Source organism: Oncorhynchus nerka, linkage group LG18 (assembly GCF_034236695.1).
Source record: "Oncorhynchus nerka isolate Pitt River linkage group LG18, Oner_Uvic_2.0, whole genome shotgun sequence".
Classification (NCBI taxonomy): domain Eukaryota; kingdom Metazoa; phylum Chordata; class Actinopteri; order Salmoniformes; family Salmonidae; genus Oncorhynchus; species Oncorhynchus nerka.
Window position 1 is genome coordinate 74,606,606 of NC_088413.1, and position 288,358 is coordinate 74,894,963.

The window sequence follows — 288,358 nt, forward strand, 5'->3', positions numbered from 1 at the left end:
GTCTCCTCCTGAAGTGGATTTAACAAGTGATGTTAATAAGATTTAATAGATTTCACCTGGATTCACCTGGTCAGTCTTTGTCATGGAATGAGCAGGTGTTCTTAATGTTTTGTACACTCAGTGTCTATCATACTTTTACAAATACATGACTTATTGATCCCTAATCATTGGGCAACTTCATGGGTAAGCTCTGGCCATCATCTTTCACCAAAAAAAGTGGTTTTCTACTGGTGTGGGGGTTTAAACAGCAGCCAAAGATATTTCAGAGTGAGCACAGAGCAAGAGGATGTACTCTTCTGCCCTATGTGCTATTGCGTAACAAAATGATGGCTGTGTGACAACAAATGCTAACCAGATTATCCTCTTACTACGCACTCTTTCGGAAGTCACCCCACTACTTATTATGACGCCATATAACAGGAAGTGGAACTTCTGGCCGTCACAAAACCCATCGCACTTCTACCTTCCTCAACAGACTTGCTGTTTAACCTGTCTTAAAGGGGAATGTAAATTGAACACCTCTTTGCATAGATTTACTTCCTAAAGTGTTTCCATTCCCCTTTAAACTTACTGTACATGCACTTTGATCGCATTTATCTTATTCACTCTGTCCCCTCTTGCCTTTTACTTGCCACCTGTCCACTGGTGAAGGCGGGGTCACTGGAGCACAGACAACCCAGCCTGGTGGCACAGACGACCCGGCCTGGTGGCACAGACGACCCGGCCTGGTGGCACAGACGACCCGGCCTGGAGGCACAGACGACCCGGCCTGGTGGCACAGACCACCCAGCCTGGTGGCACAGACAACCCGGCCTCCGTCCCCACAGGAAGCCTTCTGCTTCTTGGTAGGCCGTAATTGTAAATTAGAATTGTTTCTAAATTGACTTGTCTAGTTAAATAAAGATTAAATCAATTAAATAAAGAAGCAGCCCCCACCCAACCTTTAACCCCCCCCCCCAGTTAGCCTCACACAGCACATGATGTCCTCTCCCTCTCTCTGCCTGGAGACCGAACAGTTCTTAACCAAGGGTCTGGCACTCCCCTGTGGGGCCTACACTCCTCTGATTGATGTGGAAGCTGCAGGAACCTCATATTTCTTATATTAATATCCAGCAGATGAAAGGGAACCCAGTGAAAATGGTCGGAGGTGGTGATGCATTTTATTCCTTTGAAACAAGAGCAGCGCAGGCCCACTGAGTTAAGTTGTAATGCATGGGGGGGGTCTTCGCACATGGCACAATGCAGAAACTGACATGAATAGGATCTATCAATGATAGAAAAGAGATGTATGTATATTCCTTTCATGCTACGCATTTGATTTGACTATATATTACCTCATACAGGGAATTTCTGAATCTTGAGGGGAAAGTTGTGACAGCCTTTATTAAAGACTCAATTTCACCCTCAAAGTGAAGAAAAATTATTTGTAAATTATTGCAACGCCTTAAATAAAGCCAGGTTGAATGGAGAATGTCAAATCCTATAATTAGATGTTTATGTTATAAAGTGCTGTAGGCTAACTTAAAATGAGCATAAAACAAATGCCAACACTTACAGCGTCATTTTGGGGGGTATTTGCCAAAGGTAATGTATCAAACCACAGCCTCTTGTCCTGATGTCACATCTAATTATTGCAAAACCCTTTGAAAAAAATTGACACGGGACTAAAGCCAATCCCTGAAAGTTTACAGGAAACAAGACTTTTGTATTTGCTGTAGATATCTCTCAATGTAATTATGATGCTATGATATGTTAAAATATACAGTATGTCAATTTAAATATGTAATTTATATTTACTTCCTTGCTCAGGGGGACATTGACAGATTTTTAGTCGACTCAAGTTTGGATTCAAACCATCAAAATAAAACCAGCGAACCATCAAACTTTCTCTAAACCGCTAGGCTACCTGCCACCAGATTAGGCCTATAATAACACATACTGGATTAGTCAACTACATCTGAACCCATCAATTGGTTTATTTTGTGCATAGACACACCATTGGTATTTTGTGTCAAACTCGGATAGCCTTTCCTGAATCACAACATGTACTGACTTGTATGACCTGCAAATCCAAGTAGTATTTCACCTTATTATCCGGGTCACCGGGTCACCGGGTCACCACATGTTTAGCTCCCCCCCACTAAGGTCACAACGAGCCAAGCACTTATCCAATTAACACTGTCCTCCATGACCTTATGAGGACAACTGATTATTTGCCTGCTTATACGCAACATAATGACCTGTACATAAAGGAAATAGATTATTTGCCTGATTATACCCAACATAATGACCTGTACATAAAGGAAATAGATTATTTGCCTGATTATACCCAACATAATGACCTGTACATAAAGGAAATAGATTATTTGCCTGATTATACCCAACATAATGACCTGTACATAAAATAAATAGAAGAAAACAGGTACATATTGATAAGGCAAATATGAACTGATTGGCAAGGCACACTTTCAGCCACAGTGTTAAAATCAACGGCCACAGTGTTAAAATCAACAGCCACAGTGTTAAAATCAACGGCCACAGTGTTAAAATCAACAGCCACAGTGTTAAAATCAACAGCCACAGTGTTAAAATCAACAGCCACAGTGTTAAAATCAACAGCCACAGTGTTAAAATCAACAGCCACAGTGTTAAAATCAACAGCCACAGTGTTAAAATCAACAGCCACAGTGTTAAAATCAACAGCCACAGTGTTAAAATCAACAGCCACAGTGTTAAAATCAACGGCCACAGTGTTAAAATCAACAGCCACAGTGTTAAAATCAACAGCCACAGTGTTAAAATCAACAGCCACAGTGTTAAAATCAACAGCCACAGTGTTAAAATCAACAGCCACAGTGTTAAAATCAACAGCCACAGTGTTAAAATCAACAGCCACAGTGTTAAAATCAACAGCCACAGTGTTAAAATCAACAGCCACAGTGTTAAAATCAACGGCCACAGTGTTAAAATCAACAGCCACAGTGTTAAAATCAACGGCCACAGTGTTAAAATCAACAGCCACAGTGTTAAAATCAACGGCCACAGTGTTAAAATCAACAGCCACAGTGTTAAAATCAACGGCCACAGTGTTAAAATCAACAGCCACAGTGTTAAAATCAACGGCCACAGTGTTAAAATCAACGGCCACAGTGTTAAAATCAACGGCCACAGTGTTAAAATCAACGGCCACAGTGTTAAAATCAACGGCCACAGTGTTAAAATCAACAGCCACAGTGTTAAAATCAACGGCCACAGCGTTAACATCAACAGCCACAGTGTTAATATCAACAGCCACAGTGTTAAAATCAACAGCCACAGTGTTAAAATCAACAGCCACAGTGTTAAAATCAACAGCCCAGCCACAGTGTTAAAATCAACAGCCACAGTGTTAAAATCAACGGCCACAGTGTTAAAATCAACGGCCACAGTGTTAAAATCAACGGCCACAGTGTTAAAACCAACGGCCACAGTGTTAAAATCAACGGCCACAGTGTTAAAATCAACGGCCACAGTGTTAATATCAACAGCCACAGTGTTAAAATCAATCAAATCAAATCAATCAAATGCATTTATATATATTTATATATATATTATTCATAGATACTACTATTGGTGTAACTGACACTCCAAAAGTCTTGGTCATAAAGACACACTGCAGGAGAGTGGAGATATCAAATCAAATGTATTTATATAGCCCTTCGTACATCAGCTGATGTCACAAAGTGCTGTACAGAAACCCAGCCTAAAACCCCAAACAGCAAGCATTGCAGGTGTAGAAGAACATCAACACCTGGTGTTAAAATCAATAGCCAGGGATCAAATTAACAGCCACAGGAGACAAAGGGCTGTGAGACATGGATTTACATCTAGACACATGAAAAGTAGGAAGTATACAGAGGGTACGGTGCAACAGAGGACGAACAGCAGAGGGGCTATTGATTTTGGAGCCGGGGGGAAGGTCTTGGCTTCTGGGGGTGTAGCTGCGGGGCTATAGCGGCGTGCCAGCGCTTCCGGCTTAACATCCTTGGGTACCAATAGGTGATACAGAAGCGAAGTGGCCCGGGCGGTACTGAACCCCTCCCGGAGGTCCTGGTACTCAGCGGGAATGGCGGAGAGGTTCGGGGCAATATCCTTACCCCAGGAAGATATCCCCGGGCAGGCAGAGCTGATTTCAGGCAATGAGCGTGGCAGAACGGGGTCTAGCCCATGATGGCACCAGTAGACCAGTCAATCGAGGTTTTTTTTCGTTGGAGCCAAGAGAATCCCAATACCACAGGAATCTGCGGAGACTCAATTAGCAGGAATTGGATCGTCTTGCTGTGGTTCCCCGACAATCATAGGTTGATGGGGGTGGTATAGTGGGTAACCCGTCCTATAGAGCGCCCATCCAGCGCTCTAACATCCATGGGAATGGAGAGAGGTTGAGTCGGGACGCCCAGCTCGGACGCCAGGGTAACGTCCATAAGACTCATATCGGCCCCCAAGTCGATGAGTATCTGGAGAGACTTGGACTGGTCCCCCACCGCAGGGTGGCATGGAGAGAGGGGCGAGTAAGGGGAGAAGCATAATTATCCTTAAGACCCAACAGAGTACTCATTCCTTACTAATGAGCTAGGTCTCTTAAAGGGACAGGTAACCACATAATGACCGGCAGTACCCCAATACAGACAACTCTGGGTGTTAAGTCTGTCTGCATACCAGTTCAGAAAATTGGCTGTTTTCAGAGGCTCTTGGAGGAAAATAAAAATCTAATTGATTTATCAAGACCATTCCCCATGCTTGTCTCAGAGCAGCGTGAAACTGTGCTGAAATAGTTGTAGGCTATTTCTTCAAATCCAATTGCTTCTAACTTCAATATGCTCTTTAAATACACAGCACATTACTCAACACTAGTGAGACTCATGTCGCCTACGGTAGGCCTACAGTATATCGGAAAATATAACGTGACTCTCCGCCAATAATTACATATAGAGAATTGGAGGATATTTCTGTAATTCAGTGATATTTATTCCCATAGTAATTCATTATGGATCCATAACTAAATAAACATTGACATTTTAAAAGAGTATTTTATTATTATTTTATTAACGAAAGCATAAAGATGCCATTATTAGTAACATTGTTTTAGTTTGAACTTGCAGACTGGCACTAAGAACAACGGGAACGTTTCCCTAGTCAGCGCCATTATTAGTGCAATGCCCCTTAAAGTGTTGCCAGTGTGGCAGGGTGGGGGTATTTTGGAGATTTTGTCTTCAAATAATGTAAAATGCACGAGAAAAAGGCCATTCTTGAACATGGGGGAGACATTGTTACTAATTAGTAAATAAAGACAGTTTGTTATTTAGAATTATTTGTTTCTGTTTTTAGAGGGAGAGAAACCAAAAACCTACAACCATCTCATGGGTCTCCCAGTTAAAGGCTGCACAGGTGTTGAACCAGCATCTGTAGCAACACAGCTATGCAGTGTCTTAGACCTTTGCGCCATTTAGGTGCTGTATAATGTGACCGGTCCAGAGTGGCCTACAGTACTACAGTAAGACCCAAATAATCCTAACACAATGAAATAAAACCTTAGTGTAACAACAGTTTTAGTAAGTAATACTGAAGTTGTGCACATTTATCAGTTTCTATTTAGGTTTATGTCGCCCATTCACTGTCAGAGACACAGTAGGACCCAAAAGCAGAATCAGTGCTCTAGCTCCCCCTTGTGGTGGTCTGGAGCAATGAAGTGGTGACGCAGGGTATCGTACTAAACCACAAATGATTTCTAAATCCCGCAGCATAATCGCAAAACTTTTAGTGGAGCAACCACTGTAGGTTGTGACGTTCGGCCACGTCCTGGACCCCTTCCATCAGACCGCGAAGCAAGTCTACGTGTCTACCAATGAGGGCTCCTTGGGAGGAGATGGCGTTGCAGAGCTGGTCCAAGTCTGCTGGGTAAGTCAGGGCCAGTTCGTACTATCAGGTTTCAAGTAAGACCCAAATGCAGACTGTGTTGAAGTAACAGTGTTTATTACATCAACAGGGGCAGGCAAACGACAGGTCAAGACAGGCAGAGGTCGATAATCCAGAGAAGTGGGGCAAGGGTACCAGGCGGCAGGCAGGCTCAGGGTCAGGCAGAGTGGTCAGGCAAGCAGTCAAGGGTCAAAACCAGGAGGTTGAGAAAAAGAGAGACTGGGGAAAAGCAGGAGCTGAGACAAAAAACGCTGGTTGACTTAAAAAACAAGATGAACTGGCCCAGACAGACAGAAAACACAGGTATAAATACCCAGGGGATAAATGGTGAAGATGGGTGACACCTGGAGGGGGGTGGAGACAAGCACAAGGACAGGTGAAACAGATCAGGGCGTGACACCCCGTGTTAAAATCAACAGCCAGAGTTGAAATCGAAAGTCACAGTGTTAAAATCAACAGCCACAGTGTTAAAATCAACAGCCACAGTGTTAAAACCAACGGCAACCAACAGCCACAGTGTTAAAATCAACAGCCACAGTGTTAAAATCAACAGCCACTGTGTTGAAATCAACAGCCACAGTGTTAAAATCAACAGCCACAGTGTTAAAATCAACATCCACAGTATTAAAATCAACAGCCAGAGTTGAAATCGAAAGTCACAGTGTTAAAATCAACGGCCACAGTGTTAAAATCAACAGCCACAGTGTTAAAATCAACAGCCACGGTGATAAAATCAACAGCCACAGTGTTAAAATCAACAGCCACAGTGTTAAACCAACAGCCACAGTGTTAAAATCAACAGCCACAGTGTTAAACCAACAGCCACAGTGTTAAAATCAACAGCCACAGTGTTAAAATCAACAGCCACAGTGTTAAAATCAACAGCCACAGTGTTAAACCAACAGCCATACATCTGTAAAATGACCTATGATTTACTCATGTGAAGTCAAACAAGATTTTGCTTCTATCACTTGCAGTGTGCTGTACCAGTTCTCTGTGCTGTATCAGTTCTCTGTGCTGTATCAGTTCTCTGTGCTGTATCAGTTCTCCGTGCTGTATCAGTTCTCCGTGCTGTATCAGTTATCCGTGCTGTACCAGTTCTCCGTGCTGTATCAGTTCTCCGTGCTGTATCAGTTCTCCGTGCTGTACCAGTTCTCCGTGCTGTATCAGTTCTCCGTGCTGTATCAGTTCTCCGTGCTGTATCAGTTCTCCGTGCTGTACCAGTTCTCCGTGCTGTATCAGTTCTCCGTGCTGTATCAGTTATCCGTGCTGTATCAGTTCTCCGTGCTGTATCAGTTCTCCGTGCTGTATCAGTTCTCTGTGTTGTATCAGTTCTCCGTGCTGTATCAGTTCTTTACCCAACTGAGAACTTTTTACACAGTTTTTTGCATTGATCACATATCACTGAAGCATGCCTTCGATCAATGTCTAACATAGTTAAGATTACAGCCAGCAAATCACAGCTGCAAGTGCAAATGTACAAGAATAGTGAACTACCATCTGTTTCGTCTTCATTAGTCCTCCTGTTGCTCATGAAATAATGACAACCAGTTATTTGTTAGAGATGGTCAACTAAGCAAAGCACTGAGTTGTATATAAAAGCTGTAGGTGCTCAGTGTGTGAACTACAACACCTTTTGCATTCGACATTCAAGTGAGAAGTGTTACTACAAAAAAATGACATGAAGTAAACTGCAATGCCAATACATGTTAGAATAGCTCTTCAAATACAAGACAAAACATTTCATGGGGAAACTGGGATTGGTAACAAAATGTTTGGATGTTAAAATTAATGATATAGCCATTGATTACTGAAGATTGTAATTGATAAATGACTTATCATGAGCTTAATTCAACTGTCTAATCCCATAAGAACACGAAATATGGGCTTGTTTTACATGTACATTGTAAACAAACACTGTATAGCTTCAAAACATGGTCATTGAGATCTCGTGGATGGTCAGTCCTTGGATCCATAGCTCTGTCCATGAATTAGAGATGTGTTCCATTTCTCCAGCCCCATCCCTCAGCTGCTTACCAAAACAAGTGCCAGGGTGGCCACTTTGTTGTCTTTTCGAATCCCAGATTTCCCCTTAAAGGCATTTGGACACATGAATAGAGATGTTGGTGAAGTTGGGGAGCCGCAATGAAAGGCAAAGAGGCTGATCTGCACTCATTTGTTTCTCCCACCCCCTCTTGGTGCCATGTGCCATCTGTCCTGAGTTGATGCTCTTGGCAAATATTGGCATCCGTGGATGCACAGATGGACAACTGACCACTAATATGCAGTGAAGGACAGTGGTCAGATGAGGCCTAGTTTCTCCTAGGCTTACTTCTGCAATCTTTGAAAACTTCAGTTTAAGAAGTCTGTACACCTTCTGCCAACATTTCAGAGTAGATGAGTAGATGTCGGAAATGGGACATGTGTAGGAAGTTCCAGCTTTCTGACATCACTGCCTTTTCCGCAAATTGCCTTAGCCTAAACAATCTTCGGACACAAACTAGTAGCTAACAAGATGAAGATCACAGATGTTGTTTTTAATGACTGCAATTCACAAGTGGTTAGTTTGCATCAACTACCTTGACATGGAGAGTAGGCTAACCAACGCTGGTAGTTTCTGTGTTGCAACACCAGTGATTTTGTCCATTTGACAACTAACAAAAGATACCTAACTAGCTGGTGGCTATCTACAGACAGGAATAAGTTGTATTTGCTATTTTTGTTAGCAAACTGAGATATAGTTGAACATAAGGATTCCGCTTGCTAAAGTTTCCTAGCTAGTTAACTGGCTACTGTGAGAGAAACTGAGAAATTTTTCAGCTAGTTGCTGTGAAATGGATACGAAGGTGAGAGATTTCCCATTTCTCTTCGAGCTGTTATGGTTACAGTTGAAGTCAGAAGTTTACATACACTAAGGTTGGAATCATTAAAACTCGTTTTTCAACCACTCCACAAATTTCTTGTTAACAAACTGTAGTTTTTGCAAGTCGGTTAGGACATTACTTTGTGCATGACACAAGTCATTTTTCCAACAATTGTTTACAGACAGATTATTTCACTTATAATTCACTGTATCACAATTCCAGTGGGTCACAAGGGTGTCTGCTCAGTACCCTCCTGTACCCTCCTGTACTTCCTGTTCAACCATGACTGCGTGGCCAAGCACACCTCCAACTCAATCATCAAGTTTGCAGACAACAAAACAGTAGTAGGCATGGTTACCAATGATGACGAGATAGCCTACAGAGACGAGTTGTGGGCTCTGGGAGTGTGGTGCCTTGAAAACAACCTCTCACTCAACGTCAACAAAACAAAGGAGATGATTGTGGACTTCGGGAAACAGCACAGGGTGCACCCCCTATCTACATTGACGGAACCGCAGTGGAGAAGTTGGAAAGCTTCAAGTTCCTTGGTGTACACATCACTGACAAACTGAAATGGACCACCCACACAGACAGAGTGGTGAAGAAGGCTCAACAGAGTCTCTTCAACCTCAGGAGGCTAAAGAAATGTGGCTTGTCACCTAAAACCCTCACAAACTTTTACAGATGCACAATTGCAACCGCAAGGCTCTCTAGAGGGTGGTGCGGTCTGCCCAATGCATTACCGGGGGCAAACTACCCATACTCCAGGACACTTACAGCACCCGATGTCACAGGAAGGACAAAAAGATCATCAAGGACATCAACCACCCGAGCCACTGTCTCAAGGCCATCAGACTGTTAAACAGCCATCACTAGCACATTAGAGGCTGCTGCCTATAGGATAAGACTAGAAATCACTGGCCACTTTAAGGAATGGAACACCAGTCACTTTAATAATGTTTACATATCTGGCATTATGTATATAATGTATTCTAGGGTATTCTATGGTATCTTAGTCACTTAATGTTTACATATCTGGCATTATGTATATAATGTATTCTATGGTATTCTATGGTATCTTAGTCACTTAATGTTTACATATCTGGCATTACTCATGTATATACTGTTTTCTATACTATTCTACAGTATCTCATTCACTTAATAATGTTTACATATCTTGCATTACTTATCTCATATGTATATACTGTATTCCATACTATTCTATGGTATCTTAGTCCGTTCCACTCTGACATCGTTCGTCCATATAATATGTATATAGTCTTAATTCATTCCTACTTACATTTATGTGTATTGGGTATATGTTGTGTAATTTGTTAGATATTACTTGTTCGATATTACTGCACTGTCGGAGCTAGAAGCACAAGCATTTCGCTACACCCGCAATAACATCTGTTAATCATGTGTCTGTGACCAATAAAATCTGCTAATCACGTGTATGTGACCAATAAAATCTGCTAATCACATGTATGTGACCAATAAAAGTGGATTTGAAGTAAATCTGAGCTGAAAAAAACAAAATTTCAGGCTATTCAGTTAAAACAACTAGAGCTTGTTGTAATCTAAATTCAAATCTGGACTGGAGCATTTCAAACTGTCATTTTGTGAGGCGCAGCCGGGGAACTAGTTTTGTACTACGGCAAGTAGTGGGGTCGATAAACCAGAATTTGATGATCCTCCATCATCGTTTAAATCTTCAGTTTGGGAACATTTTGGCTTCCCAAAAGATTATAACGGTGATGGACAGAGAGCTGTGGAAAAAGGTTACCAGAACCACAGCACTCTCCTGACCAAAACCACAGCACTCTCCTCAATAGAACCACAGCCCTCTCCTCATTAGAACCACAGCACTCTCCTGACCAGAACCACAGCACTCTCCTGACCAGAACCACAGCACTCTCCTGACTAGAACCACAGCACTCTCCTGTCCAGAAACACAGCACTCTCCTCAGTAGAACCACAGCACTCTCCTGACCAGAACCACAGCACTCTACTGACCAGAACCACAGCACTATACTGACCAGAACCACAGCACTCTCCTGACCAGAACCACAGCATCTCCTGACCAGAACTACAGCACTCTCCTGACCAGAACCACAGCACTCTCCTGACCAGAACCACATCACTCTCCTGACCAGAACCACAGCACTCTCCTCAATAGAACCACAGCACTCTCCTGTCCAGAACCACAGCACTCTCCTCAACAGAACCACAGCACTCTCCTGACCAGAACCACAGCACTCTCCTCAACAGAACCACAGCACTCTCCTGACCAGAACCACAGCACTCTCCTGTCCAGAACCACAACCCTCTCCTCAACAGAACCACAGCCCTCTCCTGACCAGAACCACAGCACTCTCCTCAACAGAACCACATCACTCTCCAGAGATACAGACTGTCTACTTCACTGAGAAGAACCAGCACCAACACAACACCTCCAAGTTGAAACAGGAAGTGCATCACCAGACATTAGAGCAGAAGAACACAACAGGACAACAAAAGCTTATGCAACTGCCAACACCTCAAATATGTTGACACATTTACACAGACATTGCCTCAGTATACCAGAGGAAGAGAAAAAAACGCAAAGAAACAACAACACAATATTGACTCCCCTCTGCATTCAAGCAGCCCTTGGCAACTCATTCTGACCAGACCATAGAAATTACAAGAGCGATAGGTAAGCTATTTTGTTTATATTTTTTGTAGTCTTTGGTTTATAGCCACGAATATGCGCCCACACTTCCCTCTTGTACCCATTTCATCAAACAGGTAGGCTAGTACCCACTCTATATTATTATTCAATTATTATAATATATTTAGATATGACATTACAGAAAGGGGAAGGAGTGGCCATATATGTCAAATCTAATTTGATGGCGCCCCAATCTTTAAATATTTCTGTTCCTAAGAAATTTGAGCTCCTGGTTGTAGATGTGTCCATAAACCAGAATACACATTTATTTGTTGCTGGGATTTACCTGAAGGGTTTTACATGACGTGTTCTACTCTGATTTAGCCGCTATCTCCTGTATTCCTGACCCTTAGTTGGCTCTAGAACATTTCTCCTTCATGTGTATTCCTGACCCTTAGTTGGCTCTAGAACATTTCTCCTTCATGTGTATTCCTGACCCTTAGTTGGCTCTAGAACATTTCTCCTTCATGTGTATTCCTGACCCTTAGTTGGATCTAGAACATTTCTCCTTCATGTGTATTCCTTTGGCAGATAAACACACCCCTTTTAAACAATTCAGAGTCAAAGATAGATCTAACCCTTGGTTTTCTTCAGGGCTATCTGAGCTCATTCAGATGAGAAATCGGGCCAGACTGGCATCATAACTGAGAAGAATGGGCTAAGTGATACTTTCAATCACTATTTTATCTTGGCACGTTTTTTATTTGTGGTTTAATTTACCCTGGACCCTTCCCTCTGCCAGCCTCAAGCTGACTCAACATTTAACCCGTCAACCTTTACTGAGTCTTTGTTTTCATTTCATCAATTTACTAGCACACATTTATGATATGCTAGATGCCTTGCTTAAAACCTCTTAATAAATGTAATGGCAAAATGGCAAAAATAGATTTCCATCTAAATAGACATACTCAAAAGTAACTGCTCTTTCATGTGTAACTACATGATTCGGACATTCACAAATACTTTGTATATTTGGAAAGAAGACATCTGGGAGATTATGAGGAAATGATAAGAAAATAGATAAGAGTTACATAGCTTAGAATAAACAAGATCAAGCACACACAAAAAGATATTACGAAACGTGTCCAGCAGGGGTCAATTCTGGGTCAGGTATTTTTTACAGTTTACATTAACAACATTGACTTGTCTGTAAAAAATTGTAACCTGCACTTGTATGCCTATGATACTGTTGTGTGTGCTATTGCCCCCACAGTTGACCAGGCTCTATCAGAACTACAGTCTGCATTCATTGTATTAATGAAAAACTTTATTAACCTGAAATTAATATTGAATGTAGGTAAAAACTAAGTATATTTTGTGCTCTAGAGCGCATAAAAATAACTCTGATTTAAGCATATGTACTTTGAATGGTGTCCGAATTGATTGTGTCCCTGCTTACAAATATCTGGGCATCTGGAACGATGACAAGTTGTCTTTTAAAAAGAATATTGATGAGTTAGTTAAGAAGCTGAGAATAAAAATGGGTTCCTATACAAATAAATAGGTCCTGCCTCTCGCTAAATCGTAGAAAGCAGGTTATTCAGTCAACGTTCCTATCTATCAAGGCACAAGGTGAAACCCAGATGCAGACACTGGATGCCGATGGTTGGAGTCTTACAATGTTTATTAATCCAAAGGGGTTCGCAAGAGGATGGTCGTGGACAGGCAAAGAGGTGAAAACCAGATCAGAGTCCAGGAGGTACAGAGTGGCAGACAGGCTTGAGGTCAAGGCAGGCAGAATGGTCAGGCAGGCGGGTACCAAGTCCAGAAACAGGCAAGGGTCAAAACCAGGAGGACTAGAAAAAGAAGAATGCAAAAAGCAGGAGAACAGGAAAAACGCTAGTTGACTTGGAAACATACAAGACGAACTGGCACAGAGAGACAGGAAACACAAGAATAAATACACTGGGGGAAATCAGCGACACCTGGAGGGGGTGGAGACAATCACAAGGACAAGTGAAACAGATCAGGGCGTGACACTCTCGGTCCTAGACTATGGCAACATCCTCTATATGAACGCATCGGCCACTTCATTAAAGCCCTTAGATGCAGTTTATCATAGCGCACAACGCTTTATATATTCCCATCAGTATGCATATATTCCTGCTACCAGTCAGCCCTGTTTACATGTATATACAGTATTACTACTAGTATATTCCCATCAGTATGTATATATTCCTGCTACCAGTCAGCCCTGTTTACATGTATATACAGTATTACTACTAGTATATTCCCATCAGTATGTATATATTCCTGCTACCAGTCAGCCCTGTTTACATGTATATACAGTATTACTACTAGTATATTCCCATCAGTATGTATATATTCCTGCTACCAGTCAGCCCTGTTTACATGTATATACAGTATTACTACTAGTATATTCCCATCAGTATGTATATATTCCTGCTACCAGTCAGCCCTGTTTACATGTATATACAGTATTACTACTAGTATATTCCCATCAGTATGTATATATTCCTGCTACCAGTCAGCCCTGTTTACATGTATATACAGTATTACTACTAGTATATTCCCATCAGTATGTATATATTCCTGCTACCAGTCAGCCCTGTTTACATGTATATACAGTATTACTACTAGTATATTCCCATCAGTATGTATATATTCCTGCTACCAGTCAGCCCTGTTTACATGTATATACAGTATTACTACTAGTATATTCCCATCAGTATGTATATATTCCTGCTACCAGTCAGCCCTGTTGACATGTATATACAGTATTACTACTAGTATATTCCCATCAGTATGTATATATTCCTGCTACCAGTCAGCCCTGTTGACATGTATATACAGTATTACTACTAGTATATTCCCATCAGTATGTATATATTCCTGCTACCAGTCAGCCCTGTTTACATGTATATACAGTATTACTACTAGTATATTCCCATCAGTATGTATATATTCCTGCTACCAGTCAGCCCTGTTTACATGTATATACAGTATTACTACTAGTATATTCCCATCAGTATGTATATATTCCTGCTACCAGTCAGCCCTGTTTACATGTATATACAGTATTACTACTAGTATATTCCCATCAGTATGTATATATTCCTGCTACCAGTCAGCCCTGTTTACATGTATATACAGTATTACTACTAGTATATTCCCATCAGTATGTATATATTCCTGCTACCAGTCACTTGTCAGCCCTGTTTACATGTATATTCACCTATCACACTGACACTCTTACACACACACTCACACACTTACACTTATATACCCCGCTCACCACCACACACACCCACCACTTATGTTGCTGCCATACTGTTTACTATTATTATTATTATTATCACGTTTCAGATATGACCCCGATGGAGACAGTGTCGAGGAAACAAACGTTTATTTCTGAAACAGGGGCAGGCTAACGAGGAGCAAGAAACAGGCAGGAGTAGGGGAACAAATGCTGGTAGGTTTCACGAAAAAAGCGAACTGGCAACAGACAAACAGAGAACACGGGAATAAGTACACAGGGGATAATGGGGGAGATGGGTGACACCTGGAGGGAGGTGAAGACAAGCACAAAGACAGTTGAAACAGATCGGAGTGTGACACATGGAGCGAATCCTTACCACCGCTACACCTAGCTATCAGCAGAGACTTGTCTGACAGCCTCATTTACTGCCTTTTTTAAAACATAGCTAATATGTCTGACTTGTTTAAACACATGTGGTTTCTAATGGCAATTGAGATGTACAAGCTATGGCATAAAGGAACTGTGAGCAGATAAGAGGCAATCTGTCATTTCAAATAAGATAATGAGTGAGCTAAGACAGACGTAGTCAATATAACTATTTGTTCAGCACTTTCGAAATGTACAGCAACATAATTCAGAACATGGGCCGTTCTTACAGTATTCTCCCTGTATTCCAAGTCAGAACCGTAGGATAAATAAAGGGGGCATATAAGCAGAAAATGAAAGCTCTTACAATATTTGATGATAACATTTCTTTAAAACAGGCTATAGGCTACATGTGCACCACAAAGTCAGAGCAGTAGGCTAAGTTATGAGGTGGAAAGGGACCAAATTATTAGGGTGAGGCACATGGGCTACTAACAACTTACTACACAACATACACTTAGTATTGCTTTCTTAGCGCCCGCATACATATCTCCCTGGCATAATACATCATTTATGCAGCAGCACATTTTTGGACTCACCTTGTTGTGCTGTACAGTCAAAATACTTAAGGGGCCTTTCCAACAATGCAGAGATACAAATAGACAAAAATAACACAAGAAAAAAATACACAATGAGTAACGACAACTTGGCTATATACACAGGGTAGCAGAACCTATTCGATGTGCAAGAGTATGAAGTAATTGAGGTAGATATGTACGTATAGGTAGGGGTAAAGTAACTAGGCAACAGGATAGATAATAAACACAGCACTGTATGTGATGAGTCAATAGAGTTAGTGTAAAAAGGGTCAGTGCAGATAGTTAAATAGTTAAGCAATAGCTACCCGGACTAACTATTTAGCAGTCTTATAGCTTGGAGGTAGAAGCTGTTCAGAAGCTGTTGGTTCCAGACTTAGTGCGTCGGTACCGCTTGCCATGCAGTAGCAGAGAGAGCAGTCTATGACTTGAGTGGTTGGACTCTTTGACAATGTTTAGGGCCTTCCTCTGACACCGCCTGGTATAGATGTCCTGGATGGCAGGGAGCTTGGCCCCAGTGATGTACTAGGCCATACGCACAGCGACTTGCGATCGGATGCCAAGCAGTTGTCATATCAGGCGCTGATGCAGGTAGTCAAGATGCTTTCTTTGGTGCAGCTGTAGAACTTTTTGTGGATCTGAGGGCCCATGACAAATCTTTTCAGCCTCCTGAGGGGGAAGAGGTGTTGTCGTGCCCTCTTCATAACTGTGTTGGTGTATGTGGACCATGATAATTCCTTAGTGATGTGGACACAAAGGAACTTGCAGCTCTCTACCTGCCCCACCCCAGCCCCATCGATGTGGACGGGGGCGGAGTCCACGATCAGCTCTTTAGTCTTGCTGCCAGGTCTCTGACTTCCTTCCATTAGGCCATCTCATCGTCGTCGGTGATCAGGACTACCACCCAGTGGCATGTATTCATGGATGCCAAAGGAAGCCAGGCTTCCCCAAATATTTGACCAATAAAATTTAAAAAATTTACAAAATATTTTTTTGCAAGTGGCTGAATGTCACCGGAGAAATCATCTGAGACAGAAAACAGTGCCCCTCTGTCTCAGTATGTGTAGCCCAGTATGTGTAGCCCAGAATGTGTAGCCCAGTATGTGTAGCCCAGTATGTGTAGCCCAGTATGTGTAGCCCAGAATGTGTAGCCCAGAATGTGTAGCCCAGTATGTGTAGCCCAGAATGTGTAGCCCAGAATGTGTAGCCCAGAATGTGTAGCCCAGTATGTGTAGCCCAGTATGTGTAGCCCAGAATGTGTAGCCCAGAATGTGTAGCCCAGAATGTGTAGCCCAGTATGTGTAGCCCAGAATGTGTAGCCCAGTATGTGTAGCCCAGAATGTGTAGCCCATGTATCTCGGGGCTGCCGAGTGGCACAGCCATCTATGGCACTGTATCACAGTGCTAGTGGCGTCACTACAGACCCTGGTTCGAAAGCGATTCTGATCTAACCCTATATTGAAGTTCAATATGTAGCCTAGATGTAGGCTCACATTAACTAGCTAGCTAGCTTAGCTGGTTCATTGTTGCCCTTGCGAGGAAGTTAGGCTAGCAAGCATTTTAGCTAGGTAGCCCATGACAGCAAAAACTTAAAACGTGTACTGTATGACAGATCCATAGGCTGTTTTGCCAACATGAAAGCGAGGAGGATGACATGGCGTTCAACTAGTCTACAAGCAGTGTAAGATAAAAAACACACACACACACATACACACACACACACACACACACACATACACACACACACACACACAGGTGGTGTAACTGGTAACTGGTATGTCTAAAGTTTAGTAAAGATGTTAAGTACAGTGGGACTTTTTGTAAAAGGGCTTTATAAATGAAAACATAGCAATGTATCAACCAACGTGACATCAAAGCGGGCCAACCAATGTTCTGGTAGAGAATGCAGTGATGAGTGCTAAACCTGTCGGCAATATACGAAACATCTCAAGGACAATCAATGGAAACAGGATGCTGCTGAGCTCTTTTTCGAGTCTCATAGCAAAGGGTCTGAAAGCTTACGTAAATAAGGTACTTCTTCTTTTTATTTTTAAGGCTGTAACATAACATAATGTGGAAAAAGTCAAGGGGTCTGAATATTTTCTGAAAAGCATTGTATAAGCTTGTTTTGTTCCAATGTTTGTAAATAATGTAATTGCAAGCAAACACTCTATAGACTCATAACACGGTTAAAACTATCATTTTGAATGGCCAGTTCTTGCATTCATAGCTCTGTCTATGAATTTGAAAATTGCTTACATTTTTCTCTTCATTATTGTTTGAACTATAGATTGCCACTAAGGATTCTTCAATGACGGAATGCAATCTACAATTGTATTGATTTACATAATGTCTTGGAGTAAAGATACGACTCATTGCAATGACTGTGTACTCAGTACTGTAATGTACTCGGGCAGAATGTTTTTTTGTTTTTTTTCTACCATAATGTGGATTTGATCATTCATCAGATTTACCCATATAAACTTCTAATAAATGGATCAGTGTTTCTTTATCTGTGCTAAGTTACACAAATATCTATTTTTAGAAGTATAGTTTGTCTTTGTGATTTATTACTCATCTGATTACAAGAAAGCCTGTCCCTCTTTTCTTCAACCTTGAATGAGATTTATTGTGTCAGCTATTGTTGCCTGCAAGTCACCTTAGGCAAGTGAGCGCAGAGCTGAAAGTTTCCTCATTAGTTGGAGAGGTTCTAATTTTGCATCGTGGCTTACCTTGAGTAGATCATTAAAAAAAGGACATATTTTCACATTTTTTTTTAGGTTTCTTTGGTTTCACAAGACTTCCTTTCGGATGATCAAATTCTCCTATTGAATTTAAACAATATATCCTAGTTCATTTAATGGCACAGTGATACTCTATTCTGCACCAAAATGGCATAACACCTTGAATAGGTTGTGTTTTTATAAGCATCCTCTTGACCTAAAATGCTCTTTAGTAAATTATTCAGACAACAGACTGCAACTCAATTAAATAATTGTAGCTGGATTTGGGAAGTTGCTGGGCCCTGGACACTGCTCATGAATTAAATGTATATGACAAAACGTTAATTCATTCATTTTATATCTACCATCAAAAACCATGCTGGGATAATCTGTCCATTGATGCTCCTAGACTACTTTGAGTCTGGTATATCGTTTAAAACTTAAATCAAATGGGCATGCACTACTACTGTACCACTGTGAGTTGTACTGTAGATACAGTGGTTGTGTCCTTCAGGCCGCATTCAGGTACATCACAGTCATTTGTTTTCTTACATTTTGTTTCGGCAAAAACACGGTAACTTCAGATATAGTCTGGGATGTCATCATGACATCAACTGCTACAGTTGTTTATAAGACGTTCTAACGATTTTGAGCATTCAGGTAACAATTTTGAATACTTTTAGGACAATGAGCAAACCATAAAGTTAAAGAGAGAAAAGATTGTTAACTCATCCCTGTTATATCCTGGTAAGAGATATCAGTCCTTTTTTTGTCCTAGTTATTTAACAACAAACTGTACTGGTACCACCCACATTGTTGATTACAGTTTATATACCTGTCTGTAACTGTTAGTAGAGTAGTGCCAAGCTGTAGTGAAATGTCCAATTTTCCTACAGTACAATAGCATTAAAACAATGTGTTGCCAATTAAAACTGTTTAGTTCCATCTCTGATGTATGTGTTTGTGAAGATAATGAGAGAAGATGTACTCTGAACGATAAACATGAAGAAACAGCACTCCATCCTGTGTCTTTTGACCAATGAGATGAGAATGTCTTATTTAACGAGATGAGAAAGATTAAAATAACTTGTTAATCCTCAGTGACTTGACTGGCTGCCGGTTGCCCGAGCTACGCGGAGCCCACTGGGTAGTTCATTCAAGTTGAAGAGGAACACTGCTCCTCTTTGATTCAGAGTGGGGAAGAGACACCATTTTTATTTAATACAGTATGAGGGAGTTATCAGGGGAATGAATCTACACGGGGAAAGGAAGCCAGCATAGATGGTTATAGTGACTTTCCTTATGATATTCCGTCAGTTGTGGTTTCTGAATCACTTCTGTCTCAGTATGCGGGAGGCACTGGCTGTTTTTCCAGTTCGGCATTGTCCTCAGATGAACCACGTGAGGCTGCCAAGAATCCTGCACAGTTTATAGAAGGTAACTGGGTTAGAAGCCAACTTTTTTTCTACTACAAAAAAAACCTTCCTATGGCAAAAGAGGTAAGGTTTTTTTTTTTCTTTCAATACACTTTTGTTCAGCCTCTGTGGGAAAGTGGGGAAAGATTTAGGTGATACACAAAGCAGGTATGGGGAGGGTGGGGAAGGAGGGAGGGCATTATGACGGCGAGGTAATGAGGAGTCCTGTGTGGTGGAAACCCAGCAAACAGGGGACGTCCTGAGGACAGTCGGCGATGTTCCCATTAGGTCCCTTAAGAGTTTTGGCGTGATATTATCCCTCTGAAGTTCTGAGAATGTTCTAAGAATGTCACGTGATGGTCTCAAGGGAACGTTCTCATGGGGACCTTTGTCTAGGTTCCCTGTAAGTTCCCAGGATGTCACTGAGGACCATTTAGGACATTCATTTTACTAGTCCTTAGGACATTGCATGATGATCCCAAGGGAACATGATGGTCCCAAGGGAACGTCATGGTCCCAAGAGAACACTAGTGGGATAATGTCGTCCGAAACCCTCAAGGGACCTAATGGGAACGTCAGCACCCCCCCCCCCCACCAGAGATGCCCTTAAAACAAGGTAGAATAAGGAAAATTCCAATCTGCAGGCAAGATCCTAATTTTCACACTGAAAGGACATTATTGGTGTTGACAGAGGGAACACAAAAACAGATGCATTTTGGTACATGCTCAAGGCAACAGTGAGAATTTCTTGCATAGAGAGAAGGCGGTGTCATGGGCACAGCTCTTGTTGCATTGGCTTAAGTTAGTGCTGGTCTAGTCTGGTCCAGTCCAGGCAGGGTGACTCAACAGAGACCGTGTTGTCGTTTGCCCCCTTACTTGACTCCATCTTTGGCACGGCTCATGGTTATCTTATGTCGACATAAATTGTAACACTGGGCTTTATCCATGGCATCGGAATAGAATTGAAATGTCTGGACCAGAAGACATGTCCATGTCAATTAGAAATAGGCTAAATCAGATATATGGAATGGAGGAAAGTTCAATGCATGTCTGGATTACTAAATCAAACTTCAGAGACATTTCCTTAAAGAGTGATAATAATTTGAAAGTTGCTATAATTGCTTGTCAAAGATGAATGAATGCCTTTCTACATTCTATTGATCTGAACAGGGGCGTCGGGGTCATTTATTGGATCATCCAGACAATATAAAGCTGTATTTCCTGTCTTTGATTTCCTGTCTTTGAAACAGAACTGCATGGCATTATGACGCCACAATTCTCTCGTTCAAATTCATCTTGTCGAACAAACTGCACAGAGGACATGGAGCAATAAGAGAAACTGTTCGGGAACGGATGTCTGAATCAAAAATCAATGTTCTTATCATTCACCTAGATGAACATTTACTTCTGCAGTTTGGATTCATTTAATCAACGTCTGGATTACCCAGAAGTTGCAAATATTCAGCAAAGTGTTTTTAGTCAAACAAAATACTTTATACATAGTAATATTGATACACTACTTGTATCATGTTCAACCTACATTGACTCCAACATTGACTCCAACGTCAGCTTTGTCCCTAGACAGTTAGGATTAGTGACTTGATTTGCCATTTAAAAACATTGAGTTACAGTGAGAAACCCACAGACAAATACAGTATCTATGACACATGGACTACAACTTGTATCCACAGGGGTCTTCATGCCTGGTTTACAGCTGTTATGTCCGAGGTCAGATAGTGCTCTTTTGTTTACAGTAACCGCTGGTTAAAATGTTATTCAGTAACTACCTGCATGTGTTTTTCAGGCCTAGAATGCATTTGTTGAGGAATGGGGGGCACGAATCACATACAGACTGCAAGTCAATCTCTGCAAAAGATGCAGATAAATAATAGTAAGAGAACGACTAGATGTAGGTAGACTATAAATAATAGTCATCTGGAACAGCTAGGTAGATTATAAGCAATAGTCACCTAGATAGATGCAGTAATGCAACTCTATCCATCTCCATAGGAAATATATCACTGCAGAAATGAAACCGTTGAAACTGAACACTGCAGTGTTTCTTTTCTTTATGTTTCTGTATCGGTGTGTGATCTTGCTCTCAGACTGTGCTTCAGTACTGGTTACAAGTCCTCAGAATGATAGCCAGGACCACAGATTTACATAGTATATTGAAACTTTACGTCCATTATTGACAGATGGCTAATTGCAGAACCTTCTATAGCCTGCCGTCCTTGATCATGATCAACCAATCCTAAACTATTCTGTTTCAGCAAAAATAAGTTTCCAGTCAGAGGCATATTCAGTATCTCTTGGAACAATATTTATGATTTGTCGAGTTAAACGAGTCCTTCGCTATCAAATAAGCTTTGAAAACACATTATTATCTGGGGTATCCCATTTTCCGCAGGTGGGCTGCCATTGTAGTCCATTTTAGACTGTGCAGTCACCCGAGAGTAAGCTATCACGTAATCTTCCATTTCTACAGGTGTAAAATGTGAGACCCTGGATAAAAACGTGTTTTAAATGCTTGATCAACCAAAGTTGATGTTTGATTGATCTAGGAGGCCAGGTTACAGAAGCTTCCACAACAACGAGCCATCTATAAACAATGGCTCGTTGCAGTACGAAGCAAGGCCAGGACGTCCTACTGCATTCAGAGAGCAGATACTGAGTAAAAAGTCTGAGAATCTGGTGATCTCAGCAGGGACTCAAACTGGCCATCAGTCAACAGGTCCCATTAACTGGGCCTGGCTCTGTTGAAGCACAAACCTTGTTCATGAGCAGAAGTTATCAGGCCAACATACACTATATATACAAAAGCATGTGGACACCCTTTAAAATTTGTGGATTCGGCTATTTCTGCCACATCCGTTGCTGATAGGTGTATAAAATCCAGCACACATCCATGCAATCTCCATAGACAAACATTGGAAGTAGAATGGCCTTACTGAAAGTGCTCAGCGACTTTCAACATGGCACCGTCATAGGATGCCACCTTTCCAACAAGTCAGTCAACTGTAAGTGCTGTTATTGTGAAGGAGAACGTCTAGGAGCAACAATGGCTCAGCCGTGAATTGGTAGGCCACACAAGTTTACAGAAAGGGGTCGCTGAGTGCTGAAGCGCGTAGCGAGTAAAAATCGTCTGTCCTGGGTTGAAACACTCACTCCACAGTTCCAAACTGCCTCCGGAAGCAACGTCAGCACAATAACTGTTCGTCGGGAGCGTCATGAAATGGGTTTCCATGGCCGAGTAGTCGCAAAGAGCCTAAGCTCACCATGTGCAATGCCAAGCGTCGGCTGGAGTGGTGTAAAGCTCGCCGCCATTGGGCTCTGGAGCAGTGGAAACACGTTCTCTGGAGTGATAAATCACGCTTTACCATCTGGCAGTCCGACAAACAAATCTGGGTTTGCGGGTGCCAGGTAAACGCTATCTGCACCAATGCATAGTGCCAACTGTAAAGTTTAGTGTAGGAGGAATAATGGTCTGAGGCTGTTTTTTATGATTCGGGCCTTAGTTCCAGTGAAGGGGAATCTTAATGCTACAGCATACAATGACATTCTAGACGATTCTGTACTTCCAACTTTGTGATAAAGGTTGGGGAAGGCCCTTTCCTGTTTCAGAATGACAAATGCAAGGTCCATACAGAAATGGTTTGTCGAGATCGGTGTGGAAGAACTTGACTGACCTGCACAGAGCCCTGACCTCAACCCATTCGAACACCTTTGGGATGAATTGGTACGCTGACTGCGAGCCAGGCCTAATCCCCCAACATCAGTGCCTGACCTCACTAATGCTCTTGTGGCTGAATGGAAACAAGACCCCGCAGCAATGTTCCGACATCTAGTGGAATTCCTTCCCAGAAGAGTGGAGGCTGTTATAGCAGGAAAGAGGGGACCAACTCCATATTAAAGCACATGATTTTGGAATGAGATGTTCAACGAGCAGGTGTCCACATACTTTTGGACATGTAGTGTATCACACTGCTAAGTATTGCATGATCTTGGTCAAAACTCATAACGAGTGAAAACTACTTCTACTTTTCGATCAATCATATCCCTTCCGAGTGGCGCAGCAGTCTAAGGCACTGAATTTCAGTGCTTGAGGCATCACTATAGACACCCTGATTCGAATCCAGGTCGTATCACAACCGGCCGTTGATTGGGAGTCCCATAGGGCAGCGCACAATTTTGCCAGGGTCGTCTGAGTTTAGCCGGTGTAGGCCGTCATTGTAAAAAATAATTTGTTCTTAACTGACTTACCTGGTTAAATAAAACTTTTAAAAATGTCAGGGGTTCAAATGGGGAATTCCCACACACTTGGATGGTGAAAAGATTCACTAAGCAATTAAAAAATATATTTATTTTTTTGCTAGCCTGGTTACCTGTTGTCATTGGTTGTCATACCATACATGACATACCTCTAGAGCAGTGGTTCCCAAACTTTTTATAGTCCCGTTATCCCTTCAACCATTCAACCTCCAGCTGCGTATCCCCTCTAGCACCATGGTCAGCGCACTCTCAAATGTTGTTTTTTGCCCGCCACACACACACTATATGATACATTTATTAAACGTAAGAATGAGAGTGACTTTTTGTTACAACCCGGCTCGTGGGAAGTGACAAAGAGCTCTTGTAGGACCAGGGCACCAATAATAATATTATAATAATCAATCATTTTGCTCTTTATTTAGCCACCTTACATATAAAACCTTATGTGTGTGCTTGAAAGGATAAACATAACTCTGCAGTGTTGGGTTGTATTGGAGAGAGTCTCAGTTTTAAATCATTTTCCACACACAGTCTGTGCCTGTATTCATGCTAGTGAGGGCCGAGAATCCACTCTCACATAGGAACGTGGTTGCAAAGTGCATCAGTGTCTTAAACAGCGCGATTTGCCAAGGCAAGAAACTCTGAGTGCAGCCCTATCCAGAAATGTGGCAGTGGCTTCTGATTAAATTCAATATTCTCAGAACCGCTTGTTGCAATTTCGATGAGGCTCTCTTGTTCAGATATAGGTAAGTGGACTGGAGGCAGGGCATGAAAGGGATAACGAATCCAGTTGTTTGTGTCATGCGTTTTGGGAAAGTACCTGCGTAATTGCTCACCCAGCTCACTCAGGTGCTTCGCTATATCACATTTGACATTGTCCGTAAGCTTGAGTTAATTTGCACACAAAAAAATCATACAATGATGGAAAGACCTGTGTGTTGTCCTTGTTAATGCAGAGAGAAAAGAGCTCCAACTTCTTAATCATAGCCTCAATTTTTTCCCGCACATTAAATATACTTGCGGGGAGTCTCTGTAATCCTAGATTCAGATCATTCAGGCGAGACAAAACATCACCCAGATAGGCCAGTCGTGTGAGAAACTCGTCATCACGCAAGCGGTCAGACAAGTGAAAATTATGGTCAGTAAAGAAAACTTTAAGCTCATCTCTCAATTTAAAAAGAAATGCGTCAATACTTTGCCCCTTGATAATCAGCACACTTGTGTATGTTGTAAAAGAGTTATATGGTCGCTGCCCATATCATTGTACAATACATAAAATACACAAGAGTTCAAGGGCCTTGCTTTAACATAGTTAAAAATGTTCACTGTAGTGTCCAAAACGTATTTCAAGCTGTCAGGCATTCCCTTGTCAGCAAGAGCCTCTTGGTGGATGCTGCAGTGTACCCAAGTGGCGTCGGGAGCAACTGCTTGCACACGCGTTACCACTCTACTATGTCTCCCTGTCATGGCTTTTTACGCCATCAGTACAGATACCAAAGTCCATTTGATGTCACAAAGATGACCAGTACTTTAAAAAATATCCTCTCATGTTGTCCTGGTTTCCAGTGGTTTGCAGAAGAGGATGTCTTCCTTAATTGACCCCCCATAAACGTAACGGACACTCGCCAGGAGCTGTGCTAGGTCCACCACATCTGTAGACTCATCCAGCTGTAATGCATATAATTCACTGGCTTGTACGCAAAGCAGTAATTTTTTCAAAACATCTCCTGCCATGTCACTGATGTGTCGGGAAACAGTGTTGTTTGATGAAGGCATTGTCTGTCTTGTTTTTTTGGGCCTTTTCCCCCAGCATTGTCCCAGCCATATCCGCGGCAGCAGGAAGAATTAAGTCCTCCACAATAGTATGGGGCTTGCCTGTCTTAGCCACTCTGTAGCTCACCATATAAGACGCTTCTAGCCCCTTCTTATTAATGGTATCTGTTGCTTTCATACATGTCGTACTACTCAAAAGTAATCTTGATTCAATTGTCATGTGAAGGTTTCCTGTGAGAGAGTAACGGTTAATGTGATTGGATGTTAATTATTTGACTAGGCTACCTGTATTTGACATTGAGTTGTTATTTCGGCAAGTGGTTAGAGCGTTGGACTAGTAACCGAAAGTTTGAAAGATCAAATCCCCAAGCTGACAAGGTAAAAATCTGTCGTTCTGCCCCTGAACAAGGCAGTTAACCCACTGTTCCTAGGCCGTCATTGAAAATAAGAATTTGTTCTTAACTGACTTGCCCAGTTAAATAAAGGAAATTAAATAATTTCACTAGATGGTTTAATTTTATTTTTGGCAGTGAAACGAAGCTACTCAGGCGAGAGAAAAAAACTCACCCAAATGTATATTCCCGTTGGAAAATACAAATGTTTGAAAATGTGAATTACATTTTTATTTGGTGACCCGACGGCAGCGAATCAGGCTATATCAAATCAAATTTGATTTGTCACATGGGCCAACTACAACGGGTGTAGACCTTAACGGGAAATGCTTACTTACAAGCCCTTAACCAACAATGCAGTTCAAGAAATAAATGTATATAACAATAATGAGGCTAGATACAGGGGCTACCGGTACCGAGTCAATGTGCGGGGGTACAGGTAAGTCGAGGTCATTTGTAAAGTGACTATCCATAATTAGTAAACAGCGAGTAGCAGCAGTGTAAAAACATAAGGGGGAGAAGGTCTTCCTATGACACCGCCTAGTAGGTCCTGGATGTCAGGAAGCTTGGCCCCAGTGATGTACTCGGCCGTACGCACTACCCTCTGTAGCGCCTTATGGTCAGATGCCGAGCAGTTGCCATACCAGGATGCTCTCGATTATGCAGCTGTATAATTTTTTGAGGATCTGGGGACCCATGCCAAATCTTTTCAGTCTCCTGAGGTTGGAAAATATGTTGTCGTGCACTCTTCACAACTGTCCTGGTGTGTTTGAACCATGATAGTTTGTTGGTGATGTGGACATCAAGGAACTTGAAACTCTCGAACCGCTCCACTTCAGTCATGGTCCAAACACACCAGGACAGTTGTGAAGAGGGCATGACAACATATTTTTCCCCTCAGGAGACTGAAAAGACTTGGAATGGGTCCTCAGATGCTCAAAAAGTTATACAGCTGCACCATCGAGAGCATCCTGGTTGCATCACTGCCTGGTATGGCAACTGCTAGGCCTCTGACCGCAAGGCGATACAGAGGGTAATGCTGTCATGTACAGATAGATGATACAGTGCCTTGCAAAAGTATTGATCCCCTTGGCATTTTTCCTATTTTGTTGCATTACAACCTGTCATTTAAATGGATTTTTATTTGGATTTCATGTAATGGACATACACAAAATAGTCCAAATTTGAAGTGAAATGAAAAACATAACTTATTACAAAAAAACATGGAAAAGTGGTACGTACAAAAAAAGTGGTGTGTGCATATGTATTCACCCCCTTTGCTGCGAAGCCCCTAAACAAGATCTGGTGCAACCAATTACCTTCAGAAGTCACATAATTAGTTATATTAAGTCCACCTGTGTGCAATCTAAGTGTCACATGATATGTCACATGATCTCAGTATATATACACCTGTTCTGAAAGGCCCCAGAGTCTGCAACACCACCAAGCAATGGGCACCACCAAGCAAGCGGCACCATGAAGACCAAGGAGCCCTCCAAACAGGTCATGGACAAAGTTGTGGAGAAGTACAGATCAAAACAATATCAGAAACTTTGAACATCCCACGGAGAACCATTAAATCCATTATTAAGAAATTGAAAGAATATGGCACCACAACAAACGTGCCAAGAGAGGGTCGCCCGCCAAAACTCACGAACCAGGCAAGGACGGCATTCATCAGAGAGGCAACAAAGAGACCAAAGATAACCCTGAAGGAGCTGCAAAGCTCCACAACGGAAATTGGAGTATCTGTCATAGGAGCACTTTAAGCCATACACTCCACAGAGCTGGGCTTTACAGAAGAATGGCCAGAAAAAAAGCCATTGCTTAAAGAAAAGAATAAGCAAACACGTTTGGTGTTCACCAAAAGGCATGTGGGAAACTCCCCAGAATTGAAGGAATGATGGATGGTGCTAAATACAGGGAAATTCTTGAGGGTAACCTGTTTCAGTCTTCCCGAGATTTGAGACTGGGACGGAGGTTCACCTTCCAGCAGGACAATGACCCTAAGTATACTGCTGAAGCAACACTCGAGTGGTTTAAGGGGAAACATTTAAATGTCTTGGAATGGCCTAGTCAAAGCCCAGACCTCAATCCAACTGAGAATCTGTGATATGACTTAAAGATTGCTGTACACCAGCAGAACCCATCCAACTTGAAGGAGCTGGAGCAGCTTTGCCTTGAAGAATGGGCAAAAATCCCAGTGTCTAGACGTGCCAAGCTTAAAGAGACATACCCCAAGAGACTTGCAGCTGTAATTGCTGCAAAAGGTCCAATGTATTGACTTTGGGGGGTGAATAGTTAGGCACACTCAGTTTTCTATTTTTTTGTCTTATTTCTTGTTTGTTTCACTAGAAAAAAGATGTTGCATCTTCAAAGTGATAGGCATGTTGTGTAAATCAAATGATACAAACCCCCCCCCAAAAATGTTTTAATTCCAGGTTGTAAGGCAACAAAATAGAAAAAATGCCAAGGAGGGTGAATACTTTCACAAGCCACTGTATAGTGTATATCCTAACACAATACATATCCTACACAATAGTTTCTTCTCATATTAAGAACAATTAAGAAAAATGTATATTCTTCTAGCCCACAGGTCCATCTATTCAAACTACAGGGAAACACTACAAATCATTCTAAGCAAATAGTATCAGTGCTGCTGTGCTGTTTGTTGCTACTTTGTTTCTACTTGGCTACTTGCCAAATTTACAGTTTTTACTTTTACATTTTTAATAATCGTTTAATCAAATATCTTCATTTTACACATTTAAGTTTTTTTCCTTGCTCAACTTTATTCATTCAACTTTTTCACCCGGGACGCTTTATCTGAACATGGTTCAACAGGACCTCCCCTATCCTGAGCTAAGTAGTAACATTAATACTATGCCATCTAATTGCAGTCGCTGTACTCATAATATGCAGGAAAACTATCGCCTTATGCTGAGGATAGCCGTGCTGCAAGCCCAGCTTCAGATGCAATCAGTGGGCAAGGGTAATTTAAGTGTAGGAAAGGATGAAACAGCATCTGCGTACAGTCCCCGCAGCCAGACAATATTCTCAAGGCATGGAAGGATATGCTCAACCGGTGTCGCTCATTCAGCCGACAGAAACTTTCAACCGCTTCTCCCCATTAAGCAACTAGTCAGAGTCAGAGGCCGAGCCTTCTCTGGTCTCTCCTCCACCCGTTACCGGGTTTGAGCTGCTGAAGCCTCCCACCATTGGCTCTGACAAATTGAAAACCCTAGTCATTGGCAACTCCATTGCGCCCAGTATTAGACTTAAAAAGAATCATCCAGCAATCATACACTGTTTGCCAGGGGGTATCGACATAAAGGCTAGTCTGAAGAGAGTGCTGGCTAAGGCTAAAACTGGCGAGTGTAGAGAGTGTAGGGATATTGTTATCCACGTCAGCACCAATGATGCTCGGATGAAACAGTCAGAGGTCACCAAGCACAACATAGCTTCAGCGTGTAAATTAGCTAGAAAGACGTGTCGCATCGAGTAGTTGTCTCTGTCCCTCTCCCAGGTAGGGAGAATGATGAGCTCTACAGCAGTCTCTCACAACTCAATCGCTGGTTGCAAACTGTTTTCTGCCCCTCCCAAAATATATAATTTGTAGATAATTGGCCCTCTTTCTGGGACTCATCCACAAACAGGACCAAGCCTGCCCTGCTGAGGAGTGACAGACTCCATCCTAGCTGGAGGGGTGCTCTCATCTTATCTATGAACATAGACAGGGCTCTAACTCCTCTAGCTCCACAATGAGATCGGGTGCAGGCCAGGCAGCAGGCTGTCAGACAGCCTGCCAGCTTAGTGAAGTCTGCCACTAGCATAGTCAGTGTAGTCAGCTCAGCTATCCCCATTGAGACCGTGTCTGTGCCTCGATCTAGGTTGGTCATAACTAAACATGGCGGTGCTCGCTTTAACATTCTCACTGGATTAAAGACCTCCTCCATTCCTGCCATTATTGAAAGAGATTGTGATATCTCACATCTCAAAATAGGGCTACTTAATGTTAGATGCCTCACTTCCAAGGCAGTTACAAGCAATGAACTAATCACTGATCATAATCTTAATGTGATTGGCCTGACTGAAACATGGCTTAAGCCTGAGGAATTTACTGTGTTAAATAAGGTCTCTCCTCCTGGTTACACTGGTGACCATATCCCCCACACATCCCGCAAAGAAGGAGTTGTTGCTAACATGTACGATAGCAAATTTCAATTTCTGTGTTTTTGTCTTTTGAGCATCTTGTCATGAAATCTATGCAGCCTACTCAATCACTTTTTATAGCTACTGTTTACAGTGCTCCTGGGCCGTATACAGCATTCTTCACTGAGTTCCCTGAAGTCCTATCGAATCTTGTAGTCATGGCAGGTAATATTCAAATTTTTGGTGACTTTAATATTCACATGGAAAATTCCACAGACCCACTCCAAAAGGCTTTCGGAGCCATCATCGACTCAGTGGGTTTTGTCCAACATGTGACCAGACCTACTCACTGCCACAATCATTAGCTGGACCTAGTTTTGTCCCATGGAATAAATATTGTGAATCTTAACGTTTTTCCTCATAATCCTGGACTATCAGACCACCATCTTATTATACATATTTTAGGAATGTCAGGGATCGCTCCAGAACTTTCATTACACACACTTGGCCCCTATTCCCACAGATTATTTTTGTGCCCTTTGTTCACCATGGTCTTGTCGATTATTGTTACTATGTCCGTTTGTGCGTGTGACACGCCCTGACCTTAGAGATCCTTTTACTTCTCTATTTGGTTAGGTCAGGGTGTGACTAGGGTGGGAAATCTATGTTTTCTATTTCTTTGTTGGCCTGGTATGGTTCCCAATCAGAGGCAGCTATCTATCGTTGTCTGATTGGGGATCCTATTTGGCAGCCTTTTCCCACCTGTTGTTTGTGGGATTTTGTATGTGAGCAGCACACAACATCACGTTATGTTGGCTTCGGGATTGTTTTTGGTGAGTTTCATATTAAACATGTGGAACTCTAAGTACGCTGCGCCTTGGTCCATCCATTCATTCAGATGATTGTGACAGCGTGTGAGTACCTGTGCTGTGTGTTTTGGCTTTACCTTGCCATTGTGGGTTGCGCAGATGATTACGGGTCTCGTCCCATGTGTTAATCATTATGCACGTGTGTTATTCGAGGTACTCCTCGCTCTTTTGTTTTGGGTTTCTACCCTGTGTTTTGTTACGTGTTTGTTTGGTCTTCGTCTTACACGTCACACTGTAATTTGGGCTTAATTTAAAAAACTATAACGCATTCCTGCGTCTGTCCCCCGATCCTTCATGCCAACGAGACAAGGAATCAAAGTTTTGAGAGAAATATTCTTTAAAATCAAAGGGATAGAAAATGTTTCAGTTAATATCCATTATTGACCGTTTTTAGAGTTTTATACACATTTTTGGAGAGTTTGAAGTTGTTTCTTTGCTCCTGACAAGGGCATTTCCAGGCATAGAGCTGACATGCAAATTAATAATATTGAAAGTATTTAGAAATTTCAGAAAATATATTTTCCCTTGTAAAATTCCCCTAAATGTAAAATTTTTGTTCAAATAATGCAACAAAATCCTTAAAAAATATATATTTTATTACTATAGAAATAGTTTCCCTGCAGGACAAGGATTCTCCTGATTTAAAAAAAAAAGAATCTCTGAGCAAATATCCTGCTGTTTGACATATTTTGCCATGAGGCTGAAAGGGGGTCTGCAGGGGGTGCGCTATCCCAGTAGATATACATTTCCAGGTGGGTGTTCCACATTGCAAGAGGATGAGATCATGTAAACTGCTTAGACTGGGTGAAAAGGGCTACATGGAATAGGTCAAAACATCAATACAGAGAACTGTATTTCTGTTTTGTTTCACTGCATTCAGCCAAATGTGGAGCAACATTTTATGTCATTTGATTTAGATATTGGCTGACTATCAAATACCCATCTTGGATAGAGGGGGAAGGAAGCATAATTTATAACTGTTGACTGGAGGATAAAAATAAGAAAAGCTCCGTGCTGCTGCCATGTTGTGTTGCTGCCATGTGTTGCTATCATGTTGTCATGTTGTGTTGCTGCCATGTGTTGCTATCATGTTGTCATGTTGTGTTGCTACCATGCTGTGTTGGCATGTATTTCTGCCATGCTATGTTGTCTTAGGTCTCTCTTTATGTAGTTTTGTCTCTTGTGTGTTTTGTCCTATATTTTTAATCCCTGTCCCCGCAGGAGGCCTTTTAGTAGGCTGTCATTGTAAATAAGAATTTGTTCTTAACTGACTTGCCTAGTTAGATCAAAGTTAAATTAAATACAAATATATATATTTTTTTAAATACTTTAAAGTACTAAACAAGACACAAAGATAGGTGACAATTTCTCAAATGTTAAGGGTTCATGGCAACGAGTCACATGCTCGCAAAACTCCCAGTGTCATGTGATTTGGGTTGAAGAGTCACCACACACTTTGAAAGGCTTTCCTTGAGTGGTTCGATGCCCTCGAGAGCGTGTGGTTGTTTACGAAGGGAGAAGGCTGAAAATAACTGACAGCAAAGGTCAGTTATCAATACGTTATCAATATGGAATGATAATGATCATTGCACAGGTCACAGTTATCTAAAAGATAAACGGTCCATAAACACTACGTGTAGCTCCTTTCCAATGATCAAGATAAGATAGATCAGATATTGAACTCTGAAAGGTCAGAACAACATTTTGCTGCGAAGGGCCATTTTCTGTTCAAATAGCTTGAGAGAAGAACGAAGTTAAGTTTCATGTGACACGTATAGTCACCGTTTGTATAACTGCTATCAAAGACAGAGCCTGCTGTGTGTGGATCGCCGCACCGTTACACACTAACCTACTCCACTGAATAGGTCTACCACGGGATGGAGATGATACGATTATGTCAATTATTAGAAGTGTAATTTCATTTGATTCATTTGTTTACTTCAAAAACATAGCCTACACACAATTACTGATAGCCGGCACCTGGGAGTTCCCACTGGGCACAGACGTCAATTCAAAGTCTATTCCACATTGGTTGAAGGTAATTTTGTTGAAATTATGTGGAAACAACATTGATTCAACCAGTGTGTACCTAGTGGGTTATGAGATATATTAACTGATAGCCTAATTTTGACAGTTTGCTCAATGTGCTAAAGGAAAAAGGACAACATAGGGCCTTATTGGGTCGAATCCTATCTATATGCGCTAAGAGTGCATAAATACCTCTCACTTATTTTTTTAGGGATTTGTGTGATACATTTAATGCGTGAAAATTCAAGATCCATTGTATTGAAAGAATGTTGTGGCGCCCCGTCATTTCGAGCCTCACATTTTTTGGCAAGAAATGTAACTAAAAAATATATATATTGGGGGAGCTTGTCTGTTTTGAATGTTATTTTGGCATTATTACGTGTCACATCAGTTTGCAAACAATGTAAAAAAATATATACACAGTTGAAGTCGGAAGTTTACGTACACTTAGGTTGGAGTCATTAAAACTCGTTTTTCAACCACTCCACAAATTTCTTGTTAACAAACTGTAGTTATTGCAAGTTGGTTGCAAGTTGCAAGGACGTCTACTTTGCATGACACAAGTCATTTTTCCAACAATTGTTTACAGACAGATTAATTCACTGTATCATATTTCCAGTGGGTCAGAAGTTTACATACACTAAGTTGACTGTGCCTATAAACAGCTTGGAAAATTCCAGAAAATTATGTCCTGGCTTTAGAAGCTTATGATAGGCTAATTGACATCATTTGAGTCAATTGGAGGTGTACCTGTGGATGTATTTCAAGGCCTACCTTCAAACTCAGTGCCTCTTTGCTTGATATCATGGGAAAATCAAGAGAAATCAGTCAAGACCTTCCATTGTAGACCTCCACAAGTCTAGTTCATCCTTGGGAGCAATTTCCAAACGCCTGAAGATACCATGTTCATCTGTACAAAAAATATACAAGTATAAACACCATGGGACCATGTAGCAATCACTAGCCTGCTATTCAGTGGGGTGGCTGTGTTGTCCCAAATCTGGGATTAAAGGGCTCTTTTCCAAGTTTAAAATTATAAACATTCAACATTGGCCATGCTGTCAATGAAGCATAATATGCCATGCTCAAAACAACTGTTAACTCAGAACTGAGAGAACTTGACTTCAGTGAGTTCAAGACAACTGGGAAGTCGGGAATAAACAAGCTCCGACTGGGAAAATATGTTTTGAACGGTCATCCAACTCGGATTTGTAAATCCGGCCTCTTTCTAGAGCTACGACCTGAAGATCAATGACATCATCATGATTCAACCTTGTTTTTCTCTGAGTTCCCAGCTGTTTTGAAAGCACCATAAATCCAGAGAATGCCAGACTTCGATAACAAATTTGTCCTCAAAGGAACGCTGTGCCACCTTCCTGTTCAAGTGAGCACTGCACAATAATGTAAGTCAAAATGTATTGTATGCTGCTGCATAAATGATGTAATATGCCAGAGAGATATGTATACTGTAAGAAAGTAATACTAGGTGTATGTTGTGTAGTAAGATGTTAGTAGCCCATGTGCCTCACCCTAATAATTTGGTCTATTTAGCCTTCTTAATTTCGCCTACTGTTCTGACTTGGTGGTGTACATGTAGCCTATATCCTGTTTTAGAGAAGTGTAATCATCAAATATTGTAAGCGTTTTCATTGTCTGCTTATATGCCCTTTTTATTTATCCTACAGTTCTGACTTGGTGTACAGGGAGAACACTGTAAGAACGGCCCATGTTCTGAATTCTGTCGCTGTACATTTCAAAAGTGCTAAACAAATAGTTATTGACTACTGTATGTTCGTCCGAGCTCGCTCATTAATGTCTTAATCAAAATTATGTATTGCCTCTTATCTGCTTGTCGTCCCCTTATGCCATAGTTTGTACATCTCAATTGTCATTAGAAACCACATTTGTTTAAGCAAGTCAGCCATATCAGCTATGTTTTTTTAAAGGCAGTAAATGAGGCTGAATTAACTGTTTTGCTGCCAGATAAGGCTCCGCTGATAGCCAGGTGTAGCAGTGGTAAGATGTTGGGACTGCTGTTGGGACAGCTTTATGTAAGCCCTAACAGTTTGTGGGCACCGTTTGTCACCATTACAGTGGAATTAATGTACGGTTTAGTGTTTTGTTTTGTAGAGGTTTTGCTGGCATGCATCCCACTTTCTTTCTTTTTTTGCCCAACCAAGATTTACATTCTAAAATCGCTAATGGTTGCAACTAGCCCAAAACGCAGCAACCTTCTTAGCAGGGGTTGGGACCTAAATTATTTCCTAATATCCAAGCACGAGGCGAGACCCAAATGCAGACACAGGAGGCAGATGGTTGGAGTCTTACAATATTTATTCATCCAAAGGGGTAGGCAAGAGAATGGTCGTGGACAGGCAAAATGGTCAAAACCAGATCAGAGTCTAGGAGGTACATTGTGGTTAGTCAGACTCGAGGTCAAGGCAGGCAGAATGGTCAGGCAGGCGGGTACAAAGTACAGAAACAGGCAAGTGTCATTGCCGGGAGGACTAGAAAAGGAGAATGCAAAAAGCAGGAGAACGGAAAACTGCTGGTTGACTTGGAAACATACAAGACGGCCTGGCACAGAGAAACAGGAAACACAGAGATAAATACACTGGCACAGAGAGACAGGAAACACAGAGATAAATACACTGGCACAGAGAGACAGGAAACACAGAGATAAATACACTGGCACAGAGAGACAGGAAACACAGAGATAAATACACTGGCACAGAGAGACTGGAAACACAGGGATAAATACACTGGCACAGAGAGACAGGAAACACAGGGATAAATACACTGGCACAGAGAGACTGGAAACACAAGGATAAATACACTGGCACAGACAGACTGGAAACACAGGGATAAATACACTGGCACATAGAGACTGGAAACACAGGGATAAATACACTGGCACATAGAGACTGGAAACACAGGGATAAATGCACTGGCACAGAGAGACTGGAAACACAGGGATAAATACACTGGCACAGAGAGACAGGAAACACAAGGATAAATACACTGGCACAGAGAGACTGGAAACACAGGGATAAATACACTGGCACATAGAGACTGGAAACACAGGGATAAATACACTGGCACATAGAGACTGGAAACACAGGGATAAATACACTGGCACAGAGAGACAGGAAACACAGAGATAAATACACTGGCACAGAGAGACAGGAAAAACAGGGATAAATACACTGGCACAGAGAGACAGGAAACACAAGGATAAATACACTGGCACAGAGAGACTGGAAACACAGGGATAAATACACTGGCACAGAGAGACAGGAAACACAGGGATAAATACACTGGCACAGAGAGACTGGAAACACAAGGATAAATACACTGGCACAGAGAGACTGGAAACACAAGGATAAATACACTGGCACAGAGAGACAGGAAACACAAGGATAAATACACTGGCACAGAGAGACTGGAAACACAGGGATAAATACACTGGCACATAGAGACTGGAAACACAGGGATAAATACACTGGCACATAGAGACTGGAAACACAGGGATAAATACACTGGCACAGAGAGACAGGAAACACAAGGATAAATACACTGGCACAGAGAGACAGGAAACACAGGGATAAATACACTGGCACAGAGAGACAGGAAACACAGGGATAAATACACTGGCACAGAGAGACTGGAAACACAGGGATAAATACACTGGCACATAGAGACTGGAATCACAGGGATAAATACACTGGCACATAGAGACTGGAAACACAGGGATAAATGCACTGGCACAGAGAGACTGGAAACACAGGGATAAATATACTGGCACAGAGAGACAGGAAACACAAGGATAAATACACTGGCACAGAGAGACAGGAAACACAAGGATAAATACACTGGCACAGAGAGACTGGAAACACAGGGATAAATACACTGGCACAGAGAGACAGGAAACACAGGGATAAATACACTGGCACAGAGAGACTGGAAACACAAGGATAAATACACTGGCACAGAGAGACAGGAAACACAAGGATAAATACACTGGCACAGAGAGACAGGAAACACAGGGATAAATACACTGGCACAGAGAGACTGGAAACACAGGGATAAATACACTGGCACAGAGACTGGAAACACAGGGATAAATACACTGGCACAGAGAGACTGGAAACACAGGGATAAATACACTGGCACAGAGAGACTGGAAACACAGGGATAAATACACTGGCACAGAGAGACTGGAAACACAGGGATAAATACACTGGCACAGAGAGACAGGAAACACAAGGATAAATACACTGGCACAGAGAGACTGGAAACACAGGGATAAATACACTGGCACAGAGAGACAGGAAACACAGGGATAAATACACTGGCACAGAGAGACTGGAAACACAAGGATAAATACACTGGCACAGAGAGACAGGAAACACAATGATAAATACACTGGCACAGAGAGACAGGAAACACAGGGATAAATACACTGGCACAGAGAGACTGGAAACACAAGGATAAATACACTGGCACAGAGAGACTGGAAACACAAGGATAAATACACTGGCACAGAGAGACAGGAAACACAAGGATAAATACACTGGCACAGAGAGACTGGAAACACAGGGATAAATATACTGGCACATAGAGACTGGAAACACAGGGATACATACACTGGCACATAGAGACTGGAAACACAGGGATAAATACACTGGCACAGAGAGACAGGAAACACAAGGATAAATACACTGGCACAGAGAGACAGGAAACACAGGGATAAATACACTGGCACAGAGAGACAGGAAACACAGGGATAAATACACTGGCACAGAGAGACAGGAAACATAAGGATAAATACACTGGCACAAAGAGACAGGAAACACAGGGATAAATACACTGGCACAGAGAGACTGGAAACACAGGGATAAATACACTGGCACATAGAGACTGGAAACACAGGGATAAATACACTGGCACATAGAGACTGGAAACACAGGGATAAATACACTGGCACAGAGAGACAGGAAACACAAGGATAAATACACTGGCACAGAGAGACAGGAAACACAGGGATAAATACACTGGCACAGAGAGACAGGAAACACAGGGATAAATACACTGGCACAGAGAGAGGAAACACAGGGATAAATACACTGGCACAGAGAGACAGGAAACACAAGGATAAATACACTGGCACAGAGAGACTGGAAACACAAGGATAAATACACTGGCACAGAGAGACAGGAAACACAAGGATAAATACACTGGCACAGAGAGACTGGAAACACAGGGATAAATACACTGGCACATAGAGACTGGAAACACAGGGATACATACACTGGCACATAGAGACTGGAAACACAGGGATAAATACACTGGCACAGAGAGACAGGAAACACAAGGATAAATACACTGGCACAGAGAGACAGGAAACACAGGGATAAATACACTGGCAGAGAGAGACAGGAAACACAGGGATAAATACACTGGCACAGAGAGACAGGAAACATAAGGATAAATACACTGGCACAAAGAGACAGGAAACACAGGGATAAATACACTGGCACAGAGAGACAGGAAACACAAGGATAAATACACTGGCACAGAGAGACTGGAAACACAGGGATAAATACACTGGCACATAGAGACTGGAAACACAGGGATAAATACACTGGCACATAGAGACTGGAAACACAGGGATAAATACACTGGCACAGAGAGACAGGAAACACAAGGATAAATACACTGGCACAGAGAGACAGGAAACACAGGGATAAATACACTGGCACAGAGAGAGGAAACACAGGGATAAATACACTGGCACAGAGAGACAGGAAACACAAGGATAAATACACTGGCACAGAGAGCCAGGAAACACAGGGATAAATACACTGGCACAGAGAGACAGGAAACACAAGGATAAATATACTGGGGAAAAGAAGCAACACCTGGAGGGGGTGGAGACAATCACAAGGACAAGTGAAACAGATCAGGGCGTGACATCCTAATTATTTCGTTCTGAACAAAACCAAAAACCGTTCCACTGTTCGGACCAGCAAAATAAAGTTCAGAACCAGTTCTAACCAAAACAAAGTAACGTTTTATAAGGTTCATTTCTGTTCCTTTTTTTAACCTGTGAAACCAACCATTTTTTACATTGAGTTAATTAAATTACTTCACCAATCAGTGCGGAAAGAGCAGGCAAACTAGTTGTCTACATGTGTGATGGACAGACAAGTATGGAGCAAGATGTGACTGAAACTTTGTGGGTCGGAAGAGAGTGAAAGAGGGTTGAGGAGAATGCTTACAGCTGCTGGTCATCTTGTTATGACATGCATTTTGTGAATTAAGTCCACAAAATTATACCTAGGAGGAGCGGTTTCTATGGAGGAACTTTGAATGTCCTTAAACTAGCAAGCAAGCCTGTGTGCGCAGAGCGACACCAGATCAATAACAAACATCTTACCTTTTGGTAGTTAATAAATCCAATGTGAAACGTGATAACTATGCCTATGGTATCCCTAACTAGCATTGAAAAAGTTAGTCTTCTCTAACCACACTGAACAAGAATATAAACGCAACATTCAACAATTTCAAGATTTAACAGTTCATATATGGACGTCAGTCAATGTAAAACACATGCATTAGGCACTAATCTATGGGTTTCACATGACTGGGAAGGACACATTTTCTTCGCATATAGTTGACCAGGCTGCTGATTGTAGCCTGTGGAATGTTGTCCCACTCCTCTTCAAAGGCTGTGCTAAATTGCTGGATATTGGCAGGAACTGGAACATGCTGTCGTACACGTCGATCCAAAACATAACAACCATGCTCAATGGGTGACATGTCTGGTGAGTACGCAGTCCATGGAAGAACTGGTGAGATGTGAATGTCCTGGGCTGGCGTGGTTACACGTGGTCTGCGGTTGTGAGGCAATTGGAAGTACCGCTAAATTCTCTCAAATGACGTTGGAGGTGATTTATGGTAGAGAAATCTGGTAACAGGTCTGGTGGATATTGCTGCAGTCAGCATGCCAATTACACGCTCCCTCAAAACTTGAGACAAATGTGGCATTGCGCTGTGTGACAGAACTGCACATTTTGGAGTGGCCTTTTATTGTCCCCAACACAAGGTGTACCTGTGTAATGATCATGCTGCTTAATCAGCTTCTTGATATGCCACACCTGTCAGGTGGGTGGATTATCTTGGCAAAGGAGAAATGCTCACTAATAGGAATGTAAACAAATGTGTGCACAACATTTTAAAGAAATAAGCTTCTTGTGTGTATGGAAAATGTCTGGGATCTTTAATTTCAGCTCATGAAACATGTGACCAACACTTTACATGTTGCGTTTATAGCCTAGCTGTTTGCACTAACATTTGCAGATTGATTATGCATATTATTTGTATACCTATTGTAATTTAGTGGGAGAGTGTCGATGAGTGCCTTGTGCGTAATTACGCACCTACAGGAGTTTGATGGTTAACTGCAATGTGGTGGATATCATTTTCTAATTCATATCGTTATTAAACTCACTTTGTCATAATGAACTGAATTCAGATGATGAGTGAACAAACAAAAAATAATCCGTGGCCTTTTCCTCCCCATTCATTAATAATCTTTAACACGGGTCGATGTGAACTCTAAACGAATAGTTACACAATGTTTAGCCATTACAATGTAGGCTACTAAATCAAAATTGTGAATCGTTGTTCTATTAGGATTTTCAGACAAGCTTGTGTCACCGTTTGTTTTCATAGTTTATTCCGTTATTGTGCGCTACAACACTTTAAAACGAAATGGTACCCAATTATACATAATAGACACCTTGAAACCCCGAAGAGGTGTTCAGGCTATGTGTTATGGAACGTTTAAAATAAAGTTCCCTTGTTCGGGCTATGTGTTATGGAACGTTTAAAATAAAGTTCCCTTGTTCAGGCTATGTGTTATGGAACGTTTAAAATAAAGTTCCCTTGTTCAGGCTATGAATAAATATTGTCAAGTGCCGTTTATTTGAATGAAGTATACTTGACTCCTCTCTTATCCAATGAATTAATTATACTAGAGCATTTGACCCCTCTCTTATCCAATGATTGACAATGAAATGCATAAGCAGACTCAGTTAAAGCAATTACAGTCAAACACCAGTGTCGTGAGGTGGTTTCATATTGTGCAAAGCTGAAAGCTCCACCTGGCAACATACACCTGACGCTGGGTATCGGAAGAAATTGGCTTGTGATGTTATGGAAAAACAGATGACGTTTTGGTCAATCCTTGCATGTGCATACACGGTTAGGTGTATAGGACGAGAAAGACAGGCATGTAGGCTACTTATGAGGAGGAGGCGGAATTCAATCTCTGTCGCACACAGCCAGCTCGTTTTCTTCCTCACACACACACACACACACACACACACACACACACACACACACACACACACACACACACACATCTCGCTCTCTGCCTCTCCTATCATCAGTAGCCTAAATTAATAGAAGGTAATCCCCGCCATGTGAGGAGTCGGCCACGGTTTGGAGGCGGGGTGTTTTTCATTCAAATCCACTGCCTGTGCTATAAAAAGGGAAGTTACAAGTAGAGCGCAACTTTAGCAAAGGATCGTAGCGCAAGAGTAACGCGGTCTGTCTGAAGTTTTAGAGGCTATAGCCTAAAGATATTAGCCGGTCTGCGATTATTAGTCGGCATGAATACGGTCAAGGCTATGAAAAATGCAATTGTCTGTCTTATTTTACTGCCTCGCTTCTTCTTGGCAGCGATAATGCTGTGGTTTCTCGATTTTCATTGCGTAAGAAAGAGGGTCTTCCCCAAAATGAAGGAACAAGAAGGAAATATTGTCGACCCCCCCGTATGTATTTCCGAGTCTAATCGAATGTTCAGCTGGGAGTCAATCAAAGCCGTTTGGCATGGCCATAAACTGGACTTCTTAAAATCGGCGCACCTTGGATATGTAGCGCCCAACACTGAAGTTGTGCAGCTCCGCGACCAGAGATGCAACCGGATTCTTGACTATGCCAAAGAGAAGAGACCGCTCATTCTAAACTTTGGCAGCTGCACCTGACCACCGTTCATGACACGCTTGAAGGCGTTCCAGCGTGTTGTGCAGCAATACGCTGATATCTCAGACTCTGTCGTTGTGTACATAGAGGAAGCGCACCCGTCGGACGGATGGATGAGCTCTGACGCTCCCTACCAAATTCCCAAACACCGCTGTCTCGAGGATAGACTCAGTGCCGCTCAAATAATGAACCGTGAGGTCCCTGGGTGCCTTGTTGTCGCAGACAGCATGGATAACTCGTCCAACGCCGCATATGGAGCATATTTCGATAGACTTTACATACTTCAAGACGGAAAGATTGTCTACCAAGGAGGTAGAGGGCCGGAGGGATACCGCATCTCTGAGCTGAGAGACTGGCTAGATCAATACAGACAAAGTGTTGGAAATTCAAGAAATGTCGTTATTCATGTCTAGAGTTTTATAACATTTTAGGCGTCAACATTAAATAAGTTATGTCTCTACACATTTCATACACTGCAACTTTTCAAGAGTTGCGGCTCCAATAACGTGTCACATGGACACACAAGCATTTTCACTTGTGTTGTTTACTAGTGATGTATGTGTAGGCCTATCCCAAAGGTTGCAGAATTGCCTGTTTTAGTTCTAGTTATTATTTTGACCGTGGACATCTCAACATATTACGTCTATAGACGATCGCCTGCAAGCGTTTATTTGTTCTGTGTTCCCATATTTGTCATGTTCTCTTTATGCGAATGTTTGTGTGGAAAGTGTGAGTAAAGTAGGGTTTGCCATGACCAATTTATTGCCAGTATTTTTGTGAAGTTCGGTTTTTAAAAGGTACCTCACCAGAAAACCGATACTGATGTTTTAATGCTGAAGATAATGATTGTGTGCAATATCTTTTTACTTGTATTTTTGGTTTTGTAAATATGGTTAACTTTTTATGGAGATACTTTTATAATAAAATGTCTTGTTCTATACTCTGGAAAATAACTATTTAAAACATTTCGCTCATTGCTGAAGGTGAATTCATTTAGGATGATGTGTAGGGTATTAATTTAGCATGCTTTATCTGCATGGAATAACTTTTAAAATTATGGTAAGGTAATTACTGAGTAGATAGCCTATAGCCTCTAGCAACAGGCTTCCTCCCTTGTGCGCAATAGACTGTGGAAAACGCGGTTACTGGGTAAACCACACATTTCTTTGATAAAAACATTAAGAACACCTTCCTAATATTGAGTTGTTTTTCCCTCAGAACAGCTTCAATTCGACGGGGCATGGACTCTAGAAGGTGTCGAAAGCGTTCCACAGGGATGCTGGCACATGTTGACTCGAATGCATTCCACAGTTGTCAAGTAAGTTGGTTGTCCTTTGGGTGGTGGACACGGGAAACACACAGGAAACTTTTGCAGCCTTGCAGTTCTTGACACAAACCAGTGCGCCTGGCACGTACTACCATACCCTGTTCAAAGGCACGTCAATCTTTTGTCTATTCCATTCACACTCTGAATGGCACACATACACAAGCCATATCTCAATTGTCTCAAATCTTCAAAATCCTTCTTTCATTAACCTGTCTCCTGTTTGTCTACACTGATTTGAAATGGTTTTAACAAGTGACATTAAAAAGGATCATAGCTTTCACCTGTTTTCACCTTGTTAGTCTATGTCATGGAAAGACCAGGTGTTCATAATGTGTTGTACATTCAGTGTACAGTAACCTGTGCAAGCTGTTTTGTTTTTATAAACTTCAGTCAGAAACCCAAACTATTGGCATCAATGTGAATATCAATTTTCTGTGCATTACTCTCTTGCTCACGCTCTGCTCTCCCTCTCTCAGAAACTATTCATTGATATCAGAGAGAGCATATCCAACATTTAACTTCATTCTAAAAGTATGCTGTTTGCTCCCATGTCATATGAACAAATTTACACTGAAGCTGATGGTCAAACGTGTTTAATTATCTCCAGTATCAAATCAAAGTAGAGGCCAAGCTATATGTGTTTAATAATCTTTGTGTTCAATAATCTATGGCTACATCTACACGAGTACCCCAATTTTGATCTTTCTTTCCATTAATTGTTCTTATGACCCAAGAGATCAGGTCTAAAAAAATAGCTGATGTGATTGGTCAAAATACCAGAGAGTGGGAAAAAGATCAGAATTGGCCTGCCTGTGTAAACACATCCTAAGTGTTCAATTATCTGTGTTCAATCATATCAAATATCAAAGTAAAGCCCATGCCGTATGGGTTAAATTCTCAAATATCAAATCAAAGTAACAATAATAAGAGAAGTTCATTTTTTTCACTGTTACACAAAGACTTCAGTACCCCTAATTAGGCTCACTGTTCTGAGGACCGTGTTCTCATTAAAAGTCATTCAGATGATCACTTAGATAAAACACTGAGAGGAGAGCTTCTGTCTGATCAAACTTTCTGTGTGAAAAGGAATACTCAAAAGTATCCACACTTAGAAAAAAAAGTTGCTATCTAGAACCTAAAAGGGTTATTTGTCTGTCCCCATAGGAGAACACTTTGAAGAACCCTTTTGGTTCCAGGTAGAACCCTTTTGGGTTCCATGTAAAAACCCTTTCCAGAGAGGATTCAACATGGAACCCAAAAGGGTTCTACCTGGAATCAAAAAGGGTTCTATCTGGAACCAAAAAGGGTTCTCCTATGGGGACAGCCAAAGAAACCTTTTTGGAACCCTTTTTTCTAAGAGTGCGTGTAGTCCTGCCTTGAGGAACCATCATATAGAATACACCATTTTGACCGCACTTGAACAACACTTGCACTGCTGTGGTTACACTATGTTGCATTTATAACATAATTGAGTGGTCGTGAAGTTATGACCAACATGGGTGGTTCCACAGCGTTTCAGTCTTCGTACATCATAAAAAACGATCTGCTTTTCTCTGCTTTGTATCATTGAGAGAGAAAACAACACTGGTTCAATCACCAGATATCATGTAATCAAACCAGAATGTCCTAAGAAGATGTATTGTGAATACAATTCTCTATGAATGATTAATAATATATTGTAACAAAGATTTAACTTTCTTGTCGCACAGGTTATGGTTGCTGCCTTCAGTCATGGCGGCCAGAGTTTGAGCTCCTGTAGAGACAATATAATGCATTGTTTATGTATGTGTTATCCAGTTCTTTGGGCTAAAACAGTCTCTGCAACAGCTTCAAACTCATGCACATTCTTTCCAAATGTGATCCTGTTTTTTTCACAGCACAAGACACCCCTGGCTAGACAAGCTCATATCCTGTAATCAAACCATTCTGTCCCTACAAGAGCTTTCATTTTGAGTTTGTGCAAAACCTTGGCAAAATGTATTTCCACCAAAACCAATCCCATTGTGCAAGTGTCCTTTCAATGATACATTATACAGGTCTCACAGACTCCTTTCTCCATACGAACAAGTGCACTTTTAGAACAAAACGTGTCCCTCTTCACGACTATGATATCAATTAGTGTGAGCCTGGAAGATCAAACAGAATAGTCTGACACTGCACAAGTTTTTTCTCCCTGTTGCTTGGTTACTGTTTTTTCATAGGTTGACAAGACCTAGACAGAGAATCACAACAGAATGGGTTCTCCTTGCCAGCTCCTCACCAACAACTCAACCCACCAAATGTTTTATAACAGATTACCAATTATTTCATCCAAACATCAATACATTCATACTTGCAATATCACCCTTATCAGTGTCGAGAAGGTTATTGAGTTTAGACTCAGATATGCAGATTTCTTTGTCACTCACAATTCAATGCATGTCACTGATTATATAAGATACAGTGCCTTTTTCCGTCTTAACCAGTTAACAGGTTTCCAAGTTAACAATAAAATGTCAAATGTCCTCTACTGGGAGAACGTGTGTTTGCATTTGTGCCAGGTTTTAATACCGTCACAAACATAGTTTTCTTTCTCTGCCGCCAGAAAGGAGTTGATTCGTTGTTCTTTCCTTTCTGTTAGACTATGGTGGTACTATTTATGCGCAAGCCTCAAGCTCTACACTGAAGGATCTTGTCTGTGTATCACGCAGCCCTTCATTTTGTCACCAACCAGAGACGTCTAACTCACCGCTTGTGATCTCTACAGTGCTGTCGAGTGGACATCACTAGAAACACGCAGGCTCAAACACTGGTACGTTATCATTTCTAACTGCCATTTTAGTCATCCTGTCTTCTAGCTGGGAATTGATCAACTGTACAAGCTCAAATCAAATCAAATTGATTTATATAGCCCTTCTTACATCAGCTGATATCTCCACGTGCTGTACAGATCTCCATCTTGTTTTAAATGAAGAGTCCCGAACGTTATAACAGAGCGTGGAAGAAGGTTCTTTCATTACTCAGCCCACTGGTCTTGGAATTGCCTCCAAGCCAACCTACAACTACAGCACCCGGTGTCCCTGGATGAGTTCAAAGGACAAATACATGAACAGATTGTTGAGACATGTAGTTGTCACTAGTTTGCGTTGTCTTATGTAAGGAAGCATGAGGTTTTACTTTACACACACATCCACTGTTTGTTTGCTGTTGTATTTGTGCTGTTGCCAGTGTCTCCTGTCTGTGTCGTCCATTTTGTCTTTCATTGTTGTCGTTTTTGTGTTTGTTTTTTAACCCAGCCCCCATCTCCGCAGGAGGCCATTTGCCTCTTGCCCGGCCATCATTGTAAATAGGAATTTGTTCTTAATTGACTAAAGGATCAATAAAATCAAATTGTGTAAAACAAAGAACTGTTTTTACTTTATACTAATGTAAATTTATATACTGCATACATTGGTAACATTTCCTTGACTACTCTCTTCATAATGCATAATAAGCACATTTATAATGCCCTATGAGTTATGCATAATACAACATAACACATATGCACTAATACCTGCTCATTAACATCTATAACGTTTTAGAAGCAGGCAGCATACAACTTTATGATGCAAAGTGTTGTAATGCCTTGTATGTAGCCAAATGCTTATAGGTGTAAACTCATTTGTGAAGGTGAGAGTGAATAATGTCTCTATAACTGTCTATGTAGTGCTTAATAATATACTAAGCATTGATTATCTTTTAAATCTGATTGGTCTGAGTCTAGATCTGACTGGTCTGAGTCTAGATCTGACTGGTCTGAGTCTAGATCTGACTGGTCTGAGTCTAGATCTGACTGGTCTGAGTCTAGATCTGACTGGTCTGAGTCTAGATCTAATTGGTCTGAGTCTAGATCTGACTGGTCTGAGTCTAGATCTGACTGGTCTGAGTCTAGATCTGACTGGTCTGAGTCTAGATCTAATTGGTCTGAGTCTAGATCTGACTGGTCTGAGTCTAGATCTGATTGGTCTGAGTCTAGATCTGACTGGTCTGAGTCTAGATCTAATTGGTCTGAGTCTAGATCTAATTGGTCTGAGTCTAGATCTGACTGGTCTGAGTCTAGATCTGATTGGTCTGAGTCTAGATCTGACTGGTCTGAGTCTAGATCTAATTGGTCTGAGTCTAGATCTAATTGGTCTGAGTCTAGATCTGACTGGTCTGAGTCTAGATCTGATTGGTCTGAGTCTAGATCTAATTGGTCTGAGTCTAGATCTGACTGGTCTGAGTCTAGATCTGATTGGTCTGAGTCTAGATCTGACTGGTCTGAGTCTAGATCTAATTGGTCTGAGTCTAGATCTGACTAGTCTGAGTCTAGATCTGACTAGTCTGAGTCTAGATCTGACTGGTCTGAGTCTAGATCTGATTGGTCTGAGTCTAGATCTGACTGGTCTGAGTCTAGATCTGACTGGTCTGAGTCTAGATCTGACTGGTCTGAGTCTAGATCTGACTGGTCTGAGTCTAGATCTAATTGGTCTGAGTCTAGATCTAATTGGTCTGAGTCTAGATCTAATTGGTCTGAGTCTAGATCTGACTAGTCTGAGTCTAGATCTGACTAGTCTGAGTCTAGATCTGACTGGTCTGAGTCTAGATCTGATTGGTCTGAGTCTAGATCTGACTGGTCTGAGTCTAGATCTGACTGGTCTGAGTCTAAATCTGACTGGTCTGAGTCACGATCTGATTCATTCTCTCCTCTCTCAGAGAGTCATCTACACTTATGTTACCAAGGCAACCAATCCAAAAACGACCAAATCTTTGAGGTCATCGTGTCGTGGATGACGCTTCGTGAGCTCCATCCAAATGTGATACGTTATAAGCATTAGGTTCTGTACACCAGGGCCCAAAATGTGTACATATACCTAGTGTCGTGGACAATGGTTCAGATCAACTTACTCGGTGCATCTCCAATACTATTAACTGGCCTCCTCTCCTTTGTCTGCTCCTCGTCTCCTCTCCTTCGTCTGCTCCTTGTCTCGTTTCCTTCATCTGCATGGTTCCGAGAATACAACATAGAAAATAACGTAATGGATCTCACCAGAAATTAGCTCTCACCCCAGTCAAGTTACTTCACATCTGTGCAAATGTAGGAAAAGGAGACGAGATGAGTATTGCGATGCCCCCCACTGTTTGCTTTGTGTTTACAAATGAGTAGAATGTGCCTAATGTATGTATTTGAAACAGGGTTTGTTTCCTTGTATCTAATCATTTTGTTTTATTGACTAATATGTTTGTGTAAAGTTGAGGTAATGTCCTAAAACACTAGCTTTGGTTAACTCAAATGGCAATGGCTCATGTAGAACTGAAAACGAAACCCTTATTGAAACCATACAAATAATGCATTGATTGACATTGGCAAGTATGTTGGGGGAAAAAGGGACACAATGCACAGTATACTAGAAATCAGTTGATATCTGTACTCATTTGGAATTAATGTTTGTCCCGTTTTAAATCAATACTTCTGGCATAAAATGCATGTATAACCTTTCATTTCAGAGTGGGATAATGTCCCAGTATGTTCAGTTGTTAGGGAAAATGCCATCTGGGAGATACTTGGGCACTATGTGGTTCGTGCGTAGTTGTTGAATTAGAACGTTCTGCGTTGCCACTTGCTTGCAGTGACAGTTGTCAGGGAACTCAGTTCAATGTTGGAAAAAACATGATTCCCATGACGTGGTTTTGAAATGAGAATTAGCATCAAGGCTAAGCCACGCCCCATTGGCGTCATTGGGAGTGACGCATTAATAAACAACCTTTTTTTCTTCTGGAAACAACAATTGGAACGCACTTTGATAATGATTGTACAGATGACTTCCCTTTTGATGCCAAATGTTCCCATAATCTGATTCCCTTCCGTCTCAACCAAGTTGTGTTTAGCTTTGTGGGTCTGTCGTTTATCTGTTTTTAAAAGTCTGTCTTATTCTGACAAATCAAGATGCTTGTTAGTTGTTATTAATTCCATTGCTATAACTGTATTTGAACACACTGTTGAGCATTTATTTTGTTCACCGTAGAACTCAGTCTCTGATAACTCTGTGAGACTTGTATAATGTGTGGCATGACTTTGATGCCTACAGGACAAACAGCAAGAAGGTTCTGGCTACATGGTGGATTTTAAACACAACAATCAGACAGAAGTGTTCAGACAAATCTTGTTAAGTCTGTCCAACACAACAAGGTATCGGGACCAACCCTCCTTTCCATGGAAAAACAGAAATAACTAAACAAAAACTAAACAGCTTACTGTTCATTTTGCTCATATCATAAAATGTATTCTCAGGTGAAATAAAACTTGCTTATGTCAAACGGGGAGACTGAAAATCCCCAATCATCGTGAGCGACCGTGACAGAGACAGAGAGAGAGAAAGAGATGGGGAGGGAGGGAGAGAGAGAGATGGGGAGGGAGAGAGAGAGATGGGGAGAGAGAGAGAGAGAGAGATGGGGAGGGAGAGAGAGAGATGGGGAGAGAGAGAGTCAGACAGAAAGACGTGCTTTGGTGATGGACTTGTTCTGCGGCAGCTGCTTAGATTACTGTGCTTGGGCTTAAGCCTGCCTCCCCGTCGCTCACCTCAACTGCACTCTACTCCTCAGTCATATCCTCCCTCCCTCGCTTCCCTCCTCCCCCTCCCCCTCCCTCCCTGGCTCTCTCTACCTCTCTTTCCAGTAGAGCAATACCTCCCCCTACAGGCCCTCTCTCTGAGTCTTCAATGTGCTGGTTCCACAAGAATATCACCACTACCACTGTCCACATGGCAAGCACCAGCAACCAGACAAACATTTGGAGCTGCATGGACTGGAAGTTGCACAGGCTGAGAGGAGGAGAAGAGAGGGATTCCCCTGTCTGAATGGATGGCTGGCTGATGGATGGATGGCTGGCTGATGGATGGCTTTTCCTCAGAACCAGCTGAACAACAGCCAGTGTGAGCTGAGGCTCTGTGACTTTAGCTGACTCCTGTTGGGGACGTAGTGGGCTGAACCCCGGAGGGAAGGCATGGCCAACCGGTCAGAACTCATGCATCTGGTGCACAGAGCTTCATGTATGGACCACAGAGTTCAGAGAAGAGGAGTGGGGCGGAAGGCTTCCACAAGTACTTTTTGGTAGCCTTTTTCTGGGGCTCAGATCAAACGGGGACAGTGGTCAGTGGGGGTTGGTGGAGTAGGGGATGAGCAGATCTGGAACGTCTTGATTTTAGGGGCAAGGCTATTTGGCCTTCTAGGGGTGCCCAATCTACCAGGGCCATCTGCCAGGGCACCAAAGCCATCTGCCAGGGTACCAAGGCCATCTGCCAGGGCACCAAGTCCATTAACCAGAATAGCCTATTTAAATTGATTTGAAAACCAAAAAACACAAGCTATTCTGTTAAGAACCTAAGTGTATGTAAATGTACATAAAAGACTAGCCTACATGTTGGAGTGTAGGGGATAGCCTGTCATATTGGCTATAGCCTACACCGATGCTGACATGGAGGACCCAGAACATGTAGCCAGTCAAACGTTTGGACACACCTACTCATTCAAGAATGCCAAGTTGTCATCAAGGCAAAGGGTGGCTACTTTGAAGAATCTCAAATATATTTAGATATGTTTAACACTTTTTTGGTTACTACATGATTCCATATGTGTTATTTCATAGTTTTGGTGTCTTCACTATTATTCTACAATGTAGAAAATAGTCCAAAATAAATAGAAATTCCAAACTTTTGACTGGTACTGTATATAGACTAAACGCCAGTCATGTTTGATAAATATAATGTAGGATAATTCATATTAACATCTAAAAGCTTGATTCTGTTGGCATACTGGAATCACTGTTCGTTCGCTAGGAAAGGACAGGAAGGCCATTGTCTGTAATCTGAGCGGAGGCAGTCAACATTTTGAAACTATTTAACCATAAACGCAATGGTTTAAAACCTGGATTTGTTAATATTTCATTTTAAGAGGCATGTCTTACCTTGTTTAAAGTAGCCTAGCCAAATTCAGACCATAGGAATGTTGAGGGAATCATTTTCTCAGCACTTCCTCATATGCCCTTGAAACCAATAGGATATTTCTACTGGTTTTCAAATGAACTTTCTTTCATTGCCCAGCAGCGATGGACACAATCCTAGTTATATTAGCAACCAATGTTAGTTGTTGTATCTTTAGATCTTTTTTTTTCAACATTTCAAAATGATATATTCATCTGTCACATGAAACCACTTGCGTCAGCCTTATTTCTTTTACTTAAAAAAAAATGGAGAGTGGTTGTATGAATTTGGGATCTATCGTCCCACAACTGTCCCAGAGTCTGTTTGGAATTTCTTTATGGCACAGAATGACAAGCTGACCAATAGAATAGGTAGGCAAAATTTTATACTATACGGGGATAGTAGATTGACCAGAGAAGGTTAGTGGGAGGAGCTATAGGAGGATGGACTCATTGTAATAGCTGGAATGGAATATATGGAACAGTATCAAACCCATCAAACATATGGAAATTCCATGTACTACATTACCTCCTATAGCTCCTCCCACCAGCCTCTACTGAGATCGACATAGGCTAGTGATTTTGCTGTTTGTTACTCCTCTATTTGGCTGAGGAAAAGTAAAGTGAAAAGTAAAATGAAAAGTAAAGGTGGACAGTTATTTTAACATCTTCAATGTGCGCCTCGGAATTCGATAAGAAGGAGATGCTCCGTTGCGTCCCCGATGTGTCTGTCTTCACTTGTAGCCTACTTCGGAGCTGCAATGCATGTGAGAAGGACCCAATCATGTAACAGGCATTGGCTAATAAGAATTGAGATATCTGAGAGAGCTACGTGTGTGAGAGGTGCTTCGGAGCATGAATATTGGCAGCCAGGAAAATGGAATTATAATATTTAGCCTAAGGGCATAACGGCAACTTTGGCCGCAAGGCATGGATTTTTTTAGGGCCACGCAAGGGGCATGGCTGATGCCGCCGGGAATTTTGAAGCCTGGGGGTGAGGGATGGGGACATTTGAAACCTGGGGGTGAGGGATAGGGACATTTGAAGCCTGGGGGTGAGGGATGGGGACATTTGAAACCTGGGGGTGAGGGATGGGGACATTTGAAGCCTGGGGGTGAGGGAGGAGGACATTTGAACCCTGGGGTGAGGGATGGGGACATTTGAAGCCTGGGGGTGAGGGAGGAGGACATTTGAGGCCTGGGGGTGAGGGATGGGGACATTTGAAGCCTGGGGGTGAGGGATGGGGACATTTGAAGCCTGGAGGTGAGGGAGGAGGACATTTGAACCCTGGGGGTGAGGGATGAGGACATTTGAGGCACGGGGGTGAGGGATGAGGACATTTGAGGCATCCTTTGGTCCTGTTTATGAAGGCCTCAACTTGAAATTCCCTAAATTATTTCAACTAGTTTGCCTTGGCAGAGACTTCTAAGTATTTCCAAATGCTATTTGGTTGACCAATTTTGCCAAGCAATCAATGTCAATATAAAAGTAATTGGAAGTACGTCAACAGGCCGACATTACACAAATGACATCACACAGAAGTTTGTTGTCAGTGAAAACGTTGGTAGACTAAACCTTTTCTCATTTGAGTGGATGTTCTAACACAGTTCCATTAATCTCCCGACAGTCATTTTTTCAGACCTTATCTTATAAGTAGTGATGTCATGCTGCCGAAATAAAGGTTATCACCATGATGTACCGCTTGACCTTTTACCATGTGTGACATACTATTGGGCTATCTGCCTAAGAGATTCTTTATAAGACTGCAAATCTAAATATTGTGATGCTGTGTAATTCAGAGAAAAAATCTATTGATTGGCAATAGTTGTGGCTAAAATGCTTACAACTACGTATACATACATTTTAAAAATCAAGGAGCCACTACTTGCAATGGTGTCAAGAAATCTGGGGGAGCCTTTTCCTGCAGTCAAATATCCTAGTGGCCTCATGGGTGGACCGTTTTGTTGTTGTTGTCGAAAATCCAGTGTTTCTTTGTCAAGTGGTTTTATTATATTTCAGTCTTCTGTAATGTATAGAAAGTGTAATATTGGGATGGACAAACTTTGAAGCATAAAAATCACATCTGATTAATAGTTTAACCCAATAGCTTTACAATCGTTCTAATTTGTTTTTCTAAAATGCACAAACTTCCTTTGTGTGTGGGATTTGGCAGATGTGAATGTTACATGGCGAGATAATCAGATCTTTTCTGCAGGGCCACTTAGTTCTGAAACATTTTGGAAGTGCTTTCCAATTAAGTTAGATCCACTTTATTTAATTCAGAAAATCCAGTCAAGTCAATTAACCAGGAGCGGTCGGGGGCAGTGAGTTTGATAAGTCAGAGGTGAACTGCATATGGCCTGAAGCCCAGTCCAGAGGAAGCCTCAGGAAACCCCATAGAGTTCAGAGAGTGCGAGAAACGTACTGGGATGCACTGTGAGTTCATGTAGTACTTTGTCCACATTGAACCACGGCATTATTGCAGATGACAACTTGGACCAAGATATAACCAACCAGGTTAAGTTGTTATTCGCCGTCCTCTGTTATTATAAGGGAAGAAGAGTGGACTGGACAATGAAGTAATGATCCTTTAGATATCACTATCCACATAAAATACACTAGATATCGTTCTTTGCCTGGAGTCACAGTTTGTTATGGAGTCAACCTGACACAAAATTGATGAATTCAAATCATGAACACTATCACTGCATTAAGATAATCACAGGAGGAAATGCCTGTCTGGCTGCCTGTCTGTCTGTCTGTCTGTCTGTCTGTCTGTCTGTCTGTCTGTCTGTATGGCAGCTGGCCATTTTTGTTACCCAAGGCCTGTGTTCTAAAGAGATGACAGGTTCGCCTCCCACAGGCTGTCTCTCTTGGCAGGTGACCAGCTCAGGTGGGGCACACAAGGACAGGCTGCAGCGGGACAAGCTGTAGCCTGGAGATACTAGTAGACTTACAGCAAAACACGGCTCATTATGGAGAGCTCTGAGAGTTCCGACGTAGCTCCTCTGGACAACACCCACTTCTATCAACTTCTATCCGAACTAGTGACTCATTAGTGGCTGCTGATGGGAATCTCACCCCCCTGGAATGACGAGAGAACAACTCCCGTGTCAGTCCAATTGTTATGCAACACAATGAGGCCTTTTGAAAAACTGGAACTTTTTGTTCGTCTGGCACATTCAGATTCACAAAGCAAGGCAGCGACGTTGCTAGGAACGTGGATGGCTTGTTTGTATCACCACAGAACAAGGAACTAAAACCAATAATGCAAATAATTTTTATCTGGGTAAATCACGTCTGTCATCTATGTAAGAACTGAGTAATACATACATGTAATGTATACTCAACACATGCTAAATGAGTTCGCACAGCACAATGTATTTTTTGCCTCAACTTAAAATGTATGTTTTCCAATACATGGCTACATAGTCCATGGTATAGCTGGAAGTTGTCAAGGGAACTGTTTCTCCTGGCCAGTTCAGCCTCAGCACCAGGAAGACTGGGGACAGTATGGAGGCTACAGGTAACTGCAAAAATAAAGGAAACACCAAACATAAAGTGTCTTAATAGGCTGTTGGGCCACGAAGAGCCTCCAGAACAGCTTCAATGTGCCTTGGCATAGATTTTACAATCGAAGGGATGTGACACCATTCTTCCATGAGAAATTCCATAACTTGGTGTTTTGGGGCGCTGTAAAATGATGTCTCAGGCACCACTCCAGAATCTCCCATAAGTGTTCAGTTGGGTTGAGATCTGGTTACTGACAAGCCAGGTAATTGTCAATTAGTCCACTAGGCCTACTGTGCCAAGTAAGTGTCAATTAGTCCACTACGCCCACTGTGCCAGGTAAGTGTTGGGAAACCTATTACTGTAAGTGTTGAATAGCCCATTTATGTGCCCTTTAATATAAAGTTGTTTAAATACAGTATTGACAGCCTGTAGACACTTGTCGCAACAACATCATGAACATACTATTGTCATCCAACATCAGCTGTGGTTGTTGTCGACCCTTTTACAACATACATAGAGTCTACCTAGTGACTACAGGAAATGTACTTGATGTTGTATTATTGATGTCTACACAATAATACAACTAAATCCTAAAGAGTATTAGTTGGGCCTCCTGAGTGGGGCAGCGGTCTAAGGCACTGCATCACAGTGCTAGAGGCGTCACAACAGATCTGGGTTCGATCCCGGGTGTGTTGCAGCCGGCCGCGACCGGGAGACCCATGAGGCGGCTCACAATTAGCCAAGCGTCAACCCTGTTAGGGGAGGGTTTGTCTGGCTGGGATGTCATTATCCCATTACGCTCCAGCGACTCCTTGTGGAGGCACGCTGACTTCGGTTGCCAGCTGGACGGCGTTTCCTCTGACACATTGGTGCAGCTGGCTTCTGGGTTAAGCAGGCAGCGTGTCAAAAAGCAGCTCGGCTTGGTGGGGTCATGTTTTGGAGGACGCATGGCTCTCGACCTTCGCCTCTCTCGAGTCCATACAGGAGTTGCAGCGATGTAACTACCAATTGGATATCACGAAAAAGGGGTAAAAAAAAAAAAAAGTAAATTAAAAAGAGTATTAGTTGACTAGCAGGTATCTGGTATTAGCAATGACTTCGTTAAGTATGTATGTAGTACTTACTTGCTTGGTTCCTAGTAATTAAGTTTGGGACTGAATAGTTACCATGCATTTACTTTTTGATAGGTATTCACCTGGTTATTAGGTAGTAATTACCAAGCTGTAAAATAATGATGGCCAAAAGTTTAAACACAAATACGAGATTCTGCATGACATTAGCAGCCTTGCGGTTGTTTAAATTCTAATGGTATACAGACTGATTTAACATTGTTTCAATTAATTGGTCTACAGACAGATTCAAGATTGTTTAAATTGTAAATCAGTTTGTTTAAATTTCAATGGTACACAAACTGATTTACAATTTAAACCATCTTAAATCAGTCTGTATACCATTATAATTTAAACAGAGGTCAGTAGACCAAGTATAAACCAGCATTAAGTGTTGAGGAGCCCATTGTTGTGCCTTTTACTTGGAGCTTGAAAGAGGCTCTTCAGGGTCTCCAGCAGTCTCAGCCCTTTGGCATTCACCTGGATTGTGATTATACCCAAGATCACCCGAACGCCTGTGAACCCTGCAAGAGGATACTACATGCCAGAGAGTGAGGACACTCCTCAACCAACATCCTGAAGGCTCTCAGCTTTCACATATTGGCAGGTACTGGCTCCATCTGCACAGGCAGGGCCTTGTCCCTCACTTCTAAATCCTTCTGACTACCACACTCTGTACTAGAAAGCCACACTGAGTGGACTTCACAACTGCACCTTAAACAGGATTCCTGTTATACATTTCTTTGATGTACAGTCCAAGGGTACTGGGACAGAGGCCTTAAGGACTTTCTGGTTGGGTCCCCTATACGGATTTGTCAAAACGTTATCCCACAGACATTCTGAGAATGTTAGAAACATGACGTTCACGTCAGCTAGAGAATTTGGTTTGCTGAGTTACTTGATAACGGATGCAGTTCAGGGGTATTTCCAATCCAAAGAGCAACTCAAGCACTTGATATGGATGATTTACAGTGCCTTCAGAAAGTATTCACACCCCTAGACTTTTTGCACATTTTGTTGTGTTACAGCCTGAATTAAAAATAGATTTTTTTTGTTTTTCAACATTTTTACAAAATAATACAAAATTAAGTGCTGAAATGTATTGAGTCAATAATTATTCAAACCCCTTTTTTTATGGCAAGCCTAAATTAGTTCAGGAGTAAAAGTTTGCTTAACAAGTCGCATAAATTGCATGGACTCACTCATTGTGCAATAATAGTGTTTAACATGATTTTGGATTGACTACCTCACCTCTGTACCTCACACATACAGTACAATTATCTGTAAGATCCCTCAGTCGACCAGTGAATTTTAAACACAGATTTAACCACAAATACCGGGGAGGTTTTCCAATACCTCGCAAAGAAGGGTACCTATTGGTAGATGCGTAAATTTTAAAAAAGCAGACATTGAATATCCCTTTGGACATGGTGAAGTTATTAATTACATTTTGGATGGTGTATCAATACACCCAGTCACTACAGAGACACTAACTCCGTTGCCGGAGAGGAAGGAAACCGCTCAGGGATTTCACCATGAGGCCAATGGTGACATTAAAACAGTTACGGAGTGTAATGGCTGTGATAGGAGAAAACTGAGGATGGATCAACAACATTGTAGTTACTCCACAATACTAACCTAAATGACAGAGCGAAAAGAAGGAAGCCTGTACAGAATAAAAATATTCCAAAACACGCATCCTGTTTGCAACAGGGCAGTAAAATAATACTCCAAACAAATGTGGTAAAGCAATTCACTTTCTGTCCTGAATACAAAGTGTTATGTTTGGGGCAAATCCAATACAACACATTACTGAGTACCACTCTCCAAATTTTCAAGCATGGTAGTGGCTGGATCATGTTATGGGTATGCTTGTAATCGTTAAGGACTGCGTAGTTTTTCAGGATAAAAAAAAGAAACGGAATAGAGCTAAGCACAGGCAAAATCCGAGAGGACAACCTGGTTCAGTCTGCTTTCCACCAGACACTGGGGGATAAATTCACCTTTCAGCAGGACAATAACCTGAAACACAAGGCCAAATCTACACTAGTGTTGCTTACACTGCTGCTACTCTCTGTTATTGTCTATGCATAGTCACTTTAATAACTCTACCTATAAGTACATATTACCTCAATTACCTCGACTAACCGGTGCCCCCGCACATTGACTCTGTACCAGTACCCCCTGTATATAGCCTCGCTGTTGTTATTTTACTGCTGCTCTTTAATCATTTGTTACTTTTATTTAATATTCCTAATTGTTTTAGGTATTTTTTACATTTTATTAAACTGCATTGTTGGTTAAGGGCTTGTAAGCATTTAACTGTAAGGTCTACACCTGTTGTATTTGGCGCATGTGACAAATAGAGTTTGATTTGATGTTCCTGAGTGGCCGAGTTACAGTTTTGACTTAAGTCTACTTGAAAAACTATGGCCAGAAATAAAAACGTTTGTCCAACAATAATCAACAACCAATTCGACAGACTTTGAAGAGGTTTGAAAAGAATAATGGGCAAATGTTGCATAATCCATGTGTGGAAATCTCTTAGAGACTTACCCAGAAAGACTGTAATCGCTGCCAATGGTGCCTCTACAAAGTATTGACTCAGGGGTGTGAATATTTATGTCAATGAGATATTTCTATATATAATTCTCAATACAACTGCAAACATAAAAAAAAAACATGTTTTAACTTTGTCACTATGGGGGTATTGTGTGTAGATGTCTGTAACATGTCAACATGTGGAATAAGTCAAGAGGTATGAATACTTTCTGATGACAGTGTACGTAGTAGTGCTACTGCAGTTTGTTGAAGGCTACAATGCGTCTCTACACTTGATCATGGTTTTGGACGAGCCACTCCAGTGCCTTTAGGGTCAGCTGTGGTGAACACGTAGAAAACCCCCAAAAGGGATAACTTGTTTCTACACTAATCTGTGATTTTTACTATCACCGGGGCAGGGACGCATTGAGACACGCACTCTACATAGAGCGGATCAGCACCACCACTTCACTTCCCAGCTCAAAGTAACATAAGGAACACTCAGCAAATAGCAAACAAACCAAGCATTTCATCTGTTAATATCCCAAAGCAGAGTGTCCCTCATTGTCCAAATGTCATCATGTTAGAGTAATGCCACCGGAAAATCCCCACTAGTCTAGCTTCTAATCTCATATTTGACTGTAGTCTTTCCTAGATTTGCCAGAGTGAACACAGATTAGGATTAAATCACAGGAAATTGACCATATTTATGCGCTTTATAATTTATTTATCTTGCATTCTGTTGTCCCAATGTGAACCTTGAATTTTCATTGGGCTAGTGGGATTGGAAGGTTATATATTGTATATTGCAACATCAATTAGTTCACAAATAATGGTAAAATGCTATCCAATTTCCTGGGTATAAATGAGTATCCATAATAAACCACAAAATTATTCTTCAGAGGTGGTCATGGGTAATTATGGAATTGTCTATTCATCAGATTTTGAGACCCGCCTACAGCATTTAGAGAATGTTTTTCAGAAACTGTGGTACTATGACGTGAAGTTGTAGCCCCAGAAGCCTTCTGCAAAGCGAAGAGTGGAAAGGGTCAATTCAATTTCAAAAGGCTTGGTGACCCGCACATGGTAAATGTATGGCAAACAAGAATAGCATCTTCGCAGGACATGATATTCATTACCACCCCAGAACAATCATTTTGTGGTTCATTATGGGTACTAATTTATGCCCCAGGAAATTGTATAGCATTTTACCATGACTAATTAATGATAATTAATGTTGCAATATGCAACATACATTGTTACAATCCCGCTAGCCCAATGTAAATGAAAGGTTCACATTGGGACAGCAAAATGTAATAAGCAGAAAACAGAATAAATTATAAAGCGCATAAATATGGTCCATTTCCTGTTATTTAATCCTAATCTGTGTTCACTCTGGCAAATCTTGGAAAGACTACAGTCAAATATGAGATTAGAAGCTAGACTAGTGGGGATTTTCCAGTGGCATTACTCTAACATGATGACATTTGGACAATGAGGGACACTCTGCTTTGGGATATTAACAGATGAAATGCTTGGTTTGTTTGCTATTTGCTGAGTGTTCCTTATGTTACTTTGAGCTGGGAAGTGAAGTGGTGGTGCTGATCCGCTCTATGTAGAGTGCGTGTCTCAATGCGTCCCTGCCCCGGTGATAGTAAAAATCACAGATTAGTGTAGAAACAAGTTATCCCCTTTGGGGGTTTTCTACGTGTTCACCACAGCTGACCCTAAAGGCACTGGAGTGGCTCGTCCAAAACCATGATCAAGTGTAGAGACGCATTGTAGCCTTCAACAAACTGCAGTAGCACTACTACGTACACTGTCATCAGAAAGTATTCATACCTCTTGACTTATTCCACATGTTGACATGTTACTGACATCTACACACAATACCCCATAGTGACAAAGTTAAAACATGTTTTTTTTATGTTTGCAAATGTATTGAAAATTAAATACAGAAATATCTCATTCGCATAAGTATTCACACCCCTGAGTCAATACTTTGTAGAAGCACCCTTGGCAGCGATTACAGTTTTACAGTCTTTCTGGATACGTCTTCTAAGAGCTTTCCACACCTAGACTGTGCAACATTTGCCCATTATTCTTTTCAAAATTATTCAAGCCCTGTTAAAACATTGGTTGATCATTGCTAGACAACCATTTTCAGGTATTGACAGATTATCAAGAAGATTTAAGTCAAAACTGTAACTCAGCTGCTCAGGGACATTCACTGTCTTCTTGGTAAGCAACTCCAGTGTATATTTGGCCTTGTGTTTTAAGTTATTGTCCTGCTGAAAGGTGAATTAATCACTTAGTGTCTGTTGGAAAGCAGACTGAATCAGGTTTTCCTCTAGGATTTTGCTTGTGCTTTAGGTCCATTCCATGTATTGTTTATTCAGAAAAACTCCCCAGTCCTTAATGATTAAAAGCATACCCATAACGAGTGAGGAAGTTAGGTAAAGCTCCGCCTCATCTCAGCTCACTGGTCACAATAACAACACCCACCTGAAGCACGCGCTCCAACAGGTATATCTCACTGGTCATCCCCAAAGGCAACACCTACTTTGGCCGCCTTTCCTTCCAGTTCTCTGCCGCCAATGACTGGAACGAATTGCAAAAATTGCTGAAGCTGGATAATTATATTTCCCTCACTAACTTTAAACATCAGCTACCTGAGCAGCTAACCGATCACTGCAGCTGTACATAGCCCATCTGTAAATAGCCCATCCAATCTACCTACCTCATCCCCATATTGTTTTTATTTACTTTTCTGCTCTTTTGCAAACCAGTATTTCTACTTGCACATCATCATCTGTTCATCTATCACTCCAGTGTTAATTTGCTCAATTGTAATTACTTTGCTACTATGGCCTATTTATTGCCTTACCTCCTCACGCCATTTGCATACACTGTATATAGACTTTTTTCTATTGTGTTAGTGACTGTACTCTTGTTTATTCCATGTATAACTCTGTGTTGTTGTTTGTGTCACACTGCTTTGCTTTATCTTGGCCAGGTCGCAGTTGTAAATGAGAACTTGTTCTCAACTAGCCTACCTGGTTAAATAAAGGTGTTCTCAACTAGCCTACCTGGTTAAATAAAGGTGTTCTCAACTAGCCTACCTGGTTAAATAAAGGTGAAAAAATACATGTAAATTAACAAAAAGTTAGACGCACAAATATCACCCCCCCACCCCCCAAAAAATGCTAACTTCACCTGTTATTGTAATGGTGAGAGGTTAGCATGTCTTGAGGGTATGATATTTGTGCGTCTAACTTTCTCACTCACCATTATTCATTCAGAATGATCAGCAATCACAATGATCAGCATCCACATTATTGTAGAAGTGTTTAGAAACATTATTTTTTACAATTAAAGTTAATCAAATGACAAAATATATCATTTAATATTAATTTCTACTGGGCACAAAATAATCTGAAACACAAACAAAACAAACAGAAAATGCATCCAAAAAATGTATAGAATCACAACCTTGATGTAGTCATTGCATACAATGGGACAAAATACAAGATTTTGTACTACTTTAACACACATATACTGTAAGTGAATTTGTCCAAATAATTTTGGTCTCCTAAAATGGGGGGGCGATGTACAAAAAAGTGCTGTAATTTCTAAACAGTTCACCCTCAAATGAAGAAGGCTGACAGTCTGCACTTTAACCTCATAGTCATTGTATCATTTCAAATCCAAAGAGCTGGAGCACAGAGCCAAAACAACAACAAATGTGTCACTGTCCCAATACTTTTGGAGCCTCACTTTATATCAATAGAGATTTATTGATTTGCTCAGCAACCCCAGACAGCGGTGCATTAGCGGTTGGAATGTTGCTCGGGCAAGGAAAAGCCCGAATGGGATCCAATCAAATTATATTTTATTGGTCACATACACAAGGTTAGCAGATGTTAATGCGAGTATAGCGAAATGCTTGTGCTTCTAGTTCCGACCGTGCAGTAATATCTAACAAGTAATCTAACTAATTTCTTCAGCCTCCTGAGGTTGAAGAGGCGCTGTTGCGCCTTCTTCACCATGCGGTCTGTGTGGTTGGACCATTTCAGTTTGTCCATGATGTGTACACCGAGGAACTTAAAACGTTCCACCTTCTCCACTACTGTCCCGTCGATGTGGATGGGGGGTGCGCCCTCTGCTGTTTCCTGAAGTCCACAATCATCTCCTTTGTTTTGTTGATGTTGAGTGTGAGGTTATTTTCCTGACACCACACTCCGAGGGCCCTCACCTCCTCCCTGTAGGCCATCTCGTCGTTGTCCGTAATCAAGCCTACCACTGTAGTGTCGTGTGCAAACTTGATGATTGAGTTGGAGGCGTGCATGGCCACGCAGTCATGGGTGAACAGGGAGTACAGGAGAGGGCTGAGAACGCACCCTTGTGGGGGCCCAGTGTTGAGGAACAGTGGGATGGAGAGGTCGTTTCCTACCCTCACCACATGGGGGCATCCCGTCAGAAAGTCCAGGACCTAGTTGCACAGGGCGGTTTAATGACGAGTTTGGGGGGGTACTATGGTGTTAAATGCTGAGCTGTAGTCGATGAACAGCATTCTTACATAGGTATTCCACTTGTCCAGATGGATTAGGGCAGTGTGCAGTGTGATTGCGTCGTCTGTGGACCTATTGGGGTTGTAAAGCATATTAGAGTGGGTCTAGGGTGTCAGGTAGGGTGGAGGTGATATGATCCTTGACTAGTCTCTCAAAGCACGGGTAAAGATCCTGGTAAACTTGAATAACCCTAAGCTTTTTTGTGTAGTACCACGCTGCTCCCGTCAAGCTTGTCATATGCTTTTGATTTTAATGTTGTTGATGATTTATATTCTTCTTTTTCACCTCTTTTCTTAAGTGTGTTGGGACTCACTTTAAATGCACCATATATATACACTGCTCAAAAAAATAAAGGGAACACTTAAACAACACAATGTAACTCCAAGTCAATCACACTTCTGTGAAATCAAACTGTCCACTTAGGAAGCAACACTGATTGACAATAGATTTCACATGCTGTTGTGCAAATGGAATAGACAGCAGGTGGAAATTATAGGCAATTAGCAAGACACCCCCAATAAAGGAGTGGTTCTGCAGGGGGTGACCACAGACCACTTCTCAGTTCCTATGCTTCCTGGCTGATGTTTTGGTCACTTTTGAATGCTGGCGGTGCTTTCACTCTAGGGGTAGCATGAGACGGAGTCTACAACCCACACAAGTGGCTCAGGTAGTGCAGCTCATCAATGCGAGCTGTGGCAAGAAGGTTTGCTGTGTCTGTCAGCGTATTGTCCAGAGCATGGAGGCGCTACCAGGAGACAGGCTAGTACATCAGGAGACGTGGAGGAGGCCATAGGAGGGCAACAACCCAGCAGCAGGACCGCTACCTCCGCCTTTGTGCAAGGATGAACAGGAGGAGCACTGCCAGAGCCCTGCAAAATGACCTCCAGCAGGCCACAAATGTGCATGTGTCTGCTCAAACGGTCAGAAACAGACTCCATGAGGGTGGTATGAGGGCCCGACGTCCACAGGTGGGGGTTGTGCTTACAGCCCAACACCGTGCAGGACGTTTGGCATTTGCCACTACACTTTCAAAGTTCCTGAAATAAAAATGTTGAAATATATTTAGATTTGTTTAACACTTTTTTGGTTACTACATGATTCCATATGTGTTATTTAATTTGTTTTTGTCTTCACTATTATTCTTCAATGTAGAAAATAGTAAAAAATAAAGAAAAACCCTTGAATTAGTAGGTGGGTCCAAACTTTACTGGTTCTGTAGATGTACTTCTCAAACTTGACCTTAAAAATGTGCAGTAATTAATACTCTACTGAGAAAATAGATAAGCTGTAGCCTACAGTTCAAAACCACTCTCATTCGAAGTCCTTAGTAGTGATATAGGATATAGGATATGATATAGGATGTAATATAGGAAAAATATATGATATAGGTTGTAATCCATCAATATAGGATGTAATATAGGATATAGGGTGGAATCCATCAATATAGGATGTAATATAGGATATATATGATATAGGATGTAATCCATCAAGCATGTGGATGCAGACTGGTGTCAATACTGACATTTGTCACTCAAATCCAATCCAGAAAATGCAGAGCAATTATGAAATATCCTATTTGGCCTGGTGTGGCAAAGTGCAAGTGGGCGTGGTGGAAAATGTGTTTCCGTGGAACTACTTTTCCTGCTGATTGCTTGGCTCTTCCTGTGCCGGTGAAGCACTAGTTAGTGTATGGTTGGATCTGATGTGATGTGTCCAAGAAATTAAATACTGCAAAAAAGATGTCATGATATTGGAGCTGTAGCTACAAAACCATGTCACTGTAAATATAACATTTTTTAGTACACCAACTTTACCTAACAAACCTGAGATTCAGTATGACAAAATAGGTGCTGTGATTCTCACATAACACTTAGAAAACTGTTAAAGGGATAGTAAAGGCCCAAATTTCAAAATGACACATTGGTTTCCTTACCCAGAAAGGAGTCTAGGGACAAGGTATGACAGCAATCCATTCTTCGGTTTAGTTTCGCTGGCACCATTTCCACATGCTAACGTTTTGGTTATGTAGTCCTCCTGACATGGGGCCCTGAATAGGTTTATACTGCTTAAAAGAAGGCACCATTAATTGTATATTAATAAAAACATATGCAAATGATCTAGGGACACACATCTAATTATGTTTCCTAATTTGTAGAGCTGGTCTAGAGCATAGAATAACAATGACAAGGTACATCAGTAGAGGAGTTTGCACTTTAAATCACTGATATGTATATTTTTTCCAAATATAACAAATAAATAAACCTTCCTTTCACTGTGACCTGGCAGTTAGGTGCTGGCTTTGGCTCCATAACCACTACATGGTCAGGCAGTTAGGTGCTGGCTTTGGCTCCATAACCACTACATGGTCAGGCAGTTAGGTGCTGGCTTTGGCTCCATAACCACTACATGGTCAGGCAGTTAGGTGTTGGCTTTGGCTCCATAACCACTACATGGTCAGGCAGTTAGGTGCTGGCTCCATAACCACTACATGGTCAGGCAGTTAGGTGTTGGCTTTGGGTCCATAACCACTACATGGTCAGGCAGTTAGGTGTTGGCTTTGAGTCCATAACCACTACATGGTCAGGCAGTTAGGTGCTGCCTCCATAACCACTACATGGTCAGGTAGTTAGATGTTGGCTTTGGTTCCATAACCACTACATGGTCAGGCAGTTAGGTGTTGGCTTTGAGTCCATAACCACTACATGGTCATGCAGTTAGGTGTTGGCTTTGGGTCCATAACCACTACATGGTCAGGCAGTTAGGTGTTGGCTTTGGGTCCATAACCACTACATGGTCAGGCAGTTAGGTGTTGGCTTTGGGTCCATAACCACTACATGGTCAGGCAGTTAGGTGTTGGCTTTGGGTCCATAACCACTACATGGTCAGGCAGTTAGATGTTGGCTTTGGGTCCATAACCACTACATGGTCAGGAAGTTAGGTGTTGGCTTTGGGTCCATAACCACTACATGGTCAGGCAGTTAGGTGTTGGCTTTGAGTCCATAACCACTACATGGTCAGGCAGTTAGGTGCTGCCTCCATAACCACTACATGGTCAGGCAGTTAGGTGCTGGCTCCATAACCACTACATGGTCAGGCAGTTAGGTGTGGCTCCATAACTCCATGGTCAGGCAGTTAGGTGTTGGCTTTGGGTCCATAACCACTACATGGTCAGGTAGTTAGCTGTTGGCTTTGGGTCCATAACCACTACATGGTCAGGCAGTTAGGTGTTGGCTTTGAGTCCATAACCACTACATGGTCAGGCAGTTAGGTGCTGCCTCCATAACCACTACATGGTCAGGCAGTTAGGTGCTAGCTCCATAACCACTACATGGTCAGGCAGTTAGGTGCTGGCTCCATAACCACTACATGGTCAGGCAGTTAGGTGTTGGCTTTGGGTCCATAACCACTACATGGTCAGGTAGTTAGGTGTTGGCTTTGGGTCCATAACCACTACATGGTCAGGCAGTTAGGTGTTGGCTTTGAGTCCATAACCACTACATGGTCAGGCAGTTAGGTGCTGCCTCCATAACCACTACATGGTCAGGCAGTTAGGTGCTGGCTCCATAACCACTACATGGTCAGGCAGTTAGGTGCTGGCTCCATAACCACTACATGGTCAGGCAGTTAGGTGTTGGCTTTGAGTCCATAACCACTACATGGTCAGGCAGTTAGGTGTTGGCTTTGAGTCCATAACCACTACATGGTCAGGCAGTTAGGTGCTGCCTCCATAACCACTACATGGTCAGGCAGTTAGGTGCTGGCTCCATAACCACTACATGGTCAGGCAGTTAGGTGCTGGCTCCATAACCACTACATGGTCAGGCAGTTAGGTGTTGGCTTTGGGTCCATAACCACTACATGGTCAGGTAGTTAGGTGTTGGCTTTGGGTCCAGAACCACTACATGGTCAGGTAGTTAGGTGTTGGCTTTGGGTCCATAACCACTACATGGTCAGGTAGTTAGGTGGGTCATTGCTATTATGCGGTACATTTTCTGTCCCCAGGAAATCTAACTTTAGTGGAAAATGGGGATTCCAAAAATATTTAAATATAAAGTCAGTAAAAATAAGTGTTCTTTGCCTTAAAAACAAACATGGATCTTGAAAGAGGAATTTTACACATTTTTAACACACTTTCTTTCAGTGGATGTAGGCGTTTTTGCCATGTCCCCAGGTGTTATTCATTGTAGTTAAATTCTCTCTCATGTTTTTCTCATGATTTGTATTTATTTAATTTAAGATTTGTGTCCCTGATATTGTATTTATTTTATTGAAAGATTGTGTCCCTTCTGTCCTGTTAGCTGGTTGTAAATCACCATTTAAGAAAACAACCTCTTCCGACAAGGACACAGGAAGTGTCAGAATTTCAGTTTGATCAATGTTCCATGAAGTGTTCAAAATGATGCTAGCTCAATCTTGCTTGCTCACAGAGCTATGGACAATTTAGGCTCAAAATATCCACCGTGTTAGGATTATGCACCTAACAGGTTGTAAAATGCACCTAAAAACAAGTGGCTGAGCTTGATCAATTTCTTTTTCTGAAAGTTAAAAAACATCATTCTTCTGATAGAATACATTTACAAAAGTTACCTCCAAAACGCACCACAAGGTAGAAATTAAAAAATGAGAAATGACACTACGTTGTAGTTTATGCCTGAAGCAAAAACAATTCATTCAGTCAGACCCCAAAAGAGGTTATTTGGGGCCCTCTTGTGGTCAATGATGCTACCTACAATGAGTTCTTAGAGGTCAATTTCAATAGCAAGCTCAGCTCGAAAGGGAGACTAACCCAATTACACAATCATTACATTTGTATTACGGACAGTATATGCAAATTGACTTGAACATATATTTGACAGTTGTATAAAGGCAGTCACAGGAAAGGTGCTGTCCGACTGTATAATACACTGTACAGAACATTAAGAACACCTTCCTAACATTGAGGTGCAGGTTTGTAGATATTTTTCCCAATTTATTAAAAACAGAAACACCTTATTTACATAAGTATTCAGACCCTTTGCTATGAGACTCAAAATTGAACTCAGGTGCATCCTGTTTCCATTGAGCATCCTTGAGATGTTTCAACAACTTGGAGTCCACCTGTGATAAATTCAAATGATTAGACATGATCTGGAAAGGCACTCACATGTCTATATAAGGTCCCACAGTTGACAGTGCATGTCAGAGTGAAAAGCAAGCCATGAGGTCGAAGAAATTGACCTTAGAAGATCGGATTGTCCTCTAAGATCGGATTGTGTCGAGGGATCTGGGGAAGGGTATCAAAACATTTCTGCATCATTGAAGGTACCCAAGAACACAGTGGCCTCCTTCATTCTTAAATGGAAGAAGCTTGGAACCACCAAGACTCTTCCTAGAGCTGGCCGCCCAGCCAAACTGAGCCATCGGGGGAGGTGACCAAGAACCTAATGGTAATTCTGACAGACCTCCAGAGTCCCTCTGTGGAGATGGGAGAACCTTCCAGAAGGACAACCATTTCTACAGCACTCCACCAATCAGGCATTTATTTTTTATTTCACCTTTATTTAACCAGGTAAGCAAGTTGAGAACAAGTTCTCATTTACAATTGCGACCTGGCCAAGATAAAGCAAAGCAGTTCGACACATACAACGACACAGAGTTACACATGGAGTAAAACAAACATACAGTCAATAATACAGTTAAAAAAAAAAAAAAAAAAAAAAAAACAAGTCTATATACAATGTGAGCAAATTAGGTGAGAAGGGAGGTAAAGGCAAAAAAGGCCATGGTGGCAAAGTAAATACAATATAGCAAGTAAAACACTGGAATGGTAGTATTGCAATGGAAGAATGTGCAAAGTAGAAATAAAAATAATGGGGTGCAAAGGAGCAAAATAAATAAATAAATTAAATACAGTTAGGAAAGAGGTAGTTGTTTGGGCTAAATTATAGGTGGGCTATGTACAGGTGCAGTAATCTGTAAGATGCTCTAACAGTTGGTGTTTAAAGCTAGTGAGGGAGATAAGTGTTTCCAATTTAAGAAATTTTTGTAGTTCGTTCCAGTCATTGGCAGCAGAGAACTGGAAGGAGAGGCGGCCAAAGAAAGAATTGGTTTTGGGGGTGACTAGAGAGATATACCTGCTGGAGCGTGTGCTACAGGTGGGAGATGCTATGGTGACCAGCGAGCTGAGATAAGGGGGGACTTTACCTAGCAGGGTCTTGTAGATGACATGGAGCCAGTGGGTTTGGCGACGAGTATGAAGCGAGGGCCAGCCAACGAGAGCGTACAGGTCGCAATGGTGGGTAGTATATGGGGCTTTGGTGACAAAACGGATAGCACTGTGATAGACTGCATCCAATTTGTTGAGTAGGGTATTGGAGGCTATTTTGTAAATGACATCGCCAAAGTCGAGGATTGGTAGGATGGTCAATTTTACAAGGGTATGTTTGGCAGCATGAGTGAAGGATGCTTTGTTGCGAAATAGGAAGCCAATTCTAGATTTAACTTTGGATTGGAGATGTTTGATATGGGTCTGGAAGGAGAGTTTACAGTCTAACCAGACACCTAAGTATTTGTAGTTGTCCACGTATTCTAAGTCAGAGCCGTCCAGAGTAGTGATGTTGGACAGGCGGGTAGGTGCAGGTAGCGATCGGTTGAAGAGCATGCATTTAGTTTTACTTGTATTTAAGAGCAATTGGAGGCCACGGAAGGAGAGTTGTATGGCATTGAAGCTTGCCTGGAGGGTTGTTAACACAGTGTCCAAAGAAGGGCCGGAAGTATACAGAATGGTGTCGTCTGCGTAGAGGTGGATCAGAGACTCACCAGCAGCAAGAGCAACATCATTGATGTATACAGAGAAGAGAGTCGGTCCAAGAATTGAACCCTGTGGCACCCCCATAGAGACTGCCAGAGGTCCGGACAGCAGACCCTCCGATTTGACACACTGAACTCTATCAGAGAAGTAGTTGGTGAACCAGGCGAGGCAATCATTTGAGAAACCAAGGCTGTCGAGTCTGCCGATAAGGATGTGGTGGTTGACAGAGTCGAAAGCCTTGGCCAGATCAATGAATACGGCTGCACAGTAATGTTTCTTATCGATGGCGGTTAAGATATCGTTTAGGACCTTGAGCGTGGCTGAGGTGCACCCATGACCAGCTCTGAAACCAGATTGCATAGCAGAGAAGGTATGGTGAGATTCGAAATGGTCGGTAATCTGTTTGTTGACTTGGCTTTCGAAGACCTTAGAAAGGCATGGTAGGATAGATATAGGTCTGTAGCAGTTTGGGTCAAGAGTGTCCCCCCTTTGAAGAGGGGGATGACCGCAGCTGCTTTCCAATCTTTGGGAATCTCAGATGACACGAAAGAGAGGTTGAACAGGCTAGTAATAGGGGTGGCAACAATTTCGGCAGATAATTTTAGAAAGAAAGGGTCCAGATTGTCTAGCCCGGCTGATTTGTAGGGGTCCAGATTTTTCAGCTCTTTCAGAACTTCAGCTGAATGGATTTGGGAGAAGGAGAAATGGGGAAGGCTTGGGCGAGTTGCTGTTGGGGGTGCAGTGCTGTTGACCGGGGTAGGAGTTGCCAGGTGGAAAGCATGGCCAGCCGTAGAAAAATGCTTATTGAAATTCTCAATTATGGTGGATTTATCAGTGGTGACAGTGTTTCCTATCTTCAGTGCAGTGGGCAGCTGGGAGGAGGTGTTCTTATTCTCCATGGACTTTACAGTGTCCCAGAACTTTTTAGAGTTAGTGTTGCAGGAAGCAAATTTCTGCTTGAAAAAGCTAGCCTTGGCTTTTCTAACTGCCTGTGTATAACGGTTTCTAGCTTCCCTGAACAGCTGCATATCACGGGGCTGTTCGATGCTAATGCAGAACGCCATAGGATGTTTTTGTGTTGGTTAAGGGCAGTCAGGTCTGGGGAGAACCAAGGGCTATATCTGTTCCTGGTTCTAATTTTCTTGAATGGGGCATGTTTATTTAACATTGTTAGGAAGGCATTTTTAAAAATATCCAGGCATCCTCTACTGACGGGATGAGATCAATATCCTTCCAGGACACCCGGCCAGGTCGATTAGAAAGGCCTGCTCGCTGAAGTGTTTCAGGGAGCGTTTTACAGTGATGAGTGGAGGTCGTTTGACCGCTGACCCATTACGGATGCAGGCAATGAGGCAGTGATCGCTAAGATCTTGGTTGAAGACAGCAGAGGTGTATTTAGAGGGGAAGTTGGTTAGGATGATATCTATGAGGGTGCCCGTGTTTAAGGCTTTGGGGGGGTACCTGGTAGGTTCATTGATAATTTGTGTGAGATTGAGGGCATCAAGTTTAGATTGTAGGATGGCTGGGGTGTTAAGCATGTTCCAGTTTAGGTCGCCTAGCAGCACGAGCTCTGAAGATAGATGGGGGCAATCAGTTCACATATGGTGTCCAGAGCACAGCTGGGAGCAGAGGGTGGTCTATAGCAGGCGGCAACGGTGAGAGACTTGTTTTTAGAGAGGTGGATTTTTAAAAGTAGAAGTTCAAATTGTTTGGGTACAGACCTGGATAGTAGGACAGAACTCTGCAGGCTATCTTTGCAGTAGATTGCAACACCGCCCCCTTTAGCAGTTCTATCTTGTCTGAAAATGTTGTAGTTTGGAATTAAAATTTCTGAATTTTTGGTGGTCTTCCTAAGCCAGGATTCAGACACAGCTAGAACATCCGGGTTGGCAGAGTGTGCTAAAGCAGTGAAAAGAACAAACTTAGGAGGAGGCTTCTAATGTTAACATGCATGAAACCAAGGCTATTACGGTTACAGAAGTCATCAAAAGAGAGCGCCTGGGGAATAGGAGTGGAGCTAGGCACTGCAGGGCCTGGATTCACCTCTACATCGCCAGAGGAACATAGGAGGAGAAGAATAAGGGTACGGCTAAAAGCAATAAGAATTGGTCGTCTAGAACGTCTGGAACAGAGAGTAAAAGGAGGTTTCTGGGGGCGATAAAATAGCATCAAGGTATAATGTACAGACAAAGGTATGGTAGGATGTGAGTACAGTGGAGGTAAACCTAGGTATTGAGTGATGAAGAGAGAGATATTGTCTCTAGAAACATCATTGAAACCAGGAGATGTCATTGCATGTGTGGGTGGTGGAACTAATAAGTTGGATAAGGTATAGTGAGCAGGACTAGAGGCTCTACAGTGAAATAAGCCAATAAACACTAACCAGAACAGCAATGGACAAGACATATTGACATTAAGGAGAGGCATCCTTAGTCGAGTGATCAAAAGGGTCCAGGGAGTGGAGAGGTTGGTTTGGGGTCACGGCGATTTAGACAGCTAGCCAGGACATCGGTAGCAAGCTAGCATAGGATGGAGGTCTGTTGTTAGCCACCTCTTGCGTTCCGTCAGTAGATTAGTGGAGTTCCGTGTTGTAGAGGGGAATTAGTCCAAATCACACAACAACAAAAAAATAAAAACAATAGATATAGTTATAGAGGCCCAAGAAGAAACATGTTAATAATAAAAATAAATAAATTGCCCGATTGTCTATTCTGAGAGCATCCGGTAAGACAGCTAACGGTTAGCAGGCCGCAGATGGGCATTCAGGTAACGTCGCGACGGAGGAGCCAGCCGGATCTCCTTCGGGTAGATAACGTCGGCAGTCCAGTTGTGAGGGCCCGGAGGGGCTCCGTGTAGGCAGTAAAACGGGTCCGGATAGGTGACTGCAGCCCAGGAGTGATTGACGGAGCTCAGGAGTGGTTGACGGAGCTCGCTAGCTCCGGAGTAATTGATGTTTGCTCCGGAATCGACGAAAGCAGATAGACACACGGATAGCAGCCAGCTAGCTGTGAGATCCGGGAGTGAATGTCCAGAGAGCAGTTGAAATCCAGGGACATGGAGAGAAAAAAATCGGTCCGGTATGTTCCGTTCCGAGCCGCGCTGCGCCGTACAAAACTGGCGATAGATTTTCGAGTTAAAGGATAGCTAATGACCACAAACCGTGGTTAGCTGAATACGAACGAGTTGCCAGTAAAGAAGCTAACTAGCTTCTGATTAGCTTCTGGCTAGCTTCTTGGAGGATTGCAGATTTGATTGCAGATTTGAGGTAAATAATACGTATTTATACATATCAATTGGTGAGGCAGGTTGCAGGAGAGTGTATTGAAGATGAGTTGATGGAAAATAAAAATAAAATGTATGTGAAAAAAGTTGTAAATATATATATATACACGACACGACAAGACGAGGACAAAAGACGTCTGAACTGCTATGCCATCTTGGAAGAAAGATGATAAATCTTGGATTTATGGTAAGAGTGGCCAGACCGATGCCACACCTCAGTAAAAGGAACATGACAGCCCGCTCGGGGGTTTGCCAAAAGGCACCTAAAAGGACTCTGACCATGAGAAACAAGATTTACTGGTCTGATTAAACCAAGATTGGAGGAAACCTGGCACCATCCCTAAGGTGTCTGGAGGAAACCTGGCACCATCACTAAGGTGAAGCATGGTGGTGGCAGCATCATGCTTTGTGGATGTTTTTCAGCAACATGGACTGAGAGACTAGTCCGGATTGAGGGAAATATGAACGGAGCAAGGTAGAGCTCCTTGATGAAAACCGTCTCCAGAGCGCTCAGGACCTCGGAAGGTGAATCTTTGCCCCAGTCTAACAGGACAATGACTTGCACACATACAAGACAACACAGGAGTGGCTTCGGGACAAGTTTCCGAATGTCCTTGAGTGGCACAGCCAGAGGCCAGACTTGATTGAACATCTCTGGAGACCTGAAAACAGCTGTGCAGCGGCGTTCCTCATCGAACCTGAGCGCTTGAGAGGATCTGCAGAGAAGAATGGGAGAAAACCTCTCCAAACAAAAAAGGTGCTTCAACAAAGTACTGGTCTGAATTTTGTAAATGGTCTGAATTTTTTACCTAAATGGTTTTATTTTATACATTTGCAAACATTTCTAAACCCGTTTTTGCTTTGTCATTATGGGGTAGTGTGTGTAGATTGAGGGATTAAAAAATACATTACAGCATATTTAAAAAATGTAACAATGTGGTAAAAGTCAAGAGGTCTGAATACTTTCCAAATACAAGCAGGTGCTTCCACACAGGTGTCATTCCTGAGTTAAATGAAGCAATTAACATCCCATCATGCTTAGGGTCAGGTATAAAATTGCCCAGTTGCCGATTTATTTTGGCTACCATGGCTAGAAGAGATGTGATTTAGAGAGGGGTCTCAAAATTAGCATACGGGTTTTAAAGGGTGTGTGTGTGTCAGTCACCAGATCTCAGCCCAATTGAACACTTATGGGAGATTCAGGAGCAGCACCTGAGACTGTTTTCCAACACCATCAACATAACACCAAATACGGAATTTCTCATGAAAGAATTGTCGCATCCCTCCAATAGAGTTCCAGACACTTGTACAATCTATGCCAAGGCACATTGAAACTGTTCTGGCTCAAAACTATATTATGACACTGTTGGCATTTCCTTTATTTTGGCAGTTAGCTGTACATTGACTTCTACACGGAGTGTAAAAAACATTCAGAACATCTGCCCTTTCCATGACAGACTGACCAAGTGAATCCAGGTGAAAGCTGTGTCACTTGTTAAATCCCACTTCAAAATTATGTGTAGATGAAGGGGACAACACTGGTTAAAGAATTAAGCCTGGAGACAAAATCGAGACATGGATTGTGGATTGATTGCTTACCATCTATCTTCAGAGTTCCTTCTGTTAGGTGACCTAAACTGGGATATGCTTAACACCTCAGCAGTCCTACAATCTAAGCTAGATGCCCTCAATCTCACACAAATTAAAGGAAACCACCAGGTACAACCCTATATCCGTAAACATGGGCACCCTCAGAGATCATCCTGACCAACTTGCCCTCCAAATACACCTCTGCTGTTTTCAATCAGGATCTCAGCGATCACTGCCTCATTGCCTGCATCCGCTATGGGTCTGCGGTCAAACGACTACCCATCATCACTGTCAAACGCTACCTAAAACACTTCTGCGAGCAGGCCTTTCTAAATCGACCTGGCCCAGGTATCCTGGAAGAATATTGGCCTCATCCCGTCAGTCGAGGATGCCTGGTCGTTCTTTAAAAGTAATTTCCTCACCATCTTAAATAAGCATGCCCCTTTCAAAAATGTAGAACTAAGAACAGATATAGCCCTTGGTTCAATCCAGACCTGACTGCCTTTGACCAGCACAAAAACATCCTGTGGCGGACTGCATTAGCATCGAATAGCCCCCGCGATATGAAACTGTTCAGGGAAGTCAGGAACCAATAAACAAGTCAGTCAGGAAAGCAAAGCCTAGTTTTTTCAAACAGAAATTTGCATCCTGTAGCTCTAACTCAGAAGGTTTTTGGACACTAAAGTCCATGGAGAACAAGAGCACCTCCTCCCAGCTGCCCACTGCACTGAGGCTAGGCAACACGGTCACCACCGGTAAATCCATTATAATCGAAAACTTTAAAAAGCATCTCTACGGCTGGCCATACTTTCCTCCTGGCTACCCCTACCCCGCACCCCTCGCAGCTACTTGCACGAGCCTCCCCAGCTTCTCCTTCACCCAAATCGCAGATGTTCTGAAAGAGCGGCAAAACCTGGACCCGTACAAATCCGCTGGACTAGACAATCTGGACCCTCTCTTTCTAAAATGATCCGCCGCCATTGTTGCAACACCTATTACCAGTCTGTTCAACCTCTCATTTCGTCCAAGATCCCTAAAGATTGGAAAGCTGCCGCGGTCATCCCCCTCTTCAAAGGGGGTGACACGCTATACCCAAACTGTTACAGACCTATATCCATCCTGCCCTGCCTTTCAAAAGTCTTTGAAAGCCAAGTTAATAAATAGATCACCGACCATTTTGATTCCCACCGTACCTTCTCCGCTGTGCAATCCGGTTTCCGAGCTGGTCACAGGTGTACCTCAGCCACGCTCAAGGTACTAAACGATATTATAAGAGATTGAGAAAAGACAGTACTGTGCAGCAGTCTTCATCCACCTGGCCAAGGCTCGACTTTGTCAATCACCGTATTCTTATTGGCAGACTCGGTAGCCTTGGAATCTCAAATGACTGCCTCGCCTGGTTCACCATCACTACTCTGGACGGTTCTGACCTAGAATACGTGGACAACTACCTAGGTGTCTGGCTAGACTAAACTCTCCTTCCAGACTCATATCAAACATCTCCAATCCAAAATTAAATTTAGAATCGGCTACCTATTTCGCAACAAAGCCTCATTCACTCACGCCGCCAAACTTACCCTAGTAAAACTGACTATCCTATCGATGCTAGACTTCGGCGATGCCATCTACAAAATAGCTTCCCATACTCTACTCAGCAAATTGGATGCAGTCTATCACAGTGCCATCCGTTTTGTTACCAAAGAGCCTTATATCACCAACCACTGAGGCCTGTATGCTCTAGTCGCCAGACCCACTGGCTCCAGGTCATCAACAAGTCTATGCAAGGTAAAGCTCCGCCTTCACTCAGCTCACGATAACACGTAGCGCGCACTCCTGCAGGTATATCTCACTGGTCATCCCCAAAGCCAACACCACCTTTGGCCGCCTTTCCTTCCAGTTCTCTGCTGCCAATGACTGGAATGAATTGCCTAAATAAGTGTATTAAAAAATATAAAGCTGAAGACTTACATTTCCCTCACTAACTTTAAACATCAACTATCCGAGTAGCTAACCGATCGCTGCAGCTGTACATAGCCCATCTAATCTACCTACCTAATTTTTTATTTTATTTTTTTAACTTTGCTGCTCTTTTGCACACCAATACCACTACTTACACACCACCTGCTCATCCATCACTCGTGTTAATCTGCTAAATTGTAATTACTTTGCTACTATGGCCTATTTATTGCCATACCTCCTTATGCCATTTGCACACACTGTATATAGACTTTTTTCTAGTGTGTTATTGACTGTACGTTTGTTTATTCCATGTAACTGTGTTGTTGTTTGTGTCGCACTGCTTTGCTTTATCTTGGCCAGGTCGCAGTTGTAAATGAGAACTTGTTCTCAACTGGCCTACCTGGTTAAATACAAGGTGAAATAAAATAAACATTTTTAAAAAGTGTGCCATTCAGAGGGTGAATGGGCAAGATTTAAATGTCCTAACAGGGTATCTAGTAGGTGCCAGGCGCATCGGTTTGTATCAAGAACGGCAACACTGCTGGCTGTGTGTGTGTCAAGAATGGTCCACCACCCAAAAGGGGTGTCTATACAGTAAGTGATGAGGAAGAAATCATTTTCCCTCAGATCAAATCATATACACTTAACTGTCAAAACGTATAATAACCGACTGCGTTTTGAGACTTCCGTGAAGTAAAATGCCTCCAGAATTGATGTATGGTTGAAAATATAAAATTCAAATATTCTCTTTATTCATTCTATTACAGATGAACACGACTTGAGATTGTGATAAAAGCACACAAAAGGCTACGGACTGAAATCTGGTCACAGATAATTGGGAATTCAAGAAAATATTAGATGTGTTATTTCTAATAATGCAGAAAGTTACAGGGGAGAGAGAAGTTATGTGCCACATTGACTCCTTTGTCATTGCTATTGATGTTTTATTCTGTACAGAGGACAATTTTATACAAAATTAATCTAGATATAACACTACATAAAACAAAGTAAATCATATGTACAATATTAAATGAAGCCACATAGTACAGGTCACAGACAAAAGGACACTTGTCAAGTTATTATATTCTGGAAAGTACATGTTCTAACTAAAAACCTGCAGAGGCCAAGCAAACAATTCCGGAAAACAATCCAAAACATTTGTTGTCTAACTTGTCATACGAGTAATTGATGTGTCTTAAAAAAAAACAACAGTTTGAACACAAATAAAAAGCAAAATGATCAAACATCTTTCCAAATGATACTGTTATATAAAAGTGAAGATTTTTTTTTTTTTGTGGGGGGGGGGGGGGGGGGTCAAATTGTTTCGGCGGGTGCCATTCATCCAGGACAAAAGATACATGGTAGTTATATGAACACCTTTTTGCATTTAAGTATTAATAATGTAGTTACCAAGCCAAGCCTGGATGTCAGTCTTTCAACATTGGCCTTTTCCATTGGCAGCTACAATGCTAAAATGAGCATCCAGGCTACCAGTTGCCAGAGACTAGAAACAGAAAAGACAATACAGATTGGATACACGTACTAGATTTGCAAGTTCAAACAATGGTACCAGAGAAAGACTAACATTTACAATGGGGCCCCAATCAAATCAAATTGTTGTAGTCACATGCTTCGTAAACAACAGGCGTGGACTGAAATGCTTACTTATGGGTCGTTTCCTTGTCCAGTCCAGGAAATGGACAGCTTCCTGAACTTGAGAAAGCAGAACAAACTGTACATATAGACTCAACGGGACACTGAAGAGCGCTTCATTGAAGATACACAAACATGTCACATCTTTCAAGTTTCAGGAAGTGCTTTTTCAATAGACTTATTCTTAACGGTTACAGATATCATCCAAAGAGGTATTCAGGTTTGAAATCACCTCTTCCAATGCTCATTCAACTGTCACATGAAACGGTTGTCATCCAAACAGCGGTGCTGTTCTCATCCTGTGGCATTCCGCCATTCCATAAACGGCTCTCTGATCCCCATTTGTTCAGTACTTCACAACAAGACAAGTAACAGTCCTTTCAGCTCCACAGCAAAGCACCTCTGGGTAGGAGGGCACTGGTAAAAACCAACATAGGGAAACGTGATACCGCTGTGGGGGGGGGGGGGCTTCAGGGCATGTGATATCATGTGTACTTCTGGAACATGCTTGACTAGCAAGCAGCGCCAGGGCTTCTGAAAAGCCTGCATCTGAGGACAAGGTGTGCTTTTGAGAAGGACTTCATTACAGTCGGGCTGTGCAGAATCACAGTTCTACAACATCACCCTACATCCCAAATAACGTATTATGTGATCGAGATGAGTAATTCTGCACCTCGCCTTCCTCAAACTGACACCCCCAGGTAAAGTGTCATAATGTAATTTCAGTTGGAATGTTCTGCATAACGTAGCATTACAGTGCGTGTGGCTACAGGTGTCTTGATGGACTCTGTGTCAAACCAAACACTTCCTAGCTTGCCATTGAGAGTTAAATGAAGCTTCCCAATAGCAGTAAGAACTGGGGACATGCATTATGTATGAATTAAGGAGACTGACATGTCTAAGAAGGGCTTTTGAATATGACAAACTGGGTGCAGACGAACAACCACCCAATGTGTTTCTCCGTATGAAATAAGTACCATTGTTTGAACTGTCAATATTTCATTGTGATCTGGCTCACATATTGCCAATGGACTTCAACAGAAAGGAAATCAATCCAACGAAAGAATGTGCATGGCACAAAGTGTAGGGTGTAAAGAGTCCAGTGTCCACAGAGAACCTCCCGTCCTGCCCTCCACCCTAGTCATAAAGTGACTTCATCAGAACAGATGGATCAGTCACTTCAGAAAGTCCTGTTGCTCTTCAGCTTATTAAAAAAAAAAAACAACAACATTTGAATCATCTGAGGCTCCAAAAAAACGAAGGCAAACGACACAGGCTGTCTACCTAGATAGTCATCCTGGTTTCTCTCACACAGAAAAACACAGACACAGAAAGAACAAACAGTCTTGGCACTGGCAAATGTCCCTGGGATTACAAAAAAAAAGAAAAAAAAAAAGAGAAGAAACAAAACTTCCGAAAAGTCGATCCAGTCACCCCCCACCATCCAACAATGGCTGTTCTTAGTTTTGTTTCCCCTTAACAGAAAGTGACATGAGAGGAGCCTCCCCCATTCTGTTTCTGCTCTCTACCAACTGCGCTCAATGGGGGAACATAAGAGCTTGTCATGTTGCTAGTGGAACGGAACTTCCCCCATTTTCATTTGTACAGTAAGAGCCTGGAGGGATGAGTCGATACTGTTATGCACGATTAAGCAAAAAAAAATTGACGGCAAGACTAAAAAAGAAAGTTGCGGCCCCACCCCTCCCAAAAAGAAACACCTGAGAAAGCAGAAATCCGGGGGGGGGGGGGGTGTACTGGCGACGATGAGGAAACTGGGCCAGTAATCTGAATGTGCTGTGTGGATGAGGGTGGAGAGAAGAGGGGACTGGACACTAGAGGAAAGAGAGAAGATGGGACTGGAAACTAGAGAGAGGGGGGCAGACCTAGAGCCCATCGCGGGTAGGGATCATGATGTCGGCTCGGCGACGGGTCTCCAAGGCTTTTGCGGTGTAGATGTCCTGAGGGAGATCAGACTTACGCCGCATCATAGGCCGGTCTTTCCTCTGGTCTCTCGTTCGTAACTGCAACAGGGGAAGGGGAGAGTGTTAGAGAGTGCTTTGCTTGTAACTACAGTATCCTCCTGGGTATGGTCTACTACGTTTTTGCCACAAGTACCACTCCTTTTTTCACATTACTAAGTCATGTTTAGAGACAATCACCAATTGACAGAAAACCGCTCACCATGCTAATGAACTAAGGCAGCCATGCACCAAACAGGACGGTGAGAAAAGAGTTGGTGAAATGTTAGCTACCAGGACTACCCTCATGACATTTAACAGAAAGAAAGAAAAAGAAAGGCAGAAGGGAAGGAAGGAAAGGTGAGTCGAAGAGAGAACAGACAATAACAAAAGTAGTTGATTCCAGTGTTCAGTCCATGGTCTGACGAGTCATCTCTCTACGGGAGAAACGGTTGGCCGAGTCATCCCTCCTCTACGGGAGAAACGGTTGGCCGAGTCATCCCTCCTCTACGGGAGAAACGGTTGACCGAGTACGGGAGAAACGGTTGTCATCCCTCCTCTACGGGAGAAACGGTTGGCCGAGTCATCCCTCCTCTACGGGAGAAACGGTTGACCGAGTCATCCCTCCTCTACGGGAGAAACGGTTGACCGAGTCAACCCTCCTCTACGGGAGAAACAGTTGACCGAGTCAACCCTCCTCTACGGGAGAAACAGTTGACCGAGTCAACCCTCCTCTACAGGAGAAACAGTTGACGAGTCAACCCTCCTCTACAGGAGAAACAGTTGACGAGTCAACCCTCCTCTACAGGAGAAACAGTTGACGAGTCAACCCTCCTCTACAGGAGAAACAGTTGACGAGTCAACCCTCCTCTACAGGAGAAACAGTTGACGAGTCAACCCTCCTCTACAGGAGAAACAGTTGACGAGTCAACCCTCCTCTACAGGAGAAACAGTTGACGAGTCAACCCTCCTCTACAGGAGAAACAGTTGACGAGTCAACCCTCCTCTACAGGAGAAACAGTTGACGAGTCAACCCTCTACAGGAGAAACAGTCCAGGACCCATTTTGAAAAGAGTGATCAGGGCCCAATGTCATAACATGTCTCAGAGTAGATCATAATGATTAAGATGACAGGTGCAGGGGGGGACCTGATCCAAGATCAGCACTGACGGACAGACCGAAGACGGACAGTTACCTGGGCGACTTCTTCCGTTACAGTCTTTTTTAACCTGTGAACTTCTTCATAGGTTAATGGACCATCAGACGCCATTGCTACTGGACCGTTGAGGCCAGTGGAATCAACACGGATAAGAGACTAATGTTAACAGGAAACGAACACACAAAAAGAAAATGGGAGAAAGAGACTTAAGTCGCATGCAAAGACGAAAGATTCAGAGAGAGAGTTTAGATAAACAGAAAAGTTTTGAAATTGGATGCTGGAGTCATGGATTCTATTAGATATCTGGTGAGAGTAGAAAATGATGCGGTGCAGACAGACTAATTCAACTGATCGTTAGTACGGTCATGAAGAGTAGATTTTACCTTATGCTAGGACTGTTCAACATCCACCCTAGAAGACTACCTATAATAAAACAAGACATTGGGAATGCAGTTCACAGTAGGTACTTCCACCTTAGTTTGTATTTACTGAGACCAGAAATGAAGCAATATAAAATAGGAATGCAGTTTAGGAAGACCGTTCAGTCAACTGGCATTTCACTTGACTTAGTACAGGGTTGGCTACGGAGATCGTATGCCAATATACCATTCAGCAACCAACCAATCTCCTGATCAACCTCCTGATCTTAACCAGGAAAGGGTGATGCAGAGCACGTGGTAGAAAAGACTGGGCATACTCTGCACAGCAAACAGTCCTCAGAGAGAAGACGGAAAGGAAACTACTTCAGCTCTTTAGATGCCACGCATGTACACACTGCTGTGTGTCCCACACACACACACACACACACACACACACACACACACACCTGTGGGTTGGATTTGGCAAGGTTCTCAATCTTTATCCAAGCCTCTTCCCGGTCTTTTGACTTGGCCTTCTCTCTATAGGAGGAAACAAACATCTACAATTATAACCTCAGCCCCCCCTACAGTAACCCCCCCCCCCCCCTCTACAGTCACTACAATGTATATATGATATATTATCATTCAGATTTGTATATGTAATAATCATTAAAATACTGTCTAAACTTTGAGACATGCTAATCTGGAAGAAAATATATTATCATAATCTATTTACCATTACAATATATAGTCATATAAGATTTGATACATGCTAATCTGAATGAGAATATTTACTGAACAGGTTCCACATTTGAAATGTAATATTATCATTCACATTAGGACTAGAATATGATGTACAAACTACAATCTGTAGTCAAGATTTGAGATATACAATATTCTCATTTCGGATTAGCATATTACATACTTGTTTTTCTCTGCTCTGAACTGCTGTGTGCAGTCATCAAACAACTTCTGGTTCATCTCCATGAAGAGCTTGAGAGCGTTGTAGATGAGGCCATGGATGGTCCTGCACAGAGAGACAGACACACGGGCAAAGACAGCAGCGAGAGTCAGTCTGCCCGTCATGTCTATAAAAGGGGAGCCCTGTCCTCCAGCCCAAACCAAAAATTAGATTCCAGTGAATGACTAAAGTAAGTCTGAACCACTGTTGAGCTCCCTGCAGTCAACACTAGCACTTTCAGAGCAGCTTAATATTAAAAGAAGTCTCGTTCCACATAAAACAATTTGGTAAGGTGTTGAACTTTCTAATCATATATTTTTTGTTTGTTTGTTTGTTAATTAAATATGCCTCCAAGGAACAGAATGTGTTTTATTGGTCATCTGTTTGATATAACCTGCCTGTAATGCCAGATGGCTGTGCACTTTTGCCACTGGTTATTTTGCGCCAGGCAAGCTCACCAAAAAAAAAGCCAGGCAAGCTCACCAAAAAAAAAGCCAGGCAAGCTCACCAAAAAAAAAGCCAGGCAAGCTCACCAAAAAAAAAGCCAGGCAAGCTCACCAAAAAAAAAGCCAGGCAAGCTCACCAAAAAAAAAGCCAGGCAAGCTCACCAAAAAAAAAGCCAGGCAAGCTCATTCGAGAGCAGCTAAAAAGTTTATAGTACAGTATTTAATGAGGGCAGATCAAGGTCACTGTTATTAGGTGTCACAGCGGAAAATGATAAATGTCTTCCTGGACCAGGTAATCCCTCCATATATCTTAGTTTGTAGTCTTTCTTTTGGTGCCTAATGAACACGGCTACTTACTTGTTCCAGTGGGTCTTGGAGTTGCGGTAGAGTGCCGGGAACATGATGGGCAGGATCTTGGCTGCGTTGTCGCTGATCAGACTCATGATGTACTCGTTGTTCCAGTAGTACAGAGCTCTCTCTGCTACCTGCACAATGACCCAAAGCACACAGCACCATCGATGAGGACAGCTCACTCATAATGGTGATGGCAGGAGGCGCAATATATATACAGTCGTGGCCAAAAGTTTTGAGTAGGACACAAATATTAATTTCAACAAAGTTTGCTGCTCCAGTGTCTTTAGATATTTTTGTCAGATGTTACTAATCAAATACTGAAGTATAATTACAAGAAATTCATAAGTGTCAAAGTTTTTTATTGACAATTACATGAAGTTGATGCAAAGAGTCAATATTTGCAGTGTCAACACTTCTTTTTCAAGACCTCTGCAATCAGCCCTGGCATGCTGTCAATTAACTTCTGGGCCACATGCTGACTGATGGCAGCCCATTCTTGCATAATCAATGCTTGGAGTTTGTCAGAATGTGTGGGTTTTTGTTTGTCCACCAGCCTCTTGAGGATTGACCACAAGTTCTCAATGGGATTAAGGTCTGGGGGGGTTTCCTGGCCATGGACCCAAAATATCGATGTTTGGTTCCCCGAGCCACTTAGTTATCACTTTTGCCTTATGGCAAGGTGCTCCATCATGCTGGAAAAGGCATTGTTCGTCATCAAACTGTTCCTGGATGGTTGGGAGATGTTGCTCTCGGAGGATGTGTTGGTACCATTCTTTATTCATGACTGTGATCTTAGGCAAAATTGTGAGTCAGCCCACTCCCTTGGCTGAGAAGCCTACACATGAATGGTCTCAGGATGCTTTACTGTTGGCATGACACAGGACTGATGGTAATGCTCACCTTGTCTTCTCCGGACAAGCTTTTTTCCAGATGCCCCAAACAATCGGAAAGGTGATTCATCAGAGAAAATTACTTTATCCCAGTCCTCAGCAATCCAATCCCTGTACCTTTTTCAGAATATCAGTCAGTCCCTGATGTTTTTCCTGGAAAGAAGTGGCTTCTTTGCTGCCCTTCTTGACACCAGGCCACCCACCAAAAGTCTTTGCCTCACTGTGCGTGCAGATGCACTCACACCTGCCTGCTGCCATTCTTGAGCAAGCTCTGTACTGGTAGTGCCCCGATCCCGCAGCTGAATCAACTTTAGGAGACGGTTCTGGCTCTTGCTGGACTTTCTTGAGCACCCTGAAGCCTCCACAACAATTTAACCGCTCTTCTTGAAGTTCTTGATGATCCGATAAATGGTTGATTTAGGTGTAATCTTACTGGCAGCAATATCCTTGCCTGTGAAGTCCTTTTTGTGCAAAGCAATGATGACGGCACGTGTTTCCTTGCAGGTAACCATGTTTGACAGAGGAATAACAATGATTCCAAGCACCACCCTCCTTTTGAAGCTTCAAGTCTGTTATTCGAACTCAAATCAGCATGACAGAGTGATCTCCAGCCTTGTCCTCATCAACACTCACACCTGTGTTAACGAGAGACTCACTGACATGATGTAAGTTGGTCCTTTTGTGGCAGTTCTGAAATGCAGTGGAAAAGTTTTTGGGGGATTCAGTTCATTTGCATGGCAAAGAGGGACTTTGCAATTAATTGTTATTCACCTGATCAATCTTCATAACATTCTGGAGTATATGCAAATTGCCATCATACAAACTGAGGCAGCAGACTTAGTGAAAATTAAAATTTGTGTCATTTAAAACTTTTGGCCACGACTGTTGAGAGATAGAGAAGCATACTTGATTGGTGAAACATCCTTCCATTAAGCCTAAAAATAACTGTTCCAACATATCTCTAGAACCCCTCTAGAACCCCTCATGTTGGTGTCCACTACAAGGTCGAACCAGGCGGTACGCTCATTACATCCTGGGTCTTGTTCTGTTTCTATGGACTGCTTAGTTCTAGAAACATTTCACTACTCAGATTCACTTTCCCACATAACCGTAATGACTTAAAAGGACACCAATAACAGGGTTCCCATGGCATGGGGTCAGTCACCTGGAAGTGTGGGCTGGACACACACTTGGCCAGCTGCCTGAACAGTGGCTCCATGACCTTGACGAACTCGGATGGCTCGATGACGTCTAGAATCTCCTCCAGCTCGTTAAGGAACATCACCTCTTTGGGGGAGTGAGTCTTGGGCCAGTATTTCAGAAGGGCCATGACCACCTGGGAGAAGCATTGAGCAGGGAGTGGAGTGGATATTGACCAACAGATCAGTGAGTAACATATACAATAACGTTCACGGATAAGCAAAAACATTACTTTAACTTTTTATAAAATTGTTTGTTAACATGCAAAAGAGCATTTACACACATTACTGTTCATTAAAGTCTAAATAAATTATTTGTCACATGCGCCGAATACAACAAGTGCAGACCTTACCGTGAAATGCTTACTTAAAAGCCCTTAAAACAGTTAAGAAAATATTTACTAAATAGACTAAAGTTTTTTTTTAAGTAACAATAAAAGCTCTCGAGTGGTGCAGCAGTCTAAGGCACTGCATCTTAGTGCAAGAGACAAAACTACAGTCCCTGGTTCGAATCCAGCCTGTATCACATCTGGCCATCATTGGGATTCTCATAGGGCAGTGCACAATTGGCCCGGGGGCATCCGGGTTTGGCTTGGGTATGCCGTCATTGTAAATATGAATTTATTCTCAACTGACTAGCCTAGTTAAAAAATTTAAATAAACAAGGCTTGGTATCGGTAACAAGTCAATGTACGGGGATACAGGTTAGTCGAGGTCATTTGTACATGTACAGCACCAGTTAAAACATTTGGACACACCTACTTATTCTAGGGTTTTTCTTTCATTTCACTATTTCATACATTGTAGAATAATAGTTAATAGTTACGTAGTAACCACAAAAAAAAGTTAAAACAAATCAAAATATATTTGAGATTCTTCAAAGAGGCCACTCTTTGCCTTGACAGCTTTGCACACTCTTGGCATTCTCTCAACCAGCTTCACCTGGAATGCTTTTCCAACAGTCTTGAAGGAGTTCCCACATATGCTGAGCACTTGTTGGCTGCTTTTCCTTCACTCTGCGGTCCAACTCATCCCAAACCATCTCAATTGGGTTGAGGTCAGGTGATTGTGGAGGCCAAGTCATCTGATGCAGCACTCCATCACTTTCTTGAACAAATAGCCCTTACACCGCCTGGAGGTGTGTTGGGTCATTGTCCTGTTGAAAAATAAATGATAGTCCCTCCCACTAAGCACAAACCAGCTGGATGGCGTATTGCCGCAGAATGCTGTGGTAGCCATGCTGGTTAAGTGTACCTTGAAATTCTAAATAAATCACTGAGTGTCACCAGCAAAGCACCCCCACACCATAACACCTCCTCCTCCGTGCTTCACGGTGGGAACCACACATGCAGAGATCATCCGTTCACCTACTTTGCATCTCACAAAGACATGACGGTTGGAACCAAAAATCTCCCATTTGGACTCAGACCAAAAAGGACACATTTCCACCGGTCTAATGTCCATTGCGTGTTTCTTGGCCCAAGTGTTTCTTGGCCCAAGCAAGTCTCTTCTTCTTATTGGTGTCCTTTAGAGATGGTTTCTTTGCAGCAATTTCACCATGAAGGCATGATTCAGTCTCCTCTGAACAGTTGATGTTAAGATGTGTCGGTTACTTGAACTCTGAAGCCTTTGGGCTGCAATTTCTGAGGCTGGTAACTAATTAACTTTTCTGGTGCAGCAGAGGTAACTCTGGGTCTTCCTTTCCTGTGGCCGTCCTCATGAGAGCCAGATTCATCATAGCACTTGATGGTTTTTGCGACTGCACTTGAATAACTGTTCAAAGTTCTTGAAATGTTCCAGATTGACTGAGCTTCATGTCTGAAAGTAATGATGGACTGTCATTTCAATTTTCTTATTTGAGCCATTCTTGCCATAATATAGTATTTTACCAAAATACCCGTAAGGCTCACAAAATCATTTTAGAGCCAAGCCACCCCCTGTACCTGGACTTTGAATTACTCCCCTCTGGGCGCAGGTATAGGGCACCCTTCAGCAGGAAAAACAGAACGTGACAATAATTTGTGCCAGGTGTGATGTCCCTCCTAAATAGCTCAGGCGAATGTTCCCATTTACCCCCGTAAGGTCAGCAGGCTAGTCTTTTCTTCTTTATGTTTATTTATTTTTTAAATTCTTATTTCTTACCATTATTATTGGTGCGTAACTGTTATGAAAGTTGTATTGTCAATCTTGTTTTGTATTTAAACACCATTTTAAATGTGTACATGACACTGCAACAAAATTTTGTCAGTAAGTAAGTAAATAGCGCCATCTTCTGAATACCACCCATATCTTGTCACAACGCAACTGTTTGGCTCAAACGCATTAAGGAGGAAAGAAATTCCACAAATTCACTTTTAACAAGGCACACCTGTTAATTGAATGCATTCCAGGTGACTACCTCATGAAGCTGGTTAAGAGTGTGCAAAACTGTCAAGGTAAAGGGTGGCTACTTTGAAGAATCTCAAATATACTTTGATTTGTATAACACTTTTTTGGTTACTACATGATTCCATGCGTGTTATTTCATATTTTTAATGTCTACACTATTATTCTATAATGTAGAAAATAGTAAAAAATAAATAAAAGGAAAACCCTTAAATGAGTAGTTGTGTCCAAACTTTTGACTGGTACTGTAGGTAAGGGTAAAATTGCCTATGCCTAGATAAACAGCAAGTAAGAGCAGTAAAAACAAGGGGGGGTGGCAGGAAGCTTGCCCCCCAGTGATGTAAGTCGCTCTGGATAAGAGCGTCTGCTAAATGACTTAAATGTAAATGTAAAATGTACTGGGCCGTACATACTCCCCTCTATAGAGCCTTATGGTCGGATGCTGAGCAGTTGCCATACCAGGTGGTGATGCAACCAGTCAGGATGCTCTCGATAGTGCAGCTGTAGAACCTTGAGGATCTAGGGACCAATGACAAATCTCGAGTCTCCTGAGGGGGAATAGGTGTTGGGTTGTGCCCTCTTCACAACTGTCTTGCTGTGTTTGGACTAGAGGTCGACCGATTAAATCGTCATGGCCGATTAATTAGGGCAGATTTCAAGTTTATAACAATCGGTTATTGGCATTTTTGGACACCAATTATTTTGCACTCCACGAGGAGACTGCGTGGCAGGCTGACCACCTGTTATGCAAGTACAGCATCAAAAGGACCTGGTGGCTGCAAGGAGCCACGGTAAGTTGCTAGCTAGCATTAAACTTATCTTAGAAAAAAACAATCAATCTTAACATAATCACTAGTTAACTACACATGGTTGATGATATTACTAGTTTAACTAGCTTGTCCTGCGTTGCAAATAATCAATGCGGTGCCTGTTCATTTATCATCGAATTACAGCCTACTTTGCCAAACGGGTGAGGATTTAACAAGCGCATTCGTGAAGAAAAAAAAGCGCTGTCGTTGCACCAATGTACCTAACCATAAACGTCAATGCCTTCCTTAAAATTAATAGACAAGTATATATATATTTTTTTTTAAACATGCATATTTTGTTAAGAAATTCATGTTTGCAGGCAATATTAACTAGGAAAATTGTGTCACTTCTCTTGCGTTCAAGAGCAGAGCAGAGCAGAGTATATGCAGCAGTTTGGGCTGCCTGGCTCGTTGAACTGTGTGAAGACTTTCTTCCTAACAAAGACCATAATTAATTTGCCAGAATTTTACATAATTATGACAGAACATTGAAGGTTGTGCAATATAACATAAATATTTAGACTTAGGGATGCCACCCATTCGTTAAAATACAAATGGTTCCGTATTTCACTGAAAGAATACATTTTTGTTTTCGAAATTATAGTTTCCGGATTTGACCATATGAAAGACCTAAGGCTCGTATTTCTGTGTGTATTATAAGTCTGATTTGATAGAACAGTCTCACTGAGCGGTGGAAGGCAGCAGCATGCTCGTAACCATTCACTCAAACAGCACTTTCCTGCGTTTGCCAGCAGCTCTTCGCAACGTTTTAATCACAGCGCTGTTCATGACTTCAAGCCTATCAACTCCCGAGATTAGGCTGGAAATACTCTAGTGCCTATATGAACATTTAATAGTCAAATATATGAAATACAAAAGGTTTAGAGAGAAATAGTCCTATAATAACTACAACCTAAATCTTCTTAACTGGGAATATTGAAGACTCATGTTAAAAAGGAACCACCAGCTTTCATATGTTCTCATGTTCTGAGCAAGGAACTTACACGTTAGCTTTTTTAGATGGCACATAATGCACTTTTACTTTCTCCAACACCGTTTTTGCATTATTTAAACCAAATTGAACATGTTTATTTATTTGAGACTAAATATATTTTTATTTATTTATTATATTAAGTTAAAATAAGTGTTCATTGTTCATTCAGTATTGTTGTAATTGTCATAACTACAAATACATGATAAAAAAAAAAATTAAATAAGCTTTTTTGGTCATCCAATAATAGGTATCGGCGTTGAAAAATCATACTCAGTCGACCTCTAATTTGGACCATGATAGTTTGTTGGTGATGTAGACGCCAAGCTCTCGACACTCTCCACTACAGCCCCGTCGATGTGAATGGGGGCGTGTTCGGCCCATCTTTTCCTGTAGGCCACGATCAGCTCCTTTGTCTTGCTCACGTCAAGGAGAGGTTGTTGCCCTTGTACCCACACTGCCAGGTCTCGGACCTCCTCCCTACAGTCTGTCTCATGGTTGTTGGTGATCAGGCCTACCACCGTTGTCGTCAGCCAACTTAATGATGTTGGAGTCGTGCGTGGCAGTGCAGCCGTGGGTGAACAGGGAGTACAGGGGGGGACTAAGCATGCACGCCTTAGGGGCCCCTGTGTTGAGGGTCAGCATGGTGGATGTGTTGTTACCTACCCTTACTACCTGGGGGCGGCCCGTCAGGAAGTCCCAGAGTTGCAGCGGGAGGTGTTTAGTCCCAGAGTCCTTAGCTTAGTGATGAGCTTTGTGGGCACTACAGTGGTGAACACTGAGCTGTAGTCAATGAACAGCAATCTCACATACAGTTGAAGTCGGAAAGTTACATACACTTAGGTTAAAGTCATTAAAATTTGTTTCTCAACCACTCAAATGTCTTGTTAACAAACTATAGTTTGGCAAGTCGGTTAGGACATCTACTTTGTGCATGACACATAATTTTCCCAACAATAGTTTACAGACAGATTATTTCACTGTATCACAAGTCCAATGGGTCAGAGGTTTCATGCACTAAGTTGACTAACTTTAAACAGCTTGGAAAACTCCAGAAAATGGTGTTATGGCTTTAGAAGCTTCTGATAGGCTAATTGACATCATTTGAATCAATTGGAGGTGTACCTGTAGATGTATTTCAAGGCCTACCTTCAAACTCAGTGCCTCTTTGCTTGACATCATGGGAAAATCAACACAAAAACTAAATCAGACAGGACCTCAGAATTTTTTGTAGACCTCCACAAGTCTGGTTCAACCGTGGGAGCAATTTCCAAACGCCTGAAGGTACCACGTTCATCTATACAAACAATAGTGCGTATAAACACCATGGGACCACGCAGCCGTCATACCGCTCAGGAAGGAGCGGAACTCCTAGAGAGGAACGTACTTTGATGTGAAAAGTGCAAGTCAATCCCAGAACAACAGCAAAGGACCTTGTGAAGATGCTGGAGGAAACAGTGTACAAAAGTATCTATATCCACAGTAAAAACGACTCCTATAACCTGAAAGGCCGCTCAGCGAGGAAGAAGCCACTTCTCCAAAACCCCCATAAAAAAGCCAGACTACAGTTTGCAACTGCACATGGGGACAAAGATCGTACTTTGTGGAGAAACGTCCTCTGGTCTGATGAAACAGAAATTGAACTGTTTGGCCATAATGACCGTTGTTATGTTTGGACGAAAAAGGGCGAGACTTGCAAGCTGAAGAACACCATCCCAACCGTGAAGCACGGGGGTGGCAGCATCATGTTGTGCGGGTGCTTTGCTGCAGGAGGGGCTGGTGCACTTCACAAAATAGATGGCATCATGAGGTAGGAAAATTATGTGGAAAAATTGAAGCAACATCTCAAGACATCAGTCAGGAAGTTAAAACTTGGTTGCAAATGGGTCTTCCAAATGGACAATGACCCCAAGCATACTTTCAAAGTTGTGGAAAAACGGCCTAAGGACGAAAAAGTCAAGGTATTGGAGTGGCCATCACAAAGCCCTGACCTCAATCCTATAGAAAATTTGGGCAGAACTGAAAAAGCATGTGCGAGCAAGGACGCCCACAAACCTGACTCGAAGCTTATGGAAGGCTACCCAAAACATTTGACCCAAGTTGAACAATTTAAAGGAAATGCTACCAAATACTAATTGAGTGCATGTAAACTTCTGACCCACTGGGAATGTGATGAAAGAAATAAAAGCTGAAAGAAATCTCTCCTATTATTCTGACATTTCACATTCATAAAATAAAGTGGTTATCCTAACTGACCTAAGACAGGGAATTTTAACTAGGATTAAAATGTCAGGAATTGTGAAAACCTGTTTAAATGTATTTGGCTAAGGTGTATGTAAACTTCCGACTTCAACTGTAGGTGTTCCTTTTGTCCGGGTGTGAAAGGGCGGTGTGGAGTGCAAGTGCGATTGCGTCATCTGTGGATCTGTTAGGGTGGTATGCGAATTGGAGTGGGTATAGGGTTTCCGGGATGATGGTGTTGATGTGAGCCATGACCACCCTTTCAAAGTACTTCATGGCAACCGACGTGAGTGCTACGAGCGGTAATCTTTTAGGCAGGTTAACTTCGCGTTCTTGGGCACAGGGACTATGGTGGTCTGCTTGAAACATGTTGGTATTACAGACTCGGACAGAGAGAGGTTGAACATGTCAGTGAAACCACCTGCCAGTTGGTCCGCGTGATGCTTGGAGTACGTGTCCTGGGAATCCGTCTGGCCCCACGGCCTTGTGAATGTTGACCTGTTTAAAAGGTCTTGCTCGCATCGGCTACAGAAAGCACGATCACACAGCTGCCAGGAACAGCTGGTGCTCTCATGCACGCTTCAGTGTTGCTTGCTTCGAAGCATGCATAAAAAAAGGCATTTAGCCCATCTGGTCACTGGGCAGCTAGGTTTCCCTTTGTAATACGTAATAGTTTGCAAGCCCTGCTACATCTGACAAGCGTCAGCCGGTGTAGTAGGATTATAAAGTGTAACCGATCTGTTTTGAGCAATGGGTCGATATGCATTGCAATACAAAAATCTTCAGAGAAGACTGAATACAACGTCACTGAAGGGGTAATCAATACACCTTACTTATGAGCAGAAATTTCACAACTTACTGGTTCAGTGAGAGTGCTGTCCTTCTCTAGAAACTGCACCACACAGTATGCCAACTAGGGGGGGAGAAAAAGACAATGGAACACAATTACTGGCTGATCCTAAAAATCAGACTAATTGTGTTGACATTCACAACGATAGGACACAATTACTGGTGACACTGGCTGGTCCTGTCAGCCTAATTGTGTTGACATTATCAACGACAATAGTCACTGACAAATAATTGCAGTCATGAAGTTGCAGCAACTGTAATACTTGCAGTATAACTGCAATGTAACAATTACTTTTTGTGAGGTGTTCTCATTTTGCATTAGGCTAGCTCTAACACAGTTGATCAAGCTGTAATGTAGATATTATGCCATGGTCCTTAGAGAGCAATGTATAGCACAGCAGTTTCACGATATATATATGTATGCGAGAGATAGATGGATAGAGATATATCTATCTAGTGAAACTGTCCGGCAGACACCAAGAGAAACACCGCGAGCGAGAAGCTGGCCCAGAAAGAGGGAGAGGCCCCTGACAAGGACCTTTGTCTTCATAGTAATTCTGGCTTGTGAGTAGCAGATATCTGATTCCAGCTAGCTTGTAGCAGCCAGGCTACTGCCCTCACCTCCCACACTGCCTGAACAGGCCAGGCCCCATTGGAAATAAGCCCCACCTACACCTAATATCAGTAATTTCCATAGTGTGCATTCAGTAGGGCAAAAGGGGCAGGACAATCAGAATGTGGCAGATAGAAAGGGATTAAATAGAGCTGAAACTCCCTATTGTTGGCAGAGAATCATGTCTGTTGTATACACTGTATTTCTGCGTGAACATTCTGTAACGTCGCACCCTCTTGAAATGAGCCCAGGGTAGCATGGCTGATAGAACAATCAGAGCTGTGTCATGTTCATTACGGTCACACAATGGAAAACGTTTTAAAATGTCCAAACACACTACATGTTAAATGTATGTAAATTGTAAAGTATTTTGTAATGTTCTTTTCGTTATGGTCAGACCCCAGTAAGACTAGCTGTCGCCATTGGCGTGAGCTAATTGAGATGAAAAAAAGATTAAATCAAATCTTTCAACGGAAAACGAAAACACACGTGTCTTATTGGACAAGGAAGTCCCTCCCCGTTCCAGTCTGTTTTCTTCCCTTTTTGTACCCAATGAACACGACCCAGACCCTAAACAGACACAAGAGCTTACCTGCGGATGGTAGACACTAAGTGATTTGACTTTGTGCAAAGGCAACAGGACCTTTAAAAGGAATATCTTGTGCTCCTCTTTTAGTGGTAAGGCAAACCCATTGATTATACTGTGAAAGAGAGAGAAACAATTAGAATGATTGTAATATAAAATCACTTCAACTGAACTCAAAATAGTAATGAATATGAAACAGATAAAACAGCAGCAAAGCAATGGTTAGAGATCCTATCTGCAGTCCAGAAGACATTGTGAGACTGGATAAAAGTCCAAAGTAACTAACTGTACTGCAATACACGCAGAGTTACAGCTTAAGGTGTACCTTCCAAGTATCTCCAGTAATTCTGCTATTCCATTATGGTGCTCAGTCTCATAGATAAACCTGTCAAAAACACAGAGATGTTACATTTTAGTTACACAACCAAACATCCATTTCTTAGTGGTATGAAACTAAAAACAACCACAAGTCACCATTGAATCATTAGCAATTGATTTGATGTGTTAATAAACTAATCTGACATAAAAACGAAAGCGGCTAAGATTAAACTTACCTATAAAATATGTTATTGATGTGTTTTCTGATGTAGGCCCGTAGTCCCAGGAACTTCCCATATATCCTGTGGAGAGTTGTTTTGAGGAAGTCCCTCTCCCGCGGGTCTTCACTGTCAAACAGGTCTAAAAGCTGTGGACACATGACATCCCTCCAGCACTTAACATTCACTTTTTTTTAAAGATTTCTTTAGTAAATAAAATGGTTCGTAACACCATGTGCCAAAAATGTGACTGAAAATTGTGCTGTGTGATGCAAGGCAACGCTTGAATAAAAATATCCTTCATTAGTACCACTGGTGTTGACAATGGAAGACTGCTGATCCCATGTAGTGCATCTCTTGCCGTTGTGCCATGAGCAAGGCACTTAACCCTCGCCAAAGTTGAATATTGCACTGATAGGCTACAGTATAAAACACGTGGTCTGTCAACCCCCACCCACCTGGAGAGCTACTGGGCGTGCAGGCCTTTGATCCAACCCTGCTTATCAAGTTAGCTTATCAAGGTCCTGTTGAGCAGGTGATTTTTTTTTTAACAAAATGAGCTGTGGTAGAGCAGGTCTGGAGCAAATGCCTGAATACCCCGGAGCTCTCCTGGACACTCGAGGAGGAGGGTTGGTCTCCCTGCAACATTACAATCACAACCAAATACTTGGTCTTTATAAAATAATTCCCTCATTCGGTGAACCAGGGAGCAAATGGCTAAGGAGGATGAGGTAGCTAACAAAAGATGTTTATCCATTTGTGAAGGTTAATATATTCAGGGGAAATCTTGACAGCATAGGTCATAGGAGTTACGTGTCAATTAGTAACTTTGACATTACATGGTCAGTGCATGTTGGGAGGCGAATCCTGGCCAATTTTAAGAGCTTGAGAAGGTTTTTACAATTGGAGTATTCGGGAATTGTGGTTCCACACGAGCACCTGCACCAACTGGGTGTCGGGCATTTGCTGTTCTACATGAGTGCCGGGGGAAAGTTATTTTAGGACCTGGGACATAAAATTAATACATGCTAATAGCTAAATAGTTAACTAGCTAAACTACACAATATACAGTATTTTGAATTGGCCATGTAGTTATCTTTATTTTACCTGCTGGGCAAATGTCTCTCCCCCCTCTGGCAACAGCCCACACACAGGTGATGCACACACCATTACTTTTCTAGGATTTTCATTGCTATAACTGGGGGGAAAAAAATATTTTTTATTTTACCCCCTTTTTCTCTTAATTTCATGATATGGTAATTGGATAGCAATTGGATCTTGCCTCCTCGCAGCAACTCGCCAACAGGCTCGGGAGAGGCGAAGGTCGAGTCATGCGTCCTCCGAAACATGACCCACCAAACCGCGCTCAACACCCACCCGGAAGCACCAATGGTGTCGAAGGAAACACTGTTCAACAGATGACCGAAATCAGCCTGCAGGCACTCGGCCCGCCACATGGAGTCACTGAAGCGTGATGAGCCGAGTAAAGCCCCCCCTGCTAATCCGGACGATGCCGGGAGAATTGTGCGCCACCCTATGGGACTCCCGGTCACAGCCGGTTGTGATACAGCCTGGGATCGAACCCGGGTCTGTAGTGACGCCTCAAGCACTGCGATACATTACCTTAGACCGCTGCGCCACTCGGGAGGCCCCCACACTAGTAATTATTATCAACAAATGTGCGAACACAGCTAGGCTCGCTTTGTCTCAAAAACACATCTCACGACAGCATGATTAAAATACTATTTGTGCTGGTCAATGTAGGCCTATATTAATTATACTCCGATGCACTCTGCAGAGATTTGGAGGACACGGAGCAAAACATCGCATCCGGAAGACACTGATCCAATTCTGATCGGAGAAGTCGAATTGTTTGATTTTGTGATTTGAGTGATTTTGTTTACCTTGTCCATTCGGACAATTTAAAATGTATAATGTGTGTTTCTTTCAGCTCTTACCTGCATCACAAACTTCTGGTCGATGTACTTCTTCGCTATGTTCGGTTGAAAGTCAGGAGATTCTAAAAACCGAAGGAAAAATTCGTAGACGAGCTGGAAAGAAAACATTTTTAAAATGCATAATTTGCAGAATGCATAGCAAGAGTGTCCTTCCTTACAAAAATTATTGGTAAAAATCTAAAATATGTTTCATTAGATCACATAATTAGACAACCTAAATTTCATTAGATCACATAACAGCGTCAGTAATTTGGTGGGTAATATGTGTATATAACATCGTATCATAATGATCCATAATAAAACAGCCGTGCTCTTTTTGTCCAAGCCGGGAGGTAAGGAAGGTCCAACGGTGGTTTATGCTAATTCGATACTTTAATTATACAGCACTGTACTTGAGAGAATGTAAGGTCTGCAACACTACATTCCTACTCAAACAGCAGGTTCGTGTTCATTAGGACATGCAACAGAAAACAAAACAAAAAAATAGCCGGGTATAAGTCCAGATAAACCCGAAGGTACTAAGTCGGTTTTCTTCATTTTGGTGCGTAATTAACACGACCCAGGCCATGTGAACTGGGTTAGTAAATATCCCTAGGTACCTGGAGATGTGGCCATGCAGCCTCAAGTGTAGGCTCGTCCTCCTCGGGGTCGAACTCTGCTCCTGTGGGGTTGGACGACGGAGGCAACGTTCGGAACATGTTCACCGCAAACTAAAGGGGGGGGGGCAAAAAGAGTATATTCAGAGTCAGTAGACCACAGTGATGAAGGCCAGTATGGAGTCAAATTGCTTCAGTGGCTGTTTTACATTGAATGTAACAGGATTGCCAAGAACACATACTTGACCTATCCATCATAGCTTAAACCAGGGCTATTCAACTATATTCTTACTGGGGCTAGATGTCTGGGGCTAGATGTCTGAGGCTAGATGTCTGGGGCTAGATGTGATTATTCTGATGTTTTTTTTAAAGCAACAACAATAAAAAGGAAGCGTCTTAAACATTGCTAAAAGTCATTTAGAAAGATGGTCGCAACCCAACAATTAGATCATAATTGAAAAGGAAAAGCAACCATTGTTATTTTTTTTTAAATTTAAACTATTAAAAGCTTTCTAACACTTTAGGTAATCTTTCTTTTTTTTTTAACTAAGCATCTCATTAAACAAAAATATGTCAAATCAGGCAATGCCAAATTCCAGTCTGAAGGAAGTATGCTTTGAATTAATTTCCCTCAGTCATTTTGTGCATTGTTTGTCTCACTCCCTTCAAACACGTCCTTGTGAGCATCAGAGGGGGAAACAAAAAGGCACGTACGTGTTCCTTAAGAGTCACAGCTTTCAGAAATATTTTGTAGCTTAAACCATTCAAAATGATAAGACCCAAATTCAAAATAAATAAAATAGTCAACATGCAACATAGGCGCTAGAAACCGCTAAAAACCCAGACTAAGACGACCCACTATAGTACTTGTCATTTCGGCACTGAAAGTCAGTTTGGATGAGATATTTTTTAATGTTCAGAATTGATCAAAGGGCCAGTCTAAATGAATTAAAACAGTCTGGATTTGGCCTGCGGACAGCCAGTTGCATAGCCCTAAACTAATCACAGATCTGAATTAGTGAAAGTGATAGAGGAGAGCACGTTATCCCATCTAAAAATCACTTCTAGATCTGTGTTTACCTCAAGGGACCAAAGGAGGGGGGGGCGTCTGAAGTATTCCAAACACGTCCCTAGTTAGGATCCACTTGGCAAAGTCTAACACTGTTCAATCCTTTGACCCAAGCGGGTTACCATTTGTCTCTGAACATCAACTGACTCTGCGTGTGGGGGGCTATAACTGCTTCTGGCAGTGAAGACAGATCATGAGACAGTGCAGTTGGCTTGAGGAACAGAACACTGCTATTTCTGTTGGGCTGATCGCTAGGTACGCTATGTTCAAGCCTACATTTAGCTTTGAAAAAAAAAAAAAAAAAAAGATGTGTTTTACATTTTAATATGTCATCTTGTCTGTATATAATTCAAATAATGAACTGCCCTTTGAAGATATTTAAAAGTTCTCAGGATCTGAAGATCCATTCATTCAAAGAGGGACGTTTTCTTAAAGCACTGTCAAATTATTATATTAACTCATTAGCTGCCCAGCTACATATAGAAGCTTAGATCTATAATAGAGAAACATTTCAGACTGGACATGGGTGATGACGTCAGACAGACAAGGAAGAGTAGAGTAGGAGATTAGGAATCCAGGGCGAAGAATGACATGAATATGTATATATATATTTTTTTAAATCAGGACTAAAACGGAACATTTTGACACATGAAAAGGCTTGCTGCATTTACACTTATTCATGAAAGCCTTATGCCGAGTCATAATGACATTTCACATTAAAAACCACAATGGGCGGCACGGCACGCATGCGTCGCTCTCCATATTTCAATTAGAATTTTTTTTCTCCGCGGCTTTGACATCCATAGCTACTTCCTATTTGTATGGGAGTCGTAACCAGGGTTCATGTCAATTCTGGAAGTCAATTAACATTGCAAATCCAATTTTCCACATTGCCAAAAATGGTCTATTATATTGAAGCTTCTGGTAGGCTAATTGACATCATTTGAGTCAATTGGAGGTGTACTTGTGGATGTATTTCAAGGCCTACCTTCAAACTCAGTGCCTCTTTGCTTGACATCATGGGAAAATCAAAAGAAATCAGCCAAGACTTCAAAAAAGAATTGTAGACCTCCGCAAGTATGGTTCATCCTTGGGAGCAATTTCCAAATGCCTGTAGGTACCACGTTCATCTGTACAAACAATAGTACGCAAATATAAACACCATGGGACCATGCAGCCGTCATACCTCCTAGAGATGAACGTACTTTGATGCAAAAAGTGCAAAGTGCCGGAACAAAAGCAAAGGACCTTGTGAAGATGCTGGAGGAAACCGGTACAAAATTATCTATATCCACAGTAAAACACGTCCTATATCGACATAACCTGACCACTCAGCAAGGAAGAAGCCACAGCTCCAAAACTACAATTAAAAAGCCAGACTACAGTTTGCAACTGTCCTCTGGTCTGATGAAACAAAAATAGAACTGTTTAGCCATCGTTATGTTTGGACGAAAAAGGGGGATGCTCGCAAGCTGAAGAACACCATCCCAACCATGAAGCACGGGGGTGGCGGCATCATGTTGTGGGGGTGCTTTGCTGCAGGAGGGACTGGTGTACTTCACAAAATAGATGGCATCATGAGGTAGGAAAATTATGTGGATATAATGAAGCAACATCTCAAGACATCAGTCTTGTAATAAAGTGCTCGCTGCAAGGAAGTTAAAGCTTGGTCACAAATGGGTCTTCCCACTTCCTTGATCTTGGCATCAAGCTAGCAAGTCAGAAAACCAAATGCATGGCGCCCCGAGCTTGATATAATTTTTTTGACACGTTAGATTTCTTATAGTTATACTTAACTTATAAGCAGTGGCTAAACTCATATCGTCGGCATTTTGAAATAACCTCGGTATACTGGCCAAAACTAATGGGCAGCGCCAGAGGCCATTTTATTCATTGGCTGATTGCTCCCAACTCATAGGAATCGCCACCCAGTTGATTACTTTAAAATGGTGGAAGCCCTCAATGGAAACGCCCATGCTAAAAACAGGTTATATCCAGTATACCGAGGTTATCCATTATAGGTCCTCTATTCATCTCTATGAACACAGGAACAGCGCCGTTATGAAGTACATATTTTTCTAAAGTTGACGAAATTCCATGTGTCCACTTACATCAGTGCATTCATAACAACCTAACCGTTATGAATTTTCTATTTGATCAAATAAGCCTCGTGTAGGATTTTAGCAATTGCATTTTTTTGTTGACCAAATTCAACACTCATTGACCTCCATACAGAATATCCTAAATTCGGATTTTCATGGACGGATTTTGGGGTGGAGTAAAACATCTCGCTTCGGCTCTTTCTCACTGTCATTGCTTTCAATAATTGGGAGTAGCACATCCTGAACAGTAGGTCAGATTGTCAGAAGGTTGTTTGTCCTACCCGCTCTGAATGTGCGACCCCCAATAGAGATGAGAGATTATGGTAGCACATTCGGTAATATTGAAATGTGTCCTAACCACTCTGAATGTGCGACCCCCAATAGAGATGGGAGATTATGGTAGTACATTCGGTAATATTGAAATGTGTCCTACCCTACCCTTTGTATTCAATTCTGAACAGTAGACACACAATAGTAGCACATTCTGATGGACAGCTCAGACTGTCAGAAAGTAGCACTTTCTGGGCAGTAGAAGAGATGATCATAGCATCAGCCATAGAGAGACCCCGATCAAGCTGGCCTTAGGGGTGTCTCTTCTCCTCAGTCTGCTGACACTCACCACGTGCACCACCTCTGGGTAGATGGGCTCTGTGATGACATTCCGGTTGTGCGTGATGTACTCCACCATCTCGCTCAGCGCCGCCCGCTTCACCTCCTTCCATTTCAGGTCACTTAGTGGGTCTGACAGGAAGTCAAAGAGCACGCAGCACTGGCGCAGCTTCTGCACAAACAGCTTCTCCTGCTCTGCCGGAGCACAGTCTGAGGGGAGAGAGAAAATAATGTTTCATTTAAAATATTTTGGTGAAAAAGTCATTTTCAATGTAATAAAGTGCATACAGAAAAATCAAACAAAACACACAACTGAAGAACACATTCCGGTTTTTACCCTGTTAACTTGAGTCAACTTCCTTATAACCCCATATGGTCTTACAGCTGGGGAGGTCATTCATTAGAATTTGAAACGCTAGGTTAAATTATTGCTCAAAATTCGAGTTCAAATCCCTGCTTGACCGGACTTAATGTTATGTCCCCTACTCAGATAAAAAGCCATCTTTGCCTGTTCCCACAAAAGAAGGAGATTTGGGGGGAGCAATATATAAAATAGAGGTCGACCGATTATGATTTTTCAACGCCGATACCGATTATTCAGACGATTTTTTATTTATAATAATGACAATTAAAACAAAACTGAATGAACACTTATTTTAACTTAATATAATACATCAATAAAAATCTATTTAGCCTCAAGTAAATAATGAAACATGTTCAATTTGGAGAAGAAAGTAAATGTGCAATATGTGCCATGTAAGAAAGCTATCGTTTCAGTTCCTTGCTCAGAACATGAGAACATATGAAAGCTGGTGGTTCCTTTTAACATGAGTCTTCAATATTCCCAGGTAAGAAGTTTTATGTTGCAGTTATTATAGGAATTATGAGACTTTTTCACTCTATACCATTTGTATTTCATATACCTTTGACTATTGGATATTCTTATAGGCACTTTAGTATTGCCAGTGTAACAGTATAGCTTCCGTCCCTCTCCTTGCTCATCCCTGGGCTTGAACCAGCAACACAACGACAACAGTCACCATCAAAGCAGCGTTACCCATGCAGAGCAAGGGGAACAACCACTAGAAGGCTCAGAGCGAGTGACTTTTGAAACTCTATTAGCGCGCGCTAACGGGCTAGACATTTCACTTCGGTTACACCAGACTCATCTCGGGAGTTGATAGGCTTGAAGTCATAAACAGCGCAATGCTTGATGCACAACGAAGAGCTGCTGGCAAAAAGCACGAAAGTGCTGTTACGCACTTGTTTCTGCCTACCACCGCTCAGTCAGATACTTGTATGCTCAGTCAGATTATATGCAACGCAGGACACGCTAGATAATATCTAGTAATATCATCAACCATGTGTAGTTAACTAGTGATTATGATTGATTCTTTTTTATAAGATAAGTTTAATGCTAGCTAGCTACTTACCTTGGCTTACTGCATTCAAGTAACAGGCAGTCTCCTTGAGGAGTGCAACGAGAGAGAGGCAGGTCATTATTGCATTGGACTAGTTAACTGTAAGGTTGCAAGATTGGCTGACAAGGTGAAAATCTGTCGTTCTGCCCCTGAACAAGGCAGTTAACCCACCGTTCTTTGTTCTAATGTATTTTTGGTCACGTTTCTGTCTCTCCTTGTGTGGGGTGGGCACCTCTCCATTAACACGAACACATGCCCAGCCCCTCCCCTGTCTCACACACAACAACGACAGATCACTCCTTCCTCCCTGACAAGTGGTTTCAACTCGCTACTTCCATTTGAAGTTTGATTCCAACAGAAAATCAGTCATATGGACACAAACACATTGAGACATTATTTTACTGTAATAGGAGAAGGTCACTTTCCTAACGATATCCTTTTTATGTCTCAACTATTCAAATTGCAGAGTAGACACTTCTGAAACAGGAGTATCAATTAACATTGATGATGGGGAAATGTATGCTCAGGTTGTCTCACGTGGCATTTCGGTACCACATGCTGCTAGTAGCATTTTAGCCAAAGACGAACACTAGACTCGTCTTTTTTATTTTTTACAAAGTGTGCAATAAGCAGAAAAACACAATTATATAAAAGGAATTGGAAACTCGTTCTCATTCTGAGAAATAAGGTAGGCCACTTGATTTCAACATCTGAACAAAGTGGACAGGCTAACATGCTGTTCAAACAGTTGGAGATGGATAGAAGGGTGTGTTCATAACAATCCAACTGTTCTGTCTTGTTAGCAAATAAGTTGACTAAACTTGAAATATAAAACATTAGCTGGCCTATCACTGGCACGCGGGCTTGTGCTTGAGAGATGGTTGATGAGACCTGTGTTACTTTTCTATCGTACCTGCTACGAGAAGTGAATGTACATGGTTCTGGTTAAATAAAACAAAAATTCAAAGACAGATCAGTAATTATTGCAAAGAAAGCAGGTTATACTATTTAGATAAAATAATGACAATTAGCAGGCCTTATGGTTGTGGAAGGCTTAATTTCACCTGATTTTTTCCTTACTTTTTGAAATGCAGTGTATTTGACCTCTTGTACAACACAGCTTTGAGAAATTTATTTTTGTCATTTTAAAGATCGAGATACTGCAAATTGTCCATCAGTTACACAAAATAATACATGGAGATCTGATTTAGGCCATATGGCCCAGCCCTAGAGATAATGTCAGTAGAACATGCCAACACTGGTGTCACATTCCACAGCACATTATTTAATGTATAGGTGGGGGGAGGGAGCACCATGTCAGTTTTGACACAGAGAGCTGTCAATAAAACATACTGTCCACCAAATGTTCTTAATATGTTGCTATGGGCACAGCCAAACAATGGAAGGGATGGATTCGACTTAAGTAGCCAGTAGAAAGTAAAGTAAACAAGTGCCATTTTATATTTATTTCACTCAAGTTTGCTAACGTTAGTTAGACCTACCCATAAGTAGATGTGACAGAGTTAAGGGCCAGCCACCAAGCCAATAACTATACAATGATAATATAGTGATCAACTATAGGCTACATAACTATAACACGTTGGTGAGCATACACACCAGAGGAAAATGGATTGTTCTAGAGCAGTGGTTCCAAACCAGGGGTACTAGGACCCTGGGGGTACTTGGTCTATCAACATAGGGTACTAGGACCCTGGGGGGTACTTGAGAAGCCTAATGAGATCATAGGCCTACTGATTAAAAAAATATATATATATAAACACGAGGGGGTACTCCGGTAAAAACTAAATTCAGTTGGTGGTACAGTTTTATTTTACCTTTATTTAACTAGGCAAGTCAGTTAAACAAATTCTTATTTTCAATGACGGCCTAGGAACAGTGGGGTAACTGCCTGTTCAGGGGCAGAATGACAGATTTGTACCTTGTCAGCTCGGGGGTTTGAAATTGCAACCTTCCGGTTCCTAGTCCAACGCTCTAACCACTAGGCTACCCTGCCACACCACAGTAACCGAAAAAGGTTGGTAACCACTGCTCTACAGTCCTACACCTGTCAATCAACTGATCAACGCATCCTACTGCACGCTGCCTATTAATAAGGTGGTAACACAAGACCATTGGGTGCTTTCTGAACTGTTGCATCCTGACCGGTTGCATCACCACCTGATATGGCAACTTCTCGGAATCCGACTGTAAGGTGCTACAGAGGGTAGTGCATAAAGCCCACTACATCACTGGGGCCAAGCTTCCTGACATCCAGGACCAACACTACCGTTCAAAAGTTTGGGGTCACTTAGAAATGTCCTTGTTTTTGAAAGAAAAGCACATTTTTTTGGTCCATTAAAAGAGCATCAAATTGATAAGAAATGCAGTGTAGACATTGCTAATGTTGTAAATGACTATTGCAGCTGGAAACTGATTATTTTTTTATGGAAAATCTACATAGGCCCATTATCAGAAACCATCACTCCTGTGTTCCAATGGCACGTTGTGTTAGCTAATCCAAGTTTATGATTTTAAAAAGGCTAATTGATCATTAGAAAACCATTTTGCAATTATGTTAGCAGAGCTGAAAACTGTTGTTCTGAATAAAGAAGCAATAAAACTGGCCTTCTTTAGACTAGTTGAGTATCTGGAGCATCAGCATTTGTGGGTTCGATTACAGGCTCAAAATGGCCAGTGTCAGACACTAGGCGGTGTCAGAGGAAGGCCCAAAACATTGTCAAAGACTCTAGTCACCCAAGTCAGGCTGTATGGCAAGCGGTACCAGAGCGCCAAGTCTAGGTCCAAAAGGCTCCTTAAAAAGCTTCTAACCCCAAGCCATAAGATTGCTGAAAAATTTATCAAATGGCCACCTGGACTATTTACATTGAACCCCCCCCCTGTTCTAACACTGCAGCTACTCACTGTTTATAATCTATGCATAGTCACTTTACCTGGCATTTCACAATGTGAGGAATGGCCTATGGTGGAGAGGCTTACGTAGCCTATTGCACATGGGAACAGCTAGAAGAGAGGCCAGAGATGTGTGTAGCCAAAGTAAAAAGCTAAATATTAGGGCTAAAGGCCAAATATTTACCAGTCAAAGTGCACAAAAAAAGTAAACAGATTATGAAATGGCATATCTGTCTGTTCCTCCAGGCTACGCTCAGTGGTGCCCGGGCATGCAACGCTCCACTATTGATTAGGCCTACGTTTTTACGACACAGTGCAGTGTATTCTTACCAAGTGAGTACACAATTACTTTCTATAGGCTGTAAACGGTCTTGATGAAGGCTAATGATTAGGCCTGATTACCAACAATGACATGACAGCCTACAGGCAGGAGAAGAGATCTGGCAGAGTGATTCCAGGAAAATAACTCCTCTTCCTCAACAAAAATGAAGAAGCCGAGTGTGGACTTCAGGAAACAGCAGAAGGAGCACGCTACCATCCACATTGACGGGGCCGCAGTGAAGAGGGTGAAAAGTTAAGTTCCTCGCTGTGCACATCCCTGACAACCTGAAATGTTGCATCCACACAGACAGCGTGGTGAAGGCGCAACTGCGCCTCTTTCAACCTCAGGAAGCTGAACAAATTCAGAAACAAGAAACAGAAACACAGACACAGACAGACAGACTCACAAACTTCTACAGATGCACAATCGAGAGCATCCTGGCGGGCTGTATCACCGCCTGGTACGGCAACTGCTCCGCCCTCAACCGTAAGGCTCTCCAGAGGGTAGTGAGGTCTGCACAACGCATCACCGGGGGCAAACTACCTGCCCTCCAGGACACCTACACCACCCGATGTTACAGGAAGGCCATAAAGATCATCAAGGACATCAACCACCCGAACCACTGCCTGTTCACCCCGCTATCATCCAGAAGGCGAGGTCAGTACAGGTGCATCAAAGCTGGGACCGAGAGACTGAAAAACAGCTTCTATCTCAAGGCCATCAGACTGTTAAACAGCAATCACTAACATTGAGTGGCTGCTGCCAACACACTGTCATTGACACTGACCCAACTCCAGCCACTTTAATAATGGGAATTGATGGGAAAGGATGTAAATATATCACTAGCCACTTTAAACAATGCTACCTTATATAATGTTACTTACCCTACATTATTCATCTCATATGCATATGTATATACTGTACTCTAGATCATCGACTGCATTCTTATGTCACTAGCCACTTTAACTATGCCACTTTGTTTACTTTGTCTACATACTCATCTCATATGTATATACTGTACTCGATACCATCTACTGTATGCTGCTCTGTACCATCACTCATTCATATATCCTTATGTACATATTCCTTATCCCCTTACACTGTGTATAAGACAGTAGTTTTGGAATTGTTAGTTAGATTACTTGTTGGTTATCACTGCATTGTCGGAACTAGAAGCACAAGCATTTCGCTACACTCGCATTAACATCTGCTAACCATGTGTATGTGACAAATAAAATTTGATTTGATTTGATGCACCTGAGCTCAATTTCGAGTCTCATAGCAAAGGGCCTGGATACTTATGTCATTATGGGGTACTGTGCGTAGATTGATTAGCATTTTTGTATTTGATTTTATCCATTCTAGAATAAGGCTGTAAAGTAACAAAATGTGGAAAAAGTCAAGGGGTCTGAATACTTTCCAAATGCACTGTAGTCACAACTAGCCAGCATCCGCCCAGTACCCTGCCCTGAACTTTAGTCACTGTTACTTGCCGGCTACCACCCGGTATGCAACCCTGCCTCTTAGAGACTGCTATCCTATGTACATAGTCATTGAACAGTGGTCACTTCAATAATGTTTGGTTTTTGCCCTAGCACTTCACAGCTGATCCAAATAAATCAACAAGCTTTGATCATTTGAGTCAGCTGTGTAGTGTTTGGGCAAAAACCAAACACATGTTAAAGAAATACCTAGTGTTCCCAAAGTCTCATATTAAAAGGAACCACCAACTTTCATATGTCCTTATGTTCTGAGCCAGGAACTCTAAAGTCTAATACATCCAGCAGGATTTCAACAGATATGTCAACAATTTGTTGTTTGTTTCCACTATTTGTATTAAAGTGCATCACTTTCATATAGAGACTTATTTTTGAAGGCAAACTGCAAATTCCACTATTGTGGCTAGCTTCACATAGGTGGGTCCGACCACCATTAATCAAATAAGAACGGTCTTATAAATTAGGGGTATTTCAAATGATGATACCTTGCTAGATAGCAAGCAAACTAACTATAGCTACTGAAACAGATTGTCATTTTTGCTAGCTTTATGACCAGCACTGTCCAGAGCTTGGGGGAAGTGTGTTTGCGCTCGTGCGGCAGGTGCACGAGACAATTTTACCAGCATCATAGCATGTGTGTCGTTGAGACATATGAAATACAAGTGATTGTAATAAATGAGTAATAACTACGTAAAAAAATGTATGAATGTGTTAACCTGTTGCTCCTACCCTCTACTTTTTTGAACATTTTGTTAAAAATCGCGCAACATTTCAGCGCCCTGCTACTCATGCCAGGAATATAGTACGTTCATATGGTTAGAATGTGTGTATAGGAAACCCTCGGACGTTTTTAAAACTGGTTAAATCACGACTGTGGCTATTACATAACGTGCGTTACATCGGAAAGCGCAGGAAAACCTGATCACAGAAAATGGAAATAAATATCCTTGCGCCACTTCCAGCAATTGTTAACAGTGAGCCGAATTAGATAAGACCGAGCATTCAACTCCCACAGCATCCCCATGTAGTCGAGTATCTTGTGAATTTAATCATCTTTGATTCTTGGTTGAACCGAAAGAGGGGCACCGCTTACCTCCGGTCTCCGCCCAGATCATTCCGGAAGAGCTCTCTCCTGAAATTTTTTCCAAGACGACAGCTAATGATATATACATCGCCACGGATGATTTTTATCGCTTATTAACGTTTACTAATACCTAAAGTAGCATTACAAACGTATTTCAAGTGTTTTGCGAAAGTTTATCGTCTACTTTTGAATTTTAAAAATGACGTTACGTTGTGAAATCGCTGTTTTTTTCGTTTATCACACAGTCTACATATAACGATATCTTGGCTTTATATGGCCCGATTTAATCGAAATAAAGACCCAATAGTGTTTATGGGACATCTAGGAGTGCCAACAAAGAAGATGGTGAAAGGTAATGACTGTTTTCTATTTTATTGTGCGGTTTGTGTAACGCCGAAATGCTAATTATTTTGTTTACGTCCCCTGCTGTGCTTTTCTGTTGTAGTGTATTGGTGCATGCTATCAGATAATAGCTTCTCATGCTGTCGTCGAAAAGCATTTAAAAAATCTGACTTGTTGCCTGGATTCACAACGAGTGTAGCTTTAATTTGATACCCTGCATGTGTATTTTAATGAACTTTTGAGTTTTAACTAATACTATTAGCATTTAGCGTAGCGCATTTGCATTTCCAGAGCTCTAGTTGGGACGCAAGCGTCCCAGGTAGAGGTAAGAGGTTAAATGATTGTGACATCATTTAGGTCTTGATTGGTCAACAAGTTATTTGACACGCAAAGATTCAAACGGCATTCCATTTCTGCTGGTGGGTATTTGACACTAGGCAAAGACTCAGTTCGAATACATCAGAAAGGACTCACAAATCCACATTGTTTGGATTGGGCGAAGTAATAAGGCAGTGACATTTCTTTCAGCCATCCAATCACTTACAGATTTGTGTTAATCGCAAGGAAACAAGGGACAGATTGAAGGATCAATAATGCATTCTAAAGTAATCTAACAGTGCCACTGTCAGTTAAATCACCAGCCCTGCATGCACCCTTACCTTGCCTATGTCATGTGCAGACTACTCCAATTACAAAAACGCTTGCTGATAAAGTTTCTGTACATGTGCCTAAAATACCCTCTAATGGGATGTGCAAGAGAGATAAAAGCATCTACATTAACCCTGATGTAACCCCCATTACTATAGGACACAATAGTTTCACAGAGGCAGCCTTGATCATCTTTACGTGACTATAATAACAGCAGTAATGGGAGTCACATTGGGTTAAGAGTGACATTTCCGTAGGTCATAATCACATAGTTAACACAAATCGCAATCTGTTTCAGTAGGGGATACTTTAAGTTGTGAAAAACTTTCCAGGCAAACATTTTGGTTGTTCATTTCAAGACAGCGGTATTACAACCTTTAAAACGGGTTTAGCAAGGAGCGCCAATGTGACATAAGGTCTGTTATAAACGGAGTGGTTCGAGCCTTGAATACTGACTGACAGCTGTGCTATACCACGGGTATGACAAAATATTTATTTTTACTGCTAATTACATTGGTAACTAGTTTATAATATCAATAAGGCACCTCAGGGGTTTGTGGTATATGGCCAAAATACCAGGGCTAAGGGCTGTATCCAGGCACTCCGTGTTGCACATAAGAACAGCCCTTAGCTGTGGTAGATTGGCCATATACCACACCTCCTCGTGCCTTATTGCTTAAATATACAACGGCTTTCAGCCAAATCAGCATCTAGGACTCAAACTACCCGGTTTATAATGTCATTTAGTAGAAACTTTAGTCCAAAACAATTTACAGCCATGCATGCATGCATTTTTTTTCTTCTCATATGGGTGGCCGCAACGGGAATCAAACCCATGACCCTGACGTTGCAAGTGCCATGCTTTACCAACAGCCACAAAGGACCAGTGAAATGTACTTTTTGTATTACTTTGACAGGTCACTGGCAAAGACATGGGCTCTGAATAGGTCAAGCATGCCTCATAAGCAAAACACAATGCACCCATCGCATTCTCCACGTTTCCATTGTACCTTTCTTTCTGAATAATACACCTAAGGCCTTTCTACTGCCTTTTCCCCCTAGTATATTAGCAAGAGGGAGCCTCCGATGTCTTACAGGACACTGGGGATAAGAGGGAGAGAGACCACTTGATTGTTCAAAACAAATGAATGTCATTCAATGTAGGGGTGTTGGTCGACTCCAATTCAGAACCAAATCAATAACTCCCCACGGCATAATGGATCTTATTCAACACCAACAACACCATTGGCTTTCACAGAACAGTTGGGAGCATAGGCCCACCTTTCCAGAACATGCCATGTATGCGTGCTGGCTAGCCCAGAGCTTAGTAAATGCGCTAGCAGCTAGCCTATTAGCCTACTGCTAGCCTATTAGCCTACTAACTGTGACTCTCAAAGGTTTGTTGTTTCAGGGGAGGGAAATACCAGGCTTTTGCCCTTCTTTGGCGGTGGCGACCTCTCCTCCGTTGGGAAGAGGAAGGAAGACAGATAAGGGCGGGGAGGCAGCAGAAGCAGAAAAGGGGCTACTGCAGCGGAGGCAGTAATCTACACACCTCTGGCCAATTTGTGACCAGATTAACTGGAGTGTGAGAAACCATGGGCCAGAAAAAAAGAGGTACGAACACAGGCCGAGTCTGCCGTACAACCTCTTAAAACTCTTACAAAGATATAAAAACATACAAATCACACTTTCAAAACGCACAGAGGGAAACATAATGAAAACCTTCCCTAGGCTATGACCTCACTGGGCTGTGCGGGGGATGGGCAGAGGGAGTAGAAAAACCAGCTTTTTCTCAATCTTTTCATGTAGCTCTGCCTGCAATCCCTAAGAAAACCATCCCCTGATCCCCTATAAGGAAACAATAAAACCCTTTCCAAACGGCTATCCTTCTGAAACAAAGACCCTTAAAGCTTATCTTCCCATCTTGGTAACAAATCAGCCAATAACCAACGGAGGGGAACAGATAGAGAAATGCTGTCTCTGTTCTCGAGGACAAAATGTAACAATGGTTCCTACGTACCTCTGAAGTGCATAAGAGCCACCGGCTGGAAAGGCCCATTGGAATTAGGTGCATCCACAACCATCCTGATTCCAGCTTTATTGCATGTCAACATCTAAACTCGACCAGGAAGGCAATCCACTTAAGGTAAGGGGCCAGCCTCCATTTTAGCACAAAAGCAGATGAGAAAATGAAGCGCTCTGCTGCTGGAGGGAACTGTCTAGTTAGTGACGTCAGCGGTAAGGAGCAAGCCGGTTGGATGAGCCCAGCCACATAAAATGACGTGGGCAGGCAGCTCGGGAAGCGGATGTTGATTGGTAAACAGAGAGTAGGGGGCAGGACTTGCAGAGACAATATATTGTTCTGTGATTGTTCAGAACCGTTTTGAGCTTGGCCCTGCCTTCTGTAAGGACTAGGAACTCTACAAATTCACTGTATTCTATTCCAGACATTACCGAATATGACTCCAAGTGCCTAATGGTTGGTAAAATTCTACATTTGAATGACAAAAGGTACATACATGATGGATTTTTTTAAGATACTGTTAGAAGAAGTAGGGTTTCAGATGTTTTCAGAAGATGGGCAGAGACTATGCTGTCCTAGCTTCAGGGGGAAGCTGATTCCATCATTGGTGAGCCAGGACAGAGAAGAGCTTTTGACTGGGCTGAGCAGGAGCTGCATTCCTGTAGGGGTGGGAGGGCCATGAGACCAGAGGTGGCAGAACGGACTGCTCGGGTTGAGGTGTAGGGTTTGAGCATAGCCTGAAGGTAGGGAGGAGGGGAAGTTCCTCTTGCTGTTCCATAGGTAAGCACCAATAATATTTACATTTACATTTAAGTCATTTAGCAGACGCTCTTATCCAGAGCGACTTACAAATTGGTGCATTCACCTTATGACATCCAGTGGAACAGCCACTTTACAATAGTGCATCTAAATATTTTAAGGGGGGGGGGGTGGGGTGAGAAGGATTACTTTATCCTAATATTGTTCTACATGATTTTTGAATGACTACCTCATCTCTGTACCCCACACATACAGATAATTTGTAAGGTCCCTCAGTTGAACAGTGAATTTCAAACACAGATTCAACCACAAAGACCAGGGAGGTTTTCCAATGCCTGTCAAAGAGGGGCACCTATTGGTAGATGTGTGAAAATATAAAAAGCAGACATTGAATATCCGTTTGAGCATGGTGACGTCATTAATTGCACTTTGGATGGTGTATCAATACACCCAGTTACTTCAAAGATACAGGCTTCCTTCCTAACTCAGTTGCCGGATAGGAAGGAAAGTGCTTGGGGATTTCACCTTGAGGCCAATGCGGACTTTAAAACAGTTACAGAGTTTAATGGCTGTGATAGGAGAAAACTGAGGATGGATCAACAACATTGTAGTTACTCCGCATTATTAACCTAATTGACAGAGTGAAAAGAAGGAAGCCTGTAAATAATTAAAATATTCCAAAACATGCATCCTGTTTGGAACCAGGCACTAAATTAATACTGACAAAAATGTGGCAAAGCAATTAACTTTTTGTCCTGATTACAAAGCGTTATGTTTGGGGCAAATCCAACACAACACATCACTGAGTACCACTCCACATATTTTCAAGCACGGTGGTGGCTGCATCATATTATGAGTATGCTTGTAATCGTTAAGGACTGGGGAGTTTTTCAGGATAAAAAAACAATATGGAATGGAGCTACACACAGGCATAATCCCAGAGGAAAACCTGGTGCAGTCTGCTTTCCACCAGATACTGGGAGATTAATTCACCTTTTAGTAGGACAATAACCTAAAACACAAGCCCAAATCTACACTGGAGTTGCTTAACAAGAAGACAGTGAATTTTCCTGAGTGGCCGACATATAGTTTTAGCTTAAATCTACTTGGAAAATCTATGGCAAGACCTGAAAATGGTTGACTAGCAATGATCAACAAACAACTTGACAGAGCTTGAAGAATTCTGAAAAGAATAATGGGCAAATGTTGCACAATCCAGGTGTGGGACTTACCTTGACAGACTCACAACTGTGAGAAACAAAGTCCATGAAGTCAATAACTTGCTTGTAAGCGATGACATTCACATTCTGACTAGCTATGAAACTCACTTAGACAATACCTTTGATGATACAGTGGTAGCAATTAGAGGTCGACCGATTAATCTGAATGGCCGATTAATTAGGGCCGATTAAGTTTTCATAACAATCGAAAATCTGTATTTATGGACTCCGATTTTGCAGATTTTGTATTATTTTTTATTTTATTGCTACACCTTTATTTAACTAGGCAAGTCAGTTAAGAACACATTCTTATTTTCAATGACGAACTAGGAAGGGTGGGTTAACTGCCTTGTTCAGGGGCAGAACGACAGATTTTTACCTTGTCAGCCTGGGGATTCAATCTTGCAACCTTACAGTTAACTAGTCCAACGCTCTAACCACCTGTCTCACAAGGAGCCTGCCTGTTACGCGAATGCAGTAAGAAACCAAGGTAAGTTGCTAGCTAGTATTAAACTTCTCATAAAAAACAATCAATCAATCATAATCACTAGTTATAACTACACATGGTTGATGATATTACTAGTTTATCTAGCGTGTCCTGCGTTGCATATAATCGATGCGGTGCGCATTCGCGAAAAAGGACCATCGTTGCTCCAATGTGTACCTAACCATAAACATCAATGCCTTTCTTAAAATCAATACACAGAAGTATATATTTTTAAACCTGCATATTTAGCTAAAAGAAATCCAGGTTAGCAGGCAATATTAACCAGGTGAAATTGTATCACTTCTCTTGCGTTCATTGCACGTAGGGTCAGGGTATATGCAACAGTTTGGGCTGCCTGGCTCTTTGCGAACTAATTTGCCAGAATTTTACATAATTATGACATAACATTGAAAGTTGTGCAATGTAACAGGAATATTTAGACTTAGGGATGCCACCCGTTAGATAAAATACCAAACGGTTCCGTATTTCACTGAAAGAATAAACGTTTTGTTTTCGAGATGATAGTTTCCGGATTCGACCATATTAATGACCTACGGCTCGTATTTCTGTGTGTTATTATGTTATAATTAAGTCTATGATTTGATATAGCAGTCTGACTGAGCGATGGTAGGCACCAGCAGGCTCGTAAGCATTCATTCAAACAGCACTTTCGTGCGTTTTGCCAGCAGCTTTTCACAATGCTTCAAGCATTGCGCTGTTTATGACTTCAAAGCCTATCAACTCCCGAGATTAGGCTGGTGTAACCGATGTGAAATGGCTAGCTAGTTAGCGGGGTGCACGCTAATAGCGTTTCAAACGTCACTCGTTCTGAGACTTGGAGTAGTTGTTCCCCTTTCTCTGCATGGGTAACGCTGCTTCGAGGGTGGCTGTTGTCGATGTGTTCCTGGTTTGAGCCCAGGTAGGAGCGAGGAGAGGGATGAAAGCTATACTGTTACACTGGCAATACTAAAGTGCTTATAAGAACATCCAATAGTCAAAGGTTAATGAAATACAAATCGTATATAGAGAGAAATAGTCCTATAATAACTACAACCTAAAACTTCTTACCTGGGAATATTGAAGACTCATGTTAAAAGGAACCACCAGCTTTCACATGTTCTCATGTTCTGAGCAAGGAACTTACACGTTAGCTTTCTTACATGGCACATATTGCAGTTTTACTTTCTTCTCCAACACTTTGTTTTTGCATTATTTAAACCAAATTGAACATGTTTCATTATTTATTTGAGGCTAAATTGATTTTGTTATTACAAATAAATGTTTAAAAAAAAAAAAAAAAAAAATAAAAATTGGCCGATTTAAATGGTATTGGCTTTTTTTGGTCCTCCAATAATCGGTATCGGCGTTGAAAAATCATAATCGGTCGACCTCTAGTAGTAATACATGGTTATAACATCTACCGAAAAGACAGAAATGCCAACAGAGGCGGTGTTGCTGTCTATATTCAGAACCACATTCCTGTAAAGCTTAGAGACGATTTCATGTTAAATACTATTGAAGTAATATGGCTACAGGTTCATCTGCCTCACCTAAAGCCCCATTCTTGTTGGAAGCTGCTATAGACCACCAAGTGCTAACAGTCAGTATCTGGATAATGTGTGTGAAATGTATGTGATATCAACAGAGAAATATATTTTCTGGGTCATTTCAATATTGACTGGCTATCATCAAGCTGCCCACTCAGGAAAAAACTTCAAACTGTAACCAGTGCCTGCAACCTGGATCAGGTTGTCAGTCAACCTACCAGAGTAGTTACAAACAGCACAGGAATTAAATCATCAACATGTATTGATCACGTTTTTTACTGACGCTGCAGATATTTGCTTTAAAGCAGTATCCAAATCCATAGGATGTAGTGATCACAATAGAGTAGCCATATCTAGGAAAACCAAAGTTCCAGAGGCTGGGCCTAATATAGTGTATAAGAGGTCATACAATACGTTTTGTAGTGATTCATATGTTGATGATGTAAAGAATATTTGCTGGTCTGTGGTGTGTAATGAGGAGCAACCAGACGCTGCACTTGACGCATTTATGAAATTACTTATTCCAGTTATTAACATTAAGAAAATGACTGTAAAAACTGTTAAATCCCCTTGGATTGATGAGAAATTTAAAACTTGTATGGTTGAGAGGGATGAGGCAAAAGGTATGGCAATTAAGTCTGGCAGCCCAACTGATTGGCAAACGTACTGCAAATTAAGAAATCATGTGACTAAACTAAAGAAAATGAAACTACACTATGAAACAAAGATAAATTATATTAAGAATGATAGTAAACAGCTTTGGGGCACCTTAAATGACATTTTGGGGGAAAAAGCCAACTCGGCTCCTTCATTCATTGAATCAGATGGCTCATTCATCACAAAGCCCACTGATATTGCAAACTACTTTAATGACTTTTCATTGGCAAGATAAGCAAACTTAGGGATGACATGCCAGCAACAAACGCTGACACTACACATCCAAGTCTATCGGACCAAATTATGAAAGACAAGAATTGTACTTTTGAATTCTGTAAAGTCCGTGTGGAAAAGGTAAAAAGATTATTGTTGTCTATCAACAATGACAAGCCACCAGGGTCTGACAATCTGGATGGAAAATTACTGAGGATAATAGCAGACGATATTGATGATTGGCTGAGAGAAATTGATGATAGAATGATTGTGGGGGCTGTCATGTTAAAAGCTGCACTGAAGTCTGACATTATTGATCATAGTCTACTGCTGGAAAAACATATGTGTTATGGCTTTACACCCCCTGCTATAATGTGGATAAAGAGTTACTTGTCTAACAGAACACAGAGGGTGTTCTTTAATGTCTCTCAAATATAATCCAGTTAGTAAAAATTCCTGATTCTGATTCTAACGACATACATACTGAGTAAAGCCAGAGTTTATATGTATGTGAATGACTCAACACTATACACGTCAGCTACTACAGCGACTGAAATGACTGCAACACTCAACAAAGAGCTGCAGTTAGTTTCAGAGTGGGTGGCAAGGAATAAGTTAGCCCTAAATAATTCTAAAACTAAAAGCATTGTATTTGGAACAAAACACTCACTAAACCTCAACTAAATCTTGTAATGAATAATGTGGAAATTGAGCAAGGTGAGATGACTAAACTGCTTGGAGCAACACTAGATTGTAAACTGTCATGGTCAAAACATATTGATGCACTAGTAGCTGAGATGGAGAGAAGTCTGTCTATAATAAAGCGATGCTCTGCCTTCTTAACAACACTATCAACAACGCAGGTCCTACAGGCCCTAGTTTCTACCTTCTTAACAACACTATCAACAAGGCAGGTCCTACAGGCCCTAGGTTCCACCTTCTTAACAGCACTATCAACAAGGCAGGTCCTACAGGCCCTAGTTTCCACCTTCTTAACAGCACTATCAACAAGGCAGGTCCTACAGGCCCTAGTTTTGTTCAGTCGTGTGGTCAGGTGCCACAAAAAAAAGAGACTTAGGAAAATTGCATTTGGCTCAAAACAGGGCAGCACGGCTGGCCCTCAGAACAGGGCAGCACGGCTGGCCCTCAGAACAGGGCAGCACGGCTGGCCCTTTGATGTACACAGAGAGCTAATATTAATAATATGCATGTCAATCTCTCCTGGCTGAAAGTGGAGGAGCGATTGACTTCATCGCTACTTATATGTATGAGAGGTATTGACATGTTGAATGCACCAAGCTGTCAGTCTAAACTACTGGCACACAGCTCAGACACCCATGCATACCCCACAAGACATGCCGCAAGAGGTCTCTTCACAGTCCCCAAGTCTTCCCATAGTCCAACAGACTATGGGAGGCACACAGTACTACATAGAGCCATGAATACATGGAACTCTATTCCACATCAGGTAACTGACGTAAACAGTCAAATTAGATTGAAAAAACACCTTACGGAACAGCGGGGACTGTGAAGCAACATAAACACACACAGACGTGCACACACACACACACACACACACACACACACACACACAACTATAGATATGTGGTAGTGGGGGAGTAGGGGCCTGAGGGCACACAATTGTATAAACTGCCTTCATTTTGTTGGACCCCAGGAAGAGTAGCTGCTGCTTTGGCAACGGGATAGATCATAAACAGTAACAGCGTAACAGGGTATTTGCAGATATTCCGGGTAGCTATTGGTTAACTATTTAGCAGCCTTACAGCTTGGAGGTAGAAGCTGTTCAGGGTCCTGTTGGTTCCAGATTTGGTGCATCGGTACTGCTTGCCATGCAGTAGCAGAGATAACAGTCTATGACAAGGGTGGCTGGAGTCTGACAATTTTATGTTGCTCTGCTGTCAGAAGTGTTATCATCAGGACAGTTTGACAGTGAATAATAACTTATGAAACATGGAAATTATTTGTCGGTGCATTATATGTTTTAGAAAACCCTATTTAGTCTGCACAAAAAAAATATTGTCTTCTCTGCACAAGTGAAAAGAGTAGTGGGAAAACTTCAGTTGAGCCAAGTAGCAGAGAACTCACATGCAGGGCATTAAATGCCAACTGACCATTGAAGTTGGAGAGGGTAACTAGACAAGAGTAAATTGTCGTTGTCCTTGTTTTAGTCTCCACCACGTCCTTGTTTCAGCCTCCACCACGTCCTTGTTTCAGCCTCCACCACGTCCTTGTTTCAGCCTCCACCACGTCCTTGTTTCAGCCTCCACCACGTCCTTGTTTCAGCCTCCACCACGTCCTTGTTTCAGCCTCCACCACGTCCTTGTTTCAGCCTCCACCACGTCCTTGTTTCAGCCTCCACCACGTCCTTGTTTCAGCCTCCACCACGTCCTTGTTTCAGCCTCCATCACGTCCTTGTTTCAGCCTACTAACACTTTTCCTCCTCAACCTGCACATTATGCTTTCAGTGTGTTGTCTTGTTTGCTTCTGATCTGGAAAAGACAGTCCGATGTGTTTTTATGGACTGTGTTTTATCTTGCCAAAAAGGTTAAAGTGCTGACATTTCATGAGTAGCCAAGCAATAATACACCTGTTAATCAAAACCCATAGATTGCAGCGCTGAGACGGCAAGAATAGGGCTGAGTAACGACAATTAGCATAATTGCGGATCACATGGATCTCTGAAGAGAGAATTTAACGGTCTGCACCTCTTTCTAATTATACTCTACGAGCCAGGCTTAAGGTTATTAAAGGAGGGCAGCCTACCTGCCGAAATAGAAGAGGGCAGCCTACCTGCCGAAATAGAGGAGGGCAGCCTACCTGCCGAAATAGAGGAGGGCAGCCTACCTGCCGAAATAGAGGAGGGCAGCCTACCTGCCGAAATAGAGGAGGGCAGCCTACCTGCCGAAATAGAGGAGGGCAGCCTACCTGCCGAAATAGAGGAGGGCGGCCTACCTGCCGCAATAGAGGAGGGCGGCCTACCTGCCGCAATAGAAGAGGGCGGCCTACCTGCCGCAATAGAAGAGGGCGGCCTACCTGCCGCAATAGAAGAGGGCGGCCTACCTGCCGCAATAGAAGAGGGCGGCCTACCTGCCGCAATAGAAGAGGGCGGCCTACCTGCCGCAATAGAAGAGGGCGGCCTACCTGCCGCAATAGAAGAGGGCGGCCTACCTGCCGCAATAGAAGAGGGCGGCCTACCTGCCGCAATAGAAGAGGGCGGCCTACCTGCCGCAATAGAAGAGGGCAGCCTACCTGCCGCAATAGAGCAGGGCAGCCTACCTGCCGCAATAGAGCAGGGCAGCCTACCTGCCGAAATAGACCTACCTGCCGCAATAGAAGAGGGCGGCCTACCTGCCGCAATAGAAGAGGGCGGCCTACCTGCCGCAATAGAAGAGGGCGGCCTACCTGCCGCAATAGAAGAGGGCGGCCTACCTGCCGCAATAGAAGAGGGCGGCCTACCTGCCGCAATAGAAGAGGGCAGCCTACCTGCCGCAATAGAGCAGGGCAGCCTACCTGCCGCAATAGAGCAGGGCAGCCTACCTGCCGAAATAGAGCAGGGCAGCCTACCTGCCGAAATAGAGGAGGGCTGCCTACCTGCCGAAATAGAGGAGGGCAGCCTACCTGCCGAAATAGAGGAGGGCGGCCTACCTGCCGCAATAGAGGAGGGCGGCCTACCTGCCGCAATAGAAGAGGGCGGCCTACCTGCCGCAATAGAGGAGGGCGGCCTACCTGCCGCAATAGAAGAGGGCGGCCTACCTGCCGCAATAGAAGAGGGCAGCCTACCTGACGCAATAGAAGAGGGCAGCCTACCTGCTGCAATAGAGCAGGGCAGCCTACCTGCCGCAATAGAAGAGGGCAGCCTACCTGCCGCAATAGAAGAGGGCAGCCTACCTGCCGCAATAGAAGAGGGCAGCCTACCTGCCGCAATAGAGCAGGGCAGCCTACCTGCCGAAATAGAGGAGGGCAGCCTACCTGCCACAATAGAGCAGGGCATTCTACCTGCCAAAATAGAAGAGGGCAGCCTATCTGCCACAATAGATGAGGGCAGCCTACCTGCCACAATAGAGGAGGGCGGCCTACCTGCCACAATAGAGGGGGGCAGCCTACCTGCCGCAATTGAGGAGGGCAGCCTACCTGCTGAAATAGAGGAGGGCAGCCTACCTGCTGCAATAGAGGAAACACAGTACAGGGTGTGAGCTCCATTGGAAACTGGGTTGGGGTCAATTCCATTGCTGTTCAGTGAATTCAGGAAGTAAACTGACATTTCAGAAATGTAACTAAGGAGAATTTAATTAACATAAATCCAAATGAAATTGACCCCAGCCCTGATTTGCTGATATTCTACCACCATAAGAGAAGCCTCTCCAATAGGGAAACTCATGAGACGGTATAGGCTAACAGAATACCATCTTGTTCCTTATTTCTCAAGGTGTCTTTCCTGATGCATATGTACGTTCCAATCTACGCTAAAGGCCTGGAGCATTAAAGATTAATTTTAGGACTAGACTTTAAAAATAGGCATTTACCATTCATTTACCATTCATCCAAGTCTCCCAATTGCAGCTTCCAAATGTTTACAGTGGGGCAAAAAAGTATTTAGTCAGCCACCAATTGGGCAAGTTCTCCCACTTAAAAAGATGAGAGGCCTGTGATTTTCATCATAGGTACACTTCAACTATGACAGACAAAATGAGGAAAAAAATCCAGAAAATCACATTGTAGGATTTTTAATGAATTTATTTGCAAATTATGGTGGAAAATAAGTATTTGGTCACCTACAAACAAGCAAGATTTCTGGCTCTCACAGACCTGTAACTTCTTCTTTAAGAGGTTCCTCTGTCCTCCACTAGTTACCTGTATTAATGGCACCTGTTTGAACTTGTTATCAGTATTAAAGACACCTGTCCACAACCTCAAACAGTCACACTCCAATCTCCACTATGGCCAAGACCAAAGAGCTGTCAAAGGCCACCAGAAACAAAATTGTAGACCTGCACCAGGCTGGGAAGACTGAATCTGCAATAGGTAAGCAGCTTGGTTTGAAGAAATCAACTGTGGGAGCAATTATTAGGAAATGGAAGACATACAAGACCACTGATAATCTCCCTCGATCTGGGGCTCCACGCAAGATCTCACCCCGTGGGGTCAAAATGATCACAAGAACGGTGAGCAAAAATCCCAGAACCACACGGGGGGACCTAGTGAATGACCCGCAGAGAGCTGGGACCAAAGTAACAAAGCCTACCATCAGTAACACACTACGCCGCCAGGGACTCAAATCCTGCAGTGCCAGACATGTCCCCCTGCTTAAACCAGTACATGTCCAGGCCCGTCTGAAGTTTGCTAGAGAGCATTTGGATGATCCAGAAGAAGATTGGGAGAATGTCATATGGTCAGATGAAACCAAAATATAACTTATTGGTAAAAACTCAACTCGTCGTGTTTGGAGGACAAAGAATGCTGAGTTGCATCCAAAGAACACCATACCTACTGTGAAGCATGGGGGTGGAAACATCATGTTTTGGGGCTGTTTTTCTGCAAAGGGACCAGGACGACTGATCCGTGTAAAGGAAAGAATGAATGGGGCCATGTATCGTGAGATTTTGAGTGAAAACCTCCTTCCATCAGCAAGGGCATTGAAGATGAAACGTGGCTGGGTCTTTAAGCATGACAATGATCCCAAACACGCCGCCCGGGCAATGAAGGAGTGGCTTCGTAAGAAGCATTTCAAGGTCCTGGAGTGGCCTAGCCAGTCTCCAGATCTCAACCCCATAGAAAATCTTTGGAGGGAGTTGAAAGTCTATGTTGCCCAGCAACAGTCCCAAAACATCACTGCTCTAGAGGAGATCTGTATGGAGGAATGGGCCAAAATACCAGTAACAGTGTGTGAAAACCTCATGAAGACTTACAGAAAACGTTTGACCTCTGTCATTGCCAACAAAGGGTATATAACAAAGTATTGAGATAAACTTTTGTTATTGACCAAATACTTATTTTCCACCATAACTTGCAAATAAATTCATTAAAAAATCCTGCAATGTGATTTTCTGGATTTCTTTTTCTCCTCATTTTGTCTGTCATAGTTGAAGTGTACCTATGGTGAAAATTACAGGCCTCTCTCATCTTTTTAAGTGGGAGAACTTGCACAATTGGTGGCTGACTAAATACTTTTTTGCCCCACTGTATATGACTTCTAAGTCGTCCGACACAGGTGAATAACATTTAGAGATTTATGACGCCTATCCGTTTAGTGGGGTTATTGGTGCCTGCCAAGTGGGTGAATGTACTGCAACAAGTAAGAACACATAAACCATTGTAGTCTGACATACTGTAACTTTACATTTGTAGGTATGTAGGTATTCAAATGTTTTGAGAGAAGCTCCCTGCTCGCCTATCAGATGCGGTTAGTTAGCAGATAGCTAATGACATACATATAAATGATAAGTTATTTGCCAGGGAATAGTGGACTGTCAACAATACAAATTGATGCGCGGGGGGGGGGGGGGGGGCAGTCCTGTACAGCCACAGTCCTTAAACATGTCAGGTGTGATTTGTGTGATGACATTAAAAGGTTTGGCTTGCTCAGACATGCTCCGGTTGCTCCCACCTTCGCTTAGAGTGGTTACTGCAAAACAAACCAAGGACAACACCATTGCCTTTGTGTTGTCTGGTAGAGAAAAACAATATCCATACTGGCATCTAAGTGTAGAATGCATGGCCAATACACTGCTTCTCTGTACGTAGTAAGATATGCTAGTAATGTTGGATCAGTAGGAAGGAGAGTTGTGTTTGTGGTCTGGGGGGACAAAACATGTTGTACTCTGATATCCATATTAGCATCGGCTACAACTTGGAATTTAATGCCAATACACTGCATTCTATGTAGTATGCTATTGTATGGATATTGGCACAGAACCAAGCACTGTTTAAACACGGTTTAAGCTTTGAACGTGCCTGGTTGATCGTATATGATCAACATAATTCCTCTATAGAAAAGTTATACCTATGTTTGTGGTTCTTTGTTGTCAATCAATCAGTCATTCAACCAATCAATGTCTTTCTTCTGCGGGTAAGAAGAAGGGACCCACTGGGCTCAGATGAAAACAAAAATACAAAATTCCCTTACGTTGATGACTTGTTGCCAAATCCAATCAGTTTACCATTCAACGTCATCACATATACTTTTTGGTCTGAAAATGACGTGGAAACAACATTGATTTAACCAATTTGTTTGGCCCCAATGGGGAGCGCACTGTAGGATACTTTTCTGAAAGCAAACGATCTTGTCTGTAATGCTCTGTGTAAACAAATGAGTCATGTAAAGGTGTAAAACTCAACCCCCTATATCTCATCGAGTGCATCATAAGACCAAACAACAACTGCCAAGTATCTGTACAAAATATAAAATCACTGTCAGTCCTTTCAATCACTGTTGGTGGGCAGCATGTCGAATGGTACATCATGTCACTCTGCTCCCTCAAATATTACATAACAATCTATACTTAAATTATTTAACTTTTTTTTTTTAAACAATAAATGGAAACAAAACAGTGGAAATAAAGGATTTGTATCTAGATTTGCGGAGAGTCTATTTCTCAGGTCAATTATTTCCAAGAAGCAATACAGGGCCCTATACCGAAAGCATCTCAGAGTAGGATTGCGGATCTATTCATTTTTATCTAAAAAAAGCTAAACTGTTCCTAGATCAGCACTCCTACTCAAGAGACACTTTGTGGATATGGGCCCAGGGCCCATATGTGTGCTGAGATATGATCTGAATAGCAAAACTGATACGAATAACATTATATAAACAAGGGGGCAGCTGATACTAGATCAGCACTCTATTTTGTAATTTGTTTAATTTTATTGAATATTAAAACATACAAATCTACCTGCAGTGAAGACGCTCAAGATTATATTACATTCAGTCATCTAACAGACCCATCTAGAGTGATCCACAGAAGCAACCATGGTCAACACTCTTACCTTAACTGTGCCGATTCCATAGTGGCACCAATCCCACTAATGACCGATCTTTGTCTCAAGACTCCATTTGAATCCCTGTTACCCTAGACATGATGTGCAGTCCCTCTCTAGGGACTATCTGTTTCTTCAAGATAAGACTTGAGATACAGTTGAGTGCAGATGATTAGCATTGGCGATAGACATGAACTGCCATCCGCTATGGTCTAAATAATGTAGCACGCTAAGTCCTGAAGGTTAAAAAGCTGGTTATGAGAATCCTAGGAGCCTATGAATTGTTAATATAACCTCCCCTGATCCTAATAGGTCAGAACTAACAGTGCTACGCTAATGTCATGCATGTGATTACCGGTAAACACAGAATGTGTGAGCCCTTGAGACATATTGAACTGAACTGTACAATGATAAACTGAGAACAGTGAATATTTAAGAGGAGTCACTAACTTCTTGTCCTACTCCGATTCTAAAACATCATTTTTGAGGCCATATTGGAAGTGAGAGACAGTGTTTGTTTGGAACCACACTCTTGTGATAAGTAACCTTGCCTGAGACCTGAAGACTTACATTGGCTCCCTAAGCTAATACCTAGGCTTTAGCTCAGTGGGCTAACACAGTCTTGTTAACTCGGAGACTTGAGTTTGAACCACCCGAGTCTGTCACGTGTACTGTATATGTGCATCTCAAGAGTACCTTTAATAGCAGGCAGCGTCTGCAGCTTCCTATTGGTGCTGATGGGGAAGACAGATGCACTCAGCCTCCGCTCCCTCTTGACTGCTGAGTTTGAGCCAGGTTTCACCCTCAGCAGCTGGGTGTTAGGCGGCTGCGCGCTCTTCTTATTGGAACCCTGTGGAAACAAGAGTCGCAGAGCGAGGGTTCCCGTTACTGGCCAGCAGTTTCCTGCCCAAGGAAGCCAGGGATCACAATTACCCAAATTGTTTCCACGGGGAGGAGTCAATGATGATGTGGAGTTGTGGTTAAGGGTCATGTTCCTCTTCCAAATCAGATGTTTCCCTGGGAGGGAACCTGATCAGAGGTGCTGTGTGTGTGTGTGTGTGTATATATACGGTCTCTGTTGACACAGGGTGTGTAATGGAGTCCCACAGAGACAGATAACTGATAGAGCTGTACAGGCAGTGATAGTGGCATCATGCTGTCTGTCTGCCGGTCTTGTCTGTCTGTCTTCTGTCTTGCTAACATTCACAAGGTAATCTGGAAACCCTACCTCATATTGTTCCTTTGTTAAATGAGAGCATATGTTTCCTAATAATCTCCATTCAAACTTTGATTAGGTGAATGTTGAATGCAGCTTTAAAGCCTGGTGGGGTGGCGATGGACATTCTCATGAAGAATAGCACATCAGCCATTTTTTTATTTTACCTTTATTTTACTAGGCAAGTCAGTTAAAAACAAATTCTTATTTTCAATGACAGCCTAGGAACAGTGGGTTATCTGCCTATTCAGGGGCAGAATGACAGATTTGTACCTGGTCAGCTCGGGGATTTGAACTTGCAACCCTCCGGTTACTAGTCCAACATTCCAACCACTAGGCTACCCTGCTGCCATCATGACTGAAGAGATAACAACATATAACACTAGTTGGGTTTCTTCAGGTTTTTCAAAAGGCACTCGCACATCTGAGCAATCTTTGTTGCAGGTGCATGGTAACAATTGAATAAGATGAGAAAAAGAGGAAACCTGCACACTGCTCTTGCTAGTATCACGGTTCTTTATTCCGCTTTACGTATCGGCCTCAAGGCCTTCGTCAGAACTCAGAAACACCTAACATGACTTAGTACTGCTTCTTACCTTATCATAATCCCAAAAAACATGAACTTGAATTTGATTGATTATCTCAAGGTTCAAAAGTTGTCTGGAAGTGTAAATTATGAATATGGACAGAGTTGTTCTCATCTCACCCTCTGCAATATCCTGGGCGTATTTTCCAGGTAGTGATAACCACAAAACACACCCCAGATAAAAATCAGTATTACTATGCAATAAATGCTATATGATACACAATAATATTTGTTTAACAGTGACAACTGTGTTTTATCGATATCGTATCACTTCATTGTGACTACAGATAAAAAGTAATAACAGTCAATAGGCTTGCTGCTACGATTCTCTTCTAATCAGTATTCATGTTCACACTGGTGTGGTAATTATACAGCACAAGAGCCTCTTGGTCAAGGGACTTAGCTCTGCTTCCTCATGCTGTTTCAGCAGATATACATATGTTTTAAGTCTAAATAAATACTACAGTACCATACTGTAGGACCATACGGATAGACTGTAGACAGCCAGACGTGACTGTCTAGTTCTAGTCAGTACCTAGCAGTCGATCAACTGACAGTGTATTAAAAACTCACTTACAATGCATAACACTAATATTGATTAGTAGTTTTTCTAAGAACTCTGCATGCCAGAGGAACCCTGAGGCTTTTTTCCAAATGGCACCTTTTCCCTATTTAGTGCACTACTTTTGGTCAGAGCCTTATATGCCCCTGTGCACTAGATAGGGAATAGGGTACCATTTTGGAAACACTCTGACAGTGTATTTATAGAGCCAGAAGTCTGAAGCTAGAAAGGATCTAAAAAGGTGAAAGAGGATTCATGACATCTCTCATTAGACTGGTTTGTTCTTTCCACTAACCCCAATTAACCCCAGATAAAGTCATATATTCCTTGGCTCATTGAGTACTTGTACAGTTTCCCGAGAAGACACCTTCCTTTGCCTATTTTAGAAGAATCCATGCAGTCTGTTTCACACATGAGTGTAAAAGTCAATTGATTTTCACATTGCTTGATAAGTACTTGATGGGTGTAGATAGAATATAACAGAACAGAACAAAGATGGGCCCAACTCTGTTTTCAAATCAAAAGGTTCATCAGTATCATTGTTCATCAGTACTTTCCAACTTTTTTTGATTTCTTTGAAGTATGGTGGCAAAACTAAGAAAATACAGGTTGAACTGCTTCCTACCTCATGGTCAGAGTTGGAATGTCCATTTTTGCATCCAGGTTTGCTTGATTTCACAGGCTTGGAAGATTCCTACATAATACAGACAAACTGTGTGAGTGACAGTAGGCCCAGGTTAGATAGACAGATAGATAGAGTTAGAGAACACATTGCCCTTTATGGTTGTGAGGTCTGGGGTCCACTCACCAACCAAGAATTCACAAAATGGGACAAACACCAAATTGAGACTCTGCATGCAGAATTCTGCAAAAACAGTGTACAATGTAAAACACCAAATAATGCATGCAGAGCAGAATTAGGCCAATACCCACTAATTATCCAAATCCAGAAAATAGCCTTGCTATTGAGAGAGGCTGCTGTTGGTAGACCTGGCTCTCAAGAGAAGACAGGCTATGTGAACACTGTCCAAAAAAATGAGGTGGAAACTGAGCTGCACTTCCTAACCTCCTGCCCAATGTATGACCATATTAGAGACACATATTTCCTTCAGATTACACAGTCCCACAAAGAATTTGAAAACAAATCCAATTTTGAGAAACTCCCATATTTATTGGGTGAAATACCACAGTGTGCCATCAAAGTAGAAACATTTGTGACCTGTTGCCACAAGATAAGGGCAACCAGCAGTGGTGTAAAGTACTTAAGTAAAAATACTTTCAAGTACTTCTTAACTTGTTTTTGGGGGGGGTATCTGTGCATTCCTAAAGAAAATAATGTATGTTTTACTCCATATATTTTCCCTGACATCAAAAAGTACTCGTTACATTTGAATGCTTAGCAGGACAGGAAAATAGTCAAATTCACACACTTATCAAGAGAGCAACTCTGGTCATCCCTACTGCATCTGATCAAAATACTTTTACTCAAGTAGTATGTCACTGGGGGACTTTCACTTTTACTTGAGTAATTTTCTATCAAGGTATCTTTACTTTTACTCAAGTAATACTAAACTCAGCACTGTCAACTGCGTTTATTCTCAGCAAACTTAACATGTGTAAATATTTGTATGAACATAAGATTCAACAACTGAGACATAAACTGAACATATTCCACAGACATGTGTCCCTGAACAAAGGGGGGGTCAAAATCAAAAGTAACAGTCAGTATCTGGTGTGGCCACCAGCCGCACTAAGTACTGCAGTGCATCTCCTCCTCATGGACTGCACCAGATTTGCCAGTTCTTGCTGCGAGATGTTACCGCACCCTTCCGCCAAGGCACCTGCAAGTTCCCGGACATTTCTGTGGGGAATGGCCCTAGCCCTCACCCTCCGACCCAACAGGTCCCAGACGTGCTCAATGGGATTGAGATCCGGGCTTTTCGCTGGCCATGGCAGAACACTGACATTCCTGTCTTGCCGGAAATCACGCACAGAACGAGGGAGGATGTCTTCCCTGTAGCGCACAGCATTGATATTGCCTGCAATGACAACAAGTTAAGTCGGATGATGCTGTGACACACTGCCCCAGACCATGACGGACCCTCCACCTCCAAATCGATCTCAATCCAGAGTCCAGGCTTCCGTGTAACGCTCATTCCTTCGACGATAAACACAAATCCGACCATCACCCCTGGTGAGACAAAACGTGAGTGGAACCGATGTGAAATGGCTAGCTTGTTAGCGGTGTGCGCGCTAATAGTGTTTCACTCGGTGATGTCCCTAGCTCTGAGACCAGAAGTTGTTGTTCCCCTTGCTCTGTGGCTTTTGTGGCACGATGCTTCATGGGTGTCAGTTGTTGATGTGTGCAGAGGGTTCCTGGGTCGAGCCCGGGGAGGGGAGGAAGCTAAACTGTTACATTGATGCTGTTGACCCGGATCACTGGTTGCTGCGGAAAAGGAGGAGGTCAAAAGGGGGGTGAGTATAACCGATGTGAAATGGCTAGCTAGTTAGCGGTGGTGTGCGTGCGCTAATAGCGTTTCAATCGGGTGATGTCACTCGCTCTGAGACCTGAAGTAGTTGCTCCCCTTGCTCTGCGAGGGCAGTGGGTTTTGTGTAACGATGCTTCGTGGGAGGCAGTTGTTGATATGTGCAGAAGGTCCCTGGTTCAAGCCCAGGTAGGGGTAAGGAGAGGGACGGAAGCTATACTGTTACACTTGCAGCATGCCTAAGACACGTTCACGCAGATGAGCAGGGACCCTGGGCATCTTTCTTTTGGTGTTTTTAAGAGTCATTAGAAAGGCCTCTTTAGTGTCCTACGTTTTCATAACTGACCTTAAATTGCCTACTGTCTATAAGCTGTTAGTGTCTTAACGACCGTTCCACAGGTGCATGTTCATTAATTGTTTATGGTTCATTGAACAAGCATGGGAAACAGAGTTTAAACCTTTTACAATAAATATCTGTGAAGTTATTTGGATTTTTAAGAATTATATTTGAAAGACAGGGTCCTGAAAAAGGGACGTTAATTTTTTTCTGAGTTTATTAGCTCCTTTTCCACCACTGACAACCAGTGAAGAACACACCATTGTAAATACAACCCATATTTATATGTATTTATTTTCCCTTTTGTACTTTAACTATTTCCACATCGTTACAACATGACATTTAAATGTCTATACTGTTCATTTGTGATTGTTTATTTAACTTTAGTTTGTTATCTATTTCACTTGCTTTGGCAATATGTTTCCCATGCTAATAAAGATCCCTTTGAATTGAATTGAGAGAGACTCATTCAATAACCAATAAGACTATTTCACCTATGCATCCTAACAGTTGTTATTCAATCATATCTTTACATCTAGCCTACTCACCTTATATTTTTTCCCTTTATTCGGCATTTTTAGGCGAGGAGTCGGAGCCCCCCCGTCCTTCTGAAAACTCCGTTCGCTCCCTCAATGCCTCTGATCCCTCCGTGTGACAAAAGTAGCCCACACCTCTGTTTTCGTCCATAGAGGTTTGAGTCGTTGACTTCGGTCATGTGACTTTAAAATCCATCCACACAGCTCTCCACTTCATTTACCGTCACTGCCTATGGTTACTGCACTGTCATAATCCTTAACGACCTTGTGCCAACTCAATAGGGGTGTCAGACAGACTGTGATAGGCTATAATATCAAGCTAGTCCGTACTAAATTTGTAACATGCCATAAAACGACAGGGATTTCAGTTTATTCACATCAAAATATATTAATAGAAGGTAAGAGAAAGGACATTTGATTTAGTAGGTGCCTAGATAAATATAAACCTGTCTAAAAGAGTTTAATTGAAATGTTTTCCGTGACTGACACATTCTTGAATAGCAATACCGCCCCCTAGTGGTACAATTAGCTTGTAAATGCTCTTTCTGAACCCGCATTTGCTCAAAGATTGTTTTATCACAGAGACATATGAATTTTCGCGAAAATCTGATTGTTTCTTGTTCCAAATATACCACAAAGGTTTGGCAATAATGTAGTTTAGGTTACTATTAGTTTTCAGGCAGTAAAACAATATGAGTTTATCAGCCAACTCCCATTTCCCCCCTTCAGACAAAAGTTTAGACCGGTCTGAATTGCATTGTGGGTAGCGTAGTAGTTTTATGGGACATTTCCATCGACTTAAAGCGTCAAATTCGTCAATCCGGTACTACAAATACCAGCACGCACTGCATGAATACATCTGAAGGGTAAGCGAATGTACCGCCGCATTGACACGTTACCAGTTGATGTGGTTTCACCAGACATTTCTTTGTTCAGTCTACGACCGACTGTTGGTCGTTATTTCGGAAAATGTCGGACGGTGGCGGGGGCGACGATAGCTCCGGGACCATGGAGGTGTCTACTGCCGTACAAACGGTTGCTGATGCCGCGGTGCTGCAGAAGCATATTCGTAAACTTGTCCCTCTGCTCCTGGAAGATGGCGGCGATGCTCCGGCCTCCTTGGAAACCGCCCTAGAAGAGAAGAGCTCCATAGAGCAAATGAGGAAGTTTCTTTCGGACCCCCAAATTCACACCATTCTGGTTGAGAGAAGCACACTCAAAGGTCAGTCTGATTCAACTACGGTAGTTAGTTTAACTAGCTAGTTAGTTTAAGAAATTTCTAGCTAATTGTTTAAAAAATATATAAAAAATTGCTAGCTAATAGACTGCACCTTCGTAGGCTACATCTTAACGTTATCTATCTAACCAGTCAAATGAAATGTACTCATGCTGCTGCAGCATCCGTCAGAGGATTCCTCTCACCCAAACATTTACTCGCGGTTTACGTAGCTAAGTTAAAATGTCAGAGGTGCAATCTTATAGAAAATACAAGGCAGTATTGACTGCCAAACGCAGATAACGTTAACAGTGGATGCGCGGTTCAATGAACGACTCCGTTGTTCTATAGTTTTGCCCTCAGCTATAGGATCATGTGAAAATCAGGCTCCTGTTAGTCCTAGACCACTGTGCCAGATATAAATGCCATTTCAGTCACACACGCACGTCTATATTCCTTTTATCATCTAGGCGTGGCACACTTAACTAAGGAAATTAGATAACTATATGATCAGCACAGATATCTGGCTACAGTGATGAGGAGTAGAAATGTCTCCATTCGAGTGATGGACTTTGTTTTCTGTAGGCTTGGTTGGGATGCACAGACAGAAAGTGAATATTTGTATGAATGCTGCAATGCAGATTTTTATCTCTAGCAGCAGTGAGTGACCTCACATTGCAGGGAGGGGAGCACAAAAGATTTGAGTCATCTCTGAAAGCAGTGTCATGCGCTCAGTAGAGTTGGGTGATTTTACGAATGTATCATCTATCGACTAGGTTTGACAGCCATCGTCGATAGATGACGCTTCGTAAAATTGCCCATCCACGATGGCTGTCAAACCTAGTCGATAGGCAATTTTCAAACCTAGTCGATAGGCAATTTTACGAATGCGTCATCTATCGACTACGTTTGACAGCCATCGTCGATGGGCAATTTTACGAATGCGTCTAGGGTTGACGGCCATCGTCGATAGGCAATTTTACGAATGCGTCATCTATCGACTACGTTTGACAGCCATCGTCGATGGTGAAAACATCGCGATGTCATCAACATATTTGAACTTGACTGCACCTCCGAAGTCTGGCAGAGCACCACATGTGTGTTTTAGTTAGACTATTAACATAATGCAAGAGAACCGTGACTTAACTAGTTAAATAGAATAAATATATTGTAAAGAGAGCAGAGATATCAGCGCCTGACATGCCCCCCCCCAATGTCGGATGATCATGGGCCTTTTCAATTTAGTTGTCTTGGTTATTGTTTTAGAATCTTAATTTCTCCTTAATCACCATTCGATTTGAATCTGACTTGTTGGCCTAGGCATAGTCAACTCTTTCATGATCAACCATTAAATTAATATATTTGCCTAACGGATTTCCATTTTAGTTATTTGCCAATAGCCGCCTAAATAAGTAACAATAGTAGTAATGAGAGGGGGAACAAACAATTGCAATATGGACTAATCAAATTGGAAGTTTAAACAAACTTTATATGTTTCTGCTTTACTTGACCAGAGTGTATGCAAAATAAATAGTGCAGTCAGAAAATTCCAAACCAAACGCAAACCAAACGGCAAATAATAGGCATACCCTTAGTCCATATAGACCTCATCAGAAGGAATTTGCCTCAGGACCACGCCAATAAATTGGGGGGACATTCTTTCCCAATGACCCAATTGTCAACATTTTTGTTTTGTAATGTTTTTTTATTTGTATTTTTATACAGAAATTGCAAAGCATGCTAAAAATCTGCTGTGTTCAATGTACATGTAACCAGGTAAAAACAAATCAACCTTCAGTTCACAATGCTCCCATGTAATGAAAAATACCTTGCGAGAAGAACCCTGTGCTGTGGCTTCAGGTTATTAGGTGTGGGCGAATAGGGGAGATGTGAGGACCCAGCGTCAAAGTAGGCTTAACGTAGCTATGTGTATGGAAAACATTTCACCACCGGTAACAGGTTGACAAAACTGCTCGTGTCGCAAAAATAAATTCAGAAATCTATGTTATTCTATTATTGCACCCACACTGCTCGCGCGTGCCAACGAGCGTCTGTTTTGCCAAGGGCTAAAAATAGAAATCAGTTATATTTCTGACGCAGATTGCGCTGCAAGTCTTGCCTCTCCCATCTACTCATTGGTTAATAAAAGCAGGTACGTGCCATTTCCTCATTGGTTATACCCACATGGGTGACTGAAAGACGAACGAGGTCAGTGGCGATAATGCACCTAATTTATGAAAGTTGCCAATCCCAATATAAAGTCAAGAGAAGAAAAGTCCTGGAAGGAAGAGATGACTAGAAACAATTTGGTTGACCATTTTAAGTGTGGATTAATTGGAGGAGTAGAGGACCTTGTGCATTTCAGGTAAAATAACAGCTCAATGTTTATATCCCAGGACAAATTAGCTAGCGCCAGCAAGCTAGCTAAATAGGACAAATTAGCTAGCAAGTGCAAGCTAACTAGCTAAATTGCCATATGTTTAATGCTTTTCGACCTGTCCCCAAATTAATATAATTGGTTCAGAGTGTTTTGATATTTTAACCTGCGTGTTGTGATCACGTTTGGTGTGGGAGGACAAAATAAATGTATTCACAATGGCGCACGTGCGCAGCCTGTTTGGGTTCCGTGTAAGGCTGTATCACAACCGGCCGTGATTCGTTGGCGCACAATTTTGCCCCACGTCGCCCGGGGTTGGCTGTCATTGTACATAAGAATTTGTTATTAACCTTTTCTAGGGCAGGCGTTCTGCTAGCGGAACCCCTCCACAACATTCCGCTGCAAAGGCAGCATGAGAAATTCAAACCCTTTTTTAAAAATTGTTTTTATGTAACTTTCACACATGAACAAGTCCAATACAGCAAATGAAAGATAAACATCTTGTTAATCTACCCATCGTGTCCGATTTCAAAAATGCTTTACAGCTAAAGCACAACACATGATTATGTTAGGTCATAGCCAAGTCTTAAAAACACACAGCCATTTTTCCAGCCAAAGATAGGAGTCACAAAAAGCAGAAATATAGATAAAATTAATTACTAACCTTTGATCTTCATCAGATGACACTCATAGGACATCATTTTACACAATACATGTATGTTTTGTTCGATAATGTGCATATTTATATCCAAAAATCTGTTTACATTGGCACGTTACGTGCAGTAATGTTTTGATTCCAAAACATCCGGTGATTTTGCAGAAGTAATCATGATAAACCATGATAAAAGATAGACTTCTCCTTAATGCAACCGCTGTGTCAGATTTCAAAAAAACTTTACGGAAAAAGCATAATCTGAGAACGGCGCTCAGAGCCCAAAACAGCCAGAGGAATATCTGCCATTTTGGAGTCAAGAGAAGCTGGAAGTAACACCATAAATATTCACTTACCTTTGCTCTTCATCAGAAGGCACTCCCAGGAATCCCAGTTCGATGACAAATGACTGATTTGTTCCATCATTTATGTCCAAATAGCCACTTGTTGTTAGCGTGTTCAGCCCAGTAATCCATCTTCATGAGGCGCAGGCACTTCGTCCAGACAAACTCGAAAAGTTCCGATGTATGGAATCCATCTTTAGGATGTTTTTAACATAAAACATCAATGTTCCAACAGGAGAATTCCTGTCTGAAGAAAAGCACTGGAAAGAGAGGTAACTGTCGGGCGCGCGCGTCATGAGACCAAGGCACTCTGCCAGACCACTGACTCAGAGGTCTCATGAGCCCCTCCTTTATTGTTGAATCCTCATTCAAGTTTCTAAAGACATTTGACATCTAGTGGAAGCCGTAGGAAGTGCAACCTCATCCATATCTCAATGTGTATTCGGGAGGCCAAGCTTTGAAAAACTACAAACCTCAGATGTCCCACTTCCTGGTTGGATTTTTCTCAGGTTTTCGCCTGCCGTATGAGTTCTGTTATACTCACAGACATCATTCAAACATTTTTAGAAACTTCAGTGTTTTCTATCCAATACTAATAATGATATGCATATATTAGCATCTGGGACAGAGTAGGAGGCAGTTCACTCTGGGCACTCACATGGCTGCCCAGCAGTGTGATGAAAAGGGTTTTTCATACTTAAAAAAAAAAATTAAAGTAGTGAGAACACTCGGGAGCAGGAAATGTTGAAAATTGATCTTTAGAAATGCTGTACATTCCTTAAATGCTGTTTTGTTAACTAAAACAAGCAGACAACAACAAAATTGCATTTGAAAAAGGTCAAGTTTTTTGCTGTGAGCCAATGGGGTAACCACGATAACCACATGTTGTTTTCCCCCTCGGGTGGGCGGGGCTGTGACGTTCTATCTCATACCGACTGGGCCTATAGGCTACTGTCAATCAATAAAAGTTGCAGTAGGCTAAGAGTTATATATATATATATGGAAGCTCTGTTTATATATATAAATGGAAGAGGTGGATGGATGGGGGAATTTGGGGTTGTTGGTACTGTCTTTCTGTTATCATATCTGATACATGCATACAGTGGGGAGAAGTATTTGAAACACTGCTGATTTTGCAGGTTTTCCTAAATACAAAGAATGTAGAGGTCTGTCATTTTTATCATAGGTAGTACACTTCAACTGTGAGAGACGGAATCTAAAACAAAAATCCAGAAAATCACGTATGATTTTTAAGTAATTATTTTGCATTTTATTGCATGACATAAGCATTTGATCGCCTACCAACCAGTAAGAATTCCGGCTCTCACAGACCTGTTAGTTTTTCTTTAAGAAGCCCTCCTGTTCTCCACTCATTACCTGTTAACTGCACCTGTTTGAACTCACTACCTGTATAAAAGACACCTGTCCACACACTCAATCAGACTCCAACCTCTCCACAATGGCCAAGACCAGAGAGCTGTGTAAGGACATCAGGGATAAAATTGTAGCTCTGCACAAGGCTGGGATGAGCTACAGGACAGTAGGCAAGCAGCTTGGTGGAAAGGCAACAACTGTTGGCACAATTATTAGAAAATGGAGGAAGTTCAAGATGACGGTCAATTACCCTCGGTCTGGGGCTCCATGCAAGATCTCACCTCGTGGGGCATCAATGATCATGAGGAAGGTGAGGGATCAGGCCAGAACTACACGGCAGGACCTGGTCAATGACCTGAAGAGAGCTGGGACCACAGTCTCAAAGAAAACCATTAGTAACACACTGCCGTCATGGATTAAAATCCTGCAGCGCACGCAAGGTCCCCCTGTTCAAGCCAGCGCATGTCCAGGCCCGTCTGAAGTTTGCCAATGACCATCTGGATGATCCAGAGGAGGAATGGGAGAAGGTCATGTGGTCTGAGACAAAAATAGATCTTTTTGGTCTAAACTCCACTCGCTGTATTTGGAGGAAGAAGAAGGATGAGTACAACCCCAAGAATACCATCCCAACCGTGAAGCATGGAGGTGGAAACATCATTCTTTGGGGATGCTTTTCTGCAAAGGAGACAGGACGACTGCACCGTATTGAGGGGAGGATGGATGGGGCCATGTATCGCGAGATCTTGGCCAACAACCCCTCCCTCAGTAAGAGCATTGAAGATGGGTCGTGGCTGGGTCTTCCAGCATGACAACGACCCGACACACACAACCAGGGCAACTAAGGAGTGGCTCCGTAAGAAGCATCTCAAGTTCCTGGAGTGGCCTAGCCAGTCTCCAGACCTGAACCCAATAGAAAATCTTTGGAGGGAGCTGAAAGTCTGTATTGCCCAGCGACAGCCCCGAAACCTGATGGTTCTGGAGAAGGTCTGTATGGAGGAGTGGGCCAAAATCCCTGCTGCAGTGTGTGCAAACCTGGTCAAGAACTACAGGAAACGTATGATCTCTGTAATTGCAAACAAAGGTTTCTGTACCCAATATTAAGTTCTGCTTTTCTGATGTATCAAATACTGATGTATCAAATACTTGTGTCATGCAATATGACACATGCTTGGCACACCTGTATTTCGGGAGTCTCTCCCATTTTTCACTGCACATCCTTTCAAGCTTTGTCAGGTTGGATGGGGAGCGTCACTGCACAGCTATTTTCAGGCCTCTCCAGAGATGTTCGATTGTGTTAAAGACCGGCCTCTGGCGGGGCCACTCAAAGACTTGCCACGAAGCTACTCCTGCTTTCTCTTTGCTGTGTGCGTAGGGTCGTTGTTCTGTTGGAAGGTGATCAAGGATCTCTTTGTACTTTGCCCCGTTAAACCTTTCTATTGCTGCTGACTAGTCTCCCTGTCGCTAAAAAACATTCCCTAAGCATGCTGCCACAACCCTGCTTCACCATAGAGCTGGTGCCAGGTTTCCTCCGGACGTGACGCTTGGCATTCAGGCCAAATGGCTCAATCTTGGTTTCATCAGACCAGAGAAGCTTGTTTCTCGTGGTCTGAGAGTCCTTTAGGTGCCTTTTTCGCGAACTCCCATGCGGGCTGTCATGTGCTCTTTGCTGAGGAGTGGCTCCTGTTTGGCTACTCAACCATAATGGACTGATTGGTAGAGTGCTTCTGCAAGGTTACATATTGTTCTTTAGGTAATGTAGGCTGAATCCATACACCCTTTTTTTTAATGCTTCTGTGCTTTCACTGACTGGTATTCTTGTTTTTCTCTCCTCAGAGGATGTTGGGGATGAAGGAGAGGAAGAGAAGGAGTGCATCTCTTACAACATCAACATTGACATCCACTATGGGCTTAAGTCCAACAGGCAAGAACTTTTATGATACAGGAAGTAAATGGCAGTATCAGGGAGAATTACGCAACAACTGAGTGTGAAGTGAGAACCTAATTTCCCCCCCCCCCTTCCAGTTGTTGGAAATCTATCATATTGAAGGAGAGTGAAGCGTGCACATGCGCTCTGTGAGTGCGTTGTCTTGCAGGCTGCAATATCTTTGGTTCACCCAGCCGCTCGTGGCAATGTCATGTCTCTGAGTCTGTTTTAAGCCCTGAGTCATCCTTGACCGCAAGATCATCAAGTGATATCCATTTTGAGATCGTGATGGCACATGATTTCCATTTTTAGACGGGCCTAGGGATAGTTAGACTGATTATTTTACCAGTTAGATAGGCCTGCCCTACATGTTACCTTTCTGTATCAAACTGTGGTGAAACAGTTCCTAACATTGCATAATACTACATCAACTAGCCTATATCCCTGTTTATTCATATGTGGATTATGACATTTTACAACTTTGTTTTTCAGCCTGGCTTTCATCAAGAGGACTGGAGTGATTGACGCTGACAAGCCCATATCGACCCAGGTGCGCGTGTTGACTCTGAGTGAGGATTCTCCCTACGAGACCCTGCACTCTTTCATCAGCAATGCTGTTGCTCCCTTCTTCAAGTCCTACATCCGTGAATCTGGCAAGGCAGACAGGTAAACCAGGAACTAAGTGGACCATCATGATAGTTTTGTAAAACTGTTCTTTGTTTTCATATTTTGCGCATCTCGTTTATACCCAGTGGGTTAATAATGGCTCCATTTTGTCCTGGTCCAGGGATGGCGACAAGATGGCTCCCTCTGTGGAGAAGAAGATTGCAGAGCTGGAGATGGGCCTGCTTCACCTGCAGCAGAACATCGAAATCCCAGAGATCAGCCTTATCATCCACCCCATCATCCTCAACATCGCCAAGGCGTGCTACGAACGTGGTGAGAAGCCCAAGGTCACTGACTTTGGCGACAAGGTGGAGGACCCCACCTTCCTCAACCAGCTGCAGTCGGGGGTGAACCGTTGGATCCGGGAAATCCAGAAGGTGAGGGTAGAAACAATGACTTGTCTGAGAAATTGGGTGCCAGGTAGTGTTCAGTAGCAGGCCATCCAAGCAAAACATTTTACAAAGAAAAATAAAGTTTATATTGAACACGTGAAGTTAGTATCTCCCCCGCTTCACTCCATTTTGAAATGCTTGCCACCGACTGAACATGACCATGGCTTGCTGGTTGCATTTGGCATCTCTTACTGTGGTTTTTGTGTTCTCCGGCTAGTCTGAATTGGTTGTTTTTTGAATACTCTCCTCTTCCTGTCAGGTGACCAAGCTGGACCGTGACCCGGCCTCTGGGACGGCCCTGCAGGAGATCAGTTTCTGGCTGAACCTGGAGCGCGCCCTGAACCGCATCCAGGAGAAGAGGGAGAGCCCCGAAGTGCTGCTCACTCTGGACATCCTAAAGCACGGCAAGCGCTTCCACGCCACCGTCAGCTTTGACACTGACACCGGTGAGTTTTGTTTGATGGAATAAGCCCCAATACCTCTGAATTGGATATTACAAGGAACCTTTTCCTTTTATTTATTTGTTTGTTTGAGGACTTGTCACTCAAACCTCCGGTCAATATACATTTTCCACTTTGTGATTGACATCACTACTTTAGAACCATGGAGATCCTATTGTATTCTAATTCTATGTTTAGAACGTGCCATAATTTTATTAGACTTAACGACTTGAATATGTTTCCCAGGTCTGAAGCAGGCAGTAGAGACTGTCAACGACTACAACCCCCTGATGAAGGACTTCCCCTTGAACGACCTACTGTCAGCCACTGAGCTGGATAAGATCCGCCAGGCGCTGGTGGCCATCTTCACCCACCTGAGGAAGATCCGTAACACCAAGTACCCCATTCAGCGAGCCCTGCGGCTGGTGGAGGCCATCTCCCGAGACCTCAGCTCCCAGCTCCTCAAAGTGCTGGGCACCAGGAAGCTCATGCACGTGGCCTATGAGGAGTTTGAAAAGGTGAGTCTACAGTGGCAGCTGCGACAAGTACTCCATAGAGTTGGTTGTTTGGCAAGAAAACCGAGACGTGTGCAACTATGGGGTAAAACGGACAGAGTTGGCTTAGAATTGTTGACAACATGTAAGCTATATTTCGTCTCCCAATGTTTTTTGAAAACATGAATACATTTGCACATTGACCACTTGTCTTTCAAATACATTGTTAGTAGTTGGTTGGCTAGCTAGCAAGCAAATTTTAGCCATATTAGCATTGACATGACATCAGTCAAAACAAGACATGGTACCAATAACAAGATTAAATGAGCTACTTACGATTCCCCACACTGCAGTTTCTTGTCGTTCTTGCTAGCAATCTGGCCATCCAGATTCACAACAACACACTGACTTATGCCCCATGGATGGGTGCATATGGTTTTTCTGTCGTTGTCAACAAACCCATCTATACATTCCTATACTCTTCTATATTGTTGTATTGACATGACTTAGTTGATAGTAGCATTTAGTTGATACTTATTTCTATCCCATTGTAGGTGATGGTAGCGTGCTTTGAGGTCTTCCAGACCTGGGAGGATGAATATGAGAAGCTCCAGGTCTTGCTGAGAGACATCGTGAAGAGGAAGAGGGAGGAAAACCTGAAGATGGTGTGGCGCCTGAGCCCAGCCCACCGCAAGCTCCAGGCCCGCCTCGACCACATGAGGCGCTTCCGCAGGCAGCACGAGCAGCTGAGGGCCGTCATCGTTCGTGTACTCAGGCCTCAGGTAAGAAAGAGAGACTTGTCAATGGTTAGTGCCCCCGAGGATTGGTATTATGGGCCCAGATTAAGTTTATATCTGGATTAACCACTTTTGATGGAGATTTCTCTATTGAGCATACACCCCCCTCCACCACCACAATGCACAATGACTTGCAGTTTTGGTCAAGAGTTGCCCTTGCTGGTTTCTAAGTGGTAATATCATACATCATTACTAAAAGGTTTTATTTCTCTCTATGCCTTGTCAAGGTGTCTGCGGTGCCCCAGCACGCCCCAGGTGAGGCGGTGGAGCCCACTGAGATGAAGGTGGCGGAGGTGCTGTTCGACGCTGCTGACGCCAACGCTATTGAGGAGGTGAACCTGGCCTATGAGAACGTTAAGGAGGTTGACGGCTTGGATGTGTCCAAGGAGGGCATGGAGGCCTGGGAGGCGGCAATGAAGCGTTACGACGAGCGCATTGACCGCGTGGAGACCCGCATCACCGCCCGCCTCCGTGACCAGCTGGGAACGGCCAAGAATGCCAACGAGATGTTCCGTATCTTCTCACGTTTCAACGCGCTGTTCGTGCGCCCCCACATCCGCGGCGCCATCCGCGAGTACCAGACGCAGCTCATCCAGCGCGTCAAAGATGACATTGAGTCACTGCACGACAAGTTCAAGGTGCAGTACCCACAGAGCCAATCATGCAAGATGAGCCACGTTCGTGACCTGCCACCTGTGTCGGGCTCCATCATCTGGGCCAAGCAGATCGACCGGCAGCTGACCGCCTACATGAAGCGTGTGGAAGACGTGCTGGGCAAAGGCTGGGAGAACCACGTGGAGGGCCTCAAGTTGAAGCAGGATGGCGACAGCTTCCGCGCCAAGCTCAACACCCAGGAGATCTTTGACGATTGGGCACGCAAGGTGCAGCAGCGCAACCTGGGCGTGTCGGGCCGCATCTTCACCATTGAGACCAGCCGGGCCCGCGGTCGCACAGGAAACATGCTGAAGCTCAAGGTCAACTTCTTGCCCGAGATCATCACGCTGTCTAAGGAGGTGCGCAACCTCAAGTGGCTGAGCTTCCGTGTGCCGCTTGCCATCGTCAACAAGGCACACCAGGCCAACCAGCTCTATCCATTCGCCATCTCCCTGATCGAGAGCGTGCGCACATACGAGCGCACCTGTGAGAAGGTGGAGGAGCGCATCTCCATCTCGCTGCTGGTGGCTGGCCTCAAGAAGGAAGTGCAGGCTCTGGTCACGGAGGGCATTGCCCTGGTCTGGGAGTCCTACAAACTGGACCCCTACGTCCAGCGCCTGGCCGAGACCGTCTTCAACTTCCAGGAGAAGGTCAGTACTTTTTGTAACCATAAGGTTGGCTCTCACCTGGCAATTTTTATTTTAACTGTGCAGTTGCAAGACTTGTATTCCGCACTTGAAGATCGTATGTTCGGATTCTGCCCTGAATGAATGTATGATATTCATGTATTTTGTTTTCCAGGTGGACGACCTCCTGCTCATCGAGGAGAAGATCGACCTTGAAGTGCGCTCTCTCGAGACCTGCATGTACGAACACAAGACCTTCACAGAGATCCTCAACCGCGTGCAGAAAGCTGTGGATGACCTCAACCTGCACTCCTATTCTAACTTACCCATCTGGGTCAACAAGCTGGACATTGAGGTCTGTGCAAAACCCTTACAACACTCTCCAGTGTACTTTCTGTGTTGTTATGAGGCTCTTACCCTGTGTCCTACTGGTCACATTCCTGAGGAAATTCCTATTCCTATTTAAAACTGCACTTCCCCCTGAGTACTCCATTTACAAGTTGGCACTCTTTTTCATGGTCCTTCGAGCTGGATAGTTGTCCTGGAACATGACCAGTAGGGGCCACTAATACCAGCACATATTATGTTGCTGTTGGTCCCTATTCTGGTAGAAAAATAAGAAAAAAGTGGTTTATTGAATCAACATTCATTACAAATGTTATTTTCCCTTTGTGTAGATTGAAAGGATCCTCGGGGTGCGTCTGCAGGCTGGGCTCAGGGCCTGGACCCAGGTTCTCCGGGGTCAGATGGAGGACAAGGCTGATGTGGACATGGACACAGAGGCCCCTCAAGTCAGCCACAAGCCTGGCGGAGAGCCCAAGATCAAGGTAAGGGTCCAAGACTGCAGTAGGAGGATTGATTTGATAAGAATATAACTAAGAAAATGTTTTCCCAAAGGCACAAATTGCAGTTTATGAAACTTTTTTTTTTTTCTACTTGTGAAAGAACGTTGTGCATGAGCTGAGGATCACCAACCAAGTGATCTACCTAAACCCGCCCATTGAAGACTGTCGCTACAAGCTCTACCAGGAGATGTTTGCCTGGAAGATGGTCATCCTCTCTCTGCCAAGGATCCAGAGCCAGAGATACCAGGTCTGGAGGCCATGCAGAGCACTTTTATATATTCAATTCATTGCCATCACCTAGCTAACTGCTTTAGCAAGTTAGTATTGAATTCATTGCTATCACCTAGCTAGCTTCTTTAGCAAGTTAGTATTGAATTCAGTGATATCATCAAGCTAGCCTCTCTTGCATGCTGGGTACAAGTACATGGGATGTTTTGGTATAGGTTGCTATAGTTGATGTATTGGTGTCCTGGCCACTAGGTGGGCGTCCACTATGAGCTGTCTGAGGAGGAGAAGTTCTACAGGAATGCACTGACAAGAATGCCAGATGGCCCAGCTGCCCTGGAGGAGGCTTACAACTCGGTCAAGGACAACGTCAACGAGGTGGAGCAGTACGTCAAGGTATGTAATCAATCGTGTTGATTTATTGGTGTCCTTAACATTTCTCTATATGTGTCAGATTTAGCCAGCTAGCTATTTGAAACACCCAGAAATTATACTGGATCTTTTTTCTCAATTGTCTTTTTTTGTGTCCTTGTTTCCTCCCCTTGTACCTTGTCCTCCAATGTCTTTTTGAGCACAAGAAGCAAATAATGATTATTGAGATTAATCCCAAGATGGAGTTCACTTCAGCTATTGGTTCTGTCACTCACCCATGTGTCTCTGTTGTGTAGGTGTGGCTGCAGTACCAATGCCTGTGGGACATGCAGGCAGAGAACATCTACAACCGCCTGGGGGAGGATCTGACCAAGTGGCAGGCCCTGTTGGTCCAGATCCGCAAAGCCAGGGGGACCTTCGACAACGCTGAGACCAAGAAGGAGTTTGGGCCTGTGGTCATTGACTATGGCAAGGTAAAGAGACTGACAATTCAGCAATAGAGTAGAGCAATTTCTGTTCTGTTCAGTTGTGCGCTGGTGAGATGCATTGTTGCCTAGAAATGTGGTGATGCGGATTGGTTATATACTTTGTTCAACTCCAGGTCCAGTCCAAGGTGAACCTGAAGTATGACTCCTGGCACAAAGAGGTTCTCAGCAGGTTTGGCCAGATGCTGGGCAACAACATGCAGGACTTCCACTCCCAGATCTCCAAGGTAAGCCCCCTCTCTGCCATGAGAAACTGGTTTCATTGTAGTCACTGGCAATATGTTCCATTGTCATAACTAGCATAAAACTTAGAATGCATGCCCAATAAGTGGCATGTTAGTGTGGCTGTTGGAGCAGACTATTTGTCTCTATCTGATTTCAACTCCCCTGTCCTTCATCTGTCCTACCACAGTCCCGCCAAGAGCTGGAGCAGCACTCAGTGGACACCGCCAGCACTTCGGACGCTGTGACCTTCATCACATATGTCCAGACGCTCAAACGCAAGATCAAGCAGTTTGAGAAGAACGTGGATGTAAGTACCGTCGAAATGATTTTCATACGATCCTCACAAGCTGTGACCTCCAATCGTTGTCATGGGTGAGAACTCGTACACAAGCACACGCACAGTCAATACTGCTGTTCGATTATATACTATTGATTCCACTACCCACGTTCTAATTTGAAATACTTTCCATTACTATTACGCATCTCCCTCTTCTATTACTTCTAATACTTGTAATGTTTTTAATTGAAAGTATTGATTAATGTACTGCGTTGTTGATGGCGCTAGCACAAGTATTTCACTGCCCTTTGTTTTACCCTGCTGTTAACTGTATGTGATGAGTACATTTGATTTGATTTTTTTATATGAAAAGATGGATGGATTTTTAAAATCCTGACTTCTTTCTTCGCAGCTTTTCCGCAACGGTCAGCGGCTTCTCGAGAAGCAGCGTTTCCAGTTCCCGCCATCGTGGCTGTACATCGACAACATCGAGGGCGAGTGGGGTGCCTTCAGCGACATCATGAAGCGCAAGGACACGGCCATCCAGCAGCAAGTGGCCAACTTGCAGATGAAGATCGTCCAGGAAGACAAAGCCGTGGAGGGTCGCACCATCGATCTCCTTGCGGACTGGGAGAAGACCAAACCGGTGGCTGTAAGAGAGAATTATTTAAGATACATTTTTGTTTGAAAGATTGATGTGTAAAGGATGGTTTTGTTTAATTTGATCTTTGCATAAATCTTTCATATGAGTTTTGCACTTGGAATTTTGGTGAGGGTATAAGCTGATCTTAGATCTGTTGTTCCATAGGGGGCCCTGCGTCCAGAGGAAGCCCTCCAGTCTCTCACCATCTACGAGGGAAAGTTTGGCCGGTTGAAGGATGATCGGGATAAGTGTTCCCGAGCCAAAGAGGCCTTGGAGCTGACCGACACTGGCCTGCTGAGCGGCAGCGAAGAGAGAGTTCAGGTATGATTGTCACACCTCTGTCTTTTTAAACTAGAGGTGTTATCTTTTAAGCACTATGCTATCTGCAGCCAGCCGCTACTGCATTTTGGACTGTTCATTTGTCCGTGCAAGAGCAACTCGGCATATGACATCGTTGTTCCCCTTGCCTCATTGTGCCTGGAGTCTTGGTATATCTGTCGATACAAACATGTCACTTCCCAGTAAGATGTCCTCATGCTCCTCTGTGGTGCTAAAGTTAGATCTGTTTCTATGTGCTGTAGGTGGCTCTGGAGGAGCTGCAGGACCTGAAGGGGGTGTGGTCAGAGCTGTCCAAGGTGTGGGAGCAGATTGACCAGGCCAAGGAGCAGCCCTGGGTCTCTGTTCAACCACGCAAGGTAAGATTAATTTGTCTTTGTGTTCAAGGACAGTGGACCATGTCTGTTTTGGACCCGTCTATTGGGCCAAGTCTGTTAGTGTAATGTGTATCTGTATTTCCGATTTTGTAGCTGCGTCAGAGTTTAGACGGCCTGCTAAATGAGCTGAAGAACTTCCCAGCTCGACTGAGGCAGTATGCGTCCTACGAGCACGTCCAGAGGCTTCTCAAGAGTTACATGAAGGTAAGACCCTGTATTTCCCTCGGTACTAGTCGAAACTAGACATTGCATTGTTGCAATTGAAAAGTAGTTACTTGAGACAAAAGATTGAACCATGTCTGGTTGACATTCCTCTTGGATGGGAAAAGCTTGGACAAAAACTTTGTACTTGTTAATGTTGAATTACATCCTGATCACGTCTACAATATACCTGAATCAAGTTTCCTATCCTAACACTAAACGGTCCTTTTTGTCTCGTCACTCAGATCAACATGCTGGTGATCGAGCTGAAGTCGGAGGCCCTGAAGGACCGCCACTGGAAGCAGTTGATGAAGCGTCTGCACGTGAACTGGGTGCTGTCGGAGCTGACTCTGGGTCAGATCTGGGACGTGGACCTGCAGAGGAACGAGATGGTGGTGAGAGACGTGCTGCTGGTGGCCCAGGGAGAGATGGCCCTGGAGGAGTTCCTCAAACAGGTAACCACAACATTCCACTTAAACAAATCTTTGTTCCCTGCAGCGCAATTACAAAAAGGATAAAGGATTTAAAATCTGGGTAGTCAAGTATGTCCATAGACACTGCAATATTAGTGCACCTTTCGACCAATTGGTGATCAAGTCATGTCTATGACAGTAAGTGGCGATATTGATGTGTTTTTCCATTGGTCCGGGACAGATTCGTGAGGTCTGGAACGCGTATGAGCTGGACCTGATCAACTACCAGAACAAGTGCCGTCTGATCCGCGGCTGGGACGACCTCTTCAACAAGGTCAAGGAGCACATCAACAGCGTGTCAGCCATGAAGCTGTCACCTTACTACAAGGTCGGTGGACGTTTAAATTCAAATGGGTTCTTGCCAGAGATGTACTCTTGATCTTATGGTCTTTACATCATATAAATGCAGTCTTGGTCTCGTGATGGGATCTGGTTTCTTAAGAGGTTGGGCCTGGATCTCAAGGGATCTGGACTGGTCTTGGTCTGGATCTCGAGTTCCTGTCTTGACTCGGTCTCTGGTTCTTGTCGGATAGTATTAGAACACACGGTTTACATGGTACGGTCCTAGACTCCATGAGGCTTTAATGGTTCCTTCTGTGTGCCATCAGGTGTTTGAGGAAGATGCTATGAGCTGGGAGGACAAGCTGAACCGGATCATGGCCTTGTTTGACGTGTGGATCGATGTCCAGCGCCGCTGGGTCTACCTGGAAGGCATCTTCACTGGCAGTGCTGACATCAAACACCTGCTGCCTGTGGAGACCCAGAGGTTCTCGAGGTAAGATCCGTAGTTCTTCTCCTCCGATACATTTTGTGACTGAATCAAGGAAATATTTGAGGTTCCCCCTTGTCACCTAAGATTGGGAGTAGGCCAAAGAACCTTGTCTGTGGTAAGGAGGACTTGGTAAAGATCTTGGTAAGCTTTTAGGGGAAAGGGGATACCTAGTCAGTTCAGCTGAAATGTGTCTTCTGCGTTTAACCCAATCCCTCTGAATCAGAGTTGCGGCGGAGCTGCTTTAATTGACATCCACTTCATCGGCAAATGCGCTTTGCTCTGGGGCCGAACAACAGATTTTTACTTTGTCAGCTCAGGGATTCGATCCAGCATCCTTTCGGTTACTGGCCCAATGCTCCTACCCGCCAGGCTACCTGCCACCCCAAGATAACATTGCTCAACCTTTTATTTCTCTCTCCATATAGCATCAGCACAGAGTTCCTGGCTCTGATGAAGAAGGTAACCAAGTCTCCTTTGGTGATGGACGTGCTGAACATCCAGGGGGTGCAGAGGTCTCTGGAGAGGCTGGCCGACCTGCTGGGAAAGATCCAGAAGGCTCTGGGAGAGTACCTGGAGAGGGAGAGGTCCTCATTCCCCAGGTAAGATGTTATCCATGTCTCTCATTTCCGTTTTTGTGAAAAATCTGGGAAATCCTATATCCGGTCTAAAGTGTAGGGTCTTTTCTCAATAGAAATGGCTCAAACCAAGAGCAAGTCCTGTTGTAGCGTACCTCTTGGTTTGAATTCTGAAAAAACATGGCCGTATCAAAAGCTTCGCACTTTAAAGTCAACCCTGGGTTGGGCTGGCCTTGGTGGGCTAGCTCGAATTGCGTTTCCACTACCTTGGTTAGAGAAATTATGTAATGTTGCTAGCTAGCCAATATGACTGTGCAGCCAGCTTTGCTAATGGTGCTAGCTAGAAAACTAAAACATTTTGCAGTCCTTTCGCAACAACTAGCTTAATAAACTTGCTAGCAATGTTGAAGAAATAATTCAATTAACCCTCACCACGCTGTAACTAAAGTTACCTTCTACTCCCGACGCCAGCTAGCCAAATGTTTAGCTTGCTAGCCAAATGTTTAGCTTGCTAGCCAAATGTTTAGCTTGCTAGCCAAATGTTTAGCTTGCTAGCTAAACGGTTAGCATCGTCGCCTACATAACAGGCTAACTAGCAGAATTCCTAACTTTGCTTCCCATGTCACTGGCTACTAGCTAGCAGGCAAACAACACACCAGACAGGTTTGATAGCTCACTAAAATCCCCTGCTATCTCACATTTGCTAGCCAGCATTTTTCAACTCTGATTTGCAAGCTAACGTTAGCTAGCGTTTGAGGGCCGACTGTTCTTATTAATGTTTGTGTAGTGCAAAAATAAATCACGGATCCACCTGTGTTGGTTATTTGTGTCATGTCTGACTACTGCAGTACTGCTTGTCCATATGCTAGCTAACAGCAACAAACCCAGATAAACTAAACTTGAAAGCATCCAGTGGCGATCAGCTTGTCATTAGCTGGCTAACGTTAGCTATATTATAGCTATAAAGTATTGTTGACTCTTACTGTTTTTAAATAAAATTATATATTTATTTGATTGTATATACATAGCCTTAGCAGGCTAAGCAGCAAGCTAAGCTTTTTAATCTGTAATATTTAGCCCCCCCCATTGAATAAATTAGTAGTTGCTGTTCATTTAGTATGGTCATTTAGTCCTGTATACACACTGTAAAGTGACTGATGGTCATCACATTCAGGATACACGTGTTTATTTATGTTTACCAGGTTCTACTTCGTTGGTGATGAAGACTTACTGGAGATCATCGGAAACAGCAAGAACGTTGCCAAGCTGCAGAAGCACTTCAAGAAGATGTTCGCTGGCGTCTCCAGCATCCTGCTGAACGAGGAAAACACGGTGGTGCTGGGCATCTCATCCCGTGAGGGCGAGGAGATCTTCTACAAGACCCCCGTGGACCTCCTAGAGCACCCCAAGATCAACGACTGGCTGACCCTGGTGGAGAAGGAGATGCGGGTCACGCTGGCCAAGCTGCTGGCCGAGTCGGTCACAGAGGTGGGCGCGTTCAACAAGGGCAACTCCATCGAACTCGATAAATACATCGATTGGATCGACCGATACCAGGTACGGAACGTCGCAGTGGGCTATTGTTCATCCAGCAGTCAGCCATGATCATGTTGAGTCGGCAATGACACAACAGAGATTGGCCCAGACCCACAGTCAATCAATTTTATTTACATAACCACTTTGTGACAAATATTTTTGTGAAAAGGGCTAACTGATAGTAATCCGGTTAGTAGCCCCAAAAGAATATCCATGAAAATTGTAGTCTGACCTGTAACGCCCACAAAGATCTTGAAACCAATTTAAACATGTTGAAAAACATATCTCTCTCTTTCCCTCTACTAACTCCAGGCTCAGCTGGTAGTGCTGTCTGCTCAGATCGACTGGTCTGAGAAAGTGGATGCCGCTCTGACCACCATCTCGGGTGGCGGGGATATGTCGCCCATGTCGAGCGTGCTGACCAATGTGGAGGCCACCCTGAACGTGCTGGCCGACACCGTGCTGATGGAGCAGCCTCCACTCCGCAGGAGGAAGCTGGAACACCTGGTGAGTGGAAGATGACACATCGGCAGACACTCTGGACAAGTTGGTTTGGAAGAATGGGTGTAGCTTTTGAGAAGAGCGTTCTCCAAGTAGGATTTCAAAGATGATTAATTGTTAAATGCACAGACTTTGGCATCAAGCTTTTCTCTGTCAGTCCAATTCTAAGCACTTAGAAGTATAGTCCCACTATCCAAACGGATGATAAAGTAAACTGTTTGTGCTCCTTTCCTATAGATCACTGAGCTGGTCCACCAGAGGGACGTGACCAGGCAACTGATCAAAAACAAGGTCGACAACCCCAAGTCGTTTGAGTGGCTCAGCCAGATGCGCTTCTACTTTGACCCCAAGCAGACGGACGTGCTGCAGCAGCTGTCCATCCAGATGGCCAACGCCAAGTTCAACTATGGCTTTGAGTACCTAGGAGTCCAGGACAAGCTGGTCCAGACCCCGCTGACCGACCGCTGCTACCTGACCATGACACAGGCCCTGGAGGCCAGGTTCGGTGGAGCTCCCTTTGGTACGCTCCATGAACTGTATGTCACAACTCCAGTCCTCGGGGGCCTGATTGGTGTCACACTTTTGCCCCAGCTAACACACCTGACTCCAATAACTAACTAATCATGATCTTTAGTTAAATGTGTAATTAGTTTAAATTAGGTGCGTTTGTTAGGGATAGGGGAAAAGTCTGACACCAATCAGGCCCCCGAGGACTGGAATTGCACAGGCCTGCTCTAGACTCTACATAGCCAATAGAGTAGACAGTTTAAATTCTGAACGCCAAACTGAGTTTTAACTTTATAGCATATCCTCTTTATTTCCAGGGCCCGCTGGAACTGGAAAGACCGAGTCTGTGAAGGCTCTGGGTCACCAGCTGGGACGCTTCGTCCTGGTCTTCAACTGTGACGAGACTTTCGACTTCCAGGTACGCTAATACTGACTGATACTTTACACTAAAAGAGGCTAATCTTGGATTAATGTTATTTTCAGAATCAGAGAAGCCTTTTTAAAAAAAATTATAAAGATCTGTTTATCTGTCTCCAGGCGATGGGTCGTATCTTCGTGGGCTTGTGCCAGGTAGGTGCCTGGGGCTGCTTTGACGAGTTCAATCGTCTGGAGGAGAGGATGCTGTCGGCCGTCTCACAGCAGGTCCAGTTCATCCAGGTGGCCCTGAGGGAGCACAGCAACCCCAACCGAGACCGCAGTACGTATCTCCACAGACTCATTAAAAGCTTCTTAGAATTTCATTTGAAAGTGCTTTTTAGTCCATGAAAATGTGTTGTCTGAGAGGCCTTATGTTATTAAAAAAAAAAAAAACATAATATTGAATGACTGACAATATTGCATCGTTCATTTCAAACCAAGCATGTTTTCATATGGCGGTACACTTAAGAAAGTAAGTTGATCCATGTCGCCGTTTCCCCCTTCTCCAGGTGCTCCTGTCACCTGCGAGCTGCTCAACAAGCAGGTGAAGGTGAGCCCCGACATGGCCATCTTCATCACCATGAACCCCGGCTACGCCGGCCGCTCAAACCTGCCCGACAATCTGAAGAAGCTGTTCCGCTCCTTGGCCATGACCAAGCCTGACCGCCAACTCATCGCCCAGGTCATGCTCTACTCACAGGGCTTCCGCACCGCGGAGATCCTGGCCAAGAAGATCGTGCCCTTCTTCAAGTATGTTCTATATTATCTCCTATTATGTAGTATGTACTATATTTCCAACAACATTTGAGAGATCAAATAATGTGAAATATTTCATGCATGCCAGCACTACTACCCCTGAAATTGGTTTTGTGTTCCTTCTCATTGACTGAAAATCTATTTTTCTCTCTGCACCTGCAGGCTGTGCGACGAACAGCTGTCCTCCCAGAGTCACTACGACTTTGGCCTGCGAGCTCTCAAGAGCGTGCTGGTCAGCGCCGGCAACGTGAAGCGGGAGCGCATTCAGAGGATCAAGAAGGATAAACGTGAGCGCGGCGAGAACGTGGACGAGAACGAGATCGCGGAGAACCTCCCCGAACAGGAGGTAAAGGAACTGAAGTATCTTTGGGTTTTCTCTCTTCAGTTTTATGCATTATTAAAAACATACTAAAACTACAGTCACAATACACAATACCAGTTGTATGACCACCAGCTAATCCCATGAGCCATATTTCTTTACACTGGGTTAGGAGACCATGCCACCCAAAGTATAAAGATTAAAAGGACTGCCAATATTGCATGTATGGCATGAAGGGGTTGTCGCCTAACCTAGAAGATAAGTCCCCTTTCCTCTGTGTCTCTGTGGAAGTGATAGGACCTCTAGAAGTGATGTCACCTAACCTCTGTGTCTCTGTCCATGTTCAGATCCTGATCCAGAGTGTGTGTGAGACCATGGTACCCAAGCTGGTGGCTGAGGACATCCCCCTGCTGTTCAGCCTGCTGTCGGACGTCTTCCCAGGCGTGCAGTACATGCGCGGCGAGATGACTGCTCTGCGCGAAGAGCTTCGCAAGGTCTGCGCCGAGATGTTCCTCACCTATGGAGACGGAGACGACGTGGGCAGCATGTGGGTTGAGAAGGTACGTAATGTTGTCCCCAATTATTCACTCTGTGGTTTCACCCAGAAATATACACCTACTCATTCAAGGTGTGCAAGCCTGTCATTAAGTCAATGGGTGGCTATTTTGAAGAATCTCAAATATAAAATATATTTTGATCTGTTTAACACTTTTTTTGGTTACGACATGATTCCATATGTGTTCATAGTTTTGATGTCTTCACTATTATTCTACAATGTAGAATTTTTTTTTTTTTTATTAAAAAAACTTAAATGAGTAGGTGTTCTAAAACTTTTGACCTGTAGTGCAGATTGGCAAAACTAAACTTTCTTTATGCTGATATCAATTGTTACATCTATGACAGTATTGTTACTACTTGGAATGTAATTCCCTTAGAACCTTTGGTGTCGACATTGATTAAAATGTCTGAATTTGAAACCAAGTTTGTCTGCACTCCCATGATGTCAGCTAAGTGTCAAGTCTGTAATGTTAAATCATATCATTCCAGGTGCTCCAACTGTACCAGATCACCCAGATCAACCACGGCCTGATGATGGTGGGACCCTCTGGCAGTGGCAAGACCATGGCCTGGAGGGTGCTGCTCAAAGCCCTGGAGCGCCTGGAGGGGATGGAGGGTGTGGCCCACATCATCGACCCCAAGGCCATCAGCAAGGACCACCTGTACGGAACCCTAGACCCCAACACCCGTGAGTGGACCGATGGGCTCTTCACGCACGTGCTCAGGAAGTAAGTATTAGCAGGCTTCAATGTAATGTATTGTTGTTCAAGCTATTCTATGTAGTGTGCTTATTTTAAGCACCACGTGGTCTCGCGACACGACTGGTGTCCCCCAGGGCTCTGTACTAAGCCCTCTTGGTGTCTCTTGTAATTGTCAGGTTGATACTCAAAGTTTTTCTCTTTTTGTATTACAAATCCAGTCAATTAATTAATCAATTGTTTTGGGGGATTTTTTTCATCCCAGGATCATTGACAACGTGAGAGGCGAGTTGCAAAAACGGCAATGGATCATCTTTGATGGTGACGTGGACCCCGAGTGGGTAGAGAATCTCAACTCTGTGCTGGATGACAACAAGTTGCTCACCTTGCCCAACGGAGAGCGTCTCAGCCTGCCGCCAAACGTATGTCGTGTCATCTGTAATACATCTGTAATACCATTGGTCACCCTGTGAAGTCAACTTTTGAAACACACTTGCACATACTGATTCAGTTTTAGTCCAGGTGGAGGTTTAATTTGAGTGTGAAACTGCGCCATTGAATAAAACTGGTCATTATCTTTTAGTCCAAAAAAAAAGATCTAGAAAAAGTTGTGTGTAACTCTTTTATTTATTTATATAGTTTACAGTTTATTCACTGTTAGTCAGCACCTCCACACTAAACAATTTTCTCTGGGTGTGTTCCAGCTCCAGCTTTTATTGGTCCAAAGGAGACTACCATTAAAACGATTTACATTTGGATCTGTGACATCAGCATTCCTCTAATGTGTCTGTAGGTGCGCATCATGTTCGAGGTGCAGGATCTGAAGTATGCCACCCTGGCCACTGTGTCACGTTGCGGCATGGTCTGGTTCAGCGAAGACGTGCTCAGCACTGACATGATCTTCAACCACTTCCTGGCGCGTCTGCGCAGCATCCCATTGGACGAGGGCGAAGATGAGGCTTTCCGCATGCACAAGGGCACCGAGGACGAGGGCGAGGAGACCGCCTCCCCCATGCTGCAGGTTGGTACTGTTGCTACCCGGGTCCTGTTCAGTAGGGCGCAACAAAACACTTGTTTCACTCTGTTGGAAAACATTTTCTCCCTATTGAACACAGCCCTGGCTCATCTAGTGTTACGTTAACAGTTTTGTAACACTCCCCATTGTCCTCTCTCTCCCCCTCTCCAGATCCAGAGGGACACAGCGGCCATCCTACAGCCCTACTTCACCTCCACTGGGCTGGTGATCAAGACCCTGGAGCATGCCTCCAAGATGGAGCACATCATGGATTTCACGCGGCTGCGTTGTATGGGTTCCCTGTTCTCCATGCTACACCAGGCCTGCCGCAACGTGGCGCTCTACAACAACAACCACTCAGACTTCCCCATGCCCAACGACCAGCTGGAGCGCTACATGCAGGTCAGTCAGCGGTGCCACAGCGCCTCCTGCTTGTGGGGAGGCTAAATGGAGTCCCTCAGGGCTTGGTGTCAATTCCATTTGAATTCATTTAAGTTTAGGAGATTAATTGAAATTGTAGTTCAAGAATCGAGTAGTTGGGGGGGGGGGATGCAAATGTTTTTTCAATTTACTTGGTGGATTGATTGAGTTGAAACTATCCTGTCAGACTGGAGACTTACCCCAGAGAATGAAATCTGATGAATCCAGAGAACATTGCACTAAGCAGCTCCTCTCCTGTCACACTAAGCATCATTATTATTATTGAGTGCTTCTACATGGGTTTGTAACAATGCTGCATTAATTGTAAACTTGATTTTTGTACAAAAAATATATTAGAAAAAATAACGAATGGGTTTTCTAAATGTTAAACCATATTTCTGCCGTTTGGGTCCACAGAGGTACTTGATCTACGCCGTGCTGTGGTCCTTCTCAGGCGACGGCCGGCTGAAGATACGTGGCGAGCTGGGTGAATATATCCGCCGCATCACCACTGTGCCCCTGCCTTCGGCGCCCAACGTGCCCATCATCGACTACGAGGTAGGAATGGACGTGCTCTTGAATCTCAGATCATCAAGCTGAATAACAGTGGCTCACCCATTTAACTCTCATTAAAATTCTAAAGTTTTTTTTTTTTTTTTTTTTTTTTGGTCCTATCCTGTGGTAGAACTGGAGCCAGGGCATAACATTAACTTGAACTATTAAATGAATAAACTTTTTGGTCTGGCAGGTATATAAACAAATCTACAAGACACATTTTTTACCAGACAAATGTAAAAGAAAAAATAATTGCCACTAAAATTACACCAACAAAACACAAAGGGATGACCATGCTTTGTAATGTTTCTAAAACATATGTATTACTAGTTAGAAGTAGTGTGATGTGTTTAATTTCAGTTTTTTTTAACCTTTGAGTATTTTAACCAATATATCACAGATGAGACAAATGTTCACCTGCCCCTTTAAGGGCAGGGGGTTACCGTGGTAACGTAACAAGTCATGTTTGTGCCCGTGAGATTCTGTTGAAACTCAAAAATAGAAAAACATCCTAGCTTGTGAACAAACTATGTAAACAGCTGGGAAACACAAGAACAAAGTCTCACTTCAGTAGATTTTTCGTTCTAAAAATGAATCTTTCACTCAGCTCTTCACATGTGCACAGGCCCAAGCGAGGCAGTGTGAAGAGTCATAGTTCTTTGTGCGATTTCATTTACCAGCTATGAAACAAAACGACAAATACTTTTAAGACTGCTACTGCAGCATCAATATTACTATAAATGTGATCATACTTGACTAGTGAAATACTTGCACTGTGGAGCCCCGACCACCCACTAACGTGGCTGGTGAAATATCATTTTTACCCACCGATACCAAAATGTATCAGCATGTGTTAGACCCTAACAGGAGCCCTGAGTTTTTCCTGTTTTCCTGACCATATGAGCTAGGAACTAGGAAAACTTCTTGTCCCTAGAATTATACCACAACACTCCTTGTTTTTGGTCCCGTCAGGTCACCATCTCCGGTGAGTGGCAGTCGTGGCAGGGCAAGGTGCCACAGATCGAAGTGGAGACCCACAAGGTGGCTAGCCCGGATGTTGTGGTACCCACCCTGGACACGGTGCGCCACGAAGCCCTGCTCTACACCTGGCTGGCTGAGCACAAGCCCCTGGTCCTCTGCGGCCCGCCCGGCTCGGGTAAAACCATGACCTTGTTCAGCGCCCTCCGAGCTCTGCCTGACATGGAGGTAAGTGTGGTCCCATCAGGAACGCCGTTTACTGGGGTTAGATGGCGCTAGACCTGTGGGTTTCAATTGTAGTCTAAACTGACCTGGTCTAAGTCATGGGGTGATTCTCAAAATGCATACTACCGTGCTCTGAGCACTCGCGGGTCGGAGTACGAGTCCAAATCAAAGTATGAGTACAGTTATCAAATGCGTACTCTCTTTGTACGTATTTTGATACCTGCATCGTTGCAAGCTTCAACTGGAAGTAGGCAAAGAAATAAGAGGCAAACAAGTAAAAATTTTTTTTTACACAATGTATTAAAATCAATGTAATGTTTTATGCGTTCTCCGTGCAAGAACGTCCTCGGAGAATGCACCCGGAACACGGTAGTATGCATATTTTATTGTTGTGCTGAATTGGAACAAAAGCCGGCGCACCCTGCATCCCTTCAGCTGGTCACCATAGAGATGGACTTAGGTCAGCTTCCAATGTCCACTTGGAATGCAGTCCACTTGGAATGCAGTCCACTTGGAATGCAGTCCACTTGGAATGCAGTCCACTTGGAATGCAGTCCACTTGGAATGCAAAACCCAATACATTGCTAATTCCACAATAAGTCTGCTAGTGTGGACATTGGACCAGAGGCTAAATCTTCAAGTGTGCCAATGAGTCTTTCAAATGAATAATAGGTCTTCTTGCCTTCCACCTCTGCTCCCAGGTTGTGGGTCTGAACTTCTCCAGTGCCACCACCCCGGAGCTCCTGCTAAAGACCTTCGATCACTACTGCGAGTACCGTCGCACGCCCAACGGTGTGGTCCTGGCCCCCGTGCAGCTGGGCAAGTGGCTGGTGCTCTTTTGTGATGAGATCAACTTGCCTGACATGGACAAGTATGGTACCCAGAGGGTCATCTCCTTCCTCAGACAGGTGAGGCGGTCTCAACGTGTACATACATACACACGTACTGGCTGTGTCTCAATAGGTTTAACATGACTCCTTCCTCAATGACCTTTCTACCTATCAGTGGTACTGAAGTAAAGGAGACCAGGAAGAATGCCATTTGAGAATGGGCCGGTGTGTTCTGAAGTTAAACACAAAGGCAAGGATGGGCAACCCTGGTCCTGGACCGCAGGCACTTCATTTTTTTATTTAACCGACCTGTGTTGAATTTAGGAAATCACTGAATTGATCAATTATCTGTTGGTCAGGTGTGTTGCCTGCAGCACTCCAGGAACAGGGTTTCCTACCCCTGCACAAAGGCCTATGTTATGCTGAGTTCCTGCGAGAGCATTAGCTCACCTTCCTCTGGTGTTTTCCCCCTGCAGATGGTGGAGCATGGAGGCTTCTACCGTACCTCAGACCAGACCTGGGTCAAGCTGGAGAGGATCCAGTTTGTGGGAGCCTGTAACCCCCCCACCGACCCCGGCAGGAAGCCCCTCACCCACAGGTACTGTCAACATGACCTATGTCCATTTTGAGACCATGTAGCGTTTTCCTAGGTCTTGTTTATTAGTAGCGACTCACATGGTACACAGCGAGGGAGCGATGTGACAAACTCTAGCAAAACGTTTTGAAACAGGAAAAGGAGTGTTTTGTATAGGTGAAGTAGTCCCCTACCCGTTTTCAGTCAGTTTTCTACCGTTTGGTGCCTAATGAATACGACCCCGGCGTCGACTCACTGGTCGGTTTTGAATGATGGGTAACTGTTCTGATTTTTTATTTATTTTTTATTCCAGGTTCCTGCGCCACGTGCCAGTGGTGTACGTGGACTACCCCGGCCCCGCCTCCCTCACTCAGATCTACGGCACTTTCAACCGGGCCATGCTGCGTCTCATCCCCTCGCTGCGTACCTTCGCTGAGCCACTCACCGCCGCCATGGTGGAGTTCTACACCATGTCTCAGGTAAGAGCTTACATATCAAACATAGACGGATAAAGTAGTAGAGGTATTTACAGTTATCTACAGTAGTAGAGGTATCTACAGTAGTAGAGGTATCTACAGTTATCTGCAGTAGTATAAGTATTTCGAGTTATCAAATTTCACCATGGCTTATGCCATGTTAGTCAGATATCAAAATAACAAGATCAATGGGGGCCCCCTGGAGGTCAGGGCCCCTGGGCGCGTGCCCGGTCCGTATTCGACAACAATTAGTTTAGATGGCTGGCGTAGACTAACATGCTCATCTAAAAATGGTTGCCTGTCAGTAACTGATGAAACCAGAGAGAAACTGCTGATGCAAAATCAAATTTTAAAATGGTGTATTCTACTATTCTGACTCTAAACAGTAAGTTGAGACCCTGTCTGAGTTGCTATTTTTATATATAGGAAATCACTGAATTTTTTTTTTATATATAATTTTTTTAAACTTGCAACCCACTTTGGGTCATGATCTACAGCACCAGTATTATCAACAGTAGTATTATCTAATGTAGTATTTACAGTTATCTACAGTAGTAGCCATTTTATGGTACCACATCTTCACAAATATGTCTTGTATGAGAGCCACTATAGGAATCACTCACAATGTCTGATTTTTGTAGTGCTGAACACAATGGTAGGATAGGATGTAACCTAGTCCCAGATCAGTTTATGCCATCTTGTTAAAACCTCAGGTTGTTAGCAAAACATCACAAACTGATCTGGGACCAGGGTAGATTGGATGTGCTGTAAGGGAACTGACCTTTTTGTCCTCATGGCGCATGTCCCTCTGTCCACTACAGGAACGCTTCACCCAAGACACCCAGCCCCACTACATCTACTCTCCCCGTGAGATGTCCCGCTGGGTGAGGGGCATCTTCGAGGCCCTGCGGCCCCTGGAGACACTCCCTGTGGAGGGTCTCATCCGCATCTGGGCCCATGAGGCCCTGCGCCTCTTCCAGGACAGGTGTGTGTGTTCAGTCCTTAGGGAAGTAGCCAGACTCCCCCAAAGTAGCCTAGTAGAATCTTTGGGGGAAAGATTGTTTAGCGTTATTAATATGGCTTGTAGTTTTCCCTTGCCAGGAATAACACCAGGTGCTTGTTCCAGGCTGTAACCAAGGCCCTGAGTTTTCTTGATTGTGTGACCTGATTTGATTTTAAGAGTTGGATGTAAAGAGATCAATGTTGTTGTCTAAGGTCCTGACTGACCTGTTAAACTATTCTCTCCCGTGCACAGGTTGGTGGAGGATGAGGAGAGGCGCTGGACAGACGAAAACATTGACATGGTGGCCCTCAAGCACTTCCCCAACATTGACCGTGAAAAGGCCCTCAACAGGCCTATCCTCTACAGCAACTGGCTCTCTAAGGTGAGCTTCCTGCCCATAGTAGCAATATAATACGGTTCTGTTTATACAGACGCAATATAAGTAATTTTTTTATATATATATTACTGCACTGTCCCTTTCGCTAAACCTGCAATAACATCTGCTAGACACGTGTATGTGATTTTGATTTGAGACTCAATATATTATGGTTCTGTTTAATTCTGTGTATCGGCATATGTTGCAGCATCACCTAACTACCCTAGACATACCCACCGTGAATGTAGAGCCAAGAAATTGACAATCATGGCTTGTGTCGGGTTGAATGAAAGATGTTAGTTTTTGTGTTAATGGCTGTCTGTCCCCATCCTCAGGATTATATCCCAGTGGAACAGGAGGAGCTGCGAGACTACGTCAAGGCCCGTCTGAGGGTCTTCTACGAGGAGGAGCTGGACGTGCCACTGGTGCTCTTCAACGAGGTTCTGGACCATGTCCTCCGAATCGACCGGTAAATACATTTTAAAAGAATACTTCTCTGCTTCAACATTGTGAAATTTAGCACGTGGATACACTTTAGTTTTTTTGTTGTTGAAATGACTCCTTACTTGACACTGTTAAAAACGGCCAATTCTTGTCCTTTTCCAGAATCTTCCGACAACCCCAGGGTCATCTCCTCCTGATTGGAGTCAGTGGAGCAGGAAAGACCACCCTGTCCCGTTTCGTGGCCTGGATGAACGGCCTGAGTGTCTATCAGATCAAGGTTAGTAAAGAAAAGTCCTGTGGTAATGGCTAACTGTAAATCTAACTCTGTTCCTTTTGAATTACCATTTTAAATCTATCTGAATCGTCATCTCGACACAATACGACAAAATATTATGGGTGGGAAAAGTAGTGTTTCAGAGGTGTTTTTTTATTTTTTTAAATTTAATTTTCTTATTTCACCTTTATTTAACCAGGTAGGCCAGTTGAGAACAAGTTCTCATTTACAACTGCGACCTGGCCAAGATAAAGCATAGCAGTGTGAACAGACAGCAACACAGTTACACATGGAGTAAACAATAAACAAGTCAATGTAAAAATGGAACAAGTCTATATGTAGGTTCTAATGAGTTGAGTGGTTGAATGAGGTGCTGACTGCATTGTGATGTCTGTGTCCAGGTCCACAGGAGATACACGGGTGACGACTTTGACGAGGACCTGCGGACGGTGCTGCGTCGCTCCGGCTGCAAGAACGAGAAGATCGCCTTCATCATGGACGAGTCCAACGTCCTGGACTCTGGCTTCCTGGAGCGCATGAACACCCTGCTGGCCAACGGAGAGGTAGAGGCTGCCAACCCAAGCTTACACTTGAATACTTAAAAATAGAACAGTCTCCGTTCCTCTGTCTGCACTGACGTTGAAGAGACAGGATGGGGTGAAGGCCAAATCAAGATCATATTGCTTTTACCTATCTTGTCAGCTCAGAGCAGAAGGGACAAGGAGAAGGTAGTCACTTTAAACAGATCCCCTGTCGCCTCTTCCATTGGTTCCTACCTAGATACTGCTATTGAGTAACTTGTTGTTAGGAAATACCATACCCTCAAGTTCCTATATACATGAACAAAGGTATGTGGACACCTGCTCGTCCAACATCTCATTCCAAAGTCATGGGCATAAATATGGAGTTGGTCCCCTCGTTGCTGCTATAACAGCCTTCACTCTTCTGAGAATGCTTTCCACTAGATGTTGGAACATTGCTGCAGGGACTTGCTTCCATTCAGCCACGAGCATTAGTGAGGTTGGGCGATAAGTTCTGGCTTTCAGTCGGCGTTCCAATTCATCCCAAATGTGTTTCAGGGCAGAAATTTGATGACTTGATTTGTTGGAAAGGTGGCATCCTATGACGGTGCCTAGTTGAAAGTCACTCTGAACTCTTCAGTAAGGTCATTCTACTGCCAATGTTTGTCTATGGAGATTGCATGGCGGTGTGCTCAATTTTATACACCAGACAGCAACGGGTGTGGCTGAAATAGCCAAATCCACTATGTCCACATACTTTTTGTGTGTGTATATTATCTAACATGTGTCCCTGCCCAGGTGCCAGGTCTGTTTGAGGGTGACGAGTACGCCGCCCTGATGACCCAGTGTAAGGAGGGCGCCCAGAAGGAGGGCATGATGCTGGACACTCATGAGGAGCTCTACAAGTGGTTTACCAGCCAGGTCATCAGAAACCTACATGTGGTCTTCACCATGAACCCCTCATCTGAGGGCCTGAAGGACCGCGCTGCCACCTCCCCTGCCCTCTTCAACAGGTGGGGGCCTCCTATATCCACACCTGCAGTCAGGGCTTAAAATGTACTTTTTGTTCCACCAACAACTGTGGCAGGTAGATGGAAAAAATCTACCAGCCACTTAAATTATTACCAGCCGAAATGTTGCTTTGCCATAATTAACAAACATAAAAACAGATGACCATGCTAAATGATTCTAACGCAAAAAAATATATTAGTAAGAAGTAATGTGATAAATTGCTCAATTTTGTTACATTTTTATTAATCAAAATATCAGATGAGACTAAATATTCAGCTGCCACTTTAAGGGCGGGAGGTTACCGTGGTAACGGGGCCACTCGAGTCATGTCACGTGGCCATGATTTTGGATCTGACTAGTAGACCCCGCATCTCTTCACTATCACTCAGAGCCTCCAAAAATGAATCTATCAGCACAAAGCTCCCCAGCCAGGCCTTGTTACTGCGTGAGGTGGGATATAGATTTTGTATTACTTTGTGCGATTAGCAGCTATGAAACAGCAGAAAAACGGCTACTGCAACATTTATAAATCACAACTAGCAAATGTGCTCCTACTTGACTTTTTGTCCTAAATGTTTATTTGCAAATTTAACGCTCTCTCTGTAGAGCCCTGCAAATTGACCACCCAGCTACGTGGCTGGTGAAATAGACATTCTTACCCGCCAATACCTAAATCTACCGCATTTGGCAGGTGCTAATGTTATGCCTAGCCGACAGTACAGTGGCGCTGGTATTACCTTAGTAGCTGACTCTAAACCCACTCAAATATTTCCATTGAACAGATTTGCACACTGTCACTGGTCCCGAGTAGTGGCTGATTCGGAAGTCTTAGAAAAAACATATATTTTTTTCACTGAATTAATTCTTTTGGATAGACGAGACACAATGCACTCAATCCCCCCCAGTCGTTTTCAGATCTGTCATGATTGTAGCCTTCCACTGCAGTATCTGTGTTGGACTCTCATAACTCTTTCTCCCTTCCCTTCTACAGGTGTGTGTTGAATTGGTTTGGAGACTGGTCAACTGAGGCCCTCTACCAAGTGGGCAAAGAGTTCACCATTAAACTGGACCTGGAGAAACCCAACTACAAGGTGCCTGACTACATGCCGGTGGTGTACGACAAGCTGCCCCAGCCACCATCTCACCGTGAGGCCATCGTCAATGGCTGCGTGTTTGTCCACCAGACACTGCACCAGGTAAGACTCACGCTTTGGTAATCAGACCTGGGTTCAAATTGTATTTTTATTTTATTTTTTCAAATACCTCAGCTGAGCTTGCCTAGTGCAATGGAACCAATGGAATAGTCCCAGAAGTGCACAAACACGGCCCATCTGGCACTCCAGACAGGCTCAAACAAACCCTTAAAGTATTTGAAAGAATAGAAATACCAGGCCTATGCACTTGTGGAGATCTGAGAGGATTTGATTGGTGTAAGCAATATAGTGAAACTACTTGATTATACCTGTCAATTCCTCTCAGATCTCCACAAGTGGGCTTAGAGGTACGATTTGGGACTGGGACAACATTTTAAACCAGGTCTGTCGATCATATGACGGTAAAATGGTACTCACGTTTGCTTAAGATGGCGTTCTTCCTCCTCAGGCTAACAGCCGTCTGTCCAAGCGTGGCGGGCGCACCATGGCTATCACCCCGCGCCACTACCTGGACTTCATCAACCACTACGCCGACCTGTTCAACGAGAAGCGCAGCGAGCTGGAGGAGCAGCAGATGCATCTCAACGTGGGCCTGAGGAAAATCAAGGAGACCGTGGACCAGGTGACGCTTCCTTCCATAATGGTCTTTCCTGACAAACATAAACTTAAGACGTGGATAGAGCTAGCTAGCTTGCAGACGTACAATTTGGGTCAGTGTTTCAAGATTATGGTAGATCTGTTTGGATTTTTATTGTCCATTCCAATTGTTTGTCACCATAGTCTGTATCTTGATCTTCACCCATAGGTGGAGGAGCTGCGTCACGACCTGAGGATCAAGAGCCAGGAGCTGGAGGTGAAGAACGCGGATGCCAACGACAAGCTGAAAAAGATGGTCAAAGACCAGCAGGAGGCGGAGAAGAAGAAGGTAAGAGCGAGAGGAACTATTTCACTGTATACCAGTGGTCTGACAATTCCGTCCCGCTGGGCCAAGAAATAAGCAGATCAGGTCCTGATGTGGCTCCCGGGCTGGGACTTTCAGATCTCTGCTGTATACTAACGTCTGTGGAAGTAGATGGTGGTTGTATTAGACCTGTGTGTTTTCCATTGGGATTTCTAGGTGATGAGTCAGGAAATCCAGGAGTCTGTGTACAAGCAACAGGAGAAGATCAAAGACAAACAGCTGAGTGTCAAGGTAGACCTGGATCAGGTGGAGCCCGCTGTTATTGAGGCCCAGAATGGTACGTCTCCCTTCTGTTTAATTTCCTTACACTTCTGATGACTGCTTTAGACATTGTTGCAACATCAGCTTCGAGGCAGACTGATCTATTTAACAAGCAGTGTTGTTTTGGGAGCGTTCATATTCACAATGTCACTGCTGCTGTTGAATGATTACATCCCCAAGTTTACATAATGAGATGCCCAGCTGATAGAAACAACAAGTTTACATTATGAGATGCCCAACTGATAGAAACAACAAGTTTACATTGAGATGCCCAGCTGATAGAAACAAGTTTACATTATGAGATGCCCAACTGATAGAAACAACAAGTTTACATTATGAGATGCCCAGGTGATAGAAACAACAAGTTTACATTATGAGATGCCCAGCTGATAGAAACAACAAGTTTACATTATGAGATGCCCAACTGATAGAAACAACAAGTTTACATTATGAGATGCCCAACTGATAGAAACAACAAGTTTACATTATGAGATGCCCAGTTGATAGAAACAAGTTTACATTATGAGATGCCCAACTGATAGAAACAACAAGTTTACATTATGAGATGCCCAGTTGATAGAAACAAGTTTACATTATGAGATGCCCAACTGATAGAAACAACAAGTTTACATTATGAGATGCCCAGGTGATAGAAACAACTTTGCTCTTTTTGAGCAGATTTCTTTTTCTTTCCAAGTTCTTTATTGTCCTCTCTCCCGCGGTCTCCCGGTACGAGATGGATATCTCTCTTCTTAATCTAACTTCTCTGCTTTTCTTCTCGCTTTCCCTCTTTGCTGTTGATTCTCCCCTCCGTCCTCTTGTGCCCCCCCCTCTGGCCGGGGTTAGCCGTTAAGTCCATTAAGAAGCAGCATCTGGTGGAGGTGCGTTCCATGGCCAACCCGCCGGGGGCGGTCAAGCTGGCCCTGGAGTCCATCTGCCTGCTCCTGGGGGAGAGCACCACAGACTGGAAGCAGATCCGCTCCATCATAATGAGGGAGAACTTCATCCCCACCATTGTTAACTTTTCTGCCGATGAGATCAGGTGACCATGAGTGTTTTGTTGGAGGGGGAAGATTGCGGCGGTGGGGTTTGTGTGACCGAGGGAAGGGGTGTCTGTGATTGTTCAATGGCAGAGAGGAGTTGTGTGATTTTGACATTTGATTTAACCAATTACAGAGCGGTTTGGTTTGAGCTGCCGACATGTTTTGGCACTTCTGCAGTAAAATCTAGAGCAAGACTCATTCCTGCTAGCAAGTTTTAAGAGATCCAAAAATTGCCTCTTTCTTCAATAGAGTTCAAATACCTAAACACCTCTGCCCTGAAACACAGTCCCTTTGCCCCCCTCTTCCAACCCTGCTGCTGTCAAACCCCCCTCCTCCCACCCCTTCTGTCCTGCATGGTTCCTAAAGAGTGGCCCCCCCCCTCTTTTTCCCTCCCCCATCCATCCCTCCCCAGCCGTCAGCTCTATTAAGCGTCACCATCTTGTTGAAGTGCGTGCCATGACCAACCCCCCTCCCACGGTTAAGCTGGCCTTAGAGTCTATCTGCTTACTGCTGGGCGAGGAGACTAATGACTGGAAAAAGATCAGACAAGTTATTGTCAGGGACAATTTCATCACCAACATAGTCAACTTTGTCTCAGAGGACATGAGGTACTGTGCTCATCCGTTTTATATTACTCTGATCGCAATCTTCCTCACGCAGTTGTGATTCACTGTGTTATTGTTAATTGCCAAGTGGTTGTCTTGAGAAATCAGAAGAGTAATGTACTGATTTATTGATAGTAGACCAATCTTGGCATGATTATGCTCATTGAATCAAGTTAGCATGTCCAGCAGTTGGCTAGATATGTTTTCTGACCGTAGTTGGTAGAAAAACAGTCTGAAATCAGTCACTACGATCTGTATCCATTTGGATGAAACATTTCATAATGATTCATACTAAATAGAATGCAATTTTCCAGTTGAAGGGCAATTTCACCCTAGCTCTGTCACAGTCATTACTATGTTAACAACATTAGGTTTTGTCATCTATCCATCAAAAATATCCCCAGTACAAGCTACAACAAGTGCATTTTCATTTCACCGGTAGAATCAAACTTCCTGTGTATTCGTCTGCTCCAAGTGTACCACCACTCCGGCATTCATAGCGAATGCACGATGCACAACGGGGCCAGAGCAGGTTGCACCACTCCACACCAAGCTGTAGTCTCTCATTGAATCGGCCAATAGGAGCATTGCTGAAAAGACATCTAATGGCTCTGTCAAACAAAGACAACCACATCTACACCCAGATGTATAGTGTGGTCGGTATAACATAGAGGCTTTGTGAAATGCCTTTTTAGATCTCATCCATCACATCAATACACCGGATGTTGCCATCGGGTGTATCGTTCAGCACGTGAAACCCAGACCTGCTGCCTTTGTGGTCAAATATATGTATATGTGAAACACTTCTCACTGTGCTAGAAGCGTTTCAGACACGATCCAAACAAACCCAGTCATATTTTGGTGAAATTTCCCTTTAAAAGCTGTAACAACCAAAAGGCTTTTTTTTAATGTTTGCTTCCTTGCATGCCACCCCTTTCGTACATAATTTCATCCTAATCATTTCTGAATACCCTGCTTTCAATTTAATTCATTTGACATTTTTTATACAATTGCCTGTTGCTCTGTCCTAACCCTGTGACCCTATTGTAAATGCAGTGAGTCAATCCGTGAGAAGATGAAGAAGAATTACATGTCCAACCCCAACTTCAACTACGAGATGGTCAACAGGGCCTCCCTGGCCTGTGGCCCCATGGTCAAATGGGCCATCGCTCAGGTAAGGAAACCACCTTTTTATTTTACCTTTATTTTACTAGGCAAGTCAGTTAAGAACAAATTCTTATTTTCAATGACTGCCTAGGAACAGTGGGTTAACTGCCTGTTCAGGGGCAGAACGACAGCTCGGGGATTTGAACTTGCAACCTTTCGGTTACTAGTCCAATGCTCTAACCACTAGGCTACCCTGCCGCCCCATGGGAACGGTGTAAGGGTGAATCTAAAGTCTTTCCTCTATTCCTTGCATCCTCTCTCCTCGTCTCCCTCTCAAAACACATTGGAGGAGAATGTCAGAGAGGAGGATTCTTGGATCTTCCAATGCATTTGGAGAGGACGTATTTGAGATTCATGTAATGTCTAATGAGTGCCAGGAGTAAATTCTTCCTTACCATGAGTAAAAAAAAATATTTTAAATAAAAAAAATAAAAAAAAATCTGCACCTTACTTATAACCTGCAATTATATTGACCCATCTCTTCCCCCTCTTCTAGCTGAACTACGCTGACATGTTAAAGCGAGTGGAGCCGCTGAGGAACGAGCTGCAGAAGCTGGAGGACGATGCCATGGACAACAAGTCCAAGGCAGAGGAGGTGGAGCAGATGATCCACGACCTGGAGTCCAGCATAGCCCGTTACAAGGAGGAGTACGCCGTGCTCATCTCTGAGGCCCAGGCCATTAAGGCAGATCTGGCCGCCGTCGAGGCGAAGGTAGGGAAGTCCATCCACCCATAAAACAACCATTTCACCATCTCCATAACCTTAGGAATTAGCAAGAGATACCATTTCTCCATAACCTTAAGAATTAGCAAGAGATTTAGGAAATACGTTTTTGAGCAAATAGTGTTTTTTTCAAAGAAAAAGGCGTGGCATCTCAACTATGAACATTCTGAAAGTCGATGCCCTAGACTTGACAATAGAATGTTGCCCAATGAGATGAGTGTTCGGTTTAAAACTACATTCCAATGTAAAGCAATTGAAGACTAGGTGGAAAAGCGCTGTATCAATCCAATCCATCATTGTTCTCATTGTTAAATCCGACCTTGACCGTCTTCTGTGAGTGCAGGTGAACCGCAGCACAGCCCTGCTCAAGAGCCTGTCTGCCGAGAGCGAGCGCTGGGAGAAGTCCAGCGAGACGTTCAAGAACCAGATGGCTACCATCGCCGGGGACTGCCTGCTGTCCGCAGCCTTCATCGCCTACGCGGGCTACTTCGAGCAGCAGATGAGGCAGAACCTCTTCACTACCTGGTCGCACCACCTGCAGCAGGCTAACATCCAGGTACTGGGGGGGTGTAGGTCACCTGCAGCAGGCTAACATCCAGGTACTGGGGGTGTAGGTCACCTGCAGCAGGCTAACATCCAGGTACTGGGGTCGGGGTGTAGGTCACCTGCAGGCTAACATCCACTGGGGCTAACATCCAGGTACTGGGGTACTGGGGTGTAGGTCACCTGCAGCAGGCTAACATCCAGGTACTGGGGTCGGGGGTGTAGGTCACCTGCAGCAGGCTAACATCCAGGTACTGCAGCAGGGGTCTGGGGGGGTGTAGGTCACCTGCAGCAGGCTAACATCCAGGTACTGGGGTCGGGGGGTGTAGGTCACCTGCAGCAGGCTAACATCCAGGTACTGGGGTCGGGGGGTGTAGGTCACCTGCAGCAGGCTAACATCCAGGTACTGGGGTCGGGGGGTGTAGGTCACCTGCAGCAGGCTAACATCCAGGTACTGGGGGCGGGGGTGTAGGTCACCTGCAGCAGGCTAACATCTGGGTACTAGGGGGGTGGGTTGTTCAGTGGCTCATGTAATGGGGGTAGTTCTCAGTAGTAGGCTTTTGTTGACATCATGAGTAGGGGAGGGGTCATGAGTTTTTCCATGTCAAATCACAGGATGAGGGTTAAAAATACTGGCCCTAATGATAAATGACCTTGCCGGAGATGTGGAGAATTGTGTTGGCTCCCATGGCTATTTCCTAGGCTTTAGTTCAGACGGCTAACTGTTTTGAGTCGCATGGACAATCCAAGTTCGAAACCCAGACTTTTACGCCTACTCTGGCAGTCATCTGTAACTCAAGGCCTTATTCTATGTAATGTTCTAGACTCTATTTTGTATGGCTAAGCAGATCTGTCTCTCCCACTAGTTCCGTACGGACATCGCCAGGACTGAGTACCTGTCCAATGCGGACGAGAGGCTGCGCTGGCAGGCGAACTCCCTCCCGGCGGACGACCTCTGCACCGAGAACGCCATCATGCTCAAGAGGTTCAACAGGTGAGTGTGTCCATCCAAATCACAATATCATCCACTTTTTTTCCACGTCTAGGAGTTGAAGTGTTCTAAATGACCAACACAGAGTGGTAGAGGATGATAGAACTATCATATTAGCATATCACTGCGGATCCTGTCAGAAGATACAAAACTTTACCATGGAAATGTTTGTATAATGAATGCCTATCCTGCATCCAAGAATGTGATGGAAATTCTTTTTTTAAGACTTCTGGAAAGCTGTCCATTTCTTTGGGCTAAATGAGATTCTTAATACATCAAAAAAATTCAACCTTTCCCAGGTATCCACTGATCATCGACCCGTCCGGCCAGGCCACAGAGTTCATCATGAACGAGTACAAGGACCGCAAGATCACCAGGACCAGCTTCCTGGACGACGCCTTCCGGAAGAACCTGGAGAGCGCCCTGCGTTTCGGAAACCCTCTGCTTGTGCAGGTCAGAACAGACTTCTAGGTCGATCCAGCATGTTCCAGACCATGTGTACCTCTATAATAGCATGCTAGTAACACATGCTATTAATCTGAATACATTGGGAGGTAGTACTCTGCTTCTGCTGCGAAATATAATCTCCCTTGGGACTGGTAACATTGTTACTATATTTAACATAAGCTTTAACGTAAATGTTAGGTCCAGTAGCTAGCTAGCGAATGCAACGTTTGGTTCTGGGTTCCAAGATTACTGTTGGGCTAGCCAACCTTGGTTCATTTGGATAAAACCATTTAGCTTCCATGTAACTAATGGTAATATGTAACAATGTCTCCCCCAGGATGTAGAGAGCTACGACCCCATCCTGAACCCGGTGCTCAACAGAGAGGTGCGCAGGACCGGCGGACGCGTGCTCATCACCCTTGGCGACCAGGACATTGACTTGTCGCCATCCTTTGTCATCTTCCTCTCCACACGCGACCCCACAGTGGAGTTCCCTCCAGACCTGTGTTCTCGTGTGACCTTTGTCAACTTCACAGTGACACGCAGCAGTCTGCAGAGCCAGTGTCTCAACGAGGTGCTTAAGGCAGAGAGGCCCGACGTGGACGAGAAGCGTTCCGACCTCCTCAAACTGCAAGGTGAGACGCTTGCTTGTGCAACTCTCGTTCCGTGTGCCGACAGTCTCTTGCATTAGATGATGAATCTATCCAAAACCTGATTTCATGTGAATGAAACTCTTATACGGATCTGACTGCTGATATGCAATGCACACGAAAGTTTCTACTCTCTACTCTTAGTCCTATTTTTATCCATTAACCCTCCCTCCCTCCACCAGGTGAGTTCCAGGTGCGTCTGCGCCAACTGGAGAAGTCCCTGCTGCAGGCCCTGAACGAGGTCAAGGGTCGTATCCTGGACGACGACACCATCATCACCACCCTGGAGAACCTGAAGAAGGAGGCGGCGGAGGTGACCAGGAAGGTGGAGGAGACTGACATTGTGATGGCTGAGGTGGAGGCGGTGTCGCAGCAGTACCTGTCCCTCTCTTCGGCCTGCAGCTCCATCTACTTCACCATGGAGGCCCTGAACCAGGTACACACACTGCTATCTCTTATAAAGATTATCCCTTGTGCAGACAGCGTCTTGCATTAAATGATGAATATATCCCAAAACTGAGTTCATGTGAATGAAACTCTTATACGGATCTGACTTCTGATATGCAAGTCTCTTCTAGTTCTGTTTCTATGGTGGTGACATTCTTAAAAACCTTCTAGTAGTGAACCAAAAAGTACTGTACCTGTCCGTCTCCAGATGCACTTCCTGTACCAGTACTCGCTGCACTTCTTCCTGGATATCTACCACACGGTGCTGTACGAGAACGCTAACCTCAAGAGTGTTAGCGACCACACCCAGCGCCTCACCCACATCACCAAGGACCTCTTTCAGGTAAGCGCACATCTCAAACACCCACTAGAACCTAGAATGTCTAAAAACCTCACATCTAGAACACCTTCTAGAACATCTAGAGCTGGAGTTTTTTCTTCAAATATTTTAAGTTTATGGGTGTTTGTTTAGAGGTTTTCTAGTGCAAAATCACCAATCCCATTTTCTCGTTTTCAGGGGGCGTTCAACAGAGTGGCCAGAGGCATGTGTAACCAGGATCACATCACCTTCGCCATGCTCTTAGCCAGGATCAACCTGAAAGGCATGACAAGGTATTGAACTTTGAACTTTCTACACATTCCAGGTTATAATGTGAAGGATAAGGTCCATGGTTCAGTTCCAAAATCTACACTACCACAATGTATTGAGGATGCATTCTAAGTGGTATACTAGTGTGGACAGTGTGGCGTTGCCCCTGCATGTCATTGATAACCATTTCCTGTTGCCCTCAGCGAGCCGCCCTACGACGCGGAGTTCCAGCACTTCCTGCGTGGTGCGGAGATGGTGCTGAAGGGTACAGCGGTGCCCAAGGTGAAGGGCCTGACCACGGAGCAGTGTGAGGCCATGATCATTCTCAGCCGTCTCCCCGCCTTCAAGGACCTGGTCTCCAAGGTGGAAGCTGATGAGGTGAGAAACTTGGAGGGAAAGAAGGGGAAGAAAATTACTTTAGCAATGTGAAGCTCTTTAATAAACTGTTTGTTAAACCGACTCTTTACTAAACTGTTTGTTAAGCAGAAGAGCATTACAATTATTTTTTAGAAGAAAAGAGTAAGAAAGGAACATTTTTAAGTTGTCGTCGAGGTTGACATGTTTTTTTTACCATTGCAGCAATTCTTCATGTGGATTGAGAGCAACTCCCCTGAGCTGTCCGTGCCCTACCTGTGGACAGAGGAGAAACAGTCAAGTGAGTATTTCAATCCGATTTACTTTGGGGGAAGCATAGAAACCCATTACGTTCAGAGGCTGCTATGCATTGTCGAGATCCCAATTATGCTCTTGATAGAATTTGCATTAAAAATGCAAAATGAATGTAGAGAATATGGGTAGTTTGTGGTTCAGTGGTGGTGGTAAAGAGTGCTACGGGGATTCTGTGCAGTCCCGACTGCAATGTAGTCCATGTCAAAAATGTACTTTGTCTGTCCTCGACAGCCTCCATCGGTCAGGCAGTGCACCAGCTGCTCCTGATCCAAGCCTTCCGTCCGGACCGCATGCTGGCCATGGCCCACATCTTTGTATCGAAGGTCCTGGGAGACACCTTCATGGCCATCATCGAGCAGCCCCTTGACCTGGGCAACATCGTGGAGAGCGAGGTAACAGAGCATAGAAATAGAATCTACCATCGTAGTCATTTCATATCTATGGTACAGAAGTCTGGACATCCCTGAATCAACAATCTCGGATATAGTGTGTTATTTGTACAGTGTTTTTTAAGGGTCACTGTTCTACGTACCATTGCGTATTACAACCGCTCATCTCCTCGTGAAACTTGTTCTCCTACCCGCCTAGGTGAAACCCAGTACCCCTGTTCTGATGTGCTCCGTACCCGGGTACGACGCCAGCGGCCTGGTCCGGGACCTGGCAGCTGAGGAAAACAAACACATCACCTCCATCTCCATTGGTAGGTAGCCTACAGCAGGGTTTAGTCAGTTCAGTTTGAAAACAGCCCAGGAGGAAGTATGAAACATCTACTGGCATGTTAGAAACCTGGCTCCTCCTCTTCTCTCAGGTTCTGCTGAGGGCTTCAACAAGGCCGACCGCGACATCAACACCGCTGTCAAGTCTGGCAGGTGGGTGATGCTGGAGAACGTGCACCTGGCTCCTGGTTGGCTGATGCAGCTGGAGAAGAAGCTCCACTCCATGCAGCCCCACGCCAGCTTCCGTCTCTTCCTCACCATGGAGATCAACCCCAAGGTCACATTCCACTTTCAATTTCCTTAGAAAAAATAAACAAGATGGCGAGTATGACAGTGTTTTACTCTGTATTAAGGACTATAAAGACATAACAGTAAACGTAATGAAAGTGCTAGAAAGGGGTTTTTGAAGAAAGTTCAAGCTCACTCAATTGTTGATTAAAAAAAAAAACTTTTTACAAACAGTGATTTAAAAAATATCCACGTTGTTACTTGAAGTGTAACTTATCACTGTGATTGGTTAACCTCAAGCTTTTTCTCGCCATGTGGCACAGTTATGAATGTCTTGACTGTTGAGAGATCTAAATGTGTTTTCTCTGTTCCTCTCAGGTGCCAGTGAACCTGCTGCGTGCTGGACGTATCTTTGTGTTTGAACCTCCTCCTGGTGTCAAGGCCAACATGCTGAGGACCTTCAGCAGCATCCCTGTGGCTCGCATGTGCAAGGTGACCAACACAACTATATGAATACTGATTACTCTCTCGCTCCTTTTCTCTCCTGTCACTTTTTGCCCCTCAGTTCGTCTCACACCTTCTTCCTCCGTAAACTTGGATGAATGATTTCTTTTTACCTTGACTATTAAAGGGTCAATCTGCAATTGTGACAATTTTGGGGGGGGGACTTTTAACTTCTTGATGCACCCATCCCGTTAGCGGGTTCATCAACATCCGCTGAATTGCAGAGCGCCAAATTCAAATTAAATTACTAAAAATCACAAGTGCAATATAGCAAAACACAGCTTAGCTTGTTGTTAATCCACCTGGAGAAAACATACCAAGTGTTTATGTAAGGACATCTCTCTCAGTAGACAAAACATTACAAACAGCTAGCAGCCAAGTAGATTGGTCAAAAATCAATAAAATGAATCGCTTACCTTTGATCTTCGGATGTTTTCACTCACGAGACTCCCAGTTACACAATAAATGTTCCATGAAGAATATTTTTATATCCAGAATGCATCCATTTGGTTGGCGCGTTCAGAGCGGTCACGACATCGCAGACAAAAATTCCAAATAGTATCCGTAAAGTTAGTAGAAACATGTCAAACGTTTTTTATAATCAATCCTCAGGTTGTTTTTACAATATATATAATCGATAATATTACAACTGGGACTGTAGCTTCTTCAATAGGAGAGAGAGAGTCATGTCTGCTCCAAGCTGTTGCGCATGCAAAACGCTGCTGGCACCCAGCCATACAATGATGCAATGTCATCTTTCTCGCTCATTTTCCAAAATAAAAGCCTGAAACTATGTTTAAAGACTGTTCACACCATGGGGAAGCCATAGGAAAAGGAATCTGGTTGATATCCCTTTAAATGGAGGGAAGGCAGGCAATGGAACAGAGATTTCAGGAAAAACAGCACTTCCGGGTTGGATTTTTCTCAGGTTTTCGCCTGCAATATCAGTTCTGTTATACTCAGACAATATTTTGACAGTTTTGGAAACTTTAGTGTTTTCTATCCTAATCTGACAATTTATATGCATATTCTAGATTCTGGGCCTGAGAAATAGGCAGTTTCATTTGGGTATGTTTTTCATCCAAACATCAAAATACTGCCCCCTACACTCAAGAGGTTAAATTAATTATATATTTATATTATATACCCATAAGTTCTTTAAGAATATAACTAAGGCCTATTGAGCTTAGTTTAAGTGTCCTACCCCATCAAGAACCCAAGATATAAGCTTGTTTTTACTCCATTGTTTGTAAACAATGTAATTGAAAACTAACGTTGTATCGCCTTGAAACAACATGGTTAAAACTATAATTTTAATATTGTGGATGGTCAGTCCTTGCATGCATAGCTCTGTCTGAATTTGAGAGCTCCAAACCCATTCCTCAGCTATTTACCAAAACAGTGGTGGAGTGGCCACTTTGTTTGAACTTCAGATTGCCCCTATAAAAACAAACTCTTCTACTTGTCTGTCATCCTCTGCAGGCACCCAACGAGCGTGCCCGCCTCTACTTCCTGTTGGCCTGGTTCCACGCCGTCATCCAGGAGCGGCTGCGCTATGCCCCGCTGGGCTGGTCCAAGAAGTACGAGTTCGGAGAGTCGGACCTGCGCTCGGCCTGCGACACCGTGGACACCTGGCTGGACGACACCGCTAAGGTCAGTCACACGCTGTTGACTCTTACGTTGGGTTCTTTCTGTATGCAGAACGTCTCTTACATTAGATGATGAATCTATCCCGAACCTGATTTCATGTGAATGAAACTCTTAGACGGATCTGACTGCTGATATGCAATACACACATAATATATACATTCTTGCAATTAGGAATGAAGATGAAGGTCACTCAATAAAAACTAAAAATGTACTAGTCTCTTAAGTTGGATGGGTGTGGTGACAATAGAACAGGTATTCTATGTATTTCTATGGTGGTAACCTTCTGTTCTCCTCTTCCTCCACACCCCCAGGGCCGTCAGAACATCTCCCCTGACAAGATCCCCTGGGCAGCCCTGAAGACCCTGATGGCCCAGTCCATCTACGGCGGCCGCATCGACAACGAGTTTGACCAGCGCCTGCTCAACACCTTCCTGGATCGTATCTTCACCACGGGCAGCTTCGACTCAGAGTTCAAGCTGGCCTTCAAGGTGGACGGTCACAAGGACATCAAGATGCCCGATGGCATCCGGTCAGTGGCTGGGGTTGGGGTGGTAGATTTACTTTAGTGATATTACAAAAATATAAACGCAACAGGAGTATTTCTGTCAGAAAGCCCTTTTGTGGGGTAACAGGCATTCTGACTGGACCTGGCTCCCTGCCCAGTCATGTGAAATCCATAGATCCAACTGTAATGCAGTAAAATCTTTGAAATTGTTGCGTTTATGTTTTTTGTGTGTGTATCAACTGAAAACTAAGGTGTTAGTATACAGTACATACAAAAAAACTATATTGTGATCAATTCTCAGTAAAATGTTTGTCATAAAGAAATTCAGGGGAAATTCACACATTTAGGCATTTCAGGTGATTTTCTAACATTCTCTCTCTCTTCCCTCCGCTCTCAGTAACACTGTTTTTGTTTCTCCTCCCTCCTCTCTCAGTAACGCTGTTCTCTCTCTTCCCTCCTCCCTCAGTAATGCTGTTCTCTCTCTCCTCCCTCTTCTCTCAGTAACACTGTTCTGTCTTTGGTTCCAGGCGTGAGGAGTTCATGCACTGGGTGGAGATGCTGCCAGACACCCAGACCCCGTCCTGGCTGGGCCTGCCTAGCAACGCTGAGAAGGTCCTGCTCACCACTCAGGGTATGCTATTGGCTACAGCTGGTTGGCCCCGGCTGCAGCTGCACTCAAGCGGCTTGTCCGGTTTTGTCTGTGGGATCCTTTGTCTGCAGCGAAGGAGACTGCCGAAACTCATCACTCATCTTTGGTTTCTCCTCTCTCCATATCTGTTGTAACACATCTTATTTCCACAGGCCTCATTCTCATCTAACTAGAGAAATGACTACCATTGGTGTAGAGCATATTCTAACTTGGGCAAGGATAGGCAACCCTGGCCCTGGAGGGGCCACAGGCACCATGTTTTTTGATTTAACCGACCTGGAAGACCAGGTGTGTTGAATTCAGGAAATCACTGATTGAATTACCTCCATTGGTATTGTATGGATCCTAGTCCTGCAGTGGCACTCCAGGAACAGGGTTGACTTCCTCTGAACTACAGGAAGGACTACCAGGGCCTAAAATGTACTTTTTGGTCCACCAGCCACTTGTATTTTTTACCAGCCCAAATATTTTTTCACCTTAATGACATAAATAATAAACTGATGACCATGTTTCTAAAACAAATAATGTTTTTAGTAAGAAGTAATGATTTTGAGTTTTTTAACCAAAATATCAGATGAGACAAAATATTCAGCTGCCCCTTTTTAAGGGTGGGGGGGTTAACAGGTCCACTTAATTCGTGTCTGTGTGCGTGAGAGATTTGGGATCTGACTAGGGCGTCTCTAAACTATCAGTTGAAGCAGCAGAGTCAAACTAACGTTGAAAAACAACCAAGCTTGTGAACAAAACATTTGAAGTTGCCAAGAAACACAAGGACAAAGTCTCACCTTGTAGACTTTAGAGTAAATTAGATCAACTTTGATGCCTGTGCACAGTGCCTCCTAAAATGAATTTATCAGCACTTCCCTCAGAGCGCACAGCTCTGATAGGTGAGATTAGCAGCTATGAAACAAAATGGCAGCAGTACTTTGAAAACAGCTACTGCAGCTTTTTTTGTGTGTGTTAAATCACAACCAGCACATGTGCTCCTACCCGCTAGTAAAATGGGTATTCTTACCCACCAACGCCTAGATCTACCTGCATTTGGCAGGTGTTCATTTTATGCCCTGATGACTACCATTGATACAGAGCATATTCTCTCACTGCTTCCAGTAACGTGGTTGTAGGCCCCTTTCCTCTCCTTGTTCCTTTCCTCATAGCAGTTCCAGTGTTCTAACCGAAGGCCCCCGTGTGGTAGCCTTACCCATGGGAGTGTTCTGTCCAGCAGAGGGGTGTTCTCATCCTCCAGCAGCTGTATTTCACATTTATCGTATCTCGCTTGGCTTCCAGTTCCAACTCCCAGCTGTTGATGCATCCATCCCTCCCATCCACCCCTCAATCCATTCACTCATCCCCTTCATCCATCCTTTGGTTACAACTGATTTTTCCTCAGAGAGCCCCAGAAAATGTTTTCACTTCTATATGTCCTCCTTAAAGAAATATCGCATGGTCTCCCTCCATTTTGTTGGTACTGACTTGTTTTTGTCAGATGTTGATTTGTTGTTTTACTGTCTGTCTTTGACTCTGTTGTAATCCCTTGTTTTTGATTGTGAAACACAACAACCCTTTCATTAACACGTCTATGAGGATGAGGCAGTACAAGGCTATGTTCTTGGTCCACCGTTGATATCTTCTTCCCACACTCCCCCCCCGGGCTTGTCTCACCTCTTCCACCCCTCTCCCCTCTTCCTCCCCTCCTCCCTTACCCCTCTCCTGCTCCCCTTGCTGGCTGCTTCAGGCACTGACATGATGGGTAAGATGCTGAAAATGCAGATGTTGGAGGATGAGGATGATCTGGCTTACGAAAAGGAGACTAAGCGCGAGCGCACGGTGTCCACCTCGGCTGAAGCCCAGCCCGCATGGATGCGCACGCTGCTCACCACCGCCACCAACTGGCTGACGCTCATCCCGCAGGTGGTCAACCACCTGAAGCGCACCGTGGAGAACATTAAGGTAACGTCCCGGCATCGTCTCATCTGGTCAGTGTGACGCCTGGGATCTGATGAGCGTTCTGATGCCTTTAAAAAATATATATTAAAAAAAATATTCACAACCTACACACACTGCAATCTCTCTTACATAATGCTTTTTTCCCCTTTATGCAGTAAGTGATGAATCTATCCCAAACCTGATTTCATGTGAATGAAACTCATATGGATCTGACTTCTGATATGCAATTCAAACACTGTGGGTGTCTTCAAGGACTATACAGGTGAAAATATCTTGTTTAATCAACTATTATATATTTAATTCCCCCCACACACACACAGGATCCTCTGTTCCGCTTCTTTGAGCGCGAGGTGAAGATGGGCGCCCGCATGCTGCAGGAAGTGCGTCAGGACCTGACTGATGTGGTGCAGGTGTGCGAGGGCAAGAAGAAACAGACCAACGACCTGCGCACCCTCATCAACGACCTCGTCAAAGGTTCTCCTCTCATTCTCTACACAAGATCATCTTCGTTTCATTATCTAATATGGTTACATCGTGACAATGTGTGAGGATTACAGTAGTAGTTAATGGCCCAAATTCTAATTTAAGATCCATGTGTGGTACTTTGTTGTTTTTATACAAGTCTTCCATTGACATCAATGGATGTTTCTACTTAATGGTCAAAAGTTGTACTCATGCAACTCGAGTTAGGATTTGGCATGTAGTTTCTACAAGGCTTCCCAGTGCTAACGGTGTGTCTCGTCCAGGTATCCTGCCTCGTAGCTGGTGTCGCTACACCGTGCCTGCGTCCATGACTGTTATCCAGTGGGTGGCCGACTTCAGCGAGCGTGTCAAACAGCTGCAGGCCATCTCCCAGGGAGCCGCCAGCGGGGGCGCTAAGGAGCTCAAGGTGCCTTCATCTGACCTCCTATATTAAAGGGGTTGTTCATCTGACATCCTATATCAAAGAGATAGGAAGACCTAAGTGGATTTGGTGTTGCCTTAAATTTGGTGTTGCCTTAAAATGATTCCATGATCATAGATAGCCGGTTTACCTAATTCGTTAGGTTGGAATATTGCTAATGTTAGCATCCCATTGGATTTTATTCATTTAATTCTGAATGACAAACTACTGTAAAGTCCATGAACAAGTTGTCACTTTTTAAGAGTTAAAATAAAGCCATCCCATTAATGGGTGCTTTGCAATGAAATTATACCATAATTGACCCCGGGAACATGACATGGTATTGGACTCTAAACAGTAGTGTTACCCAAAACACTCCACCAACTCTAAATCAGTGTATTTTCCTGTCCAGAACATCCATGTGTGCCTAGGCAGCCTGTTTGTCCCTGAGGCCTACATCACGGCCACTCGTCAGTACGTGGCCCAGGCCAACAGCTGGTCCCTGGAGGAGCTGTGTCTGGAGGTCAACGTCACCACCGCCCAGGGGGCCGCGCTTGATGCCTGCAGCTTCGGCATCAAAGGTCAGCTCACCAGTCCCTCTCATCTATATTAGTATACAGTACCAGAAAGCAAGAATTAACACCAAAGCTACTTTTAATAGTTATGGTCTGGCTGTGATCCTCCAGGGCCTGGATTATTTCCATCCAGTATACATGATCTTTACGAATCTCTCTTTCTCCCCGACAGGTCTGAAGCTGCAGGGAGCCACCCATGGCAACAACAAGCTGTCTCTCTCCAATGACATCTCCACGGAGTTGCCACTGACTCAGCTGCGTTGGGTGAAGCAATTGAGCGCCGAGAAGAAGCACATGGTATGTCTGAGCCACATACAAATGTGAAGCTTGAGCACAACGCTTTCAATATCCCCTCTGGGGTATTGCTAGATTACATATCAATTTTCTCCACAGATGCTAGACCAGACCTCACAATTCCCTTCAATAGATGGTTCATAGAATGTTGGGAGTTTGTCATTCTCCAAATACCATGAACATTGTACTGTTAATAACCACTTGCTTGTATATCCGTCATTCCCACAGGTCACTCTCCCCGTGTATCTGAACTTCACCAGAGCTGATCTCATCTTCACCGTGGACTTTGACATCGCCACCAAGGAAGACCCTCACAACTTCTACGAGCGTGGAGTGGCAGTGCTCTGCACAGAGTAGACTCTGGAAATTATTTTATTCATCATTCATATTAATCACTTATTCCTAGTGTAGTCCACAGGGTAATGTAGTCAAGTAACTAGTTGGAGAAGTAACATTAAGTCATTGGTAAGTGGAAGAAAGTCTTGAGTAATGTGGTCAGTTGGATTGTGAAAGGGAAGTTGGAAAGAGGTAACAATTTTTATGAAGGATTCTGTATGTTATGATGGCGTAAATGACATGGAAAATAAAGTATCAATGGTTTCACATGGCTAACAGACTGGGTATAGTTTGTTTTTGACTATGGTCCATGATCTTTAAAATGCATAGCAGCCATATTGCTGCTTATCCATCTTCTCAGATATGAGGGGCTAAACCCGAGCATTTTACTTCCACTGTGGGATTAGATTCATCGTTCTGCATTCTGTAGGCTGAATTACATGCACACTAGCCCCTTGGAATGTGGAATTTTCTCAATAGGATAATTGTTCAAGCCTTTCATATCTACAGATGATTCTTTGTAGTCTGCCATTCTCATTTGGAATGCACCCAATGACTTGACACTGAGGGGAGCTGTCTTGTAATAATTAAGGACTCATAAAAATGTAGTCAATTTGGTAGTACAGCTTTATTTAATATTAGTCTAAAGCAAATCTGTCTACCACCACCATACAATAGAACTAGCAAAATATACAGCACCAATGAATATAGCAATGCTATTCCTTACATGCGTGAGAATTAAGTTATTCAATTTAGTGTAAAAAAAAAAAAAGTGCATCTAAGTGAAGAAATAATGTGACACATTCTCCTAGTTAACTTGAATAGCCTTAACATCAATGCATTATCACCTAGTCTACTTGTTCTGCAGAGAAAGGTCAAGTGTCCCCGTTTTTCCAGTGTCATGACCCTGTCCAGAAACCGCTCCTAGCCACCTGTGTAGATAAGCAAGTATAAGCAATAGTGTCTCTAGGCTAGGGGGGTGTTTCTGGTCATGGACCAGCTCACCTCAGGAGAATCCCCAGCCTCCATTTTGGTGACACACTGCTTCTTCCTGTGGTAACAACCTTGTAGTGCCTCTGCTCCTGGAAGACTTAACTTCCTTTTGAAGACACCCCTGAGGGGGATAGTACTGTTGGGAGATTTCTCTGGTATCTGGACTTTGGGGACCGGGGTTGCTGCACCCACAAAAGTGGGAAACACAGGTGTGCAAGGTGAAGATTTAGTAGTGAGCACTGAGTCTGCAGATGTCTCTGCCACAGGGCCCCGCCCCTTGCTGTGGCTGCATGTCCATAGCTCAGAGTCACTTGCTGACCTCATCTGGACATCAATGAGATGAGGCTCTGTTGGACCACCACTTTTGATCACTTCTTTGAGGATGGGAGTGTGATTGTTCCTTCTTTGGCTCCTGCCCCAATACCTGCAGCTCCCCTGCCTTGGTCGCCTGGGGCCAGCTATAGACTCGTCCGAATCTTCTGAGCTCCCGTCATATGGGTCCAAGGACTGAAGCGAGACGGGTATTTTATATTAAGTATAGTATGAATGTAAGTGATTTGCTCATCAATGCTTGTGAATTGCAATCTTACTTACCAAAGAAAGCCACGAATATCGTCCCACCGGCTTGTGTGAACATGTTAGCATCCTTTGAATGGGTTGTCTGCCCTCTGCCGCACTACTTCCACATCCCTGATCAGAGTAACATTGTAGAAAATAGTTAAAGTTCATAACTTTGTAGTCTGGTAACTTAAAATTAAATAAGGGTTAACTTGTATCAAAGGTGAGGGCATGCTAGTTATTGGTCATGACTCAGTTCCATTGCACAAAGGCGTTTAAGAGCACGATGCTCAATCTGAACATTGACATGAGTCACTTGCGGACGTTTTTGGAAGCATAAGGAACTTAACTTTCATATCAGTAAGAAAAAAGAAAAGTTGAATTGCTACACATTGATAGGTCTAGTGTTCCCACACGGTCATATCTCCATGTTATTGCGCTTGTTTACGGAAGACAAGAGGCCACCACCTGTGCGTCAGCGTAACTCAAAGTGTAGCGGAAGTCATTTCGTGGATGAATGCTGCCTATCCATACAAAAAAAAGACTGCAGTCTTTCATACGGGTAGAGTTTGAGAGTTAACGGCATGCATGCTCATAATTATTGTAGACTGCCTACCATAACACTTACTGTCAGTTAAAAGGACATACAATGAGACTATTACCATGGTGCTGGTATCAGACCATCTTGGACTGACATCTGATTCGGAATCAGTACTGGACTCCACTTTACACAGCTCCTACAATAAAATGGGGGAAGAAAGAAGAGCAATTACATATTACTCACCTTAAAGTTGTGGCACAATAACGTTTACCTATGCTACAGGCGTTGACTTTAACCGTCTAGAATATACAAAATGTGCATACAACTGCATCTTTGAATTTCCTCACCATGTATTTGAATGCAAGCTTATCCATACTACTGGGGCCACTTTCAACAAGACTGTCATCAGGAAAACCTGCGAATAAAATAAATCCATATGTATATTTTATAAGGTAAACCATCAGTAGGCCTAATTAGTTTCTGTCATCCCAATTCATAACGTCACCTCAATTGGCCTTCTGTGATGAAAGACCCACGTTTTTGTAAAAACATTGGTTAAACTCGTCACGTTTAAAAACAAGGTTTTTCTATAGAAACGCACGTCTATTCGGATGAAAACATAATGTGCATAAGTCTGTATGCATTTGGTTTACATTGCTCACTACCATCTGTAAACACTGACACTCAATTCATCCAAAATTACCTGGAAGTGAGTGTTGCTGCTGCCGGTTCGTTGTCGCCATGGTTCTTTGATTGACCACCAACTTCACAGATTTGGGCAGGTGCGCCTTGTCAGGATCTCAGCTGACTACTGTGAATTGATTGACTAGTTTATTAGTTTTCATTGGTTCATTTCAAACAGGTAATTTTACCTTCATGCCTCGTTTACCAAGGAGATAAACGTGAGTTTGCCAGTATTAAACTTCAATTAGAACAAAAAACATGTTTTAATGGTTCTCATCTGTTCAACCCCTGTCCATTTGAATAGGTCACACTCACTTGCGCGAGTCGACTCCAAGTTACCCATGAACGGTGATGCGCATGCTCCATGCGTAAGATCCGGGCTCGAGGAAGGATGAATGTTATTGTTCATTTTAAAGATGGCGGCGGAGGGAGGAGGGAAGGAGTTGAACGAAATTAAAACTCAGTTCAATACACGGGAAGGCGTCTATAAACTCCTCACTCACTCCGAATATAGCCGCCCCAACAGGGTGCCTTTTAATTCCCAGGGTTCAAACCCCGTCAAAGTATCCTTCGTCAACGTCAATGATCAGTCTGGTAACGGCGACAGAATATGTTTTAATGTGGGCCGGGAACTGTACTTCTACATCTACAAAGGCGTTAGAAAGGTTGGTAGCTAAACATTATTACGACAGCTTACTTATAATTCATGTGTCTTAATTGATGACCACAGGTCAGTGTTGTCCAATTTTCATGGTTTATGACTAATGCACAGCACTGTGTCCTAATAGCACCACCAGTCTGTTCTCACTGCACAGTCCACCTCGTCCAAAAGTGTTGTGGTATGCACAGCGAGCCAGCTAGCAGACTGGCTAACTTTAATCTGACAGTCACCGTTAGGTTGTAACACCTATCAACGCACCATGGACATGGTGGACATTTGGCTAGAATCCCAATATTGGCAGTGAATGCATGCTCGTGAAATCACAAGTGTGACCTCTATTTGTACTTCCACTTGGGTGATGACTTACAGTGCACGGATGCCCTGTCTGATGTGACCTAGGAAATCTAGCCTTGAAAGGTGTTAAGCTGACTGCTTAACATGACTGCTTAAACAACAGTTGTGGCGTCAAGAACAAGGTGTTGTTGTGAATTAATTTGCACAATTACTTGAAATTTACATACATATGAAGATGTTATATAACCCGAATCTAAATCTGCATACAAGATTTCCATTGAATGGTTTTTTCATTAACTTCCAATGATGTGTCGGTGTGGTGACAGGAAGTGCTTCCTGGAGTTCAGTCAGACAGAGGGGCATCTTAGTGAGTGAGTTGCTGTGAACTTTTGGACATGACAAGTTGATAATGCAGGACTACAGGTGCTTGATCCTATTTTCCTCAGTGTGGCAGATAGTAGATCAAGTCTATAGTTTTTCATTTCTTCCAAGTGTGTAAACAGATGTAAACATCTACAATATTCACAAGGACTATACAGGTGCATAAATTCTATTTGGCCCTGTTTATCAAAACATGTAAATAATCAACTGACTGGCTTTCTTGATGTCTATAGTATTCTCTCTGGTATGCAATCTGGTTTCCGCTCAGGTTATGGATTGTGTCACTGCAACCTTAAACCTCTTTGAACCTCCCGGATCCGGGATAATTGTCATCAGCAACGCTGAATAGCATACCGCGCAACAGTCAAATAATATTACTAGAAAATATTCATATTCATGAAATCACAAGTGCAATATAGGAAAACACAGCTTAGCCTTTTGTTAATCACCCTGTCGTCTCAGATTTAGAAATTATGCTTTACAGCGAAAGCAATCCAAGCATTTGTAAGTTTATCGATAGCACAGCATAGCATTATGTACACTTAGCATCAGGAAGCATGGTCACGAAAATCAGAAAAGCAATCAAATTAACCATTTACCTTTGATCTTTGGATGTTTTCACTCACGAGACTCCCAGTTACACAGCAAATGTTCCATAAAGATACTTTTTATACCCAAAATACCGATGTTTGTTTGTCACGTTATGTTCAGAAATCCACAGGAAAGAGCGGTCACGACAACGCAGACGGAAATTCCAAATAGTCTCCATAATGTCCACAGAAACATGTTTTTTATAATCATTCCTCAGGTAGTTTTTAAAATACATATTCGATAATATATCAACTGAGTGTGTAGCTTTTTCCATAACAGCGGGAGGAACAATGGCCGTCTTACTCAATTGCGCACCAACTCACTCTGAGAGCCCCCACCTGTCCCCTTACGCAATGTGATCCTTCACGCTCATTTTTCAAAATAAAAGCCTGAAACTATGTCTAAAGACTGTTGACACCTTAGGGAAGCCACAGAAAAAGGAATATGGTTGATATCCCTTTAAATGCGCAATAGGGATGCATAAGAACTGAGAGACTTCAAAAACGGGCACTTCCTGATTGGATTTTCCTTAGGTTTTAGCCTGCAATATCAGTTCTGTTTAACTCACAGACAAAATTTTGACAGTTTTGGAAACTTTAGAGTGTTTTCTATCCCAATCTGTCAATTATATGCATATTCTAGCATCTGTTCCTAAGAAATAGGCCCTTTACGTTGGGAACGCAATTTTTCCAAACATAAAAATAGTGCACCCTAGCTTCAAGAGGTACCTTAATGATGTCGTCATTGCCCTTGATTCTAAGCAATGTTGTGCTGCTATTTTTATTGAATTTGATATGGGCGACCATTCCATTCTTGTGGGCCGGCTAAGGAGTGTTCGTGTCTCTGAGAGATGGAGTTAGTAAACCAAGCCAAAGATCCTTCAAAGAGTGCAGTGTATAAAGTCAGAACATCTGCTGTCTCAGCCACTGCCTATCACCAAGGGTGTACCCCAAGGCTTGGTCCTAGGCCCCACGCTCTTCTCAATTTACATCAACAACATAGCTCAGGCAGTAGGAAGCTCTCATCCATTTATGTGCAGATGATAGTCTTATACTCAGCTGGCCCCTCCCCGGATGTTGTGTTAAATGCTCTACAACAAAGCTTTCTTAGTGTCCAACAAGCTTTCTCTACCCTTAACCTTGTTTTGAACACCTCCAAAACAAAGCTATTGTGGTTTGATAAGAAGAATGCCCCTCTCTCCACTGGTGTGATTACTACCTCTGAGGGTTTAGAGCTTGAAGTAGTCACCTCATACAAGTACTTGGGCGTATGGCTAGACCGTACACTGTCCTTCTCTCAGCACATATCAAAGCTGCAGGCTAAGGTTGCATCTAGACTTGGTTTCCTCTATTGTAATCCCTCCTCTTTCACCCCAGCTGCCAAACTAACCCTGATTCAGATGACCATCCTACCCATGCTAGATTACGGAGACGTAATTTATAGATCGGCAGGTAAGGGTGCTCTCGAGCGGCTTGATGTTCTTACCATTCGGCCATTATATTTGCCACCAATGCTCCTTATAGGACACTTCACTGCACTCTATACTCCTCTGTAAACTGGTCATCTCTGTTTACCTGTCGCAAGACCCACTGGTTGATGCTTATTTATAAAACCCTCTTAGGCTTCACTCCCCCTATCAGATATCTACTGCAGCCCTCATCCTCCACATACAACACCAGTTCTGCCAGTTACATTCTGTTAAATGTCTCCAAAGCACACACATCCCTGGGTCCCTCCTCTTTTCAGTTTGATGCAGCTAGCAACTGGAACGAGCTGCAAGAAACACTCAAACTGGACAGTTTTATCTTAAACTCTTCATTGAAAGATTCAATCGTGGACACTCATACTGACAGTTGTGGCTGCTTTGCGTGATGTATTGTTGTCTCTACCTTCTTGCCTTTTGTGCTGTTGTCTGTGCCCAATAATGTTTGTACCATGTTTTGTGCTGCTACCATGTTGTGTTGCTAGCATGTTGTGTTGTCATGTGTTGCTGCCTTGCTAAGTTGTTGTCTTAGGTCTCTCTTTATGTAGTGTTGTCTCTCTTGTCGTGCTATGTGTTTTGTCCTATATTTTATTATTTAAAAAATAATAATCCCGTCCCGGCAGGAGGCCTTTTGGTAGGCCCTCATTGTAAATAAGAATTTGTTCTTAACTGACTTGCCTAGTTAAATAAAGTAAAAATATATTTTTTAAATGCTAAAAAGTGTACGTTTCTGACATTCCCTAACTGGAATATACCATATGGGCCTATGGTTGGAATAGGCCTATGCAGAAACAGCTGAGCTGTCTGGAGACACAAGAAAACTTTCCGATCTGCTGTCACCAGTGTGACTGTTGTGCTAGTAAACTCACTGTGCCCCTGTGGCATTTTGAATAAAGTACAAACTTAAAAGGCTAGAGTTGCATGCCCTGGTCTGATTCTTCATGCCAGTATTGTTCATAACACACCGCATCAAGCCCCCCGAGACACTACATTGTTATGTTAGGCCTTTATTTCAGGAAGATATTTTTTTAAGGGTGTCTTTTTGATGTCCTCTGATTATTACAATTGATTGTACTGTAACGCAATTAAACTATTGACTTCAAAGGCCGCGTCATAGACCTAGTTACCACTTCAAAAGGCCTTTTGTGTTTGCTGTCATGTTCAAAGAATTCTGTGTCATCATGAGCACTCTACTCAGGTTGGCTTCGTTGCTTTTGCATGCTACCCTTGATGCTTTGATCTGCGATTTGACCAGGAGCCGAATACACACAACACTGAAAAGATCAGGGCAGTAACCGTATCTCACTGTTTTTTTTTGTACTCTTTTCTTTCAGGCGGCTGACTTGAGCAAGCCTATCGACAAGAGGATATACAAGGGAACACAGCCCACATGTCATGACTTCAACCACCTGACGGCCACGGCGGACAGCGTCTCCCTGCTGGTGGGCTTCTCGGCAGGCCAAGTGCAGCTCATCGACCCCATCAAGAGGGAGACCAGCAAGCTCTTCAATGAGGAAGTAAGTTGTCATGAAAGTCTCCAAATGAAATGTAAAGCTACATAAAGCTGTGATTGGCCAAAACCACCATAGATTGGGGTAGAGAGAGAAAGGGTGTTTAGTTACTGACTTCAAATGTACATTTTTTTTGACATAACTCAATGAAAGCCATTGTTGCTTACATTTGCATTTGAACATGTTTTGTTCCTTCTCTCCCTCCTCCCTTTCTCTCCCAAAATGTTTTCCCCAGAGACTAATAGACAAATCCAGAGTGACTTGTGTAAAATGGGTGCCCGGCTTAGAGAGGTTGTTCCTAGTCGCTCATTCCAGTGGAAACATGTACTTGTACAACGTAGAAAACACGTGTGGCACCACGGCGCCTCACTACCAGTTGCTCAAACAGGGCAAGAACTACTCTGTGCACACGTGTAAGAGCAAATCCACGCGCAACCCTTTGCTCAAATGGACGGTGGGCGAGGGAGCGCTCAACGAGTTTGCCTTTTCACCCGACGGGAAGTTTCTGGCGTGTGTCAGCCAGGACGGCTTCCTTCGGGTCTTCAACTTTGACGCGGTGGAGCTGCACGGGACCATGAAAAGCTACTTTGGGGGTCTGCTGTGCATGTGCTGGAGTCCGGACGGAAAGTACATTGTCGCGGGGGGCGAGGATGATCTGGTGACTGTGTGGTCGTTTGTGGACTGCCGGGTTATTGCGCGCGGTCACGGACACAAATCATGGGTCAGCGTGGTGGCGTTTGACCACTACACAACCAGCGTGGAGGATGCAGACCCTATGGAGTTCAACGGCAGCGACGAGGACTTCCAGGGCCTCCACTTTGGTCGCGACCGGGCCAACAGTACGCAGTCCCGGCTCTCCAAACGCAACTCCACAGACAGTCGGACAGTACACACCACGTACAGGTTTGGCTCAGTGGGCCAGGACACTCAGCTGTGCTTGTGGGACCTCACAGAAGATATACTTTTCCCCCACCTCCCGCTTTCCCGGACAAGAACACACACCAATGTGATGAACGCTACCAGCCCCCCGGCGGGAGGTGAAGTCGCTGGTGACATAGTGAACAATGTGAGTAATAACCCTAGCACGAACGATAGCGGCGCCAACACCCCCAGTAACTCCCTCTCCTCTCCCCTGCCACGCTCCAACAGCTTACCGCACTCGCCAGCTATGACTGCCAACAACAAGAGCAGTGCCATCGCCTCGGGTGTCAGCAAGTTCGCAACGCTCTCCCTTCACGATCGCAAAGAGCAGCACCAGGAGACGGACCACAAACGGAACCACAGCATGGGTCACATTAGCAGCAAGAGCAGTGACAAGCTCAACATGCTCACCAAATCCAGAACAGACCCTGCAAAGACTCTGGGGACACCGCTCTGTCCCCGCATGGAAGACCTACCCCTACTAGAGCCTCTTATCTGTAAAAAGATAGCACATGAGAGACTGACTGTCTTAATATTTCTTGAGGACTGTATAGTGACAGCTTGTCAGGAGGGATTTATTTGGACATGGGCGAGGCCTGGAAAAGTGGTAAGTTCTTTTTGAATAGAATTTAAGTTCTGCATAATACCCATGCATTTCTCTTTGTGGTTAGTTTGGGCACTGCAAGGATCCATTTTGAAAACTTTAGTATATTTGTGGACATTTTGGACAGCATTGTGTTGGGATCTCCTACACATGCAGTATGTCACATCTCAAATCGGTCTGTATGTGTGTGAGTTTTGTGTTCATCTGCCACCCCATGCAAAGCCCATACATTTTCAAAATATGAATCATGGTTAGACACTTGTATTATGTACAATCAAGTCACCTGGTGGATAAGTAAGTGCACTTAGGCAGCCCTCCTTATCAGTGGAAAGAAGACATTGATCACAACCGAGGGTGTTTGTGTGCATCGGTTCGAAAACACCCATATTGACTCATTACCATCCCACAATGCACCGCAGCATAACCAAGCAACACCTCTGCACGCTCACCCACTACACAGATTCTTTCAGCTTTCTACGTTAATGCATTATATTCACTGCATCATGCACTCACTAACTGCTGTGCAAAGGCCATTTGAATGCAGGAAAGTGGTAGAAGGAAGATGGGGGGGGGGGGGGGGGGTTGATTCATTTGATGCTTTGAAAACTTTCCCCAATGTCAAATATCCTTGTTTTCCTTTCCAGGGTTTGTCATCCCAAAAGCAAGCAGTCTCTCCCAGTGGAACGATAATATAGCCAACACTATTTCTGCTGCTAAGAAACCTGCATTACACCAGAGCCTGGTGCTGCTCTTCACCCCACAATGCATTGCAAGTTTTTTTCCTTTCTCTTGTTACTTTTTCTATTCTCTCTTTCTTTTTTGGTTATCATTCACATGGTCTAGATGGTAGAAGTATTCCAATACAGAAATGGAAAGGGTGTGGAGACATTTTGGACAGTGATTCTAATGTATTTTCTGGATTTTTTAAAATGTTTTTTTTTTGTTTTTGTCTCTTTTCGCTCCCACATCTGGACTTTGAGCTTGGCTTAGTTAGATGCAAACCAATCAAATTATGCTTGTGTTTTAAAATGAGAGTTCACCCAACTTTCATAATTCCTATGCAAGTGGTCCATGGACCAGGAGTGACTGCCACCAGCCGCTACAGTAAAGTAATGGCGTTCCATGAGTTGCTCACCAACCATAGTCTAAAAACTGCACACAAAAATCTATTTGTTTAGCCTTTTATGATTTTGAAGATGTGCACTGTCAAAAGGTATCTAAGTTGCTAGAGTCCCAACTATTTTCTTGACCTAGCTACAGACGATCACAGGTTTCAGTGTGCCTTGCCTTCCGTTCAGAAGACAGTCTCAGTCATCGTAGGTGTGTTTTTTTGCAGTCACTCCTGGCTCATAGGCTGCATTCAAGGTAAGAAAAAAGATTTACAAATTAAATTTGAGTGAAATCCTTTAGCATCCAAGGATTTGCTTCTAACCAAATTCTTTACAAGTGTTTTATTTATTTTTATAGAATCTCCCCATTGAGAACTTTGCACAGATTTTGTTACAGTGACTGCAAAAACCACACCTACGATGACAGACTGTCTTCTGAATGGAAGACGAGGCACACCGAAACCTGTGATCGTCTGTAGCTCGGTCATTACTAAACAAAAATATAAATACAACATGAAACGATTTTAATGTGTTACAGTTCATATAAGGAAATCAGTCAATTTAAATCAATTCATAAGGCCCTAATCTATGGATTTCACATTACTGGGAATACAGACATGCATCTGTTGGTCAGATGCCAACAAACAAAAAAAGTAGGGGCGTGGATCGAAAAACCAGTCGGTATCAGGTGTGACCACCATTTGCCTCATGCAGCGTGACACATCTCCTTCACATAGAGTTGATCAGGCTGTCGATTGTGGCCTGTGGAATGTTGCCGCTCAATGGCTGTGCGAAGTTGCTGGATATTGGCGGGAACTGGAACACGCTGTTGATCCAGAGCATCCCAAACATGCTCAATGGGTGACATGTCTGGTGAGTAACGCAACATGTTGGTCCCATTTTTAATGAGCTGAAATAAAAGATTCCAGAAATGTTCCATATGCACAAAAAGCTTATTTCTCTCAAATTTTGTGCACATATTAGTTTACATCCCTGTTAGTGAGCATTTCTCCTTTGCCAAGATAATCCATCCACCTGACAGATGTGGCATATCAAGAAGCTGATTTAACAGCATGATCATTACACAGGTGCACCATGTACTGTGGACAGTAAAAGGCCACTTTTTAAAATGTGTAGATTTGTCACACAACACAATGCCACTCATGTTTTGAAGGAGTGTGCGATTGGCATGCAGAAATGTCCAACAGAGCTGTTGCCAGAGAATGTAATGTTCATTTCTCTACCATAAGCTGCCTCCAATGTCGTTTTAGAGCATTTGGCAGTACAGCCAACTGGCCTCACAACCGTAGGTCACGGACCATGTGTGACCACACCAGCCCAGGACCTCCACATCCGGCTTCTTCACCTGTGGGATCATCCGAGGAAGGGTGGGGATTCTCAGAAGTATTTCTGTCTGTAATAAAGCCCTTTTGTGGGGAAAAACGTATTCTGATTGGCCGGTCCTAGCTCCCAAGTGGGTGGGCCTATGCCCACTCATGGCTGCGCCCCTATCCAGTCATGTGAAATCCATAGTTTAGGGCCTAATGGATGTATTTCAATTGACTGATTTCCTTCTATGAACTGTAAAATCCTTCAATTGTAGCATGTTACGTTTTATTTTTGTTCAGTATAGTTTATTAGAGGAAATGGCTTTACATTTTGGGTGTGCAATAACTCTTGACAGCTGTTAGGAGAAATGATTAAAAACCTTTTATATCTAGTAAAGGGACACTCTACCCGAAAACTATATTTTGATATTTTTGTTTTATATAGTCCCAATGTTTTGCATGTCAGCAATCAAGTTTTTCAAGATGTGTAACTTTCTAAATTAAATATACCGGCTGTATTTCTGTACTTTTAAGTTATACAGTACAGGTCAAAGGTTTAGACACCTACTCATTCAAGGGTTTTTCTTTATTTTTGCTATTTTCTTCATTGTAGAATAATAGTAAAGACATAAACAATTACATAACACATATTGAATCATATAGTAACTAAAAAAGTGTTAAACAAATCAAAACATATTTGAGATACTTCGAAGTAGCCACCCTTTACCTTGATGACAGCTTTGCACACGCTTGGCATTCTCTCAACCAGCTTCACCGGGAATGCTTTCCAACAGTCTTGAAGGAGTTCCCACATGCTGAGCACTTGTTGGCTGCTTTTTCTTCACTCGGTCCAACTCATCCCAAACCATCTCAATTGTGTTGAGGTCGGGTTATTGTGGAGGCCAGGTCATCTGATGCAGCACTCCATCACTTTCCTTACTGGTCGAATAGCCCTCACACAGTCTGGAGGTGTGTTGGGTAATTGTCCTGTTGAAAAACAAATGATAGTCCCACTAAGCACAAACCAGCTGGGATGGCGTATCGCTGCAGAATGCTGTGGTAGCCATGCTGGTTAAGTGTGCCTTGAATTCTAAATAAATCAGTGTCACCCACAAAGCACCATCACACCACCTCCTCCGTGCTTCACGGTGGGAACCACACATTCAGAGACCGTTCACCTACTCTGCGTCTCACAAAGACACGGCGGTTGAAACCAAAAATCTCCCATTTGGACTCATCAGACCAAAGGACAAATTTCTACCGGTCTAATGTCCATTACTCGTGTTTCTTGGCCCAAGCAAGTCTCTTCTTCTTATTGGTGTACTTTAGTAGTGGTTTCTTTGCTGCAATTTGACCATGAAGGCCTGATTCATGTAATAAGGGGTGGCAGGTAGCCTAGTGGTTAGAGCATTGGGCCAGTAACCAAATCCCTGAGCTGACAAAGTAAAAAATCAGTGTGGCAGATGGTAGACCAAAAACAAAAATCTGTCGTTCTGCCCCTGAGGAAGGCGCAGAAAACGTGGATGCCAATTTAAGGCAGCCCCCCGCACCTCTCTGATTTCAGAGGGGTTGGGTTAAATGCAGATTACACATTTCAGTTGAAGTCATTCTGTTGTACAACTGACTAGGTATCCTCCTGTCCCTAATGTTGATGTCTGTTACTTGAACTCCGTGAAGTATTTATTTGGCTGGTACAGTAAAACTGGGAACTCTAATGAACCTATCCTCAGCAGCAGAGGTAACTCTGGGTCTTCCTTTCCTGTGGCGGTCCTCATGAGAGCCAGTTTCATCATAGCGCTTGATGGTTTTAGCGACTGCACTTGAAGAAACGTTCAAAGTTCTTGAAATGTTCCGTATGTCTTAAAGTAATGATGTAATGTTTGATCTTTGCTTATTTGAGCTGCTCTTGCCATAATATAGACTTGGTGTTTTCCCAAATATGGCTATCTTCTGTATACCAGCTCTACCTTGTCACAGCACAACTGATTGGCTCGATTCTTAAGAAGGAAAGAATTCCACAAATTACTTTTAACAAGGCACACCTGTTAATTGAAATGCATTCCAAGAGTGTGCAAAGCTGTCAAAGGCAAAGGGTGGCTACTTTGAAGAATCGCAAATACATTTTGATTTGTTTAACACTTTTTTTGGTTACTACATGATTCCATAAGTGTTATTTCATAGTTTTGGTGTCTTCACTATTATTCTACAATGTAGAAAATAGTTTTTTTTAAATCTGAAAAACCCTGGATTGAGTAGGTGTGTCCAAACTTTTGACTGGTACTGTATATCTTAACATGCAAAACATTTTCGGACTATATCAACAATGGATTAATGAAACAAATACCAAAATATTTTTTTCTGTGTCGGGTTTTCCTTTAAGCATTTATTGTAATTATTTCAAATTTAAATCTGCTTTAAATCATATTATTGGAATTCAGTGAGTGATCGGGGTAATAGCAAATTATTACTGTAGTGTAAGTTCTAATGCAGAAAAATATACATTAATTATATAAAAATCTTGACTATGCAGTTTTCTTTTCTCTTGTACAAAATTCATCCAGATGTATTTTGATATGATTAATGTATTAAATGCTTGAAATAAACGCTTAAAATAATCACAATGTGCAGAAGTCAGACAAAGCTGCTGTCAACTTCACAAATATTATGAAGCTCAGGAAGTCTTAGACTATGATAAAGAAAATCTATATTTTGCTTACCATCAGCAATGCTTTTCTATGTGTCCCAAAAGACCCACAGTAGGACCTTGTTCCATGTGACACCTATTTAAGGGGTTAGGTGACTCCACACTAACCACAGAAGGAACGAATGGTGAAGTGAATATATTTTTTGATTGTGGTTAACATTTGACACGTTTTTTTATTCTTCATTAAAAAGGTATATATTCTATTACACATGTATTGTTACTGATTTTGTTTGTCCATTTTTATTGTGCAGATTGATTTTTATAAGTACTTGGTGAAATGTTTTTACATTTGGGTTGTAAAGATAAGATACACATCATGAAACACACTTCCACTTTGCTATGTTCCCATACAATACGTGCTGGGATAAGTATGGGCGTACCCTGTATATGCCTTGTCATTGCATATGTACAATAATACCTCTGTCTCAAATTACTTAAACAGTCTGTCACAGTATTGGAAAATCTTATGTAATATGTCATAGAACAAAAGGCAAAACATTCACAGAACTTACAAAATATGTTGCTTTTTCTCAATAGTGTATACATGTTATACTCTTATGGCAATGCAGTCGTACAGGGGTAGGCAACCCTGTTTCTGATGGAACTGAAGGATTTTGTTCCAACTAGGCACCACACCTGATCAACTGAGGTAATTGATCAGTTTAGTGATATATTCAACCCACCTGGTCTTCCGGGTTGGTTAAATCAAAAACATGACGTGCATGCAGCCCTCCAGACCCAGGGGCGATACTAAAACATTGAGTTTATGGAGTTGGTTACTTTTGTAATTGTCATGTACTTGACTATTGCTTTGGAAGTCGCAGGTGGTCTAGGAAATCTACAATTTTGATTGTATCATGAAGATATGCTCTGTGAGCAACAAAAAAAAGAGAATTTCCAAAAATCAGATTTGATCTAGCACTGGGATACAATGCACTGTAATGAATCAATGAACTTACCAAGGAACTAACACCTGATCTTTCAGAAGATTTGTATTAAATACACTGAGTGTACAAAACATTAGGAACATATTGAGTTGCACCCCCTGCTTTTGCCCTCAGAACAGCCTCATATTTCTCATTGAATGGACTCCACAAGTTGTTGAAAGTGTTTTGCAAGGATGCTGTCCCATGTAGACTTTAATGCTTCCCACAGTTGTCAAGTTGGATGGATGTCCTTTGGGTGGTGGACCATTCTTGATACACACGGGAAACTGTTGAGCGTGGAAAAACCCAGCATTGTTGCAGTTCCTGACACAAACTGGTGCGCCTGGCACCTACTACCATACCCTGTTCAAAGGCACTTAAATATTTTGTTTTGCCCCTTCACCCACTGAATTGCACACATACACAATCCATGTCTCAAGGCTTAAAATCCTTCTTTAACCTGTCTCCTCCCCTTCATCTACACTGATTGAAGTGGATTTAACAAGTGACATCAATAAGGGATCATAGCGTTCACCTGGATTCACATTGTCAGTCTGTCATGGAAAGAGCAGGTGTTCCTAATGTTTTGTACATTCAGTATATCAGAGCTCGTCCTTGACGTTCTGCTTTGCATGTGAGTAGTCATTTGCTCACTTTTGAGCCGTTAAGAACATGACACAACTAGTTAGGAAATGGTTAGGTTATGAACGGTCAATAGGCATCTTCTCATTTGCCTAACACTGATGACAGAGTCAAATATACTTTGTGGATCATGTTGTAATTTCATCTGCCAGAATGATGACTTATACAAATTAACCCTGGTAATTATTGCTATGGGACATTCCTTTGTCCAACACCATGTTAGCATTGCTCACAAGAAAGCAGCAGGCTTTGAAGTAGCTAAGTAGCTTTGTTCAACCATGTCTAACCAAATTTTTAAAAATCAGATCAGAGTATGTACAGCAGGTACAACAGTTCTTAAGAATTGGGGCTCTCAGTAGCCACCAGGTTTCCTATCCAGAGGAGGCATGTAGTAGGTCTTGAAAGCAGAGCAGTGAGATTCATCCCTTGGCTGTTGGGTAAAGAGGAGAAAAAAACAGGGTTAAAAGAAATATGAACAACACGCTATTCTATTAAGTCCTGAGGCTGTAAATCAAGAATCTCAGAGTAGGAATGCTGATCTAGGATGTGTGTAGCTTTTTTAGATCATAATGAATAAGATTACATGGACGGATGGGGTCTGATCCTAGACCAGCCCTCCTACTCTGAGATTCTTGACACATACAGCCTCAGATGTTATTTAATATGTGCAATAAAGTAATGTCTGTACAGGACATTTTGTCGAAGGGAGTAGACATACTAGTGATTATAGCGTTGGGGCCAGTAACCGAAAGGTTGCTGGATCGAATCCCCGAGCTGACAAGGTAATACATTTTTATTTTAAATTGGTCGTTCTGCCCCTGAGCAAGACAGTTAACCCACTGTTCCCTGAGCACCGAAGACATGGATGTCAATTAAGGCAGCCCCCCGCACCTCTCTGATTCAGAGGGGTTGGGTTAAATCCAAAAGACACATTTCAGTTGTACAACTGACTACGTATCCCCCTTTCCCATAGGGATGTCCTAAAATGTACACCGTAATACAGTGTGTTTACCTTAGCCAACCGGGAGTGGCACTTTTTTGATGTGATGGCTGGGAGGGACCCACGGTGAGTGATGGTGAGAACTGGCACTGTGCTAACAGGGTAGGTAATCTGGGGTGCAGGCACTACCACATTGAGCTTTGGTAATTCCACATGTGGGGCGTTGCGTCTGATCAGAGGCTCGGCAACGTGCTTTATGTTGTGCTGCAAAACAGAAGAATATTATTCCATCGTAAAGGACCTACCATCATAGTAGGGCAAAGTACATCCAAATTATGGAATGTTTTGTCATTTTCCCAGTATGTAGCATATTAAGACATTTTATCCTACCTTTTATAATGTGGTTGATTACTCATAAAATGTGATGTAGGGTCAACCTTTTTAGGAGATGTGTCTGTCTCTTACCAGCCTCCTGCCCTGTCTGGCCATGCGCCGCAGGTGATCCACAGAGTTGGGGGTCCCACTGCTCTCTCCACCCTCTACAGTCACAATGGCCCTGCGCAGACTATCAGCTCTCCTCTCCGCCAGCCTGAGACAAGGACAGGAGGAGGGAAGATCGCATTTACCATATGAATTCAATTAAATACTTTCTCTCACACTACACATACTACAATTATAAAGCACAGTATGTCTATGTGTTTTTATACAGTACAGTTTGTGTGCTTACCGTAGCTCTCTAAAAAATATGTGCTGTAGCGCCGCTCTTGCACCAATGCGCTCCTCTGGGTCGTAGGTCAGCATCTGGTAGAGCAACGACAGACTGGGTGCCGAACAGTTTGGGATGAGCTGAGATATTCCACTGCCTTTCCGCAGAGGGAAGTCAAAACGCATCGCCCTAGACCTGTCCAAAAATGTATGTACGACACTGTCACTGAGGACAATAGTTTCCACTGAACATACTGTAAGTCATTGGTCTTCATTACATGATAAGCGTATCTAACAAACGTACTGAGGGAATTTTTGAAGGAGACTGTTGTCAGGTGTACCCAAAACATCGTGGATCTTGGTCACCTGATCCAACTCATTGCTTCCCGGAAACAGAGGGCTGAGACTGAAATACACAAACATGATCGTCTGTGATGTCATCAAGGCTATTTACACGACAGCAGCTGTTCACAAATGTCTGTGGCGTCGACCGTAGAGGAACACAACGCTAAGGCCATAACCAAAGTCTCCTACTAGAATGGACATAAGCAGTTCTGTATCTAATTTGATGATAGATGAAAGGTACCTGATGATCTCGTAGAAAACACATCCTACACTCCACATGTCCATCTTGTGTGAGTAATAGCCGTCTGTGAGGAGGCACTCTGGGGCTCTGTACCAGCGGGTGGAGATGTACTCTGTGTGGGGGGGCTTGGAGTGCAAACTCCTGCATGAGCCAAAGTCTCCAAGTTTGAGCACGTCGTGCTATGGAAGCAACCAACCAAGTCATGGACAACATATGGTAAACAATGTAACAGTAACAGTTCTGATTTACCAAATCAGCAGGCAAGGTTTTTAGCATCATAATAAAAAAATGTTGACTTACTTTGATTAGAATGTTCTCTGGCTTAACGTCCCGGTGAAAGATTCCGTTGCTGTACCAAGATAACAACACAGTACAACTGTTCAGTTTTAGGGGAAGCAACAACAACAAAAAAACAGACCCTTAAAACCCCCTCTGTGCCAGTGAAAAGGTCTGTAGGAAATGTATTTATACACAGACATGATCCCGACTCCATATTTTCATTCTTACCTATGCATATGATCGAGTGACTTGCAAAGTTGGTACATGTAGTGTCTGATTTTACTTTCTGGCAAAGGTTGCTGCCTCCCTGCAAGTGAGACAAGTTAGGAATGCACAAGATAACTGAGACAAGTTAGGAATGCACAAGATAACTGAGACAAGTTAGGAATGCACAAGATAACTGAGACAAGTTAGGAATGCACAAGATAACTGAGACAAGTTAGGAATGCACAAGATAACTGAGACAAGTTAGGAATGCACAAGATAACTGAGACAAGTTAGGAATGCACAAGATAACTGAGACAAGTTAGGAATGCACAAGATAACTGAGACAAGTTAGGAATGCACAAGATAACTGAGACAAGTTAGGAATGCACAAGATAACTGAATGGGGAATAGAATTTGATGTGCTGCAGTTACAGTTGTGGTAGAGGTTTTATGTCATTCACAATAGCAGTTTCACTGTGTCTCTGACCTCGTATGAACTCATAGATGTTCATCTCCATCAGCTCACATATCAAGGACAGAGTCCCTGACTCTTTGTCACTGTAACACATTGAATGAATCAGGTACAAATGATCATGTTATTGTTCAGTTGAGGCTTCGCACAAACAATTCAAAAGACAGGGACAAACATTGTACTCACAATATCAATTCATGCAGCTGAATGATGTTTGGGTGAGGGTTTAGTCTTTTCATGGCCTGGACTTCTCGCAGGTTGTTGGCCTGTTCCAGGCTGAGCAACAAACAATAAAACCATGTGGTGAAACCTGTTATTAACTCTGTAACTGGCTGATAACCACCAACACGTGTTGTATTGTAGAGAACATGTATCATCATGTCATGACTTATTTTCAAAGACGATTCACAAAATGGAGAGTAGTTAGCTATACAGGTTAAACGTTAATGTACAGGCTTAGAAAAATCTGTTCTAAAAAGCAACATTGTCCCTAGCCGAACTCAACCTCGCAAGGTCACAGTCAGGGTATGTTGACAGTGACTTCCAGTTGGATAGGCAGGGGTGTCATGCTGCTAGCTCAAGTTTCAAGGCAAGGGTCCACACACACAGAGGACGTAGAGCAGCTCAAGGCAAACAGCAGGCAGAACAATTATAAGGCAAACAGCAGGCAGAACAATTATAAGGCAGCACACCTGATAGTTAGTTACCTGCTGAGTGACTGCTTCATCGTTTTACACGCATAATATTTCCCATCTTTCAGGCTTTGAGCCTTCACCACTTCTGAAAATGTCCCTTCTCCAATTTTGTTGATTATCTTGTAATCTGCATAACAAAACAGAGTTTAGACATAAAGCTAACGTGACTATTGTAATAATTAAACAAAAAAACATGCAGCTCTAGCTAGCAGCTATCTAACGTTAGCTGTATAAATATATGAGAATATGAAAAGTTGCCTGGAACAGAATTTAACATGCCACGATATTTCCTAGCCAATGTAAGGTTAGCTAACGATAGCTAGTAACGTACTATCCATTCTTCAAAGTGTTCACTGCACAGAAGTAGATTATCCATACTAGTCCTATATTTAAATAAAACATTGCGATAATTTCATGGAACAGCCGTGTTGTGGAAAGATTGCTAGTTGGCTGATCGAGATAGCTCCCCCAAGATTGAAAGGCTGGAGAGAGAGAAGAAAAAAACCGCCTCGCTGCTCTAGGTAGCCATGTTAGCTGGTAACCAGGCACACCGCACCCTCAACTCTCTGACCTAAAAGGTGGATGATTGAAAACAATACATTTGTCTCGTTACAATGGTTACGCCTCGATCACACCGACATTGCTAGGGATTTTAAAAAATGGTACGCGGCACAATTTGGATATGTGTGCAACAAAAGTTCAACATTAATAACATTCTGCTACCATCTTTGTCAAACCGTCTACGCATATGTTAGATACATCCAACGTACACAGAACGTACAGATTAGTCCTCTGTAACGCAATAGTGCAAGGCACACGCAGCGTTCCATTGGAAATGAAATGTACTTCTGATGTCCCAAATTGCAATTGCAAAAACACAATCGATGTGATTGAGGCGTTACAGTGACTGGCTATCTATGCAGAACAAAAATATAAACGCAATTTGCAACAATTGGGTGGGCATAGGCCCTACCCAGTTGGGAGCTAGGCCCGAACAACCGGAGAGTCAGGCCCAGCCAATCAGAAAACGTTTTTCCCCACATAAAGGGCTTTATTACAGACAGAAATACTCCTAGGTTTCATCAGCTGTCTGCGTGGCTGGTCTCACATGATCCCGCAGGTGAAGAAGCCGGATGTGGATCCCGGGCTGGCATGGTCTACGGTTGTTAGGCCGGTTGGACATACTGCCAAATTCTCTAAAACAACGTTAGAGGTGGCTTACGGAATAAAAATAAACATGACATTCTCCGGCAACAGCTCTGATGGACCTTGCTGCAGTCAGCATGACAATTGTACACACCCTCAAAACTAAAGACATCTGTGGCATTGCGTGACAAAACTGACCATTTTAGTGGCCTTTTGTCCCCAGCACAAGGTGCACCTGTGTAATGATCATGCTGTTTTATCAGTTTTTGGGCTAATTCTGGGCTATTTTATTTCAGTTTATGAAACATGGGACCAACACGTACATGTTGTGTTTATATTCATATATATATATATATATATGCACACAGTTGAAGTCGGAAGTTTACATATACTTAGGTTGGAGTCATTAAAACTAGTTTTTCAACCACTCCACATATTTCTTGTACACATTTCAAACTATTGTTTTGGCAAGTCAGTTAGGACATCTACTGTGTGCATGACACAAGTGATCTTTCCAACAATAGTTTACAGACAGATTATTTCACTTATTATTCACTGTATCACAATTCCAGTGGGTCAGAAGTTTACATACACTAAATTGACTGTGCATTTAAACAGCTTGGAAAATTCCAGAAAATGATGTCATGGCTTTAGAAGGTTCTGATAGGCTAATTGATATAATTTGAGTCAATTGGAGGTATTGTGGATGTGGATGTATTTCAAGGCCTACCTTCAAACTCAGTGCCTCTTTGCTTAACATCTTGGGAAAATCAAAAGAAATCAGCCAAGACCTCAGAAAAGAATGTGTAGACCTCCACAAGTCTGGTTCATCATTGGGAGCAATTTCCAAACGCCTGAAGGTACTACGTTCATCTGTACAAACAATAGTACGCAAGTATAAACACCATGGAACCACGCAGTCGTCATTCCGCTCAGGAAGGAGACACACTCTGCTTTGGTGCGAAAAGTGCAAATCAATCTCAGAACAACATCAAAGGACTTTGTGAAGATGCTTGAGGAAACAGGTACAAAAGTTTCTATATCCACAGTAAAACGAGTCCTATATCGACATCACCTGAAAGGCCGCTCAGCAAGGAGGAAGCCACTGCTCCAAAACTGCCATTAAAAAGCCAGACTATGGTTTGCAACTGCACATGGGGACAAAGATCGTACTTTTTGGAGAAATGTCCTCTGGTCTGATGAAAATGTTTGTCCATAATGACCATAGTTATGTTTGGAGGAAAAAGGGGGGGGGGGGCTTGCAAGCCAAAGAACACCATCCCAACCGTGAAGCACGGGGGTGGTAGCATCATGTTGTGGGGTGCTTTGCTGCAGAGGGGACTGGTGCACTTCACAAAATGGATGCCATCATGAGGGGAAATTATGTGGATATGATTATCATACCTTTATTTCACAAGGAGCACAGACTGAGACCAAGGTCTCTTTTAAAGCTGGGCACTGCTTATACATGTTTACATATACAGTTCAGGTGCAATGATTAAGAAACTACACAAGACAAAACCATCACAGATAACACAAAAAATACAGCAGCAGATTGTTACATTTACAAACAGGTTATTCCCTTAACAGGTTATTCCACTAACAGGTTATTCCCCTAACAGGTTATTCCCCTAACAGGTTATTCCCCTAACAGCACAAGAACTTGCATTACCCGAAACAGTTACAAGCAATAGAAAAATAAAAATCCTCCAATAAATGTTTAAAATGGGCAACAGGGGGACAAGAGTCTCAGGTTTAAGTTTAGTCTGCAGGCTATTCCATAGGCAAGGAGCATAACAGGAAAAGACAGCGATAACCAACTCTGTGGAAATCACATGGGCCTCAAGTGTAATCCATGTTTGAGACCTGTTTTCATGAATTATAATTATAATGTTGAGAAGTGATGATAAATCAGAAGGTAGTTTATTCAGAAGTGCTTTATAGACAAACACGAGAGCATGTTGTTCTCGTCTCATGGACAGCGAATCCACATTTTGATATAAAACACAGTGGTGAGTTCTGTAGCAGTCACCCATAATAAACATAAGTGCGCAATGATAAGTAGCATCCAGCGGTTTAAGTGTTGATGCCGTAGCATGCATGTAAATAATATCCACATAATCTATAACAGACATAAAAGTAGCTTGCACAATTTGTCTTCTATGTGTAGAGGACAAACATGTCCTGTTTCTATATATTGAAGCAACATCTCAAGACATCAGTCAGGAAGTTAAAGATTGGTCACAAATGGGTCTTCCAAATGAACAATGACCCCAAGCATACTTCCAAAGTTGTGGCAAAATGGCTTAAGGACAACAAAGTCAAGGTATTGGAATGGCCATCACAAAGCCCTGAGCTCAATCCTATATAAAATTTGTGGGCAGAACTGAAAAAGCGTGTGTGAGCAATGAGGCCTACAAACCTGACTCAGTTACACCAGCTCTGTCAGGAGGAATGGGCCAAAATTCACCCAATTTATTGTGGTAAGCCTGTGGAAGGTCTTTCCGAAACGTTTGACCCAAGTTAAACCATTTTAAGGGCAATACTACCAAATACTAATTGAGTGTATGTAAACTTCTGACCCACTGGGAATGTGATGAAAGAAATAAAAGCTGAAATAAATCACTCAACTCTTATTCTGACAGATTGACATTAAAATAAAGTGGTGATCCTAGCTGACCTATGACAGGATTAAATGTCAGGAATTGTGAAAAACTGGAGTTTAAATGTATTTGGCTAAGTTGTATGTAAACTTCCGACTTCAACTGTATATAGTAAATCACACAAATTTGCCTCGGTCTTATTCTGGCAGTCTGGAATATTTAAGCAAGCACCTAGGCCATATGAATGACTGCATTGTCACTTATCACTAACCATCCATGAGTGTGAAAAGCGAGCTCTGATTTTCACATCCTTTTATCACTCGTTTCAGGATTTATCTAGAAACCTCCACGGCAATGTTAAAGTACCAACACCTAATCTGCTGGCAGCCAAATAATAAATGGAATGAATTGGTCATGGGATTTCTTCCCATCTGGACAGTATCATGATGCAAAGGAAAACCAGAGACAATGAGTCAACCCATCCCTTAATAAGACGATGCTGACTTAATTGATGCCTTCAAGTGACCGATAATATGCAAATGAATATATATGACAGGAAAAGCCTACATTTCCCTCAGTTGTTTCACAGATTTTTACATTTATCATTCAAGATAATGTGTGTATTGTAAAAGATCAGAATCGGATCTGGCATATTTGTCTGGTTTATTTTCTTAATTCAAAATTAAACATTTTAAATGTTTTTATTTAATTATTTTTTTTACAATATATTTTATAATAAAAATGTCAAGGGAAAGCTGTGCAGATCAGACAAGAATAATACCAAACAAGTAACGTCTTGATAATGAAATTCAGTGCAATGTGGCTCCAATGTAACTGGTATTACCTGATTAAAACAGACAAAATGCTACACGAGCCTCTTCTGACTAACATGGTCTAAGGTATGCCACTTCTCCAGCAGGATTGAATACATGATACTTTTACTTAAAAAAATATACATTTTTTTTTTTTTTTAAACACAGGCACACCAAATCCACACATATATATGCAATACAATATATACATCATAAAAGTAAGCACTCAGAATTAGGATAAATAACGTTGCTGATTGACTGGCCTAAGGGATTTGCCAACACTAGTCCCTACAAAAGCCTCCATTTCTCTAAATGATTTACACGAATTAACTTTGTTTTTCTCGACCCACTCCTCATGACACTTGGTGATAAGATCAGGTGAGCTGTCCTCTTCGTTCAGCTAGCAGCACGGCCATGGCAGTCAACCATCTCAAACACACTCAACCCTACCACCCCAAAGAACGTGGTGGTATATGGCTCTTATGAGCCCAGGGCGTTGATGCCTCCCATCCTCTGTCTGAGAGTGTGTAGCAGATGTTTAGGCAGGCAGTCCCAGGACCCAGATAGCAACTCTCTGTGCTGCAGCGCTGCTTCCATACAGAACCTAAAACAAAATCAGGCAATATTTAACTTCCCAGTTCGCATGGGAAGGTAAGTTTTAAGTTGACCACAAGATGTATTGTATCAAGAGTTGACGTGTTCATTAGGCAGAAGGAAACTGACTGAAACAGGGACCTGGACTTTGGGTTGTGTTCATTAATGCATGCAGTGAAAAACAGTATTTCGGTGTATGGGCCATATTGTCTGGGTTCTGTTTCTACTCACCGAACAAGTGACTTGGGTTGAACTGTGAAGACCAGCAACTCTTTGCTGTGAGCCTGTTGAAAAGGAAATGGAAGAACATATCCATGCATTCAAACTATACTTGGTAGTAAAACTGGTTATCATTCTTTTTTTTGTTCTAATTTCAAGTGACACCAAGAAAGGTCTAGTAGTTTGACTCAGTGTTGTGTTCTAACCGTACTCACTGCTCGCTGATGGGACAGCAGGTTGTTGGCACAGCCACCGAACACAAACACCTCCCCGCCAGGACCGGAACAGGCCGTGTGCCAGAGCCTGACACACACACACACAAAATCAGCGAAAAATCACCACTGACTCATAACACAAACAATGTCCACAGTGAGACACGCAGCTTCTTTTCCTAACCACTTATTTGGTGATATTGTCATGAAGATAGTTTTTATAGACTCATTGATCTCTATGGAGATATTACCTGGGGCTCTCTGTGTGATTGTGCTTGAACTGCTGCCACTCGTTCTTGCTGACACAGTACAGCCAAGCATCACCTGTATACATGACAAATAGATAGAGGAATTCATTGTGGTCGAGCCATGGCCTCCTAAGGAAAATGAAATATTCTTCACTCACTGAGCGTCTCTCGGGAAGTTGTGAAGCCTCCGAACAGGAATATGTGGTCAGGTGACACAGGAGTTAAGGAGTGCCATGAGCGTCCCACAGGACCCTGCTGAGGAACACTCCTGCAGAAGGCCAAAGAGAGGTGGAGATGGGACCGGGAGAGGTAGAGGTGGAGATGGGACCGGGAGAGGTGGAGGTGGGGATGGGACCGGGAGAGGTAGAGGTGGAGATGGGACCGGGAGAGGTAGCGGTGGAGATGGGACCGGGAGAGGTAGAGGTGGAGATGGGACCGGGAGAGGGAGAGGTGGAGATGGGACCGGGAGAGGTAGAGGTGGAGATGGGACCGGGAGAGGTAGAGGTGGAGATGGGACCGGGAGAGGTGGCGGTGGAGATGGGACCGGGAGAGGTAGCGGTGGAGATGGGACCGGGAGAGGTGGAGGTGGGGATGGGACCGGGAGAGGTAGAGGTGGGTGGAGATGGGACCGGGAGAGGTATGGGCGGTGGAGATGGGACCGGGAGAGGACCGGGAGAGCGGTGGAGATGGGACCGGGGAGAGGTGGAGGTGGGGATGGGACCGGGAGAGGTGGAGGTGGGGATGGGACCGGGAGAGGTGGAGGTGGGGATGGGACCGGGAGAGGTAGAGATGGGACCGGGAGAGGTAGCGGTGGAGATGGGACCGGGAGAGGTGGAGATGGGACCGGGAGAGGTAGCGGTGGAGATGGGACCGGTGGAGATGGGACCGGGAGATGGGACCGGGAGAGGTGGAGGTGGAGATGGGACCGGGAGAGGTAGCGGTGGAGATGGGGGAGAGGTGGAGAGCGGTGGAGATGGGACCGGGAGAGGTAGAGGTGGAGATGGGACCGGGAGAGGTAGAGGGGAGCATGGGGAGGTGGAGGGGGAGAGGGTTGAGAGTTGTTAGTACCATCATGGTGAACACACAGGGACATCCATGGGTAAGAACACAGCATCCTCCCATAAAAAAAATGGATGCGTATAACGCTATAACATGCATGAAGACATTTTGGATAAGTTGCCATAGCGTACATTTCATGCCACTCCCAGGAGTCCATGTCGATGTAGTACATGTCGTTCAGGCGGTAATCCTGTTGCGAAAGAGTCAAGCCTTACTCATATGGAGGAAGAGCATCAAACATTTAGAACACAATATCCTTTAGAATCTATGATGTAACAAGGCATAACAATATGTAAATCATATAAATTAACACCGTGAAGACCTAAATCTCTGTCTACAGGCCAGTGATATTGTTTTACATTAGACAGCATGACCATAAACTCAGCAGGAACTTGAGGAAACTCTATTTTCAAAGAACATTCCTACTTACCCTGTAACGCCCCCCAAACACGTAGCCTCGGTTGCCCACCTTGGCACAGGCATGCGCTGCCCGGGGAGAGGGGGCGTTGCCCTTTCGCCAGGAGAGAGGGAGGGAAAGGAGAGGTGAGAATGGGGCTCCCGCTGAGACAGCTGTACAAAATGGCTTCCAACACAAAGTCGTAACGTGACAGGATTTATGGGAACGGCGTTACCTTGGTGACTGGCTGGCTCCAAGTGGACTTCTCCAGGTCTAAGATGTGAATGTGGTTGTTCCAGCCCCGCCCCGGATTATCTCCCTGTTACAACACACAGTGAAGGGGTTGTGTTCATTAGGCCATGCAACAGAAAACATTTTTCTACATAACACCAAAATTGGCAACTCTTATTGGACAAGTCCAGGTTGTCCCTCCCTGTTTCAGTCCATTTTCTTCCGTTGGGTGCCTAATGAACACGACCAAGGATTTACCCTTACTGACGACTCCCTTTGCTGCAGACTAATAGACTAAACAGACCATTGTTTTCATACTGCCATTAAAAAGCAGCTGCAGAGTTGTAGAATTAATTGACCATACCATGAATGAAGTTTCATCATATTCAAATGTCCCTCGGTGAGCTCCTTGTGCCATATAGCCGTAGCCCCCGAAGAATACTAGCCTGTCGACACACAGAGCAGTTCATTGAGAAACATCAAAATAAACATCTCTTTCTTTAGAGGCAATATGTAATGGCGCAACAACAATATGTAATGGCGCAATGAGTTAGACCTATAATCTAACTCACTGCCTGCCAATGGGCCACCTCACCTGTTCTATAATCTAACTCACTGCCTGCCAATGGGCCACCTCACCTGTTCTATAATCTAACTCACTGCCTGCCAATGGGCCACCTCACCTGTTCTATAATCTAACTCACTGCCTGCCAATGGGCCACCTCACCTGTTCTATAATCTAACTCACTGCCTGCCAATGGGCCACCTCACCTGTTCTATAATCTAACTCACTGCCTGCCAATGGGCCACCTCACCTGTTCTATAATCTAACTCACTGCCTGCCAATGGGCCACCTCGCCTGTTCTATAATCTAACTCACTGCCTGCCAATGGGCCACCTCGCCTGTTCTATAATCTAACTCACTGCCTGCCAATGGGCCACCTCGCCTGTTCTATAATCTAACTCACTGCCTGCCAATGGGCCACCTCACCTGTTCTATAATCTAACTCACTGCCTGCCAATGGGCCACCTCACCTGTTCTATAATCTAACTCACTGCCTGCCAATGGGCCACCTCACCTGTTCTATAATCTAACTCACTGCCTGCCAATGGGCCACCTCACCTGTTCTATAATCTAACTCACTGCCTGCCAATGGGCCACCTCACCTGTTCTATAATCTAACTCACTGCCTGCCAATGGGCCACCTCACCTGTTCTATAATCTAACTCACTGCCTGCCAATGGGCCACCTCACCTGTTCTTGTGGACCCAGCAGCCTAGTTTGTCCTTGCAGGACGGGGCCAGGCCCTTGAGATCCTTCATCTCCTCCCAGCAGAGGGCCGGTGTTCGGAGGGGGAGCCGGAAGACCTGAAGGCCACGGAGCAGAACAGGGACAACGTTGCGATGGTATGAAATAAAAAAAAAAGGTACAACATCCTAAATTTCGTAACAGACATTAACATTTAAATGGTTTGTTGGAAAACAGGTTTCTGAGGTGAGATGTAGATAAATAAATAAATCCTGCCGTGGTGAATTAACATCCGATGCTGAAAGTGGGGATTTTAACCCAAAAAATTATCGAAAACATAGTTCTTAGCATGCAGCACAGAAAATATTTTTGTAAACACAGTTTCTGAAAAGGGAGGGACTGAACACAACCTTAGGTGCCAAGATTCTACAAGACATAAGAGTCCACATACATGCACACACGGTATATTCTCACCCGGTCAGTGTTTCCCCTGGCATGGTGGCCTCCAAACAGATAGAGGACGCCATCCACACACACTCCACAGCTGCCAGACATGGAGGTATGCAGGTTACCCGCAGTCATCTGCTTCTTCCTGCAAATACAGACAGTAGATATATGGGCTCTGGTCAAAAGTAGGGCACTATATAGGGAGCCATATCATTTGAGACACGCTAGACACTAACAAAAGTATATTTAAAAATCATTATTACCATCGTTCTGTCTCCATGTTGTAGATCCAGATTTCATTCCTTGGCAAGTATAAGTCAAAGAAGCCAGTGGTCTGGGAATTCTAATGACAAGACAAACGAGGGAAGTCAATGGAATTACATAATCTGTAAACATGTTAGCTGGGAGTTCGGCTGTGTTATATCTGGCAAAGTGGACTGTGGCAAATGGTATTAATAGTTCAAAGTTGACAGCAAATCTTCCAATAAAAACTATAATTGATTGAAGACTCATTGATCATTGTTTCAATCGTTGATTAAAATGGTATAGTTCCAAATTAAATGATTTAGATACACTATCATATAAACAAAAGTCTATTCAGAATGCCTGTCATACTTGCTTACCTTATATCCTCCCCAAACGTACATGTAGTGCCCATCCACCGCTGCTATGTGGCCACTGCGCTCAGCTGGCTGCTCCAACTCAAAGGGCTCTGCTTCTGTGTCCAGAACAACGACATCCTCATCATCGAGTTCATCAGCCTCATCCACCACCCAGTCAAATTCTCCCTCCTCTTCATCCCTCTCCAACTCCTCATCTTCCTCAGCAGGCAAGGGGTCAGGAATGTCCTCCTCCATTTCTGCCATGATCACCTGGATGGGAGAAGAGAGCTACATAGTTTTGCATACACAGGGATTCAGAGTAGAGGAGTATGAGGGGTATTGGAACAATACAGACATTCACTATAGTTAAGTCTCATCCCAACATGCAGCTATAGGATATAGCTAAGCAGGTAGCTCAGCCAACAATGGGCTGTGTTATGAACAGGGTTAGTATGACTAAAAAGAGAATACGTTTTACAGTATGAATTCTAAGAGATTTATTTATAAGTAATTCAGATTGTAAAATGTCTTCTCTTTTTAGTCAAATATATAGCGTTAGCAGTTACAGGGTAGGACTAGAATTGTTGTTGCCAGCTAAGTAAGTTAATACCAACAGCTGGCAACTGTTTCAGTACTACCATGGCTGATGGTTGGTGCCCTGACTGTTGGTTTACATGGAAACACAAGTCATGATGTTGGCTTGCTTGCCATCACGAAGACAATATAAATGCGTAGCTTGTGCAAAAAGACTAGTTTGCAGTAAGCATAATGTTTTGCCTATACCGACTCAACGTGACACCAAAAGCTACCTAGCCAACGTTAGCAAACTTCGCTGTCTGCAAGCTAGCTAACGTACTACACAGTTCGCCCTATCAACCAATTTAACTGCGTTTTAACGCCACCTAAACTTTGAAAAAATGAACTATGCAACCTTACAGCAACAACAGAAAATCCACTTACGTAGTCTGCTTTAAAAGGTCCACGGCTGCTTTGGCCTTCAGTGTGAAACGTTATGTTTTTGTTCAGTGATTATTATGCGACAACTGGTTGAAGTCGTCAATTACAAGATGCCTGACCGGAATTAACCAATAACTTCTTATTTCCGCCATCTTTGTGAGGTCAAATATAATCATTTGATTTATGGAAGTACAGAAGAGTAACACAATTCTTATTTGCTTTATTGTCCAACATTAACCAGTCAAGTAAAAAAGCACAAAGATGACAATTCAATGACAGTGAACCTTTATTCTCCACGATACAAAAGGTACATACAAATAAAATAAAAAGGGATTTAGCAAAAAGTATTTTTAGACATATTTTACAATAAACATTTTTTTACACAACCATAACAGCCGATTCCCCCCCGTCCAAAATAATCCTTATGGTCTTTAGAGGCTTTGAAGTTTGCTGTGAGGAAAAAAATAATCATATTTAGATCAGCAGAGAAATGAAGACCGACATGAAAACCAAGTCGACTCTGAATATACTATAGTTACCATATTGCCAGTAAAGCAATGATTAGCACCAAGTGAATTATGTGTAGAGCATGCATAAACAAAGAGTTTAAAAAAAAATCTCACCTGTCTTCAACGGTCCTGTTGGATGGGTAATATACCTTAAAAGTGAAGCCACTTTTGGGGAAGGAGCCCTGCAAGAACAGAATGACAATATATATAAAAAATATTTTAAAAATCTTAAATTAAGAATATAAGATCTCATCATAATATAGTTCGAAACCCAAGACCAACATCTCATACCGAGTCTCATAATAAAACAAAATGGTGGAAATCTAGGAATAAGCATAAAGTACCGGGTTGATGCAGAGGCAGTCTGTGTTGGAGATGTTGAAAGGGTCATATTTGTCCGCAAAGATGATGACATCAGGCACGGGGTAAACCCGTAGAGCATAGTCATAGGCCCAGAACACTGGACTGACATACAGCGGCAGGGGAGTCAGGTGGCCCTGAGACAAGATGGTCTTCACAAACTGGAGAAAGAGAGTTTATTGGTGATTGGCAGACATTTTCATGTCGTTATCATTCATGAAGAATAAATTTAACTACAGGACAAATATTCACGCAAAGCGCCTCAGAGTAGGAGTGCTGATCTAGGTGTGTGTGTGTGGGGGGGTGATGCGCTTTGTGAATACGGGCCAAACTAACTAGCTAAGTTTATATAATGTACAGTACCAGTCAAATTTTTTGACACATCTATTCATTCAAGAGCTTTGCTTTATTTTTTGTATTTTATACATTGTAGAATAATGGTGAAGACATCAAAACTATGAAATAACACATATGGAATAATTTTGTAAACAAAAAAAGTGTTTAATTAAATAGATTTTAGATTCTTCAAAGTAGCCACCCTTTGCCTTGACAGATTTGCATACTTTTGGCATTCTCTCAACCAGTATCACCGGGAATGCTTTTCCAACAGTCTTGAAGGAGTTCCCACATATGCTGAACACCTGTTGGCTGCTTTTCCTTCACTCCGAGGTCCAACTCATCCCAAACCATCTCAATTGGGCTGAGGTCAGGTGATTGTGAAGGCCAGGTCATCTGATGCAGCCCTCCATCACTCTCCTTCTTGGTCAAATAGCCCTCACACAGCCTAGAAAGAAAACACTCTAAAGCCTAGATAGAAAACACTCTAAAGTTTCCAAAACTGTCAAAATATTGTCTGTGAGCCTCCCGGGTGGCGCAGTGGTTAAGGGCGCTGTACTGCAGCGCCAGCTGTGCCACCAGAGACTCTGGGTTCGCGCCCAGGCTCTGTCGTAACCGGCCGCGACCGGGAGGTCCGTGGGGTGACGCACAATTGGCATAGCGTCGTCCGGGTTAGGGAAGGTTTGGCCGGTAGGGATATCCTTATCTCATCACGCACCAGCGACTCCTGTGGCGGGCCAGATGCACGGTGTTTCCTCCGACACATTCGTGCGGCTGGCTTCCGGGTCGGATGCGTGCTGTGTTAAGAAGCAGTGCGGCTTGGTTGGGTATTGGAGGACGCATGACTTTCAACCTTTGTCTCTCCCGAGCCCGTACGGGAGTTGTAGCGATGAGACAAGATAGTAGCTACTAACAATTGGATACCACGAAAAAGGGGGTAAAAATGTATATTTAACTTTTTTTTTTAAATATATTGTCTGTGAGTATAACAGAACTGATATTGCAGGCGAAAACCTGAGGAAAATCCAATCAGGAAAAGTGCCTCTTATTTCGAAACCTCTCTGTTCCTATGCATGCCTATCCTCCATTTAAAGGGATATCAACCAGATTTTTCTATGGCTTCCCTAAGGTGTCAACAGTCTTTAGACATAGTTTCAGGCTTTTATTTTGAAAAATGAGCGAGAAAGATCACATTGCGTAAGTGGATAGGTGGGGGCTCTCAGAGTGAGTTTTGCGCAACAGAGTAAAGCAGCCATTGTTTCTCCTGCTGTCATTGAAAGACCTACACACTCGGTTGATATATTATCGAATATATATTTTAAAAACATCCTGAGGAATGATTATAAAAAACGTTTGACATGTTTCTGTGGACATTATGGATATTATTTGGAATTTTCGTCTGCGTTGTCTCTTTCCTGTGGATTTCTGAACATAACGCGACAAACAAACTGAGGTATTTTGGACATAAAAATAATCTTTATGGAACAAAAGGAACATTTGTTGTGTAACTGGGTGTCTCGTGAGTGAAGACATCCAACGATTAATTTGATTGCTTTTCTGATTTTCGTGACCAACCTACCTGATACCAAGTGTACTTAATGTTTTGTCATGCGATCGATAAACTTACACAAACGCTTGGATTGCTTTAGCTGTAAAGCATCATTTCAAAATCTGAGACAACAGGTGGATTAACAAAAGGCTAAACTGTGTTTTGCAATATTGCACTTGTGATTTCATGAATATGAATAGTTTTTGTCATATTATTTGACTGTGGCGCTATGCAATTCAGCGGTTGCTGATGACAATTATCCCGCTCAAGGGATGGGTAGCGTCAAGAAGGAGGAAAGAAATCCCACAAATTAACAAGACACACCTGTTAATTGAAATGCATTCCAGGTGACTACCTCATGAAGCTGGTTGAGAGAATGCCAAGTGTGCGAAGCTGTCATCAAAGCAAAGGGTGGCTACTTTGAAGAATCTCAAATAAAATATGTTAAAAACACTTTTTTGGTTACTACATGATTCCATATGTGTTCTTTCACAGTTTCGATGTCTTCACTATTATTCTACAATGTAGAAAATAGTAAAAATAAAGAAAATCCCTGGAATAAAGTAGTTGTGCCCACACTTTTGACTGGTACTGTAGGGAATTGTACTAGTATATGTTGGGTATGTCATAACTGAGAAGCTAAGACTCACATGGTTTGGAATGTCGAGGTTGCTGCTAGGCAGTCGGACACAATTTCTGCACATCTTGTTCACCAGGTCTTCTCTGATGACAACAATCTCCTGGCTGCAGTACTGGATTCTGACATAGGAACATTTGATTCACAGGTCGTGAGATGTTAAAAGACTACATGCAATGACAAAACCTGTGAAAACTAACTGTCAAAGAATGGTCAATTGTTATCACAGAAAGTTTGTGGCACCTTAACGGTGGAGGACGGGCTTGTGGTAATGGCTGGGGCGGAATAGGTGGAATGGTATTAAGTACATCAAACACGTGGTTTTAATGCGTTTGATGCCATTCCATTTGCTCCGTTCCAGCCATTAATATGAGCCGTCCTCCCCTCAGCAGCCTTGACTGTTTGTTATAATGAGCAAATGGAGCCAAATGTTTTTGACAATGTTGGGCTTCGTTGCCAAAATCCAAACTTTTATCCACTTCCCCAGAGTCAGATGAATACCATTTTTATGTCTCTCTGATCTTAAACATGTGGAGATGGGAGAACCTTCCAGGAGGACAACCATCTCTGCAGCACTCTACCAATGAGACCTTCATGCTAGAATGGCCAGACGGAAGCCACTCCTCAGTAAATGGCACATGACAGCCCACTTAAGAATTCACCAAAAGGCACCTAAAGGACTCTGACCATGAGAAACAAGATTCTCTGGCCTGATGAAACCAAGATTGAACTCTTTGGTCTGAATGCCAAGTGTCAGGTCTGGAGGAAACCTGGCACTATCCCTACGGTGAAGCATGGTGGTGGCAGCATCATGCTGTGGGGATGTTTTCAGTGGCAGGGACTGGGAGACTAGTCAGGATCGAGGGAAAGATGAACGGAGCAAAGTACAGAGAGATCCCTGATGAAAACCTGCTCCAGAGCACTCCGGACCTCAGACTGGGTTGAAGGTTCACCTTCCAACAGCACAACGACCCTAAGCACTCAACCAAGACAACGCAGGAGTGGCTTCGGGAAAAGTCTCTGAAGGTCCTTGTGGCCCAGCCAGAGCCCAGACTTGAACCCAATCAAACATCTAGGGAGAGACCTGAAAATAGCTGTACAGCAATGCTCAAGTTCCAACCTTGAGCTTGGGAGGATCTGTAGAGAAGAATGGTAGAAACTCCCCAAATACAGGTGTGCCAAGCTTTTAGCGTCATACCCAAGAACATGCAAGTCTGTAATGGTTGCCAAAGGTAGCTTCAACAAAGCACTGAGTAAAGGGTCTGAATACTTATGTAAATGCGATTTCATTTTTTTATATATATAAATTTGCAAAAAAATCTAAAACTCAGTTTTACTTTGTCATTATGGGGCATTGTTTGTATATTGATAAGCGGGGGGAAAAAACGATTTAATCCATTTTAGAATAAGGCTGTAACAAAATGTGGATAAAGTCAAGGGGTCTGGATAGTTTCCGAATGCACTGTATATCCCTTTAATAAAGCTCAAGAGACATCCCTTTAATAAAGCTCAAGAAACAAATTCCTGAAAATATAATAAATCAACAAATATTATATTTCCAAGTTGATTCACATCCGGCCGTGATTGGGAGTCCCTTCGGGCGGCGCACAATTGGCGTAGCGTAGTCTGGGTTTGCCCATGGTAAATAAGAGTAATTGTAAATAAGAATTTGTTCTTAACTGACTTGCCTAGTTAAATAAAGGTAAAATACATATATTTCAGTCACCTGCATGGGTTGGTAGTGAACACAGAGAATGGCACTCTCTGCCTAAACTCCTCAGTGATGTGGTCTGCCAATGGGGGCCTGAGGACATAAGCATTTATATAAAGTACAGTACATCAGAGGACTACAGTCAAATCATGAGCAACACAACAGAGGAATAACAGGTATCTTGTTTTTCAACTCTCACCTGGGTAGAATTGTACTCGGACCAGGGTCTTCAGGACCGGGGACGAACACGAAGCGACTACTGCAGTTTTGAAAGGATGCGTTCAGTTAGACAAGTAAACACAACAATTTCCCGTAGAAGACCCACAATGCAGCATGGTGAATATTTCCCAAACAGTTTGTCACCCTGGATGCAACAATGTAGTACTGTTGAAATTGTTTCCTGGAATATCAGACTTTTAGGTTAACCAAGTGGTTTTCCTCCCTCACACGTTACCTGTTGTGGATGCTGGGATATTCACAGATTGCATCGGCAAGAACTTTCAACGACTCTGGGGGGGGGGGGGGGGGGAGAAAATACTTCAATTGTGTGTACTAATGCTTTTTTTTTTGCCAGGTCAGTGTATCTTCACAAGCAGGGCATTACATTTTTTTTAAATAATAATTACTCAAAATCTTTCTTACCTTTGAGTGATTTGATTTGTGTTTTTCCATAGGGGGCCGAGGAGAAGTTGCCGCAGAAGATGAAGCAAGTAGGAGGCATGGCTGCGTATCCTACAATGGAAACATGCAAAGGTTGTTTCAGACCATACTATTAAGCAGAAGAGATAGAAATTGAGCACACTGATGGAGACTTCAAAATCTGTCAGAGATGGACATGAAACGCATGACAATAACCATATCCTTCCTGTTTGGCCCTGTCCGGGGGTGTCCTCGGATGGGGCCACAGTGTCTCCTGACCCCTCCTGTCTCAGCCTCCAGTATTTATGCTGCAGTAGTTTGTGTCGGGGGGCTAGGGTCGGTTTGTTATATCTGGAGTACTTCTCCTGTCCTATTCGGTGTCCTGTGTGAATCTAAGTGTGCGTTCTCTAATTCTCTCCTTCTCTCTTTCTTTCTCTCTCTCGGAGGACCTGAGCCCTAGGACCATGCCCCAGTACTACCTGACATGATGACTCCTTGCTGTCCCCAGTCCACCTGACTGTGCTGCTGCTCCAGTTTCAACTATTCTGCCTTATTATTATTTGACCATGCTGGTCATTTATGAACATTTGAACATCTTGGCCATGTTCTGTTATAATCTCCACCCGGCACAGCCAGAAGAGGACTGGCCACCCCACATAGCCTGGTTCCTCTCTAGGTTTGTTCCTAGGTTTTGGCCTTTCTAGAGAGTTTTTCCTAGCCACCGTGCTTCTACACCTGCATTGCTTGCTGTTTGGGGTTTTAGGCTGGGTTTCTGTACAGCACTTTGAGATATCAGCTGATGTACGAAGGGCTATATAAATAAATTAGATTTGATCAATGTCAACATTAATACGACTTGCATAAATGCGAATCAATCAATGAACCCAATTGTATCTAGAAAGCCCTTTTTACATAAACAGTTGTCACAAAGTGCTTTACAGTATCCTGGTAAATACCCCCCATACGAGCTCCTCTTCTGTCAGTGACCTTATGGGTGGAACGAACCTGAGAACATAAGGTGGATCTTCTCCAGCACCTCCACGCTGTCCAGCCACACGTCTGAGACCACCACAAACATGGCGTCCTCGTTCTCTTCCTCCAGCTGCTTTAGCTTGGCTGAGGCCTTCACCGACGTGGTGGACGGCCCACCGAAGAAGTTCACGTTACCGTAGTAGGCCCTAAAAACCAGAGTCCATGCTCATCCGCTGTTTTTTTAACATTTATTTGTTGATATAGGTAGTACGGCTAAACTAGGAGAGGTATATATATATACAGGGGAAAGGAAAATATATTTTTAAATGCCAAATGTAGAGTTAAAAACAATACATTGGAATTTAAAATAACTTTCGCCCTTCTCAGTAGACCTAATGATTTTCAGAGGAGAAGGCATTATGTAGGTAATGTGCATTTCTAAATGAAGACTGATAGGTCAGCAACATTGTAATCTATTGACCTTGTGGTGGATGATGGCTCAGTCGGCGGGAATCCAAATGCGTTGACATGGAAGACTGAGTCCTCATACCAGCCTGTGGGGGGAAAGAGGACCGGACTACTAAGTCATTGCATAACACAATAAGGTACATCTCCTTCGATGTCCATTAATGTGGATGAAGAAGATAAATGATTTTACCTTCTGCCAAAACAAAGCAGGACTCTGTGTAAAGTCCACTGTGGAACTGGTGAGGACAAGGTTAAAGAAAACATGCATGATCTGAAATACAATCAAAATTGACGAAATTCAATATTTTAATTGGCCCCTTGAATTATGTAAGAACATTTGTAGCATTCGCTCTCCATCACCATCCCCACCAGTGAAAGGATATTGCCTTTGAGAGGTTCAGCTGTACTGTACCACTGGGGTCTTCCAGATAGAATTTGCCCTGAAAAAAAAAAAAAAACATTCCAGGTGAAGCTGGTTGAGAGTTGGCCAAGAGTGTGCAAAACTGTCATCAAGGCAAAAGGTGGCTACTTTGAAGAATCTCAAATATATTTAGATTTTTTTAACACTTTTTTGGTTACTGCATGATTCCATATGTGTTATTTCATAGTTTTGATGTCTTCACAAATATTCTACAATGTAGAAAATAGTAAAAATAAAGAAAAACCCTGGAATGAGTAGGTGTGTCCAAACTTTTGACTGGCACTGTATATCTATAGATATTACTATATTTTCCAATTAAAAAGTAATTAACATGAATTTTAGCTGCTCACCTCTTTAAGCTGTGTGACCATCCCCAAAACAATGACCTCTCCTAGTTTAGCCGTACTACCTAAAAGTGCTTCAACAGTCTGAAGCTGAAAACAAGAACAGAGCAAGATCAGGGCAATCAATGTTCAACATGAGAACATCCTCTTAGCTTATATAAAATCCATTAAACACGTTTAAGTGTGTTTTAGGTTATGACAAGAGTTATTACCTGAAATTTGTTTCTGCCTTCTTCTGCTGCTGCCCCTATTACAGGTGGGGTGAAGAGTTCGTGCCGATGTGTACGCTACAAAAACGGGGTAACTGTCAATGTGGATCAGGGTACACCTTTATTTATCACTGATTTAACTTTTCATTTATTTAAGTGGATTGGGAACACATTCTCTTTACAACGACCTCACAGAGAGCAGCGTCTCAGGAAAGAAACGTTGTTAAAAGTAACTGTCCAGTGAAAATCTCACTTTTAAAAGTTAATATTCTGTTAACCCATACCCAAATAATGTTGATGACTCTTCCTACACTCGTATGTGGCCAAAGCATAAATTGGAGAGAAAAAAAACACTTAAAAAACCCCACCTCAAACAGACTCTTTAAAAAATGCTTGCTATTTCCTCATAAATGATGTCATCCTCCTGAGGAAGATGAGCTGGCCAATCAGCGGTCTGTTCTCGTGAACATTTTTAATGACCACTATACCCCCACACCATTCCAACACAGAAAATATGCTTTTTAACATACTGTTCTTAATTACAATTTTTTTTAAGGAAAACTTTTTCACTCATATTGTAATTACATTTAGGTAATATTATGTCAGAGAAGTCTGGAAACACTGTACAGTTGCTTTAAGGCCAAAATATACAAAGATCATCAAACTATGATGGATTCAGAGGGCAAAGAAATGTAGCCTACTGACCTGCTGTAGGAGTGTGTAGCGTTCCCTAAAGAGCTCTGCCTTGTCCCTGGCTGAGCCACAGAGACTTGGAACAGAGTGGGTGGTCATGTTGAGGCTAGGTGAAGAACAAACAACGCTTTCACTGATGGATTTCTTCATATGTTGGTTTCAATAGAAAGATCATTTATTCTAGAGTGTTTTTGATAAAACATGTGAACCATGTAGATTAGATGTGGTCAACCTATAGTAGTAGTAGTTTTATTACTTTGCATGTTGCCAGTACATGGCAGATAAAAGCTGAATCAAGTACACAGCACATACAAGTAATTAAACAAGTAAACAAACAGTAAAGCATCAGGAAGTCAAGGTTTATACATTCATACTTACGGTACAAACTTCTTCCTCTCTGTGCTGTAGATATATCTTGGCACGTCAAAAGCGCCAATTATGTTGAAAACATTATCTCTGAAAATAATTAAATAGTTCACACGAATAAATCAAATTTGAGGATGACTATCTAGAGAATGTGTATGAAATTGGTTATTGTGAGACTGACACCTTTCTCAACTTACATGGTTTCATCACATGACTGGCTGCAGTCCTGAACAGCAGTCTCCACCACAGCCAGCTCAATCATACTGGAGGACACTGTCCAGGAGAAGAGGAATAGCTACATCATTCACAAGCATAGAATATTCTGAAATACATTTGTTGATGCAACAGGTAGCCTAGTGGTTAGAGCATTGGACTAGTAACCGAAAGGTTGGAAGATCGAATCCCCGAGCTGACAAGGTAAAAATCTGTCGTTCTGCCTCTGAACAAGGCAGTTAACCTACTGTTCCTAGGCCGTCATTGAAAATAAGAATTTGTTCTTAACTGACTTGCCTAGTTAAATAAAAGGTCACATAAAAAAATAGCCAACACAACTGACTGTATTGAGTTTTGTACATAATTTTAGTAGCTTGTTATGATCGAAGAAGACGTACATGGCTGCTTCTCCACAGCATCCATGACCCTCTCGATGACATCATCCAGTTCAAGCACATCGACAGACTCCAACACCTCCACCAGGTACCTGCTGGCTTCCCTGGAGGACAACAACAACACAACGAACACATATGAGGGGTATATTACAAAGCTGGATCAAGGAGTTAGCCAGCTAACTTGTCTGAATATTCTGAAATAACTTTTTTAGTTAAGATATGCTTGAAATGGGCATGGTCTAATTGACTTAACAACCAAACACATATCTATGTTTAACTAACTTTCAAATCAATTGTTATTTCTGGTTGTTTATCAAAGTTTGCTGGCTAACTCATTGACGCTGCTTTGTAGTATACCTCTGACTGCCAGACATCAATCCCATCATTCCTATTAAAAACATACAACATTTGCATTAGTTTCTATAGATTACTTGCTTAAATATGCATAGCATACTACTAAAATGTCTAGCTACCTGTCCATGTAATTTACTGTAGCTAAGCTAACCTTAGCCTCCTAGTTTCTTTCTTGGTATCACTGACACAACAAGACAGATTTAGCTACTAACTAGTAATGCAGCCATTACATTTACTGTAAACAAAATATTATGTCAAGAACAACATGATTGACAAATGACAGCGTACGGTCGAAGCATAAGTCCCCTCATCTTGAAACCAGCAGACACTTTCGTCTTCACTCTGCGAACCTCCATGTTCAATCTTTCTTCAACAATCAACATTTGGCGCTAAATATTAACTTCCGCCTATATGTTTCGTCACTTCCTCCAATGCAAAGATTCTACACAAGCTTCACTACTGCACGATTCTGCCGATATTTGCTGTTTGAAGTCAGCTGAGGTTTTCAAAACAGTGGGTATTCTCAAAAACACATGGATAAAGCAGCCAGACATGTAAATAGCTATTACCCAGATTATTACTTATCATTGCATGATCAATTGGCATGGTTATTAATGTATATCAGTCTTGTCATATGTTTATTTATCATATCGCAATATTATTCTAAAATGTTTACCGCACATAATTGTATTGGTGTAAAAACTAATACAGAATAGAACAACCATTATTAGTAGGTCAGGTTGAAGGATAGGTCATAAGTGTCCAAAAAGACAACCTGCCCTGAAGCCTATCAGGGCAAGAAAAACTTGTTTTCTCCAAGAAGCTGTTGGAAAACATCCTCTTGAGGCGACGGACGAGAGACCCTTGTACCTTAACTTACCATATGACCTTGGTTCTTCGCTGTCAAAAGCTGTGTTGACAAAAATTAATTACTTGGATCTCTAAACAAGGTTACATTTTTACAGATTTCTTCAACCAGATACATTGAAAGTACTGCCACGGTGTGGTCTTTTATGTAGCCACCTTTCGTTATTTTTTCATATCCCTTTTTAGTACCCATGGATTCTGCACTTGCAAAGCACTCTAGAGCTTGTAGCCGGTGAGCGATGCGGTCATACGGCTGTAGTTGAGGGAAATGTCCTGTACGTGTGGGGAGGCTACGTGGTACGCAAAAACTGTCAAACAGATGGAAGAGTTTGAAGAAAGTCTACTAGCAAATATCGTTACAAACATTGCCAATGGATAGTCTTGAATTTATGTTAAGCATTTCAATATTTCACTAATATGTTGTTAGGGATATGCAAAATTATTCAATGTAGTTGTGCAATAAATGTTTTTCTTCTCCATACAGTATTGATGAATATGCACAGATAGAATTTAAGAATGTAAAGCAACGCATTCCATCTTCCCATTCAGTAATAAAAAAATATTTACTTTTACGTTTCAATTGTTTTCTGCAGTCAAAGTTTTTCTGCCAAATGATGAAGTCTGGTTTTATGATTTAGAAAGAGGTGTATGGTAAGAATATTAATCTAATTATAACAAATTGTATTTTTGTATATGGGAAGTATATAGATTAACACGTTTCAAAGATTGTGAATTAATAAATTGATGTAATACAGAAGTTTGGATCCTTGGAAAACTACATTCTAAACATTTAAAAAAAAAAATCTAATCTACCCATGAAAAAAAGAATATGCAAAAATGTACTCAAAGATTGCACTGAAACCAACATATCATTCGATGGCAGACTTTGTAAACACTACAGGTCATAATTTGTAAACTCTGCATCGCATGTCAGAGGTGTTAGGCCTACTACATAGTTACTAAAATTTTATTACATTGACACAGTGGAATATTGGTATTTAGAGAGTTTTTGAATTTTGAATTGTGTTAAAATTCTAGACATTTAGGGAGCGTTTGTAAGTTCACTCCGTAGTGTCAGTGTACCCAGTGTGCGCTCTGAGCATTTGTAAATTCACTCCGTAGTGTCAGTGTACCCAGTGTGCGCTCTGAGCGTTTGTAAATTCACTCCGTAGTGTCAGAGTACCCAGTGTGCGCTCTGAGCGTTTGTAAATTCACTCCGTAGTGTCAGTGTACCCAGTGTGCGCTCTGAGAATTCGTAAATTCATAGTGTTGTCAGATTGTCCTATCATAAATTCAGAGTGTTTCTCTCTATGAATGGGCACACTCGATGCTCTGGCCGAGGAGTAGCGTTTGTAAATTCACTCTGGATATCTACTCCGATTTCAGAGCACTCTCGTCTGTGTGTGTCAAGAGTGCAGAATAACTATTTTTTTATTTCACCTTTATTTAACCAGGTAGGCAATTTGAGAACAAGTTCTCATTTACAACTGCGACCTGGCCAAGATAAAGCAAAGCAGTTCGACACATATAACAACACAGAGTTACACATGGAGTAAAACAAACATACAGTCAATAATACAGTAGAAAAATAAGTCTATATACAATGTGAGCAAATGAGGTGAGATAAGGGAAGTAAAGGCAATAAATAGGCCATGGTGGCGAAGTAAATACAATATAGCAATTAAAACACTGGAATGGTAGATTTGACAGTAGATGAGTGTGCAAAGTAGAAATACTGGGGTGCAAAGGAGCTAAATAAATACAGTAGGGAAAGAGGTAGTTGTTTGGGCTATTTATAGATTGGCTATGTACAGGTGCAGTGATGTGTGAGCTGCTCTGACAGCTGGTGCTTAAAGCTAGTGAGGGAGATGTGTTTCCAGTTTCAGAGATTTTTGTAGTTTGTTCCAGTCATTGGCAGCAGAGAACTGGAAGGAGAGGCGGCCAAAATAGGAATTGGCTTTGGGGGTGACCAGTGAGATATACCTGCTGGAACGCGTGCTACGGGTGGGTGCAGCTATGGTGACCAGCGAGCAGAGATAAGGCGGGACTTTACCTAGCAGGGTCTTGTAGATGACCTGGAGCCAGTGGGTTTGGCGACGAGTATGAAGCGAGGGCCAGACAACGAGAGCGTACACAGTGGTGGGTAGTATATGGGCTTTGGTGACAAAACTGATGGCACTGTGATAGACTGCATCCAATTTGTTGAGTAGGGTGTTGGAGGCTATTTTGTAAATGATATCACCGAAGTCTAGGATCGGTAAGATGGTCAGTTTTACGAGGGTATGTTTGGCAGCACGAGTGAAGGATGCTTTGTTGTGAAATAGGAAGCCAATTCTAGATTTAACTTTGGATTGGAGATGTTTAATGTGAGTCTGGAAGGAGAGTTTACAGTCTAACCAGACACCTATGTATTTGTAGCTGTCCACATATTCAAAGTCAGAACCGTGCAGAGTAGTGATGCTGGACGGGTGGGCAGGTGCAGGCAGCGAACTATGACCAAACATCGTCCCCTCCCAAAAAACGCAATTCAATTGTTGCCATAACACAGTTAGAGTCACTAACCCTTGTGATAACATGAACACACTAACCAACTCTGCTAGGGCGAGCAAGAGTCAAATGGTCAGAGTGAGGTGTTCTCTCATATGTCTGGAAGTAGCTTGCAAGCTAGCCAACGTTAGGCAGATAGCTTGGGAATCCAGGACAAGTGACATTTATTGTTTAGATCTAGAATCGTGGACATGGTCCGAAATGTACGTATTTACTATTCACTCTTTCAAATGCTCAATTTAAAATGGTTACTATTCTGTACTATACTGTTATCACATCACACTTGATTTTTTTTAATCTGTTCTTTCAAAATGGCTTTTCCATAGTACCAGAAACCACTGTGCCAATGGGAAGGTCGTGGCATACCCTAACCGCAATATCTGATAGTGCTATTTCTATTTGGAGGACTGGGTATGGACTGCGAACCAATGAGTGAGTCATTTACCCATTCAGGTTCCCAATCCTACCTCTGTACCTTATGTTCCATGGAAACATGGCATTATTTGGTTTTCTAAAACAAATTATGCATCTCTAGGCGATGGCTGGGCATTTGATGTAGAGACAAAGAAATGGAGAGAGCATCCATACATGAACAAACCAAGGTAGTGTATGTGCTAGTTGTTAGCAGAAAGTGTTTCATTTGCCAATTTGAGGAATGTACCTAAAATGTGCAAATGGTAAAACTGTTAACACATTGTCTGACTCAGAGTGAATTATAGGATCTCTATATGTAATTCTATGATATGGGCCTCATTTCCCAGAGCTTTCATAGCGTTAGTGTCATTCTCACGATTCACATTCTTACGATGTGCCATTCTTACGATTCACATTCTTACGATGTGTCATTCTCACGATTCACATTCTTACGATGTGTCATTCTCACGATTCACATTCTTACGATGTGTCATTCTCACGATTCACATTTTTAAGATGTGTCTTTAGTAGTGAAAGTGTTTCCTAGAGCCTTCGCTAGTAACGTGGCCGTTAAAAACCTTTTGCACATCGACTGATCCAGGCTGGGTGGGCTTTACTTGTCTCATCGCGCTCTAGCGACTCCTTGCAGCGGGCTGGGAACCTGCAGACTGACCTTTATTGTCAGTTGAACAGTGTTTACCCTGACACATTGGTGCTGCTGGCTTCTGGGTTAAGCCAGCGGGTGGTAAGAAGTGCGGTTTGTCGAGTCATGTTTTGGAGGACGCATTACTCGACCTTCGCCTCCCGAGCCCGTTGGGGAGTTGCAGCGATGAGACATGATCGAACTTGGGGAGTAAAAGGGGCGGTAAAATATATAAATAACTTCGGCATGCTCATAATTAATTTTTTTATTTTTAAAGCAGACATATCTACCGATAGCTGCCCTTCTTTCCAAAACATTGAAAAACCTCCCTGATCTTTGTGGTTGAATCTGTGTCTGAAATTCACTTCTCGACTGAAGGACCTTACAGATAATTGTATGTGTGGGATACAGAGATGATGTAGTCATTCAAAAAAATAATGTGACTTGTTAATTAATTAAACGTTTACTCCTGAACTTATTTAGGCTTGCCATAAACACTTGAATACTTATTGACTCAAGACATGTCAGATTCTAATTATTTTTCATTAGTAAAAAATTCCCAATAAAAAATTCCACTTCGATATTATGGGGTATTGGGTGTAGGCCAGTGACACAAACTCTACATTTAATCCATTTTAAATCCAGTAACACAATCAAATGTTGAAAAAGTCCAAGGGTGTGAATACTTTCTGAAAGCACTGTAGGCCTATAGGCTATACTGTAAGTAAGCCATTTATTTTAATGCAGTCATCTTCAATTTTCATTTGAAGCATATTCTTATTTATCCTTTGCTTGGTTGTTACAATTGCAAAGACAACTTTGTATTTGTCGTCAACTTTGTTGAAATTGACTACAAATCACGGAGAGGAGGATTAACACTGTTTAGCAGAGATCCTCTGTGTACACAGTGACGCAGGAAGGCAAAAACAGCTTTGGACATACCGACAGTCATTGCGCAAAATAGTATGCAACAATCATCTGGAAATGTATGCAACAAAAGTTCAACATTCACCTTCTGTTACCATTTCTGTCAAGCTGTCTACGCATACAGTTTGACGCATATTTTCGCTAAACCCAACGTATGCACCACACCAAACGCACTGCAACTGTCTCTGCAACGCAATGCTGCAAGGCATACGCAGTGTTTCATTGGAAATTAATGTAATTCTGGTGTACCAAAATGCAAATACACTGTCAGTGTGTTTGAAGCGTTAGCTGTACTATGAAAGGTCTGAGACAGGCGTTAGATTACGAGCGTTTTCAAGTGCAATGTTAATAGATGGTTTTGGGAAACAGCTTGGAGATTTAACGATGTTCCTACGAAGATTTGAATGATTAACCTGGCTCTTAAAGTCTCCATCTTATTTACTTTCGACCCTCAGGTTGTGGCACACAGCGTGCCAAGGGAAGGACTCTGATGTCATTGTGTTTGGGGGTAGTTGCGACTACATCCTCCTTGTAGACACAGTAAGTATTATGGAAACCATACAGGGAACGTATGGTTCAATGGTGAATGTGCATAAAGATTGCGGCCCCCCATGTACTTACGACAAATGCCTCGTTTGCTAAGTTCGCCATATTGTACAATGCTGTCGGTTACTCTTTTTTTGTATCGGCATTAGCGTAGTATACATGATCCCAATTCTAGCTCCAAGATGGCGGCAATTTGAAAAAAAATGAAAAAGTACATTGTGCTGATTTATAGGCATATTGAACAGCGCAGCATAGTTTAGGAACTCTGTGGGTAGTGCTAAAAACAAGTACGTAATACATTATATATACAAAAGTATGTGGACACCTTCAAATTAGTGGATTTGGCTATTTCAGCCACACCCGTTGCTGACAGGTGTATAAAATCGAGCACACAGCCATGCAATCTCCATAGACAAACATTGACAGTAGAATGGCCTTATTGAAGAGCTCAGTGACTTTCAACTTTGCACTGTCATAGGATGCCACCTTTCCAACAAGTCAGTTCATCAAATTTCTGCCCTGCTAGAGCTGCCCTGGTCAACTTTATATGAAGTTATCAAGTGGAAATGTCTAGAAGCAACAACGGCTCAGCCGCGAAGTGATAGGACACACAAGCTCCCAGAACGGGACCACCGAGTGCTGAAACGCCTGGAGTGGAAAAGAGATCTCTGGAGTGATGAGTCACGCTTCACCATGTGGCATTCCGACAGAAAAATCTGGGTTTGGCGGATGCCAGGAGAACGCTATCTGCCCCAATGCATAGTGCTAACTGTAAAGTTTGGTGGAGGAGGAATAATGGTCTGGGGATGTTTTCCATGGATTGGGCTAGGACCCTTAGATCCAGCGAAGGGAAATCTTAATGCTACAGCATACAATGAAATTCTGGACAATTCTGTGCTTTCAACTTTGTGGCAAGAATTTGGGGAAGGGCCTTTGCTGTTTCATCATGACAATGTCCTTGTGCACAAAGCGGGGTCCATACAGAAATGGTTTGTCGAGATCGGTGTGGAGGTACTTGACTGGCCTGCACAGAGCCCTGACCTCAACCCCATCAAACTCCTTTGGGCCGACTGCGAGCCAGGCTTAATCGCCCAACATCAGTGCCCAACCTCAGTAATGCTCTTGTGGCTGAATGGAAGCAAGTCCCTGCAGCAATGCTCCAACATCTAGTGTAAAGCCTTCCCAGAAGACTGGAGGCTGTTATAACAAAGCAGGGAACCAACTCCATTTTAATGCCCATGATTTTGGAATGAGATGTTTGACGAGCAAGTGTCCACATACCTTTGGTCATGTAGTGTATCTGAATTCTTCCATCTTTATGCACCTTCGTCATTGGGATGATTTGACCATTTCTGACAGGAAGGAGATTGCCTGGTATTATGTTAAAGCATATATTATTCAAATTCATAAACAGAAAGGGTCCATACAGCATTCATTTATGATGAATTATGGAACATATGGATGATGAATTATGGTACAGATGGATTATGAGTTATGGAACATATGGATGATGGAATATGTGGATTATGAGTTATGGAGTATGAATTATGAAACATATGGATTATGAATTATGGAACATATGGATTATGAATTATGGAACACCTTTACAAGGAGCTGTTGTGGTTGGGTATATAAAGAATTGTTTATGACACAATTCACATTTTTTTTTACAATCACCTTTCTTCAGGGTCACTGCAATGATGTAGTTGTTTTCCAGATCCAGCCCTACCACCTCCTTCGGTAACGAATCAATTACGATCATTCGTTCAATGAGGGAGAATCTGTCTCAGCTAGAACACACTTTGATATTTTGGAAATCATGTTGACTGTTTGCCATTACATGGATACTATAACATAGTGAAAGATTAGTATACTAAGCTACATCTTCCAAATGCATGCAGTGCTCTGCCCTCTTAGCCGATACTTTCACTGTTCCTTAAAACATTTCTTTTTCACAGGATATGTGAGGATTACATAGCCAAGAATGTGAAGAACTGCAAGCTGCTTCAAAAACAGCTTCCATGTATGCCCCCAAAACTACTGCCAGCTGTACAGAGGATAATGTCCTTTTTTCGGACATCTAGGAAAATATAGCATTTTCATATGTAAATATTAGTGGGAAATTATCAATAGTAGACTACAGTAAATTGATAATACAGAGTTCATAGTTCATACTCTATGTTCCACGTATTACTGTTGATAAGGCCATGCAGGGAAATGTGGGAAGATTTGTCTTTCAGAAGATTGTAGTTAATTATCATTATGTATCCATATATATTTTTTATGTTTTACAGTTTATTTTATATTATGACTGTAAATGGGTGTGTTTTCTGCCTGCAAACAAGACTGTTGTAATGTTTGATATCATAATGTTTACAACTACAACTTTGCTTTGGCCACCACTTTATAATAACAACTTTTGAAGACAGTCATAAAAATGTGAATTCATTAAAATTGTATTATGGCTATTACACAAACGCCACACGATTGGACGAGCCCTCTCCAGTACCTGGCTGCTGCGCTGCCTTGTTGCCATGGTTTCGTCAACACACAAGACACTCGGCAGCTTGCTCCTGCGTTTACGCCACAACTCCGTGGTAACCTAGTCTACAAACAACTCAAAAGTACTGAGAAACTTGACTTTTGGCAGGTTGCGAATGATTTGCTGTATTATATCGGTTCATATTTCGTGTAACACCTTAAAATCGTTGTAGTAAAGTTGTTGTTTTGTGCTGGGATAGCAAAGCTAGCTACAAGAGTGAAAAGACTTTGTGGCTACAGTAGCCAAGTTAGCTTCTCGCACCAATATGGAGTTCGGTTCCAAACTCAAGGACCTGAATATGACACCGGATGAAATGGGCCGCTTTACCAAGGCTTTTCAAAATGAGGAATTCAGAAAGATGCTGCACGAATACGCAGAGGAAATATCAAAGCCAGAGAACAAGAAGAAATATGAGGAAGAAATCAAGTTGTTAGAACAAGAGAGGGGCGTGGACATTCAATTTGTCCACCCCAAACCTTACCGAGCCCTGAAGACGAGTATGGACGGTAGGCAGAAGTGCTTCATCAATGTCTGCAGCAATGACATGATTCGTAAACCTGAGTTTAGGAGGGTAGACGAGGCTGGCAGAGTAGGGCAGCATTGGTCACTACCCCACAGCTTGACACCTGGAACGCCAGACAGGGATGCAAAGGGGAATAAGTACACAATCTATGATGTTGTGTTTCATCCAGACACTATTCACATGGCTGGAAACAACCCAAGATTTATGGAAATGGTTGACAACACTGCTGTTGAGGCTGTCGAGAATGGGGGCAAAGTGAAGCTAGACAAAAACAATGTAAGAGTTTTGAAAATCAAATACAAAGGGACACTACACGCTGCCGTCATGCGCAAGCCCTTACCTGGTCAACCTGCCAAGGAAAAACCTTCACCACTTGACAATCATCTCTCGTTCCCCTACCCCGACGAAAAGCAACCAGATACGGCAACAAATCAAAAGGAGAGCCCTATACTGAAGGCCGAGATTCAGTCCGACACCCAGATCAGCCAGAGACAACAAAATGTCAATTCACCCAAGAAGCCAACGAAACCACATTACACTCTAAAATACAGATCATTCATTGATTTGCAAGATTTCAGGTGCTCAAGAGATTCAGCTCAGAGCCCACGCCCTAAAGAGATTGTCATCACTATTGATTTGCCTTTGCTTAGATCTGTTGCGGATGCTGATCTAGATGTGACTGAAAGACTTGTTAGTTTGGAATCCAAGAAACCAGCTTACAGACTAGAGGTGCCGATGGCATATCCAGTGGATGAAAACAAGGGAGAGGCAAAGTTCAACAAGCAAAAGAAACAACTGGTTGTTACTTTACCTGTTCTACCTCTGAAGGAGCCAATAGTCGCTGAAGTGTCTGGCTGGCAGCTTGTCAATGATGATGGTGAAGAGGATTTTGAGGATAGTTGTGTAAGCGCAGCGCAGTCGGAAGACGCAACACGTGGCAAAGTAGATACCCCCTACCACAACGGACTTGGCAAAGAAGATACCCCCTACCACAGTGGACGTGGAAAAGAAGATACCCCCGACCACAACGGACGTGGCATTGAAGATACCCCCGACCACAACGGACGTGGCATTGAAGATACCCCCGACCACAACGGACGTGGCATTGAAGATACCCCCGACCACAACGGACGTGGCATTGAAGATACCCCCGACTACAACGGACGTGGCATTGAAGATACCCCCAACCACAACGGACTTGGCATTGAAGATACCCCCAACCACAACGGACTTGGCATTGAAGATACCCCCGACCACAACGGCAAAGAAGATACCCCGACCACAACGGACTTGGCATTGAAGATACCCCGACCACAACGGACGTGGCATTGAAGATACCCCGACCACAACGTCAAAGAAGATACCCCCGACCACAACGGACTTGGCAAAGAAGATACCCCCGACTACAGCGGACGTGGCATTGAAGATACCCCCGACTACAGCGGACGTGGCATTGAAGATACCCCCGACTACAGCGGACGTGGCATTGAAGATACCTCCGACTACAGCGGACGTGGCATTGAAGATACCCCCGACTACAGCGGACGTGGCATTGAAGATACCCCCTACCACAGTGGACGTGGAAAAGAAGATACCCCCGACCACAACGGACGTGGCATTGAAGATACCCCCGACCACAACGGACGTGGCATTGAAGATACCCCCGACCACAACGGACGTGGCATTGAAGATACCCCCGACCACAACGGACGTGGCATTGAAGATACCCCCGACTACAACGGACGTGGCATTGAAGATACCCCCAACCACAACGGACTTGGCATTGAAGATACCCCCAACCACAACGGACTTGGCATTGAAGATACCCCCGACCACAACGGCAAAGAAGATACCCCCGACCACAACGGACTTGGCATTGAAGATACCCCCGACCACAACGGACGTGGCATTGAAGATACCCCCGACCACAACGTCAAAGAAGATACCCCGACCACAACGTCAAAGAAGATACCCCGACCACAACGTCAAAGAAGATACCCCGACCACAACGGACTTGGCAAAGAAGATACCCCCGACTACAGCGGACGTGGCATTGAAGATACCCCCGACTACAGCGGACGTGGCATTGAAGATACCCCCGACTACAGCGGACGTGGCATTGAAGATACCTCCGACTACAGCGGACGTGGCAAAGAAGATACCCCCGACTACAGCGGTTGCAATGAAGGGGACATCTCAGAAGACGTTCACTCTGGAAATGCCACATCACTCCGGTCTGAAAATCAACTAATCTCAGTCCTGGAAGACAAGATAGAGTTTTCTGAACAGTCTGGTGACATTGAGGAGGACAAGCAACACAAACTGAAAAGTGGTGAATCACACCAAGCTAAAGCTTCAGAGCCCACTGAGTTTGATGGCAAGACTGGGTGCACTGACCAGAATGAGGGACAGTCAGATGACAATAATTTACATGATGAGGTGAGCCATCATCTTTAGGTTAACATTCATTCAGTAGAAGAAAAATGTACTATTATAGTGTATGTCTAGCAAAAGCTGACCCTGTTGTTGTTGAACCGTTAGGCTTCTGTTCATCAGTGCTGTTACTAACCCCAACATCCACTGTGACAATTACTTTTCTTTTAGGTGGAAACAGACCCATCATCCCTGAGCGAGAGAATAGATGACCCATCTAACACTGCACCAATGGTCATCCCGTCCAATCTTGACAACAATGACCAGGCCAAAGACTGCTCATCCCCCAAGATCGAAGAGATAGTTGAAAGTCAAGCTCCAACTAAGATTAAACAGAAGACTGTGCAATTCAGTGAGCATGTGGAGGTGGCTCAGTCTCAGGAGGAAGATGACCTGCCTGCTGAGCAGACCTTTCAGGACTGTAATATGAGACCACAGCAAGTACTGCTGACAGAAATCAACCAGCATGGACAAGAGGTGGTCATTTGTGATCATACTACATCTGCTGGTTTCGTTTTTCAAAACTCCTTTATCTATGACCTGGACTGAGTCTCCTGTCAAGGAACTTGCTCCGTCACAAAGATACTATATGAAGTTTGTTGCTAATTCAATCCGTTGAGGTCTTGCGTGAAAACCTAAAGTCCTTTTATCCAATTGAGGGCAATAGGAAAAAAAGTATTTAAATGGCATTCTGCCCCTGAACAAGGAAGTTAACCCCCCTAGGCCATCATTGAAAATAATAATTTGTTCTTAACTGACTTGCCTAGTTAAATAAAGGTTAAAAAAAAAAAAAAAAAATGGAAACAGATGACAAATATCATTTTAAACCTTCAGAAACTAATTGAGACAATGATAGATATGGATAGTTTCTTTAATTTCCTTTCAAACTTGTACCAATACAGTAAAAAATAAATCAACATTTTTTGAATTCCACAAACATATAAAAATGTTTATATACACAAACACACATTGTTTAAACAGATATTAACTACTAATTGTCATTTTAGTTTTCTCAATCTGTACCACTGATGGTGAAACACACTTGAATGCAAAATGTCTGAACATCAGCACATGTCCAATCAGTGGTTACATAAGAAGTTCTGAGATGCGTGTTGGGTCCAATGACCAAAGAGTTCATACTGCACTTTACATTACAGTCTACACTGGCTGGTCACCATTGCCCTACACTGGCTGGTCACCATTGCCTTCAGAATAATACCAAAAGCATTAACCACGTTTCCATCCGACCATTTCATGCTGATTAATTACCTAATCCATGGAAAAAAGTTACAACTGGGCTGATGGAAACAGGAAATGCCGTTACAATTCTATAAATACCAATACCAATTATTTGTGTCTAAAATTAATTATGTGAGAAATGACAGTGGAAACGCCTTTATGTGCTAATATTGATACAATAACCATCACATCGAAGTAAACTTGGGAGTCATGTGATGATATGTTGTGTGGTCCTCCCACTACAATTCGGGAAACCATGCATTTATTAAGCTACAGATGAACTAACTTATGAACTTCACAGGGTGGTGAAAGAGCAGTGTTGAGCTTGAAGTATTGACGGTCTTATTCTGGTGACATGATGATCGATGCTTGCCTGCCATTTGACAAATAATATCACTCTGCTCCATAATAAAATCTCATCATGTAGGTAGCCTACCTGCACTGTGTCTGTGAGCTGTTGGCTAGAGAGCACATGCCAAGACCAGAGTGGGTACATTTGCTGTATAACGCAACATTTGTGACAAAACCCATCAGTAGACTTGACAATACGATGGAAACCCATTTAACTTGTGTTTTCACATTCCGTACATGGGCTTTAACAATGAAAAGTTATTTTTACGTGCACTACGTCATCACACAGCATTTATCCGCCAAAAAAGTCAATTTGATTGAAACATCTCTGGTGGGAAAACAAGCATCTTTTTTTTTGTTGTTAAATGCAGATTTAAGAATATTCTAAATGAAAATCTGTCGCAAATTGGATGGAAACCTAGCTACGGTACTGATTGCCGTGGAACAGTTGAGGGACTTAAATCATCTCAGGCCTCGCTGAAGGCATTGGTCCAGGAACTCAGAGTAACATGATAGGGAGCAAAAGTGATGCTGCACCGGTGCATCTGTTCCTCCCATGTCATCTACCAAAACCACAGTGTGAGACACCAGATGCAGATTCATGCTGACTGCTGTTTTGATGTAGTAGTTCACACAGGTACAGCCACAGTCACAGGTCTTGGCAACCTCCAGGTCTTGACAAAGGTGGGCAGGGATGAGATGAGGCCCGTAAGGGATTCTATGTGGCGTAAACACAAAACATAACTTAGGCTCAAATATTGCATAAAACTTTACGTGATACTACACGTTTAAACTTACAAACAAGGTAAAAGCACGTAAATGGGTGAAATGTTGAAAGGAATAATTGGACTAACCTGAGGTTGGCCACAGCCCTGGCGGCCATCTCCTGCAGTGTCAGGGGGAAGGTGAGCTGGATGGTGTGGTCCAGGGGGTTGGGATGGGCGAACGGATTACCAAACAGGTCCAGGTTCTCCAGATTTAACTTTCGGAAGTCCCCTGGCAGCAGGGCCAGCTGGTTGTGTGCAGCTGACAAAAAGCGCAGCTTGGAGAGATGGCTGATGCGAAAGGGCAGCCACACCAGTCCGTTGTTGTCCATCTTGAGGTTGATCAGCTCTCGCAGCTGGCAGAAGTGAGGCGGCAGGGCCTGCAGGCGGTTCTGACTCAGGTCGAGGTGTTGAAGTGTGCGCTGAAGGCTGGACAGGCAGAGGGCTTCACTAAAGGTCTCTAAGTGGTTGTTGTGGAGAATAAGCTCAGCCAGGCAGCCCAGGTCACCGATGGTGTCAGGAAGTTTTTTTATGTTGTTATTACTGAGGTCCAGTCTGCGCAGTGCCTTGAGGGAGAGCATTCGCATGTCCACCCGTGAGAGCTTGCAGTAGGACACCTGGAGCTGCTCTAATGAGTAGGGAAAATTGGAGGTCAATGGATAGTCCTTCTTGGATACAATAGTCAGCTTCTTCTTGGGCTTCTCCACATCCCTGGCTCGGACGGGCGTCAGTGTAGAGAGAGGCAGGCTGTCCATGTCATTTCCTCTGTGAGCCAACCGAGCAGCCGAGAGGAAGTTCTTCAAGCTGTTAGCATCAGCCTGAAACTCAAAAGAAGACCGATGTCACTAGTGGTTAACAGTCAATACAACAGCTCTTATCGTACCTGCTATAAAACTATTTGAGCGTTACATGAGAGGGATTGCATTTATTTATAAATCCCTCCATATCAAAGTTGACACATTTGCTATCTATCCTTCAGAGTGAGAAAACATTCACGATGGTGGGAAAAGTGCTTGGCCTATAATAAGACACGTAAAATGCATAATTAAGCAATAAGGCATGAGGGGGTGTGGTATATGGCCAATATACCACGGCTAAGGGCTGTTCTTATGCATGACACATCGCGGAGTGCCTGGACACAGCTCTTAGCCATGGTATATTGGCCATATACCACACCCCTCATGCCTTATTGCTTAATTATGCATTTTTACGTGTATTATTATAGGCCAAGCCTTATTGCTATTATAAACTGGTTACCAATGTAATTAGAGCAGTAAAAATAACTTTTGTCATACACGTGGTGTACAGTCTGATATACCATGGCTGTCAGCCAATCAGCATTCGAACCAACCAGTTTATAATGTAACTAACAACCCACGAATTTCATCATATTGTATTAGGCCTACATTTGTTCCCATGACACAGATATCTTTGGTCTTAGTTGTGCTAGCACAAGATGAAACATTTAATTGCAAAAAGATTACAATATACATGAGATGTTATTAACATAAGTCACACAAAGGATTGCCTAGTGAGTCCTTCTCACAATGCTAGCCTGGTTCCATTTGTGTATCACCATAGCTGTACGCACCACAGCCTGTGTGTGTGTGTGTGATGGGTTGAAAATTTGTTTCAAGATCTAGGGGAAAGGTCAACACTGCCCTAATACAGCCTAGAGCCATTGTCACCCTTTGGGAGAAACAGCTGCTCATTTACAGAGCATGCTCCCCACATTCAGACAAGTCTGGCTAATGCATAAATATCAGACTAAGATACACACGGAGTGTACAAAACATTAGGAACAACTGCTCTTTCCATGACAGACTGACCAGGTGAATCCAGGTGAAAGTTATGGATTGATGTCACTTGTTAAATCCACTTAAATCAATGTAGATGAAGGGGAGGAGACATTTTAAAGAATGATTTTTAAAGCCTTGAGACAAGATTGTGTATGTGTGCAATTCAGAGGGTGGGCAAGACAAAATATTTAGGTGCCTTTGAGCTGGGTAAGTGCCAGGCGCACCAGTTTGAGTGTCAAGAACGGCAATGATGCTGGGTTTTTCACGCTCAACAGTTTCTCGTGTGTATCAAGAATAGGCCACCACGCAAAGGACATCCAGCCAACTTGACAAGTGTGGAAAGCATTGGAGTCAACATGGGCCAGCATCCCTGTGGAACGCTTTCGACACCTTGTAGAGTCCATGGCCTGACGAATTGAGGCTGTTCTGAGGGCAAAAGGGGGTGCAACTCAATATTAGGAAGGTGTCCCTAATGTTTTGTACACTCAGTGTATTATGCAATGATTCTTTTAAGCATCGGAGATGATTGAAAATCCTAATTAGGGCTGGGAGGATACAGCAATGCAACATTCTATATGTTGGGTCATGTTAACTGTTTAATATGCACGCCCTAAAATGATTTATTTCAGTGTAAGCGCTCTACTTTTCCAGCAGAAATGTAAGTAGCATATGAACCTGAAGGCCAAATTATATATTTTTTTAAATTCTCCTTTTTCATTGGAGATCAGATTCCGCCATACAAAAATGTCTAGAGCCATACCTTGCTCAAGCAGATGTCAACAACGGGCTCCTTCAGTCTCACAGTGGCTTTGCCCTCCTCAACAAACCTGGTGAAGAATGTTTCAATGTTTTCTTTTAGCTGTAGAGGAAGTAGGTACACACATTAGAGTAAGACGTGGAACAAAAAACAAAGTGATGGTGGATTCGTTACCTAGCATTTCTGGTGACTCGTTCATGCAAGACCACACACTATTAATGTCCATTAAAAGGGAAAATCCACAAACTATATTTAGGCCCTTTTATCTTGTTGTATCTGCACCAAAACTCCAGTATTTGTCATTCATAGCTTGTTCTCCAGCACTTTTATTTCCATGACTGATCAATACTCATTCTCATGGCTCTCTTGTCCCTCCGCAGCAGACATATGGTGAGCAATATCGAATTGCAATACATGTGATTTCGGCACCAAAGTATCGTGATAATATCGTATCTTGAGGTCCCTGGCAATTTCCTGACCTAATATCAACAGTGGACGAAGGAAAAAAAATACCCCAAATAGTTTAGCACAACCCTTAATTTTCCTCCAAGTTATCTGAGATAATGGATTTCAATCAAATGCAACTCATTCATTCCACAATGAAGTCATCATACATTTGAAAAGTAGCTATACCAATTAACAATGTCAAGAAGTTGGATGATTCATCCTGTGTACTTGGGGTATACCTGTAAAACATAGAATACATAGCTAGACAACTAGCCAAGTAGTTAAATAAACAAATAGCTACATACTAACCTTATATTTCGTTCCTGTCCTATCCTTTGCTGTACAGATCATTAGATAAATGTTGTGGCGTTGTGTGGTCTTGTCCACATGTCTCCCAATAGACAGCACAGCCCTTGCTCCCTTTCCTCTGTTTTTCATCCCATACGTGGGAAGCATCCGGTTCACGACTTCGACGTCGCACTGAAGCTTCATTGCTCGAGGTGTATAAATAAATGCGTGACCTGTGTTAGTTCTGTAAATATATCCCAATAAATGAATGTGTTCAAAAACGTTTTTCCAAACCAAACGGGCAGTTTGATCCTATGTATGATTTTCGTTTAACACAACCTGCTGGCATAAAAAAGGTAACGTTAGCCCTTGCCACGCCACTAAGTTACTTTGCTAGCAAGATGTCTCAACCTTAGGAGTTTTTATAGCTAGTTTGTAGCTAAGTCAAATACAAGGACATCTGTTATCTGCTAGCACACTCATCCAGACAACGAACATAGTTAGATAGCTGACTAGGTTAGTTGCTAAAAAAAGGTAGCACAGCATAATATACACTTACGTTGGCAAACTGCAAGTTATGACAACAGAACTAACGAAATGTTTCAAACGCTTTACCGGACCGTTATGGAATTCAAGAGTTGACAAAAAAAAATCATGCAAGTTCTCTCTAGCATGCAAACTAACCTGTCAACATGGACCCAAAGAACAACAAGGAAACGTAGCTACCCAGAGGATCGAACGCGCGAAGAGAACTGATAAACGTACACATGCGCAGACGTGATTTTGTTTGAGAATATTTTCTTTGGTTGTGGCAAGAAGGGTGCAGTTTTTGTCAAATTATTAACGTCAAAAAGTCGATTTTTTTGTTGTTGTTGTGAATTTGATTTTAACCTAACCCCTTTCTTAACCGTAATCTAATTCTCCTAACCTGCTACAAAGTCAAATCTGACAACCTAGAACCATTTTAGCCATGACAATTTTTTTCTTAGCACCTACCTCCGGTTCTCAACATTCTGTGAAATTTCTAAATAAAAGTAATGAGCGGTATGAATGCCATTAAATTGGTTGAATGGCGCTTCTTTCGGATGATCAACACTGAAGTCTCAAATGCAACCAGGACAGACAATAATTGTGTATGATCTTCTGTGTAGAAAATAACACCATAATTGCTTTCAATAGCTAGATTTCCATCCAATTGTCGGCAGATTTAATGTGAATATTCTCAAATCCGCATTTTCCCACCAGAGGTGTTTCTCTCAAACTGACTAGGGTGTTAGTGTGTAAATAAACATTGTTTTTAGAGATAAAGGGAGCATACCAAATTATACAGACTATCAGAAGCACAGTGCACTTTGTTTCATGTCTGTAGGCTTTACCATTAAATTTAAAAAATTAAAATTAAGGTTTAAATACATTTAACTAGGCAAGTCAGTTAAGAACAAATTCTTATTTACAATGACGATCTACCAGAAGGCAAAAGGCCTCCTGCAGGGACGGGGTCTGGGATTAAAAATATAGGACAAAAACACACATCACTAGATAAAGAGGCACTTAAGACAACATAGTATGGCAGCAACTCATAACACAGCATGGTAGCAGCACAAAACATGGTAAACATTACCGGGAACAGACAACAGCATAAAGGGCAAGAAGGTAGACAATGCATCACGTGAAGCCGACACAACTGTCAGTAAGAGTGTCCATGATTGTGTCTTTGAACGAAGAGATGGAGAGAAAACTGGACAGTGAGTGTTTTTTGCAGCCCGTTCCAGTCGCTAGCTACAGCGAACTGAAAAGAGGAGCGACCCAGGGATGTGTGCACTTTGGAGACATTTAACAGAATGTGACTGACAGAACAGGTGTTGTATGTGGAGGATGAGGGCTGCAGTAGATATCTCAGATAGGGGGGAGTGAACAGGTGTTGTATGTGGAGGATGAGGGCTGCAGTAGATATCTCAGATAGGGGGGAGTGAACAGGTGTTGTATGTGGAGGATGAGGGCTGCAGTAGATATCTCAGATAGGGGGAGTGAACAGGTGTTGTATGTGGAGGATGAGGGCTGCAGTAGATATCTCAGATAGGGGGGAGTGAGGCCTGAGATGGTTTTGTAAATAAACATAAACTAGTGGATCTTGCGACAGGTATTTTTATTTATTTATTTCACCTTTATTTTAGCAGGTAGGCAAGTTGAGAACAAGTTCTCATTTACAATTGCGACCTGGCCAAGATAAAGCAAAGTAGTTCGACACATACAACAACAGTTATACATGGAGTAAAACCAACATAGTCAATAATACAGTAGAAAAATATGTCTATATACAATGTGAGCAAATTAGGTGAGATAAGGGATGTAAAGGCAATAAAAAGGCCATGGTGGTGAAGTAAATACAATATAGCAAGTAAAACACTGAAATTGTAGATTTGACAGCTGGTGCTTAAAGTTAGTGAGGGAGATAAGTGTTTCCAGTTTCAGAGATTTTTGTAGTTCCTTCCAGTCATTGGCAGCAGAGAACTGGAAGGAGGGGCGGCCAAAGGAGGAATTGGCTTTGGGGGTGACCAGAGGGCTGGAGCACGTGCTACAGGTGGGTGTTGCTACAGCACGACTAGGTAGACTGGGGACAGCCAGGAGTCATCAGCCCAGATAGGTCCCCCGGGAGGGGAGGGAGAGGGGGAGAGAGAGAATTAGAAGGAGCATACTTAAATTCAAACGGGACACCAGATAAGACAGGATAATTACACCAGATAACAGATTGAACCAAGCCCCCGGCACATAGACTTTTGCAGCATAGATACTAGAAGCTGGGGGGGGTTAGGGGACACTGTGGCCCCGTCTGACGATACCCCAGGACAGGGCCAACCGGGCAGGATATAAACTCACACCAAGAGGGATAACAACAGACCACCAACTTACTACCCTGAGACAAGGCTCAGTATAGACCAAGAAGATCGCCTCCACTGCACGAGCCCGACAGGTGGACTAAGGTTAACAAACAGAAACTCAATTATCAAGATAGGATGTTCCTATCAACATGAAATATGTACATAAATGAACAGTGAATTTGCCTATATTTTATGTGTATAAAACAAATGTCATGTTGTACACAGTAAATGGTTGACAAATGAGTCTTTAACCACCTAAGTTATTTATTTTTGAACTACTAATTCAATTAGTCGCACACATGCTACTGAACTAACCAGCGGTAATCCTTTCAGGGTTTTAGTGTGCTTGTAACAGTTAAACACTTATGTAATTCGACTGAAAATAGTCTTCATATTTTTCTTCTGCCCACCCCTGCTCTAAACCCTTTGAGCTAGAGACACCAAATAACCTTACAGGCGGCTTCAGACTACATGAACTTTATGATACTATTTCTACTTTTTAAAAACCATAGCAATATACTATTCAATGCATTCCAATGCCTATACACTTTCAACTGGTAAATTCCCATTCACAACTCCTCCAACACCTATGCTGAACTCACCAAACCTTTACCCTTCCGACAGTGTGTGTGTGTGTGTGTGTGTACACTGGCAGTAAAAGCTGAGTGAATTTATCAGCCAGTAGTCCTCTCCTCCTTTCCTCTCTCTCGTGTGTAAGCGGGAGAGGCAGTCACCAACCAATGTTTCTCTCCCCCCTCACCCACAGACTTGATAAAGACATCTTGGCACATCAGTGGTTTATCTCTGGTCGCATCTGCACGTTTAAATGCAGTCTCAATGGCTGCATATAAAATTGTTACTAAGAACTTGAGGTTTAAACATATTCAGGTTTATTTTATTTTCATCAAATCGAGAGAGCGAGACAGAACGCAGTGAGAGAAAGCATCTCTACCGTAGCCATGGAGAACACCCCACTCTCCCTCAGAGAGACATGCTCACAAATGGTTTATCAGACATCGACAATTACAAACACACATAAAGGAAGTTATTTCATTCACAGTTGATCAAAATATTATGATTTATGAAGTGAGCAGAGTCAAACAGCATAAATCTCGCTCAGCGTCAAGATGTTATCCCGTGACCTAACCACTGAGCTATGCTAAGAACTAGAGACAGTCTCCAAGATGGCCGACCACTGTTTTCAACGTAATAAACTCACGCTGGCATAAACCGATTCGTATATATATATATCAAGCTTTTTTATATATATAAAAAAAGCTTGGTTTGTTATAGGTATATCATACCTGCAAACGCTTTTAGAAACAAGTCGTGATTGCATTGTGTGAACAGAAAATATCATACTACGGTCACCTGAGGTGCACATAAAGCAAGCACAGTCTTCTTAGTCCTGAATAACTTACATTCACAAAATGCTCTTCGTGTTTCCATTGATTGTGTGGCGGTGCTTCCTGACTGCATATTTCCCTTCCCCATTGTGTGAACAGAACATATCATACCGTCTGTCACCTGATGTGCACATAGAGCAAACACAATGTGTGTGATATATCACACACACACTACATGACCAAACATGTGGACACCATTAGTGGATTCGGCTATTTCAGCCACAACCGTTGCTGACAGGTGTATAAAATCGACTACACGGTCATGCAATCTCCATAGACAAACATTGGCAGTAGAATGGCCCATACTGAAGAGCTCAGTGACTTTCAACGTGGCAGTCAAATGTCTGGTGTTCCAGTCAACTGTTAGTGCTGTTATTGTGAAGTGGAAACGTCTAGGGGCCACAATGGCTCAGCCGTAAAGTGGTAGGCCACACAAGCTCACAGAACAGGTCCGCCGAGTGCTGAAGTGCGTAGCTCGTAAAACACGGTTGCAACACTCACTACCGAGTTCCAAGAACTGTTTGTCGGGAGCTTCATGAAACCGGTTTACATGGCCGAGCATCCGCACACAAGCCTAAGATTTCTTTATTTTTACTCTTTTCTACATTGTAGAATAGTGAAGACATCAATAACACATATAGAATCATGTAATAACCCCCCAAAAATGTAAACAAATCAAAATACATTTTATATTTGAGATTCTTCAAAGTAGCCACCCTTTGCCTTGACATCTTTGCACACTTTTGGCATTCTCTCAACCAGCTTCATGAGGTAGTCACCTGGAATGCATTTCAATTAACAGGTGTGCCTTGTTAAAAGTTCATTTGTTGAAATTCTCTCCTTCTTAATGCATTTGAGCCAATCAGTTGTGTTGTGACAAGGTAGGGGTGGTATACATTTACATTTAAGTCATTTAGCAGACGCTCTTATCCAGAGCGACTTACAAATTGGTGCATTCACCTTATGACATCCAGTGGAACAGTGTTGTGACAAGGTAGGGGTGGTATACAGAAGAGCTCTTGTCGTGTCTTTGGCATCATTAAACTGGTGACTTATTTTTAGTTTACCAAATCAATTCTCTGTAATTGGGATTAATTAAATCAGGTAGCTGTAATTAACTAGGAAGTGGGGGCACCAAGGAAAATATTCAGATTACAAAGTAATAATTTTCCTAATATAACTTTCAGATATTTTAATATCTGATCAATTAGTCTTCTCATTAATGAATTATTCTTTACCTCACGTTAGTCTCATTCCAAACGTCGTAAATTGTTGGTTATCTGCACGAACCCAGTTTTCACTATGAGAGATCCATACATCAATTGTCTTAAATCATTTATTTACTAAATAAATCACAGAAATGCATAAACAAACAGTAGATATAGTTACAAGGAAATGATAGCGGATGTGCCCTAGTGGGCTAAACCGTCATCACGGCTTGGTGGACAAAAGGGAAGTGGGGGTCGACTGAGGTAAGACACTACAAAGTTGATAATTATAACAATTGAAATGATAATCCTTTGTACATGAATGCTCACTCATTCGGGAATAATTGCAATCAATATATATATTTACGCTCAGTGTGTCGTCCTGATCTCTGTTGGAAAGTTTGTTTCTGTTGGAGTTTGTCCGGCCTCTCTCTCTCTCTGCAGTGGTTAGAATGGATTAGTTCAGAGTAACATTCAGCAATGTCGTTATAGAATAGATGTTTCAGGCGGTTGTCGGTCTTCGCGTTCAATGATACCGAATTCCTAGCCGCAGACTAGTAATTACTATCAAAGATTTGTTCTTATTCTGTCGGTTAGATAGTCTAAGAGTTTATCCACGTGGTATGGTTAAGAATTCAGCAAGATAAATATATGGTCTCTGCTCAAACCTTAGCCCTCTGTGATGAGGTACTGGTCTCTTCTCAACCCTTAGCCTCTCGTAATTGAGGTAAGCTTGGTCTGAAGTGGGAAAACCCAGGTGGGGTTTAATACGGAACATAGATAAGGGCTGTTCCCATGACGCCAGGTCCTGTCTGTGCTCCTGGGGCTGTTCCCATGACGCCAGGTCCTGTCTGTGCTCCTGGGGCTGTTCCCATGACGCCAGGTCCTGTCTGTGCTCCTGGGGCTGTTCCCATGACGCCAGGTCCTGTCTGTGCTCCTGGGGCTGTTCCCATGACGCCAGGTCCTGTCTGTGCTCCTGGGGCTGTTCCCATGACGCCAGGTCCTGTCTGTGCTCCTGGGGGCGGGCCAATGACTTAGTGAAACTTTAAACAGAAATACAATTCCTCACATTATCATTACATAGCATCACATCATCTTTACTCATTCATTTTATACAATGTTTAGATGCAGACCTCATAACTGAGACTCTTGTATTAACAGGGTTATGGTAATGTTGCTGTATTGACTCATGAGTTTCACAGAATTGTACCCAACGGACCAGTTCGTAGTTGGCCATTTCACCGACCATTTATACATTCTCCAGAACACGAATATTGTGAGGTGGAAGAAATTCCTTTGTTCTCTCTATGAAAACTCACTCTCTCTTATACTCTGGCCATGAGGAGAGAACTCCTCAAGGAATTTATGACCTGCCTAACAGATTCTGGTGTAGGGAGTATAGAGAGAGGGGGATGGTGCAGAGAGAGGGGGATGGTGCAGAGAGAGGGGGATGGTGCAGAGAGAGGGGGATGGTGCAGAGAGAGGGGGATGGTGCTCGCTGTACCCAAAGAGGGCAACGTCCATATTAGGGCAAGAACAGCTCAAATAAGCAAAGAGAAACGACAGTCCATCATTAATTAAATAGCAGCGGTTGATTACCTGAAAGTCAGACAAAGATAGTCACAGCGATGTAGGCTTTGTCCTTAGTAAGGCCAGACTAGCACCCCAGCCAGAGCTCACCATTCCAAGACTGGAGCTGTGTGTGGCTGTGTTGGCCGTGGAGATCGCCAAACTCACTGTGGAAGAAGGAGACATGAAATTAGACGCAATCAGATTCTACACTGACAGTAAAGTTGTGTAACAATACATACATGTGTAGGTGAATAACCGCGTGCAGCAAATCAGGCAGTCAACTCAACTATATCAGTGGGCTTTACGTTCCTACAGAACTCAACCCGGCAGACCATGGTTCTCCGTCTGTCCCAGCAGCTCACGTGACATGGACAACATGGCTGTCTGGACCAGCCTTCTTAAGCAACCCAGAAAGTTCAGTCTCTGAAGACAAGAGAATCATACTTATCCTCTTGCTTAGTTGTGCACCGGAGCCTCCCACTCCTCTTTCTATTCTAGTTAGAGCCAGTTTGCTCTGTGAAGGGAGTACTAGTACGCAGCGTTGTACAACATCATCAGTTTCTTGGCAATTTATCGCATGGAATAGCCTTAATTTCTCAGAACAAAAATAGACTGTCGAGTTTCAGAAGTAAGTAGTTTGTTTCTGGCCATTTGAGCCTGTAATTGAACCCACAAATGCTGATGCTCCAGATACTCAACTAGTCTAAAGAAGGCCAGTTTAATTGCTTCTTTAATCAGAACAACAGTTTTCAGCTGTGCTAACATAATTGCAAAAGGGTTTTCTGATGATCAATTATCTTTTTAAAATGATAAACGTGGATTAGCTAACAAAACGTGCCATTGGAACACAGGAGTGATGGTTGCTGATAATGGGCCTCTGTACGCCTATGTAGATATTCCATTTTTTTTAAAAGCATTTCCAGCTACAATAGTCATTTACAACATTAACAATGTCTACACTGTATTTCTGATCAATTTGATGTTATTTTAATAGACAAAAAATGTGCTTTTCTTTCAAAAACAAGGACATTTCTAAGTGACCCTGAATGGTAGTGTACATTATGCAATGGCTGAAATACATTTCAGAAAATGGCCACTTGGTGGTAGAAAAGGTCTGTGGCTTTGGTTTCTGTCAGGGTGTAATTATTACCATAGATGAGACAGGTTGAAATGCAAAAATGCCTTTAGAAGGAGCCACACTTAGGCTACTGCAAGATTCTAGACTTTTTAGAACAGTGTTCTATTGAGTTGGTGTGTATGAGATGTTCTGGAATCAGCTTCCTGTATTCCCCAACTTGGCTAGGTGTCAGAGGTAGGTTGAATAGCACTGCTGGTTGGTGACAGATACTTAGTGGTCATAAGGGTGACGTTCCTGCCTGACTATTATGGCAGACACATGCCAGATAGTGTCCGTCTCTCTGTCTGTCTTCCTAAGAGTATGGCATTCACTGGGCTATAGGAATGAATAATCAATTACAGGAGAGATGGGTAGTTTAGTCTTATGTGTAGGCCTACTCTGAAAGATGTGTGTTAGATTGGAAATCCACCATCATTAACACAATGGGAAAAATCTAATTATTTTGTTTTTGAAATATTGCTATAGCTTGGGCGACCGAGAAAAACTAATTGGTACTATTTAAGGCCAAGTGACAAACAATCATGCAGGCACTAGGGATGTGGGTGTGAGCATGCAGGTCTGGGCAGATGAGATGTAGTCATTGTTTGTGTGCGTCTGTAAGTTGTTGTTCGTATGTATAAGTTTATATCTGGACTGAAAATACAAAAAATAAAACAATAATACAAAAAAAATAAGAGAGATTGGCCATTATTTCAGTCCTTGCTTCAGCATTTTATATTGACTGCACCCTGTGGGCCCATTTTGAGCATGTGAAACCTTTGGTTTTTTTCCTTCATCATTATAGAACTAGAAAACGATCGACCTATGGAAGTGGATGGCAGGTGGCTACCATCATCTGTGGCTGTACTGATACCAGCAAATTCATCTCAATAACTCTCTGACACTCAGTGAGAGACATAGAAACCACCGCTCTATCTCTGGCTTCATTTAATTCAGAAATGAGGGGCCCTTGCCATGTCTGAGTGCCAGATAATAGACTGAATGCGGTGTGTAAATACTCAATGTGGGACAGCAGTCAGGGATTTGGAATGATGAACATAATGAGGAATACTGGAAATCTTTCCAGAGAACTATACTGTATTTCTACAGTATTGATTTGTACGAGAAGAAAACATTGGACCGTTATTGGTATTCATCATGGTTCATTTAAGGATACCAGGGACATTAAAAAAATATATATAATCATTTAAGGGCAGAACACTCAAACAGAGAGGTCATGATAAAACCTTGTTTTATCTGAAATATGTGCTTAATTGAGCTATAATGACATGTGACATATTCCCAATGTGCCAATCAATGTTGAGACCAGAGGATGTAAGCAAAAAGAGAACTTGACTAAATAGGTCTGGAAGGGTATATACATCCTGGAATTATCTCATTCAATACATTTCCAAGCATCAAAAGGAAATTACTTTTTTTTTTCAATTATTCTGTTAGGATGACTCCTTTCACTCCTTATCCCTCACGACCACTCAAAACAAATAACATTTTCAATTTCCATTTAGGCTACATGGTAATTCTATTACCAGGTTAATTAAGAAGAACGCTTCTTAATATAATATCAGGGACTCTATGATGGCACAAAGTAAAACAAAATCGAATTGGAAAGCTCGTCAGCTCATTCATAATGCACAAATTACTAAAAGCAAAATTGTCAAATGCTAAATGAATCTCAATAGCTAGGTTTTCATCTAATTGGCGACAGATTTCATGCGAATATTCTAAAATCTGCACAAAGGTAATTTCCCCACTAGTGGTGCGTTTCCTCCAAACTGACTAGTTGCAGATAAAAATCAGTGCGTGATGATGTAGTTCAAACAAAATGTTTTTTTTTGCATAACATTCTTGTACTGAATAAAAAATCTCAAGTTCAATGTGTTTCCATCACATTTTCAACTCTACCGATAGTTTTTTTCATAAAAACTATTGTTGTTAAAACCTCTACACCTCTATTTGTCCCAACACCAGTCAAGCAGTGATGGAAAAAGCACCCAATAGTTATACATGGGTAAAAGATACCTTAAAAGAAAATGACTCAAGTAAAAGTAAAAGTCACTCAGTAAAATACTATTTGACTAAAAGTCTTAAAGTATTTGGTTTTCAAAATACTTAGGTACTTAGGTAGTAAATGTAATTTCAAAAATATACTTAAGTAAAAGTATAAATCATTTCACAAACCTTATGTTAAGTGAGTCTGCCAGATCAGAGGCAGTAGGAATGACCAGGGATGTTTTATTGATAAGTGCACGAATTGGCCAATTTTCCTGTCCTACTAAGCATTCGAAATGTAATGAGTACTTTTGGGTGTCAGGGAAAATGTATTGAGTAAAGTACTTTACAACATGGGTCAAGCCTGATCATCATGTCACCATATTATGACCCTCAATATTTATTGGAAAGGAGCATCAAGCTCATCACCATCATGCCCCCCCAATATTTATTGGAAAGGAGCATCAAGCTCATCACCATCATGCCCCCCAATATTTATTGGAAAGGAGCATCAAGCTCATCACCATCATGCCCCCCCAATATGTTTGGCCTTGGAACTATTTTTTTCTCAGCTAAAATTTGGAGGAACAGAACATAATATCAGCCCAGTTAATAGGCTTATGCTACAAACTATACACCATTTTTTAACACATCTGGTTAGTAGGCTATATAATCAGTTCAATGTCAATAACATGGCATAATATTTTCAATCTTTTAATAAAAAATAAAAAAAATATTTCACCTTTATTTAACCATGTAGGCTAGTTGAGAACAAGTTCTCATTTACAACTGCGACCTGTGCCGAGATAAAGCAAAGCAGTGCAACAAAAACAAGAACACAGAGTTACACATGGGATAAACAGAGGTACAGTCAATAACCCATTAGAAAAATATACAGTGTGTGCAAATGTAGTAAGATTAGTGAGGTAAGGCAATAAATAGGCCATAGTGGCGACATAATTACAATTTAGCATTAACACTGGAGTGATAGATGTGCAGATGATGATGTGCAAGTAGAGATACTGGGGTGCAATAGAGCAACAACAAAAAACAAACAATATGGGGATGAGGTAGTTGGGTGGGCTATTTACAGATGGGCTGTGTACAGTTGCAGTGACTGGTAAGCTGCTCTGACAGCTGATGCTTAAAGCTAGTGAGGGAGATATAAGTCTCCAGGTTCAGTGATTTTTGCAATTCGTTCAAGTCATTGGCAGTAGAGAACTGGAAGGAAAGGCGGCCAAAGGAAGTGTTGGCTTTGGGGATGACCAGTGAAATATACCTGCTGGAGCGCGTGCTACTGGTGGGCGTTGCTATGGTGACCAGTGAGCTGAGATAAGGCGGGGCTTTACCTAGCAAAGACTTATACATGACCTGGTGCCAGTGGGTTTGGCGACGAATATGTAGCGAGGGCCAGCCAACGAGAGCATGCAGGTCGCAGTGGTGGGTAGAATATGGGGCTTTGGTGACAAAACGGATGGCAATGTGATAGAATACATCCAATTTGCTGAGTAGAGTGTTGGAGGCTATTTGGAGATGACATCACCGAAGTCAAGGATCGGTAGGATAGTCAGTTTTACAAGGGTATGTTTGGCAGCATGAGTGAAGGAGGCCTTGTTTGCGAAATAGGAAGCCCATTCTAGATTTAATTTTGGATTGGTGATGCTTAATGTGAGTCTGGAAGGAGAGTTTACAGTCTAATCAGACACCAAGGTATTTGTAGTTGTCCACATATTCTAAGTCAAAACTGTCCAGAGTAGTGATGCTAGTCCGGCGGGCAAGTGCGGGCAGCGATCGGTTGAATAGCATGCAAGATTTACTTGCATTTAAGAGCAGTTGGGAGCCATGGAAGAAGTGTTGTATGGCATTGAAGCTCGTTTGGAGGTTTGTTAACTCTAGTGTCCAAAGAAGGGCCAGATGTATACAGAAGGGTGTCGTCTGCGTAGAGGTGGATCAGAGAATCACCAGTAGCAAGAGCGACATCATTGATATATACAGAGAAAATAGTCAGCCCGAGAATTGAACCCTGTGGCACCCCCATACAGACTGCCAGAGGTCCAGACAACAGGCCCTCCGATTTGACACACTGAACTCCATCCGAGAAGTAGTTGGTGAACCAGGCGAGGCAGTCATTTGAGAAATCAAGGTCATTGAGTCTGCCGATAAGAATGCGTGATTGACAATCGAAAGCCTTGGCCAAGTCGATGAAGACGGCTGCACAGTACTGTCTTTTATCGATGGCGGATGTGATATCGTTTTGGACCTTGAGCGTGGCTGAGGTGCACCCATGACCGGCTCGGAAACCAGAATGCATAGCGGAGAAGGTAAGGTGGGATTCGAAATGGCCGGTGATCTGCTTGTTAACTTGGCTTTCGAAGACTTTAGAAAGGCAGGGCAGGATGGATATAGGTCTGTAACAGTTTGGGTCTAGAGTGTCACCCCCTTTGAAGAGGGGGATGACCGTGACATCTTTCGAATCTTTAGGGATCTCAGATGATAAGAAAGAGAGGTTGAACAGACTAGTAATAGGGGTTGCAACAATTGTGGCAGATAATTTTAGAAAATAATTTTAGAAAGAAAGGGTCCAGATTGTCTAGCCCAGCTGATTTGTAGGGGTCCAGATTTTGCAGCTATTTCAGAACATCAGCTATCTGGATTTGGGTGAAGGAGAAGCAGGGGTGGGGTTCAGGCAAGTTGCCGCAGCTGGGGGCTGAGGGGGGTCTATAACAAGCGACAACAGTGAGAGACTTATTTCTGGAAAGGTGGATTTGTAAAAGTAGAAGCTCGAACTGTTTGGGCACAGACGTGGATAGTATGACAGAACTCTGCAGGCTATCTCTGCAGTAGATTGCAACTCGCCCCCTTTGGCATTTCCCTCTTGACGGAAAATGTTGTATTTGGGGATGGAAATGTCATTTGGTGGCCTTCCTAAGCCAGGATTCAGACACGGCTAGGACATCAGGGTTGGCGGAGTGTGCTAAAGCAGTGAATAAAACAAACTTAGGCAGGAGGCTTCTGATGTTAACATGCTTGAAACCAAGGCTTTTACAGTTACAGAAGTCAACAAATGAGAGCGCCTGGGAAATAGGTGTAGGATAAGGGTACGGCTAAAGGCTATAAGAACTGGTCGTCTAGTGCGTTGGGAACAGAGAAAAAAAGGAGCAGATTTCTGGGCGTGGTAGGAAAGATTCAGGGCACAATGTACAGCACAGACGGTATGGTAGGATGTGAGTACAGTGGAGGTAAACTTAGGCGTTGAGTGACGATGAGAGAGGTTGCATCTCTGGAGGCACCAGTTAAGCCAGGTGAGGTCTCCGCATGTGTGGGGGGGTGGGGCAAAAGAGCTATTTAAGGCATACTGAGCGGGACTAGGTGCAATTCAGTGAAATAAAACAATAAGAACTAACCGAAACAGCAGTAGACAAGGCATATTGACATTAGAGAGAGGCATAAAGCAATCACAGGTATGGATTGGGAGAGCTAAGACAACAACGAGTTAATGGCGATGAATGGGCAGAGAGGGTCAGTTAGGTACACACAGGACCTGAGTTCGAGGCTGGGGCCGACAAAATAAACTAAATGAGGAGCCGTTCAGTAGTCGCTACTAGGCTAGGTGAGCAGGAGACATGGCGTTCAGAAAGCAAGTGGGATGGGCTAGCAGAGGGGTCTTCGGCGACATTGCAACGGAAAAGCCTGTTGAAACCACATCGGACGATTACATCGGAAGACCAGTTGTGATGGATCGGCGGGGCTAAGTGTCAACAATAAAGGGTCCAGGTCAATTGGCAAAAGAGGTATTGTAGACCAAGAATTAGCTGGTATACTTCATCGGCTAGCCAGGAGATAGGCCTAGCTCGAGGATAGCTCAAGGCTAACTGGTGCTTTCTTCGGGATAGAGGCGTTAGCCAACAATAGCCACTCGGTTGCAGCTAGCTAGCTGCGATGATCCGGTGTAATGGTCCAGAGCTTGCGGCAGGAATCCAGTGATGTGGTAGAGAAAAGCAGTCCGATATGCTCTGGGTTGATATCGCGCTGTGCAGACTGGCAGGTATTGTCCGAGTTAAAGCTGGCTGGTGTCCGAGCTAAAGGTGAAGACTGCTAGCAGTAGCTAACATGACTCATAGCTAGTTAGCTGCTGATGGAGGTTCCAGTTATAAGGTATACAAATAGCACTATTTACACGGGAAAAGACAAACACACGCCCGACTGCTACGTCATCTTGGATATTCTCCATGGACATTACAGTGTCCCAAAACTTTTTGGAAATAGTGCTACAGGATGCAAATTTCTGTTTGCTTTCCTAACTGACTGTGTATATTGGTTCCTGACTTCCCTGAAAAGGTGCATATTGCGCGGGCTATTCGATGCGGATTACATTGATCTGATTACATTGATAAAATCACCAATGCCCTGGACGTTCTGACGCCCTAGGCGAGACAAAAAAAATGGCATTTCAGACATCCTTATGAATCTTAACATGGCACTTTCAAAAGTTACCTTTCCACCCAGACAGAGGCTCTACTTGACGCAGAAAACTGTAAACTTCAACTGCTGGCTACTCGTCCGTTGTATAACCCAACAACAGAAGTGCTTCCCTAAAAGCTGCCTGGGTTTAAACAAACATCTTATCTTTTCAGAAAGAGAAAAGCTCAATTAATAGGGACTAAATCTCCTCTAATATTATAGGCTGCAGTTTAGCTTCCGATTGTCATAGAGAGGAATCAATATATCCTCATATGCACCGGAGTCATGTCTTTCCGGGGCATTTCAGAGCTTGTTTCTACCATAAGGCATCACCGAGTTAAGCATTGTTATATAACGCTTGATATAATCTTGATACGTTTAATGTATTTATTTCAAAATATAAAGCAAACAATAGATATCCTTTTTGCCATTTTCTTTAACAAAGGGTATGTGACACCCTCTCTCAATTCGAGCCCTGGTTTTAGTCAAACACACCAAGCCCTTCCCAGACACGGAGGTATTATATCAGTGCATGCAACAGTATTGGAGTATTTGGCTATACCGACATCTATGGATAGGATAATTGTGTATGTCAAACAGGTATGCTTACTACTTGTTTTTTGGAAAATGAAGAAATAAACTCTAATTATCTATGTAATGATGTGTTTATGCCGGTAACAATTTTGGAGGACGCATGTATATATAGGAGGTCCCTTACAAGGCAAAAGGGAATTTTCATTTCACCCCTGCATCAGAGAGTTACATTGTTGCTATCACTATGCAACCTACTACCTATAGTAGGAAAACTAGTTTCTTATTAATAACATCCCTCCTGAAATCAAATCAGCTGAGTTTGCTTGGACACCAGCCTCATCTCCAGCTCCTTCCATCTCTGGAAACTATCTAGGTGGTCATATGACTTCTCATGCGAGCTGAGAAGGTGGCACTGATTCTTCCAGTCCCTGGTTCCATCCCTGGCCAGTGCAAATTTGCACTCTTGTGAAAAAAGTTTGCAGCAAAAACAGAAGGTTGCCTTGGTCTCTCCCGGTTCGCCATCCTCCTATTGTAGTGGGCCACCGAAAACTTTTGTTGCCCCTCATCTCTTGGGAAATGTCCCTCCTTGTCCTGATGTGGCCCAGCCTGCACTAACATATCCCGTTCCATTCATATATTTTGGCCACTCACCGGTATCTTTTATGTTTTTTTGTCTGGGAGTCGGATTTAGCAGCAGCACCACCACTGTCATCCTGGACAGGGAGCGACGAATCTGAGTCTGGGTCCAAGATAGTAGGGTCTTCGCCGGCATTGTTTGGAGGTGTGGCTAGGCCTGGTGCGACCACCTGTTCTTGTCCAACCAGAGAGATGTCATCATCGGTGGATGTGCATGGCTCGGACTCTTTGCTGCTAGAATCAGCGAACAGGGGCTCGTCGTTGTCGATTAATGTGTCCTCGTGGGCTTGTCACACCGGCTGATGGACATTGCTGCACACTGATACATTTCACCAGCGAATTTCTTTGGTTTAGAAATTAGGCCTCGTTTCTTATTGTTGTTTTAAAATATTATCTTCCTGATATTTTTGGTATCTTAGACATAGTAAGAGCATTATTTAAATCTCTATAGATTACCTTTAGCTAAAATGATATGCACTAGTAGTAGCTAGCTAACGTTAACAGGCTAGGTTAATCACTTATTGTCTTCCTCACACACAAACTACAACATTTAAATGCAATAATTTATTTGGCAGATTCATTTGTATTAATGTTTCATAATTGGATAATCCCATATAAACACACGCATCACCTTAGCTACCAAGGATAGTTGGAGTGAACTTCGGGAGAAGAGGGAATGGGGTGGGGAACTGCAGCAACGCTATGAGCTGGTGGCTGGGGTGCTGCAGGTGGTGTTGTAGCCGATCAGGGGCGCCGAAGAGCGGCAGCCAAGTGTCAAAATGCCTAATGGGAGGGCCGGCCCTGCTCATCACCCTGCACTTTCACAATCCTGTGAAGTTCATCATAATTTATTGCATCTGTAGTCTAATAAACTGCATGCTTTCCAGAGTTGTAGTGGGAAGTCTACACAACAAATCATAGTGTAACTCCCAAATTTACTTCGATATGATCGGGAAGTAGTTTGGGGGTGGGGGTACTGCGATTTTTATTTGTTATTATTTTTATTTATTTGTATTGTTTACCTAAATGTATTTCTATTTAAGTCTTTACATTTGTAACTTGGAGTCTGATAATTATCTGTAAAAAACAGTTAATTTGATAATAATAAAAATGCTTGCATGATATGTTTTCCAGTTTCTTGAAATACTTGCAAATGCAACTTGTTTATATGTAAAAATTGAAATGTTCTATTCATTCCTTTTCCACTTTAGTAGACACACGTATCCAGAGGAAATTACAGGAGTGCATACATTTTCATATTGTTCCCCCATGGGAATTTAACCCACAAATCTAACATTGCAAGAGCAATGCTCTACCAACTGAGCCACATGATCACATCATAGCATCACCAACCACTTGATGTCTCAATGTACTCTATTACTGTATTGGTCATTGTTGTTCTTCATGGTGATAGAATGTCTACAGGTACAAGCATAGATTATCAGCCTATGTACAATTTAGTAATCTACATTTACATTAAGTGGTTTGTAAGGATGGTAAATTAATATTGCACAAAAAGTGGTTGTTTTCTGTGATATCTGATCAATAAAAAAATATTTAATGTGATTGTGGATGTTTTGTGTCTTGCCCATAGCTTTGCACCTTCTGATGTAAATGTTTCAGGACAGGGTCTTGTTCTTTCTGGATTCCATTAGAATGACATCACAGAGAAAGGGACAGGGTTTTGTTCTATCTGGATTCCATTAGAATGACATCACAGAGAAAGGGACAGGGTTTTGTTCTTTCTGGATTCCATTAGAATGACATCACAGAGAAAGGGACAGGGTTTTGTTCTTTCTGGATTCCATTAGAATGACATCACAGAGAAAGGGACAGGGTTTTGTTCTTTCTGGATTCCATTAGAATGACATCACAGAGAAATGGACAGGGTTTTGTTCTTTCTGGATTCCATTAGAATGATATCACAGAGAAATGGACAGGGTTTTGTTCTATCTAGATTCCATTAGAATGTCATCACAGAGAAAGGGACAGGGTTTTGTTCTATCTAGATTCCATTAGAATGACATCACAGAGAAATGGACAGGGTTTTGTTCTATCTAGATTCCATTAGAATGACATCACAGAGAAATGGACAGGGTTTTGTTCTATCTAGATTCCATTAGAATGACATCACAGAGAAAAGGACAGGGTTTTGTTCTTTCTGGATTCCATTAGAATGACATCACAGAGAAAGGGACAGGGTTTTGTTCTATCTAGATTCCATTAGAATGACATCACAGAGAAATGGACAGGGTTTTGTTCTTTCTGGATTCCATGGGGTAGCCGGAGGACAGCTCGTTTCCAGCTAGAAAAAATACATTTCTTAAAAAATGTTCACTTTCACTTACTTAGCTAGCGAATGCAGCTAGCTAGTTTAGCCTACTCAAACACACATCTCAAACAGAGAAGGATACTATGTTAGCTAGCTGGCTATGGCTATCCAACACTGGAACTCTTCCAAGTCAAGGTAAGCATTTGGTTTTATTAATTTATTACCACCATGGCTCGCCGGTGGAACTTCTAAACTGCTTGCTGACTGTACACTCTACTGCATGATTGTAGTGGGTTTACTAAAGCGTTAGTACTAGTAGCTATGTTGACTTGATGTTGGGTAATATGGTGACAACGATGTAGGCTGTGTGTAGAGGTTAGCGGTTATGATATGAGGGTTTGGCTTGGAAAGTTATTTTTTGCCTGGTCACGTACAGCTGGTGAGAGGAGGAGAGCGCGTAGATGCGAGAAGGAATTATCCAGCGATCAAAGGGATCATCCTGTTTGTATGTGGTTGCTATGAAAGTGAACTGTGTTTGTGTGTGATCAGGGATGTATATATTCCGCCGATTCTGTTAAAAAAAAACGTTTCTTAAATGGAATAAAACTGAACGAAATTAGATAAACATACTGTACCTGTACATTACTGTCCAATAGAAACTCTTGTTTCGAATGTGTCAATTTCTGTCACTTTGATTACTCAGATTTCTCTCGACCTGTGCATCTACGTTGTAAACTCTATTTCATAGGCTAGGTTGTGGCAACCTCATGCTCGATATAGGGAAAATTCAAGTATCATGTAGTAGGCTAAACCTATCGATGTTACATTGAGCTGGGTGAATGGAATATGAATGACAGTCATCCAATATGCTGTAATAGAAATAAGGCCAACATCATAAAAAATATATTATCACACTCCCTCATTTTAAACGACAGCGACCGCCACTATTATACAACTACCCTTTTTCCCGAAGTGGAGATGGTGATTTTTATTGTGCCTGCGCTATAGATGTCTGTATCGGTCCGCCAATACAGGACTAGTAAAGACCCAGTCTACTACTGTTGTGAAATAATCTCTCTAGAAAAAGAAAAACATATATAAAGTAGGGGTGCTGCAGCACCCTCAGCACCCCTACTTCCCACAGATATGGGTATTATATCAATATTTGCACATAAAGGCACCATTTCTCGCATAATGAATTTTACCAACACAAAGTGATCCCACCTTGTCTACTGTATTTTTATTTTTTTTTGCCCACATTTGGAAAGTTTACACACAAATTTGTTGTTTCCATCAAGCCTGTCATTACATTTTGTTATCCGACATATACTTGCATAAAAATGTTTGATAGAACAGTAAATAAAATAGTGTTTTGCCCAAACGGTGCCTGTTTTCAGTGTGCTTCAGTATTTCTTGACTGTAGAAACAATATTTAGTTTCTAACATTTGGAAATAGCTGCGAGGGAAGTTTTCATATTGTTTGTACCTGGCAAAAAGCCACTTGTATCAAACTAACCTTTCCCTAGTTTGCCCATTGGCTCTGTCAAACATGAGTTGGTATCAGGATGGCTCTGATATTACCTGATTTCCCCTGAGAGCTCTCTTTGGATTTGAATTAAATAGTATTATAGGTACCAACATGTTTCATTAACGAGGCCACGGACACTGGTAAAATAAGAAAAAAAAATGCATCCATAAAAATAATTATAGTTTTAAAAATGAGTTCAGAATTTTGATCCATTTGATTGAGATAAATGGTATACTGGTATTTATTATGTGATATTACAGACGTTATTTTGAATTACATAACAGTGCGCGTTGAACAGAAAAATACACCGTTAATTTACTAAACCCACGTTGTTACTGTATTACTCTTTAGTTTGATAGATAAGCGGCTCTCTTAGGCAAGCAATGCCTTTGTAATGATTACATTGACTTCTCTACTTCAATCACTTCTGGGGTGACACCTACACTCAATGACATCCCCCATCTTTAACTGAAGGAACATCTGTCACCTGTCTGAGACACACCTTAGTTCACTTTAGAGCTTCTTTATCAGTGCTATGAGAGCCATAAAAGTGGTGTCACCTTCGCACATTTTTATAGATATGTGTGCAGATGTCAAAAGTGACTTAAAAAAAACGTATTGATCCATAACTCCAAGTATCCCCAGCATTTATTCACAATGAACAAACACACACATCAACAAACACCATCTCGATCAGGGGGGGCAATTATTGGCCCATTTTCTACTGAAAATCCACTTGTACTACTGCCAACTCATCTTATTTACAACCCTCTATGTTATTTAAAGCAAAAGACGAAGCTCTGGGAATAATTGCAGAAAAAAAAGCTGCTGGCAAAGTGAGTGGGAAGCCAGCACGACCCAAAATTGCTTCAAGAAGAGAAAATATATTCAGTTTAATGATCAGGCCCCTCCATTGACATTTGGAAAATCCAATATTCTATCTCGGAGCAGGCAATCTCTGTGAGTCTCTGTCTCTCTTGGCAATGAGTCTTCAATGCGATCCGCGGCGAAGACCAATAAACATTTATAACTCCTCACATTTGGCATCAAGTCCACCCACACCAGTGTACCAGAGGCAGGCAATAAGACTGTGTGTAACCTGTGGTGTGTGAGAAAACAGAAACATCCTGCTGAGTTGCAAAACGACCGGACGATAATATACACATGGTGACAGTGATGTCCAATCAGTGCAACTGTTATTGTGTGTAAAATAGACCCCCCCCCGCATTCATACAGATTCATCAGTATTGATTCTTCTTTGAACTCCTGACTCTCAACACTCCTAATTGATTCTTCTTTGAACTCCTGACTCTCGACACTCCTAATTGTGGTGAGTCACACCACTTTGTAGTAAAATTCCAATTCTGGTTTAATTTAGTACAATTTAAAATTTCACATAAAAAAGTACATAGATAACTTTCTGTTTTAGATCTACAGGATCATTTAGTAGAAGTGTTAGCTACTGTACATTGAATGTGTTCAAATGAAAAATCCAACCACCGGTATAGAAAACCTGCACTGTGAATAGGATAGAGCACAGAACAACCTTGGCATAAGCACCTTCAGCAGATTACTTTGTTGACCTTAATGGAAATGAACATAAACAACTTATTCAACCCTCTCTTTTTTTAAGTTAAACTTCAACTAAATCCATCTGGAGAAACGGTTTGTATGACCTGCATGCTAATTAACCATGGAAGCAGTTGCCTATTTGTTTTGGTGCCAGTGTTTAAATGGTTTTTACATTTTGTTTTGCCTAAAAATATTTAACAGCAGGCAACTCCTGTGTTTATTCATGAAGTTGCCAGGATACATGTAAATACATTGACCACCACCTGTACAATTATGAGCTCCATCCCAAGAGAAAACAGAACAAACAAATAATGCAATAGAGAGATTGCTTCTCTCAATACTTAGCTTGGTAAGGCGCTTTCAGGAAGCCAATCAAAAAGGTTTTATTACATTGGCCCCAAGGCCAACAATGACTTACTGCATCTTTGTAGAAAAATCACACTTCTAAAATGTTAATATTCGGTTAACTCTATCCAAATAATGTTGTTGACTCATCTTATGCTTGGATTTGTGGCCTAATCCCTAAAAGGCCTAATGAGGACCCATGCAGAGGTTTCAAACACTTAACAAATCTATTTATGTTGCTTTGCATTTAATTGTCTGGCAATAAGAAGCCACCTATGTACAGTACATGCACTTACATCAAAAAAGACTGAAATCTCTTTAATTACTGTTTGTGTTTTCATTTTATCCTGTTTTCAATGGAAAATATCAACCGTTCGAACTGAACTCACCTCGTAACATTAGCTCATTGCCATGTCTCTATGTCTACCATACTGTATAGTATGATATAATATAATAATACATGCCACTTAGCAAGCACTTAACACACTGACCCATGTTTGTCCTCAAAGCCCCCACTATTAGCCAAATAAGGATTATTATGAGCTAAAACACACATTTATACTGGCCCACTGGGATAAAGATGGACCAGCTCATCTGGCATTTGCCAGAATTGCCCAATGCTTAGTCCGTTTCTGATAAAGTCAACATCCTTCACTCAGCTGCCAGCTAGCGGCCCCTTACCTCTATCAATTATTCAAACCGTCTATAGCATGCAGTTGTAGCTACTGTAGCTGCCTGCAGGGTGATGATGCTGGACTTCCATTGCAAGTGAAGAGACAGCAAACAGGGCCCATAGCCATCAAGCGTCTCAGAGTGGTAGAGCTGATCAAAGAGGTTAAAGAGGCCAACTGAGATCAGCAGTTCCACTCTGAGACGCTTTAAGAATACAGACCTGCGTTCAAATAGTATTTGGAATCTGTCGAATACGTTGAGTGTTTACTTGAACCTGCCTGCCAGATGGGTGGGGTTTGCATCGTTTCAGGCAGGCAAGACCAATCAGAGCGGCTAAAGTAGGCTTACAGTACGTGAAGGATTTCAAATACTATTTGAACCCAGGTCTGACTACTGCAACACACTGTCAAAATAACAAGCTATCTGTGTGGTTCCTGCATGGCTTTTCTGTGTCATAATGTTCCTTATCACCATCACAAGGCTGAGTCAAGATCTATGGGAGCCAATCAGGCGTAAAGAGCAAACATGACTGTCAATCCCTGGCACTGTCGTGTTTATTATGTGTTTTCATTCCGTGAGTGAGTACAAAAGACAAATGAGACGCGTCAAAATGTTTCTGACAGCAAATCAAGGGAGCACAGGAGGGGATACGTCTAAATGAAGCCAATTAGATCTAAAGACTGGGTTAAGAACTATGTAAATCAGACATGAGTTTACATATATACAGTAATCATCTTAATTAGTACACACATTTTGAATCGAAATAAAGATTTCAGCCACTGTAAACTTCAATATTTTATCCGTCATATTTCTTGCAATGCGAACGTACTATACGACCTCAACCATCACAATGGAATAGCCTGAAACCTTTCTCCAAACCCCAGGGAATTCACCGCCGTTGGGCTAACTGAATATTTCAGTTCACGTCTGGTAGCTGTCACACAGGTTTAATTGCCCTCATGTAGGTTGATTATAGCGTGCTTGACTTTGCCTCTCTGGAGGTTTACGGTAATAGAGTTATGGAATTCAAACAATCCATTGTTCACAGCAATGTAATTAGTGTGGGTCCAATATTATTAACCTGGACATAGTATCCATTTCAGGGGAACTGACTCTGTCGTTAACTAAATGGGGAGTGTTGTCACAGTTAATGAGAACTAATGGCACTTGATTAGACATCCTCAACCCCAAAAACCATCTCATTACGCATAAACAACGTTCTTTGTCTCTGCCTCTGGTAGACCTTTGATATTAGATCCATATATTTTATTTATACAGGTTAGGGATTGTTTGTAAGATAAGGTACTGTTGTGCCGTTCACCCTGATTGGTTCATCTAGAGGACATTGTTTAATTTATTTACGCTTCAAGATCCAAAAGTATAACTTCATAATAACAACATCAGATGCAATATCATACCATCTTTCTTACAATGTAATATGTGGGTCATAAGGGGGCTTGCAGTCCACAAAACTAGTTTTCTTTTGTTCATTTATTTTCCTGCTTCATTGAACATTGATCAATGGAATGTTAATAATAATGGAATAATTACTCAGAGAGACAAAAATAGTAAATAACAGAGGAACCTGTTTTTATATCACATTTTTGTCTCTGGGTGGGCACTTAATTGATCAAACTAAGGTGAAAGGAAACTTTTTTTTTTTGTATCAAATATTTTTCTAACCTTTGAGTAGGGATCTAGAACCTAAAAGGGTTCTTTGGCTGTCCCCGTAGGAGAACCCTTTGAATAACTCTTGTTGGTTCCAGGTACCACCCTTTTGGTTCCAAATAGAACCTTTTGTGTTCCATGTAGAATTCTTTACACAGAGAGTTCTACATGGAACCCAAAACGGATCTAGCTGGAACCAAAAAGGGTTCTCCTATGGGGACAGCAAAAAAAAACCTTTTGAAACCTTTTTTTCTAAGTATAGGCATATATTTTGATAAGCAACAGTTCTGTTATTCACCTTTTACTCAGAATATTGAATAATCATATTAGTTTTAGTTACCTACCGCTACAGTATGTTGGTCAGGAGCTTTTGTAGTTTGCTCAGAGGTCTGTTTTGTTCTCCTCTAAAGACTTGTTGTGTTTCAAAACTGCCTGCAGATGCACAACATTGCAATGCATAGGGATTGTATCAACTGTTCTCAGTTTGTATGTATTTCATTTATTTGATGACATAGTTCAGTTTTTAAAAGTTGAGGAATTATGAACATGCTGCAACTTCTAATGAATGGAGACGTGTGGAGGACAGTCCCACGGAATCCCAGCAATAATCGGTGTTTTTTTCACTACTTTCATTTATCTTCATGTCCAGCCCTCATACAATTAAGTGTGTACCATTTTCTTTTCAAGACAAGTAGAATGAAAAACTATTTGATTTGATTTTAAAAACGATTTGACATAAAAAGTTACATTCATGAGTAATATTGACTAATGGTCAGCAAAACAATATAACATGATCAAACAGGATATTCATAAGAATACTGTAAATACAGAAATGGTTTACTCAGTTGGAAACGGATATCCAACTAGTCAATGAGAACTGTGTGGAGTTTGTGACGACAACTACGTGAGTTTATTACAATATTATAGACACTATTTCCTGGCGGAAATTTGTGAAATGTCCTCTAATATCCACAAAACATTACCCTTATGTCTTATATCCATGTCTGTGAACTGTCTAAGTGTTTGAGAGATAAAATCATTTCTCCAGAAAACATCAGGAACCAGCACAATGCAATATTTCAGCATGATCTCCATTGTAGAAAAACCCTTCTTAGTTATTACAGACGGTTAGCTTTTTAGTTGTGTAACAGTTTGTAGAATACTTCATTCAACATGACCACGGAAGCACAGTCAGCAACACTGGGTGACTCACTGAAGTTAAAGTGTACCCTTCATTGACAGTCTTCTTGAGTTACCAATTCAATGAGATGCTGCCCCAGCCATCAAAATGTCTCCATGGTGCCTCTGGGAGCACTGCTTTAAATTGAATTCACACTGCTACCCTGCTGTTGCCCGGGCCTCTCCTGCCTCTCCTCCCTACAGCAGACGACAGAGAAGTGAAGGCAGAACTGAAGGTGGTGAGTGCCATGCAGTAGCTATGCCCTAACAGGACAGCTTCTGTTTACACCATTACCTAGTTGCTCCCATCTTAAAGGGAAAATTCAAGTGAGGTATCACATCTGCTTGAAGTGGAAATCCGAACACGTTTTAGCAGGGCTGAAGAAAATCACTTACTGATGTTTCAGAGAGACATTTCAGACCGAGTTGAAAGACAGAGCTTCGTTTCTCCATATAAATTGTTAGTTCCTCCCTTCAGTTCCACGACTTCCGACATTAAAAGTCCACTGTTTGAAGTTCCAAGCCGTACATTTAATCGGTGGAACAAAGCCATTATTTTGTTGTTCAAAGCCCCCAATGCTTTAAACAAATGACTTATAAACATAGTACATGCAAAAACAGCCTAGTGTCCTCTATGTGACTGTTGGAACAACAACAATACGTTTCTGATTGGTTTAGCTCTCAGACGGAATTAGAGGCAAAGCTCAGGGAAAGAGGAGAACTTGGTTCCAAGAAGGAATGCGACAGAGGTTTAATCCATTTCCCAACCAAACAAAACAGACGTGTGTCTGATCTATACAAAGAGTTGGGCTACAATTGATTATGCCAGTGAATGCCACATTGTTCCCATAAAACAGGAGCTATTATCTGCCCCGAAGAATCAGTCTGCTGCAGTGAAAATCCTGTCGTGGTAATTTCATTAAGAAGACAAAGCCTTCCTAGAGAGTGCCTTATACATGACGTCAAGCACTATAGATGGATTTATGCGAATATTGCTATATACACAGTAACAGCCAAAAGTTTGGACACACCTGCTCATGCAAGGTTATTTCATTATTTTTACTATTTTCTACATTGTAGAATAATAGTGAAGACATCAAAACTATGAAATGTTTCATGTTTTATTTATTTCACCTTTATTTAACCAGGTAGGCCAGTTGAGAACAAGTTCTCATTTACAACTGCGACCTGGCCAAGATAAAGCAAAGAAGTGCAACAAAAACAACAACACAGAGTTACACATAAACAAACGTACAGTCAATAACACAATAGAAACATCTATATACAGTGTGTGCAAATGTAGAAGATTAGGGAGGTAAGACAATAAATAGGCCATAGAGGTGAAATAATTACAATTTAGCGTTAACACTGGAGTGATAGATGGGCAGATGATTATGTGAAAGTAGAGATGCTGGGGTGCAAAAAGCAAGAAGATAAATAACAATATGGGGATGAGGTAGTTGGCTGGGCTATTTACAGATTGGCTGTGTACAGGTACAGTGATCGGTAAGCTGCTCTGACAGCTGATGCTTAAAGTTAGAGAGGGAGATATAAGTCTCCAGCTTCAGTGATTTTTGCATTCGTTGAAGTCATTGGCAGCAGAGAACTGTAAGGAAGGGCGGCCAAAGGAAGTGCTGGCTTTGGGGATGACCAGTGAAATATACCTGCTGGAGCGCGTGCTACGGATGGGTGTTGCTATGATGACCAGCGAGCTGAGATAAGGCGGGGCTTTACCTAGCAAAGACTTATACATGACCTGGAGCCAGTGGGTTTGGCGACGAATATGAAGCGAGGGCCAGCCAACGAGAGCATACAGGTCGCAGTGGTGGTTAGTATATGGGGCTTTTGTGACAAAATGGATGGCACTGTGATAGACTACATCCAGTTTGCGGAGTAGAGTGTTGGAGGCTATTTGGAAATGACATCGCCGAAAGTCAAAGATCGGTAGGATAGTCAGTTTTACGAGGGTATGTTTGGCAGCATGAGTGAAGGAGGATTTGTTGTGAAATAGGAAGCCCATTCTAGATTTAATTTTGGATTTGAGAAGCTTAATGTGAGTCTGGAAGGAGAGTTTACAGTCTAACCAGACACCCAGGTATTTGTAGTTGTCCACATATTTTAAGTCAGAACAGACCAGAGTAGTGATACTAGTCGGGCGGAAGGGTGCGGGCAGCAATCGGTTAAGGGCATGCATTTAGTTTTACTAGCATTTAAAAGCAGTTGGAGGCCACGGAAGGCATGTCGTATGGCATTGAAGCTCGTTTGGAGGTTTGTTAACACAGTGTCCAAAGAAGGGCCAGATGAATACAGAATGGTCTCGTCTGCGCAGAGGTGGATCAGAGAATCACCAGCAGCAAGAGCGACATCATTGATATATATAGAGAAACAGTCGGCCCGAGAATTGAACCCTGTGGCACCCCCATAGAGACTGCCAGAGGTCCGGACAACAGGCCCTCTGATTCGACACAATGAACTCTATCTGAGAAGTAGTTAGTGAACCAGGCGAGGCAGCCATTTGAGAAACCAAGGCTATTGAGTCTGCCGATAAGAATGCGGTGATTGACAGAGTCGAAAGCCTTGGCCATGTCTATGAAGACTGCACAGTACCGTCATTTATCGATGGAGGTTATGACATTGTTTAGGATCTTGAGCATGTCTGAGGTGCACCCATGACCAGCTCAGAAACCAGATTGCATAGCGGAGAAGGTACGGTGGGATTCGAAATGGCCGTTAATCTGTTTAACTTGGCTTTCGAAGATTTTAGAAAGGCAGGGCAGGATGGATATAGGTCTGTAACAGTTTAGGTCTAGAGTGTCTCCCCCTTTCAAGAGGGAAATGACCGCGGCAGCTTTCCAATCTTTAGGGATCTCAGACGATACGAAAGAGAGGAGGAACAGGCTAGTAATAGGGGTTGCAACATTTGATAATATGTTGCAGACTGAGCTGAGGCTGACTGGTGTTCGAGTTAACGTTGAAGACCGCTAGCAGTGGCCAACTGAATACTAGCTAGTAGCTAGAAAGCTGGCTAGCTGCTAATGGGGGTTCCGGTTCTTAAGTATAAAAATAGCAGATCCGTACCACATTGGGTGAGGTGGATTGCAGGAGAGTGTATTCAGTCTGTAGACAGAAAGTGAGATGAAATATATACAGAAAAAAAGAGGAAAACGATATTTACACGGGACAGGACGGGACAAGACACACGTCCGACTGCTACACCATCTTGGAACTCTATAATAACACACATGGAATCATATTTTCAATTTGAGATTCTTCAAAGTAACCACCCTTTGCCTTGATGACAGTTTTGCACACTCTTGGCATTCTCTCAAACAGCTTCATGAGGTAGTCACCTGGAATGCATTTCAATTAACAGGTGTGCCTTGTTAAAAGTTAATTTGTGGAATTTCTTTCCTTCTTAATGCATTTGAGCCAATCAGTTGTGTTGTTCAAATCATATCAAATGAAATTTTATTGGTCACATACACATATTTAGCAGATGATATTGCGGGTGTAGCGAAATGCTTGTGTTCCTAGCTCCAACAGTGCAGTAGTGTCCCAATCAGTTGTGTTGTGACATGGTTGAATAAGCAAAAAGAACCACAGTCCATCATTACTTCAAAACATGAAGGTCATTCAATACGGAAAATTTCAAGAACTTCGAAAGTTTCTTCAAGTGCAGTTGCAAAAACAATCAAGCGCTATGATGAAACTGGCTCTCATGAGGACCGCGACAGCAAAGGAAGACCCACAGTTACCTCGGCTGCAGAGGATAAGTTAATTTGTTTCCAGCCTCAGAAATTGCAGCCTAAATAAATGCTTCACAGAGTTCAAGTAACACACACATCAACTGTTCAGAGGAGACTGTGTGAAGCAGGCCTTCATGGTCGAATTGCTGCAAAGAAACCACCACTAAAGGACACCAATAACAAGAAACACAAGCATTGGACATTAGACCAGTGGAAATCTATCCTTTGGTCACATTTGAGATTTTTGTTTCCAACCGGCGTGTCTTTGTGAGACACAGAGTAGGTGAACTGATGATCTCTGCATGTGTGGTTCCCACTGTGAAGCAAGGAGGAGGAAGTGTGATGGTGTGGGGGTGCTTTGTTGGTGACATTGTCAGTGATTTATTTAGAATTCAAGGCACACTTAACCAGCATGGCTACCGCAGCATTCTGCAGCGATATGTCATCCCATCTGGGTTGTGCTTAGTGGGACTATCATTTGTTTTTCAACAGGACAATGACCCAACACACCTCCAGGCTGTGTAAGGGCTATTTGACCAAGAAGGAGAGTGATGGAGTGCTGCATCAGATGACCTGGCCTCCACAATAACCCAACCTCAAACCAATTGAGATGGTTTGGGATGAGTTGGACTGCAGAGTGAAGGAAAAGCAGCCAACAAGTGCTCAGCATATGTGGGAACTCCTTTAAGACTGTTGGAAAAGCATTCCAGGTGAAGATGGTTGAGAGAATGTGAAGAGTGTGCAAAGGGTGGCTACATTGAAGAATCTAAAATCTAAAATATATTTTGATTTGTTTAACACTTTTTTGGTTACTACATGATTCAATATGTGTTATTTAATAGTTTTGATGTCTTCACTATTATTCTATAATGTAGAAAATAATAAATATAAAGAAAAACCCTTGAATGAGTTGTGTCCAAACCTTTGACTGGTACTGGTCTGTAATTTTCACCCCCTTTGTCCCATCACCGCAACTCACCAATGGGCTAGGGAGAGGCAAAGGGCAAGTAATGCGTCTTCTGAAACATGACCCACCAAGCCGCGATTTTTAACACCCACTCGCCTAACCCGGAAGCCATCTGCACCATTATGTCAAAGGAAACACCATTCAACTGATAATTGAAGTCAGCCTGAATGTGCCCTGCCCACCACAAGGAGTCACTAGAGTGCGATGAGCTAAGTAAAGCCCCACAGGCCAAACCCTCCCCTAAACCAAACAGCGCTGGGCCAATTGTGCACCGCCCTATGGTAATCGCAGTCACAGCCAGCTGGGATTGAACCCCAGCTGGCTGGGGTTCAATCCCAGTTTACCAGCACCTACCTTATCAAAGTAAATGTCTTTCATGATGCTGTAAAACTAAATTCATTCAATCATTTATCCATTAATCTCCTCCATGATAAGGCCTGGACGATACCAGTATCACGATGCTCGTTAGTATGGCAAGGAAACAAAACACAAAGCGGATTTAACTTCTTTATGAAAACAGCCCTAATGTTGAAAACAAACATCCAGAGTAAAATACATTTATTTTTTCAAGCTATAGCATACAATATTTTACATACAGAAGGTTTTTAAAGGACCATAGAGCTTGGTCTGCTTAGTGTTTTCTTTTTTGCCATGGAAGAAATATTGCGATACTAGTGTCGTCACAGCTTTATAATGTCTTCAGTGTAGCTGCCGCAGCTACTCTGTAATGACTTTCTGAGTCTTATTGTTGACCTCAGTGTTCGCCCCCCGTGCTGGGGCTCTCACCAACCACCCATCTGGCCCATAGAGACTAAAGGACTATGCACTCTCCGCTGCATCAACCATCATTGAACTGCACATAATAACTGCATATACTGTAAATATACTTAGTGCATAAAGGTGATTCTGATTGAGCCTTGGAACTCTATGTGTAAGTAAATATACTTAGAGCATAAAGGTGATTCTGATTGGGTCTTGGAACTCTATGTGTAAGTAAATATACTTAGAGCATAAAGGGGATTCTGATTGAGCCATGGAACTCTTCACTCCATATACTACACTCGGCATCTCCGCCCAGGTTCTCAACTGTTCCACAACAACATGACAAAGGTCATTACATCCTAATAGAATTCAATTTGGCTCTAGAGATGTAGTTCACTGGTGTAGACAGAGGGCAATAAGTTCCAAAAGTGCCCAACGACATAATGCTTTACTGAATGGAAGCTGGTGGCAGCCACCTCTGTCTTCCTTTTGCAGAAGTAGCACAATTGATCAAATTCCTCTCTGGATCACAAATAACTAAATGTTTATCCAGCAACAATCTCTCAGATGTCAGTGAAGTGTTTCTTTGAGATGTGTGACACATCAAAGGAAACAGAAGCAAAAATAAGGCACCAAGATAAACACAATGTTGCTAATGAGAATATATCTTCCAAACATTTCAGAGTCAGACCCCATTAATAAATAACTAAAATGTCTGGTGCACTCTGACTCTAAACAATTCCCTGCTCTCTGTCTATCTGACAAGTTGGAGATAGACTTTAGTAATCACAAGCTGCTGTTTTGTCTAATGTGACTGGCCAGTTACCTCATGGTTATGTCTTAGTTATTTCCTTAAATGATTATTCTCCTCACACAGACTTGACAGGGTAGCCAGACACAATACTTGCACTGACCAATGGATTGTTACATGGTTTATCATACTGTATGATGATGGGGTTGGACAGGCAGCTCATGTTTGACATTTACGAAGACACCTCGAAGAGTACACTCTTTAAAAAAAAAAGGTCCCTTTAGAGAAGAACCCTTGGGTACAGGTAGAACGTTTTCACCCAACAAAGAACCCCTAAAGAACTCTTGAACCTTCTCGGATGAAAAAAGGTTCCATTGTAAAACTCTTGTCCCTGTAGAAAAAAAACAGACTAATTTCTTCTTCAAGCTATAGGAGGTTGGACTGCTCCTCTCGATACTTCACTGGGTCAGGCTGCAGAGTGTAGAGTGTACACCATGACTTCACAGGTGTAGGTAGGCTGCAGAGTGTACACCATGACTTCACAGGTGTAGGTAGGCTGCAGAGTGTAGAGTGTACACCATGACTTCACAGGTGTAGGTAGGCTGCAGAGTGTAGAGTGTACACCATGACTTCACAGATGTAGGTAGGCTGCAGAGTGTCACAGATGTAGGTCGGCTGCAGAGTGTAGAGTGTACACCATGAGGCTGCTTACACCATGACTTCAGATGTGTAGGTAGGCTGCAGAGTGTAGAGTGTACACCATGACTTCACAGGTGTAGGTAGGCTGCAGAGTGTAGAGTGTACACCAGGACTTCACAGGTGTAGGTAGGCTGCAGAGTGTAGAGTGTACACCATGACTTCACAGATGTAGGTCGGCTGCAGAGTGTAGAGTGTACACCATGACTTCACAGATTCACAGGTAGGCTGCAGAGTGTAGAGTGTACACCATGACTTCACAGGTGTGCAGAGGTAGGCTGCAGAGTGTAGAGTGTACACCATGACTTCACAGGTGTAGGTAGGCTGCAGAGTGTAGAGTGTACACACCATGACTTCACAGGTGTAGGTAGGCTGCAGAGTGTAGAGTGTACACCATGACTTCACAGGTGTAGGTAGGCTGCAGAGTGTAGAGGTACACCATGACTTCACAGGTGTAGGTAGGCTGCAGAGTGTAGAGTGTACACCATGACTTCACAGATGTAGGTAGGCTGCAGAGTGTAGAGTGTACACCATGACTTCACAGGTGTAGGTAGGCTGCAGAGTGTAGAGTGTACACCATGACTTCACAGGTGTAGGTAGGCTGCAGAGTGTAGAGTGTACACCATGACTTCACAGATGTAGGTAGGCTGCAGAGTGTAGAGTGTACACCATGACTTCACAGGTGTAGGTAGGCAGTGTGACTTAGGTAGGCTGCAGAGTGTAGAGTGTACACCATGACTTCACAGATGTAGGTAGGCTGCAGAGTGTAGAGTGTACACCATGACTTCACAGGTGTAGGTAGGCTGCAGAGTGTAGAGGGTACACCATGACTTCACAGGTAGGTTGGTAGATGAACGGAAAACTGCTTAGGCATAATCTTTGTAACTATATCTAATATTTTGTTCTGCACTGTCATCTATCGATTGCCAACATTTCAGTTCTGAATAATATATATCTATGTGTTTCTCCATGTTACAAAGTTGAGGGCAAGAGAAGATATGCAAATCACTTTTGCGTTACATAATAGATGTAAATGTACAGCTGGATCTGGGCTGGTTGGGGTGCAAAGTCCTCTGGTCTGTGAAGATACAGCAGCAGCTATCAAAGATGGAAATATCTTTTAATCCATTCCAACCCTGCTCAAGGAGAGAGAAAAAAAACTTTCCTCTGATGAGATTCATTTTTTCAGATTTTGAGGAAGACCTTGCCATAATACTTCTTCAACATCACCTCTGATGTTTCTCAGCATCCCTCTCTGGTGCAGTGTTTCCCTCCTCCAGTACCCCCAACAGTGTCTCCCTCCTCCAGTACCCCCAACAGTGTTTCCTTCCTCCAGTACCCCCAACAGTGTTTCCTTCATCCAGTACCCCCAACAGTGTTTCCTTCCTCCAGTACCCCCAACAGTGTCTCCTCCTCCAGTAACCCCAACAGTGTTTCCCTCCTCCAGTTCCCCCAACAGTGTCTCCCTCCTCCAGTACCCCCAACAGTGTCTCCCTCCTCCAGTACCCCCAACAGTGTTTCCCTCCTCCAGTACCCCCAACAGTGTTTCCCTCCTCCAGTTCCTCCAACAGTGTTTCCCTCCTCCAGTACCCCCAACAGTGTTTCCTTCCTCCAGTACCCCCAACAGTGTCTCCCTCCTCCAGTACCCCAACAGTGTCTCCCTCCTCCAGTACCCTCAACAGTGTTTCCTTCCTCCAGTACCCCCAACAGTGTTTCCCTCCTCCAGTACCCCCAACAGTGTTTCCCTCCTCCAGTACCCACAACAGTGTCTCCCTCCTCCAGTACCCCCAACAGTGTCTCCCTCCTCCAGTACCCCCAACAGTGTCTCCCTCCTCCAGTACCCCCAACAGTGTTCCCTCCTCCAGTACCCCCAACAGTGTTTCCCTGGTCCTCCAGTACCCCCAACAGTGTTTCCCAACTCTGGTCCTCCAGTACCCCCAACAGTGTTTCCCAACTCCGGTCCTCCAGTACCCCCAACAGTGTCTCTCTCCTCCAGTACCCCCAACAGTGTTTCCCTCCTCCAGTACCCCCAACAGTGTTTCCCTCCTCCAGTACCCCCAACAGTGTCTCCCTCCTCCAGTACCCCCAACAGTGTTTCCCTCCTCCAGTACCCCCAACAGTGTTTCCCTCCTCCAGTACCTCCAACAGTGTCTCTCTCCTCCAGTACCCCCAACAGTGTTTCCCTCCTCCAGTACCTCCAACAGTGTCTCCCTCCTCCAGTACCCCCAACAGTGTCTCCCTCCTCCAGTACCCCCAACAGTGTTTCCCTCCTCCAGTACCCCCAACAGTGTCTCCCTCCTCCAGTACTCCCAACAGTGTCTCCCTCCTCCAGTACCCCCAACAGTGTCTCCCTCCTCCAGTACCCCCAACAGTGTTTCCCTCCTCCCGTACCCCCAACAGTGTTTCCCAACTCCGGTCCTCCAGTACCCCCAACAGTACATATTTTTGTTGTGGCCCCGGACAAGCACACCTGATTTTACTCGTCATCTAATCATCAAGCCTCCGCACCTCTCTGTAGTATCTGCATTGCCACATCTTCTTCACTTATCTTTTATTTATGATCTACTCTTGCTCTCTCAAATGACAGAGGCAGCTAAAGACAACTGGAGGCTCTTGTTCAACAGTCTAGTTAGTAGCCGATTCAAGTTTCTTAGAGCTAGTTTCAACATTTTGTTAACATTTACATCGCACCTTAATGTAAGTGTGATTTCTGATGACCCTCGTCTTGCACAGACCTGGGACGGTTCAGTAAGTTTTTATGTTCTGGGACGTTCAATTGAAAAGAAACGGTGCCGTACTAAACGATCAGTTGAAAAACAGAGAGGAGGTTGGGTTGTGGGTTGGGGAACGCTATCAGCATGGCCACTGCCCTTTAAATACATCACTCATTGCTTCAAGCCACACCTCACCACACTCAGTCTGATTAAAAAGAAAGTACATTATTTTCATCATTGGACATAAAAGACATAAAATTGTCTCCAAGTGATTTTAATTTTTGAAATCTGTTTCCAGTATTTCCACGCATAATAGAGAGACAAGTAATCGTATACAAATGTAAGCAAGGTTTTAAATTATGTTTAACTCAAATATTAAATCTGTTTGGGCGTCTTGCGGTCAATTTGCATTCTACAAATTAAGAAAAAAAAAATCGACCCCCGGCTGAATCTAGTTGATGATCCCTGATGTAGAGTGCTGGGCCTCAACATCATCCTACCTCAGGCAGTCTAAACCTCCTTTATATGAGCCTGTTTGCATTCAACTTAATTTCACATTTCACACCTCATCAATTCTCCACGAGACACTGCCCAGCCTCCAGTCCAGCCATACATTTAAATGGCACTCGGATAATAACAAAGTGGATTATTCCTCTAAAAAGAAAGTACAACAATCTGGTCGAGACCATGAATCTTCTAGGTATCAATTCATGTCCTGCAGTCAGTGATGGGAACACTGGTAGCGCTGTTGCTCATTTGTCATGTGAAACGCTTTAATATCTTTCTCCCAATTGCAAGGTTAAGGAGTAAATTAGTGCTTGAATCAACGTTATATGACCGTTGGCTTCCATTTCCATGAACTATCTGCATACCTGTGCATCCCCAGAGGTCTTCTTCCATCTACTCGGCTCGTTCAGAATTTTATTTTATTTTTATTTCACCTTTATTTAACCAGGTAAGCAAGTTGAGAACAAGTTCTCATTTACAATTGCGACCTGGCCAAGATAAAGCAAAGCAGTTCGACACATACAACGACACAGAGTTACACATGGAGTAAAACAAACATACAGTCAATAATACAGTAAAAAAACAAGTCTATATACAATGTGAGCAAATTAGGTGAGAAGGGAGGTAAAGGCAAAAAAGGCCATGGTGGCAAAGTAAATACAATATAGCAAGTAAAACACTGGAATGGTAGTTTTGCAATGGAAGAATGTGCAAAGTAGAAATAAAAATAATGGGGTGCAAAGGAGCAAAATAAATAAATAAATTAAATACAGTTGGGAAAGAGGTAGTTGTTTGGGCTAAATTATAGGTGGGCTATGTACAGGTGCAGTAATCTGTAAGATGCTCTGACAGTTGGTGCTTAAAGCTAGTGAGGGAGATAAGTGTTTCCAATTTAAGAGATTTTTGTAGTTCGTTCCAGTCATTGGCAGCAGAGAACTGGAAGGAGAGGCGGCCAAAGAAAGAATTGGTTTTGGGGGTGACTAGAGAGATATACCTGCTGGAGCGTGTGCTACAGGTGGGAGATGCTATGGTGACCAGCGAGCTGAGATAAGGGGGAACTTTACCTAGCAGGGTCTTGTAGATGACATGGAGCCAGTGGGTTTGGCGACGAGTATGAAGCGAGGGCCAGCCAACGAGAGCGTACAGGTCGCAATGGTGGGTAGTATATGGGGCTTTGGTGACAAAATAAAGCTCTCTTGGGGTGGCTTTGAATCATGCCTGTTTTTTCCCCAAATCTAAACCACAAAACAAAATTTGGGAGAAAAGTGTAGGGTTGTATGAAAAATATCAACTCATATTATTCTGCAATTGTTTTTAATAAATGTCTCTTGTCCTTAGCATTGTAAATGTGGCTCTCAGATATTGCTCCTCATTATGCAGTGCATGGAAATAGAGATGGATAAGATTGATAGATTAATTTACTCTTGTCTGGTTTGGGTTGAAAATGATTCAGTCAACCTTTTTATCTGCTTTTGATTATGGTGATGATATTTATTAAAAAGAGCAGCTGCTACTACTCTTAAACTTTTCGATGGCATTTTCCATAGTGCCCTTCGTTTTGTTCCAGGGGACAGTTTTGACACTCATCACTGCATCCTGTATCAAAAGGTTGGCTGGACTTTGCTAAAGAACCGTAGATCTCTACATTACTCCCTTTTTTGTGAACAAAGCCCTTCTTTATAAACTTCTGTCTTATCTAACTTTGCTGTTGAAGTATAGACACCTGAGTTACCTAACCCGTTCACAGAATTGGTTAACTCTTAAGGTTCCTAAGGTCTTCAGCCAGCTAGCTAAATCTGCTTTTAGTTTTAATCCAACGTATTGCTGGAACAAAATTCTATATACAATTCATCTTGAGGTTCTGGTGCTGTTCGGGCAGTTTAAAGTATTGATTGAGGACTTATTTGTGGAGGAATGTAACTGTTTTCTGGGTGATTTTATATTTGTGTTTCCCATGACTGTGTTTTTGTATTTTAATGTGTATATGTGTATGTGACCAATAATAATTTGTTTTGATTTGAGTGATGGAGAGCTGCATCAGATGACCTGGCCTCCACAATCACCCGACCTCAACCCAAACGTATATACAGTATGTAGATCCAGTCAAAAGTTTGGACACACCTACTCATTCAGGTTTTTAAAAACTATTTGTACTATTTTCTACATTGTAGAATAATAGTGAAGACATCAAAACTATGAAATAACACATGGAATCATGTAGTAACCAAAAAAGTGTTAAACAAATCAAAATATACTTTATATTTGAGATTCTTCAAAGTAGCCACCCTATGCCTTGATGACAGCTTTACTCACCCTTGATATTGTCTCAACCAGCTTTATTAGGTAGTCACCTGGAATGCTTTTCCAACAGTCTTGAAGGAGTTTCCACATATGCTGAGCACTTGTTGGCTGCTTTTCCTTCACTCTGTGGTCCAACTCCTCCCAAACCATTTCAATTGGGTCAGGTGATTGTGGAGGCCAAGTCATCTGATGCAGCACTCCATCACTCAAATCAAAACAAATTGTATTGGTCACATACACATGATTAGCAGATGTTAATGCGAGTGTAGCGAAATGCTTGTGCTTCTAATTCCGACAGTGCAGTAATATCTAACAAGTAATCTAACAAATTCACAACGACTACCTTATACACACAAATGTAAAGGGATGAATAAGAATATGTACATATAAATACAGTTGTAGTCGGAAGTTTGCATACACCTTAGCCAAATACAAACTCAGTTTTCACAATTCCTGACATTTAAACTTAGTAAAAATTCCCTGTTATAGGACAGTTCGGATCACCACTTTATTTGAAGAATGTGAAATGTCAGAATAATAGTAGAGAGAATGATTTATTTCAGCTTTTATTTATTTTTTTCACATTCCCAATGAGTCAGAAGTTTACATACACTCAATTAGTATTTGGTAGCATTGCTTTTAAATTGTTTAACTTGGGTCAAACATTTTGGGTAGTCTTCTACAAGCTTCCCACAATAAGTTGGGTGCATTTTGGCTCATTCCTCCTGACAGAGCTGGTGTAGCTGCGTCAGGTTTGTATGCCTCCTTGCTCGCACACGCTTTTTCAGTTCTGTCCACAAAATAGGATTGAGGTCAGGGCTTTGTGATGGCCACTCCAATACCTTGACTTTGTTGTCCTTAAGCCATTTTGCAACACATTTGAAAGTATGCTTGGGGTCATTGTTCATTTGCAAAACCCATTTGCGACCAAGCTTTAACTTCCTGACTGATGTCTCGAGATGTTGCTTCAATATATCCACATAATTTTCCTACCTCATGATGCCATCTATTTTGTGAAGTGCATCAGTCCCTCCTGCAACAAAGCACCCCCACAACATAATGATGCCACCCCCGTGCTTCATGGTTGGGATGGTGTTCTTCGGCTTGTAAGCCCCCCCCTTTTTATCTAAACATAACGATGGTAATTATGGCCAAACAGTTCTATTTTTGTTTCATCAGACCAGAGGACATTACTCCAAAAAGTACAATCTTTGTCCCCATGTGAAGTTGCAAACCGTAGTCTGGCTTTTTTATGGCGGTTTTAGAGCAGTGGCTTCTTCCTTGCTGAGCGGCCTTTCAGGTTATGTTGACATAGCACTGGTTTTTACTGTGGATATAGATACTTTTGTACCTGTTTCCTCCAGCATCTTCACAGGGTCTTTTGCTGTTGTTCTGGGATTTATTTGCACTTTTTGCACAACATTTACATTTACATTTAAGTCATTTAGCAGACGCTCTTATCCAGAGCGACTTACAAATTGGTGCTTTCACCTTACGACATCCAGTGGAACAGCCACTTTACAATAGCATCTAGGTCTTTTAAGGGGGGAGGGGGGCTGAGAAGGATTACTTTATCCTATCCTAGGTATTCCTTAAAGAGGTGGGGTTTCAGGTGTCTCCGGAAGGTGGTGATTGACTCCGCTGTCCTGGCGTCGTGAGGGAGTACAAAAGTACGTTCATCTCTAGGAGACAGAACACGTCTCCTTCCTGAGTGGTATTGGGGCGGCAGGGTAGCCTAGTGGTCAGAGCGTTGGACTAGTAACCGGAAGGTTGCAAGTTCAAATCCCAGAGCTAACAAGGTACAAATCTGTCGTTCTGCCCCTGAACAGACAGTTAACCCACTGTTTCTAGGCCATCATTGAAAATAAGAATTTGTTCTTAACTGACTTGCCTAGTTAAATATAGGTTTTTAAAAAATGACGGCCGTGTGGTCCCATGGTGTTTATACTTGTGTACTATTGTTTGTGCAGATGAGCGTGGTACCTTCAGGTGTTTGGAAATTGCTCACAAGGATGAACCAGATGAACCAGTCTACAAAAAAAATTCTGAGGTCTTGGCTGAATTCTTTTGATTTTCCCATGATGTCAAGCAAAGAGGCACTGCGTTTGAAGGTAGGCCTTGAAATACATCCACAGGTACATCTCCAATTGACTCAAATCATGTCAATTAGCTTCTAAAGCCATGACAATATTTTCTGTAATTTTCCAAGCTGTTTAAAGGCACAGTCAACTTAGTGTATGTAAACTTCTGACCCACTGGAATTGTGATACAGTGAATAATAAGTGAAATAATCTGTCTGTAAACTATTGTTGGATTGTTGTCCTAACTGACTAACAATTGTTGTCCTAACCGACTTGCGAAAACTATAGTTTGTTAACAAGAAATTTGTGGAGTGGTTGAAAAACTAGTTTTAATGACTCCAACCTAAGTGTATGTAAACTTCCGACTTCAACTGTATATGGATGAGCAATGGCCGTGCGGCATAGGCAAGATACCGTAGATGGCATAGAATACAGTATATACATATGAGATGAGTAATGTAGGATATATAGACATTAATAAAGTGTGGTTATTTAAAGTGACTAGTGGTAACTTCATTAAATCCATGTCATACATTTATTAAAGTGGCCAGAGATTTGAGTCTGTATGTCGGCAGCAGCCCTCTATGTTAGTGATGGCTGTTTAACAGTCTGATGGCCTTGAGATAGAAGCTGTTTTTCAGTCTCTCTGTCCCAGCTTTGATGCACCTGTACTGACCTCGCCTTCTGGATGGTAGCGGGGTGAACAGGAAGTGGCTGGGGTGGTTGTTGTCCTTGATGATCTTTTTGGCCTTCCTGTGACATCGGGTGCTATAGGTGTCCTGGAGTGCAGGTAGTTTGTCCCCAGTGATGCGTCATTCTTAAATGGAAGAAGTTTGGAACCATCAAGACTCTTCCTAGAGAACCCGATGGTCACTCTGACAGAGTTCCAGAGTTCCTCTGTGGAGATGGGAGAACCTTCCAGAAGGACAACCATTTCTGCAGCACTCCACCAATCAGACATTTATGGTAGAGTGGACAGACGGAAGCCCCTCCTCAGTAAAAGGCACATGACAGCCCACTTGGATTTGCCAAAAGGCACCTAAGGACTCCCAGACCATAAGAAACAAGATTCTCTGGTCTGATGAATCAAAGATTAAACTCTTTAGCCTGAATGCCAAGCGTCACGTCTGAAGGAAACCTGGCCCCATCCCTACGGTGAAATATGGTGGTGGCAGCATCGTGCTGTGGGGATATTTTACAGCTGCAGGGACTGGGAGACAAGTCAGGATTTAGGGAAAGATGAACAGAGTACAAGTACAAGTACAAAGAGAGATCCTTGATGAAATCTGCTCCAAAGCGGTCAGGACCTCAGACTGAGGTTCACCTTCCAACATTACAATGACCCTAAGCACACAGCCAAGACCAGTCAGGAGTGGCCTTGGGACAAGTCTCTGAATGCCCTTGAGTGGCCCAGCCAGCGCCCGGACTTGAACCCGATTGAACATCTCTGGAGAGACCTGAAAATAGAAAATAGCTGTGCAGCGACGCTCCCCATCCAACCTGACAGAGCTGGAGAGGATCTGCAGAGAAGAATAGGAGAAACTCCCCAAATACAGGTGTGCCAAGCTTGTAGTGTCATACCAAAGAAGAGTCGAGGCTGTAATCATTACCAAAGGTGATGATAGTTCTGGTATTGGTATGATAATGTTGTTGTTGGTTTAAGAGAACCAGACTTTTCTGACTCATGCTACTATGGTAACGTAGAAACACTAATGAGGAAACATGTTTACCGGTTACTGCATTCCAACATTCCATCAGTGTTTCATTAAAGCTGTGGACTGTTATCGAACTTAGCTGAGGGGTCTGGGTATGTACTGTTAGGAGTCACATCCTGCGCCACTGCACTTCTTAAAAAGGTCACAGGAGATACACTACAAAAGTATGTGGACACCTGCTCGTCAAACATCTCATTCCAAAATCATGGGCATTAATGTGGAGTTGGTCCCCCCTTTCCTGCTAAAACAGCCTCCAATCTTCTGGGAAGGCTTTCCACTAGATGTTGGAACATTGCTGTGTGCACAAGAGCATTAGTGAGGTCGGGCTCTGATGTTGGGCGATTGGGCCTGGCTCGCAGTCGGCGTGGTTGAGGTCAGAGCTCTGTGAAGGCCAGTCAAGTTCTTCCAAACCGATCTTGACAAACCATTTCTGTATGGACCTCACTTTGTGCACATGGCATTGTCATGCTGAAACAGGAAAGGGCTTTCCCCAAACTGTTGTCACAAAGTTGTAAGCACAGAATCATCTAGAATGTCATTGTATGCTGTAGCGTTATGATTTCCCTTCACTGGAACTAAGGGGCCTACCTGAACCATGACAAACAGCCCTAGACCATTATTCCTCCTCTACCAAACTTTACAGTTGGCACTATGCATTGGGGCAGGTAGCATTCTCCTGGCATCTGCCAAACCCAGATTTATTAGTTGGTGAAGGGTGATTCATCACTTGTGTGCGGCTGCTTGTCCATGGAAATCAATTTCATGAAGCTCCCGACGAACAGTTATTGTGCTGACGTTGCTCCCAGAGGCAGCTTGGATCTCAGTAGTGAGTGTTGCAACCGTGGACCGAAGATATTTACGCACTACGCACTTCAGCACTCGGCGTTCCTGTTCTGTGAGCTTGTGTGTCCTGCCACTTTGCGGCTGAGCCGTTGTTGCTCTTCCACTTCACAATAACAGCACTTACACTTGACAGCAGCTCTAGCAGGGCAGACATTTGACCAACTGACTTGTTGTAAAGGTGGTATCCTATGACGGTGCCACGTTGAAAGTCACTGAGCTCTTCATTAAGGCCATTAAAAGCTACTAAAGCTAGCAGAGACCAAAAAGCTAGCAGAGACCAAAAAGCTAGCAGAAACCAAAAAGCTAGCAGAGACCAAAAAGCTACTAATTCTACTGATAATGTTTGTCTATGGAGATTGCATGGCTGTGTGCTCAATTTTATATATCTGTCAGCAACCGGTGTGGCTGAAAAAGCCGAATCCACTAATACTTTTTGTATAGATAGTGTATTTTGTGTATAATGTGTATATATGTTGTATTATACAGGGCACATTTGAAAAAGAGACCTAGATCTCAATATGTCTTCCTTGTGAAAATAAAGGTTGCATAAAAAATTATGACTTGAAGACCAAAAAGCTAGCAGAGACCAAAAAGCTAGCAGAGACCAAAAAGAGCTAGCAGAGACCAAAAAGATAGCAGAGACCAAAAAGCTAGCAGAAGACCAAAAAGCTAGCAGAGACCAATAAGCTAGCAGAGACCAAAAAGCTAGCAGAGACCAAGACCAAAAAGCTAGCAGAGACCAAAACGCTAGCAGAGACCAAAAAGCTAGCAGAAGACCAAAAAGCTAGCAGAAGACCAAAAAGCTAGCAGAAGACCAAAAAGCTAGCAGAGACCAAAAAGCTAGCAGAGACCAAAAAGCTAGCAGAAGACCAAAAAGCTAGCAGAGACCAAAAAGCTAGCAGAAGACCAAAAAGCTAGCAGAGACCAAAAAGCTAGCAGAAGACCAAACACTTACCCTCTCTCAAACTTCAACAGTCCAAGTAACAAGAACTTCTAATGACCCTGATGTATTTCGCTATTACATTTTCCAAAGGTGATTTTCAATTCCACTGCTCGCCCCTTTCTGCCCCATCCAGAAATCACCAAAATCAATTAAATTGTTCTAATGGGGTGTAGAGCCATTCGCTTCCTTCATGCAGTGACTGAATCCATTCTCCATTTGTAATTGATTCAACGCTACTAAAACTCTCTGTTGTGAATTTCAATTTCTGTCCTCGTTTCTCCTCAGTGCATGGAGTGTCAGTTAATGTCACTGAAAAGATAGATTCACCAGTTTAATAGAAATGATCAACATGCCATTTGATAATAAAATGACGAAAGTAGCCTACAGAGACGAATCGGTTTTATTGTCAAGTTATGGTATTTCATACCCCATGCCTCTTCTGTTCTGACAGTGATTGTCTTTATGTACCTTCTGACACAGCGTGCTCTCTCTCTCTCTCTCTCTCTCTCTCTCTCTCTCTCTCTCATACACTATGTGTGGTGCTTTATCTCATTCTTTCTCTCTGTCGCTCCCTCTCTTTCACTCATCTCTCTCACTCTGTATGGCTCTCCCCAAAGATTATGGATATACTGACAAGATACCTGTCTCTCCACCCTAACAATGGGAATCATTGTCCACAAAGCGGCACGGTGGGAAATAAATGTTTAGTTCCCTCACAATAACTAATCAATTTCTTTGATCTAGAATCTAGCTAATAAATCAACCTACATTTAGCTGTCAAGCTCCTGCCTTTTCCTCTCTTTTAGATTGGTGGATACATCATTATTTTAATACATGTTTGAATATTTAATGAGGGTTGTTGATGTCAACCGCCTGTATTCAATTGAGAGTCATGAATATGCATATCCAGCTGAAGACAACTCCGATAGTGTTTTTTCCCAATGTTACCAGGATGTCACATGTCCTTCTTATATCAGTAAACTCGTAACAACTTAAGCATTACAAAACTTCGATTAGATCAAATAAGCCTTACACATTTTTTGTTGACCAAATTTGACACTTCCATACAAAAACGCCTTGATGGTGGCTGAAAGAAACAACCCCACCTGCTGGAATAGACCGATTTTTGGGTGAGAGTTGGGCCTCTCGCTTCGGCTCTTCCTCTCTGCTCTCCCTCTAGGTCAATGACAGGACAAGGCTAATCAGAGAGCGAGTGGTCAGTCCTATTACCCATGTGTCTTTCCCAATCCAATCACAGTTTAGGTGTCATTATTATCATAGATTAGGTCATAAATAGGAATGGCTGCCAAGTGCCATCCTACCGGTACGGCCTGCAGAGCATCACACTCTGATTTCTTTATAGCTAAAGCGTATGACCATTGCGCAACCAAATACCTTTATCAAAAATTGAAGGCTGCTCCCTGCAGAGAAAAAGAAATGCTTTCCAATCAAGGTGCATGAACTGTGGAGCGAGCTGAAGATGAAAAGATATCCAGAAACTCTTGAAAGGACAATGGAAGTTTGTTTCAAAATGTACTTATCAAGCCCTGCATCCTACCTATATTTGGCACATTTGGACTCTATTTCCCATGTTGCCTCTAAATATTATTTCATTGGCCCAGAGATGGTTCTTCACCAGAACAAGTTGAAGCTTTGATTGGCCGTCTGATTCACAGTCACACTCCTGTAATGAACTTTCCATTTCTCATCAGAGACCAACTGCTCTACAGATGATAATTACTCTACAGATGATAATTACTCAACAGATGATAATTACTCTACAGATGATAACTACTCTACAGATGATAACTACTCTACAGATGATAACTACTCTACAGATGATGATAACTGATAACTCTACAGATGATAACTACTCTACAGATGATAACAGATGATACTCTACAGATGATAACTACCTACAGATGATAATTACTCTACAGATGATAACTACCCTACAGATGATAACTACTCTACAGATGATAATTACTCTACAGATGATAACTACCCTACAGATGATAATTACTCTACAGATGATAACTACCCTACAGATGATAACTACCTACAGATGATAATTACTCTACAGATGATAACTACTCTACAGATGATAACTACCCTACAGATGATAACTACTCTACAGATGATAACTACTCTACAGATGATAACTACCTACAGATGATAATTACTCTACAGATGATAATTACTCTACAGATGATAACTACTCTACAGATGATAACTACCTACAGATGATAACTACCTACATATGATAACTACTCTACAGATGATAACTACCTACAGATGATAACTACTCTACAGATGATAACTACCTACAGATGATAGATGATAACTCTACAGATGATAACTATACAGATGATAACTCTACAGATGATAATTACTCTACAGATGATAATTACTCTACAGATGATAACTACCTACAGATGATAACTACTCTACAGATGATAACTACCTACATATGATAACTACTCTACAGATGATAACTACCTACAGATGATAACTACTCTACAGATGATAACTACTCTACAGATGATATTTACTCAACAGATGACAACTGTTCTACAGATGATAATTACTCTACAGATGATAATTACTCTACAGATGATAACTACCTACAGATGATAATTACTCTACATATGATAACTACTCTACAGATGATAACTACTCTACAGATGATAACTACTCTACAGATGATAACTACTCTACAGATGATAATTACTCTACAGATGATAATAACAGATGATAACTACCTACAGATGATAAATTACAGATGATAACTACAGATGATAACTAGATGATAATTACCTACAGAGATGATAACTACCTACAGATGATAATTACTCTACAGATGATAACTACCCTACAGATGATAACTACTCTACAGATGATAACAGATGATAAACAGATGATAACTCTACAGATGATAACTACCTACAGATGATAATTACTCTACAGATGATAATTACTCTACAGATGATAACTACTCTACAGATGATAACTACCTACAGATGATAACTACCTACATATGATAACTACTCTACAGATGATAACTACCTACAGATGATAATTACTCTACAGATGATAATTACTCTACAGATGATAATTACTCTACAGATGATAATTACTCTACAGATGATAACTACCTACAGATGATAACTACTCTACAGATGATAACTACCTACAGATGATAATTACTCTACATATGATAACTACTCTACAGATGATAACTACCTACAGATGATAAACTACAGATGATAACTTCTCTACAGATGATCTACAGATGATAACTACTCTACAGATGATATTTATGATCAACAGATGATAAACTACAGATGATTCTACAGATGATAATTACTCTACAGATGATAATTACTCTACAGATGATAACTACTCTACAGAAGATAACTACAGATGATAATTACTCTACAGATGATAACTACTCTACAGATGATAACTACTCTACAGATGATAACTACTCTACAGATGATAACTACTCTACAGATGATAACTACTCTACATATGATAACTACCTACAGATGATAACTACTCTACAGATGATAACTACTCTACAGATGATATTTACTCAACAGATGACAACTGTTCTACAGATGATAATTACTATACAGATGATAATTACTCAACAGATGATAATTACTCTACAGATGATAACTACTCTACAGATGATAACTACCTACAGATGATAATTACTCTACAGATGATAACTACCTACAGATGATAATTACTCTACAGATGATAACTACTCTACAGATGATAACTACCTACAGATGATAACTACTCTACAGATGATAATTACTCTACAGATGATAACTACCTACAGATGATAACTACTCTACAGATGATAACTACCTACAGATGATAACTACTCTACAGATGATAATTACTCTACAGATGATAATTACTCTACAGATGATAACTACTCTACAGATGATAACTACCTACAGATGATAACTACTCTACATATGATAACTACTCTACAGATGATAACTACCTACAGATGATAATTACTCTACAGATGATAATTACTCTACAGATGATAATTACTCTACAGATGATAACTACTCTACAGATGATAACTACTCTACAGATGATAACTACCTACAGATGATAACTACTCTACAGATGATAACTACCTACAGATGATAACTACAGATGATAACAGATGATACTCTACAGATGATAACTTACAGATGATATTTACTCAACAGATGACAACTGTTCTACAGATGATAATTACTCTACAGATGATATTATACAGATGATACTCTACAGATGATAACTACTCTACAGATGATAATTACTCTACATATGATAACTACTCTACAGATGATAACTACTCTACAGATGATATTTACTCTACAGATGACAACTGTTCTACAGATGATAATTACTCTACAGATGATAATTACTCTACAGATGATAATTACTCTACAGATGATAACTACTCTACAGATGACAACTGTTCTACAGATGATAATTACTCTACAGATGATAACTACTCTACAGATGATAACTACCTACAGATGATAACTACTCTACAGATGATAACTACCTACAGATGATAACTACTCTACAGATGATAACTACCTACAGATGATAACTACCTACAGATGATAACTACCTACAGATGATAACTACCTACAGATGATAACTACCTACAGATGATAACTACTCTACAGATGATAACTACTCTACAGATGATAACTACCTACAGATGATAGCTACCTACAGATGATAACTACTCTACAGATGATAATTACTCTACATATGATAACTACTCTACAGATGATAACTACTCTACAGATGATAACTACTCTACAGATGATAACTACTCTACAGATGATAACTACCTACAGATGATAACTACTCTACAGATGATAATTACTCTACAGATGATAACTACTCTACAGATGATAACTACTCTACAGATGATAACTACTCTACAGATGATAACTACCTACAGATGATAACTACCTACAGATGATAACTACTCTACAGATGATAACTACTCTACAGATGATAACTACAGATGATAACTACAGATGATAATTACTACAGATGATATTACTCTACAGATGATAACTACTCTACAGATGATAACTACTCTACATGATATTTACTCTACAGATGATAACTACCTACAGATGATAACTACCTACAGATGATAACTACTCTACAGATGATAACTACTCTACAGATGATAATTACTCTACATATGATAACTACTCTACAGATGATAATTACTCTACAGATGATAACTACCTACAGATGATAACTACTCTACAGATGATAACAGATGATAATTACCTACATATGATAATTACTCTACAGATGATAACAGATGATAACTACCTACAGATGATAACTACTCTACAGATGATAACTACCTACAGATGATAACTACTCTACAGATGATAGCTACCTACAGATGATAACTACTCTACAGATGATAACTACTCTACAGATGATAATCTGTGTAGATTGTATTTTCAACCAGCAACTATCAGGAAATAACACACTTTTATAGTGTTAGTTTCATCAGGTGTTGTGTACAATATTATATAAAACTCAAGAAAAAACAGAATTTTGACTGCACTGGTGTCACGCCCTGACAGAGAGCCTTTTTATGTCTCTTTTTGGTCAGGGTGTGATTTGGGTGGGCATTCTATGTCCTTTATTTCTATGATTTGTGCTTCTATGTGTTGGCCGGGTATGGTTCTCAATCAGGGACAGCTGTACTTTGGTCTACTTCCAACGATACCCGTGACAACTGGACCAATAAATATAGACCACATGGAAAATGAAATACATCCGATTTTAATATGACTAAAGACTTGCTAAAGAGCCAGATTCAGAATTTTGTCCCTCTGTGCCTTCTAGCACGTTCTAACCAACTTAACTGTAACATTTCTCCATGTTTTCCCCATCATTGTAAAGCCATGGTTATTTTTGTTGCTTTGACAAAGTCATTTATGAAGATTATTATTTATTTCCTGTTATTAGTGATTCATTTTAAGGTAAATTTAAAAAAACTGTCCCACCTCATTTTAGGGTCAACCCTGTCACTTGAACTGAACTCATTTTAATATGGTGAAACTATTCCTTTTTAAATATATATATTTTTCTTTCAAGAGACATTGAACATCTAATAGTCAAATCTGTGTAAAAGCAGGTGACCTGGTTCTTCTCATTTTGGCAATTCTCTGGTGTTTTGTGATGGGAAACTGAGCGGGTCGAACATAACACTTCAACCCTGTTACCCATAAATAAACCGGCTAGGAATGTTTTAACAATTAAAACATTTTTGTGATTCGATTGCCCATGCCTGTTATACACAGCAAGCTTCCATTCCCTCTGTCACAAGGGAATTTATGGCTGATTTAAGATGAAGTCGTCAACCCTGTTACGGTCAGCCCTGTAACTATATTTGGTACATAATAAGCAATTAATATAGTCAGTTTTATATTTCACTTTGAGATGGTAAATGTTTTTTTTTAGGAAGTTACACTAGCCTAATCAAAAGGCATCTAATTGGTGGAACAACCCATCTAATCATCCAGAATGAATTTTCACTCCTGTGTGGAGTCAGGATATATATTTTATACCTAACTAGGTAAATCATTTAAGAACAATTTCTTATTTATCATGACAGCCTAACGAGGAACAGTGGGTTAACTGCCTTGTTCAGGAGAAGAACGACAGATTTTTACCTTGTAGGCTTGGTGATTCGATCCAGCAACCTTTCGGTTACTGGCCTAACGATCTAACCACTAGGCTACATCCCGCCCCCAGAACGTACTTGGGACCAAAACAGATCAGTATTCAAATATATGTATAATTGATTACAAAACCCATTAAAAAAAACTGAAACGCATA

General features: G+C 42.6%; 10 protein-coding genes and 4 non-coding genes across 30 annotated transcripts; 8 read left to right on the top strand and 6 right to left on the bottom strand.

Annotated features, from left to right (window-relative positions):
* Positions 1–41,910: 41,910 nt before the first annotated feature.
* On the top strand, positions 41,911–44,100 carry dio3a (iodothyronine deiodinase 3a). The gene has a single exon (XM_029688752.2). The coding sequence runs from the start codon at positions 42,017–42,019 to the stop codon at positions 42,800–42,802; it is 786 nt and encodes a 261-aa protein (XP_029544612.1). The 5' UTR covers positions 41,911–42,016; the 3' UTR covers positions 42,803–44,100.
* A 33,676-nt stretch (positions 44,101–77,776) lies between these two features.
* LOC115146444 (serine/threonine-protein phosphatase 2A 56 kDa regulatory subunit gamma isoform-like) lies at positions 77,777–130,349 on the bottom strand. Of its 4 annotated transcripts, XM_029688518.2 has the most exons (16): positions 130,232–130,349; positions 127,486–127,554; positions 125,193–125,346; positions 101,380–101,579; positions 97,593–97,703; positions 96,994–97,086; positions 95,054–95,184; positions 94,825–94,884; positions 94,506–94,614; positions 93,311–93,364; positions 85,992–86,162; positions 83,940–84,067; positions 83,101–83,202; positions 82,643–82,715; positions 82,200–82,239; positions 80,633–80,720 (listed from the first exon to the last, which is right to left on the bottom strand). In XM_029688518.2, the coding sequence occupies exons 1-15, from the start codon at positions 130,256–130,258 to the stop codon at positions 82,228–82,230; spliced, it is 1,494 nt and encodes a 497-aa protein (XP_029544378.1). In that variant the 5' UTR covers positions 130,259–130,349; the 3' UTR covers positions 80,633–80,720; positions 82,200–82,227. The 4 variants fall into 4 exon arrangements, with proteins under 4 accessions (XP_029544377.1, XP_029544380.1, XP_029544379.1 ...); XM_029688517.2 differs by lacking the exon at positions 82,200–82,239 and having other exon boundaries at positions 77,777–80,720; XM_029688520.2 differs by lacking the exons at positions 82,200–82,239; positions 125,193–125,346; positions 127,486–127,554; positions 130,232–130,349 and adding exons at positions 81,853–81,972; positions 111,616–111,792 and having other exon boundaries at positions 77,777–80,720; positions 82,631–82,715.
* Positions 130,350–131,101: 752 nt separating this feature from the next.
* Positions 131,102–180,789, top strand: dync1h1 (dynein, cytoplasmic 1, heavy chain 1). Of its 2 annotated transcripts, none has more exons than XM_029688515.2 (75): positions 131,102–131,441; positions 138,016–138,103; positions 138,599–138,772; positions 138,894–139,149; positions 139,424–139,610; positions 139,851–140,122; positions 140,653–140,880; positions 141,123–142,199; positions 142,351–142,530; positions 142,853–143,002; positions 143,121–143,267; positions 143,501–143,641; positions 143,914–144,090; positions 144,219–144,329; positions 144,515–144,634; positions 145,017–145,256; positions 145,413–145,568; positions 145,829–145,942; positions 146,054–146,164; positions 146,407–146,616; positions 146,816–146,962; positions 147,243–147,409; positions 147,832–148,005; positions 149,184–149,538; positions 149,830–150,024; positions 150,256–150,538; positions 150,843–150,943; positions 151,063–151,222; positions 151,452–151,692; positions 151,861–152,044; positions 152,365–152,577; positions 153,065–153,303; positions 153,539–153,695; positions 154,067–154,294; positions 154,460–154,690; positions 155,126–155,266; positions 156,236–156,469; positions 157,168–157,374; positions 157,773–157,894; positions 158,184–158,349; positions 159,168–159,331; positions 159,602–159,731; positions 160,061–160,194; positions 160,332–160,446; positions 160,845–161,006; positions 161,763–161,977; positions 162,967–163,171; positions 163,578–163,751; positions 163,935–164,054; positions 164,247–164,367; positions 165,198–165,393; positions 167,056–167,173; positions 167,663–167,878; positions 168,234–168,446; positions 169,300–169,427; positions 169,724–169,877; positions 170,209–170,506; positions 170,704–170,957; positions 171,177–171,311; positions 171,486–171,580; positions 171,761–171,935; positions 172,137–172,212; positions 172,458–172,618; positions 172,815–172,926; positions 173,035–173,219; positions 173,549–173,662; positions 175,157–175,327; positions 175,636–175,853; positions 176,357–176,460; positions 178,214–178,428; positions 178,746–178,899; positions 179,172–179,314; positions 179,721–179,889; positions 180,056–180,180; positions 180,406–180,789. In XM_029688515.2, exons 1-75 carry the CDS (start codon positions 131,189–131,191, stop codon positions 180,532–180,534), a joined length of 13,935 nt encoding a protein of 4,644 aa, XP_029544375.1. In that variant the 5' UTR covers positions 131,102–131,188; the 3' UTR covers positions 180,535–180,789. The 2 variants fall into 2 exon arrangements, with proteins under 2 accessions (XP_029544375.1, XP_029544376.1); XM_029688516.2 differs by lacking the exon at positions 165,198–165,393 and adding an exon at positions 165,807–166,002.
* LOC115146794 (small nucleolar RNA SNORD50) lies at positions 170,558–170,629 on the top strand. The gene has a single exon (XR_003866219.1). It is a non-coding gene; the product is annotated as a small nucleolar RNA SNORD50 (small nucleolar RNA).
* LOC115146791 (small nucleolar RNA SNORD50) lies at positions 171,013–171,084 on the top strand. The gene has a single exon (XR_003866216.1). It is a non-coding gene; the product is annotated as a small nucleolar RNA SNORD50 (small nucleolar RNA).
* Positions 175,388–175,459, top strand: LOC115146793 (small nucleolar RNA SNORD50). The gene has a single exon (XR_003866218.1). It is a non-coding gene; the product is annotated as a small nucleolar RNA SNORD50 (small nucleolar RNA).
* Positions 178,579–178,648, top strand: LOC115146792 (small nucleolar RNA SNORD50). Its single transcript, XR_003866217.1, has one exon. It is a non-coding gene; the product is annotated as a small nucleolar RNA SNORD50 (small nucleolar RNA).
* A 333-nt stretch (positions 180,790–181,122) lies between the features above and the next one.
* LOC115146447 (uncharacterized) lies at positions 181,123–183,685 on the bottom strand. 2 transcript variants are annotated; one of them, XM_029688522.2, is made up of 6 exons: positions 183,605–183,685; positions 183,309–183,416; positions 182,953–183,020; positions 182,727–182,801; positions 182,101–182,196; positions 181,123–182,013 (listed from the first exon to the last, which is right to left on the bottom strand). In XM_029688522.2, exons 2-6 carry the CDS (start codon positions 183,346–183,348, stop codon positions 181,480–181,482), a joined length of 813 nt encoding a protein of 270 aa, XP_029544382.1. In that variant the 5' UTR covers positions 183,349–183,416; positions 183,605–183,685; the 3' UTR covers positions 181,123–181,479. The 2 variants fall into 2 exon arrangements, with proteins under 2 accessions (XP_029544382.1, XP_029544383.1); XM_029688523.2 differs by lacking the exons at positions 183,309–183,416; positions 183,605–183,685 and adding an exon at positions 183,111–183,299.
* On the top strand, positions 183,685–195,082 carry LOC115146445 (WD repeat-containing protein 20). The gene is made up of 4 exons (XM_029688521.2): positions 183,685–183,954; positions 188,034–188,216; positions 188,446–189,738; positions 190,380–195,082. Exons 1-4 carry the CDS (start codon positions 183,685–183,687, stop codon positions 190,428–190,430), a joined length of 1,797 nt encoding a protein of 598 aa, XP_029544381.1. The 3' UTR covers positions 190,431–195,082.
* Positions 195,083–195,090: 8 nt separating this feature from the next.
* Positions 195,091–201,503, bottom strand: LOC115146448 (MAPK/MAK/MRK overlapping kinase). 4 transcript variants are annotated; one of them, XM_029688524.2, is made up of 12 exons: positions 201,437–201,501; positions 200,341–200,455; positions 199,820–199,909; positions 199,649–199,719; positions 199,183–199,261; positions 198,976–199,024; positions 198,676–198,854; positions 198,394–198,495; positions 198,112–198,285; positions 197,850–197,973; positions 197,457–197,648; positions 195,091–196,874 (listed from the first exon to the last, which is right to left on the bottom strand). In XM_029688524.2, exons 1-12 carry the CDS (start codon positions 201,480–201,482, stop codon positions 196,797–196,799), a joined length of 1,299 nt encoding a protein of 432 aa, XP_029544384.1. In that variant the 5' UTR covers positions 201,483–201,501; the 3' UTR covers positions 195,091–196,796. The 4 variants fall into 4 exon arrangements, with proteins under 4 accessions (XP_029544384.1, XP_029544385.1, XP_029544388.1 ...); XM_029688525.2 differs by lacking the exon at positions 201,437–201,501 and adding an exon at positions 200,660–201,346; XM_029688528.2 differs by lacking the exon at positions 199,820–199,909 and having other exon boundaries at positions 201,437–201,503.
* Positions 201,504–204,723: 3,220 nt separating this feature from the next.
* Positions 204,724–211,220, bottom strand: LOC115146450 (kelch domain-containing protein 2). Of its 2 annotated transcripts, none has more exons than XM_029688530.2 (14): positions 211,108–211,220; positions 210,169–210,417; positions 209,809–209,888; positions 209,573–209,690; positions 209,105–209,217; positions 208,214–208,295; positions 207,854–207,937; positions 207,652–207,732; positions 207,353–207,411; positions 206,321–206,430; positions 206,166–206,238; positions 205,918–206,005; positions 205,715–205,767; positions 204,724–205,493 (listed from the first exon to the last, which is right to left on the bottom strand). In XM_029688530.2, the coding sequence occupies exons 2-14, from the start codon at positions 210,409–210,411 to the stop codon at positions 205,370–205,372; spliced, it is 1,308 nt and encodes a 435-aa protein (XP_029544390.1). In that variant the 5' UTR covers positions 210,412–210,417; positions 211,108–211,220; the 3' UTR covers positions 204,724–205,369. The 2 variants fall into 2 exon arrangements, with proteins under 2 accessions (XP_029544390.1, XP_064860415.1); XM_065004343.1 differs by having other exon boundaries at positions 210,169–210,435.
* A 152-nt stretch (positions 211,221–211,372) lies between these two features.
* On the bottom strand, positions 211,373–222,345 carry pole2 (polymerase (DNA directed), epsilon 2). Of its 2 annotated transcripts, none has more exons than XM_029688532.2 (19): positions 222,161–222,345; positions 220,930–221,030; positions 220,516–220,591; positions 220,331–220,408; positions 219,965–220,058; positions 219,263–219,337; positions 219,057–219,140; positions 218,669–218,725; positions 218,476–218,524; positions 218,299–218,371; positions 217,851–218,023; positions 216,849–216,938; positions 216,661–216,715; positions 216,406–216,465; positions 216,222–216,299; positions 214,509–214,617; positions 211,958–212,134; positions 211,728–211,795; positions 211,373–211,554 (listed from the first exon to the last, which is right to left on the bottom strand). In XM_029688532.2, the coding sequence occupies exons 2-19, from the start codon at positions 220,952–220,954 to the stop codon at positions 211,536–211,538; spliced, it is 1,440 nt and encodes a 479-aa protein (XP_029544392.1). In that variant the 5' UTR covers positions 220,955–221,030; positions 222,161–222,345; the 3' UTR covers positions 211,373–211,535. The 2 variants fall into 2 exon arrangements, with proteins under 2 accessions (XP_029544392.1, XP_029544391.1); XM_029688531.2 differs by lacking the exon at positions 222,161–222,345 and adding an exon at positions 221,569–221,678.
* A 1,885-nt stretch (positions 222,346–224,230) lies between these two features.
* On the top strand, positions 224,231–234,603 carry dnaaf2 (dynein axonemal assembly factor 2). Its single transcript, XM_065004344.1, has 5 exons — positions 224,231–224,897; positions 225,021–225,126; positions 225,230–231,458; positions 231,642–232,728; positions 232,894–234,603. Exons 3-5 carry the CDS (start codon positions 230,032–230,034, stop codon positions 233,269–233,271), a joined length of 2,892 nt encoding a protein of 963 aa, XP_064860416.1. The 5' UTR covers positions 224,231–224,897; positions 225,021–225,126; positions 225,230–230,031; the 3' UTR covers positions 233,272–234,603.
* On the bottom strand, positions 233,576–239,131 carry lrr1 (leucine rich repeat protein 1). 7 transcript variants are annotated; one of them, XM_029688534.2, is made up of 5 exons: positions 239,052–239,131; positions 238,389–238,709; positions 237,636–237,734; positions 235,167–235,894; positions 233,576–235,030 (listed from the first exon to the last, which is right to left on the bottom strand). In XM_029688534.2, the coding sequence occupies exons 2-5, from the start codon at positions 238,569–238,571 to the stop codon at positions 234,775–234,777; spliced, it is 1,266 nt and encodes a 421-aa protein (XP_029544394.1). In that variant the 5' UTR covers positions 238,572–238,709; positions 239,052–239,131; the 3' UTR covers positions 233,576–234,774. The 7 variants fall into 7 exon arrangements, with proteins under 7 accessions (XP_029544394.1, XP_029544398.1, XP_029544395.1 ...); XM_029688538.2 differs by having other exon boundaries at positions 238,389–238,611; positions 238,927–239,117; XM_029688535.2 differs by having other exon boundaries at positions 238,389–238,706; positions 238,927–239,117.
* Positions 239,132–288,358: the final 49,227 nt, after the last annotated feature.

What these genes read in the sequence shown, in the direction of transcription:
- LOC115146444 (XM_029688517.2), bottom strand. Translation starts at nt 130,258, where the DNA reads ATGCCGAATAAAGGGAAAAAATATAAG. An exon ending in ACCCAGAGGTGGTGCACGTG is followed by an intron (nt 97,704 to 101,379) that starts GTGAGTGTCAGC and finishes CCCCCCCTTTAG; the next exon opens with TTTGCGGTGAACATGTTCCG. An exon ending in ACCAGAAGTTTGTGATGCAG is followed by an intron (nt 95,185 to 96,993) that starts GTAAGAGCTGAA and finishes ATGTGTCCACAG; the next exon opens with CTTTTAGACCTGTTTGACAG.
- dync1h1 (XM_029688515.2), top strand. Translation starts at nt 131,189, where the DNA reads ATGTCGGACGGTGGCGGGGGCGACGATAGCTCCGGGACCATGGAGGTG. An exon ending in CCCTGCTGGCCAACGGAGAG is followed by an intron (nt 161,007 to 161,762) that starts GTAGAGGCTGCC and finishes GTCCCTGCCCAG; the next exon opens with GTGCCAGGTCTGTTTGAGGG. An exon ending in TGCAGCAGGCTAACATCCAG is followed by an intron (nt 168,447 to 169,299) that starts GTACTGGGGGGG and finishes CTCTCCCACTAG; the next exon opens with TTCCGTACGGACATCGCCAG.
- LOC115146447 (XM_029688522.2), bottom strand. Translation starts at nt 183,348, where the DNA reads ATGGCGACAACGAACCGGCAGCAGCAACACTCACTTCCAG. An exon ending in GGTCTGATACCAGCACCATG is followed by an intron (nt 182,197 to 182,726) that starts GTAATAGTCTCA and finishes TACTCTGATCAG; the next exon opens with GGATGTGGAAGTAGTGCGGC. An exon ending in GATATTCGTGGCTTTCTTTG is followed by an intron (nt 182,014 to 182,100) that starts GTAAGTAAGATT and finishes GTCTCGCTTCAG; the next exon opens with TCCTTGGACCCATATGACGG.
- LOC115146445 (XM_029688521.2), top strand. Translation starts at nt 183,685, where the DNA reads ATGTTATTGTTCATTTTAAAGATGGCGGCGGAGGGAGGAGGGAAGGAG. An exon ending in GCAAGCTCTTCAATGAGGAA is followed by an intron (nt 188,217 to 188,445) that starts GTAAGTTGTCAT and finishes TGTTTTCCCCAG; the next exon opens with AGACTAATAGACAAATCCAG. An exon ending in GGGCGAGGCCTGGAAAAGTG is followed by an intron (nt 189,739 to 190,379) that starts GTAAGTTCTTTT and finishes TTTCCTTTCCAG; the next exon opens with GGTTTGTCATCCCAAAAGCA.
- LOC115146448 (XM_029688524.2), bottom strand. Translation starts at nt 201,482, where the DNA reads ATGCCAGCCCGGGATCCACATCCGGCTTCTTCACCTGCGGGATCAT. An exon ending in CATCTATGAGTTCATACGAG is followed by an intron (nt 199,262 to 199,648) that starts GTCAGAGACACA and finishes TCTCACTTGCAG; the next exon opens with GGAGGCAGCAACCTTTGCCA. An exon ending in GCCACTCCCGGTTGGCTAAG is followed by an intron (nt 196,875 to 197,456) that starts GTAAACACACTG and finishes TTTACCCAACAG; the next exon opens with CCAAGGGATGAATCTCACTG.
- LOC115146450 (XM_029688530.2), bottom strand. Translation starts at nt 210,411, where the DNA reads ATGGCAGAAATGGAGGAGGACATTCCTGACCCCTTGCCTGCTGAGGAA. An exon ending in TGCTGTCCCATCAGCGAGCA is followed by an intron (nt 205,768 to 205,917) that starts GTGAGTACGGTT and finishes CCTTTTCAACAG; the next exon opens with GCTCACAGCAAAGAGTTGCT. An exon ending in CAACCCAAGTCACTTGTTCG is followed by an intron (nt 205,494 to 205,714) that starts GTGAGTAGAAAC and finishes ATTTTGTTTTAG; the next exon opens with GTTCTGTATGGAAGCAGCGC.
- pole2 (XM_029688531.2), bottom strand. Translation starts at nt 221,663, where the DNA reads ATGTTGATTGTTGAAGAAAGATTGAACATGGAGGTTCGCAGAGTGAAG. An exon ending in CAGTCATGTGATGAAACCAT is followed by an intron (nt 220,409 to 220,515) that starts GTAAGTTGAGAA and finishes AATTATTTTCAG; the next exon opens with AGATAATGTTTTCAACATAA. An exon ending in TTCACTACCAACCCATGCAG is followed by an intron (nt 214,618 to 216,221) that starts GTGACTGAAATA and finishes TTCCTATGTCAG; the next exon opens with AATCCAGTACTGCAGCCAGG.
- dnaaf2 (XM_065004344.1), top strand. Translation starts at nt 230,032, where the DNA reads ATGGAGTTCGGTTCCAAACTCAAGGACCTGAATATGACACCGGATGAA. An exon ending in CCCGACTACAACGGACGTGG is followed by an intron (nt 231,459 to 231,641) that starts CATTGAAGATAC and finishes CGACCACAACGT; the next exon opens with CAAAGAAGATACCCCCGACC. An exon ending in ACAATAATTTACATGATGAG is followed by an intron (nt 232,729 to 232,893) that starts GTGAGCCATCAT and finishes CTTTTCTTTTAG; the next exon opens with GTGGAAACAGACCCATCATC.
- lrr1 (XM_029688534.2), bottom strand. Translation starts at nt 238,571, where the DNA reads ATGAAGCTTCAGTGCGACGTCGAAGTCGTGAACCGGATGCTTCCCACG. An exon ending in TTGACATCTGCTTGAGCAAG is followed by an intron (nt 235,895 to 237,635) that starts GTATGGCTCTAG and finishes TTTGAGTTTCAG; the next exon opens with GCTGATGCTAACAGCTTGAA. An exon ending in AGGGCTGTGGCCAACCTCAG is followed by an intron (nt 235,031 to 235,166) that starts GTTAGTCCAATT and finishes TACGCCACATAG; the next exon opens with AATCCCTTACGGGCCTCATC.